General features: G+C 39.0%; 12 protein-coding genes across 31 annotated transcripts in view; 6 read left to right on the top strand and 6 right to left on the bottom strand.

Annotated features, from left to right (window-relative positions):
- Positions 1-607: 607 nt before the first annotated feature.
- Positions 608-22601, bottom strand: LOC127363564 (ladderlectin). Of its 4 annotated transcripts, none has more exons than XM_051400235.1 (7): positions 22479-22580; positions 2622-2703; positions 2483-2518; positions 1720-1829; positions 1447-1581; positions 1249-1360; positions 608-951 (listed from the first exon to the last, which is right to left on the bottom strand). In XM_051400235.1, exons 2-7 carry the CDS (start codon positions 2680-2682, stop codon positions 884-886), a joined length of 522 nt encoding a protein of 173 aa, XP_051256195.1. In that variant the 5' UTR covers positions 2683-2703; positions 22479-22580; the 3' UTR covers positions 608-883. The 4 variants fall into 4 exon arrangements, with proteins under 4 accessions (XP_051256195.1, XP_051256196.1, XP_051256194.1 ...); XM_051400236.1 differs by lacking the exon at positions 22479-22580 and adding an exon at positions 2802-2833; XM_051400234.1 differs by lacking the exons at positions 608-951; positions 1249-1360; positions 1447-1581; ... (1 more) ...; positions 2483-2518; positions 2622-2703 and adding exons at positions 12236-12400; positions 20558-20669; positions 20756-20890; ... (1 more) ...; positions 22160-22195; positions 22299-22380 and having other exon boundaries at positions 22479-22601.
- On the bottom strand, positions 7311-18767 carry LOC127363565 (type-2 ice-structuring protein). Of its 3 annotated transcripts, none has more exons than XM_051400239.1 (7): positions 18608-18755; positions 10523-10586; positions 9465-9515; positions 9185-9279; positions 8657-8791; positions 8461-8569; positions 7311-7505 (listed from the first exon to the last, which is right to left on the bottom strand). In XM_051400239.1, the coding sequence occupies exons 2-7, from the start codon at positions 10581-10583 to the stop codon at positions 7438-7440; spliced, it is 519 nt and encodes a 172-aa protein (XP_051256199.1). In that variant the 5' UTR covers positions 10584-10586; positions 18608-18755; the 3' UTR covers positions 7311-7437. The 3 variants fall into 3 exon arrangements, with proteins under 3 accessions (XP_051256199.1, XP_051256197.1, XP_051256198.1); XM_051400237.1 differs by lacking the exon at positions 18608-18755 and adding an exon at positions 10720-10785; XM_051400238.1 differs by lacking the exons at positions 7311-7505; positions 8461-8569; positions 8657-8791; ... (1 more) ...; positions 9465-9515; positions 10523-10586 and adding exons at positions 15270-15464; positions 16420-16528; positions 16616-16750; ... (1 more) ...; positions 17390-17440; positions 18405-18468 and having other exon boundaries at positions 18608-18767.
- Positions 22602-31143: 8542 nt separating the features above from the next.
- Positions 31144-46232, top strand: znf638 (zinc finger protein 638). Its single transcript, XM_051400046.1, has 17 exons — positions 31144-36103; positions 37542-37603; positions 37702-37740; positions 37895-38077; positions 38276-38748; positions 38975-39162; positions 39605-39739; positions 39871-39969; positions 40102-40127; positions 40517-40941; positions 41444-43407; positions 43511-43622; positions 44098-44220; positions 44579-44884; positions 45005-45121; positions 45223-45344; positions 45442-46232. Exons 1-17 carry the CDS (start codon positions 34568-34570, stop codon positions 45514-45516), a joined length of 5985 nt encoding a protein of 1994 aa, XP_051256006.1. The 5' UTR covers positions 31144-34567; the 3' UTR covers positions 45517-46232.
- A 694-nt stretch (positions 46233-46926) lies between these two features.
- Positions 46927-71613, top strand: LOC127363570 (uncharacterized). Its single transcript, XM_051400244.1, is given in 36 exon segments — positions 46927-47040; positions 48554-52076; positions 53465-53526; positions 53855-53893; positions 54096-54284; positions 54466-54764; positions 55205-55506; positions 55811-55945; positions 56583-56681; positions 56776-56849; positions 57025-58202; positions 58388-58573; positions 58683-58717; positions 58992-59144; positions 59574-59699; positions 59833-59871; positions 60254-60379; positions 60465-60591; positions 61091-61261; positions 61359-61393; positions 61691-61855; positions 61977-62111; positions 62436-62474; positions 62866-63006; positions 63670-63764; positions 63917-63940; positions 64563-65133; positions 65268-65330; positions 65532-67968; positions 67971-68824; positions 68912-69020; positions 69243-69359; positions 69491-69796; positions 69917-70033; positions 70135-70250; positions 70517-71613. Coding segments are annotated over 35 exon segments (10107 nt in total). The 5' UTR covers positions 46927-47040; positions 48554-50708; the 3' UTR covers positions 70592-71613.
- A 2100-nt stretch (positions 71614-73713) lies between these two features.
- On the bottom strand, positions 73714-119639 carry LOC127363568 (uncharacterized). The gene is made up of 38 exons (XM_051400241.1): positions 117232-119639; positions 98664-99527; positions 97255-98629; positions 95037-95098; positions 94648-94686; positions 94127-94321; positions 93470-93900; positions 92786-93057; positions 92435-92569; positions 92066-92164; positions 91702-91739; positions 88562-91297; positions 87923-88122; positions 87558-87740; positions 87417-87451; positions 86594-86740; positions 86212-86340; positions 85747-85785; positions 85441-85566; positions 85228-85351; positions 84919-85089; positions 84787-84821; positions 84102-84263; positions 83832-83960; positions 83365-83403; positions 83128-83268; positions 82743-82837; positions 82627-82650; positions 81018-82110; positions 80859-80972; positions 79626-79736; positions 76432-79428; positions 76236-76344; positions 75643-75759; positions 75200-75469; positions 74961-75077; positions 74758-74873; positions 73714-74673 (listed from the first exon to the last, which is right to left on the bottom strand). The coding sequence occupies exons 1-38, from the start codon at positions 117387-117389 to the stop codon at positions 74626-74628; spliced, it is 13275 nt and encodes a 4424-aa protein (XP_051256201.1). The 5' UTR covers positions 117390-119639; the 3' UTR covers positions 73714-74625.
- Positions 119640-119789: 150 nt separating this feature from the next.
- Positions 119790-125936, bottom strand: LOC127363547 (type I phosphatidylinositol 4,5-bisphosphate 4-phosphatase-A). The gene is made up of 7 exons (XM_051400121.1): positions 125614-125936; positions 124152-124333; positions 123398-123504; positions 122809-122920; positions 122604-122656; positions 122329-122419; positions 119790-122039 (listed from the first exon to the last, which is right to left on the bottom strand). Exons 1-7 carry the CDS (start codon positions 125717-125719, stop codon positions 121896-121898), a joined length of 795 nt encoding a protein of 264 aa, XP_051256081.1. The 5' UTR covers positions 125720-125936; the 3' UTR covers positions 119790-121895.
- Positions 125937-128214: 2278 nt separating this feature from the next.
- Positions 128215-134143, top strand: LOC127364541 (GATA zinc finger domain-containing protein 14-like). Its single transcript, XM_051402167.1, has 3 exons — positions 128215-128332; positions 129257-131236; positions 132404-134143. The coding sequence occupies exons 1-3, from the start codon at positions 128215-128217 to the stop codon at positions 134056-134058; spliced, it is 3753 nt and encodes a 1250-aa protein (XP_051258127.1). The 3' UTR covers positions 134059-134143.
- Positions 134144-135955: 1812 nt separating this feature from the next.
- On the top strand, positions 135956-140335 carry LOC127364539 (GATA zinc finger domain-containing protein 14). The gene is made up of 7 exons (XM_051402166.1): positions 135956-136050; positions 136739-136877; positions 137055-137166; positions 137687-137828; positions 138403-138546; positions 139120-140064; positions 140256-140335. The coding sequence occupies exons 1-6, from the start codon at positions 135956-135958 to the stop codon at positions 139991-139993; spliced, it is 1506 nt and encodes a 501-aa protein (XP_051258126.1). The 3' UTR covers positions 139994-140064; positions 140256-140335.
- A 3228-nt stretch (positions 140336-143563) lies between these two features.
- LOC127363519 (integrin beta-like protein A) lies at positions 143564-178202 on the top strand. 4 transcript variants are annotated; one of them, XM_051400048.1, is made up of 11 exons: positions 143564-143778; positions 144344-144561; positions 145067-145207; positions 173741-173879; positions 174719-174896; positions 175051-175192; positions 175626-175769; positions 176288-176340; positions 176439-176480; positions 176583-176662; positions 177621-178202. In XM_051400048.1, exons 1-11 carry the CDS (start codon positions 143665-143667, stop codon positions 177687-177689), a joined length of 1320 nt encoding a protein of 439 aa, XP_051256008.1. In that variant the 5' UTR covers positions 143564-143664; the 3' UTR covers positions 177690-178202. The 4 variants fall into 4 exon arrangements, with proteins under 4 accessions (XP_051256008.1, XP_051256007.1, XP_051256010.1 ...); XM_051400047.1 differs by lacking the exon at positions 145067-145207 and adding an exon at positions 173061-173201 and having other exon boundaries at positions 143571-143778; XM_051400050.1 differs by lacking the exons at positions 144344-144561; positions 145067-145207 and adding exons at positions 155183-155373; positions 173061-173201 and having other exon boundaries at positions 143583-143778.
- LOC127363525 (uncharacterized) lies at positions 156603-172280 on the bottom strand. 10 transcript variants are annotated; one of them, XM_051400062.1, is made up of 12 exons: positions 172079-172265; positions 170833-171041; positions 170487-170624; positions 170073-170211; positions 169712-169889; positions 168861-169002; positions 168472-168615; positions 167728-167780; positions 159721-160080; positions 159078-159681; positions 158844-158923; positions 156603-158092 (listed from the first exon to the last, which is right to left on the bottom strand). In XM_051400062.1, the coding sequence occupies exons 1-10, from the start codon at positions 172190-172192 to the stop codon at positions 159152-159154; spliced, it is 2007 nt and encodes a 668-aa protein (XP_051256022.1). In that variant the 5' UTR covers positions 172193-172265; the 3' UTR covers positions 156603-158092; positions 158844-158923; positions 159078-159151. The 10 variants fall into 10 exon arrangements, with proteins under 10 accessions (XP_051256022.1, XP_051256019.1, XP_051256021.1 ...); XM_051400059.1 differs by lacking the exons at positions 167728-167780; positions 168472-168615 and adding exons at positions 160171-160223; positions 160407-160550 and having other exon boundaries at positions 172079-172264; XM_051400061.1 differs by lacking the exons at positions 167728-167780; positions 168472-168615; positions 168861-169002 and adding exons at positions 160171-160223; positions 160407-160550; positions 161123-161264 and having other exon boundaries at positions 172079-172264.
- Positions 178203-183424: 5222 nt separating the features above from the next.
- On the bottom strand, positions 183425-194502 carry zgc:77880 (zf-DHHC domain-containing protein). 2 transcript variants are annotated; one of them, XM_051400090.1, is made up of 9 exons: positions 194355-194502; positions 192642-192748; positions 192103-192176; positions 189901-190013; positions 189718-189779; positions 188942-189062; positions 188744-188816; positions 188159-188336; positions 183425-188051 (listed from the first exon to the last, which is right to left on the bottom strand). In XM_051400090.1, the coding sequence occupies exons 1-9, from the start codon at positions 194477-194479 to the stop codon at positions 187960-187962; spliced, it is 945 nt and encodes a 314-aa protein (XP_051256050.1). In that variant the 5' UTR covers positions 194480-194502; the 3' UTR covers positions 183425-187959. The 2 variants fall into 2 exon arrangements, with proteins under 2 accessions (XP_051256050.1, XP_051256051.1); XM_051400091.1 differs by having other exon boundaries at positions 192642-192730.
- Positions 194503-196791: 2289 nt separating this feature from the next.
- stk26 (serine/threonine protein kinase 26) overlaps positions 196792-219016 on the top strand; it is a 32201-nt gene continuing 9976 nt past the window's right edge. For both annotated transcript variants that reach the window (XM_051400086.1, XM_051400085.1), the window contains exons 1-6: positions 196792-197205; positions 212983-213051; positions 213794-213955; positions 214128-214184; positions 214814-214922; positions 216740-216897. In XM_051400086.1, the coding sequence (XP_051256046.1) occupies positions 197185-197205; positions 212983-213051; positions 213794-213955; positions 214128-214184; positions 214814-214922; positions 216740-216897 (576 nt within the window). In that variant the 5' untranslated portion in view covers positions 196792-197184. The remainder of the gene's footprint in view (positions 197206-212982; positions 213052-213793; positions 213956-214127; positions 214185-214813; positions 214923-216739; positions 216898-219016) is intronic.

Raw genomic sequence — 219016 nt, 5'->3', positions numbered from 1 at the left:
ACAGACAATCTATTGATCAATGTTTCTTTTCATTGGTATTGGTTCTAGGTATTGGTTCTAACTATTCCACACATACAATAATTGCATGCAAACTCTCTATTTTTAGTCTCTTTCAAACACTCAAAAGTAACAGAAAGATTGGTTATAAATATATATATAAAGAGTGAAAAGAAGAATTTCCCCAATAGGGGATTAATAAAGTATATATCTTCTTCTAAAAAAGGCTGACAAATTGGGCTGCATGTTACTATACGAATAATGTTGAGCTGAGTTGAGTTAAACAAAATGGTGTCTATGTGATGTTTGATGCAACATTGATGGCATATTTTGAGATAGAATTTCAACTAATTACTCAAAAAAGTACATGTGTAGAATATTATTTAATGATGTTAGAGGGTTCTTTGATACCTGTTGATTTAACACAGACTCAGGGTGTAGCTCACCTGGTAGAGCACGTGCCCCATGTACTAAGGCTGAGCCTTTATTTGATTAACCTTTGCCACATGTCATCCCCACTCTGTCTCTCCACTTTCCTGTCGTTCTTCAACAACCACATATACACTAAAAATTCCCCAAATTATCTTTAAACACAGACTCATAGACCAGCTTGTTTGATGCTTTTAATTTTGCAAAAGACAGGAAATACAGTTGCTAAAGCGTACTTTCCATAACACAATCTGCTGTCTGATCTTCTTAAAAACACAAGGCCTAAGAGACAGTCCAGCTCCTCCTTTCTCACTTGTCATTTCATCACTCAGTGTAACAGCAATAGAAAAGAAAATTGAGATATGCAAAGAAATATAGAGCCTTCAAGTTATGAAACTGATGACACTGATGTTGTCCTCGACAGGTACTTGATACCTCTCTGGCAGCCCAGGAATCATCAGACTTTCTTGGCGCAGACAGATGGGCGAGTAGCACCACAGCTCAAATCATCCCAGCATTTGTCGGCTGTAAATACAAACAATCTCTATGTCAAATGGAAAGTGCTGTCTGCTAAAACATCTTTGTGGTTCCTGTTTTACACATTTAGAGGAGACAGATTGAGACAAAATCAAGAAACAGTTTCGTCTCGAACTGTAGTAGCTCTAAAATGTCTCCAGGATTCAGGAACCTGTAGTATTAAGGTAGTGTTTGCTGTTACCATGATAACCACAGGTGTTGCCAAATCAATCAGGCATGAAACTTTAAGTATTACAAGTTTAAACTCTATATACTCTTCAATAGAAATAAGTTAATTTGATTTACCTCTAAAGTTCATGAGCAAACAGTGCTGCTGGCCGCGGGCGTTGTCAGGCTGTCCGTTACACCAGTTCATATACTGGAAACGAGAACCATCACTCCACAGCCAAAGACTCTCCTAGACAAGAAAACAGAATATTACACAAATTAAACCGGTTTAATCAAATGACATGTTGGGTCTTGTGTAGTAATGATTAAAAATACCTCTTGTGCATCAGAGCCTCCGAGCCATGCCTCCTTAGACTGAGAACTCGCGGCCCTAATCAGCCTCTGAATCTCTTGGTACTCCTGTATGTTCTGTACTGATGCAAGGTTTGCACCCATGGACTGGCAGTTTTTCTACAGTGGAGATTAACAGACAGAGAGCAGAGTTGAAACAAATAAAAACACCAAGTCAGAAGAAGAAACCAAGAGTGCAAGTCAAGACAAACAAATAAACTCTTTCTAGAAGCAGTAATTTGAAATCATCCTGATTACCTCAGCTTGAGCCCAAGTCATGGGTCTTGGAATGTAGTGGAAACAGCGATCGTGGAACAGAGACCACCTATTGGGACAATCTGCTGACCTCTTGACCAGACGACTCTTTACTGAGAACACGTAATAGAAAAACAGATAAGTCTTCGGTTAAAGTCTTTACCTGATCGACAAGTTTAGATAATTCAAAAAGACAGGATCCCATCACCCCCATTCTTAACCTCTCTACACTGGTTAACCGACAGTTCTAGAGTTGATTTTAAAGGAATAGTTTGACATTTTAATTTGCTTTCTTGCCAAGGTAGCAAGCAGTGCTGTAGTCAAGACCGACTTTGTCAAGTCCAAGACCATGACAAGCCAAGATCTAGTCAAGACCAAGTTCAAAGAGGTTTGAGTTCAAGTCAAGACCGAGTCCACATGAGAGAGACAGAGTCAAGACCAAGACAGAAATAAAAGAATGCTTTTGGCATTGCCAACGAGATGAGTTTTGGTAGCCAGCACACGATTGCAGGTGATTATCTCTTCCAAATCCTAACAAAATGGATTTTGAACCCTAAACCAATACCCATTTTCTGAACAACATCAATGGTGTTGTTTTGAAGGAGGAAATAAAAATAAAAAAACATATTACTGGATTTGGCCGTCTAAAGGCTATGATATTTTAATGTCATAATGGTGATACTTGGAGAGTTTTCCTGAGTACACAGAAACTTGGACAAAGTGTAAGGCATTTCAATAAAAATCTAATAAAAGAAGACCCACTGACCTGTTTGATCATCCTTGGCCTCGGCTTCTGGAAGAGCTGGACAATTTGACAAAGCAGTTATTGACTTGGGTCATCTCAAGACATGTAAATAAAATACCTCTCAGTTCATTATACATAATACTATCCCTATATCACTTACCAACAGCTCTGGTCAGAGCCATCATGGCACAGAGAACTGCAAACGCAGTCAGTATCTTCATGTTGGGAATGATGATGATAACCTTCAATAAACAGACAGAAACATGTGAGTAACATCAAGTTGGGAGCAGACGACTGTCAATGCATTAAAGGAAGTAAGATAAAAGACTTTGTAACAAACCTGCTGCAGAATGATCTGAAACCTTTAGCTTCTGTCTTCGACAAGAGAAATATCAGATCTTATATAGTTACTTATCTTGTCATCTATTACAAAATAGGAAGGAGACATGCAAACACACACATAGAAACACCTTATCTATGTGTTGATCAGATATACTCAGTTCCCACCATGAACAAACACTATTATGATCAGTTAATGTGTGTAATGTGTAATTCAATTTGTTTTAATGTATACAGCATTACTATGTTCTTGACACATAACATAGACATAATGGTTTACCTGATTTAGTGAAGTTTAAAATATGTGCCCAAATACACAACATGTCTTGACCAATACATATGACGGTGCATGTTAACTGACAACGGACAAAACTACAGCACTAAATCGGCAAAACCGTCCTTAAAATATTAAAATAATTCCATGTACAAAAATGACATCAACATATTAAAACAATCTGTGAAATTAATGATAAGTAGAGACTACACAACGGTTAGTAAACTGTAGCTGCCGAGGCTACAACTACCACTGGTAACAAGCTCCCTGACAGCTTTTTTGAACTGTCTCAATGGACAGACTAAATAAAAAGGGGTTAGGATTGTATTGTATTGATCTAGATTGATATACCTTTTAAATTCCTTTAACAAAGCAATACAATTAAAACTATTAAGTTATTAACTGTTTTTTATTCTATTACTATTTGCACAAATTTCCCTGTTTTCTAAAAACCTAAATTCATTTTGTTTAGCTGTTACAGGAGATATCTGTCATGTTTCTAAATGACTGTAACATTAATACATGCATCTATGCTGGAGTACTGTCAAATAAAAAACTGGTTGTTTCTCTGCTGCTGTTGTTGCAAAGAAAGCCTTTAAGGATGATTTAGCATTTAGTGAACTTCCAAATCACACTTGGTGAGACTATGATAATTAATGCTGCACTGATAGAACGATAACTCTGATGAAGAATTTCTCAACCTTTCCTTTGAATTCATACTCGTGGGAAATGTACTGTAGCAATGACATATCAAAATATTTGGTGTTACATACACCAATCAGCCATAACATTATGACCAACTGGGCACCCTGGTGGTCATAATGTTCTTGTTATAATGGCCCGTGTTGGATTGGACCACATGGGCCAACCTCCGTTGCTTTGTACCTATCAAAAGTGGTCCAAGGAAGGAAAAGTGGTGAAGCGGAGACAGGGTCTTGAGGGGCCAAGGCTCATTGATGCACGTGGGGAGCGAAGGCTGGCCTGTGTGGTCCAATCCAACAGCTGAGCTACTGTAGCTCAAACTGCTGAAAAAGTTCATGCTGGTTCTGATAGAAAGGTGTCAGAACACACATTGCATCGCTGTTTGTTGGTCTGGGGCTGCATAGTCCCTGCTGACCCCTGTCCACTGCTGAACGCCCCTACAATGGGCATATGACCATCAGAACTGGACCAAGGAGCAATGGAAGAAGTTGGCCTGGTCTGATGAATCATGTTTTCTTTTACATCTTGTGGATGGCTGGGTGCGTGTGTTTTGCTTACCTGGGGAACACATGGCACCAGTAGGCATAATGGGAAGAAGGCAAGCCGGTGGAGGCAGTGTGATGCTTTGGGTGATGTTTGGCTGGGTCCTGCCATCCATGTGGATGTTAATTTTCCACTTACCACTTACCTGAGCATTGTTGCAGAGGATGCACATTCTTTCATGGAAAAGTTATTTCCTGATGACAGTGGCCTCTTTCAGCGAAATAATGCTCCGTGCCACAAATCAGAAATGGTTCAGGAATGGTTTGAGGAACACAACAACAAGTTTGAGGTGCTGACTTGGCATCCAAATTTCCCAGATCTCAATCCAATCGAGAATCTGTGGGATGTGCTGGATAAACAAGTTCGATCCATGGATGCCCCACCTCACAGACACAGACACTTGATCTAAAAACTGGTCCTGGTGGTCCTCTCTTAGTGGAGAGCTTGTCCAACTGCACCAAGAACTTTGTATTCAAGGGGCTGTTGGAATTCACATGAACTCAGCACTGATCTAGAAAATTGGACTAACTCTAAAGCTACAGGTATGCAAAGTTTTTCCTTACCTATATGAACTTTGCTTGGTCTTCTAAGTGACGTTTTCAAAAAAATGGAATCTAACAAAAATGCCTTGATCGAATGAGTAATTGCAGTTTGATGTCCACTGCCATTTTCCAAAGAGAAGAAAGTAGGTTCAACGAGAATAATTTAGAAAGTTTAGTTTTAATGAAGAAAATAATCATCGTTACAATGATACAAAAACACATTAAACTAACAACAGGCTTGTTTTACTCTTTTTAGTGTACAGGAATTCAGGAGGCAGCTTCTAGTGTTTTGATTAGATTTTTGGTGGCTGTTTAATATATGAACCTACATGCTGGAGTATTATAAAAAACACAAAAAGGTAGACCAAGTGTTTGGATAAGGCATCTGGCCTTCAAGGTGTTTTTTAGATCTTGGTCCTCACAGCAAAGATGACACTATGAAAATTATGCGGCAGACTTAGGATAAACCATCTTCAACTTCCTCTCTCTTCAGTCTGCCAATGATAAGAAATATACTGTAACAATGACACATCAGAATTAATATTCAGTTTCATATGATTTTATCTACATGTCAGTTTGGAAACCCAAAACACTGTCTCCTACATGGAAGAACTTTTAAAAAAAAAAAAACAATTGTGTATAATCACACAGATAATCAAATAAAATAAAAAATCTCAAAATGAACCATAGATGTTCACAAATGTAATATTTCATCCATTTGTGATTCTAGTTAACAATTTATTCATGAAGGTGCACAGCTTTGATACATATAAGGCCTATACATTTGATGTTTGACATAAATAATTGAATTAAAGAGGTTGAGTAATTGATAGAAGATTTGTACAATGTTAATAAATATTAGTGGCATTCACCTGAAAGTATGTATTAATAGTGTTGTTAAAGGACCAGTGTGTAGGATTTAGTGGCATCTAGCGGTGAAGTTGCAGATTGCAACTAATAACTAACTATTAATCTACATGCAGTGTGTGGTTTGTCTGTTCTGGGCTACTATAGAAACAATAATTCATACATTCAGTTGATTATACACTAATTAAAATATACCTATGAATATTATATTCCATTTCTGCCAATAGATTCTCCTAAATTGGTCATTATCCTTAAAAAGTGCCTTTTAGACTTTTAACAAATCGTCATAATAAAATGTACATCTTCAGAAAGAAATGTTCTCAACAATATATTTTAGTTAATAGGAAATGTATTTTTATAATAATGAAATTATTATGCACTTTCTTTTCTAAATAAAATCTAACAACAAAGATATCTGGTCAAACTTTCAAACACAGCTATTTGGCCCTTGTTTGTCATTACTGTTTCATGTCATGCTGTGAAACAACACCAATTTGAGCATTTTTTGGGTCAATATGTGCTCCCTAACTTTGTCAACCTCAGATTAATTGTTTACAAAATAACTGGAATTCAAACACAACTGTTTGTAGCGGTTGGTTTGAGTGCCTGAACATAGAAGGAGGAGAACAACACACATGTATCACAAATAACACAAAATATTGTATTTCATGTTTGAGAGCAACACTATGTAGAAGTGCCAATATCTCACATTAGATTGCAGCAACAGAAAGCACTGATTTCTGATTGGCCAGCAGGTGTTAAAATCAGTTTCAGCCACTGCAGGTGTATGTGTGTTAATTATTTCACAGCCAAACTGCATTTTGTAGTAATGCACAAGTGTCAAAAGGTGGCAGCAGCTAAATGTGAAGACAGTATATGGGAACGGTGTATATCAATGAATTGAATGAAACAACTGTAAATTCTTCACAATAAAAGCCTTTTTTGGACATGAAGGGAGTCTTTCCACTGAAGTGCTACAGGGTTTTTAATTTGAAACAGAAACAGGAAGTGTTGAGTTTGTATGAACAGCATAATGCAGTAGCAAAAAGTTAACAAGGCAAACTGGAGTACTTCATACTAAAATATGATCAAATGATAAAGACCTGACAGCCGATCTAGTAATCAGTGTTTTGTTTCATTGTTATTCGTTCTAGGTTCTAGGTGTTCTGAGAAAATACCAGTTGCTCAATACAGCCTAAAGAATACATGAAAAGTTAAAGTTCCAGTGTTTAACATTTGGTAGGATCTCAGAAACGGATCACAATATTCATAGATATGTTTTCAGTAGTTTTCAGTGTGCACTGAATTTAATAACCAGTTTTACGTACATCATAAATGGAGGTGTAGAGGGGAAGTCAATGAGGGCATGTTGAGCGTTTAGATATTGCCTGCCTCTTTATGGATTTGTTTGTCTGATCGGACTGCTATTATCAGTCTTTTGTTACCATCCAGTAAACTTTTTTATATACTGGGTCAATATTTTGGTCTTTTTAATATCATTGATCCATTTTTAACCTTTCTGTGTGATACAGACTCTCCTCCACCTCATAGTGTTGTATTTAAAGTTATATGTGACTCACAGTTTTTCAATGCTCAAGCCTTTTAATTGTGTATAAGACAAGAAAAAAAAAACAAACAGTTGACTCTCCAGAATGAAAGGCCTAAAATCCTAGAGTGTACAGCATGTTTCTCTGTTGTCCAAAGCGATATCATAGCTTTCTGGCACAGACAAACGGCTTTGTGTAAGAGCAAGGCTGGTCGTCATATTTCTTCTGATCTGTAAAAAGACAGGGAGTTATTTAGACAACCAATGAACCATCACAATTAGGCCAAGCATATGTATATATCACTGATAGTATATATAATGGACAGAGTTTCCGGGTCTGTCAAGTGAAGCCAATGTGGAAGTGTCATAAACCTGCATTCTATGTAATGGCCAGCAGGTGGCAGCTCCATCAGCTGCAATAAAAACCGCTACTATGCAGTCTTATGGAGAAATCAGCAATTGTGCCAATTTATGAGCTAAGTAAAGAGTTTCCTAATGAGTTTATGGTCTCAATATCTAGTTTACTTGTAATAGACCATAAAACAGGGTATGCTTTAGGGCAGGGCTACCTTGTGATTGACAGCTCATTCTCAATGAGTCCTTCCAGCTCAACGCACCAAACTCAGATCAAACTGTCAAACTAGGCAGTGCTGATCAGATATGGATCCAGATTCTGTTACTGCGTTGACTATTTCTCTCCTAAAATCGTTTCACAACCATATTTTACTGTCTATCTGTAATACGAGATTGTGTGTGAGCAGGCGAACACTGATAGTATATATAATGGACAGAGCTTCCGGGTCTTGAAGTGAAGCCAATGTGGAGGTGTCACGTAAACCTGTATTCTATGTAATGGCTGTCTGTCTATCTGTAATACGAGATCGTGTGTGAGCAGGCGAACCCCCATCGTTTCCTGCTACAGATGAGTCAAAACTGTGCAGCCAATGAGAGCAGCTCAAACATAAAGACACAACTTCCAGCTTTCCCTCCTCTGTCAAGCCAAGATATTATCTGATCTAAGGTTAAGAGGTAGTGGTTTCTGGTCGTTACTGGTATTACATGTTCTTAGTTGTTGAATAGAGTGAAGGGTTTTGAGAAGTTCAAACATCCTTGTAAAATTTACCATTATCATCACTTTTACTGACGAAAAAAAGGAAAATGTTTCTGAAGCTATAGATTTGCTTACCTCCAAAGTTCATCAACATACAGTGTGCATTTGCACGATTATCAGGCTGTCCTTCATCCCAGAAGTTAAACTGGAAACGTGTACCATCACTCCAGAACCAGGCACCCTCCTAGACGATTGGAATATAACACAACAGATGTTTAAAAGTAAAGGTTTTATTTACAGTGTTTTACATTCTGTGCAGTCAGTAACATACCTGTACCGCATCGTAGCCTCCAAGCCATGTGAGTGGATACGCCTGAGTGAGAATCAGGATCATACCCTGAATCGCTTGATGCTCCTCAAAGCTGTGCACCGATGCCAGGTTTCCACCCCGATCCTGACAGTTTTTCTACGCAAGCACAGAGAGGATGGAGGATGTAATGTGGAGCCATACAACAGATACATTACATACCAAAGACGCCAAATTAGAAGCCAATAACAGCAAATTGGATGTAGTGTAGACTTCTGCCAATAGATCCTCCCTAAATGTTACATACTGGACTTTTAAAGGAATAATTTTAATGTACGTGTAATGTCTGAATGTATGTTTAATGTATGTCTAATTTATGTTTGTATGCTGCTACTGGATGCTTGAATTTCCCTCGGGATAAATAAGTTATATTTCCCTAAATAATAAGTATAGAAAGAGTGACTTGTGACTCAAATAAGTACAGCACTGAAGTAAATGTACTTTGTTACATTCCACCACTGTGCTGCACTGAAGCCAAACCATCCTGATTACCTCAGCATCTGCCCAAGTCATTTCTGTTGGAATATAGATGAAACAGCGATCGTTGTAACCAGTCCAACCAGTGGGACAAGCGATGGGACTATTCCCTGAAAACAAATTTAGGAAAGAAGTGAATATTGAGACACACCAAAGCAGATCTCCATCAATGCGCCAGACCTACAGAATTCTTAATTGAACTGGCGAGAACAGGGAGGCAGAACCAATATAGTTTTAGCCCTAAAAAGACATTTAAATACTTCACAGAGTCATAAGAGTAAGAAGTTTAAGTCACCTCCTTGGATGGATAATTCTGTCCCTTCACCGGTCTCTGCTTCTGGAACAGCTGGAGGTTTTGACACAGCACTTAGTGACTCAGTTCATCTTCTGTTGTTACTCTACATACACAATAACTGCATGCAAACTCATTTTCATCAAAAGTGACAGAAAGATTGGTTACATTGTCAACAAAGGTCAGAAAAGGCTGACAAATTGTTTGATAGTTTATATATATATATAACGTTGCTTTCTTGTTTTAAATTAAGCGCTCCTCAGAGCAATTACAAAGCTACAATGACTCGGCTGAGACCAACAGTCACATGACAGTTATACCATGAACAGGCTGTCTTTACATAAAGATAGATAACATGGAAGGCAAGGATTCATGCCACGATATTTGACATGTACTTAATATTTAAACTTTTGTCAATATGATTGAAGCAAATAATAGCCTAAGGTATTAATTAAAGCTTGTTGAAAAATGCTATATATATTATATATATAATTTACCCCGTTATAACTGTTATGCTTCACAAAAGTCATTTTGGATATCTCCCTGTCTCTAGCCACGATTCTGCTGCTTCCATAGAGGTGCAGGACTTTTATATTGCACTGACAAACTAACCCACAGTTGGTAAAAAAAAGTGAGAGGAACCAAAAAAAAGGAAAACACACTCTTAAACCAAAAGAGTTCATCTAATTAAAAAAAAAGTTGAAAGTCATTACATCTAAAAATCTAAGTACTACTACTACTAAAAACAAAATACTTCAATAAATATAAAAAGTACTTAATCAGGATCTTTAATCTTTTTCTGTGACTTACAAACCTAAGTTAGTGCCGCTTAAAATTACTACTAAAAGTCGCTTAATTAGGAATCTTTTTTAAATTAAAAAGAGTTTGTGTTACTTTGTTGTTAAATTTTCGGTGTAATCTGTTTCAACAATTGTTTTGCGTTAAAGTAACTTATCGCATTACAGTGCAGGAACTCCTTCGGGTTCAGAAGAGGGAACATTGACCTCTTTTTCAGGAAGCATCGATTGCAAATATAAATAAAATGAGCAGCTCATAATCACCAGCAGCTGTGGTCCAAGCCATCATGGCACAGACGAGTAGAGACACAGTCAGCATCTTCATGATCTTCAATAAAGAGAAACAGACACATTGGTAATACTTCAGAAGAGATGTGAGGACAGTACTAGTGGCTGTCAGAATCCATCAGAGACGATGATGAAGACAGAGCAGAGTAGAGAGAAAGAGAGTTGAAGCAAACCTCCAGCTGGATTATCTTCTTTGTCCGCTTGTAGCTTCGACCTTCTTGTGTTCAGGTGCTGAACAAGAGAAATGCCAGCTCTTATATACAGTAAATTACCCTTTGTGTTGTTTACAAATCAAGGTTCAAGCGGTGGGATGGAGAAATTCTTGTAAGAGGTGTACCTGCAGCACCCTATCAGAGCCTGTCTATTTGTCAATTTTAAAAGCACAATTTCCAGTCAAGTCCATTTTTAAATATTTGTAAAGCAGCAAATAAAAGATTGCCTCAAGGGCTTCACAATTTGTTCAAGGTTCAACAACCTCTGTCCCTCGATTCAGGGGTAAGTAAACACTTGTTGTGGTTGAATATTATTAGAATGTTATATAGTCTATAGTCTATAACCCTAACTAACATTTGAGATATTAGTGAAACCAAGCAATGCACTGTAAAAAGGGTTTTAAGTCAAACTTGAACTTTAAAATTTGGAAAAGTTTTTGCCAAACTATAATCATTTGTTGAGGTAATTTATGTTGTAAATTGTGCAGTGGACAATGAGTTAGACTCATTAGGTGACTATAAACCTGACTCTAAATGTATGTTAATGTTGCTCTGTGTCTGTTGGATGTGTAGATTGTTTGCCAAACCAACTTTATTAGGTATATATCAGCTGTGTTTATGTTTTATTTTACTGCATCCAAATGGCAAATTAGAAAAAATAAATTAAAATGGATTACTGAACAGCTTTAAAACTAATTGCAATAGAACCAGATGATTTGTCCCTACTCTGAACTTTAAATTACATTTTAAAAATACAGAACAGTCTTGCACCTGAAGGTGAAATGCTCCCTGGCATATATCTGTTTGAATAATTACCAGTTTCTCCAGATGGTGGCACTATTAAACAAAACAAAATGGTGTCCGGTACACAGTTGCAAACAGGAATTTTCCTATATGATGTTGATGCAGCATTAATGACATATTTCTGTGTTAAAATATCTACTTATTACCAGGGTGCTAACTACAGGGGAGCTGGGCTCAACTTAATGAACTCCCCTGAAAACATGATTTGTGAAATTTTGAGGGGTCTCTAAAATATAGAGAACCTGCTACTTTTGCCATGCAGTTTTCTGTATCGTCATCCTCAGGAATTATGCGTAAACTTGGGCCACTATTGATGATATTGAGGTATGATTTGTGCACGATGGTGTTTTATCACTAATTCACTTAAACAATTCTTGCCATCTCCTTTGAAGCGTGGCAGCACAATATCATTAACTTCATATCAGAAAATATCAGAAAATATACATAAAATAAACTTTCCTAGTCCCAGTCAGTCCCTTGTCCAGAATCAATGCTTGAGACTTTTAGAGACTTTTTTTTGCATAAGACAAGAAAAACCAGTTCACCCTCCAGAATAAGTTGCTAAAAGCATTAATTTCAGTCTGCTCTTCTTATAATATTTAAGGCCTAAGAGACAATCCAGCTCCTCCTCTCTCATTCCTTAAGTAGCTTAACAGCAATTGAATAAAAAGAAATATAGAGCCTTCAAGTTATAAGACTGATGACACAAAAAACAGTGTGTTTGTTGCTCTAGACAGGTACTTGATGCCTCTCTGGCAGCCTAGGATTCATCAGACTTTCTTGGCACAGACAAATGGTCGAGGAACACCACAGCCGACATCATCCCAGCATTTGTCGGCTGTAAATACAAACAATCTCTATGTCAAGTGGAAACTGCTGTCTGCTAAAACATCATGGAAAAGTTATTTCCTGATGACAGTGGCCTCTTTCAGCACAATAATGCTCCGTGCCACAAAGCAGAAACGGTTCAGGAATGGTTTGAGGAACACAAATTTCCCAGATCTCAATCCAATCGAGAATCTGTGGGATGTGCTGGACAAACAAGTCCGATCCATGGATGCCCCACCTCACAGACACAGACACTTGATCTAAAAACTGGTCCTGGTGGTCCTCTCTTAGTGGAGAGCTTGTCCAACTGCACCAAGAACTTTGTATTTAAGGGGGCTGTTGTAATTCACATGAACTCAGCACTGATCTAGAAAATTGGACTAACGTTAACGCTACAGCTTTTTTCCTTACCTATATGAACTTTGCTTGGTCTTCTAAGTTGTTGCAGGCTCACTGGAGGGAGTCGTTTGGTTACTGGTCACTGCAAGACCGTCAGATTCATCTGTGATGTTTTCAAAAAAATGGAATCTAACAAAAATGCCTTGATCGAATGAGTAATTGCAGTTTGATGTCCACTGCCATTTTCCAAAGATAATTTAGAAAGTTTACTTTTAATGAAGAAAATAATCATCGTTACAATGATACAAAAACACATTAAACTAACAACAGCCTTGTTTTACTCTTTTCAGTGTACAGGAATTCAGGAGGCAGCTTCTAGTGTTTTGATTAGATTTTTGGTGGCTGTTTAATATATGCACCTACATGCTGGAGTATTATAAAAAATACAAAAAGGTAGACCAAGTGTTTGGATAAGGCATCTGGCCTTCAAGGTCTTTTTTAGATCTTTGTCCTCACAGCAAAGATGACACTATGAAAATTATGCGGCAGACTTAGGATAAACCATCTTCAGCATCCTCTCTCTTCAGTCTGCCAATGATAAGAAATATACTGTAACAATGACACATCAGAATTAATATTCAGTTTCATATGATTTTATCTACATGTCAGTTTGGAAACCCAAAACACTGTCTCCTACATGGAAGGACTATTTTTTTTAAAAAACAATTGTGTATAATCACACAGATAATCAAATAAAATTAAAAATCTCAAAATAAACCATAGATGTTCACAAATGTAATATTTCATCCATTTGTGATTCTAGTTAACAATTTATTCATGAAGGTGCACAGCTTTGATACATATAAGGCCTATACATTTGATGTTTGACATAAATAATTGAATTAAAGAGGTTGAGTAATTGATAGAAGATTTGTACAATGTTAATAAATATTAGTGGCATTCACCTGAAAGTATGTATTAATAGTGTTGTTAAAGGACCAGTGTGTAGGATTTAGTGGCATCTAGCGGTGAAGTTGCAGATTGCAACTAATAACTAACTATTAATCTACACGCAGTGTGGTTTGTCTGTTCTGGGCTACTGTAGAAACAATAATTCATACATTCGGGTGATTATACACTAATTAAAATATACCTATGAATTTTATATTCCATTTCTGCCAATAGATCCTCCTAAATTGGTCATTATCCTTAAAAAGTGCCTTTTAGACTTTTAACAAATCGTCATAATAAAATGTACATCTTCAGAAAGAAATTTTCTCAACAATATATTTTAGTTAATAGGAAATGTATTTTTATAATGATGAAATTATTATGCATTTTCTTTTCTAAATAAAATCTAACAACAAAGATATCTGGTCAAACTTTCAAACACAGCTATTTGGCCCTTGTTTGTCATTACTGTTACATTTCATGCTGTGAAACAACACCAATTTGAGCATTTTTTGGGTCAATATGTGCTCCCTAACTTTGTCAACCTCAGATTAATTGTTTACAAAATAACTGGAATTCAAACACAACTGTTTGTAGCGGTTGGTTTGAGTGCCTGAACATAGAAGGAGGGGAACAACACACATGTATCACAAATAACACAAAATATTGTATTACATGTTTGAGAGCAACACTATGTAGAAGTGCCAATATCTCACATTAGATTGCAGCAACAGAAAGCACTGATTTCTGATTGGCCAGCAGGTGTTAAAATCAGTTTCAGCCACTGCAGGTGTATGTGTGTTAATTATTTCACAGCCAAACTGCATTTTGTAGTAACGCACAAGTGTCACAAGGTGGCAGCAGCTAAATGTGAAGACAGTATATGGGAACGGTGTATATCAATGAATTGAATGAAACAACTGTAAATTCTTCACAATAAAAGCCTTTTTTGGACATGAAGGGAGTCTTTCCACTGAAGTGCTACAGGGTTTTTAATTTGAAACAGAAACAGGAAGTGTTGAGTTTGTATGAACAGCATAATGCAGTAGCAAAAAGTTAACAAGGCAAACTGGAGTACTTCATACTAAAATATGATCAAATGATAAAGACCTGACAGCCGATCTATTAATCAGTGTTTTGTTTCATTGTTATTCGTTCTAGGTTCTAGGTGTTCTGAGAAAATACCAGTTGCTCAATACAGCCTAAAGAATACATGAAAAGTTAAAGTTCCAGTGTTTAACATTTGGTAGGATCTCAGAAATGGATCACAATATTCATAGATATGTTTTCAGTAGTTTTCAGTGTGCACTGAATTTAATAACCAGTTTTACGTACATTATAAATGGAGGTGTAGAGCGGAAGTCAATGAGGGCATGTTGAGCGTTTAGATATTGCCTGCCTCTTTATGGATTTGTTTGTCTGATCGGACTGCTATTATCAGTCTTTTGTTACCATCCAGTAAACTTTTTTATATACTGGGTCAATATTTTGGTCTTTTTAATATCATTGATCCATTTTTAACCTTTCTGTGTGATACAGACTCTCCTCCACCTCATAGTGTTGTATTTAAAGTTATATGTGACTCACAGTTTTTCAATGCTCAAGCCTTTTAATTGTGTACAAGACAAGAAAAAAAAAACAAACAGTTGACTCTCCAGAATGAAAGGCCTAAAATCCTAGAGTGTACAGCATGTTTCTCTGTTGTCCAAAGAGATATCATAGCTTTCTGGCACAGACAAACGGCTTTGTGAAAGAGCAAGGCTGGTCGTCATATTTCTTCTGATCTGTAAAAAGACAGGGAGTTATTTAGACAACCAATGAACCATCACAATTAGGCCAAGCATATGTATATATCACTGATAGTATATATAATGGACAGAGTTTCCGGGTCTGTCAAGTGAAGCCAATGTGGAAGTGTCATAAACCTGCATTCTATGTAAATGCCAGCAGGTGGCAGCTCCATCAGCTGCAATAAAAACCGCTACTATGCAGTCTTATGGAGAAATCAGCAATTGTGCCAATTTATGAGCTAAGTAAAGAGTTTCCTAATGAGTTTATGGTCTCAATATCTAGTTTACTTGTAATAGACCATAAAACAGGGTATGCTTTAGGGCAGGGCTACCTTGTGATTGACAGCTCATTCTCAATGAGTCCTTCCAGCTCAACGCACCAAACTCAGATCAAACTGTCAAACTAGGCAGTGCTGATCAGATATGGATCCAGATTCTGTTACTGCGTTGACTATTTCTCTCCTAAAATCGTTTCACAACCATATTTTACTGTCTATCTGTAATACGAGATTGTGTGTGAGCAGGCGAACACTGATAGTATATATAATGGACAGAGCTTCCGGGTCTTGAAGTGAAGCCAATGTGGAGGTGTCACGTAAACCTGTATTCTATGTAATGGCTGTCTGTCTATCTGTAATACGAGATCGTGTGTGAGCAGGCGAACCCCCATCGTTTCCTGCTACAGATGAGTCAAAACTGTGCAGCCAATGAGAGCAGCTCAAACATAAAGACACAACTTCCAGCTTTCCCTCCTCTGTCAAGCCAAGATATTATCTGATCTACGGTTAAGAGGTAGTGGTTTCTGGTCGTTACTGGTATTACATGTTCTTAGTTGTTGAATAGAGTGAAGGGTTTTGAGAAGTTCAAACATCCTTGTAAAATTTACCATTATCATCACTTTTACTGATGAAAAAAAGGAAAATGTTTCTGAAGCTATATATTTGCTTACCTCCAAAGTTCATCAACATACAGTGTGCATTTGCACGATTATCAGGCTGTCCTTGATCCCAGAAGTTAAACTGGAAACGTGTACCATCACTCCAGAACCAGGCACCCTCCTAGACGATTGGAATATAACACAACAGATGTTTAAAAGTAAAGGTTTTATTTACAGTGTTTTACATTTTGTGCAGTCAGTGACATACCTGTGCCGCATCGTAGCCTCCAAGCCATGTGAGTGGATACGCCTGAGTGAGAATCAGGATCATACCCTGAATCGCTTGATGCTCCTCAAAGCTGTGCACCGATGCCAGGTTTCCACCCCGATCCTGACAATTTTTCTACGCAAGCACAGAGAGGATGGAGGATGTAGTGTGGAGCCATACAACAGATACATTACATACCAAAGACGCCAAATTAGAAGCTAATAACAGCAAATTGGATGTAGTGTAGACATACATACTGGACTTTTAAAGGAATAATTTTAATGTACGTGTAATGTATGAATGTATGTTTAATGTATGTCTAATTTATGTTTGTATGCTGCTACTGGATGCTTGAATTTCCCTCGGGATAAATAAGTTATATTTCCCTAAATAATAAGTATAGAAAGAGTGACTTGTGACTCAAATAAGTACAGCACTGAAGTAAATGTACTTTGTTACATTGCACTGCACTGAAGCCAAATCATCCTGATTACCTCAGCATCTGCCCAAGTCATTTCTGTTGGAATATAGATGAAACAGCGATCGTTGTAACCAGTCCAACCAGTGGGACAAGCGACGTGACTATTCCCTGAAAACAAATTTAGAAAAGAAGTGAATATTGAGACGCACCAAAGCAGATCTCCATCAATGCGCCAGACCTACAGAATTCTTAATTGAACTGGCGAGAACAGGGAGGCAGAACCAATATAGTTTTAGCCCTAAAAAGACATTTAAATACTTCACAGAGTCATAAGAGTAAGAAGTTTAAGTCACCTCCTTGGATGGATAATTCTGTCCCTTCACCGGTCTCTGCTTCTGGAACAGCTGGAGGTTTTGACACAGCACTTAGTGACTCAGTTCATCTTCTGTTGTTACTCTACATACACAATAACTGCATGCAAACTCATTTTCATCAAAAGTGACAGAAAGATTGGTTACATTGTCAACAAAGGTCAAAAAAGGCTGACAAATTGTTTGATAGTTTATATATATATATAACGTTGCTTTCTTGTTTTAAATTAAGCGCTCCTCAGAGCAATTACAAAGCTACAGTGACTCGGCTGAGACCAACAGTCACATGACAGTTATACCATGAACAGGCTGTCTTTACATAAAGATAGATAACATGGAAGGCAAGGATTCATCCCACGATATTTGACATGTACTTAATATTTAAACTAGTATTAATTAAAAAAAGTATTAATTAAAGCTTGTTGAAAAATGCTATATATTATATAAATAATTTACCCCGTTATAACTGTTATACTTCACAAAAGTCATTTTTGATATCTCCCTGTTTCCATAGAGGTGCAGGACTTTTATATTGCACTGACAAACTAAACCACAGTTGGTAAAAAAAAGTGAGAGGAACCAAAACAAGAAAACACACTCTTAAACCAAAAGAGGTCATCTAATTAAAAAAAAAGTTTAAAAGTCATTACATCTAAAAATCTAAGTAAAACTACTACTAAAAACAAAATACTTCAATAAATATAAAAGTACTTAATCAGGATCTTTAATCTTTTTCTGTGACTTACAAACCTAAGTTAGTGCCGCTTAAAATTACTACTAAAAGTCGCTTAATTAGGAATCTTTTTTAAATTAAAAAGAGTTTGTGTTACTTTGTTGTTAAATTTTCTGTGTAATCTGTTTCAACAATTGTTTTGCGTTAAAGTAACTTATCACATTACAGTGCAGGAACTCCTTCGGGTTCAGAAGAGGGAACATTGACCTCTTTTTCAGGAAGCATCGATTGCAAATATAAATAAAATGAGCAGCTCATAATCACCAGCAGCTGTGGTCCAAGCCATCATGGCACAGACGAGTAGAGACACAGTCAGCATCTTCATGATCTTTAATAAAGAGAAACAGACACGTTGGTAATACCTCAGAAGAGATGTGAGGACAGTACTAGTGGCTGTCAGAATTCATCAGAGGACGTAGAGACAATGATGAAGACAGAGCAGAGAGAGAAAGAGAGTTGAAGCAAACCTCCAGCTGGATTATCTTCTTTGTCCGCTTGTAGCTTCGACCTTCTTGTGTTCAGGTGCTGAACAAGAGAAATGCCAGCTCTTATATACAGTAAATTACCCTTTGTGTTGTTTACAAATCAAGGTTCAAGCGGTGAGATGGAGAAATTCTTGTAAGAGGTGTACCTGCAGCACCCTATCAGAGCCTGTCTAAAAAGTTTGCCTCAGAGGCTTCACAATTTGTACAAGGTTCAACAACCTCTGTCCCTCGATTCAGGGGTAAGTAAACACCTGTTGTGGTTGAATATTATAAGAATGTTATATATATATAGTCTATAGTCTATAACCCTAAAACCCCCTTTAAAATTTGGAAAAGTTTTTGCCAAACTATAATCATTTGTTGAAGTAATTTATGTTGTAAATTGTGCAGTGGACAATGAGTAAGACTCATTAGGTGACTATAAACCTGACTCTAAATGTATGTTAATGTTGCTCTGTGTCTGGTGGATGTGTAGATTGTTTGCAATAGCAACTTAACTTTAGGTATATATCAGCTGTGTTTATGTTTTATTTCAATGCATCCAAATGGCCAAAATGAAAAAAAAAAAAAAAAAAAATGGATTACTGAACAGCTTTAAAACTGCTTGCAATGGAACCAGATGATTTGTCCCTACTCTGAATACATTTTAAAAATACAGAACAGTCTTGCACCTGAAGGTGAAATGCTCCCTGGCATATATCTGTTTGAATAATTACCAGTTTCTCCAGATGGTGGCACTATTAAACAAAACAAAATGGTGTCCGGTACACAGTTGCAAACAAGAACTTTCCTATATGATGTTGATGCAGCATTAATGGCATATTTCTGTGATAAAATATCTTCTTATTACCAGGGTCCCAACTACAGCGGAGCCGGGCTCAACTTAATGAACTCCCCTGAAAACATGATTTGTGAAATTTTGAGGGGTCTCTAAAATATAGAGAACCTGCTACTTTTGCCATGCAGTTTTCTGTATAGTCATCCTCAGGGATTATGTGTAAACTCGGGCTACTACTGATGATATTGAGGTATGATTTGTGTATGATGGTGATTCATCACTAATTCACTTAAAATAAAGATACTGCAATTCATGCCATCAGCACTGAAGCGTGTCATTAACTTCACATCAGAAAATATACATAAAATAAACGTTCCTAGTCCCAGTCGATCTCTTGTCCCGAATCACCAATATTCCTGTATTTCTCTGTTTTGTAGTCTGCATACTGTACATCACAGTCAGTCCACTAATCTTACAAACACATCACTCATAGACCAGATTGTTTCAATGCTTGAGACTTTTAATTTTGCATAAAACAAGAAAAACCAGTTCACCCTCCAGAATAAGTTGCTAAAAGCATTAATTTCAGTCTGCTCTTCTTAAAATATTTAAGGCCTAAGAGACAATCCAGCTCCTCCTCTCTCATTCCTTAAGTAGCTTAACAGCAATAGAAAAAAAGAAGAAATATAGAGCCTTCAAGTTATAAGACTGATGACACAAAAAACAGTGTGTTTGTTGCTCTCGACAGGTACTTGATGCCTCTCTGGCAGCCCAGGATTCATCAGACTTTCTTGGCGCAGACAAATGGGCGGGAAATAAGACAGCCGACATCATCCCAGCATTTGTCGGCTGTAAATACAAACAATCTCTATGTCAAATGGAAACTGTTGTCTGCTATAACATCATTGTGCTTCCTGATTTAAACATTCAGAGGAGACAGATTGAGACAAAATCAAGAAACAGTTTCGTCTCGAACTGGGCTTTACAAAGTAGCTGTAAAATGTCTCCAGAATTCAGGTGCTGTAGTATTAAGGTAGTGTTTGCTGTTACTATGATAACCACAGGTGTTGCCAAATCAATCAGGCATGAAACTTTAAGTATTACAAGTTTAAACGCTATATACTCTTCAATAGAAATAAGTTAATTTGATTTACCTCCAAAGTTCATTTGCAAACAGTGCTGCTGGCCGCGATAGTTGTCAGGCTGTCCGTTACACCAGTTCAGATAGCTGAAAGGAGAACCATCACTCCACAGCCAAAGACGCTCCTAGACAAGAAAACAGAATATTACACAAATTAAACCGGTTTAATCAAATGACATGTTGGGTCTTGTGCAGTTATGATTAAAAATACCTCTTGTGCATCAGAGCCTCCGAGCCATGCCTCCTTAGACTGATAACTTGCGGCCGTAATCAGCCTCTGAATCTCATGGTACTCCTGTATGTTCTGTACTGATGCAAGGTTTGCACCCAAGGACTGGCAGTTTTTCTACAGTGGAGATTAACAGACAGAGAGCAGAGTTGAAACAAATAAAAACTGAACGACAGCAAGTCAGAAAAAGAAACCAAGAATGCAAGTCGAGACAAACATAAATCGAAATCCTCCTGATTACCTCAGCTTTAGCCCAAGTTGTGGGTCTTGGATAGTAGTGGAAACAGCGATCGTTGAACAGAGACCACCCATTGGGACAAGCTGTTGACCTCTTGACCAGGTGACTCTTTACTGAGAACATGTAATAAAATAACAGATGAGGCTTTATTGATCTACAAGTTTAGATTATTGCCCGTGAGAAAATAAACCTCACTTCAAAAAGAAAGGATCCCTTCACCCCTATTGTTAACCTCTCTACACTGGTTACACGACAGTTTTCGAGTTGATTTTAAAGGAATAGTTTGACATTTTGGGAAATACCACCTTTGTCGAGTCCAACACCAGGACTAGGAACGAGTCAGGACCGAGTCCAAATAAGAGAGACCAGTTCATAAGATTGTAAGTATTGAATGTCACTTCCAAATCCTTATCGAAATGTCCGTTCTAGATGGATTTTGAACCCTAAACCAATACTTGTTTTCTTAACAAGAGTACTGCATCAATGGTTTTGTTTTTAAATAAAAAAAATACAGATATATATTGCTGGTTGAGAGCAAATAGAATATTTTGTGAGACCAATGGTCAAGTCCAACTGCAAATACTTCCAAGTGACAAGTGAGATGATATAAAAAACGTCTTGAGTGTCTTTTTTTAGCTTTTCTAAAATATTAGAAGAAAACAACAGTCTGATCTTACATTTTTCTTTGACATACTGTACTTATAATACTAGGACTAACTACTTCTACCCTCTAAGCCCCTGGTTCTCAAACTATAATGCGTCAAGATGAAAATATGTAAACTTTGCGGTCACTGAAATGTAATGTAAAATATGTTTTGCCTTTCCTGTAATTTTGTTGCGATATTATAGAGTCACATTCAAGAACGTAGCATCCACACACATCTACAATTAGTTACGTGTGGACCAAATTAGCTCTGGTTCTTGAACTGGTTCCATTCAAGATACAGCCTGCCTCCACGTCTTATGTTACGATATTTTAACATCTGTCATAATAGTGATACCTGGAGAGTATTTCTGAGTATGCGGTATAAAAAGAGATACACTGCTCTAAGCCAAATCCTTTTAGAAGGTAAAATCAGGCAATTTAACAGAATCTTGGACAGTGTAATGCATATTAATAAAAATCTAATAAAAGAAGACCAACTGACCTGTTTGATCATCCTTGGCCTCGGCTTCTGGAAGAGCTGGACAGTTTGACAAAGCAGTTATTGACTTGGGTCATCTCAAGATATGTAAATAAAATACCTCTCAGTTCATTATACATAATACCATCTCTATATCACTTACCAAAAGCTCTGGTCAGAGCCATCATGGCACAGAGAACTGCAATCGCAGTCAGTATCTTCATGTTGGGAATGATGAAGATAACCTTCAATAAACAGACACAAACATGTGAGTAACATCAAGTAGGGAGCAGGCGACTGTCAATGCATTAAAGGAAGTAAGATAAAAGAGTTTGTAGAAAACCTGCAGCAGAATGATCTTGTCTGAAGCCTGTAGCTTCTGTTTTCGACAAGAGAAAGATCAGATCTTAAATAGTTACTTATTTGTCATCTATTACAAAATAGGAAGAGAGGAAGAGATATGAAAACACACACATAGAAACACGTTATCTATGTGTTGATCAGATATACTCAGTTCTCACCATGAACAAACACTATTATGATCAGTTAATGTGTGTAATGTGAAATTCAATTTGTTTTAATGTATACAGCATTACTATGTTCTTGGCACATAACATAGACATCATTTTGTGAAGTCTAAGACAAATACACAAGATAGATAGATAGATAGATAGATAGATAGATAGATAGATAGATAGATAGATAGATAGATAGATAGACTTTATTAATCCCTGAAGGGAAATTGGGTCATCATAGCAGCCAGGTACATTTAAATACAATAAAAATACAATAGAATAAAATACTGAGGTAGAAAAGATAAAAAATAACATAAAGATAACATGTCGTGACAAATACAAATGACAGTGCATGTTAACTGACAAAGGATAAAATTACAGGGCTAAATCGACAAAATAGTCCCTAAAATATTAAAATCATTCCACATTATTAAATTACGTCAACTTATTAAATCAATCTGTGAAATGAATGATAACTTAGAGACTATGCTATTTTAGTATACATCCCATACAAGTTTGTTGAAAGTCCTGAACCATCCCTTAGTTATGCTGCTATAAGCCTAGACTTCCCATGAGCTCCTCTCTTTCTGCACACATTCATATCCCAATAATATTTGTGCTTTTCTCGACTCGCAGGTTCTAATGGATCCTGGTGGTGCCTCCTGTTAATATTATTATTATTAGTAGTAATAGTAGTAGGTCATATTATTATTATCATTATTATAAAGCATCATTCCCCATCATTGTGGCTGTTGTGGTCATCATCATCAGTAATTTCTACTATTATCTACTATTATAGTTGTTGCTATTGTTGTTGCAGTGTTGTTCTTGTCCTCTCTCTTTCTCTTTAACCCAAAGGCAGACGGCCACCCACCCAGAGCCAGGGTCTGCTCGAGGTTTCTGCCTCTTAAAAGGATGTTTTTCCCAAGTGTTTGCTCATGGTGCAAACTGTTGGGTTGCTGTAAATAATTTTATAAGGAATACTAAACCTGCTGTATTTGAGTGTTATCTCAGGATTTAAGTCCCCTGAGATAGCTTTTGTTATGAATTGGCACTATACAAATAAAATTGAATCGAAAAACAGAAAATCTACATATATACAGTATATACATACATATATATAAGGAATCATGGAAATTTTAATTATACAACACAAGGTTGTGTAAGTAGTTTGCAGTCCCTTCATGCTACACACATAGAAAAGGGTAATTCAATTTGTAGAATAACACAGAAAATAAGATAAATCATTATATACAGTTATTTACACGTATACACCCATTAATTAGCAGTGATACCCAGCAGGGTAGTAGCACTAACATGATTAACAATCTAAGATAGCATCCTGAGAACTGGCATTCTTCAAGTTGAATTTGATTAATTTTACTTTTAAATTTCTTCAACAAAGCAATACAATTAAAACTATAAAGTTATTGCCGTCTGGTCTATTTTCTATTAATATTTGCACACAGTTCCCTGTTTTCTGCTGCTGTTGGATGATTTAGCATTAAGTGAACTTCCTCATCACACTTGGTGAGACTGTGATAATTGTGCAGCACTGATAGAACGATAACTCTGATGAAATCATTTCTCAACTTCTCTTTTGAGAAAAACTGTTATAATATATAATATATAGAATATATAGAAAATATGTTAATTTGTTCACTTTGTTAATAGAGGATGGAAATATTCAAACTCGATATGTCTGTTTTTGTCAGACCACCTTTAAAATTAAGTTTTCTTTTTGCTCAGAATGAAGCAAAATACAAAAGCGTTTGCTTTTTTCATTGATGACCTTCATATTTTCTGAAATTGCAGCTTTTGTTAGCAGACTTTTACCAGCTGTAGCAAGATAGCTAATTAATCTAACGTTATCTCCATGAGTTGGCTCACCTTAAATCTCTCCAGTTGACTCGTTATAATAAGAATTATTCAAATAATTCAATTAAATCAATACCCATTTTCTGAACAAGGACGAAGTTACTTCAGAGAAAAAACAAACATATATTGCTGGACTCAGTCGAGACCAAGGGTCAAGTCCGAGTGTCCGAGTGCAAATACCAACAAGTCTGAGACAATATAAAGAATGTTAGTTTTATCTTCTAAGTTAAAGCCAAGATGCTTTTTGAAGATCGATAAATTCAACTTGCTCTGTTACTTTTATGATACAGTATCAGAATCAGAATTACTTTATTGATCCCTGGATGAAATTTGTCTATTACAGTAGCTCAAGGTGCTCACACAATGTTAAAGAATAGAAGTGGGTGATGATATAAATGTAGGTATATACATGTAAGGGGAAAAAAAGTACCTTTTTATAGTAATAAAATATATACAATATATGCCAAATATATATATATATATATAGTAAATGTATGCCACAGTAGAAATGAGATGAGTAATAGCAGGAACGGGTGAGAGTGAATATGGAAGGACAAATGTTGCCACATTACCATGAATAATTGAATGCAGTCCATTACAGTATGGGAGCAATAAGTTGTATCTTTCCAATGTTTTTTTATTCAGGCTGTGTAATAACAATAGAAGTTTTGAGTGGGCCCGACTCGATTTATCGGCAAACTGTTTGGCGAAACGCTTAGAAAAGTCGTAGCACTAATGTCCCGGCCTGAGCCGCACGTTTTGATGCCTTTTTGTGTATGTGCGACCAAAACTACGGGAGGATAAGTTTGGATAAACTATCTGAGATGAAGAACGCAGCAAAGATGACATGGTCAAAATTATGTGGACAACCAATCTTCAACTTCCCCTCTCTTGAGTTTGCCACTGACCAGAAATGTACCGAAACAATGACACATCAGGATGATTATTCAATTTTTACATGTACATGTTGGGTTGAAAAGACAGCACACATCTTCGTAGCCACTTTATGACAACAACTGTGTAAAATCACACAGATATTTAAACGTTTACTGTCTCTTTTTGATGGTAGAATATCTTTCCCACACTCTAAAGTACTCAGTTTTGTCCAGTTTAGATAATTATCACAATTTATGCATGAAAGTAAAGCGTTAAATTTGTTAATTTGTGCCATTTGTAACATTCTTAAACCAAATTAAAACAAGTATAATGCTTATAGTGCTTATAATAGACAGCTCTGATAAATATGACATGACATACATAATTGAATTGATGGGGTTAAGCAATTGATAGAAAATGTTTACAATGTTGATAAATATTTTACTGGCATTCACCTCAAAGTAGATTAATAGTGTTGTTAATCTATAGGAGACTGGACTTGAGTACTACAGCACTGCAAAGGGTCCTATGTTTTCCAGTTCTACATCTGTTCTCTCCCAGGGTCCTTTGTTTCCATGTCCTACATCCCCAAAGTCATGTGTCCCCAGACTTCAGATTAAGGGTAGTAATCTATCACGGTGACTTGTCATATTCAGTGACTTCACGGAATTGAGAGAATGGGCCAACGCATGTCTTGAATTGTAAAACCAAATGAGTTAACTGAACTTGAGAAAACTTATTTAATAAGTTTAAGATATTAGGTGGAACCAACAACCGTCACAACGACAAACATTACAAGGCCTCCGTACAGCACATTCATTCAACTCATCATTTCAAGTCGAAAACCTCTTATAAAAGTTAGAAGAAGTCATGTTTATAAGTGGTCCGAAAAATACAAACTACAAAGTTTAATAAACTTGTATGTTTACGTTGAGGTAATGAGAAAAGATTAGTTGACTCCACTAAATTGATTTAATTAGATTAGATTAGATAGATACTTTATTCATCCCCAAGGGGAAATTCACAGTTTCCAGCAGTATCCACAAACTGATAATAATAATAATAATAATAATAATAATAATAATAATAATAATAATAACAATAATAAGAGGAGGTCAAATTTAGAAGAACTAATAGAATGAAGTAGAATAAATGGCGCTGTATGCGTCCTTAACGTTTGCATACAGTAGGTCAATAGTCTTATTTCTCCTGGTGTAACAGTCCACATACTGGAAGAAAGCAGGTAGTGTTGTGTCCAGAGTAACGTGATTAAAGTCCCCAGAGATTAACAAACTCTCTGGGCAAGTAGAAAGGTCGCAACCCTACGGCAAGCAGCTCAACGTCCCTGTTGCAGATGGAAATCTTGATGTTCACATGTCCAGGGTTACACCACCTTGTGTTCACATATACAGCTAGTCCGCCTCCTTTCCGCTTCCCACAGGCTTTAGTGTCTCTGTCCGACCTGACAGTGCTGAAGCCGGGCAGCTCAACGTTAACGTCCGGGACGTTAGCCGTTAGCCACGTTTCAGTGAAGCACAGCAAACTGCTCTCCCTGTAGATTTTAACGTTTTTCACCAGCGCAGCCAGTTTGTCGATCTTGTTCTGTAGTGAGTTAACATTTCCCATGATCACCGATGGTACAGAGGGTTTATATCACCACTTCTTCGCCAGTCGCTTGGCCTTTAGATTTGCGCCGGCTCTGCAACCACGATAGGGTCTCCTCACCTCGTCAGGTAACTGGGAAACCACACCAGCCCAGGACTTTGTCTTCGGCGGCACGCCATGGACACACCCTTCAACGTACAGTCAAAAAATGAACAGCATTCATTCAGCACCATGTTTTGACTGCACTCACCAATTTTGAAGTAGATCCAATAAAACCTGTAGGAGGAGTTAGTTAAAATAGAAGCCCTGAAATGCCAAAAATGACATCACAGCGTGACATTCGTTAAAAATGGCCAACTTTGACGGCACGCCATGGACACGCCCTTCAACGTACAGTGAAAAAATGAACAGCGTTCATACAGCAACATTTTTTGACTGTACTGACCAATTCTGAAGCAGATCCCAGAAATTCCCTAGGAGGAGTTTGTTCAAATACAAGCCCAAAAAGTCAAAATGACCACTAAATTGCAGACTTCCTGCGGGTTTTGGGGCATGGGTCCAAGAGGCTTTTCTGCTTCTTTTGTCATGATACACATGCGTAGGAATTTTCGTACATGTGGGCCTTACATGTCTTGGGGGCTGATTCTGGGGGGCGTGACTTAGACGTTTGGCGGCGCCCGTGCACGGGGACAATGTCATATCGGGAGTTTTGATACGTTTGAATTTTGTGCAAATTTTCATGACTTTTTGAGCATGCTGCAGGGGTCAAATATTCGGTCGTACTGGCAGAAAAATAATAATAATTCCTAGAAGAACAAAAGGGTCCTTGCACTTGTTAGTGCTCGGCCCCTAATAATAAAAAGTCAAAAAAGATCACTGCACACTAGGAGCTGCTGAAAGGGCTGCCACTCGCGGTGGCGCCATAATAATAATAGCTTCTCTGAGGGCTACCACAGTGTTTAATACGTGCTGGAGTATTATAAAACATACAAATGGGTTAAATGTTCAGTGTTTGGATAAACTATCTGAGATGAAGAACGCAGCAAAGATGACATGGTCAAAATTATGTGGACAACCAATCTTCAACTTCCCCTCTCTTGAGTTTGCCACTGACCAGAAATGTACCGCAACAATGACACATCAGGATGATTATTCAATTTTTACATGTACATGTTGGGTTGAAAAGACAGCACACATCTTCGTAGCCACTTTATGACAACAACTGTGTAAAATACACAAAATTTAACTGTTTACTGTCTCTTTTTGATGGTAGAATATCTTTCTCACACTCTAAAGTACTCAGTTTTGTCCAGTTTAGATAATTATCACAATTTATGCATGAAAGTAAAGTGTTAAATTTGTTAATTTGTGCCATTTGTAACATTCTTAAACCAAATTAAAACAAGTAAAATGCTTATAGTGCTTATAATAGACAGCTCTCTCTCTCTCTCTCTCTATATATATATATATATATACAGTATATAACTATAAAGGCCTATACATCTGAGGTATGACATACATAATTGAATTGAAGAGGTTAAGCAATTGAAAGAAAATTTGTACAATGTTGATAAATATTTTACTGGCATTCACCTCAAAGTAGATTAATAGTGTTGTTAAAGGAATAATTGAACTCTCGGGTCTGTCTGTTAGCTTAGCATATAGCATAAAGGCTAAAAGTAGGGAAAAAACAATCAAACATGTGTCTTTTCCTCAAAAGGCTTTTCGGGTGGTTACATATAATATAAGTGATGTTCAATTTAAATATTTTGTGTAATATGTTTTCAAATAAACTTTATCGTCCATTATGAGGCATTCATCTCATAATTTCTCATGTTTCTTTTATCTGCAGACTTGGTCAACATTCAAGACATCAATCATCCTGTTTTTAAGTTAAATTTCTGAACTTTTTGATCCAAATGTTAAAAGCAAATAACTATATTTGAAGATACTAACATTTCCATCTGCTGACACACTTTACACAACCCAATTTCATTCCCTCAAATGCAATTATTGCATTTGAGGGAAATGCTGGTTTATGTTGCCTCATTTGTATAGACAATCATCACATATGATATAATAATATGTTTATTTGGAAAAGAGGTGGGTTGTTATCTTATTATTGCCTAGTCCCTTCATATCAACATGTTTGTGGTGGAAAATGGTAACAGAAACCAGCCTTACAGGGTTTTAAATACTATTAAATGAAATTTGTCATTTCTGTGTGTAAAGCGCCGCCGTGTGGCAGAATGTTTCCCCCCACTTTTAATCTAATGGATACACTTTATATTACTGTGTAGCTACTATTTCTGTGGCTTTGATTTCCAGATATTGTCTGATGAAAGTACTAATAACAGACTTATGACATGTAGTCTGTGGACAAGAAGATAGGCTGATGATAAGGTTGAGGGTTGAAAACATGACTTAACAAATATATTATCATAAATACAAACATCCCTCACATAAATTGGTCTGACCTTTAGTGTGATTATTTTTCAAGTTAATTCTGAATTCTTACATATGAATAAGGTACAATCTTCAACCAAATAAAGACGAGAGAAAATAAATATTAGTATGAAGTATTGATTCAAGTGTATCAAAAGAGAATGTAACCTTTTGAAACAGCCTCTGCTTGTGTATGTAAAGAAAAACTGAGTATAATCCGGCTAAATAAACCCCCTTTTTTTACTAAATGGAAACCTTTTTTTGTATGCTGACTCTGTTACATGTAATCTGTTACTCCCCAAGCCCAGTATCAATCAATTTAAGGATGAACGTCTTCAATGTACCATCGTCCCACATTGTGACAAAACAGTGAAAAAGTATACAGAATACTGTTAGCATTGGAATGGGTGGACAAAAACAATCAGTCCAATATAGTTATTGATTCTGATAACGTATCAGCACTTTCAAGCATCAGATAAGGAAAGCCATCACAGAGGAAGGATATACTTTATGAAATCCCTCACATACTATATGGGCTATATTAAAGGGGATTGGATGTCTCCTTCCTTTGGGTTCCTGCTCCTGTAGGAGTGAAAATGAGAAGGTGGATATATTGACAAAAGACAATCAATAAAATGTACCACTATGTAAAGCAGAACTTAAAATGATCATAAAAGGGTCATTGGGAGGAATACTGGGACTTATGTGACACTGGAAGAACATCCAGTATGAAACATTTATTTATAGACCACACTTTGGTTTAAATAAGACATTATTTTTATTGGGTAAGGTAAATTCACAAGTATGTGTGCATTGTAATATAAGTGATACATGTTGAACATGTATTATTGCACTGTATCAAATACAATGAAGAGAGAGTACTTCTTGATTTTAAGGGAAAAAGAAAAACGAAAACTTTAAAAATGTCTGCATTATCTCAATGTTTCAACAAAGTTAGATTACACTGTAAAAACCAGATAAGTTAAACATTTTACTAAGTAAGTAAAAAGTGCTTAATCAAGAATGCTTTTAACTTACAAAATAGTTTGTTTTACTTAAGATTTTTGATATAAAACAAGCCTATTAAGTATGTATGATTATTAAAAAAAATCAAAAAGAAAACAAAAACAAAATACAGACAAAGGATTGTTTAAAAAGTTCCTAAAAATATCAGAAAAGTGACATATTCATAGGCAATAATAAGAAAACATCGCCTGTGCTTTTACTCTGAAAGCTCTCCACCGAAACCGGAAGTGTGTGTGTGTGTGTGTGTGTGTGTGTGTGTGTGTGTGTGTGTGTGTGTGTGTGTGTGTGTGTGTGTGTGTGTGTGTATATACAGTATTGAGGATTTCTTCCTGCTGTCAGCCAGAAGATGAGTTTGAACGCAGCAGCGAGACAAACACAAATAACGGAAGGTACGCTCCCGAAACGTAGCCATGACAACACGAAGCGTAACACGACGTAACCCGGAAACGGCGTTCAGCGTTTGTTTACATCCCCGAGCTAACAGGTTAGCTCCAGGCTACCTGTTAGCAGAAGCGTGCTCGGACTCGTTTTAGACCTTTGAACTCGGGTTTTTTAAAACGCTAGAGACTTTCTGACAGCGTTTTGAATGAGTCGTGCTTGGATTTATCCACCTGTAACTTCTAGTGACGGTTGGACTCAACCTTATCAGTGAGTTTGACCTTTGAACTCTTCCGTCAATCAGTGCACCTTGAATTAGTTTTATCTTCTAAGTTAAAGCCAAGATGTATTTTGAAGATCGATAAATTCAACTTGCTCTGTTACTTTTTATGTCACAGTATCAGAATCAGAATTACTTTATTGATCCCTGGGTGAAATTAGTCTATTACAGTAGCTCAAGGTGCTCACACAATGTTAAAGAATAGAAGTGGGTAATGATATAAATGTAGGTATATACATGTAAGGAAAAAAAAGTACCTTTTTATAGTAATAAAATATAAACAATATATGCCAAATATATATATAAATATATATAGTAAATGTATGCCACAGTAGAAATGAGATGAGTAATAGCAGGAACGGGTGAGGGTGAATATGGAAGGACAAATGTTGCCACATTACCATGAATAATTGAATGCAGTCCATTACAGTATGGGAGCAATAAGTTGTATCTTTCCAATGTTTTTTTATTCAGGCTGTGTAATAACAATAGAAGTTTTGAGTGGGCCCGACTCGATTTATTTCGCAAAACCGTTTGGCGAAACGCTTAGAATAGTCGTAGCACTAATGTCCCGGCCCGAGCCGCACGTTTTGATACCTTTTTTTGTGTATGTGCGACCGAAACGGAGTAAACACGAAAAACGAAAAACAACAGAATAATGCCTGTTCACAGTCAGGCTTGTTGCCAAGCAACCAGGGCCAGGCCACGGCAGTTAAGAGCAGTTGAGCGCAGAAAATCTCAAAATGAACCCCCTCGAACCATTGGCCAGGAAGGACCGAAATGAAACCCGAAAAGACCGTGAGCATCGTCATCTTGTTGACCGTAGGACTGCCGAGTTTCAGTGGCTAAAGTTAAAAAATGTGACCTCTGGAGATTGAGGAAGAACGGGTGCAACGAGCTCCTTTCAAAATTCCTCCTGTCCAGTTTACATGGGAGTAGATGGGGTCGTGAGCGGGTGTTGCCGGCGTATCAGTGCATTTCCAGCCAAAACTATTTGTCTAACAGCTTCAGCAGTGTTATCACTGCGACCCCATCGGATTTACCTACGTTTCTATCGATAAGTTATTTCTGTAGAGTGACATTTGTGGCCTTGAGAGCAGTTTACAAATGTATTTTACGACAAATTTTCTCTCCCTCTACACTCCAACATTCTACCAATACACACCCATTCATTTTTTGGCATGTCTTTTGGCGATTTATCGGCAAACTGTTTGGCGAAACGCTTAGAAAAGTCACAGCAATAATGTCCCGGCCGAGCCGCACGTTTTGATGCCTTTTTTGTGTACGTGTGACCAAAACTGCGGGAGGAGTAGTCGACCGAAAAACGTACGGAACGATAATAATAAGTGTGGTGAATAGTAGTAGTGAGCTTTCCAGGCACACTAATAAAAGTTTACACGCAAAAAATAGGTCAAAATAATCTGTGGTGTTTTTACCATATCGTGGAAACCTTATGAACCACTGTAAGTGCTGGCCTACAAATCTTGTTTGGTACAGACCCCCAAAAGTTTATTATTATTATATTATTTTATAGGGACAGATACAGTGAGCATAGACAGACTGAAAACAGCTATCTAATGCAAGTATCAAACTGTTTTGCAGATGTGAATTCTCAACACCCTAGAGGGGCTTTTATGGAAATAAGAGGTTAAAACAGGAAGGTAAAAAAAAGAGTAAACAGTAAGACTTTACAATTGCCACTTGAAGCTGCTCTGGTGTTACTAGCAGAGAGTCAATTTAAACCAAGCTTTACATAGTGATGATCAATAAAATGTTCAACGCTTAATGCGACAATCATGGTACCTTGTTTTGCTTTTTGTCCAAGATTTTAAAGGCCTGATTATAAAGACACACTATGGATTTAACTACAGACTTGTTGGCCTGGAACCAGGTAGTTAAAGATATAAGTGTGAAAATAATTGAATTTTACAGGCACCGAGGCACAATCAAATGATTTCTGGTATCACTTCTTGTTCTTCTATCTTGTTTTGTAAGAGAGGTGTTGACTCTTGAAATGTTCTAAATTGCTGTTGGATCATGGCTCATCATTGAGCTGAGAATGAAACGACACACCCCCTTTGCCTGTGCTGCCATCGGCGTCACTCTGGCTTGTTTGCATAGCTGGTCTGCTCCGTGTGCAGATGTATTTCAACTAACGCAGAGTCGGTGATTGTTGGAATGGTGGAAAGAATAACAAAGACTGTCTTATTTTGTTTCTGCCCTCTTTAAATTAAATTATAATTAAATGTGAGGTAAGTTTTTTTTTCCTATGGAGTTGTGAGTGATGGGGATGTCCTTTCCTCAATGTTGAACACTTAGAACCACAATCTGAGCCTGTCAGAACGTGTTTGACGGGCACATTTGTCCCAAAGGTTTAACGTCACACTTAAATTGCGACCACTGGCCAATATTATTACATCCAACTCTTGGAATTACGGATTTATTTTGGCCGAACCAGCGTTGGTAATTGTTAGAAAGACTAACCAAGTCGGTTTTTGTGAGTTTTATTTTGTTTCTGTCCTATTGTTTTGGTCTGAGATGCTGGTGCTCCAGTGTGACATCCAGAGGCAAGTGACTTCTGTATATATAAACTTTAAGACCATCGCATTGTAAATCATTTGAACCCTAATAGTGACTCAATCTGTATTTTGTTACATTAACTAACATCTATCTAACCTTATAATTGCACTTTTGAGTACTGGGGGTTCAATTGAGGCTGTCATTAACTACCAGCATTCAGCAATTTTTTTTTACAGTCGTTTGATTCTTCCAGTATGATCTATAATTGTGATGTTCTGAAATGGACATTGCTGGTTTCAGATGTTAAATTTTGTAATGAGCTTTGTCTATCTGGTGGTGCCAGTCTCAACTATTTCCAACAGAGATGAGAATGGAAAGGAAATAAATGAGTTTGTGTCTGTTTCCTGTTAACAGCAGTGTTCTCTTTATCTGTGCGTGGTTTCTTTTGCCTCCTCTGTTTTGTCTTGCTAGTGAAGACCAGGAAGTGAAATAGACCAAATGAATGTTTATCCAACAAGAAATACCAGAGTGGACAACTAAAGACACAACCTTCCAGATGATGGATTTTACCCATCCAAGAAGATGAAGTTGAGTCTCATTCAATAACCCCATCCTTTGTTTTTTTTTTTTAACTTTTCAGCTTTGCATTACTATCGAAGCGTTGTGTCCCTTCTCCTGCTCCAGGGCCCTTAACAAGGAAGCTTTCTCTTGATTGGCCAGCAGGAGGCCTCCTTGCAGTTGGTTCAACTGAAAGCCCAGCTAGGACCTACACAGATACAAGGCTCTCGCTGTTGGCAGCTGAGCCGCAAGCTTTACAGCAAACCTCAACACACCTACATACTGACAACACCTCCTTCCCCGAGTGTTGCAGCCATCAATCTCCTTAACCTTCTGAAGATACCAAACACAATGTCCAATCCCCTGTATAACCCCAATGCCTCTGGGAACCAAACTTCTACCCAGGGGCAGTATGGACTTTCGAATATACAGGCAGGCAAGGACCCTCGGACGGTATCTTCTCAACGTGGATCCAGTTTCGGGATGGCCTCCTACCCAATGTCCTCAACCTCTGCCTCTCTGGGACATAGACACTCGGAAGTTGAAAGTGGCAGTAGCTCCTTGGACTGGTCATCAAACTACAAAAGACCCACTGCTTATGACTCTAAATATTATTCATCTGCTTCGTCTAGCTATGCAAACAGTGGTGACAGCAGTTTTAATGCTTCCAGAGAAAAAGAACATGATATGCAGTCTATTCCGGGGTTAGGAGGTTATGACTATCCAGTGCCAGACAAACCTGCAGCCCCCATAGAGTCTTGTCAACCCCAATACACCTCTGAATCAGCGTCTAACATCCTACTGCAATTTGGACTTGAAAAAGAGGACCTTGATTATCTTCTCTCCTACCCCGAGGACCAGATCACTCCTGCTAACCTGCCGTTCATCTTGCGCCAAATCTGCATTCAGAAGGACAAGATGGCTACAACGGCAGCTCAGCCAAAACCATACCCCGAACCCCAACCCACCAGAAGCATGAGTGGAGGGGCAGGACTGCGCAAGAAAGAGATGTCATCTGCTGCTCGCCAGCCAAGTAAAGTAATTGACTATGGACATACTGGTAAATATACTGGAGAGGTTGGGGATGAAATTGGAAGGACCAGGTGCAGTAGAGCTAACAGTGGTGGACGTATGTTGCCGATGGACACTTCCGATAGTAGCAGACACAGTCGAGATCCACTGCCAAAAACTACAACGGAGGCGAAAAGCAGAGCCTTGGGTTCTTCACATGAGCAGGCGACTTCTGTTCCCAGTCTCAGGTCTTCGTACAGTTCAGTACTGAAGTCTGTGGCTCCCCCGAGCAATGATCAGACCAAACGATTGCAGACCTCCAAACCTGTTCCTTCAAAAGAACCAGAGGCACATCACCAGTCAGCATTGAGGACCAAACCAACCAGCACTATGTTGCATGGTATGCACCCCATCCGACCTGGACTTCTGCTCACTAGCAGTAATGACACCAGGGGCTCTAAGGATCAGAATAAAACTCGAGTTCAAGGGTCAGCAGTTCCTGAGCGATTGAAAAAGCAAAAGACCCAGCAGCAGAGGCTGAAAAGGCAAATTAAGCAAAAATTGAAGCGGCAGCAGAAAAAGCAGCAATTGCAGATGGGGCAAGCGATGGGGCCTGCTGCAAAATCAGTTCCCCCTGCTTCACTCATCCCCAGCCTCTCTGATGCCTCATGGGCCATGCAACATCCAGGCAATCCTCGCCCCATCGTCATTCCTCCAGCTCTGTCTCAGTCGCTCCCAACACTGAGCAAGCAGCCTCCAGCAAAGGTCTCCAAGCATCTGCCAACGCTGGCCATGATGCATGACTATGCAGCGGCCTCACCGAGAATCTTTCCACATACCTGTTCTCTTTGTTACAAAGAATGTACTCATATGAAGGTGAGTGGAAGACTGTACTCTGTTCTGTCTCCTTTAGGAAATTGTGAGTTGTTAATTTCAGTATCTAAAATTCTGAAGTACTGAAGAATTTTAAATCAAATATTCTTTTAATTTTAATGTATAAGTAATTACAATGAAATGCTAGTAAGAAACCTTACCATTCTGTGTACCAAGCTTGGATTGCAAAGTTTGGTAAAGATTTGTTACCTGATTTTGTACTAAAATTTTGTACTAAAGTTTATTGTCATTTGTAATTCAGTTCCAATGCCCGATTTATACTTGATTTTGTTCACTTGAAACTGTTCACATTGTCTTGTTTGGACAGATGCAATCATTGTTGTGTAACGGCAATTGCCCGATTTACTGTGATGAAGAAGTGATTATAATTTCATAAAAAATAATGAGGTTGTAGAACATGGAGTCAAAGGAGAAGAAGTGATTCTGCAAATCTGAAAGAAAGAAGTGCATCAATGTTTGCTTTTTTTATATTTTATTTTTTAAACTTTTTCTTGCTATGTAGTGTAATGGATCTTGTTACTTTCATTTGATATCTAACAGTAGGTATCACTTTTCACTTTTTCATAATGCTGGCTGTTGTTATGGATTCCCCCTTTTTGGATTTTTGTGACCCCAAAAGGACTTTCAATCACCACTATACCACCTCCAACAATCATACTTCCTGAACCACACAGGAAGTGTCTTGCATTTTACATTTTGGCAAAGTAAAAAGTCCCTCCAGCTTCCTCCTCTCCCCAGTTTCTTCATCTTCCTGCCTCTACTTCCGATGTCACAGCTTGTGTGTTTTGTGTTCTGATTAATACTTGATAGTGGCGTCTGCTGAGGCGACCTCATGAAACTTTATGATACCACCACATGAGACTGAAAACCAGACAACTCAGTATCAAGAACCCCAGAAGAAGAACTTTTTATTTTGGTTGCTTGTTACTGGCACTGGTCTTGATGGACTTGATAGACTCTTGAAAGACTTGCTGCCTTTGAACTTGAAGGAAAGAGTTGCCAACATGCTAAAAGTTTTTTGTTCATAATATACTTGTTTTTACATTGATTTAGTCACTATTTGTTAGCTAGTTTGTTAATGTCTCTGCTCCTTACTCAAGGTTGTTCCATTTTGTATTTTGAAAGACTACTGTTAGTACAGATGCTTTTGTAGACTTGCTCTTCTATACATCACAAACTGTACAAGCACTTGTACAAGAGCAGAGAAAGGGCTTTGGACACTTGGACTGGAGAGACTCAACAGTCCAACAAAGAGACACAAACTTTGGAGATTTAAGGAACTAAAGGCTACTGTAATGTTGAATAAAAGAGATCTTTGTTTTCAGATAATGCCAAAAATGGCAGATGATATATTGAACTAGTTAGCAGGTGTGTTGATAATAATATCTAAATGCTGTGTGTCTATTGTTCTGAATACTAGGATTGGCTCTCCCATCAGAACACCAACCTTCACCTTGAGAACTGCAATCTCCTCCGAAGAACGTCAGTCTTTTCTCTTTTAACCCTTGTTAAGTCATTCTTTGTTTGTTTTTTTTGGTAACATTTTCCTTTTTTTTATTTTTTGGGTAATTTTCCCACAGATACCCAGATTGGGATGGTCAGATAGCGCTCGCACCCAGGTATATTTCTTAAGCTGGACAGGCACTATGATCTTTTTGATCTTATATGTTGTGTTAACTTACTAAAAACATTTCCACAATCCACCTTTCTGACATTTTACTGAAATATACCCTTATTCTTTATTTCATTCACCAATGCTGTTGCTCTCTGCAGGACTGCAAGTAAAGGTGTCAAGCCCGCAGCCTCAACCTCTGCACAGACTTCCCAGTATCGCCACCAGAAAACCAGCCATGAAAGTCGCTCCCGTTCCCACTCGTTCAGCCCCAGCGTCCAGGGTAGAAGGGAGAAAAGCTGTATCCAATCACAATCACCGCACAGTTCCAGATACACCCGCAGGTCTGACACACATAATTTTGACATGAGCAATAACATGGCTGAATAGAAGAGATACCACTCACCACCATGTTGTGAAATTACTTTCACAAATTCATTCTGCAGAACATTAAAACATCTGCCTTAACTTCAACATTAGTTTGGCAATGGGTTAAAGTATTTTTCAATGAATTGAAATTATTTAATCCATACTGTCACCAGGTCTCGGTCCCGGTCTCGTTCTCACTCCCCACGATATGACTGCCCGACCTCCTTCCGCTATCGGTCACGTTCAAGAACCCCTGAGAGACGATTGTTGCCAAGGTTGAAAGATGAGAAATGGTCCTCACCAAGGAGGAGTGGCGAGAGAAAATCATCTCCAACATGGAGTCGTGAAAGAAGATCGTCATCATGGAGGAGTGATGACAGACAATTGTCACCATGGAGGAGTGACGAGAGACAATCGCCACCATGGAGGAATGATAACAGACGATCGCCACCATGGAGGAATGATGACAGACGATCTTCTCCAAGATGGAGTTGTGAGAGAAGATCGCCACCATGGAAGAGTAACGAGAGACAATCACCACCAAGGATGAGCCATGAAAGGCGATTCCCCACGGAGGGATCATCCTTTCAAGGAAAGAAGTCAAGGAACGCAAAGAGATGGGCAAAGAAACTGCTGAAAAAATCAGGTATGAGAAACATTTTAATTCACAATTGACTGAACGAAAAATTGGGTTTTCCGAAATTGCAAACATTGAATACAATTGAATAGTCTTCACATGAAGTATGAAAACCACAGTCACAGAAAAATACAGTCAAGAAACGTTTTTCCCTCTTTGTAATAAAGACCCTGCAAACCCTGCAGCCACCAAAGCGCACTTTTGTCTGACACTCTTTTCATCTTTGTCCCTCTAGAGGTCCACACTCAGTCTAACCTTGATGTTGTGGTTAAAACTCTGGCTCCTGCTTTACTGGCTGAGCTAGCTAAGATGAAGTCCTCATCTTCATCACCATCCTCTACAGCAAAGGTGTGGACAGCAAATCCCTCTAAAGCAAAGCGCGCTTTGCAGAAGGGCAAGACAAGTTCTTTCACAAAGACTAAGGTTAGTATGTGTTTGTGTGTGCCAAAGACTAAAAAGAAAATGAATACTAAAAATACTTTATTAAAATTATGTTGACTGTAAGGAGAGATGACATTAAAGGTTATTTAAGTAACTTTCAGAAAACCATTGTTAATAGTGCTGTCTGTTACGTGAACTCGTCCTGTTGCATGACCAAGCATCATTCTGGGCATCGGCCAAAAGAGACGTACACGAGAATGAATGCTGGAAAATAATATTTAGGATAGTAGTAATATATGCAATTTTCCTTCATTCCAGACCCACACCATGCAGTCAAGTCACAGCTTAGCTTATAGGTTACAGTTAAATGCAGTTAAATGCGTAAAATTCTTCAGAATCTTAATATTGTCTTTTTCCCGTTTGTGATGACCCACACTATATTTGGTCTAAGTTTGTGTTTTTCTCTTTCTCTCTCTTTGCTCAGACTGGTAAATCTTTACCTCTAGTCATGGTGAGGCTCGAAGGGATTCATAGTTCTCTCTCACAAAATGATGTGGGCGCTGCTGTCAAGCAATTTGGAAAAACCAAGTCAGTTGTACTGTTTCCGTCCAAACAGGAGGTATGTGACAGTGAAGACTGTGGGGTTTTTTTTCTCCGATTTTAATACTTTAATGTGAGCTTTTGGCCTTACAATGGTTGTAGTAATGCAAAGATACATGCATTTTTGTGTGTGTGTGTGTATGTGTGTAGGGAATCGTGTGTTTCGACAAAGCGGAAGACGCCAAGAAATTGAGGGGAGTAAAGCACCTCAATGTGAAAGGAATTGCAGTCACTGTTGTCAGAGAAAAGGTATTACACTTTCTGTCTTTCTTTATATGTCTTCGGGAAATCTACATATTAACATTTGTCTGCAGTAGTGTGCTCACATTGTCAATTATTAGATGAATTTAAAATAACAAATCTCAATTTGTTTGTTTTCAGGGAACTGGTTCTATGAAGCGAAAAAAGTAAGATATCTTTCTTACAGACTGTTTTTTTTAACAGTGATGGAGTGTGGAGGGTTTTATCTTGTTTTTGCCAATATAATACCATAAATATTTAGTTGCTGCCTTAATTTGTGTCCTCAGTGGAGAAGGTACAGTTCATATATTCAGAATTTACTGCACTTGCTGTAAAACTGCAATGATAGAAAAGGAGCCCCTTAAGGAAAGAGGTGGGAACCATTGATGTACATGATATTGTGTTCATCCCCAGTTTGTTAAATTGAATCCATATGGTTAATTTAAAAGAAATTCAACCTGTAAAGGATTACTTTCTTACAGTGAAGAACATAAGAAAACATTCAAACCATTTCATTTTCTCCTGCTTGACGCATGCGACTCTCTTTTGTTCACAGAAAACCCGCCACATCCAGTCAGTCCACTCCCACGAGAAAGGTTCTTCTTCCTACACCTAACATTTCTCTGATTAAACTGCCTCTATCCTCTGGAGCCACGAAAGCTACAGCAGGAAAACTTGCCAATCAGAAGATTGCGCCTAAAGGCTCAGTTAAAGGCACTAAAGCGAAAGTGTTGGTTTCCAAAGCGAAAAAAGTCTCAACCAAGCAGGTCACTAAAAAGGTAAAAACAGGAAAGTTGCCTGCGAAGGGACCTGTTAAAAAGGCTGCGGTAAAGCGGAAAAGCTCAAAGTCCACTGCACATGCACCAGAGACCAAGACTGATGCTCCACGAGTGCAACAGCCGGCTGCAAGAATCTCCACTGAAGCTGCTGTGGAGGTAATGCTGCAAGGTGGAGGGGTGGAGACAAAAACAATGCAAAAAGGTATGTTGACATGTGTTAAATTTAAGAAAGGAATTTGGTGTGGTGGTAGAATGAAAACCTTTAACTGGACACAATGTTGACCTTTTCACTTTCAGTCAAATAGAACTGGAAAAGTACTTCAAACTGTCTGTGCTAAGCCAAAGAGGAGAAAGATGGCTTTGAAATAATGAATGTGCTTGAATTTAAAATAGATCTGAGTGCATCACTGGGAAATACAATACAATATGGGAAGACTTGTGAAATATAACTCCTTTTTTACTGTTTATTCAGGTCCAAATTGTCTTCGACATGCATGAATATAACCATATAACACAAAAAACAAGCCTATCATTGCAAACATATTCATCAATAGTTATTAATAATTAATAGTTAATAATTCTTGTGCCAATAATTTTTTGTTAGGAAGGTATCTGTTGTTTGAAATACTTGAGGGATGAGGAAGGGGAAATGATGATCTTTCAAAATACTGATATTTATATTCATTAAATTTTATTTTTTGAAGATCCTGTGACTGAAGTGATGTCAAAAAGAGGTGCAACATCAGCTAAGGATGCATCCGCTGTATCCTTATTTGATCTCAACCAGGGTCAAGATGATTTCTCAGATGACAGTGAGGACAATTTCAACATGGATGACTTTGTCACTGTTGATGAAATTGGTGATGATGTGGAAGACACAAGTCCAGAGTCTACTGAAACCCCTTCCTCCCCTGGTCATAAAGCACAACAAAGGACGACAAAATCTCCATTTAAAGCATCAAATACCACATCCAGTTGTAGTACACACTTGTTTTATGCTGCATGCGAAAGGGAAATGATAACATCAGCAGTAACTGTCGAAGCGTCAGTAGAGACTCACCTGGAGTGGCTTAGAGAAGAAGCAAAAGCCACAGAGGGCGCAGTAACAAAGTTTGACCACAAGATGTCAGCAGAGGGTGTTGCTGCTAAAACTGTTGGGTCAGAGACAAAAATAGAAACCACATCAGAGATGCATTCACCTTCACAGCGACAAGGGTATGAGTTTAGTCAAGTCCAAAGTCTGGACATTGATGTTAATGTTGAAACACTCAAAGACCCGAATAAAAGCAAAGAGGAAGGAAAAGATGATGATGTTGACAAACAAACAAAGGAGGAGGAGGAGGATGAAAACTACCAAATCCTCAATTCACTAGATGATCGAACAGATGAACAGATGGATAATGAGGAGCATTATGGGAGCTCTGAACTCAAGCAATCTGAACTTGAGGAAGGCAAGACTTTGCATGAGGAAAGCTATCAGGTCTTGGACAGTGTTGACAACGAAGACCAAGACTTCCAAGAGGTGAACCGTAAAATTAAAATGGATGGTTCTTTCCAAGTGCTGAACAGTGCTACCGAAGACCAAGCAGCAACAAGTCAAGAGGACAGGCTCCTGGTCCAAGATGGCGGTTCCACAGTGAAACAACTGTCTGAAGAAGATGCAGTTCCAGTAGTCGACAAATCTGATGATGCAGTTAAAGATCAGGAGATACATAACAAAGACAAGTTGGATACAGGTGGCAAACAAGCTTCAATGAGCAATGGTGATGGGAAGACAAAAGAAGAAGAAGAAGACAAAGGGAAATTGCTTAAGGTAGAATCTTGCAAAGTCTTCAAAGATGTGGAAAATCCTGATGGCCAAATCCCAAATGAAGACCAGCCTCTTCAAGACTGTAACTATGATTGTACTGAACAAGAAACCTTTGAGATATTGGATTCAGTTGATGATCAGACTGCAACAAAAGATGAACTTGAAACTCCCAATGACCAGCTATCTAAAGGTGAGCTTAGGTCCATAGAAGAAGAGAAAGGCACATATCAGGCAACTGATACTTTGGGAGATCAGCCACTGACCACAGAGTCAGAGAAGGACAACATGGAAAGAAGGACTGAGAAATGGGAGGCCACTGCTAGAAAAGATGGTGGACCATCAAAAAGGAGTGACCCCAAAACCACAACATCCAAAAGTGAAGAAGTGACATCACCAAAGAAACAGCACAGGAATGTTAAAAAGTATGACACACGGAAGAAGAGGCACACCACTGCAGGAGTTTCTAAAAAAGACAAGGAGACCACTGAGGGGATGATGTTTGAGATAGTGGATTCTGTTGAAGATGAATTGGTTCAAGATTCTGCCACCACAGAAACATCTACGTATGAAATATTGGACTCTGTGGAGGACAACGTTAAGGATGATAGGCCTGCTACAGGACTCAAAGGTAAAAGGGGAAGACCAAAGAAAGAGATGAAAACAACTAAGAAAGACACAATTAAGTCCCAAATTAATACTGCAACACCTGAAGAGGAAAATAAACTAAATTCACCCAAGAAACACTACAAAACTAGCCCCGTGGTGAACCTGGTGAATGGGAGGGGAGGGGACACCAAGGAGACACTGGAGACCCGCCCACTCCACCAGAACGAATCAGAGGACTCTTTGAACCCAGAGGTAAAGATTGAGATTCCACATTACGGTGAATCCCTGTAAAACAAACATTTATAAAACAAAGGGAGAACCACTGATTCTAAAGATCTCGTTTGTCTATTTTTAGACTTTGGTGACTTTAGATGAAGCTGGCGATGATGATGAGGAAGAGCAGCCGCATGCAGAGCAACCTGAGAAAACATCAAGATCTGCTAAACGCAAACACGGTGACGATACAGGTGTGTGTTATTCTGTCAGTACACAGTAAAGTATACTTACACAGGTATATTTGCATTTTACCCTCGAGAACTATTGATTGTCTCCATTTAACTGTGTGATTTCAAACCTATAGACCATTTTCACTGCAGATAGCTTGTCTTTATATCAAAAGTCCCAGTAAGCCTTGTCAGTGAGTGATATCAGAGACCATTATAAGTTCCACCTGAGCTTTTCCTGCTTTTAAGAGTCAAAATGTCTTGGCCAGTGATAATTTAGGTTTGTCCTATGTAAGTTAAGTTGAAGTAAAAGGTACTGTCTCCTTAATACCCTCCAAAATAAGAGCCTCTCCTCCCAACCCAGTGTTCAACCTGGGTGTCAAAATAGAAAGTGCCTTCTATTTCTCTAAAATATTTTGACAGGAAATTGTTTGTTTGTAAAAAAGTTCCTGTTCTGATGTTTGTCTGAATCTTTTTTTTTTTATTTGTCCTGTTTTAGAGGAAAGTGTGAACTTTGTGATCGTAGACGAGGTGGAAGAGGAGGAGGAAAACAAATCCGTTACAACCAAGACAAGAGGCCGAGCTGAGAAGAGAACCAGAACCGGAACCAGACAGACCCCCGGTAGCACACACACATCTATATATAAAATTATATAAAATTCTGTCATTACCCGAAATCTACTCTCTTTACCAACTTCATTGGTAAACTCCAATCGTCATTTACTTTATTTCATGCCAGGCCTTATCAGCATTATGGTCTCCCTCACAGGGGCTGTTTGACTTTATAAATATATATACTTGTTATCATATTACAAAATTGACTGCATTAGATTTTTACTGGTTTTAGTAAAAACTATAATAAATAACTAGCTCTAAAAGCAGAATTCTAGGAAAAATAATGGCAATCAAAATGAGAGTTAAGATTATTAATTTTCAGTTTTCTTTTGTTCGTCCAACTGATTCATTATCTTTAACCACAGTGAGAAATACTACCAGAGGGAAAAAAGTGAGCGTAAAAGACGAGAGACAAGAAGTTGACGTACTGCCTCCCACTTCACTCGATGCCTCCTCGTCATTGGACAAAGATCCGTCTACGTTGTCGAGCTGCGACCAGCTGAAGGTCCAAAAGACTGAGACTGAGGAGGAAGCAGCGAGCCAAGCTGACAGTGATGCTGCCTCAGCTGAGCAGGAGCTGCAGTCAGAGCGCCCTGAGAACCAAACACTGGAGGGAGGCGTGGAGGAAGGAGAGGAGGAGAAGGAAGGATGGAGCAGGGCAGACATTAAAGGTACAGAGAGCTGAAAGACAGACGGACTAAGGCCATTTATGCACTAACAGACATTTTATGCTTCAGTTTTAGTGTACTATCCACACTGAGCTGATATTTTATGGATTGTTGTTTCTTTAGTTGTGAGTAAACAGAGGAGGGAACTTGTCGGACCCGAGGCAAAGAGATCTCGTTCTCAGTCTCCTTCTGTCGCTGCTGACCTCAAACTGCCGGCATTCAAACCCAACAACCCCCTCGGTGAGACACACTAACACACTCCTATTTTATCTGAAAGCGACACAAGATGTAAATGTTTCATCACTTTCTCCTCCTGTAACTGTCACTGTCTCCCTCTTCAGGTCGGGAGTTTGTGGTCCCCAAATCTGGGTTTTTCTGTAACCTCTGCTCTGTTTTCTACCTGAACGAGAGCACAGCCAAGGACCTCCACTGCAGCAGCCAGAGACACTACGACAACCTGCAGGTATATACAACATACACAACATTTAAACACACTAACACACTAAACACTCACTTGTCCTCATATTGATAGTGTTCTTTCTTTTTTTTTTTTTTTTTAGAAACATTATCAGAAGCTTGAACAGAAACCATCAACGAGTTCAACACGAAGTTCTCAAGGCTCTGTGTCTGATTGATCCCAACTTCATCTACTGATTATTTTTCCTTTGGTTAAAAAATGTGAAAAAGTGAAACATCTGCAATTCTACCTCCCTCCAACTCTACAGTTTTGGTGCCTTGCTCCGCCCTGTTACGCTGCATCATTCATATTCTGAAAACTGGAAACAGGAGGAGAGTTTCATCAGGAACTCTTTTACCCATCAATAAATTAAAACAAATAAAAAAACAAATAAAAACAAATAAAAAAGAGCACTTGCAGTCGTGATGCATTTATGGTCAAACAGCTTAGTCAGGGTCAGGATTACCATGTTTTATTCACTGGAAGGGCATCTTTGAGGGCACTTTATAACGTTTTATCTACCATAGAGGCATACAAGAGGGTCCACCAGTCGTCTAAATTAAAGTACTTTCTGTTTGGCACAGTAGTGAAATAAATCACCCATGTCTCATTTAAGTAATAAGTCTATACTCTTACATTTCATCATTAAATCTAATAACATTTTGACATGTCTGACGCAGCATGTAGCACCTTTTGTGAAGGATGAACTGTTTCTATGGGAGCCTCTGAACTTGTTTTTAAAATGGTATATAAGAAGCCTGGAATTTAATGTTGTACATGATGTAAAAAGACAATCAAACCAGTTGAGGGTGTTTGTCTCTCAAGGACAGTTTCTTATTGTTTCTAGTTTTTTGAGAGAATATTTCATGTAAACAATAAAAATCATAGAAATGATTATGTTTCTTTTTTCTCTTTTTTTGTTTTCCCTGCTCCCATTTTTGCTCTGTAATTAAAGCGAAAGTTCATCATGACAATTATATATTTTCATTTAAAGGTCCAGTGGGTAACATTTAGGAGGATCTTTTGGCAAAAAAAGGTGGAGCTAGTCATAACCCATCTGAGAATAGGACATACAGGTCTAAATCAAACACTCCCAAATGGACTAGGCACACACTGTAATAAACTAGAAACTGTTAAACGTGTAGTAATTAATAGATTGATGGAGATCATTAATATCAGCACTAGATGATGGAAAACACAACATTACATCGAAGAATCTGCTAGGAAAGACATTAATTAAGAGTAACAGGAGTAATAGAGAGGATGCACTCCCTCCTAAAGTAGAAAACATTTGATAATATAAGGAACATATATTTAAACAAATTAGATTTCAGTGATCTAAATCAGGGCGTATCTTGCTGCCCAATATGTATTAACATACCACAAACTACTTACGTCTTACTCCATTTTAAGTAATTTATTTTTATTTTCCATGTAAACATCTCTTTCTCATCTAAATAAAGCCCCTTTTAATTTAATTTAATTAGTTTTTCCTTTTTGTTTTCCTGCCAATACACTCCTCCACACTCCATCCGTTAAGTGGCGGTAACACACCCATCAGCTGGTTCACCAACCGCCATTAAACCCGTAGAAGAAGAAGAAGAAGTAAAACGAAGCAGAAACCGGAAGTGTGAGAACGATGCTCCCTTGACAACAACCCGAAGGACATCGAACCTGTGGGGAAACAGTCACATAACAACAGGTAAACACAAACAAGTATAGTGTGTTAACGGGAAACCGTGATGAGTGTTTTGTTTGTGACCCTCCTGAAGTTGAAGCTAGCAGTTAGCACGTAGTTTAGCCACGTCGGTTAATTTATTAACTTATTAACTTATTAACTTATTAATTTAGACCTTCACACCTTCCAGATATTAAACTAACTCATATTAATAATCTTATTTTAATAGGGTCAGTCAGTCAAAGTGCGGCCTAACGTCTGGTTTGCATTGTTCTAGCTCATTGTTTCCTCTTCCTCTGTAAAGTTACTGAAGGTATAAAATGTTGTCTGTGTGTTTTAAATGTGTTATTTTACTGGCTTTTAAGTATCAACCCTGAATAACCCCGATTATGTGGTTGTCGTGGCAGCTGTCAACGAGACTGCCCTTTTAAAGTTGATGTGTCAGAAGCAGGAGAAGCAGGCAGGGTGAGGACTGGAGCCACATTGTGATGGCTTACAGACGACTGGGTCAGAACATCTCTTGTGGGGGTGTTCCCGGTCGGCAGAGGTCAGTAGCCGTTCGAGAAAGCTGAACTGGTGACAGGGTTAAGGCTAGAGGTGGGCGATAAATATATCGTTTGCGATAATATCGTCATTGTTGTTTGTCACGATGTGCAAAATTTCCATTATCGAGTATTTAAATTACTTCGACAAAAACAATGAAACGCCCCCGCGGAAACTCCTCACATCCATTAATACACGGTGCAGCAGCGCTCTCTACAGCATGGCAGGATTCAGTCACACCACTAGTGGGCCTACGTGATCACATGACGTGATCTGCGATGGTAGAGAGAAAACGCAAACACCTCCAGTCCCTGAAGCTACCGGTACTTCAGGTGATTTAGTGCCGAGACGTGGGTCCTATTATGGGCTTCAGCGTTCAGAGCGCTAAGCGCCTTCAGCAGAGCGCTTCAAGTTGAAACCTGTTCAACTTTTAACACCGCTGGGCGCTCGGAAAATAAGTTTTTGAGCTCTCTCAGCGCTGTAAACGCGTTTGGTGGACACAAGTCCAGCTCAGACAATTCTAATCACATTTTAAAGGATATCGACTGATTATCGTTATCGCCAAAATCCCACAAAATATTGAGATATTATTTTTTTGCCCATATCGCCCACCCCTAGTTAAGGCTCACTGATGCGCGCGGGGAGCGAAGGCTGGCCCGTGTAGTCCGATCCAACAGACGAGCTACTGTCGGTCAAACTGCTGAAGAAGTTCATGCTGGTTCTGATGGAAAGGTGTCACAGTTTGTTGTGTTCAGGGCCAGTCAGGGAGCCCGGGTTGCCATAATGTTATGGTTGATCAGTGTATGGTGGACAGACTGATGAACAATTTAATGCGATCCATTATCGGGTGCCAGTAGAGCTGCACAATCGGTATCGAACTCACGATTAGAGAGCACTGATTTTCTTAAATTCAGATGTAGGCTGCTTTTATATGTGGTTGTTCAGCAGTGTGAACAGTCCGATCAGAACTCATGGGACTTTTATGTCACTCTAGGTCGACATTCGTCATGCGGGTCACTTCAGGACCGTGAAAAATCAGACGTGAGCAACAAATCACAATTGAGCGCTGAAGTGTTGATTGGTAAGTTTTGGAGGTATTATTCTGCATTCATGTCATATTTTGTGTGACTTGATGTTAGTCAATAAGGCTATCCTTGAGGCTGGTTTATTATAATTCTGCGTAAAGCATTTATTGAGCGTTGAGCATTTATACCTGTGTGCTGTTGTGTCTGCATGGTGGGGTTTCTCTGCCACTGTGTTGAGTTGTGACTGAAATTGAAATTCTTCCTTGTTTCTCTTCTGCAATTTGTATTTTTTTTTTTTTTTCTCATTTCGCCCTCCACTGCCTGGTGGCAACGTACTGACGAGGGAATACAACGGGACACACCGAGGCTACACCGTACCTACGGTATCGATTTTGACACAGAGCTATAAATCTCTAGTCTTTAGTCCTGGGCTGAGAATACGCAGCTTGGAAAGCCTTTACAGAGGTGCAGAGGTGTGTGTGTGTGTGTGTGTGTGTGTGTGTGTGTGTGTGTGTGTGCGTGTGTGTGAATAATCCTAGAATTGAAAAAAAACTACGCATTGAACGAATACGAAGAATAGAATATTTGTTTCCAGCCCTAGTTGTCAGTCAGTAGTGCAATAATACAGATCAAGACATATCCCGGTTATTTTCAGCGTTGTTTTTGCAATGTGGTTTGATTTGTCACCGAAAACATTGTCTCTGTTCGGCATTCTGAATGAAAAAGACGGGTTTCTTTGTGGAAGAAGAAAGTGGAAGGGAGGGAATAGAAGTCCCTGGAAAGTTTAAGGATGCAATAGCCCGTGTGGATTCATTTTTAAATAAAACTGCCAACACTTTACATGATTCTTGGATTGTCTTTGTTTTTGTTTTTTTAAAACAACCGTTTTAATTTAAAGACTATTGTTCACTACCAGCGATCAGCACCGTGTTGTCAGCATCGTCTTCCAGTATGATCTAATGTGACGTTCTTAAGTGGAATTTCCAATTGTCAGATGTTAATTTTTGCAATGTGCTTCGTCTGCTGGTGCCAGTCTCAACTGTTTCCAGCAGACATGATCATGGTGTGAAGACGTTGTTTTCTCTCTTTATCTGTGCTTTGTTGCTTTTGCCTTCTCTGTTCTTTCTTGCTAGTGAAAACCAGACCAGAAGACGAAATAGCCGGAACAAATGTTTATCCAACAGCAAACACCAGGGTGGACAGCTCAAGACACGACCGTCCAGATGAGGGATTTTATCCAACCAAGAAGCTGAAGTCGAATCCCATTCAATAACTCTTTCCTTTTTTTTTTTTTTAACTTTTCAGCTTTGCGTTGCCCCTAAAGAGCCCTCTACTTGGAGGGCTCCCAGGGAGCTTACTCCTGATTGGCCAGCAGGCCGCCCAGCTAGCATTGACGCAGACACGCTCGCTCTCCCAAGCAACCTCTACAGTCAACTCCCCACACCTGCTCCCTTTATACCTACAACACCCCCCTCCCCAACTGCTGTGGCCATCAATCTCCTTAACTTTACCAAGATTGCAAACACAATGTCCAATCCCCTGTATAACCCCTATGCCTCTCGGAACCAAAGTTCTACCCAGGGGCAGTATGGACTTCCCCTTACACAGGCAGAGAGAGACCCTCGGAGGACATCTTCTCGTCTTGGACCTGGGTCCAGCTTCACTTCTTCCGGAGCTTCCTCTACAATTTCTGACAACTCTGGGGGAGTTCACTCATCGCTGATGTCTCAGTCAATGGGCTACAGGCCTGAACAGAGTAGGTCCACAATGGACGAGGACATAGAGAGGTCTATAGATATTCAGATTAGCAGAGCCAGAGAGGAGGTGAGGGTTCTTGGCAAACCGATTCATCAGTCCACAGACCAGGGCACTCGCTTTACCAGCACACAAAGGGATGATTTTCGCTCCTCAGGCACAGGGATGGCCTCCTACCCAATGTCCTCAACCTCTGCCTCTCTAGGACACAGATATTCAGACGTTGAAAGTGCCAGTAGCTCCTTGGACTGGTCATCAAACTACAAAAGGCCCACTGCTGATGACTCTAAATATTATTCATCTGCTACGTCTAACTACGCACGCGGTGGTGACAGCAGGTTTAATGCTCCCAGAGAAAAAGAACATGATATGCAGTCTATTCCGGGTTTAGGTGATTATGACTATCCAGTGCCAGACAAACCTGCAGCCCCCACAGAGTCCAGTCGACCCAAATACACCTCTGAATCAGCTGCTAACATCCTTCTGCACTTCGGACTTGAAAAAGAGGACTTGGAACATCTCATCTCCTTCCCTGAAGACCAAATCACTCCTGCGAACCTGCCGTTCATCTTGCGCCAGATCCGCGTTCAGAAGGCCAAGAGTACTACAACAGCAGTTCAGCCAAAACCCTACACCGAACCTCAACCTACCAGAAGCATGAGTGAAATGGACCGCAGTTCTGGGGGGGCAGGAATGCACCAGGAAGAAGTGTCAGCGGCTTATCTCCAACCGAGTAAAGTGATTGACTATGGACATACTGGTAAATATACTGGAGGGGTTGGGGATGAGATTGGAAGGACCAGTGGCGGTACAGCTAACAGTGGTGGAAGTATGTTGCCAATGGACACTTACGATAGTAGCAGACACAATCGAGACCCACTGCCAAAAACTACAACAGAGGCTAAAAGCAGAACCTTGGGTTCTTCACATGAGCAGGCGACTTCTGTTCCCAGTCTCAGGTCTTCGTACAGTTCAGTACTGAAGTCTGTGGCTCCCCCAAGCAATGACCAGACCAAACTATTGCCGACCCAACCGAACCAGGACTTGCAAACTATCCTCAGCTATTTATCTCTGCCAAACAAAGACACAGACAGCAGAGTTTTCAAGTCTGAAGCCTCCAAACCTGTTCCTTCAAAAGAACCAGAGACAGATCACCAGTCAGCATTGAAGACCAAACCAACCAGCACTGTGTTGCATGGTGTGCACCCCAGCCGGCCTGGCCTTGTGCTCATTGGCAGTAATGACACCAGGGGCTCTAAGGATCAGAGTAAAACTCGAGTTCAAGGGTCAACAGTTGCTGAGCAGATGAAAAAGCAGCAGACCCAGCAGCAGATGCAGAAGAAGCCAATGCAGCAACAATCGAAACAGCAGACACCGAAGCAGCCGGTATCACAGATGGGGCGACCGGCGTGGCCAGTTTTTTCTGCCGCACAGACAGTTCCCGCTGCTCCTCTGATCCCCGGCATCAATGATTCCTCGCAGGCCCTGAGACATCCGGCTTTTATCCCTGGAGATCCTCGTTCCATCGTTCATCCTCCAGCTCTGCACCAGGCAATCCCGAGCCTGATAAGCTTCAAGAACATGATGCTGTCGACTACCAACAGGCAGCCTCCTGCAAAGTTGGAACCCGTCAATCGTCTGCCAACTCCGGCCATGATGCATGACTATGCAGCAGCCTCACCGAGAATCTTTCCACATACCTGTTCCCTATGTAACCAACCATGTACTCATATGAAGGTAAGTGGAAGACTGCACCCTGTTTTCTCCCTTTAGGAAATTGCGAGTTGTTCAGTATCTAAAATTGTTTTTAAAAAATAGTTTTTGGGGGGAAGTATTGAAGGGTTTTAATTGTTTTAAAAAGTCGAAGAAGGCATATGCACTCTGTTATTTTACACACACGGCTGAGAAACACCTATGCTTAACCTATACGCTTGCATTACTGTATGGAGAGATGTCTGAACAAAGGGGCTGCCACATAGTTAGGTGCCCTGATTAGTAAGGGGTAGCTCTGCAGCTACCAATCCTTGCTCTTTACTGACTGGTCTGTGCTGGACTTGAACCTGCCACCCTCTGGTTCCCAGGCGAAGTCCCCTCAGCCTGAGCTACAGCCTCTCCAAGCAATACTTTCAAATCTATTTGTGTATGCGTCGATGCGTCTGTCGGCAGAGACGCACCGACGCACACACAACCAGGCATGATCCCCTCCAGACTAGCTACTGATGGAGGTAACGATAAGATGCTAACCGAACCATGGGCTTTGAAGACGTGACGAGGAAGAATCTGCAAGTCTGAAGAACTAAGATGATCAAGGATGCCCCTCCTCCCCCTTTTGTTTCACAATGTTTGAATTTCAACAATTGTTTATGATCAGTCATTCACTTTACTACTGTAACTCATTTCATATCTAACACTAGGTATTGTTTTTTATGTAATATTATGGAGCCGGTCTCCCCTTTTTTGTATATTTTTGTGTCCCCAAAAGAAATTCCAGTCACTTCTACAAATAAATGTACCCGATGCCTCAACAGTTTCTTCTCTGCAGTTTCCACACTGTCCTGGCTCTACTCCGTATGTATCAGCTTGTGTGTGTGTTTTTGTCCTGATCCATACTTGATGATCGCCTTTGCTGAGATGACCGAACCTCAGAAAACTTTGATTTGACAGAAGACTGAAGAACCAGGCATCAAGAACCCTAGAAGAACTTTTTTTATTTTGGTTGTTTGTTGGAACTCCTGTATTTGTTATGTTTCATGATAAAGACTTGTTGTTTTGAGCTCAAATTATTCTTAAGTTGACTATAAAGTCAGCTGTAAGTTTTAACGACAGGGTTGGCAAAGTTGTCGACCATCCATACGCATTTTCAGAATCACTAAAGTCATGATTTAAAACTTTTTATGTACCTCATTTGGGTTTAAGTTTTTTCCTGTTTTTTGGATGACTGCTGATGGCTTAAAGAAAATAGATACATTTATTTTGCTTTTGTAGACACAGGATCTTTTTTAAGGCTGCTGTAATTTTGATTAAAAGATGTGTCCGACAATCCCAACAATGGCAGTTGAGATATTGAAGGTGATTTTAGAAATAGTAAGGCCTATCTAAATGCTGTCTGTTGTTCTGACTACTAGGATTGGATCTCCCACCAGAACACCAGCCTTCACCTTGAGAACTGCAAAGTTCTGCGAAAACAGTCAGTCTTTTTTCCTTTTAACTTTTCACAACATTGAAACATGTCCCTTGAATGGCCTTTCCTGAACCCCCATTGTTGGGAGGCTAGTGAAACAAGTGTCAGACTATATACATTCTTTGAGAATGGTTTCCTAAAGGAGCCTCTTGGTGGATGTTTTATAGTTCTAAGCAGCAGAGCATGTACAGTTCCTCCATATCCTTTGACTTTAGCATCTAGTAAATGCAGCTGCTTTGTCACCACATTCCTCAATACAGAAACCTTTGGCTTTTCTTCTTAAAATCTGGGTCTTTACAGTTTTGTGATTTGTTTGAATTGTTTTTTTCCACAGATACCCAGAGTGGGATGGTGAGATAGCACCCGGGCCCAGGTAAATTTCCAAAGTCTGTAGAAATTTTCCAAGGCGACCAATTTGGGGCTGAAGTCCATCCAAATCTATTAAGTGTCCGTCTGGTTTTAGTTTTCAGATATGGAAAACTAAAGCAAGGCAGTTGTGAACCACACTGCAGATTTTTACAAATTGTCCTTTGCTGTCATTATCTAATGCTTTTCTCATCCATTGCTCTCTTCAGGGCTGCAGACAAAGATGCCAAGCCTGCTGCAACCTCTGCACAGACTTCTCAGCATCGTCACCAGGCAACCACTCATGGAAGTCGCTCCCGTTCCCGCTCGTCCAGCCCCCGTCGCCACCGGGGTTCGGGGGGTAGAAGGGAGCACAGAAAACGATCACAGTCACCTCACACTTCCAGATATACTCGGAGGTCTGTCACACATAAATTCTACTTTATGTAATAACATAGGAGAGCAGGAAAGATACTTCTCACCACCAGATTTTGAAATTACCAATTTAATCTATATCAACATTCATTTTGACCTCTTTGGGTTTGTCATTTGGATTTATCATTAGATTTACTGACTTATAAAGTGATTGACTTTCATCAGGCCCCGATCTCAGTCTCGCTCCCCATGGTATGACCGCCCGACATCCTACCGCTATCGGAGTCCTGAGAGACAACTCTCGCCGAGGAAGAGAGACGAGAAGTGGTCCTCACCAAGGAGGAGTGACGAGAGACGGTCATCTCCGAGACGGAGTCGTGAGAGACAGTCGCCAGCGAGGAGGAGTGATGAGAGACTATCATCTCCGAGCAGGGAGAGGCGATCGTCCACAGAAGAGTCATCCCGTCAACAAAAGAAGTCGAGCAATGCAGAGAGACTGGCCAAGAAGCTCCTGGAAACAACAGGTTTGACAAATTGCAAACAGTTTAATACCACAGGACATAAGTAAACTTGGTAATATTAATTTAAAAACTTGGTAGTCTTGGTACTCAACATACCTGTACCTATTATAAAGCTATATAGTGAATGCCACAAATATTTAGATAATTATTGCAACAAAATAATTGCAAAACTTTGCAAAACTCAAGAAATGTTGTTCATTTAGAAAATGTAGCTATGGTTCAGCTACATATGTAAGTAAGTAATCCAAGCTTAAAACATTTCCCAGAAAAAGATGTCAACAGCTTATGAATTAACAAGCACAGTTAAGAAGTAATTTCCCCCGGGGATTATTAAAGTATTTCTGATTCTGATTCTGATTCTGATCACTTTTGACTCTGTCTGAGACATTGCAATCAAAACACTGCAATTTAGTTTTACACTGTTTTCGTCTTTGTCCCTCTAGCTGTCCAGTCTCTGTCAAAACAGTCAGATCTGGAAGCGGTGGTTAAAACTCTTGCTCCTGCCTTACTGGCCGAGCTAAGCAAGATGAAGTCCCCTTCATCATCATCATCATCACCCTCCTCCTCCGCTTCTAAAGGAGGAAAACCCTACTCATCTCCTCCTTTTGCAGAAGGAAAGAAATTGTCTTCTGCTGCCTCTTTCTTATCATTCTCCTCTACTTTAAAGAAGGAGTTAACAACAAAGCCCTCAAAAGCAAAGCCTATTCTGGAGAAGAGTGAGGCAAGTTCTTCCACAAAGATTAAGGTGTGTCTATGTGTGTGTTAATGTACCAGGGAAATCTATCATCTGGTAAACACTACTTTCTCCTTCCCCTCTTGTGTCTCTATCTCAGTCTTTTAATTTAAAGCTTATCCACATAACTCATAAATCAACAACATTTTACTACTACTACACTACTCAACTCATTTCTATGTAAACAGCATGTTGCCTGAAACAGATGGCATTAAGGTTTGACACTTAAAACACGGATGCATTTTTCTTTTAACCATTTTAAATGGCAGCCAGTTTGAGCAGTTCTAACTTTGTGTTTTTATCTCTCTTTGCTCAGTCTGGTAAAACTTCTCCTCCAACCATGGTGAAACTACAAGGGATTCATAGTTATGTCTCTCACAATGATATTGTCGCTGCTGTGGAGCAATTTGGAAAAACCAAGTCAGTTGTTCTGTTTCGGGCCAGACTAGAGGTATGTATAGAGAGAGTGAAGACTGTGTATGATGTGTCCATACTCTTTCTCAGCTGCTTAAGGCACAATGTATTATAGATTAAACAAATTAACAAATCTAATTAATCCAAAGTCACCAAATTCTCTGTTCTCTAATATATGATACTACTATATAATAACTATTATATATACTCCTCCCCACAGACACCAGAAAGTTAGCCTCTCTGAGCCGCTAGCTTAGCTAATATTACAGCACAGGTACCACACATAAACTTTTGCAAACCTCCATGAATGTGCTTCTAGTGACTGTTAAAGCTCCAGCGGACTCTGTTGTGTTACAAGCGCAGACACGGAGAGTCTAACAGTAGCTGCTTGTGGCTGGTTAGTTCTGTTAGCTCTGACTACCAGCAGCTGTATTTCTGTTACACTGAGCGGTGGTCAGTCCGTCTGTGATAGGTGATCGATTTTACCTCCACTGCACACACTCCATAGCCACAAGGCCATGCTTCCTGTGCTGGGACTATACTTACTTTACTTTAAGGTTTTAAATCTCATGTAAGTGTTAACAAGTGTGGTAATATGTTTAATGTGTAAATGTATTGAGCAGATGGTCCCGACATTTGTAGTAATACAAATTTGTGTGTATGTCAACATGTAGGCTATCGTGTGTTTTGAGAAGGAGGAAGACGCCAAGAAATTGAAGAGCCATAAAAACCTCGATGTGAATGGAACGAAAATTGCTGTTGTCAGAGAAGAGGTATTACACTTTTTCTGTCTTTCTTTCTGTCCCTGAAAAATCTACATGTCAGCATTTGTCTGTATTTGTTAGTAAACAATTTATTTGTTTACAGGAGACTGACTCTAAGCCGGAGACTGACTCTAAGCCGGAGACTGACTCTAAGGAGCAAGAGACACCTCCTCAGAAGTAGGATTTGTTTCTATATATCGTGTCTATCCTATGTTTGTTAAATGTCATTCATATTGTTCATTTTATTACAGATAATTGCTCACATATTTTTTTTTTTGTTTAAGTCATTCCAAGAATTAAACCTTTGAGGGACTGTACTCTCTTGACCCATGTAACTATCTTTTGTTCACAGAAAACCTGAGAGTGTCTCCACTGTCTCCACACCTGAAACCACTCAATCCACAACCACCACCACCATTACAGAGGAACTTCTCCCTACACCGAACATGCCTCCGCTTGAAGAGCCTCTACCCTCTGGAGACATAAAAGCTTCAACAATCAAACTTGCCAATCAGAAAATTGCAGCTAAAGGCTCCATTAAAGGCCTGTCAGCTGTCACTAAAGCGAAGGTCTTGGTTTCTAAAGCGAAAAATGTCTCAACCACGCAGATAGCCAAAATGGTAAAAGCAGGAAAGTTGTCTCCAAAGGGACCTGTGAAAAAGCCCACAGAAAAGCAAACATTGTCCTCAGAATCCAACCCCATGGCTTCTGAAAATCAGCCTGACACTGGTGACTCTATACCTAATAAATCTGAAACCAGTGTTAAAGAGCCTGCTGGAGAGCAGAAAGAGACAGCTGAGTTTGATAAATCAGCAAACATGACTGTTACTGAACCAACAAAAGGCAATGAGTTTGTCACTGAAGCGAAGCTCTTGGCTTCCAAAGCAGAAACAGCCTCAACTACACACAAACCCCAAACTCCAGCAGACAAGTTGGCTGCAGCAGGAGCTGTGGCAAAAGAAAAGGTTGAAGAAACTGCTGCAAAGGCTGTTAGTGTGCCTTCCAAATCTACTGATGTAGAAAATCCTAAGCCTAAAGAATCTGAAACAAAGGTTCAAGATCCTGTGGTGCTGCCAAAAGACACAGATGAGATTGTTGAGACTGCAAATGTGACCCCTTTTGAACCCGAGCATCAAGCAAAACTTCACAAACCCAATGACACTGAAGACACTGAACCAATGCAGCTTGGGGAAACAGTAGTTGAAGTGGCAGAGCCCAGAGAAGTTGGAGGTTGTGCTGACAGCAAAGGGGTACAAACCACAACTATAAAGGCTGTGCAAGAAGTTTCACCAGGAAAACCCAGTGATAGCCAACCACCAACCAGTACAGTTGAGACCAAACCAACAGAAACCATTGCCAAAGCTTTACTGCACGACCAGCAAAGAATCCTGTCAGGACCAGAGTTTGCTGCACAAAGGCCAGAGACCACGACAGACGCTTCACAAGTGCAACAGCAGGCTGCCAGAAGCCCAACTGAAGCTGCTATGGAGCTGCCAGCTGGAGGGGTGGAGACAAAAACAATGCAAAAAGGTATGTCGGAGACCTTTTTCATAATGGATGGATGGCAAAGTGTGTCAAAATGTGGCATGTGGTGTTTGTAGAATATGAAATGTGTTGGAATGGAATAAAGGGGGAGTGGGGGAGTAAAGGAGAAAGTGGAGATGATCAAGTCTCAATTGAACTGATGCATCACCATTGCATTTGATCTTTTGAAGATCTTGTGACTGCATTGAAGACACAAACAGATGCAGCATCAGCCAAGGATGAATCTGTCACAACTAAACTAACAGCTGCAGCAGTGAGCGAGCAGCAACCGGCAGCATCCACGTCGTCCTCGACTGCAGTTACCACTCTGACTATTGGAGAGATGGCGGAAAAGTACCTTGATCCAAAGAGAATAAGTAAGAAATCCAAGAAATAGAGGTTGTCTGTCATAAATGTTTGCATGAGATCATAATTTTGCAGTTGTTTCTTTTTTTTAATTTCTATTTTTCTTTCTCTCTTTCACAGCGTGCCTTAAGCGGAAAACCTGCTTCTCACCAAGAGTAGGTCAAATCACTTCTCCTGAAGATATTAATTATACCAGAGTAGGGGTTTTGTTGTATAACAAGAACAGAATGAAGTGATGCACATATAGGCATTAAAATGTCCTTAATAAATAATCGAGTTTGAATCTATTAAATGAATGTGTTTATAATAATATAGAATGAACAGAAGTTACAAGAGATATAAAGTGCACTTGTCTGAACTTATTCTTATTCTTATTCTTATTTATTATTATTATTATTATTATTAATCCTCTCTTCTTTGTTTTTCCAGTTTTTTAAACTTGGTAAGAAACAGTTGCTTATAACCAAACTGCCGAGATATTACGATGGCTGCTACACAGAGGATGACGTTGCCAAACTGCTCATGCCGTTTGGATTTCAACATGAAGATGAGAGCCTCTATGTTGTTCCTCAGGCATGCATGGTAAGCACCAGGTTATCATTGGTTTGAACTTTACATCTAAATTAGAGTCGCAGCAGCAAATGCGTGCCGTCACTTCATTGTTATGTATTCACATCGGGAGCATCACCAAAGTCCAGCTCCAGCAGGGCCCACTTTACAGTAGCAACATAGAATCCTAAAAACTCCAGTGTGCAACCTCCGGATGTTTTTTTGTCAGTGTGGACATTTAAAAAACATTTTTAAATTTCCCTCATAATGGTGCTTAAAAGTCTTAAATTTAACCTGCAGAAACCCTGTTTTATTTTTTGGATCACTGATCATGATATTTTTGACATTTTCCTGCTGTGATATATACATCGTTGGTGCCTGTGTGAGATTTTAACCACATTTAAAGACGTAATATGCGACTCAAAACGAGAATTAAATTGTTCTTTCTGTTTTTCCTCTTAGGCCTTCGTCCGGGTGCCGACACTGGAGGCTGTCCTGGAAATACTGAGATTCTCCAAAAAGCGTACTGGTTTCAAAAGGTCCATACTCCGTTTTCATGTAGTGGATAGCGGCATTACAATGACACCGGTAAGCACAGATTTTAATATTTAATATAAATATCTGTGCATACAAAGACAGTCTAGTGTGTACTGACATTAGGTGAATCTGATGTATTATGGAAAAGTATCTAACAATGCCTTCTCTGATGTTTCTGTTTTAGTTTGGATTTTATAAATCATTGATGAGGGTGATGCAGTCTGTAAGTAATGAACACACACACACTCTCTTAATTCCTCATTTCTAAATTGCTTTAAATTTTGTTGGTAAAAAGTTTAAAAGAGGTTGTGAATATAACTTTGTGCATTCAGATACATTACAAAGTGAAAACTCCCCCTTTTTGTCTCAGTTAAGAATTCTTACTTCATGCGTTTGTCTCACCAAATTATTTAATGTAATAAAAGCTGGACGTTATCAACACTAATGTAAAACAGTGTTCAGGATCCAGATATTATCTTTTACTTTGAAAAACTATTCAACATTTATTTATTGCAACTATGCATTGCAGTTCTGTGTGTGTGTGTCTCTCTCTGTCCACTTGTTTATGTTTTGTTTTGAATGTTCACTTTCTGTTCTTCATTCAGCCTGTGATTGATGACGGATCGAGAACAATCTTCATCAAGAACATCTCACCGAGTGAGACCAGGGACCTCAGAGAAGCAGTGAAAAAAATCGGTTTTGTCAGGAACTTCCTGCCTCTCCTCAACAAGGTATAAATGCACACATACATTTCTGTAAGTCACTTTAAAAGAAACGGTTAAGTCACGTTTGGGTGCGTGTGCTTGTGTGTTCCAGGTATTTATAGAATTTGAGTCTGTTCGCGATGCTGATCGGCTCGGCGTTTGGTACAGTCTCCTGAAACGAGCCTCTGGACATGAAGTTCAGAGGCTGAACACACCGAGCAGCAGCTCCACATCACTACGTAAGTCTCTGTTGTAGGAAATGAAAAGAACGTACACCTATGATATAAAATGTAACATTTGAAACAAAGGTTATCAAGAGATAAGATAGAGAGAGCAACATCTCCTCAACTGTGTCCTGGTTAACAAATGCAACATTATTATTTACTGATAACAGTGTTGTAAGTTTAATCAACATCATCTAATTGCATACAAGACCTTAAACTGTCTATTTTGTCAATAAAGAAGTTGAAAATAATTAGCGATCATATAATATACTATTGTTATCATTACTACTACTACTGACAATAATAACAATAATTATTAGTGTTATTATAATAATTACTTTGTATAGCATAAAAAAAATGCTTAACATGCACATTAAAAACAGCAGTAATAAAAAATAAGATTAAGAGCGGAATATGAGTAAACAAATGCAACCAAAAACCCTCATCTTTATTGTTTTGTCACTCCTCAGATGTATTCCAACGTGACACTTTTTTTCGTGTTTCGTTTCTGCAGCACCGAAACTTCCTGAGAACGCTCTGCCGGAGAGCAAGGATGCTGTTGCCGGGGCAACTGTCCCACCAGTACAATTTGGCGTTCCACATGGCAGCATTGCTCCTTTTTGGGTCACGATAAAAACTAGTCCCTTCCTCTTCCCGACCATGTCTCCTTGGTTCATCATCCCAGGTGAGAGAGACATTAGTCTCACATTATAGTTTAATACTGCCAAATTAACCATGTTAATGTTCTCAATGTGTTTCAATGTTTAATTTATAACTCCAAGATCACCTGACCGTCAGAGGGAAGGACGAGATTGAGGTAATCGCATTTCTCTATATAACTCAACCCAATTTTGATTTTTGTATTCAAATGGCATCCATCTAAACTGATGTAGTAGTAGTAGTAATAATAATAATAATAATAATAATAATAATAATAATAATAACAATAAAAATAATTTAAGGAACGCATTTTTCTGTAGACAAAGAACATAAATGTAATTTACTGTATCTATTTACTCCTGTGTTGTCGGGGGTTCAGGAAGCAACCAGTGCTTTTGCTCATCAGCGTCAACACACAAATTAAACTTTGAGCTTTGAACTTTGTGTTTTCTAGAAGGCCCGAGGTCGCGGTTCTATGTTCCCCACAATCATGATGACGGGTTTTCCAAAGGGAAACTACACACAGGAGGAAGTGGCCAAGCTGGTCTGGCGGTATTTCCCCAAACAGAACCTTCACGCCTTGTACTACAACGTGGTTGTCTTAACACTGCAGAGGAGGGTAAGGAGTAGAAACTGAAGACCGTAACAAGCAAAAACTATTATTATAAATACAGTTTTGAGTGAAATGGAGCTGGGTTTCATTGTTGTTCCTTTCCTCTCTGTCCTCTCTTCACCTCCAGGCCTTTGTGTATTTTGCCGACTGGCCTACGTGCTGTGATTTTGTCCGAGATCACATCATAAATCCGGTGTCAGTCAAAGGCTGCATGCTCAGCGTCCACTTTGTCTTGCAAGACTTGAGTCCTGAATCCAGTGAGGTATGGACACTAAAGGGTGAACTTTGGGCTGTGTTGCTGTGTCAGAATCATGATGGGATAGAAAAAAACTACTTTCAGAATTAAAAAAGGAATGAAGAGCAATTTCTCTTTCTTTTATCATAATTGTATTAATAGTTTATACTACAAATAGCTAATTTCTTCTGTAGAAAGTTCAGAGGGATATAATAACAGATATACAGGTGTTGTTAGAGGAGATCTCCAAGTACACAAGTTGGGCTGTTTGGGGGAATGAAAATTAAATGTTATTTAAAATGTGTATTGACATCATCTATGACAATCCATGACTTTATAATCTTTCTGCAGGAGATGATGTACAAAAATCTAATGAAGTGGAGCAACGCTGTAAGTCATTACATCAGTGACTGTACCGACCTTCCAACATTCAAATCTCTGACAAAAACTCACCTTTTTAAAATTACTTTTAATGTTTAGCTTAGTCTGTGTTTTTAGTGTTTTACTATTTGATGTTATTTTGCTGCTTTTATGTTTTTATTTACTTCACTTTTCTAAATACTCAAAGACATTTAGTGTCTTTGAGTATTTAGAAAAGTGCTTAAAAATAAAATGTATTATTTTATTATTATATTATTATTATTATTATAATTATTATTAATAATAATAATAATTAGAGTATTATTCATTATTTCAGTCATTTATGTGAATCTTTAGTTAAATGTAAGCTGATATATTTTTTATCTCTGGGTCTCACCACCAACTGTTTCTGGCTCTTCAGGGAGTTCCTGAGCTAAAGTCACTGGAGGAGCGGTTGCTGTGTGTGGAGATTTCTGAAACGTCTGTGGACATCGTCAGGATGGTCATGGAAGTGGTGTCGTCCATCGCGACCTTTGTCGGCTTCCTGCCGCTCGCCAACAGGGTACAAGAACACAAACACCTGCACTTCTTACATTTTTAAATGTTGGGAGAGCCGCTGTGTCAGTCTATCTGCAGAGTCTTGAAAATTCTTAGAAGCTTTAGAAGGGTATTTAAACGTCTTAAACTTAATTAAAAAAGGTCTTAAATATGTATTCTTTACTTCAATAGGCACATAAAATTTATATAATAATAGTTTTAACTTTTTTGTATGTGATTGCGGGCTATCAGGAGATGTTATATATTGTGCATGTTGGAGGCTGTTGAACCCTTTTTGTAGACTTGCCATTCTTTGACCAATATGACCATTAAATGTGTATTAAATTTAAATCTGTGTTGTATTAAAAAGGACTTAAAATGTCAGACTTTTTGGGTAACATTATAGAAATGTTGTATGTGGATTATATTACAGCTATTCTGAAAACCATTAGATTTACTGATCATTTAAACTTTTTGGATTCTAGTGCCAGTGTTGACCAAAAAGTAACACAAATATGACAAGACACTGGACAGTTTTTAACTCTTGCTGCGATGGAAACATCTGTCTGTAGAAAGTGTCAAATGTTACACTATGTATGTAACTTCCTATATAATGGATTCTTATGGGTTGTTGCTTTCTGTTTGTTGCTTCTGTCCCGTCACTTCCTTCATCTGTCTTTCCACTTAGATCTGCATTGAGATGGCTGACTCCAGCGGTGTAACGCAGGTGGTGGAGAAATACAAAACCTTCTCACCGGACTCCTTTAAAAAGCGCACAACTTGGTATGCATGTGTTTGGAGTAATAATGGGGTTAAAATGGGGTTAAATTAGTTTTGTAATATGTAGTTTCAGCACACAGTTGTTATGAAAGCAGGTCACCCCTGTATGTGTTATCACACTTAAACTCAACACTTTCTTCTTTTTCTCTCTGCAGGAGTAAAGTTCAGCGTTTTGAAACGTGAGTATATCAGAGACATGTTTAAGTTACCAAAAGTATGAAAGTAATCATTGTGATGAGTGTATTTTTTTTTATAAGATAGCTGGTGGCCCCAAGTCCCATTTGAGTTCAAGATTAGATTAGTTGATTAGTCAATTGACTGAAAATGAATGGGCAAATATGTTTTTAATCATTTAAGCAATTTGTAAAGCAAAAATGCCAAAACATTCTCCGTTTACAGCTACTCCAGTGTGAGGAAACCAGCAAGTTTTCTGCTTTTAAATCATTGTAAACTAAATATGCTTGGTTTTTGGAAACACGGTTAAGAGACAATAGGGATTTTGATATAAAAACACTAATGTGTGCTTCTCCAATGTGAGGAAACCAGCAAGTCTAAATATGCTTGGTTTTTGGAAACGCATCAAGGATTTCAACAAGGATTTAACAAGGGAAATGTTGAACAGAGAATTTCACTATTTTACTGACACAAAATAATCAATTCATTGAGAAAATGGTCTGCAGATGGATTGATAATGAAAATAATTGTTACTTGCGGCCCTAAAGGTTTTACAGGACAAGAAAAGTTGCTGATATAGATGGCTGGACAATTAACTTGTATTTCCTTTTCTGTTACTCATTTTAGTTTGAAGAGCCTTAAACAGCGTCTAGATGATTCCAGAGAGATCACAATAAACTTTGAAAGCTACACCATCAATGTCGTGCCCAAGCCCCCAGCCGCGAAAGGTCAAACCCAGCCTCCTTCATCTGAACCTTCGGATAATGAGTCACAACCTGCTCTGCAAGCCAGTGGCCTTGGTGGAGCCGCCAATTCTGAGCCAATCACAGAAGGAGCAAATGTTACCACCACATACGATGTAGAAATGGAGGAGGATGGTGAGAAACCAGCAACTGAGATCGCCATGGATTCCACTATCAGTCCTGAGGCAAATGAAGCTGTAGAGAAAGTAGAAGTAAAGAAGGAAGAGGGATCACAAATAACTTCAATTGCTCCTGCTGATGTGACCTCTGCAGGCGACAGTGGAAACACAGTCCCTGCTGCTTCCAGCTCTACTGCTTCAGCCACAGCGTTCATGCCTGAAGAAAAGTTTGCAGAACTTCCTGAGATTAACACCGACATTGTCAAGGCCCTCACGGCAGCAGTTCGCCAGCACAAATTTGCACAAAGTAGCAGGTCCCAGAGTCAGGAGAACGAGGTGAGGCCTCGTTTCAAATCTCACTCAACATGATTACATTTGGCAAAACTGTGTCTTGCAAAAATTTCAAGTTAAATGCAGTTCAGATTTTATTTGCATGTCAGTTATTCCGGAAAACTGTTTTGTGTTTTTAGAGCCTCAGCAAAAATAACACAAGCTCTGCAACTGCAACGGCTGAAAATAGACCTCAAAGAACGGTAAATGCAGCACTTCTTTATGCCTTATTTTACCCTTCTGTTTCAGCAGATAATTAGAACCTCAACCCTGATTTTTTCTCTGACAGTTCTCCCCATTCCTTTTCACAACTCCTCGTTAATTAAACAAATGTATGCAATAAACTAATAGTTTAACAACCACCTAACTGCCTTTTTTATACTGATTACATTTCTTTGTCCTAGGAGCCTCAGGATGATTTTACAGCTGACACTTTTTCTTCAGATGCCTATCTTTTCGATGAGCAAAATTTCAACATGGAGGACTTCGTCACTGTTGATGAAGTTGGGGATGATGTAGAAGACACAACCCCCGAGCCTTGTAGCACCTCCTCATCCTCCTCCATAGCAAGAAGAGAAAGGCAAAGCTCAAGTGTGTTGGCTGGTGACAAACAGGCCTCAACAAGGTCTTTGAGAGATTCTAGGAGCTCATCCTCATCGTCCAAGTCAACTAAAGGCTCAAGCACTTCTAAATCAACCTCTGTGTCACCAAAACGGTCAAAGGACTCAGCTGAGCCCACCAAATCCCCTACCAAACCCTCTTCCAATGTCAGGAAGCCCTCCTCTTTTTCTCCATTCTCTACTGAAACCTCTTCCTCCCCCAGTCAGAAAGTACAACAGAGCAAGATAAAATCTCCATCCAAAGCGTCAAATAATGTGTCCTCCGTTCGTAGTACCCGTTCGTCCTCCGTTGCACGTGAAAGGGAAAAGATTAGATCAGAAACATCTGTTGCGGCATCAGTGGATACTCACCTGGAGCCACTTAGAAAAGAAGCAAAAGCCACAGGGGGCACAGTGGCAAAGTCTGACCACAAACTGTCAGCAAAGGGCACTGCTGCAAAAACTGTTGAGTCAGAAACAAAAATAGACCAGCCTCCTCAAGACTGTCACAACGAATGCACTTTAAAAGACCCTGACTGTGATGTTACTGAACAAGAAGCATTTGAAATATTGGACTCACTTGAAGACCAGACTGCAACAGAACATGAAACTGAAACTTCCAGTGACCAGTTAGATCAGCCAACAATTACAGAGTCAGAGTCAGACAACAAGGAAAAAAGGACCAAGCAACGGGAAGGGACTGCTAGAAAAGATGATAGATCGAAAAGGAGTGGCTCCACAACCACAACATCCAAAAGTGAAGAGGAGAAATCACCAAAGAAACAGGACAGGACGGTTAAAACTGAGGAGATGGTGTTTGAGATAGTAGATTCTGTTGAAGACCAACCGGTTCAAGATTCCACCACCGCAGAAAAGTCTGGTAGAAGGAGGAGTGCAAGAGGAAAGAAAGACGATAAAATGTCATTGAATCTGACTGAAGCGTCTGAAAAACTCGTCAGGGATGAGGAGGATACATATGAGATTTTAGATTCTGTGGAAGACGAGACTGCAGATAATGAAGCAACCGTCACAACAAGATCTACCAGAGGAAAATGGGAAAGAACAAGTAAGAAAGACTCTGTGTCACCACTAAAGTCCACAGAGTTATCTGAGCCCACCAGATCCCCTACCAAACCCTCGTCCTCTGCCAGTGACAGTAAGCACTCTTCTTCTTCTCCACTGTCTGACCACAAAGTTACAGTTACACAGGGCATTGGTGCAAAAACTGTTGCGTCTGAGACAAAAATGGAAACGTCAGAGATGCATCCACCTCAACAAGGACATGGGTCAGAGTTGAGTCAAGCCCAGAGTCTGGAGATTGATGTTAATATCAACACACTCGAAGACCAGAAGAAAAGCAAAGAGAAAGGGAAAGAAGAAGATGATAAGCACACAGATGAGGAGGATGGTGAAAACTATCAAATCCTTGATTCACTCGATGATCAAATGGATGAACAGATAAATGACTTGGACAGCGTCAACGATAAAGGCAAAGCCCGCCCAGAGGAGTTGGTTGGTTCTTTTGAAGACAGTGTTACCAAAGAACAAGCAGCTACAAGTCAAGATGACAGTCACCTGGTCCAAGATGGCGGTTCCACAGTGAAGCAACTATCTAAGGAAGATGCAGTTCCAGTAGTCGACAAAACTGATGATGCAGTTAAAGATCAGGAGACAAATAAAGATAATTTCCAAGTGTTGGATACAGGTAGGAAACAAGCACGGAAACAGGACAGGCCGGTTAAAAAGTATGAGACATGGACAAAGACGTACTCCACTACAGGAGTCTGCAAAGAGATCAAAGAGACAACTGAGGAGATGGTGTTTGAGATTGTAGATTCTGTTGAAGACGAACCGGTTCAAGAGGCTGCCACCACAGAAACATCTGGTAGAAGAAGGAGTGCAAGAGGAAAAAAAGAGGATAAAGTTACATCGAATCTCCCACAAACATCTGAGAAAACAAAAAAAGAGGAAACGCCAACAAGAAGGAGGCACACTCCTGCCAGAGAGTCACAGGAACTAAACAAGGAACCAACACCAAAGAAAGAGGAGAAAGCCCCTCCAAAAGAGAGCTCACCAACAAAGAAGAGGGATGTTGTTAGAGAGCTAAGTGAGGCGGATGCTCCCTGTGAGATAATGGACTCTGTGGAGGACGAGGTTGTAAAGGATGATCGGCCCGCTGCAGCAAGAAAAGGTAAGAGGGGAAGACCAAAGAAAGAGGTTAGAACAACTAAAAAGAAAGCATAACAATAAAGAAAGTTGACAAAGAAAAATCCAAAAATGTGGCTGGTGAAGAAGAGGAGATGTATCAGATTCTTGATTCTGTGGAGGACGAGACGGTTGATGATCAGTCCCTCACACGACAATCTGAGAGTTCAAGAAAAGAGCACATTTCTAAAAAGGATGACATGAAAACCAAGAACAGCGAATCTCTCGCAGGATCACCCAAGTTTGAGGAGGAGGAAGAGCCCGTGTATGAGATCGTAGATTCTCTGGAAGACACACCAACACGTGATCGCACCGTTGTGGAAGTGTCTGAAAAAGTTGTCGTCAACAAATCAACAACCAAGTCCCAAAGTGATACTGAGACACCGGAAAAGGAGAAGAAACAAAAATCTCCCAAGAAAAACGACGCAACAAGCCCTCTGGTGAACCTGGACGAAGTGAGCGAGGAGGAGGAGGATTACCCTGATGACACGGCAGAGGAGGAAGAACTGAGGAAGAGACAAGCCGCCACAAAAGAGAGGCAGTTAGCCAAGGAGCGAGAAGCAAAGAGGACAAGGGAAAAGGAGGAGAGGAGGACCAGGGAGCAAAGGAGTCGGAGCAGCAGCAGCAGCAGAGGAGGATGTGACAAGGGAAGGACGAGGAGGGGAAATGAGGAGGTGGAGGTAGACACCAAGGAGCTGGTGACTCTGGATGAGGTCGGAGCAGATGAGGCCGGAGAGGAAAGAGCGTGGGAGATCACGGAGGGAGAGCTGCAGACACTCGTCACTCTGGATGAGTTCGTAGAAGAAGAGGAGGACGGAAAGGCTGAGCAAAGCATGCCGGAGACCCGCCCACTCCACCAGGAGGACGAATCAGAGGACTCCTTGAACCCAGAGGTTAAGATTGAGATTGGAACAATACGGTGAATCCCTGTAAAACAGAGAGAACCACTGATACTAAAGATCTCATTTGTCTCTTTTTAGACTTTGGTGACTTTAGATGAAGCTGGCAATGATGAGGAAGAGCAGCCGCACGAAGAACAAGCTGAGAAAACATCAAGATCTGCTAAACGCAAACACGATGACGACACAGGTGTGTGTTATTCTGTCAGTACACAGTATAGTATACTTACACAGGTATATTTTACCCTCAAGAGAACCATTGATTGTCTCCATTTAACTGTGATTTCAAACCAAAGGACCCTTTTACCTGCAGATATTTTGTCTTGTGTAAAATTGTTTGTTGCTTGTTGTTTGTAAAAAGGTTTCTGTGTTGATGTTTGTCCGAAACTTTAATTTATTTGTCCTGTCTTAGAGGAAACTATGAACTTTGTGACGGTTGATGAAGTGGGAGAGGTGGAAGAGGAGGAGGCAAAAGAAATAACAACCAGGACAAGAGGCCGAGCCAAGAAGAGAACCACACAAACCTCCGGTAACACAGACATCTATACATTTTTATATAATCATGTAAAATCTCTAGATACTCAAACAGCAATATTTGGCTTCACTGTTTTTCAGTGATGGAGAACTTAAGATTGAATCAATAATTGTCTTTTGCCACAGTGAGAAGATCAACCAGAGGGAAAAAAGTAAGCACAAAAGAAGAGAGAGAAGAAACTGACGTACTGCCTCCCACTTCACTCGATGCCTCCTCGTCATTGGACAAAGATCCGTCTACGTTGTCGAGCTGCGACCAGCCGAAGGTCCAGAAGACTGAGACTGAGGAGGAAGCAGCGAGCCAAGCCCACACAGATGCTGCCTCTGCTGGGCAGGAGCTGCAGCCAGAGCGCCCTGAGAACCAAACACTGGAGGGAGGCGTGGAGGAAGGAGAGGAGGAGAAGGAAGGATGGAGCAGGGCGGACATTAAAGGTACAGAGAGCTGAAAGACAGACGGACTAAGGCCATTTATGCACTAACAGACATTTTATGCTTCAGTTTTAGTGTACTGTCCACACTGAGCTGATATTTTATGGATTGTTGTTTCTTTAGTTGTGAGTAAACAGAGGAGGGAACTTGTCGGACCCGAGGCAAAGAGATCTCGTTCTCAGTCTCCTTCTGTCGCTGCTGATCTCAAACTGCCGGCATTCAAACCCAACAACCCCCTCGGTGAGACACACTAACACACTCCTATTTTATCTGAAAGCGACACAAGATGCAAATGTTTCATCACTTTCTCCTCCTGTAACTGTCACTGTCTCCCTCTTCAGGTCGGGAGTTTGTGGTCCCCGGGTTCTTCTGCAACCTCTGCTCTGTTTTCTACCTGAACGAGACCACCGCCAAGGACCTCCACTGCAGCAGCCAGAGACACTACGACAACCTGCAGGTACACACAGACACATACACAACACACAACATTTCAACTGTAGCAAAATTAAGCCTGTCCCTTTTAATAAAGACAGCACCTGTGACACAAAGATACATTGTCTGGAACAGAATTAGTTACACTAAAAATGTTAAACTATACCTTTTTTTTAGATGTGAAGTTGTCTTTTCAGAGGAGAGACTAACACCAAGAACTTGGTTTTTATTTCTCTCAACAAAACACACTGTTAGCCTCTCATTGTCTGTTCTCCCACTTTTTTTTTACAGAAACATTATCAGAAGCTCGAACAGAAACCGTCGACAGGTTCAGCACAAAGCTATCAAGGCTCCGTCTCTGATTGATCCCGACTTTATTCACTGATTCTCATTTATTTTTGTGAAAAATTTAAATCAGATTAAGCTGGACAAGCTTTTCTCACCGCTGCAGAAACTTTATGTGACAAATCAGTGTGTAAAATAAACCACGTTGGTCTTAATAGCTCAGAAAATAATCAAATTTTTTCATGTAAAGGATTTAAAATTATATCATAACAATAATAAATATTTAGCATCAGTCAAAAAAAACAGAAATGCAAGTGGATGGAGTTAATTCACATTTTCTTTAAGAGTTAAATTTAGATTAAACTTGTCTACAGCTCAGATTTGTAAAGACATCTGCTCGACCGGTTTACTTCACAGAACAGGAAGAGGGCGCTGTTACTCCAGTTCTTGTCAGCATTGTCAGTCAAACTGGATTTTACTAAATGAAGATTTGACTATTTGTTCCTTTCCTGCGTATAAAAATGTTTCCTGTGGTGGAAACTTATGGTGACGCTGCTTAAAAAAATATTCTACTGACATAATGTGAGTCAGGTCTTCTCGAGTGATGATTTGAACCATTAACCCCTAATGGAAGATGGTTTAAAAAATATAAATTTCATCGCGTTTATACTCTTCAGGGAAGGATGGCAGAACAGGAAGCAACTCTGGTGATGTAAAATAAATCTATTAACACTATTTAATTTTCTGTTTCTCACAGTAGGGAGATAGATCTTCACCCTGCTCTCATTTAGCTCATACAAATCTTATTGTATCATCATTTTCTTGACATTTTGGATGGAGCATGTATCACCTTTCTGAGGGATGAACTGTTACTGTGGGAGCTTAATTAATTAACTCAAACAAATTGTATAAATGAAGCCTTGCCTCATTAATTAATGACAATCTAAATATATGAGGGTGTTTTCTGGACAAACACTATCGATGTGACAATGTGAAGACGATTTGTTATTGTTTTGAAAAAGGGTCAACAAAGTACGTTGACTGACTTCTGTTGTAATTTGCTTTGTTCTGTTTCTATAAATAAACTAAAACCTGTGCATTGAGTTTGTCCTTGTGTTGTTTTTGCATTAAAGATGGATGGATAAATGTCCTGTTGGGTACCAACAGTGGAGTTGAAGCCCGAAATGTTTCTAACAATGTTCAAACTCAGAGAAATGTTTGTCCATAGCGTCATAAATTTACTTTTTATCCAGTCTGCAGCCACATTTTTACCATCCACTGTTTAGATCTTGGTGCTTTTTAACTCTAGATTTGAACCGGATGAAGGATTTTAGTCATCAGACGTCTGGATCTTAAGTTATCAGAGAAACGAGCTGAGCTAACTTTAGCAGCAGCTCGACTCGCAGCACCTCCGGGACGTCCTTTGTCTGTCCAACAACGTGGAAGAAGCAGTGATTTTTAAGGTGGAACTGCTTTATTCAGTGTGTTTAGCCATTTGTTTTGGAGGATAAAGCAACCAGTGGACACTCACAGCTTCACTGTATAAAGGGAAAAGAAATGTGGATTGGGGGCTCGTCCCTTTTATTTCTGTTTGTACTGTACACTGTTTGGTATCTACCTCCGAGCTTTTAGCTCTTAGACAATGATTTGGTGAATAGATACTTGATATAAGATAATTTGTCCTGATCTTTTCATCCTCTCAGGCTTCACCAACGCTTTGGTAAGGTGTCTTTGTTTTCTATAATTCTATAATATGTTAGATGTTACTCTACTACTGAGGGACAAAGATTGGTTCCTCCAGCTAAAACCCCTGTTTGGTGTCAAATTCAACACATTAATCTGTTAAAAATGGAAATTAACCTTCATGTGCAGCTAAAAAAAATTCAATTACAAAATCAATATTTTTTGTCAATCCTTTCATAAAGTGAAAAAAAGGAATTGACCAGAAGGCTGTCGCAGTGTGACCCAGTTTATCTTGTTTCTATAGTTAGATGTTAGATATGTTTATTTAATTCAACTTTTTTCAGATTTTTTTTTTTACTAAAATTCCTGATCAAGTTAAAATAACTAATAAAAGCTTCTTAATCGAGAATTATTTTTAACTTACAAAACTGAGTTTGTATTACTTATTTAATTGGTTTCAACAATTTGAGTTAAAATAGTAAAAAGTTATATTACTAGTAATGCCTTACTGCCCAATATTGATCGCTTAAAAAACTAAGTTATGCATATGTGTGAAATATATAACAGCAGTAAAACCCTCAGTAGCAGGCACTCCACCCTCAGCCCAGAATAAAACCTCCCGTGTGCTTTAGACACGTAGGATCAATGACTGTCAGGATGTAAGTGGTCGCACTGATGGAAGATAATTCCTTTAATGTTGGAGATTATATTTAACCTTTTATGAGTAACCAGGAAGGTTGTATCAGCTGCAGAGTTTGAGGGCCCTGATGTTCTACTGCAAAGACATTTGTGTGCACATGTAGGTGTTTTAAAGAAAGGAGGAACATTGGAAACCACTGCTGTCAGAGAAAAGGTAAATGTACATAACATTTATTGTCTGTTGTTAATTATCTTTTAAATAGGTATTATATTAAAAGGTTTTAGGAAGTCTTAAATTGAATTTGTAATCCCAAAACCAACCCAGACTTAATCTACAAAAACAGTGAGTGAGGAAACACTGAAGCTGGAATTACAAAGGATATTCTAAATACAACTGAGTCCGACGTAGAAAATAGATAAATAAAGTAATATCAGATTAAAATGAATGAATAAATAAATACACAAGGTAAACAGAGTAATAAGGATTCAAATGTATAAGTAGGAAAAATCGATAGAACAGATACAAATAATATAAATGGAGAAATAAGTTCAAATCAATTAAAAGCCAGAGGTTAAAAAGTTTGCTTTTACAGTTAATAAATATATAATATTTATATATGGACTGTATATTTTTTTTATTTCTACCAAAAAATGTCTTTCCTTGGTCACGGAGTACTTGACTGAAAAAAGAGGTTAAAGGACCCAACAGTATATACAGTAGCAGGACGTATGGTAGTAGTAATGTAAAGGTTTACACTGACAGGTTGAGGGTTGTACTCAGCCTCTCACCTGTAACACAAACATTAAGCTCTGAACTGATTTTAAAAACAGTTCAAATGTATTTTAATCCCACTGTGAATGAAGAGTAATCAGAAACCACGTGAGACACTCAGCTTTTATTTAGTTTTATAGAAACTGAACAAATTGTACAACAGAAACAGCTTAAATACAAATTAAGAAACATTTGGTAAAAAAAAAAAAAAGTTCAGAAAAATAAATAAAATCAAACTGTTACAGTCAAACATCACAGAGTTTATGTTCAGTGAATGATTGTTTATGAACAATAAAAGTGTTTGTTCGCTCTCACATTGTAACATTACAGTGACCCACGCTCGTCAGACCTTTTTACATCATGTACAAGATTAAATTCTCAGTTTGATTTCTACACTTTTAAAAACAAGTTAATATGTTCATCCTTCAAAAGGTGCTGCATCAGAAACCTAATTGTTAAGATACATAAAATGACACAGCAGCTTTTCTATAAAAGAAAAGCAATTTTTGTGTGTCATAAAAAATTTAAGGCAACTTAGAATAAAATAGTCTCTAAAAATATAAAATAATCGCTAGCAATTTGATTGCTCAGATTTGTGGAAATGTTGCGATGCAAATGTCCTGAAGGGACTGACTGAACCAAGAGCAGAGAAAGGGGACAAAAGACGACATTAAGACCTGAAATAAACAAAAACGATGTAGAAAACATGATAGAAATATTAGATTTGTTTGTTAAAAGGTCCGATGCTATTGACACTCCTACTACTCTTCCTGTTGGTGGTGATTCAAACTACTAAAAGAGGTCATGTAGCTATAGTTTTTTTAAAGCTATAAACTCTAATATGTAACCGTTACCGACTTCGTAGTAAAACTCGGCTCGTGTTTCCTCCGGAACATGAATGATGCAGCGTAACTGTGGCGGGAGAAAGGCACCACAACTGTAAAGCTGCAGATGTTTCACTCACCCAGCTTCACTTTGTAACAATAAGAATAAATAAAACTCAGAAACAGTCTTCAGAACTTCACGTTGAACTCGTTGATGGTTTCTGTTCAAGCTTCTGATAATGTCTCTAAAAGAAAGAAAGAACACAAACAATGTGAGGACAAGTGAGTGTTTTAGTGTGTTTAAATGTTGTGTATGTGTCTGTGTGTACCTGCAGGTTGTCGTAGTGCATCTGGCTGCTGCAGTGGAGGTCCTTGGCTGTGCTCTCGTAGAAAACAGAGCAGAGGTTACAGAAGAACCCAGATAAAGGGACCATGAACTCCTCACCTGCAGAAACAGGAGGAAAAAAAGTGATGAAACATTTACATCTTGTGTAGTTTTCAGATAAAATAGGAGTGTGTTAGTGTGTCTCACCGAGGGGGTTGTTGGGTTTGAATGTCGGCAGTTTGAGGTCAGCAGGGACAGAAGGAGACTGAGAACGAGATCTCTTTGCTTCGGGTCCGACAAGTTCCCTCCTCTCTTTACTCACAACTAAAGAAGAGAAACATTCATAAAATATCAGCTCAGTGTGGATAGTACACTAAAACAGAAGCATAAAATGTCTGTTTGTACATAAATAACCGTAGTCCATCTGTCCTATCAGCTCTCTGTACCGTTAATGTCCTTCCTTCTCTGCTTCTCCTCCTCTCCTTCCTCCACACCTCCCTCCAGTGTTTGGTTCTCAGCAGAGGCAGCATCACTGTCAGCTTGGCTCGCTGCTTCCTCCTCAGTCTCAGTCTTCTGGACCTTCGGCTGGTCGCAGCTCGACAACGTAGACGGATCTTTGTCCAATGACGAGGAGGCATCGAGTGAAGTGGGAGGCAGTACGTCAACTTCTCTCTCGTCTGTGGCGCTCACTTTTTTCCCTCTGGAAGATTTTCTTACTGTAATAAAAGACAATGAATTGAATGAATGAAGGAAACTGTAAAATACAAATATTAATAACGTTTCCAGGTTTAGAGCTCCATCATAGAAAAACAGTGAAGCCAAATATTGCTGTTTGAGTGTCTAGAGATTTTACATGATTATATAAAAAAGGTATAGATGGGTGTGTTACCGGGGGTTTGTCTGGTTCTCTTCCTTGCTTGGCTTCTTGTCCTGGTTGTTACTTCCTTTTCCTCCTCCTCTTCCACCTCTCCCACCTCATCAACCGTCACAAAGTTCATAGTTTCCGCTAAGACAGGACAAAAAACCTCCAAAGTTTCACACAAACCATTTTACAATTTTCTGTAGAAATTTTTTAGAGAAATAAAAGGAACATTTTAATTGACACCAAGGTTGGGAGAGGAGGCTCTTATTTTGGAGGGTTGTAAAGGGGACAGTGCATGTAACTTTAGTTACATAGATCTATAATAAATACTCAATGGTGCAGCCAATAGATCCTTTAGACAGCAGAGATTTTGACTCGTCAAAGCAGGAAAAGCTCAGGTGGATCATATAATAATGGCTTACTGGGATATTTAATGAAATGGATCCATTAATATTGTTTACGCACTGTCCTTTTCCTGCTTTCACAAGACAAAATATCTGCAGGTAAAAGGGTCTTTTGGTTTGAAATCACAGTTAAATGGAGACAATCAATAGTTCTCTTGAGGGTAAAATATACCTGTGTAAGTATACTATACTGTGTACTGACAGAATAACACACACCTGTGTCGTCATCGTGTTTGCGTTTAGCAGATCTTGATGTTTTCTCAGCTTGTTCTTCGTACGGCTGCTCTTCCTCATCATTGCCAGCTTCATCTAAAGTCACCAAAGTCTAAAAAGAGACAAAGGAGATCTTTAGAATCAGTGGTTCTCTCTGTTTTACAGGGATTCACCGTATTGTTCCAATCTCAATCTTTACCTCTGGGTTCAAGGAGTCCTCTGATTCGTCCTCCTGGTGGAGTGGGCGGGTCTCCGGCGTGCTTTGCTCAGCCTTTCCGTCCTCCTCTTCTTCTACGAACTCATCCAGAGTGACGAGTGTCTGCAGCTCTCCCTCCGTGATCTCCCACGCTCTTTCCTCTCCGGCCTCATCTGCTCCGACCTCATCCAGAGTCACCAGCTCCTTGGTGTCTACCTCCACCTCCTCATTTCCCCTCTTCGTCCTTCCCTTGTTACCTCCTCCTTTGCTGCTGCTGCTGCTCCGACTCCTTTGCTCCCTGGTCCTCCTCTCCTCCTTTTCCCTTGTCCTCTTTGCTTCTCGCTCCTTGGCTAACTGCCTCTCTTTTGTGGCGGCTTGTCTCTTCCTCAGTTCTTCCTCCTCAGCTGTGTCGTCAGGGTAATCCTCCTCCTCCTCGCTCACTTGGTCCAGGTTAGGGTTATCTATTCTCGTACCAGATCCTCCTGCAGATGGATCATCTTGTACCTCCTGGAAACCATCAACCAGCTTCTTCTTGACGACCACTTTTTCAGACATTTCCACAGTTGTCCTATCACATGTTGGTGTTTCATTAGTGTTGCCCTTCCTCCCTTTGTCAGAAACCTCTGTGGCCGTCAGCTCTTCTTGATCGTCTTCCAGAGAATCTACGATCTGATACACAGGCTCTTCCTCCTCCTCATTCTTGGCTGATCCTGCTAGAGATCCGCTGTCCTCCACAGAATCGAGAATCTGATATGTCTCCTCCTCTTCTTCTTCAGCCATTTTTTCAGATGCAACTTTCTTCAGTGTTAGATTGTCATTTTTAGTTGTTCTAACCGCTTTCCTTGGTCTTCCCCTTTTAACCTTGTGTCGTCCAGCGGGCCGATCAACCTTGACAACCTTGTCCTGCACAGAGTCCAGTATTTCATAGGTAGCATCCTCCTCACTTACCTCTCTTACAATGTCACTCTTTTTTGTTGGTGAGCTCTCTTTTGGAGGGGCTTTCTCCTCTTTCTTTGGTGTTGTTTCCTTGTTTAGTTCCTGTGACTCTCTGGCAGGAGTGTGCCTCCTTCTTGTTGGCGTTTTTTCTTTCGAAGCATCTTTATAAACTGTTCTTTCCCGTTTTCCTCTGGTAGATCTTACGGTTGGTTCTTCAGTCTCGTCCTCCACGGAATCTAAAATCTCATATGTGTCCTCCTCGTCCCTGACAGGTTTTTCAGATGCTTCTTTCAGATTCAATGTAATTCTATCCTCTTTTTTTCCTCTTGCACTCCTCCTTCTACCAGAAGTTTCTGTGGTGGCAGAATCTTGAACCAGTTCATCATTAACAGAATCCACTATCTTATACACCATCTCCTCAGTGGTCTCTTTGTCTTTTTTAGAAAATCCTGCAGTAGTGTCTCTCTTTGTCTGTGTCTCATACTTTTTAACCGTCCTGTCCTGTTTCTTTGGTGATATCTCACTTTTGGATGTGGTTTTAGGGCCACTCCTCTTGGATAGTCCATCATCTTTTCGAGTAGTCGCCCCCCGTTTCATGGCCCTTCTTTCCATGTTGTCTGTCTCTGACTCTGTGGTCATTGGCTGATCTTCCAAAGAATCAATTACCTGATATGTACATTCCTCTTCCTCTGTGGACCTAAGTTTTGGGATGCCCTCTTCTGTTTCAGTCTGGTCATCAATTGAATCCAATATTTCAAAGGTTTCTTGTTCAGTACAACTATCATCACGGTCTTGAAGAGTCTGTTCTTCATTTGGGATTTGGTCATCATGATCATTGCAGGATTCAGCTGAAAGCATTTCCCCTTTGTCCTTCTCTTCTTTTTCTTTTGTCTTCCCATCATTGTTGCCCATTGAAGCTTGTTTCCTACCTGTATCCAACACTTGAAAATTATCTTTATTTGTCTCCTGATCTATAACTGCATCATCAGATTTGTCGACTACTGGAACTGCATCTTCCTCAGACAGTTGTTTCACTGTGGAACCGCCATCTTGCACCAGGAGACTGTCCTCTTGACTTGTAGCTGCTTGTTCTTTGGTAACACTGTCTTCAAAAGAACCAACCAACTCCTCTGGGCAGGCTTTGCCTTTATCGTTGACGCTGTCCAAGTCATTAATCTGTTCATCCATTTGATCATCGAGTGAATCAAGGATTTGATAGTTTTCACTATCCTCCTCCTGTGTATGTTTGTCAACATCATCTTCTTCTTCTTTGCTTGTCTTCTGGTCTTTGAGTGTGTTGACATTAACATCAATCTCCAGACTCTGGGCTTGACTCAACTCAAACCCTTCTCCCTGTGAAGGTGGATGCAGCTCTGATGATGTTTCTATTTTTGTCTCCGTCTTTGCAGCAGTGCCCTCGGCTAACACTTTGTGGTCAAACATCGGCACTGCGCCCTCTGTGGCTTTTGCTTCTTTTCTAAATGGCTCTGGATTAGTCTCTTTTGATACTTCAACAGTTACTGCTGATGTTATCGTTTCCCTTTCATGCGCAGCGTAGGACGAGCGAGTACTACAACTGGAGGATGGAGAATTTGATGGTTTGGATGGGGATTTTGTCTTGTTCTGTTGTGCTTTCTGACCAGGAGAGGAAGGGATTTTAATAGACAGTGTAGAAGAAGAGGAGGAGGGCTTACTGACACTGGCAAAGGACCAGGGTTTGGTAGGAGATTTGATGGACTCCGATAAGTCCGTGGACTTTTTTCGTGACACAGAGTTTGAATTAGAAGAGCTTGAGCCTCTATTCAACTTTGTGGAGGATGAGGACGAAGCTGAGCCCTTAGAATATTTTGAATACCTTTTTGGGGTCTGCCTGTTACCAGATGACTTTTGCCTCTTTCCTCTTGCTCTGGAGGAGGACGAGGAAGAGCTATGAGGCTCAAGGCTTGTGTCTTCTACGTCATCACCAACTTCATCAACAGTGACAAAGTCCTCCATGTTGAAAGTTGGATCATCAAAAAGATAGGCATGTGAAGAAAAAGTGTCATCTGTAAAATCATCCTGAACCTGGATGGACAAAAAAAGATTTAATCACTGAAACATTGAGTCAGTTTACTAATCAGGATAAATACTGGTGAAAAGCACTAAGGAGAACTGTCAGAGAAAATCATTTCATAGGTGTTGAGGGTTTCAATCCCAGATGAAAGGGAAAGTAAGATCAAAAGAGGGACTGCAAGGGGTTTGTGAGAAGATTGATTGTTTACCATTTTATACCGTCGAGGCCTGTTTTTATACCGTCGAGGCCTGTTTCTATACCGTCGAGGCCTGTCTTCAGCCATTAAAGTTACAGAGCTTGTGTTGTTTTTGCTGGGACACTAAAAAAAAACCCAAAACACTTGATTAGTAAAATGAAACAAATGGGAGGAAGTGTATTTAATAACCTTACATTAAAGACTTTCAGGCATCAGCCAAAATTAGCAACAGTCTCCTGGACGCAGGCACGAAGACAGCATGCAACGTGGGTTAGTTTCGCGTCAAGGAAAACATGGCGGAAGGCAGCAACAACGAGTCTGGTCGTATATTTTATAAGAGTGCTCAGGAAAACCTGATGAAACTGTCTGCAGAACATCACTGTGAAAGGGGGCACCACTTCAAATCTTATGAATCATCTTGACCACCACCCACTACTAGCGAATAGCTAATATAAGGTAACATGAAGCTCAAGCTGCAGTAGGCAAAGCCTTCCGCCTCTCTCTCTGTTGCCATGAAAAGAGTCTACTGTTGGGCTGTCTGTCTTTTTAAGACACATTTGTATTTATGTATGTTAACAATGAATGCAGTACGTGTAGTGAGGGATGAGGAACATTTGGACGACTGCAAATCATTGAAGCTCAATTCCATCAAAAATTCCATATCTCAGTTATTAAAAAATATAAATGCAGAAATAATCAACAGCATAGTTTTGTCCCACATTTAAATGCAAATTAAAGTATAAGCCTGGTGTTATTACTGAATCAATTCTTGAAGTATGAACAAAAAATGTTTCTCAGGGTCATTTTGAAGTCAAAGTGAACTTGGAGTCAAAAGCTTCACCAATTCATTGCCCGAAAAATTGTCATGGTATTTGGTTATGGCCAAAAGTTTCATGATGTCACAGTGACCTGACCAACTTTTGACCACCAAATTCTGATCAGTTTATCCTCAAGTGTGATTGAGCATTTGTGCCAAATTCAGAAGAAATTACCAAAAAGGATTTTTGAGATATGAGATTGAGCGTTCACAAGTATCGGACGGCAAACATGAAAACACAATGCCTCCGGCCAAAGCTGTCACTGACATAGATGTGTGTTTGGGAAAAGAATGTGATGGCACATATATTTGTTGTTTTCTAATATCATATCCACTAATATTATCTTGTAGCACGGGCCATTTAAAGCCATTGATTCTAAATTGACTCCAAATGTAAAGGTTGAGTGAAATTTAAAGCCAGGCCTCACTTCCTTCTCCTGGCTCTTGGACCTCTCGTGCCTCTGGGACCCCTCCTGGCTCTGAGACCTCTCCTGGATCTTGGACCCCTCCTGGCTCTTGGACCCCTCCTGGATCTTGGACCCCTCCTGGATCTTGGACCCCTCCTGGATCTTGGACCCCTCCTGGACCTCCTGGATCCTGGACCCCTCCTGGCTCTGGGACCTCTCCTGGCTCTGGGACCTCTCCTGGCTCTCGGACTTGCTCTCTCGGGCAAATCTGCGCTGGTGAACCGCCGCCATGAGGACCTTGAAAATGTCCGTGCTAATCTGTGGAAGTTCTACAATGTTTTCTTCAGGCATGGCCGCTGTGGCTGATGGGACAGAGCTAGAAGCAGCAGGGACTGTGTTTCCACTGGCAGCTGCAGAGGTCAAGGTCACATCAGTAGGAGCAATGGAAGTTATTAGTGACCCCTCTTCCTCCTTTACTTCTACTTTCTCTACATCTTCATTTGCCTCGGGACCAACAGTGGGGTGGACGGCGATCTCAGTTGCTGGTTTCTCACCATCCTCCTCCATTGCTACATTGTTGGTGGTGGTAGCACTTGGTCCTTCTGTGATTGGCTCAGAATTGGTGGATCCTCCAGGACCACTGCCGACTGCAGAGTTTAAGGTCACATCAGCAAGAGAAATAGAAACTATTAATGAGCCCTCTTCCTCCTTTACTTCTTCTTTCTCTACGTCTTCATTTGTCTCAGGACCAACAGTGGAGTTTATTGCGATCTCAGTTGCTGGTTTCTTACCGTCTTCCTCCTTTGCTACATCACTTGTTGTGGAAGCACTTGATCCTTCTGTGACTGGTTCAGAATTGGTGGATCCACCAGGGCCACTGGCGACTGCAGAGGTCACATCAGCAAGAGAAATAGAAACTACTAATGAGCCCTCTTCCTCCTTTACTTCTGCTTTCTCTACATCTTTATTTGCCTCTGGACCAACTGTGGAGTTTACTGCGATCTCAGTTGCTGGTTTCTCACCATCTTCCTCCATTTCTACATCACTTGTGGCTGTAGAACTTGATTTGTCTGTGATGGGCTCAGATATGTTGGACCCACAAGGACCACTGGCTTGCAGAGCAGATTGTGACCCATTATCCGAAGGTTCAGTAGAAGGAGGCTGGGTTTGACATTTCACAGCTGGGGGCTTGGGCACGACATTGATGGTGTCCCCTTCAAAGTTTATTGTGATCTCACTGGCATCATCTAGACGCTGTTTTAGGCTCTTCAAACTAAAAATTAATAATAGAAAGGATTGTCAGTTGCAAGTTTTAGTGTTCTCACAAAATGGCTGAATGCAGCACTTTGTTAAAGAATCAGAAATACAAGTTCTTATTCATTGTCCCTGAGTTAATTGTTCAGTATTCATCAATTCTTGTTTATGACAAATACAGCAAGTTGAGTGTATTTATATCAAAATCCCTATTGTCTCTTAACCATGTTTCCAAAAACCAAGCATATTTAGTTTACAATGATTTAAAAGCAGAAAACTTGCTGGTTTCCTCACATTGGAGTAGCTGTAAACGGAGAATGTTTTGGCATTTTTGCTTTACAAATTGCTTAAATGATTAAAAACATATTTGCCCATTCATTTTCTGTCAATTGACGAATCAACTAATGTTGTCTTGAACTCTGGGAAATAAATGTAACCAATGAAAAGTGACTTGGGGCCACCAGCTAAAAAATCACAATGATTACTGTTATGCTTTTGGTAACTTAAACATGTCTCTATAAAGTGATATACTCACGTCTCAAAACGCTGAACTTTACTCCTGCAGAGAGAAAAACAAGAAATTGGTCAGTTCAAGTGTGATGTCATACATGATGACACAAAATTGTAAAAATAAAAAGGACGTATGCGTACCAAAGTTCGCGCCTTTGTAAAGATTCTGGTGAGAAGGTTTTGTATTTCTCCACCACCTTCGTTACACCGCTGGAGTCAGCCATCTCAATGCAGATCTGAGGAAGAATGACAGTCATGGCAAAGTGTGAAATGACTGAGTGGAGGAACTACTTGAAGATGTGAAACAAATATGACACATCTGGATTTCTTGTTATGAATGTAATAATAATGTTAGTCTATGGAAGTAAAGAAAACCTATTAAAGACCTGTGTAACCTTCTAAGGCCTACAAAAACTAAACTACAGCAAATTCAATGCCCTTTAACACTTTTCAAGACATTATACACTGACACAGCGGCTCTCTCAACACGAAAATATGAGAAGTGCAGATGTTTGTGTTCTTATACCCTGTTGGCGAGTGGCAGGAAGCCGACGAAGGTCGCGATGGACGACACCACTTCCATGACCATCCTGACGATGTCCACAGACGTCTCAGAAATCTCCACACACAGCAACCGCTCCTCCAGTGACTTTGGCTCTGGAACTCCCTGAAGATCCAGAAACAGTTGGTGGTAGGGCCCACAGTCGCAAAGATAGCAGCTTACATTGGACTATTACTTGGAATTATGTGACTAATGACTTACAGCGTTGCTCCACTTCATCAGATTTTTGTACATCATCTCCTGCAAAAAAGAAGATTATAAAGTCATGGATTGTCATAAACGGCTTAGAAACACAAACCACATCTAGCAGGGACCTGTAGATTCCCCAACAGAGGTGCCTCAGGAAAATCCTCTAGATAAGTAAAAAAAAAAAAAAAAAAAAACATCACAATGTCAACAAAAAGGCCCAAACCCACATCAACAACCTGTACCTTACACTCGTCTCCACACTACAAAATAAGTGGGTCTATATAAACCTCTTTGCCCACCTGACAATCATACTTGTCTACAAGTGACCGCCAATGATGATCTGTTATTATTTCCCTCTGAAATTTCTACAGAAGAAATTAATTATTTGCAGTATCAACTGTTTCTGAAACTTGATTTTTCTATCCCATCCTGATTCTGGCAGAGTAACACAGCCCAGAGTTCCCCTTTAGTGTCCATACCTCACTGGATTCAGGATTCATGTCTTGCAAGACAAAGTGGACACCGAGTTTACAGTCTTTGAAATTCTTTTTCACGTTAGCTTGGACAAAATCGCAGGACGTAGTCCAATTGTCGAAATGCACAAAAGCCTGGAGGTGAAGAGAGGAAAGACAGGAGAGGAAAAACAAGTTCAAACAACAGCTCCATTAAATTGTACAAACATTACTATAATAAAATTATGATAACAAAAATGTTTGTTGCTGTAACGGTCTTCCGTTTCTACTCCTTACCCTCCTCTGCAGCGTTAAGACAATCACGTTGTAGTACAAGGAGTCAAGGTTCTTTTTAGGGAAATACCGCCAGACCAGCTTGGCCACGTCCACATGTGTGTATTTTCCAACTGGTAAACCGGTCAACATGACTGTGGGCCTGGAACTCTTAAGTCTTGCCTCCTAGAAGAGACAATGTTCAAAGCCCCAAGTTTAATTCATGTGTCGTTAACAATGATTCAACTGTTTGGTACGCGTTGATGTCTGATTAGATTGACATTGCAGATGAGCAAAAACTGTGAGCAAGAGGTTCACATAATGTATTGAAAGAATAAATGTGAACAAGAAGTTGGGCGATGTAGGTTTGAACTTGTATAAAAATATTAGTTTTTTTGGACAGATCTAAGGCTTTCTTTGTACACACCAAAGAGAAGGTGTAGCCACTTTCTAAACAAACTGAGATTGGGTGAAATTGATAACACTGTGTCACATAAATCTAAATATTACATCTCACATATGAAGATTGCATTTGCAAGAACAGATAAAAGCCCTTTTTTAAAGTGCATGAACATGATTTGCAAATTGAGCATTATCACAAATGTAATTTTGACTGAAACAATGGTAAAACAACAGACAACTCCAAAATACTCAGATGGGTTCACATACTTTCATGCAGCACTGTAGAAAGATAAAGAAACGCGATTACCTCAATGTCGTCCTTCCCTCTGACGGTCAGGTGATCTTGGAGTTAAAAATTAAACATTGAAACACATTGAGAACATTAACATGGTTAATTTGGCAGTATTACACTGTAATGTGAGACAAATGTCTCTCTCACCTGGGATGATGAACCAAGGAGACATGGTCGGGAAGAGGAAGGGACTAGTTTTTATCGTGACCCAAAAAGGAGCAATGCTGCCATGTGGAACTCCAAATTGGACTGGTGGGACAGTTGCCCCGGCAACAGCATCCTTGCTGTCCGGCAGAGCGTTCTCAGGAAGTTTCGGTGCTGCACAAACAAACAAGTGACATTGTTTGAATATATTTGAAGAGCGACTAAACAGTAAATCCTTGCATTATACATTTGCCATTATTTTTTACAAACTGATATCTTAGGTGTGTTTTTTATTAACTAAAACAGACTTACGTAGTGGAATACAGCCGTGTTGCACTGACAGTCTGTGGACTTCATATCTAGGGGCTTGTTTCAGGAGACTGAACCAAACTCCGAGTCGATCAGCATCGCGATCAAACTCAAATTCTATAAATACCTGGAACACACAAGCATACGCACGCATATGTGACAGGAAGTCTTTTTTTTTTTAAAGTCACTTAAACACATGTTTGTGTGCGTTTATACCTTGTTGAGGAGAGGCAGGAAGTTCCTGACACAACTGATTTTTTTCAGTGCTTCTCTGAGGTTCCTGGTCTCACTCGGTGAGATGTTCTTGACGAAGACAGTTCTCAGTCCAGCACTGCTCACAGGCTGCGTTAAGAACAGGAAGTGGACATCCAAACCAGAGAGTTAAAAAGAGGACAGAGACACACACAACTGCACTCCTAAGTGCAATAAATTAATTTTGTAATTGGATTACTTCTACCTACAAAATTCAAAGCAGTTTACAAATGATGAGGAAGTGTGTCGGTGTGTCTTTGAGTTACTTACAGCCTTCATCCACATCATCAGTTGTTTATAAAACTCAATCTAAAACAGAAACATCAGAGCAGGCAGCGTTAGATACTTTCCCACAATGCACCAGACTCACCTCATGTCAATACACTCCAGAATCCGTGAGACTCTGTATGCATATCACCATAAATTATTTTCTGAATTTACTGATACTTTAAATATTAAAGTATAGGTCTTGAATATATTGAACATCAAGGAATCAAGGAAATGTAATCATCATACAACACAAGGCACTAAAGGGAAATATGTAGTTCCTTCATGCTACAAAAAGATCATCAAATTCACATATTAACATAAAAGACAAACACAACAGAATAGAATAATCTACAGGTATTTATATACATACATACATACATACATACATACATACATACATACATACACGTAACCAGCTCTGTATAATCTGTCAGTAATAAAAAATTATTTGTGTGTGTAGCTTACCGGTGTCAAAGCATGGTGGCGTGTTAATACACTAAGGCAGAGTTTAGACTCTTTGAAAAGAATCGCACTCTTCGCTCTGAACCGTATTATTTTTCTCACAATCTCAACACTTGGCATCGTGACGAAGGCCTGAGATGAAAACCAGAAACAAAAATGTCTACAGTTATTTACTTGTTCCAAGCAAATCTCCAACAGCATGGTTAAAATCTCATATAGGTACCAATAATGTCTATATAACAATAATAAGTATGCAAAATTGTCATAATAAATGACGAAGAAAACAACAAAAAAATTAATTCCATCCATCTCAGAATCAGTCAACAACAGCAGAAACATCGGATCAATTAACCAAACCAATGCAGAATTAAAACTTTGTGCCTACCATGCGTGCCTGAGGAACAACATAAATGCTGTCATCTTCATATTGAAACCCAAATGGCTTGAGTCGTTTGGCAAGGGCTTCCTCCGTGTAGCGGCAAAACTGATATTTCGGCAGTCCGGTTATGAGTAATTGCTTATGAAAAGTATGCTGGAAAAGATTAAGGAAAGAGAGAGAAAGGGGATAATGATGAGGGCAAGCAATGTTTAAAGATCAAGACAAGTGCAGTTATTACAACCCTTGTAAGCTCTTTTTTCATTCTATATCATCTATATAACACCCTAATTAAATTTAAATTCAATTAGTAAATTTAAGGCACAATCTGGAAACAGAAAAAACATCCTTTTATTCTATCAGGATGAAATTTTGCACAACAAAGACAAGACTTATGTATTTCGAGTTTTGAAGAAAGGCCACAGAAAGGCCTTGTATGGCCTTAATCAATAGTTACCACCACCAAACAATTCAACATATTTGGCTAGGATATCTTTACTCAGAAGCAAATGGTCTTTTCCAATACTGCCAATACTTTCCAATGCCAACACTGCTTTCAGTGATCGGTCATCTGCCCCAAAAACGCTGATCGGACTACCCTTAAAATGTATTCATTCAATTAATCAATTCATTTTTGCCTGAAAATATTTGAGATTTCTTTAGAAAAACTGAATTCAAGACCTGCAGATTGTACGGGGTACAGTATTATGTTCCATAATCATTTATTAGGGACATTTTAATGCTTATTTGTGCATCATCTGAGTGCAAGAATGAAGGTAGGTCCTATTCTGTTCTTGTTATACAACAATTTCATTTAAGTGATTTGACCTACTGTTGTGGAGAAGAAGGTTTCCCGACTGAGGCAATCTGTGAAAGAGAGACACAGAAATGTAAATGAATATTTTATAATAGAGAGAATGAAAGATGGGAAAATTATGACAGACGAAGTCGGACTATTTCTTGGATTTCTTACCAATACTCTTTGGATCAAGGTACTTTTCCACCATCTCTCCAATAGTCAGAGTGGTAATTGCAGTCGAAGACGAAGTGGATGCTGCTTGTTGCTGCCCGCTCACTGCAGCTGTTGGTTTAGTTGTGACAGATTCATCCTTGATTGATGCTGCATCTGTTTGTGTCTTCAATGCAGTCACAAGATCTTCAAAAGATTAAATTCAATTAAGATTAAGTAATTTGAAAGATCATCAGCATCGCACCTTCCTCCTTTACATTCACCTGTTGGATAAATAACCTTGTTCTTGACAATAAACAAATATACAATCTTGTCAACCTTATTCTTTAAACACTGCCATCCATAAATTGAAAAGGTCTCCAACGTACCTTTTTGCATTGTTCTGATCTCCACCCCTCCAGCTGGCAGCTCCACAGCAGGTTCAGTTGGGTTTCCTGGAGCCTGCGGTTGCATCTGTGAAGCATCTGTCTTGGTCTCTTGTCCTTCAGGCACAATGCTCTGATTGGCAAGTTTGTCTGTGGTGGTGGTTGTGGATTTAGTGGTTTGAGGTGTTGATGTATCAGGTTTTCTGTGAACAAAAAAAAAAGTTATATGGGTTAAACAGGAGAAAGTGGAGATGCAAGGATAATGCTGTCATTTTTTAATATGAATGACATTTAAGATACACGGAATGGACACAATACCATGTGCATGATACCTGTACAGTTTACAGACATAAAGTCTCCCTTAATGCAAGTATTTTGGACTATATTAAACTGCACAGGTGTGTAAAATTCTGTCCATCCTCTGTGCACTTGCGTACAAGGTATATTCCCAAAAAGTGAACACATCAGCTGCAGTAAATTCTGATTATATGAACTGAATGTTGGTGAGATCCTAATCTGAAAAACAGGCAAATTTAGGCAGCAACTACTAACTACTAATAGTAACATATAGACTTAAACAAGATAAAAAACCCTCTGCCCTCCATCACTGTTAAAACAAGGTCTGTGTGAAACATATCTTACTTCTGAGGTTTCTTTTGCTCCTTAGAAAAAGTCTCTTGTAAATAATCAAACTGAGCTTCTTCAACCTTTGCTTTTGCCACAGCTCTTGCTGCAGCCAACTTGTCCACTGGAGCTTCGGGTTTGTGTGTAGTTGAGGCCGTTTCTGCTTTGGAAGCCAAGACCTTTGCTTCAGTGACAAACTCATTGCCTTTTATTGGCTGGGTCTTAACTGTACTGGTTGGTGGTTGGCTATCACTGGGTTTGCCTGCTGAATCTTCTGGTGCAGCCTCCGTAGTTGCTATTTTCCCTTTACCATCAGCACAACTTCCAACTTCCTTGGGCTCTGCCACTTTAACTACTGTTTCCCCAAGCTGCATTGGTTCAGTGTCTTCAGTGTCATTGGATTTGTCAAGTTTTGCTTGATGCTTCGGTTCAAAACTGGTCACATTTGCTGTTTCAACAATCTCAGCTGTGTCTTTCAGCACCACCACAGGTCCTTGAACCTTAGTTTCAGATTCTTTAGGCTTGGGATTTTCTAAATCAGGCTGATTTTCTGAAGCTGTAGATTTGGAAGGCACACTCACAGCCTTTGCAGTTGTTCCTTCAACCTTTGCTTTTGCCACAGCTCTTGCTGCAGCCAACTTGTCCACTGGAGCTTTGGGTTTGTGTGTAGTTGAGGCCGTTTCTGCTTTGGAAGCCAAGACCTTTGCTTCAGTGACAAACTCATTGCTTTTTGTTAGCTGGGTCTTAACTGTACTGGTTGGTGGTTGGCTATCACTGGGTTTGCCTGCTGAATCTTCTGGTGCAGCCTCCGTAGTTGCCATTTTCCCTTTACCATCAGCACAACTCCCAACTTCCTTGGGCTCTGCTACTTGAACTACTGTTTCCCCAAGCTGCATTGGTTCAGTGCCTTCAGTGTCATTGGCTTGATTCTTGGGTTCAAATATGGTTACATTTGTCACAGCTTCTTGAACCTTGGTTTCAGATTCTTTAGGCTTTCGATTTTCTAAATCAGGGCAATTTTTTGAAGCTGCTGATTTGGAAGGCACACTCACGGCCTTTGCAGATCTTTCTTCAACCTTTTCTCTTGCCACATCTCCTGCTGCAGCCAACTTAGCTGCTGGAGTTTGGGATTTTTGTGTAGTTGGGGCCGTATTTGGTTTGGAAGCCAAAACTTTTGCTTCAGTGACAAATGCTTTGCCTTTTGTCGGTTCAGTAACAGTCCTGTTTGCTGATTTATCAACCTCAGCTGTCTTTTTCAGCACCACCACAGACTCTTTAATACTGGTTTCAGACTTTTCGGATAAAGGTTTTTGTCTGATAGACTCTTCTCCTGACAGGGTTCTTTGCTGGTCGTGTGGTAAAGCTTTGACGTCGGTTTGTGTTGGCTGGGTCTCAACTGTACTGGTTGGTGGTTGGCTATCACTGGGTTTGCCTGCTGAATCTTCTGGTACAACATCTCTAGTTGTCGGTTTTTTTCCTTTGCCATCAGCACAAACTCCAACTTCTCTGGGCTCTGCCACTTTAACTACTGTTTCCCCAAGCTGCATTGGTTCAGTGTCATTGGGTTTGTGAAGTTTTGCTTGATGCTTGGGTTCAAAAGTAGTCACACTTGCAGTCTCAACAATCTCAGCTTTGTCTTTTGGCACAACCACAGGTTCTTGAACCTTGGTTTCAGATTCTTTAGGCATGGGATTTTCTACATCATCAGATTTGGAAGGCACACTAACAGCCTTTGCAGCCATTTCTTCAACCTTTTCTTTTGCCACAGCTCCTGCTGCAGCCAACTTGTCCACTGGAGCTTTGGGTTTGTGTGTAGTTGAGGCCGTTTCTGCTTTGGAAGCCAAGACCTTTGCTTCAGTAACAAACTCATTGCCTTTTGTTGGCTGGGTCTTAACTGTACTGGTTGGTGGTTGGCTATCACTGGGTCTGCCTGCTGAATCTTCTGGTGCAGCCTCCGTAGTTGCTATTTTCCCTTTACCATCAGCACAACTTTCAACTTCCTTGGGCTCTACCAATTTAACTACTGTTTCCTCAAGCTGCATTGGTTCAGTGTCTTCAGTGTCATTGGCTTGATTCTTGGGTTCAAATATGGTTACATTTGTCACAGCTTCTTGAACCTTGGTTTCAGATTCTTTGGGCTTTGGATTTTCTAAATCAGGGCAATTTTTTGAAGCTGCCGATTTGGAACGCACACTCACGGCCTTTGCAGATGTTTCTTCAACCTTTTCTATTGCCACAGCTCCTGCTGCAGCCAACTTAGCTGCTTGAGTTTGGGGTTTTTGTGTAGTTGAGGCCATATTTGGTTTGGAAGCCAAAACCTTTGCGTCGGTGATAAACTCTTTGCCTTTTGTTGGTTCAGTAACAGTCCTGTTTGCTGATTTATCAACCTCAGCTGTCTTTTTCAGCACCACCACAGACTCTTTAATACTGGTTTCAGATTTTTTAGGAATAGAGTCACCAGTGTCAGGCTGATTTTCAGAAGCCATAGGGTTTGATTCTGAGGACAATGTTTGCTTTACTGTGGGCTTTTTCACAGGTCCCTTCGGAGGCAACTTTCCTCCTTTTACCATTTTAGTAGTTTTTAGGCCTTTAACTGAGCCTTTAGCTGCAATTTTCTGATTGGTAAGTTTGCCTGTTGACGATTTTCTGGCTCCAGAGGGTAGAGGCTCTTTAAGCTGAGTCATGTTTCTAGTGGCAGTGACGGTTTTGGATAATGTGGTTTGAGGTGTGGAGACACTGGATGTGGCAGGTTTTCTGTGAACAAAAGAGATACATGAGTCAAGCAGGAGGAGAAGGAGAAATGGAAAGTCGAGGTCACAGTTTGAAATCTTTGTATGCAGTAGATTTAGTCAAAGGTTTCACAAATGTTTAATTTCTGGGATTAGTTTTATGAATTGAACAATGAACAATATGAATAATTTACACAGTGATTTTGTTCATAAGGTAAATTCTGAAAAGAACTGTATGTTGGAAATACTTAAATCTTTTTGTTTTATTTTTATTTTATTTTAAACAAATTTGATTGCCCATGAAATATAGACAGCAACTTCATATTTATATTAAAATATTGACAAAAAGAATTAAACTAAGAAAACCTGGCTAAAAAGAAATCAGTTAAAATACAGGTTAAAAAGAGGTCTTTGTGAAACATATCTTACTTCTGAGGAGGCTTCTTTTGCTCATTAGAAACAGTATCCTGGAAACAAAGAAATTGGGATTTTATTTTAATCTGATAACTGACAATGTGACCACAATACAGCAGAAAAGGCCATATTATGCTTTTGGGGTTTCCCCCCTTTCTTTTAGTGTAAAGGGTCTGCAAAGTTACAAAGCTCAAAGTCCACAACAAGAAGGAGTACTGAACAGGTGCAGAAGCAATAGCCAGTATGACATTTTTTTTCTACATTAAAGCATGTAAACCTTTTATAATAGCCTCAAAAGGAGCATAATATGGCTGCTTTAGTATATATACATATATATATATACCAGGGACAGAGAAAGAAAGACAAAAAAATTAAATACCTGTTCTCTGACAATAGTGACTGCCATTCCTTTAATTTTGAAGTTCTTTACGCTCTTCAATTTGTTAGCGGGTTCCTCTTTCTCAAAACATACGATTGCCTACATTGACACGGCACACACACACACACACACACACACACACACACATATTTTTGCATTACTACAAACTGTCAGGACCATCTACTCAATACACATGAAACATTAACAACTCAGCACTACACGTCTAACTGACCAAATCTTTAAACTAAGAGGTGTTTCAAATACTGGAGTTTATTTCCGTTATCCTGGATGAGAATAAGAATATTCCTGAGGCCAAAAGCTTACAAAAAAACCTGGGTAGATAAAACACGTCTTTTCACTGTCACATACCTCTGAAATGGACCGAAACAGTACAACTGACTTGGTTTTTCCAAATTGTTCCACAGCAGCAACCACGTTATTGTGTGAGAGAGAACTACAAATCCCATTTAGTCTCACCATGGTTGGAGGTGAAGATTTACCAGACTGAGCAAAGAGAGAGAGAGAGAGAAACACAAACTTAGACCTACTGAAACTGGTTGTCTTTTAAAAATGGTTAAATGGTTTTCAGATCAGGTCTCTGATAAAAGTGTTATCTGGACAAAGAATGAAATAGAGACACAAGAAAGGAAGGAAAAATAAATTGTTTACCAGGTGATAGACAGACTTCCCTGGCACAATAACATACGCACACACACTAACCATAATCTTTGTGGAAGAACATGCCTCACTCTTCTCCAGGCTGGGGTTTGCTTTAGAGGGTTTTGTTGTTAACTTTTTCTTTGCTGTAGAAGCAAATGAGCAAGACAATTTGTTCCCTACTGCAGGGCGAGGAGACGAGGAGGGTTTCCCTCCTTTGGAAGAAGAGGAGGATGATGAAGAGGCGTTCATCTTGACTAGCTCAGCCAATAAGGCAGGAGCCAGAGTTTTAACCACCGTCTCAAGGTCAGACTGTCTTGATAGAGACTGGACAGCTAGAGGAACAAACACAAAGTCAGACAAACAGCAGTATTTTGGTGGAAGTATTTTATTTTATTCCTCTCTTTTCATTTAATATTTCCTGTCATTTGTGATTCATCATTCTACACATAAAGTAGGAGATTATTAACATGTGTTTATGTTGGTATACAATTATACAGAATTTATTGTTCTGTCAAATGACAAATTAATTGGCAAAAATTCTGATAATGAATTTAGTGTTTCGAGTCCTTTTTTTCATGAAAAAAATCCCAAACTCTGTTTGCAGCTTCTCAAATGTGATTTGCTTTATTTTCTACAGTGGTAAACTGAATATGTGCAGCTATGTTCAATACCAGGACAAGCCTAAAAATACATTATATAAAATACATACATTCTTCAAAGTTTTTTAAATAAAATTTCTCAAACCTGAAGTTTCCAGTAGTTTCTTAGCCAGCCTCTCTGCACTGCTCGACTTCTTTCCTTGAAGGGATGACCCCTCTGTCGAGAATCGCCTCTCACCGCTCCTCCTCGGCGGCGATCGTCTCTCGTCACTCCTCCTCGGTGGCGATCGTCTCCCGTCACTCCTCCTCGGTGGCGATCGTCTCTCGTCACTCCTCCTCGGTGGCGATCGTCTCCCGTCACTCCTCCTCGGTGGCGATCGTCTCTCGTCACTCCTCCTCGGTGGTGAGCGTCTCCCATCACTCCTCCTTGGTGGCGATCGTCTCTCGTCATTCTTCCTCGGTGAGGACCGTTTCTCGCCTCTCCTCCTTGGCGGTTGTTGTTTATCGGGACTCCTTGAACGTGACCGATAGTGGGAGGAGGTCAGGTGATTATACCGTGGGGAGCGAGAACGAGACCTGATAAAAGTCAGAATGAAATCCGTTTATAACTCAATTAATTTGCAGATACATTTAAAACAATCAAATAATTCACGCAAGTCAAGATTTTTCAAGAGGTGACTGAGAGGCTAAAATGAATATTAAAATGCTCTGCAGGAACATATTTGGTCATTTCACAATCTGAAGTGGTATTGACTCTGTTCACCCATGTTATTGCTCGTGTCAGAATTTATGTTTGACTGACCTGCGAGTGTATCTGGGACTGTGCGGTGATCGTGAGCGGCTACTGCTTTTCGCCCTTCTACCCTCTGGACCACGACGGCGACGGGGACTGGATGAGCGGGAACGGGAGTGACTGCCATGGCTGGTTTTCTGGAGACGATTCTGGGAAGTCTGTGCAGAGGTTGGGGCTGCGGGCTTGGCATCTCTTCCTGCAGCCCTGAAGAGAGCAATGGGTGAGAAAAGCAAAAGTCAGTGACAGAAAATTGTGTTAGTCAGGGTACTGCTTGAAAAACTTGTGTGGTTGCTACGAGTCTGAAAACTAAAACCAGGCAGACACTGTACAGATTCAAACATATTTTAGTCTTGAATTGGTCACCCCAGACCACTCATGCCCCAATTTCTGCCAAATCAGTTGTTGTTTGAAGGGTAGTGTGAAAGGGGTTTGGACTTGTCTTGCAGTTAAAACATTTGGACGATTCCCGTCATTCACATGTTGTGGCTAAAACTGTCAGTGATATAAAACAGAGATTGTAAGAAATGTACCTGGGTTTGAGTGCTATTTCACCATCCCAATCTGGGTATCTGTGGAAAAGAACAATTCAAAATCAACAATTTAAACAGTAGAGAGGATTTCAAACACCAAAAGCCAAAGGTTTCTGTGTTGAGGTAAGTGGCTACAAAATGGTTGTATTCGGGTGATGCTCATAAAGTCAAAAGGATATTGAGGAATTTAACAGGTTCTGCATACTATAAATCAACCACTCTTGTGAACCCTAAGCAATCTTTTTCTTTTTATTCTTTCCTCCACAATTTTTTAGTGCCTCCTTGGTGGGCACCCCCAAAAGTATTCAGAAAAAAGGCAATGATTATCAAACAAATAGCTCTAATTAACAAGTTCTTTACAGGGAAAAGTTAAAAGAAAAAAGACTGACTGTTTTCGCAGGAGATTGCAGTTCTGAAGGTGAAGGCTGGTGTTCTGGTGGGAGAGCCAATCCTAGTAGTCAAAACAAAAAAACACAAAGCATTTAGATAAGCCCCGTTATCATCAAGGCTACCATGAGCTTCAATGGTTCAATTAATATCCAAATTTTGGGCCTCATTGTTGGTCTGTTGAGTCTTTTTCTAGTCCAACTCGATGTCTATGCTCTAGTACAAGTCACAATTTGTGTGGATATTAAACAAGCAAGTCTACAAAAGCAAAATATATTTATCTCCAGCCAACAGTCATCCAAAAAACAAAAAAGGAACAACCTTGAGTCTAAGTGAGAAGCTGAGACATCAGCAAACAGTAAATAAAAAGTTGACTTTATAGTCAACTCGATTTCAAGGGGAACAAGTCTTTAACATGAAACATAACAAATACAGGAGTCCCAGTAACAAACCAAAATAAAAAGTTCTTCTAGGGTTCTTGATACTGGCCAAAATGTGAAATGCTGTGTCCAAAAAGGAAGAAAATATCAACAACAGATGGTCAAAAAAGAAATCTCTTCTGTTCTTCTGATCCTTGAAGTATGACGGTTGCTGGTATCTTTCGGTTCAAAGTATTTTTAGTAGTGATTGGGGCACAATAAAAATCTTAGAAATACACAAAAAGGGGAGTCGGTAGTCTCTATAATATTATTACAAAAAAGTGATTCCTACTGTTAAATATTAAATTAATTAAAGTAACACATTACATATATATATATATAAACAAATTCACTTGTTTAAAAAAAGTGAACATTTACTGTGGGACAAAGGCCAAAAAACAGACAAGAAGAAAAGGCCATCTTCCATTATCTTCTGATGCATCATCTTGTTCTTCAGATTTTCAGATTCTTCGTCGAGTCTTCTATGGCCTTGGTTCCGTCTCAACAACCGCCTCAGAAGTCGGTTGCATCTCATCATTTTATTAAATTAAGCAACTTTCATTGTCAGTAGGGCTGCACAATTAATCAAATATTAATCACAATCACGATTTTGGTTTCCAACATTTAAACAAACGTTTAAAATGCAGGCTCTGTGCTTCCTAAACTAACCTTGGGTGATCAAGATGTTTTGGTTTTACTTTTGGGCAACTATTAAGTTGTTGCATGCACAAAACAATGCAGCTGCAGGCTGGATACTTTTATTCGCCGAGAAAATGCAGTATTAAGTTACAGCTTACGAAAACTGAACATAAAGTAAGCTGTTCATAGGAAGAGCTAAGTTTTATCAGTTAGCCTGACACTGGGCGCTATAGTTCAACAAAAACGCATCTACAAAACAAGACAATTGTAATTTTCCGAATCTTTTGCCAGCGATCGGTTGTAAATATGTCAGGGACTAATGGGACTAGAGGAACAGTGAGCTGTTAGAGGAAGATGCTTCACACCTCCAACCTTTCAGCCAGGTAACCAAAGTTTACTGTCGCTGTTCAGACTCATACTGTGTGCAGAACAAAATCAGATCACAGAATGATGGTGAAAGGCCAATCATTTGGGGGTTGAATGCTCGGTCGTTAAATAATCGCAATCTCAATATTGATTCGTGATTAATCGTGCAGCCCTATTGGTCAGTACTTATATTGATCTTCATCTATCTAAACTAGACAGTGGTGTTCCAACCGTTTTAAGTCAATCAAATCACATGTAAATCAGACACTGTCAGCTGTGACTGGTATCATTGAAACATTTTGGTACAAAATATTTTAGTTTAAAATACATCAGAATCAATAAACAGTGTTAATTAAAGTTTGCACAGTTTATATGTGGTGGCAGGCTTCTTTCAAGCAGTTCATTGTAATCAAGGTGCACATGAATTCAAATAATATTTTACATAAATCCTTTCAAACATACTAGACAGTATTGCCCTTAGAATTTTTAAAGGGGACCTTGTGCTAATTTTCTTTATTTTTACTCTGTGATTCCACTAGAGGAGCTTTGCAAACACTTCAGTTTATGCAGCCACTCAGTTCATCCAAACAGCCCATTGATATCTGACATTGTAAAATTATAGGGAATGCATAAATGGTCCCCTTTAAATAATCAAAACCCTTCAACACTTCCCCAGAAAATAAATATCTAAAATAATAGTTGGTGTTTTCCAATCCAAAACAACAATTTTAGATACTGAAATAAACAACTCACAATGTCCTAAAGTGGGGAGAACAGAGTACAGTCTTCTACTCACCTGCATATGAGTACATTCTTTGTTACACAGAGAACAGGTATGTGGAAAGATTTTTGGCGGAGCCGCTGCATAGTCATGCATCATGGCCGGAGTTGGCAGACGCTTGGAAACCATTGCTGGAGGCTGCTTGCTGGAAGTCGCCAGTGTCATGTTATTGAAACCTATCAGGCTCGGGACTGGCTGAGGCAGAGCTGGAGGAATAACGATGGGGCGAGGATCTCCAGGTATAAAAGCTGGATGTCTCAGGGCCTGTGAGGAATCATTGATGCCGGGGATCAGAGGAGCAGCGGGAACTGTCTGTGCGGCAGAAAAAACTGGCGGCCACGCCGGTCGCCCCATCTGTGATACCGGCTGCTTCGGTGTCTGCTGTTTCGATTGTTGCTGCATTGGCTTCTTCTGCATCTGCTGCTGGGTCTGCTGCTTTTTCATCTGCTCAGCAACTGTTGACCCTTGAACTCGAGTTTTACTCTGATCCTTAGAGCCCCTGGTGTCATTACTGCCAATGAGCACAAGGCCAGGCCGGCTGGGGTGCACACCATGCAACACAGTGCTGGTTGGTTTGGTCTTCAATGCTGACTGGTGATCTGTCTCTGGTTCTTTTGAAGGAACAGGTTTGGAGGCTTCAGACTTGAAAACTCTGCTGTCTGTGTCTTTGTTTGGCAGAGATAAATAGCTGAGGATAGTTTGCAAGTCCTGGTTCGGTTGGGTCGGCAATAGTTTGGTCTGGTCATTGCTTGGGGGAGCCACAGACTTCAGTACTGAACTGTACGAAAACCTGGGACTGGGAACAGAAGTCGCCTGCTCATGTGAAGAACCCAAGGTTCTGCTTTTAGCCTCTGTTGTAGTTTTTGGCAGTGGATCTCGATTGTGTCTGCTACTATCGTAAGTGTCCATTGGCAACATACTTCCACCACTGTTAGCTGTACCACCACTGGTCCTTCCAATCTCATCCCCAACCCCTCCAGTATATTTACCAGTATGTCCATAGTCAATCACTTTACTCGGTTGGAGAACAGCCGATGACACTTCTTTCTGGCGCATTCCTGCCCCCCCGGAACTGCTCAAGCTGTGACCGTCCATTCCACTCATGCTTCTGGTGGGTTGGGGTTCCAGGTAGGGTTTGGGTTGATCTGCTGTTGTAGCCCTCTTGGATTTCTGCATGCGGATTTGGCGCAAGATGAACGGCAGGTTAGCAGGAGTGATCTGGTCTTCAGGGTAGGAGAGGAGATATTCCAAATCTTGTTTTTCAAGTCCAAATTCCTTAAGGATGCTAGAAGCTGATTCAGAGGTGTATTTGGGTCGACTGGACTCTGTGGGGGCTGCAGGTTTGTCTGGCACTGGATAGTCATAATCACCTAAACCCTGGAATAGACTGCTTATCATGTTCTCTTTCTTTGGGAGCATTAAACCTGCTGTCACCACCACTTGCATAGCTAGACGAAGCAGATGAATAATATTTAGAGTCATCAGCAGTGGGCCTTTTGTAGTTCGATGACCAGTCCAAACAGCTACTGCCACTTTCAACGTCCGAGTGTCTGTGTCCTTGAGAGGCAGAGGTTGAGGACATTGGGTAGGAGGCCATCCCTGTGCCTGAGGAGCGAAACTCACCCCTTTGTGTGCTGGTAAAGCGAGTGCCCTGGTCTATGGACTGATGCATCGGTTTGCCGAGAACCCTCACCTCCTCTCTGGCTGTGCGAATATGCATGTCTGTAGACCTCTCTACGTCTTTATCCATAGTAGCCCTGTTCTGTTCAGGCCTGTAGACCATTGACTGAGACATCAGCGATGAGGCAACTCCCACCGAATTGTCAGGAATTGCTGAGGAAGCTCCGGAAGAACTGAAGCTGGACCCAGGTCCAAAATGAGATGCTCTCCAAGGGTCTCTCTCAGTCTGTGTACTGGGAAGTCCATACTGCCCCTGGGTAGAACTTTGGTTCCCATGGGCATAGGGGTTATACAGGGGATTGGACATGGTGTTTGCAATCTTCAGAAGGTTAAGGAGATTGATGGCTGCAGCAGTCGGGGAAGGAGGCGTTGTAGATATGTAGGAAGCAGGTTTGTTGGGGTTTGCTGTAAAGGTTGCGGTTCGGCTGCCAACAGCGAGAGCGTTGTTTATCTGCGTCAGTGCTAGCTGGGCTTTCAGTTGAGCCAACCGCAAGGAGGCAGCCTGCTGGCCAATCAGGAAAGAGCTCCCTGGGAGCCCTCCAAGTAGAGGGCTCGTTAGGGGCCCTGGAGCAGGAGAAGGGGCACAATGCTCCGATAGTAACGCAAAGCTGAAAAGTTAAAAAACAAAAGAAGGGGTTATTGAATGGGACTCGACTTCATCTTCTTGGATAGATAGAAATCCATCATCTGGAAGGTCGTGTCTTGAGTCCACTCTGATGCTCCCCATCGGATACACATTAATTCCGTCTATTTCACTTCCTGGTCTTCACTAGCAAGAAAAAACAGAGGAGGCAAAAGCAACAAAGCACAGATAAAGAGAGAAAACAAGGTCACTGCTGTTAACAGAAAATATCCAGAAACACAAACTCATTTATTTCCTCTCCATGCTCATGTTTGAAACAGTTGAGGTTTGGTATCAGCAAACAGACAAAGCACATTGAAAAATTTAACATCTCACAATTGCAATTTCCGTTTCAGAAGGTCACAATAGATCATACCGGAAGATTCAGACGAGCCTGAAAACGGTGCAAAAATCCGGTAGTGGAATAAATGAGACAGAACTACAAGTATGACTGTACTCACAATGTATGGGTTGGACAAAGCTTTCCAGAAGGCTACTTCGATTGATTCCAATAAATAGATAAGTTAACAAGTTGTGTTGTTCAAAATAGGGATGAAACGGTTCAAGTAAAAAATCTAAGTTGTTTGGTTTGTTCGTCACAGGCCGGGCATGAATTATTCGGTTCATTTAAAAACAGGCTATGAGGTCAAAAAGGCATCCAAAGAAAATAACTTTAAATAAAATTGCTGGGGGAAAAAAGCCAGTGACACATTTGGCATGGATCAAGTTTAGAGTGCAGCTGTCAGTCAGGCAAGTGGACAAGACAAAGCAACTGTTGGGTCTCAGTCAAACAGGTTTTTCTTTGATCAGAAGATTATGTCCAACATCTCAGATTCTAATTCCAAATTAGGTCCAATAATATTATCCTTCAAATGGAAAAAAATAACAGCCAGGATTCATCCAGGTTGGCAGTAGAAGTAGAGCTTTACTCCCTTTGCAGAAAAACAAAGCCCGAGTCATCCATGGAAAGACTGAATTTCAGAACATCACCTTATACTCTTACGTGTCCTGCCCATCTGTCAATTTTTGATCCATGACATAATGGTGTACAACCCCTCTGGAAATACCCTGAAAGTTCCACCAAACTCTCATGGTGTCTGGTCTATTCTCTCCCTCAGCCCTCCTGTCTATTCACCTGTCTTGTATGCTTGGCCTTTTCTGCTGACTCAAGGTTTCTCCACTCTAATTGGTGTCATGTAAAGTTCATATCTCCCTTGTCTGTGCTTTTCTCCGGTCCATTCTCTATTTACACCATTAGAATCCATTTTACTTGAACTTCTATTTTTTAAAAACCTTTTATTACTATTTTCTTACACCATTATGTCACAGATGTCCCTTAATGTATTTTTTAAAAAACCTTTATAACATGATTAATATGACAAAAACCTGCATTATACTTATTCACAAGTTTTTGGTAGAAACATTACTTGTTACCACACATTGGATATTTGACACTAAATTACCTTAACACTACACATCATGGTGCTTTCTACTTCATTAACAATACTGTGTGTTTCACATAAAATCATCTTTTACTTCAAACCATAGTGCTCTTTTACCTATTGTGCTCATAACATTATTCCAGTGTTCTGTGTATAATTATAATACTTATATACGATTAATTTCCAACATTTTATATGATTAATCGTACATTGTACACGTATTAAATTCTATACTACTTATTAAAGCGTGTTCATAATATTCATAAACGTGCAATACATTTTATACTACATAACCTACACTTAGAGTATCTGCCAGCATCGTTTCGGTCTGCTGTATACATGAAAATGGCGGGAAAAAGCAGTTAATAACACGGCGAATGCGTGCAAACGATGTGCAACAAGTGTTGCTTATGCTAGCAGTATTACTTCCAATATGATGAATGATTTACATCCGACATCGATCCAGTGCGTCCGAGAGTTGTCACCATGCATTGCAAACACACACTGAGGTAGATCATAAAAATTTAAGGGAGTAATGGAACAAAAAGGATCCCATGGTTTCTTTATTAAAATTTAGGGTTTGGCCAGATAATTAATTGGGGTCACCTGCCAGACGGCCAATAAACAATGTGAAATCATAGCGTAGGGCTGTTTTTTTTTTTGTGTATTGGTTTAAACTTATGTGATCCCCACAGTCCACCATACCTATCATGACGTCAGTGAATCAAATCAAAGCAGTTTATGCTGAATTAATCTGTATTATCTGTTGAACCATGCAGGTCTGTACAGCCAGGCAGATTAAAGAACACTGGACCGAATACAAGAACATTTTCATATCTTAACGTTCTCTCATTTTATTTTCATATGGTGGACTTGGTGTAACACATCAGATTAAGCAAACAGTCCAAACTTCAGATTTCTGTGTAAAAATTTGCTTAACTAATTAGAGCTAAAGTTAATTCATCAGAAAGGGTTCGATATCTATAGCAAGGCGATCAATGACAGAAACAGAAAGGGGTCAAGGAGAAGTTTCCATCACGGAGATTGCCTCATCAGGCATTGCAACAGAGTTAAGCTTTATGATAAAATTAGAACTACATTGTAATCCGAACTGTACAGTCAAACAGGAGGAGTGTAATTTACATAGGAAACTTGGTAGCCCCTTGCTGTTGGACAAGTATTTTCCAAAAGCAATCCAGAGTAAGACTCAACACATCTCACACCGGCTGAGGTGTGCGCTCTACCCTTTCAAATACTGAGAAGTCCAGAGTCAAGGAAGGACAAAGCAAGACCAGCTTCAAACATGGTTGACTCACTATTGGATGACACCCAGCAAACCCAATTCTACTCTCCGACCTTCCTCCCTCATTGACTGCTTCACTGAACTCAAATCCTGGTTCTCCTCCGACTTCCTTAAACTAAACTAAAACTGAATGTCTTCTCATTGGTACCAAATCAACCCTTTCGAAAGCTGACAGTTTTTCCCTCACCATCGACCACTCCTCTGCCTCCCCCTCCCCTCAGGTTAAGAGTCTGGGTGTCATCCTTGACAGCACATTATCTTTCCAATCGCATATCAATAACATCACCCGGTCTGCATATTTCCATCTACTCAATATTAATCGCCTCCGCCCCTAGTTTCCACTCCACTGCCACTCTTGTACACAACCTCCCGCATCGATTACTGCAACTCCCTTCTCTTCGGTCCACCTCACAAATACCTCCATAAACTTCAACTGGTTCAGAACTCTCGGATCATCACCAGAACCCCCTCCACCCACCACATCACCCCGGTTCGGTTACTCCACTGGCTCCCGGTCAAACTCCACATCGACTTCAAAATCCTCCTGTTCACGTTCAAGGCCATCCACAACCTTTCCCCTCCTTATCTGTCTGAACTCCTCCACATCGCCACTCCTTCCATCAGGAACCTGGACTCTCTCCCCCTCTTCAAATCCAGACTAAAAACTCACCTTTTCAGAACTGCATACCCCACTTAACTCTCTACATTGTCTTTTTCTTATCTGTTTCTTATTTCTTACTGTATTTTATTTGTATGTATTGTACGGTGTTCCTCGAGAGGCGCCTTTAAATAAAATGTATTATTAGTAGTAGTAGTAGTATTATAATAATAATAAGGAACATTTCTTATCCCGTGGTTCGTCTACCACACATAAGGAAACACATCTTAAAAAGAGATGGAGGGCTCAGTGCTGCTCAGTATCAATGGGAAAGAAGGAGTGAGCAGAAGTGTGAGGCACAACCTTTGTTTTCCGGCACTGGTATAAAATTACATGCAAATTACGATGACTGACCCAAGCAGCAGGACGGGCAGTGAGAGGTCGTTCAGGAAGACAAACTGCAGGAAGGTAGAGATGCTTGGCTTTCTTTGTTTCCCCGACACAACAGGGCGAATGAATGACAACAAAGGGCCAAATTGTTGTTTTAAGGATCGTTATCAGCTTTCAGTTTCACAATCAGTGCTTACTTAATAGTGACCTGGCGTTTGATCTGTGAATGCTTTGAAACTGATAGTTTTCTTTGTTAAAAAGGGAGCAATGACCTCGACACAGAGACGGATCTAGAAGGTTGGGGAAATACCTGGACAACCCCAGTTTCTCAAAATATTGACTTATAGTATCTCAAATTAATGAATAAGTATCACAAAGTAATTATTTTCGAAATACTAAGTCAAAATATTGAGAGACATTATTATTTTAAGGAACTTTCTCTATATTTTAGGGAACTTTCTCTATATTTTAAGGAACTTTCTCTATGTTTTAAGGAACTTTCTCTATATTTTAAGGAACTTTGTCACTATTTTGAGGAAGTTTCTCTATTTTTGGACATACTAAATGAAAATATTTAGAAAGTTTCTCATTATTTTGAGATACTAATCCAGTATTTTGTGACATTACATTGGTTGAAAATTGATTTCCATATTAAAATCTTTTCTTTTCTTAAGGAACACTAATAAAAAGTCCTTAAACTGTTGCAACCTTTTGGACATCAGTCTCCTTCTTTAGTAAGTTTGTTTGTTTGTTTCTAGCTGCGTTACATCAACCCAACAAAACACAAACATCTGATCAGAAACACTCACAAACCTTTCTGACTCATTGACCAGAAATCGAGTCCCAATAATCGATCAGAAGATGGAGGCGTGTTTAACTAACACGAGCCCGGACTGTCACTCTGGTTCCGGCTGACTGGATCCAAAACTACAACAAAAACATTAAAAATAAAACCTCTTGTTGACAAAATTGTTGTTTGTTTTTGTTTGTTTCTAACGTTAGAACCGAGCTAACGCGTGCTCCTGCTGTTAGCTCTAACGGAAACGAGCAGGCCCCCGGGGAATAACCGTTAAACTACGGGGCTGTTTCCGGTTGTCACTAAGCGCAGACGCTGTAAATACGCAGTGTGTCGCTTCGTGGTTTTGTAGAATCGGTTTTTGTTGTTGCATACCTTCCGTTATTTCTGTGAATGTCGCTGCTCGTTTCTGCTGAAACCTCATCTTCTGGATGGTCGCCGGAAGTAACAGCCGCGCAGATTTCCGAGTTTTGGTTTCCGGCCTTCAGAGTAAAAGCCGTTTGGAGACGAGCTGGACTTCTACAGTAAAAGCCAGTGGGTGTTAAACTTTTCCTTTTAAGGCACTACTTTTTTATCTTTGTGTAAACCCTGACATGTTTTATATTAAATTCAATGCATGAGCAATAACAGAACAACTGATAAACCGTACAATGAACTAAAATAGTGAATGCAATAACTGTGGGAAGTTTGTGTTAAAGGAGGAATTTCAGCAGAGATTTGTTTTCTGGGTACTTTTAGGATTTTTATATAGTTTTGTGTCTTTTTTCTGTTTTTTTTTTTCATAATTAATAAGCTTCTTTTGAAAAAGTCAGTATTATTTTAATTGCATACTTTTCTAATGCAGGGTGAGGCTGTTTGGCACTGAGTGAAGAATCTGTGAATATAGCTCGTGTTCAGGTCTTAGATAATAATCGAAACCTTAAAAAATAACCAGTTCATTTTGTTTTCTTCACAGAAATGAACAAAATGCTGAGATATAGGCCATCTGTGTGTGTATTTGTTTAGGTTTGGTCTATGCCAGTGGTTCTCAGACTTTTTTTCATTAATATAACCATTTTTGAAATATTTTCAGCCAACTTCCGTCCGACCAGCGTAAAACATCTTTATTTATCCTATACAAAGAGGTGCATTACAGTGCTTTGCTATCAGTGTCTGATTTCAGTACACAGTAATAAAAACAGAGATGACTAAGTGTTGCAGAAGCTTGTTTAATTTCCTCATTAGATGAAAAGGTGGGAAGGGAGAAGGATGGACGTGTGATCTTTATTCTGCCACACAGCGGCGCTATTCTCACAGAAATTAAGTTAACACATTTCATTTAGGTCTCTGGTGATTAGCAGGTTTCTGTCACCTTTTTTCACCATAAACATCTCTGATTATTCACTACACACATTTATATGAAGGGACTAGGCAAGAATGTATTAATATCCCACCTCCAGAGTGGGAAAATAACCTTTTAAAAATTTACTACTGACAGATAAATGTTCAAATTCACCATCTACTTTATAGTAAATTATTATTCTGTGTCTGAAATCTACCAACTACTTTCATATTCTACCAGCATTTGGTGATCAGATGAAATAAGATCATATACTCATCATATGTAATGGACTTATAACATACAAATGAAGCATAAAAATAAAATAAAATGTAGCATAAATAATAAAAAGTCAAATGTAATGAAAAAATAACTTTATTGGCAATCTTTAAAAGATAAGTAGAAACATATTTCCTTCACTAAAATTCATCCTGCTAGAAAACTGTTAACTAATATTACTTCATTAATAAATGCATTCATTTTTATTTTATTTATTTACTTTTAAGTTATGTACGGTAAAAAAAAAAAGTCTATTGCCTGTGCATTATATCATATTTTAACCCTGATCGTTGCTGACCTTTAGACCTAACATTTCTGATTATTTTGGGTTTCCTCAAGGAGAAGTGAACAAACAGCTGTGTTTTGTCTTTTTTAATAAAGTAGAATAATAAAAGAAATACAGGGTTCAAACAAATTGGAAAAGTCTATTTCAGATGAAAGGACAGAGCTGTTACACCCGAGTGTATCTCACAGGTCTAACCACGAATGCACAGATGTCATCTTTTAATGGGATAGTTTGTGACATCCGATGGTCAGGGAGGAACTCTCTCATCTTTACTTGGTGAGATACACAACTGGCAGATGGGTAAGAAATGGCAACTATACCATTCTCCCTTCTTAGATTAAAGATATCTCTGTATCTTGTAGGATCTAAGATTGTTGAGGTATCTACATAAATGGCTGCAAAAGGTCACAAAACAGGTCAATCTATTTTACATGTTACCACCTAAAAAGGAATTTGCACTTATAGCCTTCAGTGTTAACCATGAAAAGATAAAGCAAATAATACCGTGAATCAATATAATGTGTGCAACAACCTACCATGAACACAACACTGATATATCATCACCTTTTAAGTTGATATGATGAAAAGTTCTTTACTTACACATCGAGCAGCTACAGAGCAACTTAATCATTAGTTTGGAGACAATGTTAATTTAATATTCACTCTCTTTTAGCTCTGTTTTTAATCTTCACCAACTCCTGAGGGAAATATCTGGCTCTTCAGCTCCACTATGTTTACCAGCTAGTCTCTACCTGTGTCTGTCTGTTGGGTTTTAGAACATTTTGTCTGGAAACAGCTGAAAATGATGCCATGAGAGCGTCGAAAGTGAGCCAAAACGGTAAAACTGCGACACGACAGCAGAAAAGATGAAATAAAACCGTCTTTAAAGCTCCGTCTAGCTCCAGATTCAGGTGATAATTCTCTGCAGGTTCAATAAGTGACGCTTTAATATCGTCACATTGTTTTGATACTTTATGTAGGATAAGTTATTATAAAAATATTGATTATAGCCACTTTGAAACTTTATCTGATCAGAGCAAGAATCCTAACCATAAAGTGTCTAAAGTGACACAATATTAGTCCAATTTTAGCAGTTTATAAATAAAAAGCATGAATCATTGAGTATTTCCACTTATTCCAGAAGACTTCCAACAACCAGACGCGTCCAATACTCAGAACCAGCTTATAAGCTTTGAGTCTTTGATAATAAACAGCTGTTGACTTTACAGACTGTTGAATCAACAGTTTATCAAAAGGTGATGATGAATATTTTCATTAAAGGATCATTCTCTGTTGGGTATTGCAGCAAATTAATAATATATCCCCTTTATCCACTCCCCCGGACCACAGGGCTTAACACCTGACCACGACACTAACAGCTGACTGGCAGCACTCCGGCTATGTATGTATGTGTGTGTGTGTGTGTGTGTGTGTGTGTGTGTGTGTATGAGAGAGAGAGAGTGTGTATGTAGGAGTGTGTATTTACGTGTGTCTTGAAGGGGAGCCAAAAGATGTTCGATTTTATTTTCAGCTGTCATCGCATGACCTCACCGTGGAGCATACACACACACACACACACACACTCACACACACACAATAACACACACACTAACACACACAAACGACGTACGGGCACGTGTGGGCAAATTTAGACATAAAAAAGGACATTGGTTTTTATTTAGTCCAACAGCATACATACACCCACGTTCACACTGTTGTCAACTATAATATCCAGTTCTTTGACTATTTTTGAATAGTGTGTCCAACTACATCGTAACATCTTTTATTGGGTTTGAATGTACAACAACTCGATGCAGATCTTCTGGTGACTCTGGGGGTACATTGTGTTCGTCTCTAGTGTTAAGTTGCAATGTTGCACCGCCACCTACTGGTCTTGCGCTTCTGTGTGCACAACTGTTTTCATAGCACGTATGAACGATCTTTAATTCGCAGAACTGCCTTAAAATCAACAACAATCAATATGTTTTCTGTGCACCACTCTTCAAGATTGTTCATTTCCGCCCGATATTAAGTCTCATCATTGTTTGAAATCCGGCATATGATGTTGTCTCCATGCCGGGGGATGCATTCATGGGTGTACAGTGAGAACAGGAGGGGGCTGAGCACACTGCCCTGAGGGGCTCCGGTGTTGAGTACTAGAGTGAGTCCAATACCAAGCTGAAGAGGGCTGAGTATACCAATCAGTTTCACAGAGATTGTGTTGAATGCTGAGATCAACAAATCCAGGCTGGCAGAGACGTTGTTCTTTATGTTCTGGAGAACCAGTTTCTCAAAGCACTTCATCAGGAAGGAGGACGAGTGCTATAGTCGTTTGTAGACTAAACACTGCAGACGCTAGTGGTTGTGATGAAGCAGGTGAGAACGTTCTCCTGAGACAATGATACATTAAAACTGTCAGCAATGACATCAACTAGCTTTTAGTAGCTGTACAGGGATGTTATCAGGCCAAGCAGCTTCAGTCATATTCACTCTCAGCAGGATTTTTCTCACAGCCACTGAGGATACTGACATCGGTTGATCCTCTGGAGGCTGAGTCGACTTTATGACTCTTTGTTGAGGAGATCAAAGTAAGCAAGTGTTTGAGATCCTAGCAAGACAATCTAACAGTTCATCTTTAAAAACATCATTTAAAATATTTTAAATTTGTTTAAACTGCATTCAGCTCCAGAGAGGTGCTGAAATGAAATGTTTGTTAATGATCTCATACTGATGTTATGATAGCCAAGATGTTTAGCTGTGATGCTAATGATAAATAATCCACACACACAAATGCGTTCGTCTGTGTCCCCACATGAATGTACAGCATCTACCTCCCCTCCCAAAACTCAATAACACAAGGTCAGCTCCCCTACTAATGATCTCAACAATTCTGGCTGGAGGTAACCTGACCCCAGATCAGTGATGACGGGCATTGGCCGCCGCCAAGATTGACAGGGAATGTGAAAATCTCAAATTAGTATCTGTCTCCAACCCTGAAGTATTTCCAAAAAAAACATGGCTCCTATTTCTTTGACTTGGCACAACTGGAAATGTGGGCAGGGAAGAACACAAGAATGTTTTACCATCCCAACACGATGGCTTGACGAGATGTCGCAGAGCGAGGCACTGAACCTTTAGCCCACACACCAAAGCGAGAGTGGTAGAAAACTTCTTATACTGTGCCTGTTTTAATGGGAAATTCATACTATTAAATAATAATAGTCATATAGAGTTTTCTATACATTAAACTAAGCAGTCCAATATATATATTTTAAAGTCTCGGTTTGTGTTATTAAAGCTACAGCTGCTGTTTCAGTAGAATTTCATGCGTCTTAATAAGGTTAAATCCGGAGACTCGCACTTTATTTTTTGACTGCCCACTCCCACTTAAAGCAAAGTTAAAATCGACTTCCGCAAGATCTTTTTTGGGACCCGTAGGATCCTAAACCCAATGCAGTCTTCTGCTAAGTTGACTGTGAAGTTTTCTAGGTAGGTTTTTCCCATGCTTGGATGACCAAACTTGTTTCCTCTTTGGAGATCATTAAAATGATCTATCTATGGACAGTGTGCAGATTGTAATTTAGTCATTATGTGCTGTAGGACAGTTAAAACCCTAATTATCAGCCCTTTTAGCTGCCCCCTCACAGCCTCCTTTGACTGATAGCTTCCGTGTTATGTGGTTACCTCAGCCCCTCCAGGGGAGTCCCTGAGCCCTCTGTGACACGCCCAGTGACAGACGGACTTTTAAAAACCATCACACACTGAAGGACAGCGAGTGCACACGGTAACCCACACCAGGCAAACCCTGCTGCGGCACATGTTAGGGTTATAAATCTCTCTGCGGCACTGGCGGTTTAATATGCTTCAAAATCTTTGACGGATGATTTGAAGGAAGACAGGAGGATGAGGGGGGATCATCTGGTTAAAATTACATCTTCCTTAAAGTCTTCGAGATAATTTCTTTCTACATTTTTTTTCTTACATAATGTATCTTTGATTTAGTAAATATTGTTTTATATTATTTAAGTAGAGGTCCTTAAAAGACGACAAGGATGTAAGCGTGTGAATATATACTAAGTTTCATTCAACATATGTGGAAAAGTGACATAAAAACACAACTTTTTTGGGGTGTTTCAATTCATTTGTGCAAGTCTACAAGCTTCCCTGTGTGTCTGTGTTGCTGTGTATGTATTGTGTGTGTGTGTGTGTGTGTGTGTGTGTGTGTGTGTGTGTGTGTGTGTGTGCGCATGCATACTGCGTGAGCTGCAACCATCCTCTGAGGAGCAGTTAGCAGACGGTCTAATAAGCGCTGATGAAAATAAATCACTGCTGGCTCCAACAGAGAGTTGCAGTCACTCAGCACCACAAGGTCTGGACATCTGCGTGTGCAATGCAAGTCTTGACACAGGGAGATAGTTTATTGGTCCTTGGACTGGATGCCCGGAGATGCAATGAGATATTTATAGTGGTGGTTCCAACCTATCATTTTATGTATACTTCGGTATACATCCTATATGTGCATTGGATGTGTTGGTGATAAATACTGAACATTTATTTAAAGACCATTGGAGTCAAATTTAAAGTTTCGGGTCAGGTCGAGTCTACCTGGCTTTGTTTTATTTTAATTTTTGTTGTTCGAGGACTTAAATAAGACGAAACATCACGTAAAATGCTTCTTTTCTACGAAGGTCGAACGGTCAAGTTTCAAGTCTTCATTTTTATGACTCAAATGTGGCTTGCATCCTAATCTCCAGTCCCAAGGCTACCACTGAGCCAGTTGCAACAGCTGTTAGAAAGATCACACTTGGCCAAGTTATAACCCAAGTGTTTACTGCGTGGAGATTTATCCATCACTATATAAAAACAGGTTACACCACACAAGCTACATCTTACATAGAGATAAGTTGTTGCTAAATATCTACACCTACCATCTGCCAGACGTAACTATTAACAGAACCAACTGACAAAGCTAACGTCAGCTTGTGTTTGAACTTGTTTAGAGTGAAGATGAAAAGAGGTAATATACAGGAAAAAAGATCATCCCGTTGGGGTCATCCCTATGTTCCCCGGGTCCTATGTTCCCCGGGTCCTATGTTCCCCGCTAAGGTTAGGTTGAGAGTTAGGGTTAGGGTTCCCCGGTCCCATACAAAGCGGGGAACATAGAACCCAGGGAACATAGGACCCGGGGAACATAGGACCCGGGGAACATAGGACCCGGGGAACATAGGTACGCTCCCATCCTGTTGAGCCTACATCCCATTTTGTATCTAATTGTTCATCAACTGTCTCCCTCATTCTGAAACTTTTCACTCCTGCCACCTAGACTGAGGAAACAATTGTCTGATGTTTTTATTTTTAAGTTACATCTGTAGTGTAGGAATGTGGCATAAAAAGCATTACTAATCTTCTTCTTCACAGAATGAACATTTAGCTTTATTATGTCCTTTGTTATGTTCATAGTCCATAAGCTAGTAAACTAGCTAGCTCACCGAGGTGACACGACTGAATCATTGACAATATATTTAATGGACAGAGCTTCTGAGTCTGTGAAGTGAAGCCAACACAGAAGTGTCTTAAAACCTGCATTCTATGTAAAGGCCAGCAGGGGACAGATAACATGCAGTCTTATAGAGAAATGAGCTGACTACTCACTTCATTTATAAGCTCAGATCAAATTGTCAAACTAGGCAGTGCTGATCAAATACGAAGGAAGATTCTGTTACTTGCCTATTTCTCACTTCAAATCGTTTCAGAAACATATTTTAGTGAACTGTTTATCTGTAATTCGAGATTGTGTGTGTGACCAGGCGAGCCGGCATTGTTTCCTGCTACGTACGGGTCAAAACTGCGCAGCCAATGAGCGCAGATCAACTCGCAGTACATCATGTCCACTGACTTGCGCGGGGTCCATCTCACTGTCATGGCGGCGGCCAAAACGCAGAATTCAAGGCTTCAAAACGGTACTCCACAAACCAGTGGGTGACGTGGCGATAGGATCACACTTGACTGAATGAAAACACGACATACACAAGACAACAACCCACTGTGACAATATTAGGATGAACCTACGACGATATTTCCCCAGTAACAAAACTTCATTCAAAGAGACTGAGAGGAAGTGACACAACATTAAAGTTACTTTAAAAGCCTAAAGAAAGGAAGTACCTCAAACTGGTACAAACGTGCTTACACACCACAACTTTCCAAACCTCACAGTAGCTAACGACCTCAACAAACCTCAAGGAGGTGTCTGTTAGATAATCAAAAGATAAATTTTCGCTGGGACGCTCCTTCAAATGTCACTTGGGCAATTACCGGAAACACAGTACGTCACGCAAGAAGGTACACGACTACTTGTAAATGCCACAAGTGTGAGAAATGAGACAGGTCATCCGTTTGAAACCTCTCATGTAAAATCTTTTGCATGTTTTCTCTCTGACCTCACAGGCAGCTCGAATGAGACGGACAGCTGAAAATGATAGCGATACTGCATCGTGCAGCACAGTGTGAATGTGAATGTGTGCGTGTGTGTGTCCAGTTCAGGTTACATCATCACAAATCGGCTTCACTCGCAGCTGAGCACAGTTTTCATCACTGTTGAGGTATGTGTCATTCTGTCTCAGACCCACAGAATATACTTGACACCGTATCAACTGATATGGCAAGCTTACTTCAAGACTTACTATTTAAGGAGACTAAAAATATATATAAACCAAGTCAAAGAAGGCAACACAGAGATGAGAGAGAAGGGCACTTGAAGATTTATATTTTACTTTCTTGTTCTATGTGCAAAGAAACTCTCAAATTTAAGATGATTCCTTTTTGACAACAAATACACAACAGTAGTTTCTCAGCTTGTCTTTAGCCTCTCTACCATCTCCCTTTTTTCCTCGCACACAACCAATTTAAAGCTCACTGACTTGCAGCTTTGTACTAGGAAGTCTTGTCCAAAGTCATCACACTAAATAACCTGATTCTGAGGCAGGACTGCCTGGTTGACCCAGAAAGTCCCTTCACAACTGGATGAGCTAATGGACTCCAACACGAAGAGACCAGATCGTCAGGGGATCGCTCGGCTCAAAACACACAACGCTAATAGTTCATAAGTGTACAGTTTAGCACAAATCTGTACTGAGGTGGCTGTATTTCCAAAACACTCAACATGCCATTTGGATCCTTGCTGTTGATGTTTTAGTTCAGTGGAACATTTCTGCTTTTCAAACTGGAGCTGCTGAAAAAGAATTCCTCTATATTGGGTGTATTTAACCGGCAGCATCTTATAATATAGGTATCTTGGGCACCAAGTCAGGCTCATCATACTCATGACTTTGCATATGGAGAAAGGAAAGCAACCGAATTGTCACTGACTCATGATTCTCCTGCAGAGATTGCATGTTCATTCAATTTCTAAAGGTTGGTTGGGAACTCATTAACGGTGCACAAGACGTAGACAAGAAGATTTATATCACTCATGTCTGTACGGTAAATATGGAGCTATGATTAGCAGCAAGCTAACTTTACTGGCCACACTGTTCATTTGGAGGTTCCCAGTCTGGCAGAGTCAGCTAATAGGACCGCTAGAGCTGCATGGCGTGGAGAGAGGGCGTAATGCTCATTCATCCTGCCCTTGCTGCCTGTTTTTTACGAGCCCATTTTGCAGATAGCACTCCGCTTCCCATTGCATTTTTGCGTTTCAAAAGGGTTATATGAGAAGCCTCTTTATATGCAAGTCATTGGAGTTGATGATGCACATGACAAGAACATTTCTCTGGCTGACATGTGATGCTAAACTTGAAGCAGTGGAACCAGTAAAAGTAGCGAGACTGGAGGAAGGACTGTGCGGAACGTCGTGTTAAAGTGTTAACGGTCGACAGGTGGGAAAGAACACAGTGAGTAGAGAACAGGACACTGAAACACGATGGCGTGAACTTAAAGAGGCGTGTTTATACGTTTAAGAGAAAGAGTGATGAAGAAATGATGAGCAAGAGCAAAAAGAACAGAAACGGGGAAACGAAATTAAGGAAAAAGCAGCAGCTGAACTTTTAAATCCACCTGTTCTCTCTTTCTAACACATACTCACTGTCACAATCACACCCGTCACATTCCAGAAACCCAAAACCCTCTCAAAAATTTACGAGGTGTTTGTCATATGGTGAGTGTGTAGGCTAAATGTGTGCGTGACTTAAACAACATTATGGCAGAGATGCAGCACAAGGTCAATGTGTTTTTGAACTGAAGAAGCTTTTAGCTTATTTTCCCCCTACTTTAGTGTAACTTCAGGTTGCAGCTGAGCTCAACTTCAACAGGGTTCTCACTCTTTTTAAGAAATCATTTAAATTTTCTTGACAATTAAATTTCCAGGTGTTCTAGGACTTTTTCTAGGATGACCTGAACCACTAAACTACTGATCACCCTTCTAAACCTGAAAACATTACCAGTCAAAAGGGAGAAATGCCCTAATTGTTAAAATCTTAAAAACGGCACTGACCTATGCCCGGTATCTACAGCTGCGATCTCTGCCCTGTATCTACAGCAATGACCTCTGTCCTGTATCTGTTTGTGTTAATTGTATGTTATGTTTAACAACAGCTTATTCTGCTGCACCAAAGTGACCAAAAAAGCACAAAAAAAACAAGCAAAATTACTAGTTTTATTTATCAACACAGGGTTTAAAATAAAAAATTAAAAAATGCCATATACACTATGGTCAGAATTTGGACCTGAAAGATTTGATTTGTAATTTGCTAATGAAGACTTGTGACTTGACTTCGACTTAAGGATTTGCTGATTAGCATTATTAAGGGGAGGTATCTTTATAAGCCATTTTTTGGCTTCAAACCTCTCCTGCACATTGTTATAAATTATATTGTGTAGGTGCAAATAAAAAATAAATAAAAGAATTAGAAACCATACCCCCAAGAAAGTGCCCAATGTTGACACATATTTACATTTAGGTAACAACGCCCTATAGTAACTCTTTTCTGTAACTCTTTTCAGAAAAGTCATTGTGGAGGTCAGCTACAAACAAATAATTTTGTCTCTAATTTAAAGGACTTGTTGACTAAGTAGCTGTTCGTCAGCTGCGAACACCACAGAATTGAATCTGCTGACTCAAAATGACACGTCATCATAACTTCAACCTTTGCCACCAATGTGAGACAGAGAGGTGATGGCTAGAGATCCAAATGAACAGCTCAAATATAGACGACAGGCTGGCACACGAATATAAATCATAACAGAGCACCAACGAGGAATAGAAACACCCCAAAACCCTGTATGTGTGTGTGGCTGTAAATCAGGCTTTATATAAAATGTGATACAAGCATCAGATGACAGAGCTATGATATAACCTGAAAATAGAGACAAGGAGGACATGGAGGTAAATCAGATTTACTCTCTCCCATAATGGCCTCAAGGCATGGGATGGTAACACACACACACACACACACACACACACACACACACACACACACCGTCCGAGGAAAACTATTAAAAGCTTTGTTTGGAATTATTGGTTTGGTTTCACCATTCAAGACATCGTACAACCAAGGAAATAATCGCTGTTAGTATTTTATTTTACATCAAGCATGACACCTTTTTCTTTAACACTAATGGAAAGTAGAGTCACACAAATGCAAATGCTTTATGGAAGACACCGAAGTTGGAAAGCTGAATCCCTGCACAACCTCACATTTAAAGATGGATATTGTTAATTCAAGAATTACAATTATAAGATCCCACTTATCACTGTATTGCTCTCTGATTATTGGTGAAACAACTGTCGATATATAGAAAATACTATCCTAGTTGTGGAAGAAGTACTAGGATCTATTATGTCAGTAAAAGTTGCAATACCACAGGGTATACATAGTCTGTAAAAGGCATGGGTTAATTATTAATGAATTATTTTCTTAAAGGTCCAGTGTGTAGGATTTATTGGCATCTAGCAGTGCTGTTACAAGTCACAACTCCATCACTTCACCCTCACCTTCCAAGCATCAATAAAATCTGGAAAGTAAGTAAAGTTGTCAAATAAATGTAATGGAGTAAAATTATAAAGTAGAAGTAGCAGAAAACTGAAACACTCTAGTTTTCACCATAATGGGTCTGTGGCTTTGGCATAGTTTTCCATCTTTAGTGGCCAGTGAATGAATGGCTGTGTGCAGGAATGAATGAGTAAATGACTGAATTATCTTGTTTATGTATATATATATATATATGACTGCAAGAATCAGTGAATGAATGAATTAATGATAGATGGCTGAATGGATGAATTAACGAATGAATCTCTCGGTGAAGAACAACTGTGACCTAAACCACATCAAACAAACTGAAATGAATGAAATCAGACTGGCAGACTAACTTGAAGGAAAAGGTACTACATCTTTCATTTCCTGAGTTATAAACAATAACAAATCCATAAACACTTTTGCTTTGCGTACTTCTCTGTATTTAGTTTGGATCACATAGGCCTCAAGCAATTATAGCTGGTCCCATCACAAGCTGCCATCAGCCAAAACTGAGCAACATGTGTTTGTCAGTTCTCTGTTCCCGGACAGTATGTATGATATGCATAGCTGAAGAAAACTTTTAAAGCCTTGGATTTAGACAGATGAGGTGCCCACACACACATAGATAATACTCATACACACAGTTGTCTTCTTGTTTTAGCTATAGGGCCAGTGGGACTAGCAAGGGTTAATACCATAGGACTATTTCACACTTGCTAATTGCTCCATATGCACACATGGCCACAGAGGAATGTAGTTCCCTATAGACTCACTGTGGATGGAAGACAACATTTATCAAGGTTTTGACAGCTGACACAACAACAAAGGAAATCACTGTGAAGATTTCATCATGCTTATTTCCTGAACCCTCCGCTGGCAGCATCACAGACGCCACCACAAGGTGATTTGATTTCATGTCAGTCCGTCTGTCCCGACAGAAGCTAAAATCTGCTTACTAGTTAAAACTTTTTCTCTCTTTTAGTTTCTAGAAGAATTAAAAGTTCTCATTCCTCCCTAAGTCAGCTATTTCCTCATGTTCATTGTGTTTCTTAAAGCAAATAGGTATTTAAATAAATATGTATCAAGATTGTCACATAAGCTAAAGTAGGGGAAAATTAGTACAACCTGGCTGGTTTCAGTACACCTTCATACAACTCCTGCTGTACTCGAGTGTAAAGACATTAATAAAACAATGTCAAAGTGAGTTGCATGCAATGTTGGATTACTCTCTTGCACACAGATAATAACACAAAGATTTTTGTCCTCACCGGCATGCAGGGTTGATGGCGTTGTTGCTGTTTGAGATGTGGTTGGTTTTACCCGCAGCCACGTTAGGGGTGCTGGTGTTGATCTTTGGCGTTTTCGGGTGAGCTGCGTCCGCTGAGCCCTGTTGCCGAGAGCCCCGGGACTTTTTCTCCTCCAACATGGCCAAAAGTACACATACAAATACAAACACACAGATGTATATACAGCGCACACTTTAATCTGTCTCGTCTTCAGTCACACACATGGACACATACACGTCTACTTTTGAGTCAGTCAGGTTTGTTGGTTGGTAAGCGTGTCAAATCCAAAGATAAGTCCCAAAATGAACAAGTACATAGTGAAGAAGAGGACTTTTCTCTTGCTATTTTGTTTGAATTATTTCCATGTTTAAAAGGAAGGGTTTTTAATCCTCAAGTTTTTTCCAAATGTCATTTGAGATGAAAGAATTCCTGAGGTAGGAAATCCTCCCGCAGTTGTGGAAAATTAAGGCAGATCCACTTCCACAGCGGGCTTGCAACAGATCATTAACCTCCGATTGTAATAGTGGATGAAAAAACAAACGCAAAAACAAAACAAAAAATAAACAAATGCAAGAGTCTGAAAATCTTTCCAGTTCCCCAAGTCCTTTGATATTCCCGTATTAGGGAATTTCAGGCGTCCCAGAACCCAGGTGTTCAGGAACTCAAGTGTTTCAGATTTCTGATGGCTCTTAAAGCCTTTAGTAGCTCAGCGGGATTTGAGTCGAGACTGAAACGCTGCCCGGTACTATACCCGTCCCTCTGAGCCAGCAGCTGGAGAGTGGGAGAGAGAGAGAGAGAGAGAGAGAGGGATAGAGAGAGAAGGAAGCAACCAAGAGAGTCTTGAGGGCAAGAGAGGGTGAATAAGACATGCGTGTGTGTAAGTTCTAATAAAACGAGCAAAAAAAACCCAACAAAAAACACTTATTAGTAAGTTTTCCTTGTGCTGTTTTCTAAAATCCAGTCGTGCCAGCACAAGGAAGCATGGATTCCGGAATTTCAGGCATCCGAGAATCCAGGTGTTCCGGAACACCAAAATTTTTGGATTTCTGAGTATTCCGGAATTATTTCATTTTCTCGGAATAATTCGGGAATACTTGCTTCCTTGTTGTGGCACGTATGTAATTTAGATAATTTCTTGTACACACACTAATATCTCAACTCTTCAAACAAACAGCGTCCTAGCCGTTTGTCTTGGGAAACTTTTCAGAGTTGACATACACAGAAATAAATTGACAGGTGTGTTAATAAGCTAACAATTAGCCTGTTAGCAAAAACCTATTTGGCAATAAACATGATTCTGATTCTAGTTAGGCGATTGGTATTTGCTCGCACTATTCAATTAAAGACATTTCTTATTTTGGATTTGGAAACCATAGGGAGACTCAAGACCAGTGGCCACCGCTATTGAGGTTCCACAACATATAGCGGAAAAGGCATCAGGTCTAATATATGACACAGATTTTAGTTGACGAATTGTTAATACTTTTTTTATTCTATTAGGTATACATGTTTACAGTTGGAGAATGTAATAAGCACTTTAGGCCTACAACAATATTTTCATTTCCATATAATGTCTTTTTGTCAAAACCAGAAAAAGCCACTGGGGAGAGGCTTGAGAGCAAGATGTGGCTCCGGAGCCCTTCACTAGATAAAAAGGTCATAGTGTCACCAAAGGAAACAGGTTTGTTGCATTCTAAAGCTTTGGGGAAATAAAGTTGATCAATGTAATGAAAAGGACTGTGAAACTGTACTGGGCTCTGATGGAGTCCACTACCTCACTGCCCCACTGAATGGAGACCTCTAGTGGTTCTCAGCAGTAAGTACAAGCAGAAAAGTGGAAGGGCACCCTGGAAGCTCACCTGGTAGAGCATGTAGCACCTACCAGAGTCCTGCAGTGGCCTTGGTTGGCCCCTTTCCTGCCTCTCTGTCTCTCCCTGTTCTCTCTCTGTCTCTCTACTGTCGAGTGAACCAAAATGTCAAAAAAAAAGTTGTTTATTTACTTCTTAAACACATTTAAAATTTAAAAATATAATGTGAATTTAAAAAAAAAACGTACTAATGTAGTCTTTAAATATGTTGCAATAAAAACAATTTAAGCACATAAAGTTAAAGTTGTAAAGCATAAATAATAAAGAATAAAAATAATGTATGAAGCTCACTCATTTTTTTCTCAATTCTCATTTGTTAACAGTATTCTCTGTAGTTAGTGTTTGTTTAAGTTTGTTTTTACCTACTTATTTGTAACCTTTACCTGTCTGCAGGTGTCCGAGGAATTAATTTTACTGTTACAACCGACCAACTTTTTGGTGATTCATGCATGCTGGTTTTAGCTTTCGGGGACCAACAGGGGCCATTATTTACTGAGAAGGTTCACTGTGAACTCAAAAACAAGAAATGTTACTTTAAATATTGGCGGTCTTAGTTTCTTGTATATATTTTGTATTGGAAACACTAAATATTCAGTATTTCATTGACAAAAATCACCACAACCCGTCATACATATCACCTATAATTGAAAATAAGAGACATTTGAGTCAGAGGACCTTGTTAAAAGTATTACTTTGCTTCACATTATACAAAAAAAAACCAAAAAAACAATCCATCCACCGGAATAATATTGACAAAAACATACAGTAGTAGTACATCAGTACAATGTAGTGCAACATGTTTCACAGTCAGCGGGTACTTACATTAATCAGCCACAAGGGAAGCAACAGCTCTGATAATTCTGTACAGACCAAAAATAATCAACATCCACTGAATATATATTTACACTTTAACAGAGAACGAGACACGAACAGGTTTTAGTAGCGTGTCAGCTCGTTTCAGTTTGATTCAAATAAGACGGATGTGATTTAAAAAGAGAGAAGATAAATAAATAAACCAATCCCTGTGTGTGCTTCAAGTGGTTTGTATCAGTGACTCAAACAGGTAAAACTTGCAGGTTTCAGTTTAAAAGCATTTAGCGGAATATGAAGAGTTTACTTCTGAAGTATGTTATATGTTGAATTATCATTTTGTCAGCCTAGAACTTTTAAGTATCTTTGATATGAAAAACACATAGGTAAATTAAAGTGAATGCCCCTAAATCCCTGTGTGAGATGATCTGAACGCTGACATACTAGACTAACTTTCAAAAAAATATAAAGAAAATGATGCCACTTACTCTGAACTAATGCCCGTCTATCGTCTCTGCTTTTTTTTTACCACAAGCATGTTTTAAATATTGTGAAAATAGCACATTTTAATCACACATAAACACTCCTCAGGATGTAAGAAAGCCCTCCTGCGTGAATAAAACATTTACAGCAGTTAATTCAAGCACTTAACCCTAATAATCTTTCCATTTAATGAGCAATGCCCCCAAAAACAAAACGCATATGTGATTCCTTGAAACATAAAACTGTATTTAAATGATATGTGCACTTTGAGTTTATGTGGTTATTGAGATGTTTTCGGTACTCTGTGGTTTGTTCATATGGTGATCCCAAAAAAAACTGACTGACTGAAGAGATTTCTTAAACAAATCAGCTTCAATTTGAATGTAATCGCTGAAGTATCTGTTAAAAGAATAGTTTGGGAAATACACTTATTCACTTTATTGCCAAGAGTTTGATGAGAAGATCGATACCACTCTCAGGACTGTGCATTAACTATGGAGCTAATAGCTGTGGCAGCAAATTTACTATTACAGACGTAAGAGAGGTATCTATCTTCATTGTCTTCAGTGTCATTTATTTTATCTTTTAATTCTCATTTTGAAAGCAGTAACGTGGGATTCACTTGAGTTTGGAACAAACCCTCTTCAGTCTGGATTTACAGAGAGAATAAGAAGTGACAGAGAATGAAGAGTCAAAGGTTGAAATGAATTTCATTTAAAAAAAAACAAAAATAAGCTTGTTTCGTCCCTCCAACAGTTTGATTAGGATTCATTATTGTTTTGCTCCCATTTGGTATGAGTACACAACTTAAACGCCAACTAAAACACCTCCTGCACTGCGTTCATCCCTCAAAACAAACCAAGGCTCCTCTGATAAAACAGTTTACCTGAATCTTGTTACTTTTTTTTTTATTTCTCTTGAGGAAACAATGAATCCTTATAATTCTGGGGCACAAAAATGTTAAATGTACCCTTTTAAAAGATATTGTTGTGAACATAACAGCTGCTGGCAGCTCTAATTGAAAAATAGCACCATCAGGCTTCGAAACAACATGTTAGTCCAACTTAGAAGAAATCTACGGGGGCAGAAACTAATATTTCAAGTTTTTCTTGCTCTCTTTTGTTCAGCCGGTCTTTATCTCAAACACACTTTTAGTTTTATCCATTCATCAAAACGTGTAAAAAAAAACCTAACCCTGATGCGTGATGGTGAATTGAAGACACTGGAGAATAAACTCCATGTCTTTGACAAACTGGCAGCTCATATTTATGATAAATCTAATTTAACATGGAGTTTTATTTTTAATATCTCAAATACACCTACTAATCTCTCTTTGTCTTCACTCTTCGGCAGCTTTTGTTCACTTTCTCTGTGAAATTTAGTAACGGGGACTCACGGATTCCTTCATCCTCATCCTCTAGCCCTCTCACCCTCCTTCCTCCCTTTCCTCCCCCCCCCTCCCCCTTTCTCTCTCCTTCCCTGTGTCTACGTGATGTTGGATATGGGGTCGCTGATTTTCAGACACCTCCAGTAGATGGTTCTCGCCATGGTGAACAGGGCGAGCAGGATCAGCAGCACCCACGAAACGTAGATCCCTTTAGAGTTCTGGGCGGGTTTCCACGTGCCGACCTGAAGGCAGAGACGTAGATGTTAAATGTTTCTGAAGCAGAAATCTGAGCGGCTACAGGAGGATTAAAGGAAGAGAAGGTAATCATATTTTTTCATTAGGACTTTGAGCTAAATACTTTCACCTCTTTAGGCCTCGAAAAATCAATCAAATGAAACAATATGAGAAGGAGAAGTAACTCTTGGCGGAGGTAACAATCAAATCAAAACTAGTTTGATGTACTACCAACAATTTAGGAGTTCTTCCAAGTAATTACAAACTGCAATTCCTCAAATAGCGTCACACACTCACCACGAGTCCGGCAGTGGAGGCGACGAGGACGACGAACAGCAGGAAGCACAGCAGGCTCCTCCTCCTGGGGTACCGCCGACCAATAGAAGAGCTGGAAATAAAAGCCAGAAGATAATGAATCGGTCAAAACAAAAGTGTTTCGGGGGACTGTTTTGTCACAAGACGGAGGAGGTTCACACACACACACACACACACACACACACACACACACACACACACACACACACACACACACACACACACACACACACACAAAGAATTGCTGAGGCACTTACACTTTTCTGCAGTGTGGACATCGGGCCAAGGTCCTGTCTGAAAACTCCGTCCACTGGAGGAGAGAAAGAGGAAGTGTGAATCAGTCGATGACTGCGGGATTAAAACTAAATAGAGAAGTGAAATTTGGCGGTCAGTGTTGTCATCTCTGTGTGTGTGTGTGTGTGTGTGTGTGTGTGTGTGTGTGTGTGTGTGTGTGTGTCCTACCAGGAATGTATTGGAGCAGTGTCCGCAGATGATCCGGATGCCAACGGGCTGATGCTGTGGTTCAGGACTGTCCCTGCCGATGTGAACTGGGCCCAGGTTGATGACGCGTTTACTGGCAGAAGAAAAAAAAACAATTTTAAGTAAGTACGAAACTAAAAGCTGGTGGTGTTACACTTTCACACACATTTTCATATGAGAAAATTAAACAGAATTTTGTGCATCCACACTTTTATTTGCAGGAACCTGATTACAATGAGTTCTCCTTTCACTAGGGCTGGATACCAATACTTTTTTTTGTTTGTTTGCCAGCTTTACACTATTGTATTTAAGGTGTTGTTTCTTTGGTATAAAGACACCACAAACAAACCACACACACTGGGTCCTTTAATTCTCTTTTCAGGCGTAAAATAATTCCTCAGGCCGGCTGTACAAGTAGAATTCAACAGCAGCTCCTTCACACGATCACACCCGTGACTGTATTTTGCTGAATGGCTGGTGGGTGACGAGCTCCTTCTGCACAGATGGTGCGATTACAAGGCAAAGCTGAGACGGGTGAAAAATAATCCCACACTTGTTTTCTATGTCTCACCAGTACGGTCTTGGACAGGCGATCCTCTGCGACGTGACTTTGCAAATCAGCAGACAGTTGCACGGACAGCGGACATACTTCTTTCCGACAGGAGCGTTCTTTATTGGCTACGGAGAAAAGGGACGAAGACACAAAAAGAGAGGACGGATAAGAAACCTAAAACAACTTTTTTTTTCAGTTTGAGTGTTCGGGGTTTTTTTTTTCATTTTTGAGTTTTAAAATAGTTCTCAGGTTTAATTTCCATCTAATGAGCAGAAATCTTGTATATCATCTCAGCTGAGACGATGGGAAAGCTTCTTGAGAGCGTGTCTGGTTGGTGAAATGTGACACCCGATACAACAGTCTGATATTTTATGGTTGCAGGCCGCAGTCACTCAACCTTTTAGACGTTTTAAAATCTGTAAAAACATCTCAAACGTGGTAAAAAGCCTACAAATCGTCAATCTATCCTGATGCGTTAATGTTTATTAGATAAAAAAACTGTTATTAACACTAGTTACTAATAATTTAAATGCTGCAGTATGACGCAGAAATACAGGAATCAAAGCACACCGTGGTTAAAAGCTAGGTATAGAAGCAAAATCAATACTCTTAAACACAGAAACACTGGAAAAACAAGGTGGACAAGTGGGATAAAATGTTTTGTTTCACCATTTTATGCTCGGGCAACCCTGAATAGTTGTTTATTCAGGGTTTCGGTGCCAAATCCATTAGTCAAACGTCCCGTGTCTGGTTCCACCTCGGTATGACTCACCGTAGCTTCGTTGCAGATGTTGCACTTCACCACGTGCTGGTGCGTTTTGCCCTCCACGGATATGGAGCTCTGGCAGACCCGGCAGCTGATGACCGGAGCGCTGCCGCTGTCCGGGCTGCCCTGCGGCGAGTAAGGGGGCGGAGGCTCGCCTTGGACCACCGAGCTGGGGAACGGCACCAAACCTAAAAGAGAGGGACAAAATAATAAATAATAACGTTGGCGATACTTTGATTTTCCATCGAGGAACATCATACGGTCAAAAAATGACACTCCCATCAGCCTCCACTGGACTGTTTAGTTGTTACCATTCACAGTATAAGTGGAAACCTGCATTCTTTTGTAATGGCCAGTCATATAGTATTGATTCTTAGGGAGAAATGAGCCGACTTCTCACTCGATTTCTGAGCTCAGTAAACAGTTTCCTAATGAGTTTATGGCCTCAATCTCTAGTTTTAAGTCTTCTTCCATACAGCATTAAGTTCATTTAGTGAATTATGGTCCTATTTCAGTCAATTTACTCTGCGTATGAAGACACACAGACGGTTTTAGAGCAGATCTATTGATTGAAACTGGTGGTTCCACTACGTCCTACAACCTTAATGCCACATTAAGTCGTAATAATGAACAATCAAACAATCTGCTTACAGTGAGCCACGTATCGGTACAATTATATCAGCTATCACGGCGTTATCGGTGAGTGACACACCCAAAGGCCAAACTTTATCCACTGTACGACGGGAAGGGAAGGAAATGTGGATTTAAGATCACAGTTAAGAGGAAAGAGGTAATTCAGAGAGTAAGAAAACCAAATAAGGAGGCAGACAGTTGCAGCTTGAAAATGAGCGAGGGCCTGATTATATACCTTGTTTATTTGTTGTTCTATTGATTAACTGACTAATCTTTCAGTCTATAAACACACCAGGAAGCAGTGAAAAGGCCTGTCGCATGATCTCAGAGCCAAATGTGGCGTCTTAAGTTGCTTATTGTGTCCAGGAGTTGTTTCATTTCACACTGAAGAAGAAAGCCGCAAATCAAAGCTGATTAAAAGTGTTCTGATGATCAGATCAGATTAATGACAGATATATATAAAATGTAAATAGTTACAGCAAACAGAGATCCTGGCTGAACTCTGACCTTTTAGTCCACAAACCAAACTGACCCCAAATCAGTTTTTAAAACACTGACTTTAACTTAATATCACAAACTGTGGTGTGTTTACGGTTTGATGTGTGTGTGTGTGTCCCTACACTGTGGCAGCCCGACAAAAACGTTCATAAACTACATTTTAAGAAACATTAAATGTGTGTAAAAAGGCTTTTAACTTCATTATCCAACAGCTAACGTTAGCCAGCTAGCACGCAAACTACGGCGAACCCCTTTGTTTACAAGTTGCCAACGTCGTTTAAACTACGAACTGAAGAGGCTCCAAGGCGCCGCTGTGACACACGGACAGCGGACATACTCTGCGGTTTGGACGGGTATCCTCGGGAGCTGCCCCCCGGAGGAGAGAAGCCGGTGGTCCCGTCGTGCTGCTCGGACAGCAGCGGCGACCGTTCCCCGTCCGCCATCGCTCTCCGCGGGGCTCCGGCCTTCCGAAACGCCGTGGAGGAGAGTCTGTGCCGCGGGGGGGGAGAGTCCTTCAGATCCCCGGTGGAGGTTTCCTGGAGGAGTCGCTGAGCTGATTTCAATTCCCCCCCAGAAGAAGAAGCCTGTCAGTCGGGGGTGGTTGACGTCCACATGACACGGCGAGAACGCTGGAAGGCGGAAGCGGAGTAACAAAAACATCAGTCACATGACTTGTGGTCTGAGTCACGGCGGTGGTTGACAGCGGGCTCGGCCAATGAGCGAGCTCGGTTGGGGAGAGTGGGCGGGCTCAATGGGGCTGGTTGAGTGTCAGGGCCGCGTTCGAACACTAATATGGGGAAGGTTATATAGGAGGTCCCCAGTAAAAGGAGGAAGTCACTATTTAACCTTTTGTTATATTTTATTAAAGATGGAACAAGTTAAGAAATAAGATTTAAGATAAGAGTTTCCCCCTTTTTTTATTAAAAGTACAAATTACATGATTAACATATAAGGACAGGGAGACATATGACACATGACAAGGCAACAAGGAAACAACCTACGACGGAGTATTAGGGGAAATTACGATAAAGTCATAATATTACGAATAAAGTCATAAATTACGAGAATAAAGTCGTAACATTACGAGAATAAAGTCATAAGTTACGAGAATAAAGTTGTAATATTAGGTCTACGAGAATAAAGTCGTAACGTTACGAGAATAAAGTCGTAACATTACGAGAATAAAGTCGTAACGTTACAAGAATAAAGTCATAAGTTACAAGAATAAAGTTGTAATATTAGGTCTACGAAAATAAAGTCGTAACATTACGAGAATAAAGTCGTAACGTTACGAGAATAAAGTCGTAACGTAACGAGATTAAAGTCGTAATGTTACGACAATAAAGTCATAAATTACGAGAATAAAGTCATAATATTAGGTCTACGAGAATAAAGTCGTAACATTATGAGATTAAAGTCCTAACGTTACGATAATAAAGTCATAATATTAGGTCTACGAGAATAAAGTCGTAACATTATGAGATTAAAGTCCTAACGTTACGATAATAAAGTCATAATATTACGATAATAAAGTCGTAATGTTACGATAATAAAGTCGTAATGTTACGACAATAAAGTCATAAATTACGAGAATAAAGTTGTAATGTTACGAGAATAAAGTCATAATATTAGGTCTACGAGAATAAAATCGTAACATTATGAGATTAAAGTCCTAACGTTACGAGAATAAAGTAATAAATTACGAGAATAAAGTCGTAAAATTTTTAGATTTTAGGGATTTTAATGTGCAGAAAAATCAGAAAGACGCAGATTATTTGTATATGTCTTAAAACATGACTGAACAACCTGTTTGCCTTTCACAGTCCTATAGGCTCAGAGTTAACTCTTATGTCAGAATCAGAATCAGAAATACTTAATAATCCCAGGGGGAAATTACTTTCGTTAATTAATTCGTTATGTGGCTTTTTAGTTACATTTCTGGTATCTAAATGGCTTACGTTTTGGTTTTAAAGAACTAAATCTGATGGGTTTATGAAGTTCATCTTTCTGCCCTGACAGCTGGATTGTTTACCTGTTACTGAGTTTTGTGGTAACGGGGAGGCAGGGCTTTTAATTTTTCATACATCACTTCATACTTTGTTCAAACAGACTGGCAGCCTCCTCATGTGATCAGTTTCTTTCTCCTTGTGGTTAGTGAATCTGGATTGTATTTCATTTTCTCACACTCAACCAATAAAAGTGGATGGTTTGCTCATCAGATGTTGGTTGATGGTTTTCACATGAGGGTCCAAACAGAACAAACTGCTAAAATGCAAAATTCCACCATTCAGTGTGTATATATATATATATATATATATATATAGGAAAGATACAAGGAAGTACAACACCATGACAATCATGTCATCAACATCATGGAAACAAACATTACCACAATCCTCAGTGCAACAACCATCCATCAACAAAAGCAGATACAAAGGAATTCCTGAATCTCTCTGAAGAGCAACTGGGCATAACAAGCCTGTCTCTAAAAAATTACTTGTACTTATTATCCTCATTTTGCTTCCTACCCATTCTTTGCACCATGACCACTTTTAGCGATCCAATAATACTATTATTAATAACATTTTACTCCCTCTTTCTTCAAATACAGTCTAGTCAATTTGTTGATGTTTGATGAAGCAAGACATCTGAGTTCTACTTTCTGTCAACAAATCATTCATTTCTGCATCAATAATTGACAGTTAATTAAGACAACTGTATTCACTGCTCATTTGTCAGTTATGTTCATAAGCTTATATCAACCACATTAGATCTCATACCAGACCATTTCCTGGTTTACTGTTGTATTTTTATTTGAAGAATCTTCCTTGTGGAAGACAGCCAAGTAGAAAAGGGGAATCAGAGTGAAAGAGAGTCTTTGGAAGTACCTGTTGGTATTAATTCACTGTCTTAATGCTGAGAGAGTAACACATTCACGATGTCGCTCTCTCTGCTTCTGCTGCTGCTGGTCTGCAGCACCCAGGCGACGGATTTTTATGGCACAGTGATGACCTATTACCCCAAAAACACTAATGCAGATGGATCTATGGCGGTACGTACAGTTTCATTCTAATCCAATTTATTCACCTTTTTAAATTTGATAGTAAACAGTATTTCTGGGTTGTAGAAACTACAGAAAATGTATTTGTATAAGAAAAAGTTAAGGGGATTCTCTATATTTTTCCAGCAGTTTTCTATTTCCACAAGGTTGTTGTTGTTTATCTATGGAACCTGGACCATGTGATAATAATGCTGTAATCTCAAGAAAACAAGATTTTATCAAGTCAACCGTATATGTACACATGTACCACACAAATTATTACATATTGGTGGTTGGCTATTAAAAAAGTGGGAGTTGCACCTTTTTGTGAACTTTTTTAAAGGGTCTTTCTGAGAAGCCCTGTCAAAAGGCCATTGTTATTGCATTCCTACTAGAAATAGAATCGTGAATGAGCTTTTCTAGATCGGCATTTGACATGAAGTCCCTGAGTTTGTTACCCTGTTACTCCTTTTGTTTAGACCAGAGTCAAAATGTTAACATCCATCATGAAAAAGTACATCTGCTGGATTTTGTAATAACAATATTTAATAATTCATCATGAAATGGAATTGTATGACATATTGCATTCATGCTGTTTATTACACAATGAAGTGAAAATATGTGACATTTTGTTGACTTCTTACACAATGTGTGGTTACACACGTCAATCCACAACCTTTATGTATCAAGGCTGTCATTAATACCATAACATGTCCTCACTGTAATACTAAAGGTAGTCCTTCGCTACAAGCTGAACTTCCACGATTGCAGAGATACAACCTCATGGTCTTGCAACATTGGCAATTGTGGGAATGAGAGCATAACATCTCATGTGGTAGACAAGGAGGACAGCAGAGTCTTCGCCACAACCAGCACGACACCAACTACCACCACACAAGCTACAACGATACAAACCACCATTCCCTCAATAACTACTGAGTTAACTACAACCAGAACTACAAAAACTACAACCACTACTCCACCCACAACAACTGCACCACCAACAACAACTACTGTACCAACTGTCACCACACAGGCTACAACAATACAAACCACCATTCCCTCACCAACTACCCAGTTAACTTCAACGACTGTCATTTCACCCACTCCCCAAAGTACAACCAATATTCCCTCAACAACTACCCCACTAACTACAACCAGCACTACACCAACTACAGCTGCTACTCCAACTACCACTACACAGGCTACGACTCAAACCGACATTCCTTCAACAACTACCCTCTCAACCACAACAACCACCATTCCCTCAACAACTACCCCACTAACTACAACCAGCTCTACACAAACTGCAACCACTACTCCACCCACAACAACTGCACCACCAACTACAACCAGTACTCCAGCCACAACAACTGTATCACCAACTACAACTACTGTACCAACTGTCACCACACAGGCTACAACGATACAAACCACCATTCCTTCAACAACTACCACTACAACCAGCTCTACACAAACTACAACCACTACTCCACCCACAACAACTGCACCACCAACTACAACCAGCACTGCACCAACTACAACTGCACCACCAACTACCACTACACAGGCAACCACTTCTCCAACCACAACAACTGCACCACCAACTACAACAACTACTGTACCAACTGTCACCACACAGGCTACAACGATACAAACCACCATTCCTTCAACAACTACCCAGTTAACTTCAACGACTATCACTTCACCCACTACACAAAATACAACCAATATTCCCTCAACAACTACCACTACAACGAGCACTACACCAACTACAACCACTACTCCACCAACAACAACTACTACTGTACCAACTGTCACCACACAGGCTACAACAATACAAACCACCATTCCCTCAACAACTACCACTACAACCAGCACTACACCAACTACAACAACTACTCCACCCACAACAACTGCACTACCAACTGCAACTACTGTACCAACTGTCAACACACAGGCTACAACAATACAAACCACCATTCCCTCAACAACTACCCAGTTAACTTCAACGACTATCATTTCACACACTCCACAAAGTACAACCAATATTCCCTCAACAACTACCCCACTAACTACAACCAGCACTACACCAACTACAACCACTACTCCACCCACAACAACTGCACCACCAACTACAACCAGCACTACACAAACTGCAACCACTACTCCACCCACAACAACTGCACCACCAACTACAACCAGCACTACACCAATTACAACTGCACCACCAACTACAACTACTGTACCAACTGTCACCACACAGGCTACAACGATACAAACCAGCATTCCCTCAACAACTACCCAGTCAACTACAACCATCACTACACCAACCACAACAACCAGACAAAATACAACCAATATTCCCTCAACAACTACCCTGCTAACTACAACCAGCACTACACCAACTACAACTGCTACACCAACTACTACTACACAGGCTACGACACAAACCGCCATTCCTTCAACAACTACCCTCTTATCCACAACAACCATCAATACACCAACCACGACAACCAGACAAACTACAACCACCATTCCCTCAACAACTACCCCACTAACTACAACCAGCTCTACACAAACTGCAACCACTACTCCACCCACAACAACTGCACCACCAACTACAACCAGTACTCCAGCCACAACAACTGTATCACCATCTACAACAATTACTGTACCAACTGTCACCACACAGGCTACAACGATACAAACCACCATTCCTTCAACAACTACCACTACAACCAGCTCTACACAAACTACAACCACTACTCCACCCACAACAACTGCACCACCAACTACAACCAGCACTGCACCAACTACAACTGCACCACCAACTACCACTACACAGGCAACCACTTCTCCAACCACAACAACTGCACCACCAACTACAACAACTACTGTACCAACTGTCACCACACAGGCTACAACGATACAAACCACCATTCCTTCAACAACTACCCAGTTAACTTCAACGACTATCACTTCACCCACTACACAAAATACAACCAATATTCCCTCAACAACTACCACTACAACCAGCACTACACCAACTACAACCACTACTCCACCAACAACAACTACTACTGTACCAACTGTCACCACACAGGCTACAACAATACAAACCACCATTCCCTCAACAACTACCACTACAACCAGCACTACACCAACTACAACAACTACTCCACCCACAACAACTGCACCACCAACTACAACTACTGTACCAACTGTCAACACACAGGCTACAACAATACAAACCACCATTCCCTCAACAACTACCCAGTTAACTTCAACGACTATCATTTCACCCACTCCCCAAAGTACAACCAATATTCCCTCAACAACTACCCCACTAACTACAACCAGCACTACACCAACTACAACTGCTACACCAACTACTACTACACAGGCTACGACTCAAACCGACATTCCTTCAACAACTACCCTCTCAACTACAACAACCATCAATACACCAACCACGACAACCAGCCAAACTACAACCACCATTCCCTCAACAACTACCCCACTAACTACAACCAGCTCTACACAAACTGCAACCACTACTCCACCCACAACAACTGCACCACCAACTACAACCAGCACTACACCAATTACAACTGCACCACCAACTACAACTACTGTACCAACTGTCACCACACAGGCTACAACGATACAAACCAGCATTCCCTCAACAACTACCCAGTCAACTACAACCATCACTACACCAACCACAACAACCAGACAAAATACAACCAATATTCCCTCAACAACTACCCTGCTAACTACAACCAGCACTACACCAACTACAACTACTACACCAACTACCACTACACAGGCTACGACACAAACCGCCATTCCTTCAACAACTACCCTCTTATCCACAACAACCATCAATACACCAACCACGACAACCAGACAAACTACAACCACCATTCCCTCAACAACTACCCCACTAACTACAACAAGCACTACACCAACTACAACCACTAATCCACCCACAACAACTGCACCACCAACTACAACCAGTACTCCAACCACAACAACTGCATCACCATCTACAACAATTACTGTACCAACTGTCACCACACAGGCTACAACGATACAAACCACCATTCCTTCAACAACTACCACTACAACCAGCTCTACACAAACTACAACCACTACTCCACCCACAACAACTGCACCACCAACTACAACCAGCACTGCACCAACTACAACTGCACCACCAACTACCACTACACAGGCAACCACTTCTCCAACCACAACAACTGCACCACCAACTACAACAACTACTGTACCAACTGTCACCACACAGGCTACAACGATACAAACCACCATTCCTTCAACAACTACCCAGTTAACTTCAACGACTATCAATTCACCCACTACACAAAATACAACCAATATTCCCTCAACAACTACCACTACAACCAGCACTACACCAACTACAACCACTACTCCACCAACCACAACTACTACTGTACCAACTGTCACCACACAGGCTACAACAATACAAACCACCATTCCCTCAACAACTACCACTACAACCAGCACTACACCAACTACAACAACTACTCCACCCACAACAACTGCACCACCAACTACAACTACTGTACCAACTGTCAACACACAGGCTACAACAATACAAACCACCATTCCCTCAACAACTACCCAGTTAACTTCAACGACTATCATTTCACCCACTCCCCAAAGTACAACCAATATTCCCTCAACAACTACCCCACTAACTACAACCAGCACTACACCAACTACAACTGCTACACCAACTACTACTACACGGGCTACGACTCAAACCGACATTTCTTCAACAACTACCCTCTCAACTACAACAACCATCAATACACCAACCACGACAACCAGCCAAACTACAACCACCATTCCCTCAACAACTACCCCACTAACTACAACCAGCTCTACACAAACTGCAACCACTACTCCACCCACAACAACTGCACCACCAACTACAACCAGCACTACACCAATTACAACTGCACCACCAACTACAACTACTGTACCAACTGTCACCACACAGGCTACAACGATACAAACCAGCATTCCCTCAACAACTACCCAGTCAACTACAACCATCACTACACCAACCACAACAACCAGACAAAATACAACCAATATTCCCTCAACAACTACCCTGCTAACTACAACCAGCACTACACCAACTACAACTACTACACCAACTACCACTACACAGGCTACGACACAAACCGCCATTCCTTCAACAACTACCCTCTTATCCACAACAACCATCAATACACCAACCACGACAACCAGACAAACTACAACCACCATTCCCTCAACAACTACCCCACTAACTACAACAAGCACTACACAAACTACAACCACTACTCCACCCACAACAACTGCACCACCAACTACAACCAGTACTACACCCACAACAACTGCACCACCAACTACAACAATTACTGTACCAACTGTCACCACACAGGCTACAACGATACAAACCACCATTCCTTCAACAACTACCACTACAACCAGCACTACACCAACTACAACCACTACTCCACCCACAACAACTGCACCACCAACTACAACCACTGTACCAACTACCACTACACAGGCTACAACGATACAAACCACCATTCCCTCAACAACTACCACTACAACCAGCACTACACCAACTACAACCACTACTCCACCCACAACAACTGCACCACCAACTACAACAACTACTGTACCAACTACCACTAGACAGGCTACAACGATACAAACCACCATTCCCTCACCAACTACCCAGTTAACTACAACAACCACCACTACACCAACCACGACAACCACACAAATTACAACCACTAGTGTCCAGACGGGCAATGGAGAGTGGTGTCAGACAGAGGGAATCATGACTCGACAGGTTCCCAGCAATGCTCCGTTTCGGCTGTGGTGAGTACACAATTCAAATTTTAGTGAGAGCCAAAAATGTAACTTTATTCCTAAAAGCTTGAGATAATCAAAATGTCTTCATTTAAGGTTCTGAAAAGAAACCCCCCTTCATTGCCACCAAGCAGGTCGTGAATTGATTTAACCCTTACATACTGTTCAGGTCAAAATGGACCCGTCTTGACATTTGACAGCAGTAAAAATAGCCTACATGTCATTCTTACAACCTGAAATTTGATGATATGGGTCAAATCAAGGAAAATGGTTGTTCTAGGGAATCTTGAAACTTTGAAACTGTATATTCTGTCTATGTGTATTTTATGGGACAGCTTGGGGGGACTGTTCGCCCAAGTTCCCCCAGGGACAGGCCCCTGCTGGTCTTGGGGGGCCATGGGGAAACCTTGAAACAGTGAAATAGTTAAACAGCATAGGAGTGGTCATATATGGTGCACATAAGAAACAAAGGTCATACAGAGGTCAGAGGGTGCCTTGACACATAGACTTGCACCTGCATCTGCAGCCGCATAATCTAAAAATAGACAAATTAGAATCAAATCAATGTGTGTGTGTGTGTGTGTGTGTGTGTGTGTGTGTGTGTGTGTGTGTATGCACAAAGGTACAAAAGATAAGGAGATGCAACCTCTGCTCTCCAAAAAAGGACTGCAAAACAGGGACAAGCTGCATGTGGGAAGCACATTTGCAAGTCCCACACACGCAAAGTTTCCTACTACTGCATTGAATGCACTGACGAGTTTGCAACAACCATGTTTTATGTGTTGTGTTTCAAATCTTCTTTCCGACCACTCAAAGCGCTTTTACATTCAGCCTTTCACACACATTCACGCAGCGATGGCAAAGTCCATCGAACAGAAACTAACATTCATACACATTCACATTCGGGAGCAATTTGGGGTTCAGTATCTTGCTCAAGGATACTTCGACATGTGGCACCAGGAGCCAGGGATCGAACCCACAACCTTCCGATTAGGAAACGACCCGCCCTACCTCTGAGCCACAGCCACCTTATGTTAAGTTAATATTGATAATTGCTGTTAATATAATGATATTGCAGTAAGGACAGTGTCCAATGGTTGCAATAGATATGTGGTTTTGGTATTATAACAGTTCCAGAATGTTCTTGCCATTTTCACTATTAATAAAATATATTTAAATCATTAGGGCTGTTATGTTTTCATGTCTTAGGTAAAACAGGACATGATAACGTGTGATATAGGTGTTTTTTTTCTCCAAATACGAGTGGTGAAAGAACTAAAAAATACACTCTCATGCTATCTAAAATCATAAATTAAGGAATAATAATGAATTTATTAATGTAAGATAGGCTTTTTACATATTCTAAATAGATCTGTAGTTCAAAATATGGTATAGACACTTTCAGAGGACTTTCTTGGACCGGGTCAAAGTTGACCTGAACCATACTGTGAAGGCACTGGATGTGAACAGTTTGTAAGGGTTAAATACGTAGGCTGTGGCGTCCCAACAATACAGTTCAAACATTTTGTTGTCTCTGGTGGCTTCATGCAAAACCAGTATTCATTATCACACCTTGAATCAATATATTTAGCTGTATACACCTACAATACATTTGTACCCTCAGGTTCTGTTTACCACCATAAAAACTGACTTTCTCATCCACTTCTACCACAGGTTACAAGGTGGTGACTGGATAGCTAACATATATGGCATTGGAATGTGGACAGCTGTGACTCAGGTGGAGCTGAGGAACCGGTCAGACACCGGCAAAGCCAACACGTCACCCCAAACCACCATACTTCCAGCTGTGCGGTAAACCTACTCACTATTTCTGTTTCTATCTTTTTGTTTGTAATTACATAACTTGTGTATTTAAATCATTTTATGTGTCACAGTTCCACATCAGTATATCAGGAGCAGTTTCAGTTCCTTACATAGTCTATTGACTATTACTAATTACCTATTATATGCAACAAGGTCAGATGTTTCATCAATTATCTTCATATATTAACTCCAAAACTGTCATCTATCAGTAACTTCTGAACTGCCATTTTTCAGGTTCACAGGAGTTTAATTTTTAAATTGGCTATGGGACGTGAGCTATCTATTACTTTCCCTAGGTGTTGCAAATCTATGTTCTATGACTGTTGTAGGGCATTATTGGAAATGTTGACACAAAGATTTCCATTTTTACTGGCAATGTGTATTGGTTCTAATCCGCTTCCTAAATTACTAATGATCAGTATCTGCTTCTGCCCTGAAATAAAAAACATTTTGGTTGATTATTAATTGTTTTGTTTATGACCAGAAAAAAATCGTAAAATTACTTCTTTGTTGAAAAAACATGTTTAAAAGGATTTAAGTTCTAAAAGGCAAATTCAGTTTCCTTTTGAAAACAAGAACAAATTTACATTGGAATAGAGTGCTGCGCACATGGTTTACACGGACAGTAATGGAGGAGTGGCACAATGTCGAAATGTTTTCTTTCTCTTTATTTCAGAGTTCCTTCAAACTGTCAGAGAGATTACAACCTGCTGGCGTTTGACCCTGACGGAGACGAGGTTAAATGCAGATATGGAAGCGCATCACTGTCGGAGTGTGACATCTGCACGCCACCGTCTGTTCTCATCTTCTCATCAGTGAGTAGCCAAAGTAACTCTTATTTAAATTAATATTGTGCTTTATAACAACCTGGGCAGATAACTATGAGTGTTGAAGAAATTACAGTGGAACAGGAAAGGCCCGAACTAGAGTCAAAGTTTGTTTTTTCTGTTCTTGGTTCATTTGACTTCATGTCCCCTTTCGTCCTCTTTCAGTCTTGTACTCTGTCATTCAGCCCCACCAATAGCAGTAATGAAGGTGCATACGTTGTACAACTGGTGATGGAGGACTTTCCCAGGCAGAATATCATCCTGACTCAGACTGACGGTTTGCAGGTGGCGAGATCTACAAACGACTCTATCAGCAAAATACCTGTACAGTTTGTTATAAGGGGTAAGAGTTCTTGTTTTGGAACCCTGGACTTGAGTAGTTGATATTCTGTGAGTGAAAACAGTTGGTTTTTTGAGTTTATGTTAACAATATATATAAATGACATGGCAATGAATCTTGTTTAACATGCTGATGTTTAGAGGGTAACAAACTTTGTGATAATAACTCATTATCTGGGAACCATGATTGTCCATGCCAAAGTTTGTTCCAACCTACACAGTACTTAGTATACTGAATAAGTAAAAAACTTGACCTGCTGGTGGTAGAAGTGAAGAGTCAGGGGACCACCAAAGACATTCTCTGGGAGTCATCAATGTAATTTTATGGAAATTCAACAGTTGCTGAGATATTCTAGTCTGGACCAAAGTGGTACAGACTGATGGGTGGATGGACCAACCAGCACTGCCACCCTTAGGAAACCTCAACATAGCTAAAATGTTTTTTCTTATTGTTCTAGTTGACCCTGTGGTGACATCCTGCACTGAGGGACTTTATCTGCCCAAGTTTCTGCCTCCAACCCCAGCCAACAGAGCTCGGCTGTACGCTCCTGCCAATCAGACCCTGGAAATCAGCATCAAGGCAGAGGCAAATGTCTCCACGTAAGTTGAAAATAAAACTAATAACTAACTTTAATGTTAATGATGCCGTGGTGGAACTGGTTAGATAAGAAATATTTTGCTCCACATTAAGACAGGGTTGCATACACAAATGGTTTTCAAGTGCACAGTTACTTGTGTAACTCCAACACTAATGCAAAAAACAGGTTTGACATGAATGCAACGCGTGTAACAGAACTAACTGTGTAGTGCTGTTAGGATATACGCAAACAGTATGTTAAATATAGACCGCAGTATGCATTCAAAGCCAAAAGAAAAGATAACAAACTTCCTATATTGTGTGTAAGGAGCTGTTGACTTTGTACCGCCTTGGTTTCACAAGCTTAGAGCTTTAAAAGATAATACGCAACAACCAAACAATAGAATCAGCAGCACATCTGACTCACCAAAACTCAACCAGTTCTACAACCACTGTTATGAAGGAAACAACATAAAAAATAAATACCAAGTGAGAATTCCAATTGTGCCGTCAAGGAAATTAGATTATGCCATTTGTGGGTGGGGAGGTTTTGGAAATTCTTTTCTAACAACTGACTTCTTCTTCTGTTGGTTACAGAATTAATGAGCTGCTGTTCAGCGGGCCGTACAACACAAACCAGATTAATTCAGGAGTAGGACAGTACATCCTGAGATGGACGCCGTCTGAAAACGAAGATGGAGAAAGCCACCCCATCTGCTTTGTCATCCAGGCAAATATCAAGTCAGTCACTTCTCCCTGAACGTGTCCCTGTTTGACGACAGGAAATAAAGTACTGAGGTGTGTCTGAGGTTTGGCTCCTGCCACCCAGGGGCTTAGTCAGCTAACTAGCCAACAGCATCTAACATTGTTGGCAACAAAGCTTCTTCATAAATTCTTGAAACTCCGGAAATCACTTCAGTACCGCTGTTGTCAAACTGCCCTGTCTCGGGGGTTGTCTTCAATGAGTTAAAATTACATTTTTCATTTCACCTGGACTTTAAAATGGAAGAGACTTCAAAGACTTCAAAGAGACTTTGAAGATCTTGAAATGTCTGAAAATGATTTCTGACGTCATTTTTTTAAAAAAAATAAAACTGTACTAATTTATTGTTGCAGTTCAACCAAGTATCACTCGGAGCTACGATGTGTGATTGTGAGTGTTGGAAACGGTGAGTGGAACCATTCTTTATTTTTTGTGTTTTAAATTACATTGCTGATTTCCTGGATTGGTGAAGTTGACTTGTCATCTATCCTTTAAATATTCACTTCTGTTTACAGCCCCAACAACTACAACCATTGATCCAACAACACCAGGAGCTACAATCGCCATCATTACACCAACTACACAAAGTACAACCACCATTCCTACAACCACTACCCCATCCACAACTACTCCACCACAAATTACAACTACTGCACCAACTACCACCACTACCCCATCCACAACAACTACACCACAAATTACAACAACTACCCCATCCACCACAACTACACCACAAATTACAACAACTACACCACCAACTACAACCACTACCCCATCCACAACAACTACACCACAAATTACAACTACAACACCAACTACAACCACTACCCCATCCACAACAACTACACCACAAATTACAACTACACCACCAACTACAACCACTACCCCATCCACAACAACTACACCACAAATTACAACAACTACCCCATCCACCACAACTACACCACAAATTACAACAACTACACCACCAACTACAACCACTACCCCATCCACAACAACTACACCACAAATTACAACTACAACATCAACTACAACCACTACCCCATCCACAACAACTACACCACAAATTACAACTACACCACCAACTACAACCACTACCCCATCCACAACTACTACACCACAAATTACAACAACTACACCACCAACTACAACCACTACCCCATCCACAACAACTACACCACAAATTACAACTACACCACCAACTACAACCACTACCCCATCCACAACAACTACACCACAAATTACAACAACTACACCACCAACTACAACCACTACCCCATCCACAACAACTACACCACAAATTACAACTACACCACCAACTACAACCACTACCCCATCCACAACAACTACACCACCAACTACAACCACTACCCCATCCACAACAACTACACCACCAACTACAACCACTGCACCATCCACAACTAATACAACAGCAAGTCCACCACCTGGTTCTACACCTGACCAAACAACACCTGTAACCGAAGCCTCGAACCAAAGTGAGTATGACAAATCGGGATGCTTTGCAGTATGTTATCACCTCTTATGAATAGATACATAAACAGGACTACAAGTGACAAGTGGAAGATTTAAGAACAATGACACTTGAACTGAAATGGAAGATCTAAGAGACTCTGTGCATTATTATTCAGTTTGACCACATTGTAATGTTGAGTCATTGTGCTTCTAGTTGTTGCAGCTCTGAAAATAAGGATTTCCTCTACGTCTCCCCTGTCTGAGGACGACATCAGGAACACAGTTATACAACAGGTCAGTCTCTTTTTAAGTAAATGAGAAATCCTGTCGAAGCATCAGATAATTGCTTCTGCTGGGACGAGTTGCAGCTTTAATTATATGCCAACCTATGGTATTTGATAGTCAATTTGAAATATTACAGTATATGCCTCCTACAAACACTTCTGATGATTCAGAAGTACTATACAATCGTAACAATCATTGTTTTTTAAATTAACCTCCCCCCAAGTTATAGTCAGTATTTAGCCGATGTTGCAGTTTTTTACACTCAATTTTAAAATAAACCAAAGCTGAAAGTTTCTTTTAACTGTATGTGACATACCTTTATAATTAAAGGAGAAAGTCAATTGTATTTCTGTTAATGAACTCACTTGACTTTTGACAAATGTGCGTGGTTGTTGGTGAAACGGCTGCACTGTAACTGCCACTGTGTGTTTTCTCCTCCAGATTAAAGATGAACTGGTGAGACGATGGCTGCCATCAGACATCACTCTACGCCTTGTGAGTTATGTGCAACTGCAACGTGCAACCGCAGCGCCCTCTGTTGTTTCAACGTGATCATTTATTGACTTCTGGAAGGATCATTTATTTCCAGTCAACCAAAGTCAGAACTGCAAGCTCAGCTGTGTCAATGTGACCATAGTTATATGACTATACAGGTGTTTTTGATAAAAAATGTGAATCTGGTGATTATTTTGCAGTTTTACACTGTGTGACCAGAATGTGGTTGTAATTATCACTTGACTGTATGAATGTAAAAACATGTTCCTGGTCAAATCTGCTAACAGAATTGAGTTTATGTGACTTAAACATGTCAACAACCAACTGAACAAAGATTAGCATCTCAACGACCACTACAAAAATGTATCCATATTATATTACAACATTTATATAAAAATTAAAAACACATTTGTCCATTCAGAAAGTACATTTTCAAGAGTGTTGTTTTCACAATGCTCTAACACCCACAAACCATTAAAATATGCCACAAAAGCAAAGATTTCCATCAAACAACACAATTAGTGGTCAAATTAATGTATTCTTTCAATCATTCTTTACACAATGATACAACAACAAAATACAGCTATCAGTATAAACCCGTTCAACCTTAATTTGTGCTTTAGGCCTGTGCCATTTGTTGATACTACTTATATTATATTCTCTTCTTACCTGAGATAACTCTGCTGCACCTTTTTTACTTTTTTAAAATGTTGAAATAATAATAAAAAAAGACATTTCTGATAAAGTTTTCATTCATTTTATTGTTGTGTGCTTTGTGTGATTGTGTGATTAAAAGTTGTACAATGTGTTGTGAACAGGCAGGGGGAGCCACTGCTAAAAGAGTGACACATCTGTCTGATTACAGCCTCAGTGACAGTTCTTGTTCATCAGTTGCTTCACTTTAGATCTCTGTAAAGAACTGGTCCGTCTACTTGAGCCAGTTCAAGCCTCGATGAGTCTAAAGCAGTGACATTATGTCTGATGATGGAGCTCTGCGGCTCATTTGTTTCAATACTGGTGGATGTCAGCGCTGTCTGAGCTTTCTGTGGATCTGAGATAACGATGTGATGTTACAGGCATTTGATTTTTGATGATTTTGGAGCTGATAGAAGGCTAAACGTGGTCCTACAATAAGAGCTATGACAATTATTGCATCTTCCATAATTATTACATATGTTTGTATTTTTGCGCACTGTACCTCTCTACCACCTATTATGCTGCTTATGTATATAATATAATAATTTATTTTTATTTGTTTTGTATACATGTAAACAAATAAAATATGAAAAAAGATCTAAAAATGTTCTAAGGCAATTGGAGAACAGTCAAACTAATATCAGTAATTCTTTGAAGATCTGTTGATGATTTCAGGATTTTTGAATTCACATGTGGCCCCTCAGACAATCGGAAAAGCATCTTAAAACAAATTCATTATCATCAAATTAGATGAAATTGTGTAATTTTTTCTGTATTGTTGTTGTTTCACTCTGTTGGTAGCACTCAGCGTTTGGATTATGTATGAAACATAATTTCAAAAATATATTGAATACTTTGAGGAACCATCATCATAATGAGTATTATAAACCAGCAGAAATTGGCTATAGCTCAGTATAGAGAGTCTGCAACTATTGATATGACTTAGATACTTTTCCTGTGTAATATCTACTTGCTTGCGATCACAATAACACAGCAGCATGACAGAGCTTTTCAGTTGAATTTTCCTTGGTATCTAAATTACCATAATGCTGCTGGGCCCGGCCCTCCACACCGTCACACCCACAGGGAAAAAGAGGCAGAGAGGTACTTAGGGAGTGGCAGCAGGTTTGGTAGAATCATGACAGAACATGTTTAGTTCCGGGTTTAAAGAACTAAATATGACAGGTCTATGAAGTACTACACCTTTCTGCTCTGACAGCTGGATTGTTTACCTGTTTCTGAGATTTTCAGCTTTTTGTGGTAATGGCGAGGCAGAGATTTTACGTTCACTTGGCAGCCTCCTAATGCAATCACTTTCTTTGTTGAAAGATAGAAGTTGAAAGATACTCCCTCACGGTTAGTGAATCTGGATTGTATTTCATTTCCTCACACTCACCCAATAAAAAAGGACAGTTTGCTCATCAGACGTTTTCGGAGACAGTGATGGTTTTCACATGAGGGTCCAAACAGAACAAATGTTTATATAGGAAAGATACAAGGAAGTACAACACCATGACAATCAATCATATCATCAACATCAACATATTCATGGTCATCAACATTACCACAATCCTCAGTGCACAACCATCCATCAACAGCAGCAGATACAAAGGAATTCCTGAATCTCTCTGAAGAGCAACTGGGCATAAAAAGCCTGTCTCTAAAAACATTACTTACTTAATTATTATCCTCATTTTGCTTCCTACCCATTCACTATGACCACTTTTAGCAAGCCAATAATACCGTTATATAAAAACATTTTACTCCCTCTTTCTTCAATCCACACACAATGTTTGGTGCATACTTTGGATAAAATGCAAATACAATCTAGTCAATTTGTTAAAAAAAAAGGAACATGTTTGATGATTCGAAAAGCAAGACATCTGATTTCTACCTTCTGTCAACAAATAATTTCTGCACTATTGACAGTTAAGACTACTGTATTCACTGCCCATTTGTCAATTCTGTTCATTATCTTATATCAACAACAACATGTCCTCATACCAGACCATTTCCTGGTTTATTGTTTCAATTTAAAGAGGACAGCCAAGTGGAAGGGGGGAGACAGAGTGAAAGAGAGGCAGTCTTTGGAAGTACGTGTTGGTATTAATTCACTGTCTTAATGTTGAGAGAGTAACACATTCACGATGTCGCTCTCTCTGCTTCTGCTGCTGCTGGTCTGCAGCACCCAGGCGAGTCATTTTTATGGGACAGTGATGACCTACTACCCCAAAAACACTAATGCAGATGGATCTATGGCGGTACGTACAATTTCATTCAATCCAGTTTATTCACCTTTTTAAATGTTACCAGAGTTATAAAAGTATTTCTGGAATGTAGAAACTAAGGAAAATGTTGTATTTTTTAAAGAAAAACATTATTTATATTTTTTTAAAATGTAATGTACAACAAGAGTTTAAAATTTTTCCTTTTTTTGTGAACTTTTTGATGATCTTGAAATGAGTTTGGCAGAATTTGTAAGATGATAACAAGCTGATCTTGTAAAGGCTTTTGGCTGTTTAGACCAAAGTCAACTATAATGCAAATGGGGTTTAATTTAGGTTAATTCTTAGAAATTGTAATGTGTACAGATGAAGACTTCCATTGTGGTTGGTTATTACATAATACAGTGTATTACATTGTCATCATAAAAAAGTGGAACTGCGTTCACTACAAAATGTAATTGTTATTAAATAGTAAAGTGAAAATACATTACATTTAGTTGAGTTATTTCATAATGTGTTGTTACACATGGCAATAAACAACCTTTATTTATTACGGAGGCTGTCATTAATATCATAACACATCTTCATTCTAATACTACAGGTGGTTGTTCGCTATAAGCTGAACTTCCACGATTGCACACATAAAGACTCATGGACCTGCAGTGGGAATTGTGGGACACAATCATGGGACTGCTCTGGTAACTGTTTACACGAGGTAGACAGGGAGGACAGCGGAGCCCTGTCGGGCAACGGAGAGTGGTGTCAGACAGAGGGAATCATCTCTCAACAGGTTCCCAGCAACGCTCCGCTTGAGCTGATGTGAGTGCACCATGACAATCCAAAAGTTACATTATTTCAGACAGACAAACATTTTCCAAAATGTCAACAATGACACTAAATCTTTTGAGGCTCTGGAAGGAAACCCTTCTTAATCGCCACCAAACAAGTAATCAATGGATTTAAATACTTAATTTGTGGCATCACAAACACACCTTGTATAAATATCTTTAGTACACTGAGGTTCTGTGCAGCACAGTAAAAACTGACTTTCTCATTTACTTCCACCAACAGGTTAAATGGTGGTGACTGGATATCTAATAGACATAACATCTATTATTAACTATTGAACTTATACATACATACTGTCATGATATCTAACCTGCTGCCACTCCCTAAGTACCTATATGCCTCTATTTTCCTGTTTTTTATTTATTATTTAAGTTCTTTTTGTGAGTGCACTCTTGAGACTAACTCAACACCTGAAATACATAAGTACATAAGATTCTGTGAATCACAATAACTTTCTAATGAAATTCCACCACAGGTTAGATGGTGGTAACTGGATAAATAACATCGTAAATGGCATTGTATCATGGAGAGCTGTGACTCGGGTGGAGCTGAGGAACCGGTCAGACACCGGAAAAGCCAACACATCACCCCAAACCACCATATTGCCTGCTGTGAGGTGAACTGCTGGGTAGCTTACTCTGTAATAATAAATAATAATTAATTAGATTATTATAATATTGTATTGATCAGAATCTGCAAAGTAACTAGTAACTACTGTTATGAAATAAATGTAGTGGAGTAAAAAGTAAAATATTTGCCTTCAAAATCGAAAATTACGAACAATCAGTATCTGTTTCTGTACTGAAAAAAACATATTGGTTAATTACTAATTGCTTTCCTAGATTTTAACTTGTTATGCCCAGGAAAAATAGATAGAAATTACTTCTTTGTAGAAAAAACACTTTTAAAAGGGAAATTGCTTACTTGTGTTCAAGCTTTAGGTTCAAAAAGGCAAATTCAGTTTCCTTGTGAAAACGTAGAGGAACAGGTTACACACATTTACCTTGGAATAGCGAGCTGCCTGCATGGTTTATGTGGAAATGAATGGAGGGAGTGGCACAATGTCAGAATGTTTTCTTTCTCTTTATTTCAGAGTTCCTTCAAACTGTCAGAGAGATTTCAACCTGTTGGCATTTGACCCTGACGGAGACGAGGTTAAATGCAGATATGGAAGCGATGCACAGACAGAGTGTAACCCCTGCACACCACCATCTGTTCTCAACCTCTTATCAGTGAGTAGCTAAAGTAACTCTCAAATTAATATTGTGCTTTATAACAACCTGGGAAGATGACTGAGAGTGTAGAAGAAACTACGATGACCATAAAACATGAAAGGCCCGATCTATGTGCTTTATAAAAAAAGGGGCAGATAGTTGGATGCTTGAAGATGGCAACATAATAATCCAGTTATAAACTGTTGTAATTTCTACATTAGATGTGTTTCAGTCTTAACATAAAAATGGAATCAGCAGCCCATTTAACTGACCACAACATTTGACCAGTGGGACAAAACTACCAAATTCAGAAAACAAGCAGGAAACGAAAACATGTCCCCTTTTGTCCTCTTCCAGTCTTGTACTCTGTCATTCAGCCCCACCAGTAGCAGTAATGAAGGTGCATACGTCGTACAGCTGGTGATGGAGGACTTTCCCAGGCAGAATATCAACCTGATTCAGACCGACGGTTCACAGGAGGCTATAACTACAAACTACGCTATCAGCAAAATACCTGTCCAATTTGCTTTAAGGGGTAAGAGTTCTTGTGTTGGAACCCTGGACTTGAGTAGTTGATATTCTGTGAGTGAAAACAATTGTTTTTTGGAGTTTATGTTAATTATATATATATATATATATATATATATATATATATGATATTAACAAACTTTTACCTCATCATGACACTAGCGGAAAACTTCAGGGATCACCACAGTGATGATAATTCATTGTCTGGGAACCTTGAATGTCTGTGCCAATGTTTGTTCCAACCTACACAGTACTTAGATATTTCACTGAATAGGTAAATAATTTCATCTGTTGGTGGTACAAGACCAAGAGGGGACCACTGAAGACATTCTCTGGGTGTCATCAATGTAATTTTATGGAAATCCAACAGTTGCTCAGATATTCTAGTCTGGACCAAAGTGGTACAGACTGATGGACAGACGGACCGACCGGCATTGCCACTCTTAGGAAAACTCAACATAGCTGAAATTAGGTTTTTCCTGTTGTGCTAGTTGACCCTGCGGTGACATCCTGCACTGAGGGACTTTATCTGCCCAAGTTTCTGCCTCCAACTCCAGCCAACAGAGCTCGGCTGTACACTCCTGCCAATCAGACCCTGGAAATCAGCATCAAGGCAGAAGCAAATATCTCCACGTAAGTCAAAAGAACTTAAAGGTTAATGATGCCCTGGTGGAACTGGTTAGATAAAAAATATTTTGCTCCACATTAAGTCAGAAGTCACATACAGAAATGGTTTGAAGTGCACAGTTAACTTGTTTAACACCAACACTGATCAGAAAACCAGGTTTGACACAAATGCAACGCATGTAACAGAACTGTGTAGTAAGGATATACACAAACAGTATGTTAAATATGGACAGTATGCATTCAAAGCCAAAAGAAAGCTAATACGCAACAACCAAACAATAGAATCAGCAGCACATCTGACTCACCAAAACTCAACCAGTTCTACAACCACTGTTATGAAGGAAACAACATTAATAATAAATACCAAGTGAGAATTCCAATTGTGCCGTCAAGGAAATTAGTTTTACCCCATTTGTGGATGGGGAGGTTTTGGAAATTCTTATCTAACAACTGACTTCTTCTTCTTCTGTCCTTTTTACAGAATTACTGAGCTGCTGTTCAGCGGGCCGTACAACACAAACCAGATTAATTCAGGAGTAGGACAGTACATCCTGAGATGGACGCCGTCTGAAAACGAAGATGGAGAAAGCCACCCCATCTGCTTTGTCATCCAGGCAAAGATCAGGTCAGTCACTTCCCCCTGAACATGTCCCTGTTTGACGACAGGAAACAAAGTACTGAGGTGTGTCTGAGGTTTGGCTCCTGCCACCCAGGGGCTTAGTGAGCTAACATTAGCTGCATGAACTAACTAGCCAACAGCATCGAACATTGTTGGCAACAAAGTTTCTTCATAAATTCTTAAAACTCCGGAAATCACTTCATTACCGCTGTTGTCAAACTGCCCTCTGTCTGTTTTGGGGGTTGTGTTCAATGAGTTAAATTAAATTTTTCCCTTTAAAATGGAAGAGCTATTTATTTTACATAATTTTTTGCAAATAAAACAACTGTACCGATCTAATTTCACAGTACAACCAAGTATCACTCGGAACTACGATGTCTGGTTGTGAGTGTTGGAAACTGTAAGTTGAACCATTCTTTATTTTTTGTGTTTTAAATCAGATTATTGATTTCCTGGATTGGTAAAAATTGACTTGTCTTCTATCTTTTATGTTCACTTCTGTTTACAGCCCCAACAACAACTACAACCATTGATCCAACAACAACACCAGTAGCCACAACCGTCATCACCACAACAACCACACCAGCTACAACCACTATTCCATCCACAACTACTGCACCAACAACCACCACACAGGCTACAACTACACAAACCACCGTTCCTTCAACAACTACCCCATTAACTACAACCAGCACGTCACCAACTACCACAACCACACAGAGCACAAGCACCATTCCTTCAACAACTACTGCACTGACTACAACCAGCACTACATCAAGGACAACAACGGCACCAGCTACAACCACTACTCCATCCACAACAACTACAGCACCAACTACGACAACTACTGTACCTACTACCATCACACAGGCTACAACCACACAAACCACAATTCCCTCAACGACTATCCCACTAACTGCAATTAGCACTACAACAACTAGAACAACAGTACCAGCTACAACCACTACTCCTTCAACAACAAAATCACCACTAACTACCACAACTACTGCATCAAGTACCACTACACAGGCTACAACCCCACTAACTACAACCAGCACGAGACCAACTACAACACCCACACCAACTACAATCACTACTACATCCACAACAAGTTCATCATCAACTCCCACCACAGAGGCTACAAGCACACAAACCACAATTCCCTCAACAACTACACCACTAACTACCACAACTACTGTACCAACAACTACACCACTAGCGACCACCACATCAACGCCACTAACTATAACAACTACTGCACTAGCTACAACCAGCACTACACCAACTACAACATCCAGACTAACTACAACCACTACTACAGCACCAACTACTGCACCAACTACTACGACAGAGGCTACAACCACACAAACCACAGTTCCTTCAATAATTTACCCCACTAACTACAACTAGCACTACACAAACTACTACAACCACACTGGCTAAACCATCCACAACAACTGCAGCACTAACTACCACACTACTGCACCAAGTACCACTACACAGGCTACAACCACACAAACCACCATTCCCTCAACAACTACCCCACTGACTACAACAATGGCACCAATAACAACCACTACTCCTTCCACAACAACTGCAGCAACAACTGTGACAACTACTGTACCAACGACCACTACACAGGCCTCAACCACACAAAGCACCGTTCCTTCAACAACTACCCCACTGACTACAACCAGCACTACACCAAGTACAACAACGGCACCACCTATGACCACTACTCCATCCACAACAACTACTGTACCAACTACCACCACAGAGGCTACAACCACACAAACCACCATTCCCTCAACAACTACCCGCTAACTACAACAGCACTACGCACCAACTAGCACCACAGAGGCATCCCAACAACCACCACAAACCACCACAACTTCTGCCCAAGTAACCACCCCACTGGCCACAACCAGCACAACACCAACCACTCCGGCATCCACAACAACTGCACCACAACTACCTACAACTACTGCACCTACTACCACCACACAGGCTACAACCACACAGGAACCACCGTTCCCTCGACAACTACCCCAGTAAGTACGACCCTCACTACACCAACTATAACACCCACAGCAACTACAACCACAACAACTACACCACTAACTACCACAACTACTGCACCAACTACCACTACAGAGGCTACAACCACACAGAGGACAAGTACCATTCCTTCAACAACTACACCACTAACTACCACAACTACTGCACCAACTACCACCACACAGGCTACAACAATACAAACCACCATTCCCTCAACAACAACCCCACTAACTACAACCAGCACGAGACCAACTACAACACCCACACTAACTACAATCACTACTACATCCAAAACAAGTTCATCATCAACTCCCACCACAGAGGCTACAAGCACACAAACCACAGTTCCCTCAACAACTACACCACTAACTACCACAACTACTGTACCAACAACTACACCACTAGCGACCACCACATCAACGCCACTAACTATAACAACTACTGCACTAGCTACAACCAGCACTACACCAACTACAACATCCAGACTAACTACAACCACTACTACATCTGCAACAACTACTGCACCAACTACTACGACACAGGCTACAACCACACAACCCACAGTTCCTTCAATAATTACCCCACTACCTACAACTAGCACTACACAAACTACTACAACCACACTGGCTACAACCGCTACTCCATCCACAACAACTGCAGCACTAACTACCACAACTACTGCACCAAGTACCACTACACAGGCTACAACCACACAAACCACCATTCCCTCAACAACTACCCCACTGACTACAACAATGGCACCAATTACAACCACTACTCCTTCCACAACAACTGCAGCAACAACTGTGACAACTACTGTACCAACTACCACTACACAGGCCTCAACCACACAAACCACCGTTCCTTCAACAACTACCCCACTGACTACAACCAGCACTACACCAAGTACAACAACGGCATCACCTATGACCACTACTCCATCCACAACAACAACTGTACCAACTACCACCACAGAGGCTACAACCACACAAACCACCATTCCCTCAACAACTACACCGCTAACTACCACAACTACCGCACCAACTAGCACCACAGAGGCTACAACCACACAAACCACCATTCTGCCAGTAACTTCCCCACTGACTACAACCAGCACTACACCAACCACTACCGCATCCATAACAACTGCACCACAAACTACCACAACTACTGCACCAACTACCACCACACAGGCTACAACAATACAAACCACCATTCCCTCAACAACAACCCCACTAACTACAACCAGCACGAGACCAACTACAACACCCACACCAACTACAATCACTACTACATCCACAACAAGTTCATCATCAACTCCCACCACAGAGGCTACAAGCACACAAACCACAATTCCCTCAACAACTACACCACTAACTACCACAACTACTGTACCAACAACTACACCACTAGCGACCACCACATCAACGCCACTAACTATAACAACTACTGCACTAGCTACAACCAGCACTACACCAACTACAACATCCAGACTAACTACAACCACTACTACATCCGCAACAACTACTGCACCAACTACTACGACACAGGCTACAACCACACAACCCACAGTTCCTTCAATAATTACCCCACCACCTACAACTAGCACTACACAAACTACTTCAACAACACAGAGCACAAGCACCGTTCCCTCGACAACTACCCCAGTAAGTATGACCCTCCCTGCACCAACTACAACTACAACCACAACAACTACACCACTACCTACCACAACTACTGTACCAACTACCACCACAGAGGCTACAACCATAGAAACCACCATTGCTTCAACAACTTCAACAACTACCCCACTAGCCACCACAACAACTACACCACTAACTACCACAGCTACTGCACCAACAACCACCACAGAGGCTACAACCACACAAACCACAATTCCCTCAACGACTATCCCACTAACTACAACCAGCACTACAACAACTACAACAACGGCACCAGCTACAACCACTACTCCTTCCACAATAACTACACCACTAACTACCACAACTACTGCACCAAGTACCACTAGACAGGCTACAACCATGCAAACCGCTGGCACTCCCACACAAAAGACAACTGCTAATTCTACAACCACTACACCAACTACAACAGCAAGTCTACCACCTGGTACTACACCTAACCACACAACGCCTGTAACCGAAGCCTCGAACCAAAGTGAGTATGACAAATGGGGATGCTTTGCAGTATGTTATCATGTCTTATAAATAAATACATATACATAACTACAAGTGACAAGGGAGGACATAAGAACAATGGCACTTGATGTTGCCTAAGAGTGCATTATTATTCAGTTGGACCACATTGTAACATTGAGTCACTGTGCTTCTAGTTGTTGCAGCTCTGAAAATAAGGATTACCTCTACGTCTCCCCTGTCTGAGGACGACATCAGGAACACAGTTATACAACAGGTCAGTCTCTTTTTAAGTTAATGAGAAATCCTGTCAAAGCATCAGATAATTGCACCTGTTGGGACAAGCTGGAGCTTTAATTATATGTTAGTGGCTCTGTCTGAATATGTAATAAATACATGAAGGCTAGGTGCCAACATATGGTAATAGTCAGGACTCAGTAGATAGGACTGATAGATACTATAGGACCTATAAATCTTGACAGACATTACAAAAATCATTGTCAAAATAACAAGAAGTGCATTTCCATCCACCTGTGTTCATGTTTTTGCTTAGTTTTTTATTTTATTGGAAGATAAAAAAAAGTGGAAAATGGAACAAATAAGTATGAGTGTGATTCTGAATCAGATCATTAACATTAAAGGACCTGTGTTAACATTAATTAAAGGTGAAATCTAATTGTATTTCTATTAGTGAACTCACTAGACTTTTATGGTTGTTGGTAAACAACATGAAGTTTGTTTTATTTCGTCAAATGCCTCCCACTTCATGTAGAAGCATCATATCATCATATCTACTGATCATATCTCAGCACCACTTTTCTCCTCCAGATAAAAGCTGAACTGATAGGACGACGGCTGCCATCAAACATCACTCTACGCCTTGTGAGTTATGTGCAATTGCAAAGTACAACCACAGCGCCCCCTGTTGTTTCAACGTGATCATTTATTGATCCCTGGAAGGAACATTTATTTTCAGTTGCCTGTCAAAGTTAAAACTGCAAGGCCAGCTGCTTTAAGGTGACCATAGTTGTATATGACTATCTGATGAAAAAATCCAACACTGATAATTATTTTGCAGATTTGCACTGTGTGATCAGAATGTGGTTGTAATGATCACTTGACTGTATGAATGTAAAACAGGTTTTCCTATTAAAATCTTAATATATTTTTAGTTATATTTTATATGCAATGTGTACTTGATATTTGTCTATTGATATTAAAGCCAACTGAAGAAAACAAATGATTAGCAGAATTAAGTTTATGTGACTTAAACATGTCAACAGCCAACTGAACTAAGATTAGCATCTCAACGAAAACTACAAAAATGAGTCCCAAAAAGTGACTTTTTTCATTTTACATTTTCACAATGCTCTAACACTCACAAAACATTAAAAACAAAAAGACAAAAGCAAATATTTCCATCAAACAACACAATTAATGGTCAAATTAATGCATTCCTTTAATCAAGCATTACACCAGAGGTTCCCAACGTGGGGGGTCGGCAAGTAAGCAAGCATATTACACATTGTTAAAATTGATTAATTATCAAAATAATAAATAATATCTTTGATTAATATTAAAGTTCCACTCTTAAAAAAGGGAAATGATAATTAATAATGGATTGATTCAGTCTCATAAATTACACCTAGCTATACATTTGGAAATGAGATTAATAATAAATGAACTATAACAAAAATCACCATATCAAGAGCTTAAGTGGAAGGATGTGGAAGGATGTGGAATTCTGCATAGAAGAGGCTGGTATCACCCACTCTTGTGTGAAACTAAATAGGCCAGCATGTATAAACACAAGCATTTATTAAAGAGATAACACAGGCAAAACAGATGAAAACACACAATATGAAATTAAACTGAAAAGGAACTAAGCTAAATGAAAAGGTGTGTGTGTGTGTGTGTGTTGTGTGTGTGTGTGTGTGTGTGTGTGTGTGTGTGTGTGAAGCGTAACATTAACTAACACATGGGTATCTCAATGGGCTATCCTTTCAATGAATTCTCATTGTCAGTGATTAAAAGTTGTACAATCTGTTGAGAACAGGCAGAGGGAGTCACTGCTGAAAGAGTGACACATCAAACACATGTACAGACTAAACCACCTGTCTGATTACAGCCTCAGTGACTTATTGTTCATCAGTTGCTTCACTTAAGATCTCTGTAAGGAACTGGTCCGTCTACTTGAACCATGTATGACTCAAGCCTCGATGAGTCTAAAGAAAAGATGTTATGTCTGGAGGAGCCCTGCGGTTCCTTTTGTTTAAACACTGTGATGTCAATTTAATTCACGTATTTATGGGGATTTTGGAGCCTACAGAAGACTAAAAGTGGTCCTACAACGAGAGCTATGACAGTATCATTATATCATCTGGAATTAATATATATCTGTATTTACACTGTGTCTCTTCATCACATTTTATGCTGCTCATGTATATAATTTGTTTCTTTTGTATACATGTAAACAAAAACATACCTCGCAAGAAATCTAAATTGTTCTAAGGCAGTTGGAAAATAGCCAAACTAATATCAGTAATTCTTTGATGATCTTTTGATTTATTAAAAAAATAAAAAATAAATCAGTATTATCAACCAGCAGAAATTACTATAGCTCAGTATAGAGAGTCTGCCAATACAGATACCACTCAGATACTTTTCTTGTGTAAAACTTGCTTGCTTAAGATCACAATGAATAAAATAGTAGAGGCAGCTTCTTAAGAGTGTGTGGTTGTAGAAAATAGTGTGACAGACGTCGTCTTCTGTTTACAGGCTGTACCACTTTTGTGTACGTGTTGTTATTTAATCATCTTTTTTCGACCCCATGTCATGTCAATAAGTGACAAATGTACAAAACCCTATCTTAAACTAGTGCACAAAAAACTTTTGTTTTGGTTAATCAATATTTCAAGAATTTTCCTCATACCAGGTCACTTCCTGGTTTATTCTTCTGTTAGACAGATAAAACGTGTGTGTTACTGTTTGTAATAGTTAGTGTGTAGAGAGGCTGCAGTATGTCGCTCTGTGTGCCGCTGCTGTTGATCCTGCTTGTATGCAGCTCCCAGGCGACTCATTTCTTTGGGACAGTGATGACCTATTACCCAAAAGCGACCAGCACCAGTGGATCTGTCACGGTATGTATTTATTTCTAAACAATTTAGCTTTCAGAAATGAGAATATAACAATTTGACAGAGCAAATTTAAAAGACTTTAGTGCCCTATAATGCTCTGAATGCTACTTTGAAGTTAGTATTTCCTTATTTATTATTTTTACTTTGTGGCATTTAAATGAAATTGAACCTCAATTTCACATCAGTTTGCCTACAAAGTGTAGTCAGCATCTGCTCACCTACCTTCTTTGTCTTATGGATGTTTAATCAATGCAGGTGGTCCTTCGCTATAAGCTGAACTTCCACTCATGTACTGATGGGGACACGTGGGACTGCTTCAATGGGAACTGTGGGACCCAGAGTTCTTTTGCGCTGAATGTAGTCTACCGTGAGAGAAGTGGAGAGTGGTGCCAGAGAGAGGGAATCATGACGCTGCAGGTTCCCAGCAACGCCCTGTTTCACCTTCGGTAAGTGCACCATATGTCTTATGTCAATAACAGGGCATTTTTTGACTGCAATGGTGGCATCAAGTATATATTTAAAGTATGTCTACTTTAATTACTAACCTATTACCAACACAGCAGAGTGGTACCACATAGGGCTGCACGATATTGTAAAAACATACTGCGATTAATTTGAGAGATATTGCGAGATGATAAATGATTCCGATAATACATACTTGATTCTTTAAGTCCTCAAAATCGTACCTTATGCAATTCCAATACTCTTTGTGGACCACGGTATGCAGAACAAAATCACACGTGCAAGATACTGAATGGTTTTTGCCCAAAATTGCATGGGATTAGCATAAAGTCTGCAAAGAGGAGACTTGTTGGTAAAGTGAAGTGAAAGTGTTTTATATAAGGGGTGTGTTGAATTTCTGCCTAAAAGTGTTAATAAATGAATCTTAAAGTATACTTTAATGCAATGTTTCCAAAGAGCACACAATAAACATACATTCAAAATACAAAATACAGTTGAGACCAAGGTTATTATAAGTTAACTAAACTAAAGACTAAAACTAGGTGTGAAAAAAACATTTTAGTTCACTAATAATAATATAATAATAATATTTAAAACTTTTTGAAACAATATTGCGTACTCACAAAATGAACAAAAGTAAGATAAATATATACAGGCAATGTCTTAAGTATAAAACTGGGATGTGTACATGACTGTGAATCAACTGCTTTCACAAAGTGTTGTGTTTGTATTGTAATATAAGAGACAATTTTATCTTTTCTATCGAAGTATTTTTTGTATTTTAATGTACCTGGCTCTTTATTTCCCCCCGTGATTATTAAAGTACCTAGCTAGCTATCTACTACCCTATCTATCCCTCCAGGTATCTATCAAGTCTATCTATCTATCTATATATTCTGAATGTCTTAAATGTCACCACAGACAAATATTATTATACAGACAGAAATAAAAACAAAAGCTTGAGATACAGTCTCTACTATTGCATTTACCCATTAAATTTAATATTTCTTTTAGATTTTATTCATTTTTACAAAATATACTAATTAATATATTACATACGAAAGCAGAATAAAATGTGATGGAGAGATACAACGCATATTAAAAAAATTGGGGAGCCTTCTGTAAGCTCCCAAATTGACATGAATACATGACTTAAATTTACATCACGGTGTTCAAACCAAAATTGAACCAAAGGATCCGCAGAGCTCCATCATCAGACGTAACATTCTTTATTTAGACTCATCGAGGCTTGAGTCATAATTGGTTCAAGTAGGCGGACCTGTTCCATACAAAGATCTTTAGTGAAGCAACTGATGAACAAGAACAGTCACTGAGGCTGTAATCAGACAGGTGGTTTAGTCTGTACATGTGTTTGATGTGTCACTCTTTCAGCAGTGGCTCCCTCTGCCTGTTCTCAACAGATTGCATAACTTTAATCACTGACAATGACAATTCATTGAAAGGATAGCCCATTGAGAGGTAGCACCTCATTTTATTTTGGAGACAAGAATACAGTTCATGCTGTGATATGCTTGCTAAGTTTTTGGCACCTATACTATAATTATGTAAAGGACAAATGACACAGGCATAAAGCACAAATTAAGGTTGAACAGGTTCATATTGATAGATAGATCCTATGATTTAGTAAAGTGACTGACTAATAACATTTTATGATATCATATTCAAAACTGTACAATTAACCCGAATAGTGAACTCAGTCACTGCAAGACATTTGTCTGAGTTATTTGGATGAACTTTGAGCAGATTATTACCTGTTCATGGAACTTTTTGCGCAGTTCTCTGTCTGTATTATGTATTTTTAATCATTTTTAACATATTCCGATTTAGTTTTCTTATTCCTGACACTTTGTTCTATTACAGAAGTGAACCAATTACTGAGATATAGGCCTACTGTCTAAGTTTTCTAGCACGCCTTATCAAGAATCTTTGGTAACCCCAAGTGGGTGTCCCAACCCCCAGGAAAGAATACATTAATTTGACCACTGATTGTGTTGTTTGATGGAAATATTTGCTTTTGTTGCGTGTTTTTAATGATTGTGTGAGTTTTAGAGCATTGTGCAAACAACAGTTTTAAAAATGTAACTTCTGAATGGATAAATGTGTTCAAGCAAATGAGAAATACTGTTATAACTTATATGACGCTCAATGAATGTTGTAATATAATGTGGATAAAGTCACATTTTGGTATCCATTTTTGTATTTTTTGTTGAGATGCTGATCTTAGTTGGTTTTTGACATCTTAAAGTCAGATAAACTTAATTCTGTTAGCAATAATTTGCTTTTGCAGTTGGCTTTAATATAAAAAAGTACACATAACATATAAAATCAAAGGCAGCAAAGCCTTTTAGGCAGTAATTTCAGGTAGTGAGCATTACAAACACATTCTAATCACACAGTGCAAATCTGCAAACTTTAACATTTTGAAATAATAAAATAATCACCACATTTGGAATGGACCTGTATAGTCATATAGTAATGGTCACGTTAATGCAGCTGGCCTTGTAGTTTTAACTTTAGCAATTAACGGAAGATGGAAAATAAATGTTCCTTCCAGGGGTCAATAAATGATGATCACGTTGAAACAACAGGGGGCGCTGTGGTTGTAGGTTGCAGTTGCACACTACTCACAAGCCGTAGAGTGATGTTTGATGGCAGCCCTCGTCTCACCAGTTCATCTTTAATCTGGAGGAGGGAACACACAGTGGTGCTGAGATATGATCACTTAAAGAAATACATTTTAAATTTTTCCTTTAAAGGTCCAGCGTGTAAAATTTAGGAGGCTTTATGGGCATAAATGAAATGGAATGGTGATGTGGTATCTGGCACAAACACATTAGCAGCAGATCCTTTAAATCCTGTAAATTGTGAGATGGGGCCTCCATGGATTGGACTTGTTTGTCCAGCACATCCTACAGATGGATTGAGATCTGGGGAATTTGGAGGCCAAGTTGAACCATTCCTGAACCATTTTTAATTTGTGGCATTATCCTGCTGAAAGATGGCCACTGCCATCAGGGAATAACTTTTCCATTAAAGAATGCTTTCACCTGCTTTTCCTTCCTTGGACCACTTTTAATAGGTTCTGACCACTGCAGACCGGGAACACCCCACAAGAGCTGCAGTTTTGGAGATGCTCTGACCCAGTCGTCTAGCCATCACAATTTGGTCCTTGTCAAAGTCACTCAAATCCTCACGCTGCCCATTTTTCCTGCTTTTAAAACATCAACTTTGATGACAAAATGGTGACTTGCTGCCTGATATATCCCACCCACTGACAGGTGCCATGATAACCAGATAATCAGTGTTATTCACTTCACCTGTCAGTGGTCAGAATGTTATGGCTCATCGGTGTATAATTAAAGCTGCTACTCATCTTAGCAGGTCCAGTTATCTAATGTTTTGAGGATTTCTCGTTACTTAAGAAGAGACGTACCTGTTGTAGGCCAGTATTTCTGATGTAGTCCTCAGACAGGGGAGACGTAGAGGTAATCCTTATTTTCAGAGCTGCAACAACTAGAAATGCAATGACTCAACATTACAATGTGGTCAAAATGAGTAATAATGCAGAGTCTCATAGGCAAGATCAAGTGCCATTGTTCTTTGACTAGTAGTCATGTATATGTATTTATTCATAAAAGGTGATAACTTCCCCATTTGTCATACTCACTTTGGTTCGAGGCTTCGGTTACAGGTGTTGGTGTTGTAGTTGGTGTAGTGGTTGTAGAAGGAGCTGTAGTGGTTTCATTGATTGTGGTCGTACCTAGTGGGGTAGTTGTTGAGGGAAAGGTGGTTTGTGTGGTGGTAGTTGGTGCAGTAGTTGTTGTAATTTGTGGTGTAGTAGTTGTGGATGGGGTAGTGGTTGTAGTTGGTGGTGTAGTTGTTGTAATTTGTGGTGTAGTAGTTGTGGATGGGGTAGTGGTTGTAGTTGGTGGTGTAGTTGTTGTAATTTGTGGTGTAGCAGTTGTGGATGGGGTAGTGGTTGTAGTTGGTGGTGTAGTTGTTGTAATTTGTGGTGTAGTAGTTGTGGATGGGGTAGTGGTTGTAGTTGGTGCGGTAGTTGTTGTAATTTGTGGTGTAGCAGTTGTGGATGGGGTAGTGGTTGTAGTTGGTGCAGTAGTTGTTGTAATTTGTGGTGTAGCAGTTGTGGATGGGGTAGTGGTTGTAGTTGGTGGTGTAGTAGTTGTGATGGGGTGTGGTTGTAGTTGGTGGTGTAGTTGTTGTAATTTGTGGTGTAGTAGTTGTGGATGGGGTAGTGGTTGTAGTTGGTGGTAGTTGTTGAGGGACAGTCGTTTTTGTGGTAGTTGGTGCAGTAGTTGTTGTAATTTGTGGTGTAGTAGTTGTGGATGGGGTAGTGGTTGTAGTTGGTGGGGTAGTTGTTGAGGGAACAGTCGTTTGTGTGGTGGTAGTTGGTGCAGTAGTTGTTGTAATTTGTGGTGTAGCAGTTGTGGATGGGGTAGTGGTTGTAGTTGGTGGTGTAGTTGTTGTAATTTGTGGTGTAGTAGTTGTGGATGGGGTAGTGGTTGTAGTTGGTGGTGTAGTTGTTGTAATTTGTGGTGTAGTAGTTGTGGATGGGGTAGTGGTTGTAGGTAGTGGGATAGCTGTTGAGGGAATGGTGGTTGTACTTTGTGTGGTTGTTGTAGTTGGATCAATGGTTGTAGTTGTTGTTGGGGCTGTAAACAGAAGTGACAAGTAAATTTTACCAATCCAGGAAATCAGCAACGTAATTTAAAACACAAAAAATAAAGAATGGTTCCACTCACCGTTTCCAACACTCACAATCACACAACGTAGCTCCGAGTGATACTTGGTTGTACTGCATAAATAAATCAGTACAGTTGTTTTATTTGCAGAAAATTATGCCACAAATCATTTTCAGACATTTCAAGATAGAATTCGTTTTGAAGTCTCTTCCATTTTTAAAAGTCCAGGATGGACAAACCTCAGTGCTTTACTTCCTGTCATCAAACAGGGACATGTTCAGGGGGAAGTGACTGACCTGAAAACTGCCTGGATGACAAAGCAGATGGGGTGGCTTTCTCCATCTTCGTTTTCAGACGGCGTCCATCTCAGGATGTACTGTCCTGCTCCTGAATTTGTCTGGTTTGTGTTGTGCGGCCCGCTGAACAGCAGCTCAGTAATTCTGTAACCAACAGAAGAAGAAATCAATACAGTTGTCTGACAAGAATTTCCAAAACCTCCCCACCCACAAATTCTACTGCAGGTGGATGGAAACTTTTTTTTTTTCTCACTTGGTATCAGATTTCTTTTTAATGTTGTTTCCTTCATAACAGTGGTTGTAGAACTGGTTGAGTTTTGGTGAGTCAGATGTGCTGCTGATTCTATTGTTTTGTTGTTGCGTATTATCTTTTAAAGCTCTAAGCTTGTGAAACTTAATCAATAGGTCCTTACACACAATACAGGAAGTTTGTCATGTTTTCTCTTGGCTTTGAATGCATACTGCTGTCTATATGTATAGTGCTGTGTGTATATCTTAACAGCACTACACAGTTACTTCTGTTACACGCATTGCATTTGTGTCAAACCTGCTTTAGCATCAGTGTTGGAGTTACACAAGAGTAACTGTGCACTTGAAAACCATTTGTGTATGCAACTCCTGTCTTAATGTGGAGCAAAATATTTCTTATCTAACCAGTTCCACCACGGCATCATTAACATTACATTTCTTTTAAATTAGTTTTTTTTTCAACTTACGTGGAGACATTTGCCTCTGCCTTGATGCTGATTTCCAGGGTCTGATTGGCAGGAGTGTACAGCCGAGCTCTGTTGGCTGGGGTTGGAGGCAGAAACTTGGGCAGATAAAGTCCCTCAGTGCAGGATGGCACCACAGGATCCACTAGAACAATAAGAAAAAACAAAATTTCAGCTACGTTGAGGTTTCCTAAGGGTGGCAGTGCTGGTCAGTCTGTCTATCTTTAGTGGTCCCCTCTTGGTCTTGTTCCACCAGCAGGTGAAATTCTTTACTTATTCAGTGAAATATCTAAATACTGTGTAGGTTGGAAGTGTACTGTGTTGTAAGTTTTCTGCTAGGGTCATGATGAGGTAAAAGTTTGTTAACATCAGCATGTTAAACAAGATTCATTGCAATGTCAGTTATATATATATATATATATATAAAAAACAATTGTTTTCACTCACAGAATATCATCTACTAAATATGTGGCTCTAAGTCCATGGTTTCAAAAGAAGTCTTACCCCTTAAAGCAAATTGGACAGGTATTTTGCTGATAGAGTCGTTTGTAGTTCTCGCCACCTGCGAACCGTCGGTCTGAGTCAGGTTGATATTCTGCCTGGGAAAGTCCTCCATCACCAGTTGTACGACGTATGCACCTTCATTACTGCTACTGGTGGGGCTGAATGACAGAGTACAAGACTGAAAGAGGACAAAAGGGGACATGAAGTCAATTGAACCAAGAACAGAAAAAACAAACTTTGACTCTGGATCGGGCCTTTTGTGTTCCACCTTAATTTCTTCAACACTCTCAGTTATCTGCCCAGGTTGTTATAAAGCACAATATTCATTTAAATAAGAGTTACTTTGGCTACTCACTGATGAGAGGTTGAGAACAGATGGTGGCGTGCAGGGGTTACACTCTGACTGTGCATCGCTTCCATATCTGCATTTAACCTCGTCTCCGTCAGGGTCAAACGCCAGCAGGTTGAAATCTCTCTGACAGTTTGAAGGAACTCTGAAATAAAGAGAAAGTTCCTCTCCCTCAGTTACTGTCTGTGTAAACCATGCAGGCAGTTCGCTAGGTAAATGCAACCTGATTCCCTTGTTCCTCTACATTTTCACGTTTCTAACTCAAAGCTTGAACCTGAACTTGAACACAGGTCAGCAGATTTCAGCAGATTTCAGAGTTTTTTATCTATTTTTTCTGGGCATAACAAGTTTAAATCTAAGAAAACTATGAGTAATCAACCAGTATGGTTTTATCAGGATAGAAACAAATACTGATTAATGGGAATAAAGGTGGCTGATAGCAGATATTTGGAGCCAAATTTGGAGTTAAAATGAAAATCTTGGTGTCAAGATTAATGATAACCAGTGGTAAAATGTAACTAAGTACATTTACTCAACGTCTGCATTGAAGTACAATTTTAAGGTACTTGTAATTTTCCATTTTGTACTAATTTATATTACTACATTTTGAAGGCAAATATTTTACTTTTTACTCAACTACATTTATTTCATAACGTAAGTTACTAGTTACTTTGCAGATTCTGATCAATACAATATTATAATAATCTAATTAATTATTATTTATTATTACAGAGTAAGCTACCCAGCAGTTTACCTCACAGCAGGCAATATGGTGGTTTGGGGTGATGTGTTGGCTTTGCCGGTGTCCGACCGGTTCCTCAGCTCCACCCGAGTCACAGCTTTCCATGATACAATGCCATTTACGATGTTATTTATCCAGTTACCACCATCTAACCTGTGGTGGAATTTCATTAGAAAGTTATTGTGATTCACTTACTTATGTATTTAGGTGTTGGTTAGTCTCAAGAGTGCACTCACAAAGAACTTAAATAATAAATAAAAACAGGAAAATGAGGCTTAGGTACTTGGGCGGTTTTCATGACGTATGTTTGTTAAGTTCAATAGTTAATAATAGATGTTATGTCTATTAAATAACCAGTTACCACCATCTAACCTGTTGGTGGAAGTAAATGAGAAAGTCAGTTTTTACTGTGCTGCACAGAACCTCAGTGTACTAAAGATATTTATACAAGGTGTGTTTGTGATGCCACAAATTAAGTATTTAAATCCATTGATTACTTGTTTGGTGGCGATTAAGAAGGGTTTCCTTCCAGAGCCTCAAAAGATTTAGTGTCATTGTTGACATTTTGGAAAATGTTTGTCTGTCTGAAATAATGTAACTTTTGGATTGTCATGGTGCACTCACATCAGCTCAAGCGGAGCGTTGCTGGGAACCTGTTGAGAGATGATTCCCTCTGTTTGACACCACTCTCCGTTGCCCGACATTGGGCTACACTGTCCTCCCTGTCTACCTCGTGTAAACAGTTACCATAGCAGTCCCACGATTGTGTCCCACAATTCCCACTGCAGGTCCATAATACAGAATGTGTGCAATCGTGGAAGTTCAGCTTATAGCGAACAACCACCTGTAGTATTAGAATGAAGATGTGTTGACAGCCTCCGTAATAAATGAAGGTTGTTTATTGCCATGTGTAACAACATCTTATGAAATAACTCAACTAAATGTAATATATTCTCACTTCCATATGTAATAACAACTGCATACTTACATTTTGTGTTGGTTATTACATTGCACTTTTTATGATGACAATGCAATGTAACGTGCATTATGTAATAACCAACCACAATGGATGTCTTCATCTGTACATGTTATATTTTTAACAGTTAACCTATATTAAACCCCCTTTGGTGTTATAGTGGACTCTGATCTAAACAGCCAAAAGCTGTAATAAGTTATTATCATCTTACAAATTCAGCTAAGATCATCAAAAAGTTCACAAAAAAGGGGAAAATGATAAATTCTTGTTATATTCTAAAAAATAGATTTTTTCTTCCAAAATATAACATTTTCCTTAGTTTCTACATCCCAGAAATACTGTTATAACTCTGGTAAAATAAAAAAGGTGAATAAATTGGATTAGAATGAAACTGTACGTACCGCCATAGATCCATCTGCGTTAGTGTTTTTGGGGTAGTAGGTCATCACTGTCCCATAAAAATGACTCGCCTGGGTGCTGCAGACCAGCAGCAGCAGAAGCAGAGAGAGCGACATAGTGAATGTATTACTCTCTCAGCATAAAGACGGTGAATTAATACCAACACGTACTTCCAAAGACTGCATTTCTTCCACTCCGTCTCCCCTTTTCTACCTGGCTGAAGATTGTTTCGATTAACACAACACAATAAACCAGGAAATGATCTGGTATGAGGAAATTATTATTTTGAGAGAGACTTGAATTGTTGCCAAACATCAGCATTGCTGTTCGTTGGCTCCTGGTGATTTGATTACTCACTAACACACTTTATGTTGAGGTCTAATACACACAATAAACCTACAGTACATACAGTAAGTACAAAATATTCTGTGTATCACATTGTTTCACAGATCCAAAACCCTTCAATGGCAACAAATACTGCCACCAAAAACCAGAGTGCAACGAATTTGCTTCTGTGCATCTGACATTTCTTATAAAAAACCTCAAAAGTGTTTGAATTGTTCTGTTCATCTTTATGCTGATAACACTGCTATTTTCTATTCTAACGCTGCTATATTGCAAATCCAGAATCCTTAAAAGTTTGTATTTTCAGTGAATGTTTGTTATGTAAAGCTGTTCTTTGTTCATATGTGTTTTGTTTTGTATTTGTGTCTTTTTGAGGACCCCCTCAAAAATGAGATGCTCTACCTCAAGGGGCTATCCTTTTAATAGCCACCAGAGTCGAGTGCGAATTGAGCTGCTCTCATTGGCTGCACAGTTTCGACTTGTCTTGTCTGTATTTGACAAAGTCACCAATTTAATTTGAGTGTTTCACGAAATTGTCTCATATTGTAAGATTTTTTTGCTAATAATTAATCTTAGATTAGGGTACACATTTTTAAATCCAACTCAATAAAGTGACCAAAATACTTATTTTAACAAATTCCTTCTTAAATAATTGAGTATTCATTGCTTGTTATAAGCACGACTTGCTTACATTTTTAAAATTCTTTCTAGTTTTAAGGCCCATTACAATCTTTCGATGGCTAGATTGTTATGCTAGTTTAAGAATTCTAGCCAAGCTAAATTGGATTACCCCATTGGTAATTTTTTTTGCTTAATACAATAACATTTTATAATATTTAAGAATATTTGGCTTCTTTCTAGAAGAGCTGTTTTTGCAGTGCAGTTTTTTTTTATTGCTAAGAAGGAAACTGGGATCCACTTGATCTTCATCATTGCCTTCATAGCACAACAGAAGCCTTTTTCATTTTCTAACACATTTTTCACACCTAACCCTTTTTCAAAATCTATACACAGCAGATAGAAATGACTGCTCTTTAATCAGCAATCAATTCTTATCCAAACAGAAGCAAAAGTACACACATTTTTTACTCAAGTAGAAGTACAGATACTTAGGTAAAAAGAAAACACTGATAAAAGTAGAAGAACTGATTCTTTACTAAAGTAGCTCTGAAATGTACAATCTCAAAGCATTTGTACTTAGTTATTAACTTCCTTAATCTGTGTTGCTATTTGCAAGCATGAATCAAAGAGGCCAAAGGCACATAAGGAGAGTAAGAGGCTGTAACATAATGAACGTGAAATTCTTTATTGGTTCTCTGATAAATAAAGAATGCAGTACAAAACCTGTATCATAATGAATTTGTATAATCTAGGAGCTTACTGTAGGTCCCACATTTGGCACTAAAAGACCTGCACAAAAGAATATAATGAATAAAAACTTCATTAGAAAATGTCTGTTTTACAGTTTTTCAACAGGGCATCTCAAAAAAGTGTGGCAGGGTTTATTATCTCTAGTATAATCATTTTGGAGAAATTAATACAGTTCATCTTGTGATATGCCTTCTTACATTTATTTGTCACATATACTATAATTGTGTAATGTATCAACAAATGGCTCAGTAACTACAAGAAGCTGAAGACAAATGTGTTCAAGCAAACAAGAAAAACTGTAATAACTGAGATGATGGTCAATAAAGTTAGTTTAGTTGGTTGTTGACATCTTTAAGTCATTTAAGCTTAATTCTGTTGGCAATAATTTGCTTTTGTAGTTGGCTTTAATCAAAACAGGCAAATAAAATAAGTACACATTGCATATAAAATTAAAGGCAGCAAAAACATTAAAAAAATGACCAGTAACTTTTTACATTTATACAGTTAAGTGATAAAAACAAGCAAACACCAAACTTGGAATAACTATAACTATGGTCACATTAAAGCAGCTGAACTTGCAGTTTTAACTGTGGGTGAAAATAAATGTTCCTTCCGGGGGTCAATAAATGATCATGTTGAAACAACAGAGAGCGCTGCGGTTGCACGTTGCAGTTGCACATAACTCACAAGGCCTATAGTGATGTCTGATGGCAGCCCTCGTCTCACCAGTTCAGCTTTAATCTGGAGGAGAAAACATGCTGAGATATGATCACTAAGTTCTCTGAGGTATTTGAGGGAATGAAACTAACTGAGATAAATACCGATGTTACAGTGCAGCTGTTCACCAACAACAAGTTCACTTACAGAAATACAATAACATGTCTCCTTTAAAGGTCCAGTGTGTAACATTTTGGAGGCTTTATTGGCAGAAATTCAATATGTTTGGGGTTATTTGATGATGATTTATCAGTCAGTTTTTAAATGTGTCTATCTACACTTATAGGTCTTACAGTATCTATCTGTTTATCTGTTGAGTGCTTGATTAATTATATATTAATACACAGCAGGTGCAGTTATGTGATGCTTTGACAGGATTTCTCATTACATAAAAAAAGACTGACCTGTGGTATGAAAATATACCTGAAGTCGTCCTCAGACAGGGTAACCGTAGTGGAAATCCTTACTTTCACAGCTGCAACAACTAGAAGCACAGTGACTTAACATTACAATGTAGGTCAAAAGGATCGGCAAACTATAATAATACACACATAACACTCATTACATTCACTAATAATTCAAGATCTTCACTTGTTACTTAGCTAAGTATATGTATCTATGCATAAGAGATAACATCACCATCTGTCATACTCACTTTGGTTTGGGTCTTCAGTTACAGGTGTTGTACTTAGTGGGGTAGTAGTTGTGAATGGAGTAGTTGTTGTAGGTAGTGGTGTAGTTGTTGAGGAAACTGTGGTTTGTATGGTGGTAGTTGGTGTAGTAGTTAGTGGGGTAGTAGTTGTGGATGGAGTAGTGGTTGGAGGTAGTGGGGGACTTGTAGAGGTAATGTTTGTTTGTATGGTGGTATTGGGTGTAGTAGGTGTAGTTGGTGGGGTAGTAGTTGTGAATGGAGTAGGTGTTGTAGGTAGTGGTGTAGTTGTAGAGGTAATGGTGGTTTGTGTGGTGGTAGTTGGTGTAGTAGTTAGTGGGGTAGTTGTTGTGGATGGAATAGTGGTTGGAGGTAGTGGGGTAGTTATAGAGGGAATGGTGGTTGTTGTAGTTATCCGTGTTGTTGTTGGATCAATGGTTGTAGTTGTTGTTGGGGCTGTAAACAGAAGTGAATATAAATGATAGATGACAAGTCAACTTTACCAATCCAGGAAATGTAATTTAAAATATAAAAAGTAAAGAATAGTTCCACTGACCGTTTCCAACACTCACAATCACACATCGTAGCTCCGAGTGATACTTGGTTGAACTGCGAAAATAAATCAGTGCAGTTGTAAAAATTGATGTCACAAATCATTTTCAGACATTAGATAGAAAGTATTTGGGGTCTCCTCCATTTTAAAGTCCAGGTAAAGTAAAAAAAATAATTTTAACCCTTTCATATTGCATCCTCAGTTATATTTTACCCCTATTTAACGATGTATTTACAAAAACTCAATTTCTTTGTTGAAGATTTATTAGTTGTCTAGCTCTAGCTCTACTGATTACTGCAGAAAAACACAACTTTATCCGTGATTTGGGTGAAACTGGATCATAGTTTATGGAGAGAATATCCCTCTGACGTCCTTCGGCTGCTCTGCCTCTGTTAAATATGAATCTATAGCCTGGAGTCTTGGTGTCACTGGAGAGTCACTGAGCAAACCAGTGGAGATAAAGTCACTGCTCCCATCCAAGAGTATATAATAATATAATAATAGTTCTGCACATAACCCCCCATAAAACCACAACACTTTGTTTTTTTTTACTTCAAATTCAAATTAAATATACTAGACATAGGATATTACTTAATGAGCCTCAGAGGTTTCCCCATTTCCAGCTTTTATGCTAAGCTAAGCCCTAGCTGTAGCCTCATATCATATACTGAACTGGAAATATAAGATTTTTTTACATCAGTTTGTACAGTTTTGTATGTTTCAATGTTCATGGGACAAGTTACTGACTTGAAAACTGCCTGGATGACAAAGCAGATGGGGTGGCTTTCTCCATCTTCGTTTTCAGACGGCGTCCATCTCAGGATGTACTGTCCTACTCCTGAATTTGTCTGGTTTGTGTTGTGCGGCCCGCTGAACAGCAGCTCAGTAATTCTGTAAAAAACAGAAGAAGATATCAGTTGTAAGACAAACATTTTCAAACCCGCCCCAGCCATAAATGGCGTGACGGCATGATTGGAATCCACAGGTGGATGGAGATGGTTTTTTATCTAACTTGGCATCTGACTCAGATTTCTTTTTCATATTGTTTCCTAAATGACAGTGATTGTATGGCTGGCTGAGTTTTAGTGAGTCAGATGTGTTGCTGATGGTTTAAATTACTTTTATCTTTGACTTACGTGGAGATATTTGCTTCTGCCTTGATGCTGATTTCCAGGGTCTGATTGGCAGGAGTGTACAGCCGAGCTCTGTTGGCTGGAGTTGGAGGCAGAAACTTGGGCAGATAAAGTCCCTCAGTGCAGGATGGCACCACAGGATCCACTAGAACAATAAGAAAAAGCAAACATTTCAGCTACGTCAAGGTTTCCTAAGGGTGGCAGTGCTGGTTGGTCCGTCCATCCATCAGTCTGTCTACCACTGCCACCTATGGGCCTTGAGACGTACTGTACCACAAATAGATTTTCACTCACAGAGGATCAACTACTAAGACTTCAATTAATAGCCCAGGCTTTTTTAAGATTCAATCAGTGTACTCAACCAGCATGCATACGGGTCAGGCCTTAAATTCCTTTTGCACAAAACTCTTGCTCATCAAAGATGGGAAATACTATCAAATTAAAACCGGTATAAATATTACTTGTATAAAAATTTGACATCTTAGTCACAAATCTTTTGTTTGATCATTTGTTGGTGCGCATGGTTTCTGTAAAATGAACTGAATGGTTGAACTGTGGCGAATCCAACTGATCTACCGATGTGTAGCATGTCCCTACTGGTAAAAGTTTAAACATTTATATTTGTGTAGGCGATCTAAGCAGCTTAAAACTCGCTCAAGCCGTCTTTTCTCAAGCAGTAGATGTCCAGACCAGGCGTCTAATTGAGACTTGTATTTATTTGTCAAAATGCGTGGCCACAACAGGCCACTAAAAGGGAAGCTGTGTCCAATTAGGAGCCTGCTTTTTAAGTTTAACAGTATTTCTAGCTGAAATGTGTGGCTTTAAGTCCAGGTTGCCAAAAGAAGAAGTCTTACCCCTTAAAGCAAATTGGACAGGTATTTTGCTGATAGAGTCGTTTGTACTTCTCGCCACCTGCGAACCGTTGGTCTGAGTCAGGATGATATCCTGCCTGGGAAAGTCCTCCATCACCAGTTGTACGACGTATGCACCTTCATTACTGCTACTGGTGGGGCTGAATGACAGAGTACAAGACTGAAAGAGGACAAAAGGGGACATGAGATCAAAATAACTAAGAACAGACAAACCAAACACTGACTCCAGATCGGGCCTTTGGTGTTTTGTGGCCACCGTAGTTTCTTCTACACTCTCAGTTATCTGCCCAGGTTGTTATAAGGCACAATATTAATTTAAATAAGAGTTGCTTTAGCTACTCACTGATGAGAGGCTGAGAACAGACGCTGGCGTGCAGATGTCACACTCTGACAGCGATGCGTTTCCATATCTGCATTTAACCTCGTCTCCGTCAGGGTCAAACGCCAGCAGGTTGAAATCTCTCTGACAGTTTGAAGGAACTCTGAAATAAAGAGAAATTCAAAATTTCTGAATATGAAAAGATTCATAATATCAGTGGTGAAAGTACATTTACTCACCTGCTGCACTGAAGTACACTGTTAAGGTATATGCAATTTTCCATTTTATGCTAATTTATACTTCTGTTTCTCTTTTGGATGCAAATATTTCACTTTTTACTCCACTACATCAATTTCAGAACTTCAGTTACTAGTTACTTTGCAGATTCTGATTAATACAAAATATAATATAATAAAGTATAACTGATTTGCAGTTTACCTCACAGCGGGCAGTATGGTGGTTTGGGGTGATGTGTTGGCTTTGCCGGTGTCCGACCGGTTCCTCAGCTCCACCTGAGTCACAGCACTCCAATTTCCGATGCCATTAATGTTAGCTATCCAGGCACCACCATTTAATCTGTTGGTGGAAGTTAATGAGAAAGTCAGTTTTTACTGTGCTGCACAGAACCTGAGTGAACTAAAGATATTACTACAAGGTGTTTGTGACGCCACAAATCAAGTGTTTAAAATCCATTGATTACTTGTTTGGTGGCGATTAAGAAGGGTTTCTTTCCAGGGCCTCAAAAAGTTTAATTGTAATTCTTGCATTGTCATGGTGCACTTACTCCAGCTCAAGCGGAGCGTTGCTGAGAACCTGTACAGTCAGGATTCCCTCTGTCTGACACCACTCTCCGTTGCCCAACTGGGCTACGCTGTCCTCCCTGTCTACCTCGTGTTTGATTATGCTCTGATTCCCACAATTCCCAGTGCAGATCCTCGATGCTTCACTTTCATCTGCACAATTGTGGAAGTTCACCTTATAGCGAAGAACCACCTGTAGTATTACAATGAAGATGTCGGTATTAATGACAACATCCATAATATATAAAGGTTGTTTATTTCCATGTGCAACAACACATTGTGTAATAAGTCAGCTAAATGTGAGATATTTTCACTTTAAATAACCAGTTTGAAAGCAATATGTCACACATTTCCCTGCATTTTGTGGTGAATTATTAAATTTTGTGGTGGTTATTACAAAATGCAGGAGTTGCACTTTTTATGACAATGTAATACAGTGTATTATGTAATAAACAACCAAAATGGATGTCTTCATCTGTAGATGTTATATTTTTAAGAATTAACCTAAATTAAACCCCCTTTGGCCCTAAAGTTGTCTCTGGTCTAAACAGCCAAAAGCTGTAACAAGATAAAAAAAGTTCAACTCCCACATTTTGAAACAGTACAAACACAATATGTAATAATTTATTTCAAAATAAATGCTAACTTTGGAAAAGATGCTACTTTTGAAGACATGTATTTGCATTTGTGATCCTATAAGACAAGACAAGAAAACCAGACATGTTCATTTAACTCAAAACACTGATACTGATTACATCAAAACTTTTAAGTAACACAAATTTAGTTTTTTAGGATAAAAAAGATTCTTGATTAAGCCGCTTTTACTAATAATTTTAAGTTGCACTGACTTAGTTTTGTAAGTTACAGAAACATTCCTGATTAATAACTCTTTTAAAGGTATTTTGTTTTCACAGTACAAATAAAAGGTACAAAACTGAGTCATTCTCACTCACTCAACATTACTAAAGCTACTTGATCAAGAATGTTTTTGTTTAACTTACAAAATTGAGTTAATGTTACTTAAACATTTTTAATAAAATTAACTTATCTGGTTTTACAGTGTGGGTAGCTTTAATGCACATTACATTTAAAAAATACAGAAAATTTACAGAAATACAACATTTGCTGTATTTTCTTCATCACAGAAATACTGTACCAAACTTGTAGTTTGGTACAAATTGTCAAATTTCAAAAGGTGAATATTTTGGATTAGAATGAAACTGTACATACCGCCATAGATCCATCTGCGTTAGTGTTTTTGGGGTAGTAGGTCATCACTGTGCCATAAAAATCAGTTGCCTGGACGCTGCAGACCAGCAGCAGCAGAAGCAGAGAGAGCGACATTGTGAATGTGTTACTCTCTCAGCATAAAGACAGTGAATTAATACCAACACGTACTTCCAAAGACTGTTTCTCTTTCACTCTGTCTCCTTGCTTCTACCTGGCTGAAGATTGTTCAGATTAACATGAAACAATAAACCAGGAAGTGATCTGGTATAAGGAAATGTATATATATTTTTTTTGTTGAAACAAGATTATGAACAGAATTGACAAATGGGCAGTAAATGCAGTTGTCTTAACCAACTGTCAATAGTGCAGAAATGAATAACTTGTTGACAGAAAGTAGAAATCTGATGTCTTGAAAGAGGCAAAAAGAGGATAATAAGTAGAATGTTTTTAGAGACAGGCTTGTTATGCCCAGGTGCTCTTCAGAGAGATTCAGGAATTCCTTTGTATCTGCTGTTGTTGATGGATGGTTGTTGCAGTGAGGATTGTGGTAATGTAGGTGGTTGAAAGTCATTAAGGTGTCAGAAACTCATTGAATGAGGAGGCTGCCAGTCTGTCTGAATACAGGACTGAACTGACTGCCTCCCCATTACCACAAAACTCTGAAAATCTCTGTCAAATGCAACAAGAGTAACTGATTAACAATTCAGCTGTCAGAACAGAAAGGTGTAGAACTTAGTAGACCCGTCAGATTGAGTTCTTTAAACCCAGAACTGTTAAACGTATACATGTTCTGTCACATACTGTCACGATATCTAACCTACTGCCACTCCCTAAGTACCTTTCTGCCTCTCTTTTCCTGTTATTTATTATTTAAGTTATTTTTGTGAGTGCACTCTTGAAACTAACTCAGCTTACACAATAACACCTGAAATACATAAGATTCTGTGTATCACAATAACTTTCTAATGAAATTCCACCACAGGTTAGATGGTGGTAACTGGATAAATAACATCGTAAATGGCATTGTATCATGGAGAGCTGTGACTCGGGTGGAGCTGCGGAACCGGTCGGACACCAACATACCCAACAGATCACCCCAAACCACCGTACTGCCAGCTGTGAGGTAAGCTTACTCGTTTTTTCACAGATCCAAAACCCCTTAATGCCAACAAATACTGCCACCAAACACCAGAGCACAACCAATTTGCTTCTGTGCATGAGACATTCCTTATAAAAAAAAGATACTTTCTCATATATAATAAGCTAAAATCAACTTAGACTTCAAGAAGAATATTCGTCATTAAAGAGTTATTTTCTCAATTTTTGTCCCTTTGGATGTTTGTCTTAACTGAATCAAGAGTCTAAGGAGAGTTGAACAGATTATAAAGTCCTCTGAGACAATATTAAGGACAAAATTATTTCTTCAAGGAATAGTTTGACAGAAATAGATCCACCATGGGACCACTTCTTTTTGCCATTTTTTTTCATCAGTGATCTACCTTGAATGTGTTTGAATTGTTCTGTTTATCTTTATGTTGATGACACTGTTATTTACTATTCTAACTCCGATATATCTGTAATCCAGAATTCTTTACAGTTTGATTTTAGCTTAATCCAAAACTGGTTTCATAGTCCTGAGTCAGTTATGTTTATCTTGTTCAGAGTTCCTTCAAACTGTCAGAGAGATTTCAACCTGCTGGCGTTTGACCCTGATGGAGACGAGGTTAAATGCAGATATGGAAACACAGTACTGTCAGAGTGTAACCCCTGCACACCGGCGTCTGTTCTCAACCTCTCATCAGTGAGTAACAAGTGTTAGTGTTAGTAAGCAAAGTGGCCCTAAAAATGCTATTGTTATTTTAAAGAATGCATATTTAACATAATGCCATTTGACTTAATGTGTGAGGAAGAGCCATGCTAGCTGCTTCTGGTGGTCACTTGGACTGTATCTCAACAACAATTAAATTGTCTGCCATGCAACGTTCTACAGACATTCATGTTCCCAAGAGGATGAACCGTATAGACTCCTGTTGATCCTCTGACTTTTCATCCAGACTTTTCTACGGCAGCAAACTGCTGCATAATGACTGTGAGTCATAAGCTCATAGGCTAACCTTTAAAATGATCCACACTTTGACACACATGCAGACAAATTAGTGCTGAATTGTTAGGTTAGGTAACAATGAGTGGGACAGAGCTTGATCTGAGCTCAGCTGAAAATAAGTATAATATTCAGATTTTTAGTGTGATGAAAACTGGGGCAATTCGGGACATTTTAGTGTTTTACGGGTATTTGTTGGGACTTGGGACAACCAACTCAAAACCTGGACAATCCTGGACAAACCGGGACGTCTGGTCACCGTAGTGCCACCATGAGGCACCAAGCTTTTTTATATAGTGCCATGATCAGTTCAAATCCTTACTTTGTGAGTTCCTGGATAGCTCAGTGGGTAGAGCTGGCGATCCATGTACTAAGGCTGAGTCCTTGCTGCAGCGGCCCAGTGTTCGAATCCAACCTGCAACCCTTTGTTGCGTGTCATCCTCTCTCTCTGACCCCCTTTCCTGCCTGTCTTTAGCTGTCACTATAATAAAAAGCAATAAAAGCCCCAAAAAAGCTTCTTTATTTTTGTCCTTTTGCAGTCTTGTTCGCTGTCATTCAGCCCCACCAGTAGCAGTAATGAAGGTCTGTACGCCGTACAGCTGGTGATGGAGGACTTTCCCAGGCAGACAATCACTCTGAGTCAAACCAACGGAGTGCTGGTGATGACAACTACCAACAACTCTCTCAGCAAAATACCTGTCCAGTTTGTTTTAAAAGGTCAGATTTAATTTTTTCACAAGCTGGGCTCATGGCTACACTTACTGAAGTCGGAATCTCTTTAGCTGAGTTAGTGACCATCAGTTCTTGGATTGCAAGTTACATGAAAGCTGCAAACCATGAAAGGCACATGTTTTTTTCTTTATTGTTCCAGTGGACCCAGTGGTCCCATCCTGCACAGAGGGACTCTATCTGCCCAAGTTTCTGCCTCCAACACCGGCCAACAGAGCTCGGCTGTACACTCCTGTCAATCAGACCCTGGAAATCAGCATCAATGCGCAGGCAAATATCTCCACGTAAGTCAACATTAAACATTTTGGGTATTAACACAGACTGCTTGCTAGCTTTTCCAACTCATTTGACTCATCAAACATCAGCCAGTACTACAACAACTGGAAGGATGGAAACTAAAAAAACAAAGAAAACTGAATCAGATGTCACAGTGATGGGAACGTAAGTGTGTTATTACAATTACGTAATAACTAACAATAGTATGAGCTAAAACCAGCTGTGCATTGATGGTATTAAAGGAGGAGCAGATGCCTCTAGATCAGTGTTTCTCAAATAGGGGTACACATACCCCTAGGGGTACTTTGGAGTACTGCATGGGGTATGTGAGATTTAAACAAATGTTAATTTAAAAAACATCATGCTTACTTAAGTTATGTAAAAGATGTAAATTTAAGTTTGATAAACAACATTTTACAATTAATATTCTGTTTGTTAAAGGATCTCTGAGCTGCTGTTCAGCGGGCCGTACAACATATACCAGGTTAGATCAGGAGCAGGACAGTTCATCCTGAGTTGGACGCCGTCTGCGGACGAAGACGGTGAAAGCCACCCCATCTGCTTTGTCGTCCAAGCAGTTTATAAGTCAGTTAACACACTAACCTGTGAAACAGTACATGAAAGTAAAGTGAAGTGTGTTTAAAGGTCCAGTGTGTAACATTTAGGAGGATCTATTGCAAGAAATGTAATATAATATTCATAGATATGTTTTCATTAGTGTATAATCACCTGACTATAGGAATTGTCGGAGCCATTTTTGTGTACAGACGTAGTGGAGTCTGCCATGTTTCTACAGTGGCCCAGAACAAACAAACCAAACACTGGCTCTAGATAGGGAAGTTTCCTACAGACTGGACCTTTAACGTATGTTGAACAAACACAAAAAAGTTTTCAGTTGGAAGTTATCAGTTAATGTAATCAGGACTTTTACAACTGTAATTGTTTAGACTTGTAAATAGAAATAGAAGTTTTCCTCAATTATCTAAAACAGAATAAGTGTGTTAATATATTAATTTTATTTGGTTTAAGTTTTTGTTATATTTTGTACTTTTTACTTGCTTGATACCCCATTTTGTAACTAAGCCCTTTATTTGTTTCCTCAGTTCAACAAAGTATCACTCTGAGCTCCGATGTGTCATTGTAAGCGTTGGAAATGGTGAGCAGAGCTCTTTTATCAGTCCGTGCTTCAAATTCTGTAGCTGATTTTAGATAAAGGTCACCTCCAACTTGTTTTATTGTGCCTTCTGTTAACAGACCCATCACCAACTGCAACCACAGAAACTCCACCACCATCCAGTACGTCCACCATTCCCTCTTTAACTCGTGTGTTTGTTCAGTAGTAACAAAAGCAGTTTTTCTTCTGGCCTTTGTTGTAATGTTGAGTCACTGTGTTTCTAGTCGTCGTAGGTCTTAGGGTGAAGTTTTCTGTTCCCTTTCCGGTGTCTGATGACTACATCAGCAATATTGTTGTACAACAGGTAAGTCTGCTTCTTATCTGATATCAGATATTTTTAATATGCATTAGTTGCTACAAGGAATGTCTGATAGGGTTTTCACAAGTGCAGACTTTCTTTTTACTTATGTAAGGTATCTGCTGAGTCACAAAAAGAGTCACACCAGCATTTAATGTGGTGACATTTGGCAGCAAAATCTATTAATTTCAATAGAATCATCATTGAATTTTCATTGGATAAATGACCATCTGCACTTAAGTTTAAGTTTACTGAATTTTGACACATTTTATTTTTTATTTTTTTAATGTAGCAGCTGTTTTTCCAGCCAGAGAGAAATCTCAAGAAAGTAAAACAATTTATAATTTATATGTTTCATATAAATTTGTCTTATTTATTTTTTTTATTATTTTCTATCTTTAGCATTAGAAAAGTAATCTGGTTTTAAGAAAATGTATCTAACTTTGTCTTAATAAGATATTTTAGCTAATATTGAGCTCAGATTTATCCAGTAACAAGTTCCAAACATGGTCTGCATCATATCCCAGCAGAGGAACAAGATTATTTTAAGAGTAAGACCACTTACACAACTTTTAACTCTTTAAACTCAGTTTAAGAGAAAGTTGTCTTGTCCCAGTGTTGGAAATGAAGCAGCTGTTGCAGCATGCTTCTGGTGCCTTAATTTAAGACAAAGTCACTTATTTTTATTATGTTCTTTGAAGAAATTGTGTCTGATTATAAGAAAGTCTCATAAATACCTGAGTTTTCATTGCTTGTAATAACTAACTTTGTATTTCTTTCTTGTTTTAAGGCCCATTACAGTCTTTAAATGATTGGGGGAATTTAGATTACATTCACCATTAAATACCACTAAATCCTACACACTGATCCTTTAAGTACAAATTTGATGTACTTAAATATTTAGTCTTAGAGGACCAGTGTGTAGGATTTAGGTGAAGTTACAGATTACTGTTTTGTCTTCCAGTTTAAAGATGAACTCAAGAGACTAGGCCTGCCATCAGACATCGCTTTGAGCTTCGTGAAGAGAGTGTAACTGGAAGTAACAACCACAGCGCCTCCTGCTGGTTCAACTTCATCATCTAAGGAGTCCTGCAGGGAAATTTTGTTGGGCTTTTCTTACTGTATTTTAAAGAGAAATAGCATTTTAATCATGTTTGATCATCAAGCTTCATTTTTTATTTTTTATATTATATTTGGGGAAATGGGCATAAACAGGAGTCACAAGTTTTTGGATTTACAGCCCGTGCGAGTTGAAACTCTTTGATTATCACTTTATCTTATTTAAGGCACATTTGCAAATGAGTCCTGTTGAACATTTTTGGTGGCAACATATTATCACAGTCAATATAAACATTCTTCACCCAGGAAACAAGGTCAATGTAGTATCTTTTCTGGAACTTCTAATCATATCAAATCACCTTATCTTCATTAAAGTATGTAGTTGGTCCAGTTCAGTTTTTTTCTTTTACATGTAAACCGTTACCACTGTTATTGTTGGTGTATAAAATGATCATTTGGGTGCTATATAATCATGTATGACACTCAAGTCTTGTTTTGTAACTTTATTACCTCAGATATCTGGGTAAAGGCTTTTTATGTTGACTAGATGACGAAAAGCTGCTGGTCTCGGGGACGGCTGCCGTGTCTCAAGCTCCTCCTCAACTTTGCTTTTTTACTCATTTTATATTGTATTCAAGCTTTATTTAACTGTAATATTCCCACTGCGATTCAAGATCTCTTTTATAAGGGAGTCCTGACCAAGATAATTCAGATAAAAGAAAAAACTGTCTTAAACACTTGACCCTGTGATTGAAGGTTACAACTACTAATAGAGACAGTTTGGAGTCAGTAGAGAACATAAATAAGAAGGCGGCTCATGTAATATGGCCTTATAGAGAGAAACATACCAGTGCTCCATTCTACGACTCTATAAGGAAGACAACTTACTCATACAATGATTTACTTTTCTTGTTTTATTCCTATATTTTAATTTCTGAACCATTTTATATCTTAAATTTCTTTTTTCTTTTAATTAAGTGCCTGAAATGAGCCAGTTCTCACTGATTTTCATTCACATGAGTGCCCTTACTTCTTAATGCGTACCGCCACCTCCTGGTGAATGTTGGTACACAACCCCTAAACACTTGCATAAGACTTAATTACGCAGACCCGAATTTCTGCCTAAAATAAATAATTAAAAAAAGTTTATTACAAGTTTATTACATTGTGCATATAATTATCGAAACTAATAAATACATCCATCTTTAATTACAGTTGCATGCATTATTAATAAAATATTAAATATATATATTTTCTTAATCTTATGTTGTCTGAGCCCAGCAGACAATCAAAGCTTTACAAGGACCCCCACAGTTTTGTCTAAAGGAATCTTATGGTATTTTTTATTTCATTTATATGTTTAAAGATTATGAAATTTGCTAAAAGTTTAAATAATTTTTTTCTCCTTTTCCATTCAACGACTTAATCCGCCATTAACATAATTCATTTTCAAAGTTAAGAATCTGAGTAAGAACAAACTCTTGGAAAAAGACGAAAGCAGCCAGTGAAGTTTAAAAGACATCTGTTTTACTTCCAGTTGAAAGAGCCAGAGCAGCATGTCATTAGGAATAATACACAGGTCACGGTTTCAAGATAATAACAATAAATAAATCAGTCGGTTGTAAACTTGTTCATCATGAAGCCACATGATGTTAAAACTCTGTTGGTTTTTGTTCAACAGGGCGAGAAACTAACTTTGTTTGCGCCGACCAGCCAACAAATATAGTGTTTTACCAGCTGAAGAAATTCCTCAGAGGCCAAAGTGCGCCAAAGTGTGCAAAATATGACAAAAAACTGATTATTTATTGACCTCGATGGTTAAATATACTTTAACTACCAGCCTCTTTATACACTTGAGCTTTCTCTCAGTTTTATATTTAAAACAATATTTCAAAAAGCTGTATATTACTTCATTTATACACCATCTCGTTTGCCTATAGAAGTCAATAAAGTTTCAGGTTTTTAAATTGCCAAACAGGCTATAGTCTACTTATCAGCCATGTGAACCCAGAAATGTTGAGCACCCCAAAGTTTTACTTTCGAAATGTAGAGTATGGGCATTTAGAAACTGACAGATGCTAACTTGCACATGTGGGACAATTAGCATAATTAGTATTAATAATCATCTTTATGGACAATATTTCAGCAACTGTTTGTCCGATTTGGACAATATTGGAGTCGTTATGGGGGTTATTGAGGATGATGAATCCATTTTTGACATTTACAAAAAACAAAAATGGCAGTTTAAACTGGAAGTGGCAATATTTCAACTTCCACTTGGGCTGACTTTGACACATTTTGAGTTGTTTTTGAGGTTATTTATATGCCTAAAACATTGGACGTGCATTTTAAAACCAAGAAAGCTCAATCAGTGGGAATGTTCAGACATAAGATTTCTGTTATGTATTATGTATATAAACAACCTTAAAATTACTCAAAACCAGCCCACTGGAAGTTGAAATATGGCCTCTTCTGGTTTGAAAATGTAACTCCAATATTGTCCAAAGCGACCGTCAGTTGTTGAAATATTCTCCATATAGGTGATTATCCGAATCAATGCTAGTTATGTTAATTTCCCAACATGTGCAAGTTAGCATCCAGCTGTTTCTAAATGCTGGAGACCCCAAACGCTACATTTCTAATATAAAACTTTGGGGTACTCACCATTTCCGTGTTTACAATCGGGCTCTATTGGCTGGCAAATAGACTCCTATAGAAGTTGAAATTGTTTGGCTGGTGGCTAAGTGTTAATTTCAGGCCCTCTTTGTTTGTATACACATTCCTTCCCGCTGTCAAGTAAAACAGCAAATAGGGAGCACTTGTTTCAAATCAGCCGACAACGGGCGAGAGTCAGTTTTGATAGATTTTTTTTAACTGGAACTGGTGGTAAGGACGCAACCGCACCGACGTGGCTGAACCGAAACCAGCGCTCCCTCAACATTGATAAAAAAAAAACGAAAAAAAAAAAACGAACAAAAAAAAAAAAAACAGTCAAACAAGCAAGCCAGTACCCTGATAATTAACAAACACCTGGACAAAAACATTCACAGTTTGAAATATTTTTTTGATGTATTTTTTTAGGTGCACTTGATTTAATTTGTAAGAGTGATGTGGGAGTCAGATTTTACAGAAAATGCATGAGAACCACATTTTCCCTCCATCACTCTCGTTCAATTGTTAAATTAAAATAAAAAAAAACCTCCTGCACCTCATGATTTTTGCAAGTCGTGCACAAAACATTTCAAAACTTGTTTAGTTTTACCCAGAAAACAACAACAACAACAAAAAAAGATTCAGTAACTTTCCTTTCATGAGAATTGCACATCATCGATATAAAATATGAACCTTCATTATGTACAGCTAACAACAACCAAACCTGGGCGAGGATGTACTGGAAGTGTACCTGCCTGTACAGGAAGTGTTTGGTAGAGCGGTTACCAGTGGTTAGGAGAAAGGAAGTTCTTCCATCGAGCCCCCGCCCCCTTCTGCAGTCAAATTCAAACACTATAAGGCATCTTTTAGCTCGGAGGACGGGTGCTTCATCGCCATCACAGGGTTTAAGTCCTTAAGTCAAGGAAAACGTGCATTCACACTATGAGCTAAATTAGTAGAGATGTTCTGATACCATTTTTACCTTCCTGAAACCGATTACGATACCTAAACTTTGTGTATCAGCCGAGTACCAATCCAAGTGCGTTACATAAAAGAAAGAAAAAAAACATGTCTTTGTTGTATCTTCTGGCTCAGCTTAAACTCTTAAACAAACAATTACAGAGAATGAACTTTGTATCTAGTTCTTGCTAGTGTTAGTCCATCAGAAATCTTAGTTTTGGGCTCTAAATCAGTAGCCCCAGTGTCCAGTCCAGTAAGAGTTAGCGTATACTTGCTGATAGCCGATACAGCATTTTATGTCGAATCGGAGGCATTTCCCAAACTTGTATCAGAGCACCTCCATCAATTAGTAACAAAATCACCAATAGCCAACTGACTGGCCCATAAATAGACAATAAACTATGTAGCTCGTAACCTAGGCTAAACAACTTTTTTTTTGGTCATTTCCAAACGCTATCACCAAGGGAGCTTTGTAAAAATTGGTAAGAACATTTTATAGGTTACACTACTGTCCTTTCTTGGTAGTAAAGGCTCTTTTACAGTTAAGTAACATGAAACTCTGACTTTCTCTGACTCTTTGGGAGTAACTTATGATTTAACATTCAAACTATCATTTGAACTTTGGGTAAATGCGTATTAAGCACCGTGCTTTGTCCTCCAACTGGGGGCATTGTAAAATGTCACTTTGGTCTATTGCTGCTTTTTCCGTAAACTCTGGAGCGAGGAGATTAGTTTAGCTTCCATTAAGACTGGAAATGGGGTTACGCCCAAGTCCTGGCGCCTCTAAAGGTAAGTAAATCTGTGTACAGCACCTAAGCTTGTTTGTTTAAAAATAACTCCGTTTGCGGGTGCTATTGGTCCTTTTGTTTTTTTCTTTAAAAAATTATGATATAGCATCCAAATCATATTATTGTATATTAAAAGGACCAATGGTCTTATCCAAAATATATCCAAGTGAATATGTTGTATTCTGTCCGTACTGGTTAGCGCTACATCAAAGTAATTAATATAACAAAAGTTAAAAAACAAAGCATTGGTAATATATGTTTTGTGTTACAACTGTACAAAAAAACCCTGTAACAGAGCACCACCAGAGCCTGATGTACTGGTGGTGCTGAAGAGTGAAGTATTACCTCACAGTGTGAATGCAGAATTACAAACCCTTTAACATTAATGCTCTCATAACCACTGCTAACATCTCTCCGAGTTTTCTTAACAGACTTTGAAGATAAACTTGATTTAGCTGTTAAACACGTCTTAAAATAGAGTTTGATAAAGACTCAATATCAGTAAATATTAGTTTGTAACTGGATTTTCTAGAAACATGTTAAAGTATTATAATAAAAAAGGCAGATCGCTCTGTGCGATTTAAGTCACGTGATTCAAGAAAAAGGGCTTTTCAGAGCAAACAAGTGGCAGTTGTTCTTGTTTTGACAGTAAAATCTGAGGACCCTAATGAATAAAAATGGATAGTTCATTAAATCCACTGAAGCACTTGTAATAATGTTCCCTTGTGTATCTGAAACTCATGTTCAGCCCACGTCAAACACAGAATTAGAAGAATAACTATATACACATACATAAAAACACACGGAGGGGTGAAGTTGCCTTTGAGTCTGCGATTTCTTTGTCACTTTTCAGTTTATGTGACAAAAAAAACAAACCATACGCAGCATTTGACTTTAGCCACTTTCCGATAAAAACAGTTGGTAACACTGGTTCAACCACTTCTGTTAACACTTGTCCAACTAAAGGAAAGCCAAAAGGTAAGTTAGAGACATCACTACTGGTATCAAGGACATACCATTGTCCCAACAGCCCATTATTCCGAAACCCTAATTGTCCGAAAAGAAAATCTCATCGGACTGAAAATCCATTTGTTAGACATCCCCATAGTCCCAAAAAAAACAGGTTGTTCTGAAAATACACTTTAATAACTAACCTAAACCTAAGCAAGTCGTTTTGGTGCCTAAACCTAACCAAACTGCGACTGTTTCACAACGGTAACCACGCGTTCACTATAGTTACCATTATGACAAATCTCGCCCACCTAATGTTATAAGGAGTTCGGTCTCGACCTGCTCTATTTGAAAAGTGTTCTGAGATAACTTCTGTAATGAATTGGCACTATACAAATAAAATTTGATTTGAATTGAACCTGACCTCTGCCCTGTTTACAATGCAATCTTTTGGAAACACCACCCTCACCGTATCCATGTAAACTGCAAAATACGCATTTGTTGTGAAAAACAACTATTATGTTTTCAGCCAACTAGATGAATTTGGATGACAAAATGATCGGTTTTCTTCGTCTTCTCTTCCTGTTTATACTCAGTCTTCTATCTGTGTGCACCTGCATTGTTTTAACAATGAAACTTGTTTAAAGGAAAAACTTGTAGAGTAAACAAGGACTTCATCTTCCAGCATGTTCAAATACAGTGAGACTTTAAGGGCAATAAACTAGTAAAATGGACGAATTAGCTCATGGTCCAATGGGACATTTTTCAGGACTATTTGGATTTCGGAACAATGGGCAGTCCGTCTTAAGACAGCTTATACTAGCACAGCCACATGTCCAGCTTTTTTGGACATATTTTTGTCAGGGAACATACAAAAGGCAGCTCTGATTGGCTCAGAATTTGAAACAACAAGCCCTAAAAAAGTTGAATCAGAACAATCTTAGCTACAACAGAGTCTGTAAATATGAGGTAATATATAGTGTTCTTACTTTAGGCAATTAAACAAACCAAGATTAGAAGTGTAGTAGCTGTGGGTTTAGATTAAACATCACCTTCATGTAGTTTTGTTTCACTGCTGCACACTTTCTGGAAACTTCACCCCACACATAAAAATATAGTTATTGGTAGAGTTAACTCGACGGAATAGTTAGAAACAATAAATAATATTAAGTCCCTTCACTGAGATTTTGCAGAATACTGAGAGGTGTACTCTGAGTGTGTGTGTGTGTGTGTGTGTGTGTGTGTGTGTGTTGGGGTGACTTGATGGGGAACGAATGACACAAAATACTGCTTTTATCTCCAAGGTCAAAAATAGAATTTAAGTGTAGTATGACATTAAACAAATATTGTGTCTTTTTATCCAGCGTCCCCGTTTTTATATCTAAAATCACACCCTGTATTCATATATATGTGTGTGGGTGTGTAGTATAAATCTGTCAGTGTTACACAGTTTAGTTAGTTAGCACATCAAAATTATTTGTACTTCAACATAAACACACAAATGTGTAAAAAAAAAAAAAAACACAGAAAAAGAATCTCTTTGCAGACGTTTGTTCACGAGGCCCAAAGGCGTGACATCAAAACCCCGACACATCTCATTTGTTCCTGTTATTTCTATTATTAAACCAGTTTGTTGGTGTTAATTCACAGGATGAAATGGAGGACAGGCAACTAGTAGTTTTTCTCATCTTGTAAAAATAAAATATTAGTGGATATAAATGTAACTTCATGATATTGTTTAAAAACACTATAATTGATATTTTGAGCTCAAGTGGTCGATTTTTAAAATAAATAATAAATAAATAATAGAGAATATACTGACCTACGGTTACTCTTGGTGTTTGTATTAAAGTGTTGGACCTTAAACTAATCCAGTAACAAAAAATAACCTGTTAGAGGTGGTTTATACACAATGTGGCCAGAAATATGTGGACGTTTGGTCTGTTTTAATGCCACAGGATACCAGTGGAGACCAGTGGTTCCCAACCTTTTTCCTTAAGGAAGACCTTTTCTATCAGAGTAAACTGACGACCCCTGACTAATATTTTATGGGTATTTCATACATAACTTGATGCAGTAAAAACAACAACTGGAGGAAGTTTGTGCAAAACGAGCGATTTGGATGAATTTTGAGCAGATGATCTCCCGTGAATATTTAATCAGAGATGAGTTTTCCTCATATTTTAGTAACTTTTTATGCAATTCTTTGTCTGTATTATGTATTTTCTTTATTTTTAACAATCATACATAGGGTTTATTTGGACAAATTCTAACTTTTCTCCTCATTTTTCTAATAGCTCTATGGTAGTTTTACCTGCATACTTTTGCTAATGCAGGATGAAGGCTGTTTATCAGAGAGTGAAAGCTCTGTGAATATAACTTGTGTTCAGGTTTAGATCTTAAATAATAATATAAACTTAAAAAGTGACAATTTCATTTAGTTTTCTGTCTTCACAGAAATGAACAAAATGCTGACATATAGGCCTAATGTTTATATTTGTAAAAGTCTTCTTTCCACCTGTACAGTTTTGTCGACCCCCAGGTTGGGAATTCCTCTTTTAGAGAAACAGTGTGTTTCCTATTTTGTGTCACCAGTTTGGAAATAAGATCCTTCCTTCCTTGGGACCCTGTGCAAAAAGTCAGGTCAATAAGGAAATAGTTTTTTGGGATGAACTGGAGCTCCGACTGTGAGCCAGAATCAGGTGTAAAGAATGAAACCGGGAGACTGGAGCTTCAGATTAACGCCAATGGTTTTGGAATGAGATGTCTAACTATTACATATTAATATAATAGTCAGGTGTCCACACACTTTTGGCCACATTGTGAATATCAACATCCTATGAAACTATGTATGAATTATCTTTAAAAAATTAAAGCTCAACTTGTTTTGCACCTGCGATTTCACTGAGCTTAATAAGGATTCAGCTAACACGGATGGGAAAATCAGTGCAGCCCAACTAACTATTTAAAGCTTAGATTACCTGGGAGAAAGAATTTGATTCTATATTTGAAGAAAAAAAAAAAAACATAATTCAGTAACAAACGTTAGTGAATTTAGGGCAAAGCCAGCTTTTACAGTTCAACAACCAAAAGGTCAGTTGATCGGGTTTCATTCGGGGGTTGAAGGTGTAAAAACATATAAAACTGCACTGGGGTTGGACTGATATGTGTGTCGATACTGATCAGAAATCAGCTGACCTACCGAAATGCCCTTCTTACCTGATTCTCATATGTACAAATATACATTTTTGAACCCATTAAAAGCATTTTGGAGTTTCCATTAGACCAGTTTTGGTGTCTCATGGTGGCCAATGAACCTGTTTACACCTGGTATCAAAAGATCTCACTTCCCAGTTAGTCAGTGTTCATTAATACTGTCAGCAGCCCTGCAGGAGAGACACTCTGTGGGGAGCTGTGGGGTTTTATAACTGAACTTCATGAGCAGGACACACACTTTCACTTCCTCGACTGTGTGGAAATCTGCTGTTTTCATACACAGATGACGAAGAAAGGCATCCTGCTCGCGTCTCTGCTGCCTCTCATACTGACAGGCTGCTTGGCTGAGTCACTCACAGTGGGCGGCAGTAGAGGAGACTGTATCACCGTCTAGTAGCCGACACACTGGGGCAACGGACACGATAATTTTTACACAAAGAAAGAAATAACTTAATGTGTAACGTTTGCCGAATTTACAAGAAGGCCCAAATAATTAAGAATTTGTCGTACAAAGAGTTTCTCAAAGTTTATAAAGCTTCTCCTCGTTAAACAACTCTTAAAATTGTGTGTTTCTTTAAGGAAGTCTGGTGGTTTCTGCTGCTTATCTTGTGCAGATAATACAGCCTAAAATATGTTAATCTGCATTACAGTGAACCAAACAGACGGCGTGTTTAGTGCGTACTTACAGGACGTCAGCTGAGTAGGCACGTTTTTGGACGCGTTATTAGATGTAACGTAACGATAAAAGATTTCAAATACAAATGTAGTAATTATTGCATCAATTAAAGGAAGGAAATATATCCAGAATTTGTTTTTTTATGTTTTTTTTATACAGTTTTGTCAGTGAGTTTTTTAAGACATCTTGTAAAGCGGGGTCGAGCCATAAATTAATGCTGTTTTTGGAGCCACGGCACGGAAACGTTTGGGAACCCCTGGTTTACGCTACTAAAGATTTGAGGTCAAATGCGTCTCAAACTACCTCGGTGAGTGGTTTGAGTGATTGTAGCACAATGTGACCCAAGATACTTGTTAATACCAGGTGTAAACAGGCTCTAAATGTTATGTTAGGAGCTTTTGGTTCAGACAAGAACTGAATCATGGAGGAAACACAGAGGGCCAGATTTACTGAGGCTTTTAAATTGTTTTTTGGGGGCTCATTCTGCTGCAGTCTGTGTGTCTTGTCAGTGAGTGTTGATGAGGTTTAAATTAAAAGTCTGGCCCCCGAGTGTTTGCAGTTTCTGGGAATTAAAAAGTAGTACAAACAACCCTTCATCAGTCAAACCCCCAGCATCCACAAGGGGCCAACTCTCCCACACAAGTCAAAATAATCAAAGAACGCTGGTAGTTAAACTACAGATCGGGGCAAAAGTCTGGGGATGAACTCATTTTAGGCCCTGGGGGATAAAATCCACACACACACACACACACACACACACACACACACACACACACACACACACACACACACACACACATTCATTCATCTGACACACACACGCTCTCTTCATTTATCCCAGTCTCAGCCTTCATCCTCCTTCCTCTTCATCTTCTTCGCTCAGGTCCAAAGAGAAGACATCGTAGAAAATTCCCTCATTTCTAAAGACACACCAGACACACACACACACGCAATGAAAAACCTTTCTCGCCACCCTTTCCTCGCTCTCTCCGGTTCAAAGGTCAGACGTCGTAGTCGGGCAGGGCGGAGTAGGAGATGCCGCCAACTGACGGAGGGCTGGAGTGGAGAGGAAGAAGCCAGCAAAAGACTGAACCTGGAGAGAAAAAAGAAAAAAAAAGAGATTTAAAACTGATACGTGATCAATAGATTTGGTGAAATCAGCGGGAGGTTGGATGGATGGATGATTAACAACAAACCCACCTCTTCCGAATACCTCCCGCAGCAGAGCGAGCTTCGGCTTGCGGGTGTGCGGGGGGTGGTGAGGCAGCTGAGAGGCAGAGGCGGAGGAAGAGGATGTAGATGAAGAGCCTCTGTCCTTAATCATCAGCCTGTTCCTCATCTGCTCTATCGGCGTCTCGTCTGTGATTATGGAGACCAACTGGTGGGTGAGACAGCGAGAGAAAAGACTGTATTTCAGAAAATTATATTTAAGTCTCTTTTTAAGAAAAAAATCAAAATTTAGCCGTAAAACTGTTGAACAGTGTTGACAAACTGACTAAGAAAAAAAGAAATGATAATTATTGAAAGGAAAAAGCTTTAAATCCTCACAATTTAGAAAAAAATTTGACTGTACGTTTATTAAAATAGTTTATTGATTAAGCATTTCAGCTGCATTTATTTCATATTTGTGTGTGAGGAACTTAATCTGTCAAGTAACTCAAGTAAAAAGTATAATATTTCCATCAAATTTGTATTTAATTGTACTTTGTTACAGTCTACCAGTGTGTGTGTGTGTGTGTGTGTGTGTGTGTGTGTGTGTGTGTGTGTGTTTATGTTTGAGAGTACCTGATCGTAGAAGATGACCATGACAAACACGCCAAACAACACCGACTCCACCAGGAGGATGATGTAATGAGCGCTGAGGAGGGAGAAAGCAACAGAAACAACAACAACCCGCTGATTAACTGACTGTCTAACCAGCTGAAGACTCAGACCTTAAAGCTCAAACACTACAGACGTCAGTTTGGCTTTCAGAGGACTCACACTATCAGGTGCTTGCTGGGCGTCTCCTCTCCTTCTTTCTCTGTATCGCCTTCTCTCTCGTTCCTTATCCGCCACACCCAGGCCGACACCACCAGCACCATGGAGTACAGACTGGCCATGCCTGCACACACACAGAGAGACAGAACCACATTAACAACAGCATTAACTTCAGTTGTAGAGTAAACTTTATTGTCCCAGAGGAGAAAGTTGTCTTGGACTGGACAGTGCTACAACAAAAAAAAAAACCACCCAACCATCTTAAAAAAAAAAAAGAAAATTTTTTTTTTAAACCAAAAAAAACCCGGGGTAAAAAAAGAAATATTAAGAGGGAAAAAAAAAGAAAAAAAAAAAAAAAAAAAAAGGAATAAATAGATGAAAAAAAAAGAAACAAGGGGAAAAAGGTTTAAAAAAAAGAAAGGGGGTTTTGGAAAGTTTAAAGGGTTTAGGGGAGAAAAGGGGGAGGTTTTTTAAAAAAAAAAAGAAAAAAATATGAAAAAAAAAAAAAAAACCCCCCCCTCCCCCCCCCCAAAAAAAAAAAAAAAAAAAAAAAAAAAAATTGTAATTGTGGAGGAAACAAGCTTGGAAGATGGATTTTAAGTTTATTGAGAGACTGGGATGTAAATGTGAGTCAGTGTGTTTGTTTTATACTAAATTAAACATTTTTAAACAATAAAAACTAAACTGAAACTTTGGAAAATAACTAAAACTGGAACTATGTTGAAAACAAAAGTTAGAAACAACAAACATTTAAATAAAAACAGAACAGAATAACTCACCAGTGTAGAAGAGAAACTGGATGAAATACTTCTGGTTTAGCTCTCCGACGCAGTTGTTGATCCTAAAAACACACAAATTTGAGAGAAATTGGTGGAGAGGAAGCTGGAAAAAGATGCAGAACGACCGAAAAGAGACGGCGAAGAAGATGAAAGACAAAAGAGGACGGACGGAGGTCTTCTCACCAGGGACAGTGATGGTCCATGCGGCGGATACACCTCTGACAGACGCGGCAGTGATGCGCTCTGGGAGGTCTGTAGGTTTCACAGCGACTGCACACCGTCCAACCTTCGCAGCCCTGAAAGCAGCACGACAACAGTCGATAAAAGATTAAATAAAAACGGCTGTATGTGTTTTCCTCTTCTTTTCCCTCTAGCTCTACCTTTTTTTATGCATTAAAATGCTTTATTTTCTTCTGTTAAGGGAGGTAAAACACACAGATTTGTAAAGTTTCAGTGACGTCTTAACATACAACGAAGCAGCTGACAGACTCAAATCTCCAGTCGGTCGTAGTCTAGAAGCTCTTAGAGGAACAGCATGCTAACGAGTGGGACAACAAAGGTTAGAAAACCCGCCGGCATGAACCTACAATGCCAGAAAAAAACGCTCGTCCAGTACTTTCTGTTGACCAGACGCCAAAAACGTCTCTGAGGGACCGAAAAGTGATGATACTGTCTGTATGTGGAGGTTAATGATGAAGCACAGCCCGTATAGTTACTGAATGAGGTGCACCTGACCTGTGATTAGAGGCTTTAAAGCACTGAGACTGCTGCTTCCTCTCAGTCTGGGGTTGTGTGTTGCTTCTTGTCCTTTGATAGTCTTGATTTATTCTTGATTCAGGGACCTCCAGTATGTTTACCGCTGATATATTATCATTATATTGGTATGGTTCAATGGAAACTCCTTCATTAACTTTGATTGTATGTTTTGATTATTTAATGATTGTTAATTTCAAGAGTAAAGGATCAACAGTAGAGATGTTCCCATATCATTTTCTTCCTTCCCGATACCTGATCTTCCCGTATTGGCTCATACCGATACACGTGCGCTGTTGTTTTATTGTGGATTTGTTTCCGTATATCATGTTTTATATAATTTTGTATGGCAGCTACCTTCACCAGGTCAAGAGATTTTTGACCTTAGTGAGATTACTTGATAAAATAAAGGTGAAATAAAATCATTGTTGTGCGACCCGGCTCAGGTTAAAGTACGGCGGATAATGACTTCACTATTCTGGGAAGAATATGGACACTGTTGGGAAGAAGCGAGACCCAGATACTACATTTTAGGCAGTACCGGAGGAATTTCTGATACTGTTATTGTTATCGGAACAACTCTAATCAACAGAGGATTTATTTAGAAATGAAACACACCAGGAGACAAACAAACAAACAAACAAGCAAATACAACAATTGGATTGTTTCATGTTCAATATTTGTTGTTTACATGAGCCATTGTGTCAATAAAGTACCAGATTATGTTGAAAATCAAGTATTTTTTTACTGATTATAACGGAATTAAATCCTTAACCTTTAAAAACATAACGGTTAAAATTAATTAAACAACTTTTAGAGACTCTGTTACTGTTTTATAAATCGATAAAAGTCAGTCCAAACAAAACAAACCCAATCAGTCAGTGGAGCTACAGACGTCATCCCGTCAGCGGCTCATATTTAACGCCGTCGAGACGCAGACGTCTGTCATTGAGCTCAAAAGCCCAAAAGAAGACGTAAGTACAGAGTCAGCATGAGATAAATATACAGAGGTTAATAACACAGTTATAATCTCTATTATTAGTCTTTAGTGGGAAAATCCACTCACAGCTTTTAATTCTTGTTAAATAAAACTGTTTTTGTTTATGTCTGTGTGTATTTATTCCGCTGTACTCCCTTTAAATAAAGGTTGAATGAATGAATGAAAACTCCAACGTATCTGAAATAAAGTTCTGTGCAGTCAAATGGACACAAAAAGCAACCTGACAAGACCTTTTTTTTTAAAGTTATTTAAAATGTTTTCAAACATATTTTGAACTTACTTGGACAATTAAAGCCATAAAATGTCCATAAACACTACACTTATGTTCTATATGTAGCTGAGTTGTATTCTTACATTAGTTTGAATTGACTGTTTATCCAGTCTGCAGCCACATTTTTACCAACCACTGTTTAGATCTTGGTGCTTTTTAACTCGGGATCTTAAGTTATCAGAGAAACAAGCTGAGCTACTGTTAGCAGCGACGTGGGAGAAGCAGTGACTTTTAAGGTGGAACTGCTTTATTCAGTGTTTTTAGCCGTTGTAATCAGTTTGTTTTGGAGACGAGGAGACCTCTGTGGATAACACGGCTCCTGAACGATGAACACTGAAAGAATCCAAACCGGGAGACTCACCCGTTCGTTCATCCGAGACGACTGCGAGCGAAGATCTGAGAAGTCTATGGCTGTGTCAGGAAGAGGCACCATACCTGGAAAACAACACGTTGAAAAGAAATATTAAAGCAAGGAATCAAAAGGAATCTTTTTCCAGGAGTTTTCTTCATAATACAGGACGGCACATGCTCACAAACAGTCATATAATTTACCAGTAGGTTTAATATTGACACATTCTCCAGTGAATTCACTACACAGCTTGTAAGTAAGCGTTCAAATTAAGTAGAATTTATTATATTTTACAGAAAATTCAATCTTCTCGCCTATTAAAAGAAGAATAAAGTGTTTGTTGCAGGGACAGGTAACATTTCTGTGCATCTATTCATCAACAACAACAAGAAAGGTGGAGATCTGAGTGAGGGGCTAAAACACAGTTAACATTTTCCAGGATAATTTAGATTATTTCCAGGATATTTGGTCATTTTTAATCAATGGAAAACTACTCTCTACATTTCCAGGTTTTTCCAGGACGCGTGGGGAACCCTCCCATGGTTACTGACCGGGGTCTGAGAAGACGGCTTTGGAGTGGCAGGCCAGCAGCAGCAGCAGAATCAGGTTGAACACTGATCCGTGTAGAGTACACCACACACTGTCAGACAGGTAGAAACTGAGATTTAATGCACAAAACAAGCGAGTTTTATTTATTCTGAGAAGGAAACGCTGCATTTTATTACTTTAATTAAACAGGTGAACGTATAGGAAGAAATATAAATCCAACTGGTGCAGAGAAAACCTCAAAAAACAGCTGGATTTTAATGCAGATTCACTGTTTTATGAAGATTTAAGAGTCCAAACGTCTGTTTTATTGCCTCCATTTCATGGATTTCTGTTTTTTAATACATACGTTTTTTAATTATTTTGTCAATTATTAATTTTATCTAAAATAAAATGCCAGAAATAAGTTAAAACAACTTCAAATATGTTTTTTCCAATAAAGATATTCAGTTTAAAAAGATATAAAACAGGAAACAAATAGCAAATTCTCACATTAAAGAAGCTGGATTTAAACTATTTTTACCTAAAATAAAAGTGATTAAAACAATGAATCAATTATCAGAATATAATATACATTATTCTTCCGTTTAAGCTTTAAACCACAGCTTCATACAGCCTCTGAAGGATAATGAGACGGCCAATCAGCCTCTGGACACCTGAGCAGGTGTAACTGAAAACACCTGTGACGGTCTGAGGGAGGTTTAGTCATTATTTACAAAATAATAAGTTTCTCAATATTTTAACTTAATATCTCAATATTTTAATTTATTATCTAAATATTTTAATTTATTATCTCAATATTTTAATTTATTATCTCAATATTTTGATTATTATCTCAATATTTTAATTTAATACCGCAATATTTTTACTTAATATCTCAAAATAATGAGAAACTTACTCAATATTTTGACTATTATCTTAGTACATTGACTATTATCTCGATATTTTAACTTAATACCTCAATATTTTAATTTATTATCTAAATATTTTAATTTACTATCTCAATATTTTGACTATTATTTCAATATTTCAATTTATTATCTCAATATTTTGACTATATCTCAATATTTTAATTTATTATCTCACTATTTTTACCTAATATCTCAAAATAATGAGAAACTTACTCAATATTTTGATGTATTATCTCAATATTTTAAGTTATTATCTCAATATTATAACTTAATATCTTAATATTTTAACTTAATACCTCAATATTTGAATTTATTATGTCAATCTTTTAATTATTATTTCAATATTTTGATGTATTATCTTAATATTTTAATTTATTATCTCAATATTAGAAACTTTCTCAGTATTTTGAGTAAATAATGTCACAAACTCATTATTTTGAGACACCAAGTGAAACTACTGACAAACTTTCAGATTATAAAGACTAACAGGATCCTTGTTTGTTAGTATCGGTGACAAACAAACAAACAAACAAACAAACAGCTGACTGACCGAACACACATTATCCGGTATCACCTCAATACAAACCCGCAAAACAAACAACACTCTTAAAAAAAAATGGATAATGTCCCTCCCTGTGAGAAAACAAACAAACAAACAAACAAACAAACAAACAAACAAACAACAGCAGTTCGGTATCGAGGTCGCCGTCAGAGAGCTGTCAGATGAATGGAGCCAGCGGCGGGGAAGAAGGCGCCATGTCGGGGTTTTTAACCGGTTTAAACGACGTAAAAACACAAAGTACGAACCTGTCCGAGTAGGCGGGGAGGAGGACATACTGTACGACCACGTAGTCCGCGTAAAACACGCTGAAATAAGTTAAAATAAGACAGATAACGCCGCAGGGGTCTCGCCTACAGCGCAGCGTCGCCATCTTCTGCCGGGCTCCGGCCCCGCCCCCACCGCTTCCGGGTTACGTCACGGTTGGAACGCTGCCTTCCGAAAACTGTTGGAAAAAAAGATCTCTTAAAGGGCCAGTGCACCCAAATAAAGATCCATTCAGTTTTATGGTGATTAATACATTTGATTGTGTTTGATTGTAGAATTATTTATTCTCAGTTTGTGTTGGATTATTACCACGTTTGAGTCTAGTTATTGTTAGTGTTATTTTATAGCATTATTTCTCTGTTTAATTAAAAAAAACAACCAAATAAAAAAGCTATTTTTGTCTGGTTTAAGCATTGTAAAATCATATTTGATTGTGTTTGATTGTAATAATAATACATTTTATTCTTAAGCGCTTTTCTAAATACTCAAAGACACTAAAAGCAGCAAAACAACATCAAATAGTAAAACATTAAAAACACATCAGACTTAGCTAAACATTAAAAGCAATTTTAAAAAGGTGTGTTTTTGTGAGTGATTTGAATGTTGGAGGGTCGGTACAGTCACGGATGTGTTTGGGGAGAGAGTTCCAGAGGGAGGGGGCAGCTACAGAGAACGCTCTGTCGCCCCAGGTTCGGTGCTTGGTCCGGGGTGGAGGAGTCAGGAGGTTTGCTTCAGGTGAGCGGAGGCTACGGGATGGATTGTAGAATTATTTATTCTCAGTTTGTGGCCTCTTGTGTTGGATTATTACCACGTTTGAGTCTAGTTATTGTTAGTGTTATTTTATAGCATTATTTCTCACTAGATAGATCTGTTTAATTAAAAAAACAACCAAATAAAAAAGCTATTTTTGTCTGGTTTAAGCATTGTAAAATTATATTTGATTGTGTTTGATTGTATAATTATTTATCCTCCGTTTGTGCCTCTTGTGTTGGATAATTACCACATTTGAGAGTTCACAGATAAGCTCAGATAAGACTTTATTGATCCCACATTGGGGAAATTCACTTGCAATTAAAACACAATAGATAAGAAAATACACATTAAATAAAGATAGAAATAGAGAAATATAAGATATAACAAAACTGTGGCATTATGTAGAAATTAATATAATTACACAGGACAAAAAATATACATATATATGCAGCAGTATAGTTTAAAGGTAATATAGGTTACAAATATCAGGCTATACATTATTATTATTATTTTATATTATTATTTCTTTCTTTCATAACTCTGTTAAATAAAAAGCAACTGATGATGCAAAACTGCTTCTTATTAAAAAAAACTGTGTTACAATGAGAACTAATTATTTTATTAACTACATGAGCACAAAACTTGAATGTCAAACTTTATGGATTGCACTTGAAGGCAACACTGAGTTCAAATATGTTTTATTTCTTTCACTTCCATTTTTTGTTGGACAGCAGGCGGGGGTGGAAGAAGAAGTCTTACTTTTTAAGGCCTTTATTTAAAACACAGGTCAGTATCTATATATTAATTACATTTAACTTTATTATTATTTAATTGTTTTTCACAGAAATGAACAAATATCGATCTATTTTGTATATTTAAAAAAAATAAAATTTGGCGACCCCTTGTGGGGGTCCCGGTACCCAGGTTGGGAACCAGTGCATTAAATTACAATATATAACAACAATGTATAGAAAATAGAAACAAATCTGTACATTATAGTACAGTAAATAACAATATATTTAAAAAATAAATAAAAATATACAACAAAAATTCAATAAACATTTGCTTTGGTTGAGTTTATAGTAATTTTATGATGTTTAAATCTCTTAAAATATCTCTATAATGTTTCTATGGTGACTTCTGTTGAGACGTTGGTACTTTATGGTGTTTATTTCTCTTATAATGTCAATATAATGTCAATATAGTGACTTATAAATTGACTTATATTGATATTATGGTGTTAAGATGAGGCTATAATATCCGTATAGTGACTTCTAATGTGACTCTGGTACTTTATATTGAGTCTATAGTTGTATTGTGTTTAAATCTATAATAATAATAATAATAATAAAAGAACTTTATTGATCCCTGAGGGGGGGATTTGTTTATATATATATATTCTAATAATGATATTACAATATCTAATACAATATATGTAGAAAATAGAAAAGATATACATATAAAAAGTATAAAAAACAGAATAATGTGAGTGTGATCTATGTGTACAACTAGACAGACACACTCCCAGCAGTCAGACACAAGGTGGCAGCAGACAACCTCATGCGTAAAAGCTGACATTTACGCACTCTCTCGCTCCTCCCTTGAAGTAGGCAGCAACCAGCTCGTCATCCTCCTCGTTTGCTCAACACTTTTTGTTGCTGCAGACTCTCACAGGACGTGTATCTATATATATGTGTGTGTGTGTGTGTGTGTGTGTATATGAGAGAGAGAGAGAGAGAGAGAGAGAGAGAGAGAGAGAGAGAGAGAGAGAGAGAGAAAGGGGGGTGTTTGTAGTTTCTTCATTTCTTTCTCTGCTGCTGCTCACAAACTGCCCTCTGGTTTTATTTCTTCCATCGGATACTCACACACACACACACACCTATATCTATTCCTCCTTCACTCGTTCTCGGAAGTTAAAAAAAGAAAGAAAGCTGTTGGTTTGTACTTGGAGGGACTTTTCTTTTGGAGGAACGACTCAAAAAAAGAAAGAAAGCAAGAAGAAGGAGAGAGACAGACAAACCTGGAGGAGGAAAAGGGCGTTCATACTTCGAAGTAACCATGGAAGTTCCTGGTATGCAGGTAAGCTGGAAGGTGGACGCGGATGGCACATTTGAAGGGTTTTTAAGACGTCGTTACGCGCAAACTAAACCAGTTTATCAACAGTGCAAGGGGAGAGGGGGGGGCATTGTGCAACTGCAGGCCGTTTCCTATATGTTTTACAGTAATTACGTGTTGTTTGTCTATATATGTGTGTGTGTTTCAAAATGAACCGTCTTCCACACCCACGGAGGAAGAAAAAGTCTCTGTAATGTTCTTTAAAGCTCATTTTGTTGTTTTAAAGTGAGCTTTAGTAGTTGTTTGTGCCACTCTTTGAGTTTATAGTGGACTTCTGATACATTAATGAGACTTTATACCCCACATTGAGGTTATAGTGGTGTAAATGTCTCTTTAAGATATCTCTAATGTTCTTATAATGTGACTTTGTTCTACTTTATACCGAGTTTAAAGGGGTTTTTATGATGTTTGAATCTCTTAAAATATCTTATGTAATGTTTCTATGGTGACTTTTGTTGTGTTGTTGGTACTCCATACTGACTTTATGGTGTTTATTTCTCATATAATGTCCATATAGTGACTTATACATTGACTTTGTTGCTTCATACTGAGTTTATAGTGAGCTTATGGTGTTAAGTTGAGCCTATAATATTTGTGTAGTGACTTATGATGTGACTCTGGTACTTTATATTGAGTCTCTAGTGATTTTATTGTGTTTAAATCTCTTAAAATAACCTTATAATAATGACAGTAGTGACTTCTACTGTGTTGTTTCTACTCCATACTGTGTTTATATGGACTTTATGGTGTTTATTTCTCTTAATATAGCTGTATAATATTTCTTTAGTGACATTTGAGCCCCATATTGGGTTTATAGTGATTATAAGTTGTTTTATCTCTTAAATTAATCACATAGTAATGACTGATAATGTCATTTAGCTGCTCTAAACTGAGCTTATTGTGACGATATGATGTTTACACCTATCAAGGTGTTCCCTATAGTGTCTTCTGTTGTGTTGTTGGTACTCCAAACTGACCTTAAAGGGCCTTTATAGTGTTTAAATCTCTAAAACTCTCTCTATAATGTTTCTATAGTGACTTGTGTTGTGTTGTTGGCACTCAAAATTGAATTTATAGTGAGCTTAAGATGTTTATATCTCCTGTAATATTCATATAGTGATGTTGAACCTCCTATATCTTTATATTTACTCATTATTCTTCATCACACTGACATTAGTGACATTTTGGCACTTTATGGTCCCTGTTATAGTCCTAAAAAAAGGACCTTTTTTTTTGCGATTACGTCACTATTATGTTAATGCCATATTCTCACAGTGACTCGTTGCATCAGAGCTTGTTTAAAATGTATTTATAGCTCACTATCTGTATCTACTTTATGGGTTATAATAGAGCTGCACTCATACGGAGAAGCTAGGTGTGTCTGTGCCCCTGTGATATTCCTTTACTGACCTATATTGTGTCTCCTCAACAGTGACTTTTTACAGTTTAACACATTTTTATTTGACATTTTGTTCCCTATATGTGGTTTTAACATTAGATTTGTATTAGAACCCATCAAACGTTCTCTAGGCTAACACTTGCTGTCGATTGCTGAAGGTGAATCAGTAGATCGACTGTGTTCCTCCCGCCTAAACAAGGTGTGTAGGGTGAGTTATAAGCCTCCGTTCGGCCTCCTGTTTGGCCGGCTCTCAGGTGTGTCTACCTGTGGGACTTGCTGCCTGGCTGTCAGCTCACTCGCTCTGCCTGCTCTGTTCGCCCCAGGTGGGTGGGGCGGAAGTGGTGTCGAAGGCCAGGTTGAGTCAACACACACCTGACACCCGGCAGCTGCTGCAGCGAAGACAGAAATATGTGTTGTACCTGCGAAGGGAAAGACTGATGATGGATGGTGGGATATAATGTTTGTAATGCTGAAAAAAAACTGGATTGATCGGCCACGTTTACAGAAGGTTTATTGCAGTTTTAACAGTTGATTATTTGTTGTTTTATGCAAAAATAATGGCTACTAGTTAAAATGTTTAGCCCTTCTGATGTTTTCAGTTATTTGACTGTTGGTCTGTTTGCTCTGTGGTAACCTAAAGCTCCTATAATCAGCTGCACAAGTACTTGAAATTGTATTGAAATTGCAGAAATTGCAGTTTTTTGACGCTAATATGTGACAAACCGGCATTATAATGAAGTCCTGTAGGGCTGCAGAGACACACTGGCCTACAAATCTTCTTCCCCAGATTGAAAAAACACATCTGTTTGGTACATACCTTCAACAAATGTCACATAATATTGTGATGCTGTAACAGTATTTCTTTCTATCTGATTGCAGATACAATCATTTTGAAATGTGCTGCTTTGGCTCTGCCTCTCTCTTGTCTGTAGTTACCGATTGGTTACACGTCATGAGTAATGTTTTTCTTGAAATATAGCTCAAAAGTTCAGTCTTCTTCAGTGTTTTAATTAAATATAATTCTGCTACAAGTAGTCCTGTATTCAGCATCTTAGAGAAGTAAAAGTACAAAAATATTGGAAGTATAGAGTAGCATAAAATGTAAATACTCAAGCAAGTACGTCAAAATTGTTCTTGATTTTTAATTTGAACTGTATATGTCGGTTCCAAATAATGGTTGGTTTCGGTTTTCTTGATTAGATATTGAACATAGTGGAGCATTTAGCTGCTACAGAGTCAGATATATTTCTCAGAAGGGTAAAACAAAGCTAAAAGAAGAGCAGAATTTGGACTTTCATTCATCAGATGCCCAGAAACACACGACGAATCCTGACGTTACTGCGTGTCTGCTAGGCACGATATTAAAAGCAACTGTTCGCTAAGACGTGTTATTGTTTTGGTTACATTTTTGTACACTGATAACATAACCTGTTAGATCATATTATGTTGGATTCCTATCTATTTACGTTGTGTCTGTGACTTGTATTGTTTTGGGCATTTTATTGAATCTCCAAGAGAGATTTAAAGGTTCCTGTGTGGCCACAAGAAGTTACATATGTGTACTTTGGACCTTTGAATCGCCATGACACCTCAGTTTCTTATCAATGCTGCTGTTGTGAAAGCCCATTACTTCAGAAAATGTTTTATAAAGTCCGACCACTATCAGACGGCAGATGTTTTTGTGGGTTTCAGCCTCATCCCACAGGCCGTTCACTGGTTTTCACATCCCTTTCAAGTGAAACATTACACAAAGCTTGATGGAGTTTCGAAACAGTGTCATTATTACACAAGTTTCCCAGCTGACTCTGTTATTTACACTGGTTTTAATATTCCAAGGTAACATTTGGTGCCTCAGGCATCAAATGTTGTATCAACTCTTTCCCACAGCGGATTTTAATGGAGGCGGCCCACCTAGCCTGAAATACAGACCACCTCTGCTTATGTCAGAAGAATTTATACACTTTCATAATGAAAGTGAAACATTACACACGTATTTAATGAGTATTGCAGTTGTTTAGACTTCTAGTAACTAAATTGATCACAAGATTCATAACTCTGGACATGAGAGCGATTTTGCCAGCTGGCAGTTAGCACTTACTGTTACGAGTAAGGCTAAAGACAGTTTAAAAAAGCATAAAACCTGCAGCCTTGAGCTCGCAGAATCGGGATAAAACTTGGTGGCCATGGCTGGGAACCGACTTTCTCAGTTGCGAACAAATTAATTTTTGGTCAAAATGCTCAGAAATGTTTCAAAACTATGGTGTTGGTGGAAGAGACGTAAGAGTAACATTTTGAGACCATGGTTAATGTTTGTGACACCCAGACATTTCCTGTTGCACCATGATCTTGACAGTTGTGGTTTTGAATGAAATATCTCAACAAGTATTGGATGGATTGTCATGAAATTTGGTACAGAAGTTCATGTTGATCTCAGGATGAATTGTAAAAAACGTTCATGATCCCTTCACTATTCATCTAGCGCCATCATCAGATGTACATTTAGGTAATTTATTTATCCAAATACTTGAAAAACTAATGTCTATCAGCCTCTAGCACTGTCATTGTGAGCCTATTAGTATGGCTGATGTTAGCAATTAGTTTAAAGCTCTGTCTAAATACAGCCTAACAGCGCCTGGAGGGCTTGACTGTAGACTCTTGTTTCTGACATTTAACAGACAATGTGACAGATTCAACCATAAAAATAAACGTTACTTGCAGCCCTTTAGGCATCTGTGTCTCTTTTTTTAGTGTTTATAACTTTATGCCTCTGCAGTATATGACGACACCACAAACAGAAACAGTTGTATCCTTATAAAAAGATGATGTGATGGATAGTATGACGCTATGAAAGCACAAAAGCACGTTTGATGACTCGGTTTCATCTACAGCTGATATGATGCAGTTTAAACAGACTTTTATTGTTTCATTGATTGATAACGTGGTGATCGTTTATAGGAAACCCTGACGATGACCAAACATGGTCAAGCACACGGGAACACATTTTTATTGATGCTTATCGTCTTGTTGCTGGATTTGGTTTTACAATCTCGGGTGTCAGTGGAGAGTTTTAGTGTCCTGTAATTGGTTTGCTATTTTAGGTTCCTCTCGATCGGCCAATCAAGTTTTTGGCAAACAGTACAATGACCATTTTATTAGTTGGATATCTGCCAAAAACTGTCAAGATGATAAGCTGGAATTGTTGATCTGATATGAACGAAAGGTTAACTTTGAGACACTGACGTGAGAAGTCGCTCTGTTTTTTCATTCTGATTCACAGTTGTGCTGTGGTGTTAGCTTCTTCCTCCTTTAACTCTGGCCGGTCATGAAGTTACATCAGTCGGTGACAGTCGGCTAAAAATGAGAAGCTGCTACCTTGTTTTTCACAGTCGCAATTAATTTTCATTCCCAAATGCAGCAAAATACTGGAGGCTGTTGACAAGGACAGCCAGTGTCCTTGTTTTGGACTGGATATGTTGGTATTTGCACTTGATCTTTGGCCATTGGTCTGGCCAAATATTGTAGTTGGCCTCGACTGAGTCCAGCAACTTAGTAGTAAAGACGAGACGTGCCATGTAGCTGGTAAATATGGCAAAAGTTCAGGCAGATTTAGGGCAAAGTTTCATATGTGTCGGCCAGAAAGAGAGACATGGGGAGTTCAAACTAACTGCTTCACCTTGCTGAAGTCTTTTTGAGCAACACGATTCCCTAAAGGATTCAAAGATTACGAGTTGACCTCTGACTCCTCTTGAAGAAGGAAAAACATAGAAGAGAGGACTTCCTGTTTCTGGCTAACTCTATACTGTAACTCCTGCGGGAGGTGGGGGGGAGGCAGGGGGGTCAGCTCCTTAAAACTTAAAACTTTCCCGCACTTGTGTTGAACCTCCTCCTCGTAAATCAGTCTGATGTTAACAGGTAATGAAGGTACAGGCCGTCTCCAACGTAGCAGACATTGCAGGGAAGCCATCAGCAAGCGTGTCGACAGAGATGTCCCCGATCAAACACAAGGGAGTGTCCTCATTCTTCTCCTCTTTGTAATTTTTTTACGGCTGCACCTTTTTGTCAGACTTCTAACAGTCAGGCATCCCGTCATGACATAATCACAGGCTCCATCGGACTGAAACTTGAAAGAGGTTTCTATGCTTGTGTGTGTGTTTCTGGGTGAGAAATGATCAGGAGCCGCCAGCCAGAGTTTTGGCTGTTAGTGTGTGAGTCACTTATTCTGTGGTCTGAGTCAGACCAAGTTTTTCTGCTCTCCTCTGTTCTTGTATTCGGGTTGTTTACATTCACATTTTCTACCCAAACTGAAGTCACATGGCCTCACAGATGGCTCCTGTATTGGACGGAGCTTTAGTGACGCATCTATCAGGTCAGATTGGTTGAGTGGTGAATCACTGATGATGTGATTGCAGTCGTAAACATTGTCAAAGACACCAAATATCCAAAGAAAATTGATAAATTAGAAGACCAGAAGACACTAAAGTGGTAATTTAGTTTCAGTTAAAATTACAGCTGAAACAAGTAGTCGATTAATCTTGTTAGTCGATCGAAAGTAAGTTAATCAGCAACTATTTAGGTATTTAATTAGATGATTAAGTCATTTTTCAAGAAAAACCACCACATGCTATCCAGTGTTAGCTTCTTTATCGTGAGAATTTGCTGTTTTTCTTTGTTGAATGTGCTAGTTAATCAATAATTGGTTGGTTTTTTTTGGACTGTTGATCAGATGAAACAACTTCTTTGCTCTATTATAGTATTAAAAAATAATTGGCAGATCAGTTGAGAATGCAAAGACTTTTTAGTGGCAGCCCTGGTTTAAAATGCTCCAGTCTTAATTTAGTTAACTGTTATTTGTATTGCGCCGAATCATAACACAAGTTATGACACTTTCCATATAGAGCAGGTCTAAACTTGTCCTCCTTCTGAAATTATTTACAGAGGAGATGAGGGATGTGGAGCGAGGTGTCTGCCTCTTGAGCCATAACTGGGAGTTTACTGACTGCTATGGAGGTAGTTTAACTCTCATGTGCAGGGCTCCAGGGGTGCGACCATGTCGGTCAGGCAAATTTTACCTATCTGTATATACAGTCAAAGCAGCCGGGCAGATACATGGCAGAGGATGAGCTGGAAGGGAAGGAACCAGTTATGTAATTTCAAAATAAAGGTTTCTAATGGACTCAATGAGAGTCACAAGGTAGCCACTCCCTAAAGCACACCTGCTTTAAGGTCTATTTTACTTTAAATTGGACCATAATTTACTAAATGAACATCATGCTGTATGGAAGAAGACTTGAAACTAGAGATTGAGACCTTAAACTCATTAAGAAAATGTTTACTGAGCTCATAAATCAAGAGAGAAGTTGGGTTATTTCTCCATAAGGCTGCATGGTATCGGTGTGTTATTGCTGCCCATTTATGCTAAGCTAAGCTAACCAGCTGCTGGCTGTAGCTTCATATTTTGTGTACACACACAACAGAGTGGTATCAATCTTCAAATTTACTCTCAGTAAGAGAGTAAATGTCAAACTATTGCCTCAACATTCAACAATAGAGATAAAAAAAAAAGCTTTTCAGGTAACAAATGAGGCCACATTGCTGCTCTGTTTTTATAAGGAAACAAACATCACCTTAGACTTGTTGTACATCATATTTTCTTTTCTTTTTCAACGCACCCAGTTTTAGTGGATTCAGTGAGTTGTGGAAAAGTTGTCATGTTGGATGACTCAACACATCATGTCATGTTTTTCAGTTGAGCCTGAAACAGGAAATGTTAAAGAGTGGTGAGATTTTCACATGATGCCTCTCTGCAAAGGTCATTTTTGAGAATGCTGTGTTTGTACTTCCTCCTCCAGCAGCTGTGAACTTTGACCCCTAATACACACACTTAGAACATTTTTTGGGGGGATATTTGGACACCACTTGTTAGTAAAAACATGGATCTCTCGCTGCCTCTCTCACTTACTCGCTCGCGCACACAGTTTCCAGAGCCTTGTCCAAGTTTTCCTGGGCAGCTGAATGTTTGCACGGACCAGGCAGGCCTCACTGACCTCTAAAAACTCTGCCTCGCTCTGTCTATCTGGTGTGGCTTTGACCTGAATCTGGCTCTTATCACCAGCAATTCCCTTATCACCATTTAACCTACAGCTGTAAAACTCAGGTGCATGTTTGTCCAGTTAACAGTCTTCTTTACCGCTGCTCCTCCATAACATTTAAACTCTGTGTGATGTGAAATGTGCTGTAATGAATCTCGGGAACGTTGAGATTTTGCTTGTAGCCGGAGCAAAAGCTTTAAATAACATTTGTGTTGATCCTCTGAAGAAGAGAGGAATGGATTGAAATTGTTGGGAACATTTACTGAATGGAAGAACTAACCTATCTTGCGAAAAGTCAAAGATTTTCGACGGAAATCGGCAAAATCGAACCAAATACTGAACAAGAAACGTTATTGTGCTATTCGCTCTTGTCACTATTTTGGTTAAACTTTGACCTGCTGATGGCTCGGGAAGTCGGGAGATCATCAAAATGATTCGAATTTATAATAATAATAGTTAACTCCGAACCCTACAATGTCCAGCTCATGGTGGCGCTAGAGGAGAAGTGAAGGGTGTACCAAAGTCAGTCGCATTCATCTTCTGGGCTGTCGTAAACATCAGTCCCTCTAATATTTGTTTTGATAAGTGGTGAGCCGACAGACAGATCGGCATTGCGATGATTCCTGTTTGGGGTCAACCTCGTGGCCAGACTGTAATTTCATAAGAAAATGTAGCTTTGTCATTTCTGATGATCATATGATGCATTTACATGAAGTAAACATCAGCTGTGGTTAGTTCATATGAGATCATACAGGTTCCTCTTTTTTTATTATTATTATGTATTTTTGTTATATTTAAATGTTCCACTGTCAGTATTTTCCAGTGTTGTCTGAGATCAGGACATCTGTCATTGAGCTACTGCAGCTAATATATAAAACGTTTCAGGGTCATGTTTGTTTGTCCAGCAGCCCTTCCTGATTTATAGATAGAGATATATAAAGTTACATGAATATGCTGTAAATACATCCATTAACGTCCAACAAACATCAACAGCTAGAGCTGAAACCATTGATTAATTGAGTCACTGATTAATCAGTTGACCGTAATAATATAATTTATGGAGCAAAAATACCAAACATTTGTTGCTCTTCACATAAGAATTTGCTGTTTTTCTCAGTTTTATGCCACTTTAATCAGGGATAGATCCAACATTTAGCCCTTTTCTGGGTAATATTTTTGAGGATAACGTATTTAATTGAGCATAAATATGCTTAAAGTACTCAGATCTTAAGTAAAAGTAGCATTAGCAAATACTCTGTTACATTAAAAGTCCTGTATTCGACATATTACTTAAGTAAAAGTAGAAAAATATTGGAAATTAAATGGAAATACTTAAGAAACTGCACCAAAATTGTACTTTATTTTTACTGCAAATATAATGTCTGTTTCCTTGATTACTAATAATCAATATCTGTATCTGGAAGAAAAAAACATATCGTTCGAGCTCTAATTTTAATATCTTTGGACAAAACAAGTGATGTGAAGATGTCAACTTGAGCTCTTGGAAATCGAATTACAACATTTTCTAGATAAAATAATGAATAAATTGATGAAATAATCAACATATTGATCGTTTTATGCTCTTATTCTTCCATACAGGATGTTTGCTTTGCTTTGACAGAAAGGTTTTTATGTCTCCAGTGATTCTGCTGACGGGTCAGTTATTTTAACCTTTAGTTCGGGTTAATGGATGCTCTGTTTCTTACCTAATTGGTCGTTATTTAATCATTTTCCAGTGTGCTTCCTTGGATTAAAGCTGGGAAATTTTACGGCTCAGGATTCATCCGACTGAGCGACACAATCAAAACACTCTGTTGACATTGTGGCTTTAGTTAAACATTCACCTGAAACACTTTTTTTTTTTTTTTAAATCTAGAAAGTAGGTTTGTTATACGATAAGATCAAATTAAAATTCCCAGACCGCAAGTCGCTAACAGTCGTTTAAAGATTATTTGACCAGCAGTGAAACATTACCTGGAGCTGTTTTTCTGACTGTGACAGACGGTAGTTTTATGTAGAAATACTGAATGTATCCACAGTAACACGCCGGCCCATACGGGCTGTAATGATTGAGCGAGTGTTGAATATTTAACTTCCTCCTCTCCTCTGAATGTTGTTCTTTCACCACGCTGAGACTGAAAGGTCAAAGTGTAACCTCTCAGGTTTATATAATCCCACTGTTGTGTTTTACTTATTTTATGTTTATACTAAACTTTCACCTGTTTGTGTGTGTTACATTAATGGATGTTTTGGATTATTATCTCTGCACATCGCTCATATTCTTTATACTGAGGACATTTGCACACTCTAACCTTTTAATTTAGCTCTTTTCATATTAAAAACATATATTTTACATGTTTTTAATCATATTTTTCATATTTTTACTGTAAATTTCTTTTTTTATCTTTACATTTACTTCAGAACTTGTTTTTTTCTCTATTTATGTAGAGATTGGAGATCAGAAATGAACTGTGCTGTGATTCGTAACGCGATACATGGGTCGTTTTTGAGAATCAATACAATATCACACAACAAAATATTATGATAATAAGTCTAATTCTTTGTGTGTGATAAACCTACTTGGCAATAAATCTGATTCTGATTCTGTTGGATAGTAAATTTTAACTTCTATATATCAAATAAATATGAAAACAGTTTTCCAAACGTACCCTGGGAACTGGCTGAAAATAACCTTATTGCGTACACACACACACACACACACACACACACACACACACACACACACACACACACATGCAAATATCACTATTGGAACATTCAAATGTGACTCGCAGTCAATCTGCCTTTGTTAGCGGGCCTAGCTCCTTGCATTGTGTTGCCAGTCGGTAGAGGTGGGCGATAAATATCGTTTGCGATAATATCGTCATTGTTGTTTTGACGATGTGCAAATTTCCATTATCGAGTATTTAAATTACTTCGACAAAAACAATGAAACGCCCGCGGAAACTCCTCACATCCATTAATACACGGTGCAGCAGCGCTCTCTACAGCATGGCAGGATTCAGTCACACCACTAGTGGGCTTACGTGACTTTTAACACCGCTGGGCGTTCGGAAAATGAGTTTTTGAGCTCTCTCAGCGCTGTAAACGCGTTTGGTGGACACAAGTTCAGCTCAGACAATTCTAATCACATTTTAAAGGATATCGACTGATTATCGTTATCGCCAAAATCCCCAAAAATATTGAGATATTATTTTTTGCCCATATCGCCCACCCCTACCAGTCGGTGTAAATATAGCTTCGGTCCAGATTAAAACAGATCAACAACTACTGGATGGATTTAACTTGTCCAATACTTTTGATTTATTTTATTTACCAAATAAATGCAAAAACTAATGCTTCAACCTCAGTTGATACTTTGTGAGAAGTTCTAATTAGAAACTGTTAGTGTGCTAAGCAATAGCATGGCCACCTTCCCTCTGTAGCTTTAAGTAAAAACTTTAGTTTTGCTAAAGATCTGCAGTAAAAATCTCTTCTCATATAGGACTAACTATTGAACGTCAGTACTGGTTTTTATTAACAGTGACTGAAATGTGTCTGTGGCACCGAGTATCAAACTGTTCCTGATTTTAAATACAATTATTTGCCGTTTGTTATTATTTTATTGAAGCAAAGTTTGAGAAAAAGCCTCGTTTGTGTTTATATTTCTGATTGTACCGACTCAAAGTATTGATTCGTACTAACAGCTTTTTTTTTGTCTTCTGGGAGAAAACAAAGATGAATGTTTAATGTAGTTATAACCACAGAGACATTACACCAGTGTGTCTTTTCTTTATCATCAGCTGGTTTGTGAAAGACGGTTAAAAAAAATTCAAAGCTGACTTTCTAATGAAAGCTATTAGGATGAGAGAGTCCACAGTCTCTGGCTCATGGCCTCCAGGGAAACCCCACTGTTGGATATTGCACTATTACATCATAACGGATATCTAAACAGACAGTTTCTGCACTTCCTTATTGGCTCGAGTTGAATCGTGCAGTTCGATTTTTTCCCTTGGATGAAACATAAACACACAGAAGACATTAATTACTAACACTGAGAGTATTAAGAAATTGACGAAAACACAATTTCTACACTTATATTTTCATTTTATTTAGATTATTTTAATAAAGAAACGGCTGAAACTACAGATTCTTAAATAATTAGTGTCTATAAAACCCACAATCAGTCCCACAGGTGTTTAAAATACCTGTGAGACTGATTAGAGCTCTGATTTTTTGGTTTAAGATGGGTGCCGGGAATTGTGTGTCGCTAATCTCTGTGTGCTTACGGGAATGATAAAGACGTCCAGTACGTTTGTCCTGTAATTAACAGCTGTAAAAGAAAACGAGAGACGCCCAAACACACAAACAGAAACTCGGAACTGTGTTTTATTCTTTATATTAAGGTACACATATGCACCATTAAGTAGCCTGTTACCATTTATATTAGTAACATATTGGTTCTTTATTATAAAGCCTTATTCTATTTTTCAGCATGATCATATTATACAACTACAAGGCCCTTTTTTACTAACAGTTCCCCCTCAAAAACCTCCTAATTACTGCTTTTTGATAGTAACTAAGTGACATATTTTGTGCATATTATATTAAAAACTGTACAATTAGCTCAAATTGTGAACTAAAATTAGTGATTTGATGGAATTTTGAGCAGATTATTTCCAGTTTAGGGAAGTTTTTACACAATTTTCTGTCTATATTATGTATTTTTTTATCATTTTTTAACAATCATACAGATTTTATAGGCTTCTTTTTTCACAAATGCAATGTTTTCTTCTCCCTGATACTTGGCTGTTGTTCTCTAAGTCTATTTATTTTAGGTTTTCTTGCATCCCTTAACATTCAGAAGGCCTCACAACCCCTAGTGGGGGGTCCCGACCCCGAGGTTGGGAACCACTGGTCTGTTCTTATGTAACAAAACACATAACTGCAAGTGTGTCCAAATAACTCTGAATTAAGTCTTTGTAACTCTGAATATCTATCTTTATCTTCTTTTTTTTATTAGAGTGGGGAACTTATTCTGAGTTAGAAAGACTTCATTCAGAGTTATTTGGACTCTAATAACACTTGTTGTTCTGTTACATAAGAATAGACCATATTTATTAAATGTTACTTGGGTCATTATGTAATAGGTCTGTTGGCATGTGGATGAGAGGGAACTTCTCTACTCTGGCACATTTATTGCTAGGGTGCTAATGGTGACAGACGCCATCAACAAGATTATTAGGGTTGAATGTCTGGGCGTCATTAATGTAAATGTACAAAATAGCGAATATAGTGAATTTTGTTACTCAGAACGCTGCTTTATTAAAGAATATGTTAAATGTTAAATAATTGAACATATAGATTGCATTGTCAACCAATCCTAGAGACAAACACTCAGAAAATAAAGAATTAAATAAATAGCTAGACCTCAGTATTGTAAGAACTACAATCCTTTTTGCATTATATACCTGGAAAAAACAGTTTGGGTGACATACACGCTGATACCGGTACGTCAGTAGGTCGATATCGATCAATATCGGCTCTAATAGGCAGATCAATGTTGCCATCTTTAGAGCTGAACTGCTTGCGCGGCTAAAAATAATTAGAGTTTAACTAAAAAGTTTTATTGCTCGTTATATGATTATTTACAGGCTTCTTACTTCTTCTGGTTGTATGATTGTAAACAAACTTGTTGTTTTCTAATGAGGCACCTTTTTTATGGTCTGTTTTATTCTTGGAAGACCGATATTAAGATTTAAGATGTGTTCTTTAAAGATTTATTTCACTTAAGTCCAAAAAAGTCCAAAAATAAAGAATATTAATGATTAAAAAAACAATTCTCAGCCTTAATTATGGGACGTTAGACATGTTTTGTATTATTTTGGATGAAGTATCACTTGTTTAACATACAGTATCGTATTTTAAGGGTATTTCTATTGTGATAATTGACAGTGAAGAGACAGGAAACAGTGAAAATAAGGCGTATGACCTGCATTATGCATCAGAGGTCGAATAGGGGACGTTGTGGTTAGATGGTATATGCACGTTTTAAACCAGGACTCCCTTAAACATTATAGACTGTACTAGAAGTTACATAAAAGTTGAATTTAACTTAATTATAATAGGAAATTACATACATTTAGTGACTTTGAAACCTCAGTTATGCCATCATAGATGGTTTAATGTACTGCGATACCGGCATTGTCCTCGTAAAAGCTTTCATATTATTGTATGTTATTGTCTTTTTTTTTTGTTCTCCTCCTCTGTAGTCGCTGTTTTCTGCTCGTCTCTCTGCACCGAGCTGGAAGTATCATTAGACTGTAACCGCTGTGTTTGCTGACTGGGTGTGGCAACATTGTGGGCACTGAGTGTGTTGTGACTGTTCCTTTTTTTAGTTCAGAGAGGAAACTCAAACAGCATCGTATCATATGTTTCACTGGGTGTGTTTTTTATTAAAAAATGCTTCTTCCTAAACAATTCTTGGGGGTTTTAAGAACAAAATGTGAGTGTGTTTCATAGTCTGTGACTTGCAAGTGCTTGTTGAAGCCAATTGTGGGTTTTGTAACTAACTTATTGCAGTTTTTTCTGACTTATATTGCAAATTTATTGCAATTATTTTCTTTAAAATGTCAGAAAATAGTGCGAAATGTTCATTTTAGTTCCCCCTAATGTCATAAAATGTCTCGTTATGTCCAACAAATAGTTTAAAACCACAATTATATTCACTTTATTATCATGTAAGATAAAGAAAAGCAGCAAATCCTCTAAGGAACTAAGAACAGTTTTACTTAATAGATTAAATAAACGATAAATTGATTGTCAGAAAAGCTGCAGATAATGTTTCAGTCAATCAAACGAGGTCTAATTGATTAAATAAATAAACATTTCACCCTATACCAAGATCAGACTTATAGCCTGTATACAAAGTTAAGTGTAACTCACATTTAGCAAGATATTACAGTAATATAATTACTTAATATGTTTAAATAAAAATCTTCATGATATTGAAGTGAGGTTAACATTTGAAGGAAGAAATAACATGAGAAGTTGACTTTGCCTGCGTAGTTCAACAGTGTTTGGTTTAGGCGGTAGCTAATGGTCCCTAATATTAACTTAGCAAAGTTTAACTGACTGACTGAGTTTGCTGACTTTATTTGTTTTCCCCACTTGTGCCACTGTTACACTGTACCGTTGTATATTTCACAGATATAAATCCTTGGTTTTGGCCCTTGGTTTAGCGTTTTAAACGGTTAGCAACTGCTAATTCATTGCTGTTCAAAATAAAATACAGAAGCTTAAACAGAAAGCTAAAATAAAAATGAAACAGTTTAATTAACTGAACAAATTGTGTGTTTTTATGGATATTATGCTCAAAAACTAACTAAGTCATGGTCCTCGGAGGATGAATCCTACTACTTTTTGGTGACTTATGCACCTTTTTCCATTTGTGCACAAGAAAACAACATATTTTGATTTCATTAGCATCTTGAGCAGCTCAATTGTGACCTCATATATTGTTACGTATTTATATTTACGGTGAAAACCACATTAATGAAGTCTTCACTGTGACGTTCGATTCCTGCAAACTCGCTGCCTTTTCTTTGAGTTGTACAACCGCAGCGGTAACAGTGCAGAGTTTAGGAAACAAATGTAAGTCAGTGGAAAGTCCTCTGAGGTGTGTGTGTGTGTGTGTGTGTGTGTGTGTGTGTGTGTGTGTGTGTGTGTGTGTGTGTGTGTGTGTGTGTGTGTGTGTGTGTGTGTGTGTGTGTGTGGTCTGGCAGCTGTGTGTTCAGTTCCTGTTATCTTTAAACCGTCATGCTGGCTTCCTTCTGTGTTTTTATGGTTTTTTTTGTGTGTGTGTGTGTGTGTGTGTGTGTGTGTGTGTGTGTGTGTGTGTGTGTGTGTGTGTGTGTGGTGACTTTGTGCAGCACTGTGGTGACAACATGGCTGACGTGTTGTGTGTAAGTGAGCAAATGAGAGTCAAAGTCTCTGGGAATGTGATGGAAATCTTACTTTTATGTGCAAGATTTTACCCAAATTACTATTATTGTTATCTTTTATAATTTATTTTGAAAATCCCGTATGCTATACAATGCTACACTCACTACATTTTGTATTTATAGATTATTTTTTTACTATATTTTGTTCAGTTTTATGTGCAGTTTCTTCTAAATAATTGAATTATTGTGTGAATATAAACTAATATTAATCACATTTTGTCTTTTCTCTCCTTGTTTCCTCTCTTCTCAGAGTACTCAGATCGATCCGGAGGAGTTGTTCACCAAATTGGATCGCATTGGAAAGGGATCTTTTGGAGAGGTGTGTGTGTGTGTGTGTGTGTGTGTGTGTGTGTGTGTGTAATTATGCACTTTTTATTTTATTTTGAAAGCTGGTTGGTTTTTAAAGCTTTTACACAGCCGACACGTACAGAATAACACATTCACCGGGTTAATCTCTGCTGCCTGTCCTTGGGCCTCTGAACCGATCCAGTCCGTTAAGATGCATTAAAGCTGCAGTAGGTAACTTTTAGAAAAATAAAAAGTCATTTTTGCTTAAACTTTCACTATATTCTGACAGTAGAACATGAGAGAGATAATCGGTGAAAAAATTAGCTTCCTCTGGCTCGTTTTAGTGCTTCTTAATGGCATTTTTAAGAGTTCACCGGGCCCGAATAAAAACAACCAATCAAAGCCAAGGAAGATCGTTAATTGTGGAGTCTAACTCCCAGATTGCCAAATACGACAAAAAGAGACTCAACCATCTTCGAGCCTCCAACCCAAAGTGTCTTTTTATCTTTCTCTGCTCTGATTGGTTGTTTTCATTCGGAGCACTAAAACGAGCCAGAGGAAGCAGATTTTTTCACAGATGATCTGTCTCATGTCCTAATTTAAGAATATAGTGAAAGTTTCAGCAAAATCACAAAAAGTTAATTTATTAAAAGTTACCTACTGCAGCTTTAATACATTAGAAACTAATTGAGGCTAAGGTGTTGTTAATAGCTTCACTTCCAGCTCTCCTTTATACCGTCGACTCATTCTCTTGTCTCTTTTTCCTGCTGCAGGTGTTCAAAGGTATCGATAACCGCACTCAGAGCGTCGTAGCCATTAAGACCATCGACCTGGAGGAGGCTGAGGACGAGATCGAGGACATCCAGCAGGAGATCACGGTTCTCAGTCAGTGCGACAGTCCGTACATCACCAAGTACTACGGCTCCTATCTGAAGGTACGACACAGTTCACGTTCTTCTAAAATGTAGCCTGTAATCTGGAGAAGTTAATAATCTGATGGGTAAATATTAAGGTTTTTAAGGGCTACATGCAGCTTATTTTGATTAATTATCTACTTCTTCATTTGTATTTTCTCTGAATTTAGAAGATGAATTCTCTCTATTTCAGGGCAGTAAACTATGGATCATCATGGAGTATCTCGGCGGAGGTTCAGCGCTCGACTTGGTGAGTGTTTAAGTGGTTTATTGATCTAATTCAGTAGAATAAAACACTGAACAAGATCCAGAAGATGCAACTCTTATAAGATTCAGATGCTGGCTATAGCGCCAACTTCTGGAGGTTTGTTCCTCCAGTTTATTATAGAAAGTTTAGTAATATTCTGTAATGTATGGTAGCTTTTAATTCATGATAATTCACTTTTGTGTCCATATAAATCCACAAAAAAGTGACAACAAAATAGAAAAGTTCAAACTTTATCAAAAAAAATCGTAACCTTATTTGCTGAGGAAAATTTTAGGTCCGTGAAGTTGAGGAAGTAGATGAATAAAACATAAAGAATGTGTCTTTTAATTTTCTGTGTTGAGTCTTGCCTCGGATGAAACCGAACAGGGTGTGTTTGAGTTCCTGCATACAGCCTCCGGCACATCGGTGAGTGTTTTACATCTGTGTCATCACTTGACGTGTGTGTGTGTGTGTGTGTGTGTGTGTGTGTGTGTGTGTGTGTGTGTGTGTGTGTGTGTGTGTGTGTGTGTGTGTGTGTGTGTGTGTGTGTGTGTGTGTGTGTGTGTGTGTGTGTGTGTGTGTGTGTGTGTGTGTGTGTGTGTGTGTGTGTGTGTGTGTGTGTGTGTGTGCAGCTGCGGGCGGGTCCATTTGATGAGGCTCAGATTGCCACCATGCTGAAGGAGATCCTGAAGGGCCTCGACTACCTGCACTCTGAGAAGAAGATCCACAGAGACATTAAAGGTAAAACACTCAGCTGCTTATAGAGTGTGTAGCCGCGTATCTTCTACCTTTTTATATTTGAAATAGTAATCAGTGACTTCAGTATTCAGTTTGTGGACTTGTAAAAGACACATTTAAAAAGAGAAATTGGACAAAATTGCTGCAGATATTCTGACTTTTAGGGTGTGTTTGAAATCGCATACTAATATACTTAGTTAACCTAAAGTAGCTTAGTCTGTAGGGACTTGGGAACCGGAGGGTCGCCGGTTCAAGTCCAGCACAAAGCACAGTATCGAGTGTGGACTGGCAGCCGGAGAGGTTTCAGTTCCACCTCCTGTGCACTGCTGAGGTGCCCTTGAGCAAGGCACCCAACCCCTAACTTTTTTCATACAAACATGCAGCCCAAAGTGCAAAGCAAAGAAACAACACTTAAAAATAAAATAAAAACCAAAGATTAAAACCTAAAAACTAACTCCAAACTGAAAGCCAGATTAAAAAAGTTTTTTAATTTCCTTTTAATAACAGAGAGAGCTTGCCGTTCTAATATCCAGAGGCGATGAGTTCCTCAGTTTATAGGAATACAAAACAAAAGGCTCACTCTCACTTTTATGGGACACATAAGGGAACATTTAAAAGGGAAGCATTGGAGGACATGGGTGATGGCTGGAGCATAAAATGAAAGAAAGGTCATTTAAAAGCTTTAAAAACAAGTAAAATTACTTTAAAAATCAATTCTAAAAGAGACAGACAGCCAATCAATCAGTATGTACACCCTGCCTCCCCCGCTGGATCTTCTGGAGCTTCTTAACTCTGGAAACATTTGAATTTAGTGATGAAATAACTAAAAATTAACTGAAGTCTGAAGAGATGCAACGCATTATGGGGCGGTTCAGTATGTGCAGTAAGCTAAATATATTATTTTAGTCTAGTATATTTCTTATATACACAGAATTTCTACAACATAATCAATTTGACGTCATACTTGGTAGAAATAGTTGTTGTAGCATGTGTCAAGCTTAAAAAAAACACTACATTTCCCATAATGCAACTGAAAAGCATCTGTCATTAGACCCCTCCTTACTGCCAAACCCCCACTTCCTCCAGTTTGTTTAGATGTTTTGTTGAGGCGTTTTTAGTAACAAGATGACGACTATTAATAATAATAATAATAATAACGTACATACACCATAACAAATCACCTGGAGATACTGTATTTGTTATCTAAGCTTGATTTTAAATTAATAACATTAAAGCAACCAAACGTTGGCCTGAAGAGACAGAAAGAGGAAATTAATCTTTATTGATTTATATTTGATGCCGAATTGACCAGAAGACCGTTATTAATTATCCCTCTTTAGCTCGTGTTTCTAGAGTTGACGTGTTTTTACGCACACGTTAGGAATTGTTAATATGTGATGTTTTTTAAAGGGAGTTTGGTGCAGGGAGCTTTTAGTTGAATTCTAACTGATAATATGTATAGTTTTTTAACGTTTCGTCGGCCTATACAAGTGTTTCTAGAGGCTTTGCAGTACTTTTATTGACTTTAACATGTAAACTTTCACAAAAATTCACAATTTTAAAGCCACTGTGTGTTAGAATTTCTGACTTGAGGACCCCTGGTGGTAGAATAGAAAATATTTGACCATTTTACGCTGTGATTGTATCTGTTTACTATAAACAACCACTTAAGTAATCAGAATAATGTGAAAAAGTTGATCTAATTATATTGAAATTCCAAATTTACTTGTTTTATTTGCAAAACTCTTAAAAAAAACCAGTGTATGGATACAGTCACAAACCAAAATCTGTGATAATAAAGATATAAATTCTCTGTTTAGCCGCCAACGTCCTGCTGTCGGAGCACGGTCAGGTGAAGCTGGCGGACTTCGGGGTGGCCGGTCAGCTGACGGACACGCAGATCAAGAGGGAAACCTTCGTGGGAACGCCGTTCTGGATGGCGCCAGAGGTCATCCAGCAGTCGGCCTACGACTCCAAGGTAAGACATGTTTATATTAAGATAAACTGTCACAACTTCTTCATCCACTTAAAGGACATTTTACAACTTTAATAGGGTTAAAGTTTAATAAGCTTCTATTAATGTTATTTGTTGTTGTTGTTTATTTTTATAGTAAATATCTGAACAGTTCTATGTTTCGTGTTTATTTATCCACTGCTGTCTGAAATCAAGGATCTATTAATTTAAATATTACTATAAATGAATATCTGCTGCTGTTATTACTGTAGATTTCACTGTAGCTGAACGTCAGTTGCTGTAAATTGGTTATATATATTAATTTCAATCATCTTTATTTACTGGTTTTAAGCGTATTTATCGCCTGTCCCTTTGAATCCCTTATTTAATATAATAAAGGTTTAACTTTCTGCATTCAGAAGTAATTTAAAGCTATAAATAACTAACATTCAAGAGTAATTTTACTTATTTAATCACCTGTTGTTGACTCTAAGCTGCAGTTTCGAGTGGCAGTTTCTATTTTTATTCAACAACCTGCAGCTTAAACCTAAAAAAAATAAGCAGCAGATATAAAATGTTGATTAAATAACTGACACCGTTTTATATTTCACAATCTACTTGAGCATCCTGAATCAGAGCTGATCACTATCAATCGACATAATCAAAAAAATGTGTACGTGGGAAATGTTCCAGTAACTGACATGTCAAGCAGATGGTTTCTCTTGATTTGAGTCACCAATCTGTTCATCTTGTTGAGCTACAGTTTACTGATAGACTGATAGAAGACACACAGCCAAAAAGCTGAATTATATAATCTTATATATCATATAAGTATGATCTGGTGGACGAGGAAATGGACTTTGCTGCAGTTTGCATGTGATATTTGTGTATCGTTTTTTTATTTTTAGGACATTTATGGTGAAACCGAAGACACATTTCCATATAGTTCACAGTAAAGTTCTTGTATTCGTACTAATTAGCTGCAGTTGATCTAATGTGCTGCTGGTGGAAAGTGGCACCATGAATGTTAAACAGCACTTAAAAAAGGTATTTGTTATCATTTGTTAGAGTTAAAAAGGTAATTTCGGACCTTATTTTCCTGTCTTATTATATTCATGATGGATAAAAGAGTAGAGAGTTATTATCTGCTAAACCTCATGAGCACAAAAAAGCATAAATCTTTAGTTTCTTTGCAGACAGTTGCACACATCGATTAAAGGTGTTTGTGTTTGCCGCTGACTGGCTTAGACTATTAAAAGTGTCGGACAACGCGACACTGTAGAAAAACACGTCTAACCTTGAATTATCTACGATAAATATGTCGGGGTTTTTTTGCGCTGTCACCGGCTCCGTCTCTTATTATTTCCTATTCATTTCAATTTACTTCTATTTGTTAAAGAAAACGTGTGACTCTCCCCCCTCCCGAATGTACACTTGGATTCGCCCGGTTCTCTTCAGACGTCTCAGATCCTCTTAGAGACTTTATTTCTAAGAAGCCACTCGCACTAAATTCCATAAATTATAGTGATTAATTGTAGTTATTATTTAAAATCAAGATAAGATAGAAGTCCATAAAAGACTTTTATTTTGAAATAAATCAACAAAATACAAATCAACTTGGACTTTGACAGTTTTTTTTGTTAAAATACAGCATTAATTGTCATATTAATTGCGATTTTTACATGTTTTACGTATGAAATGTTTCCACATTGGAAACTTTCCTGCTGCAAAATGCATATTTCTAACTAGTGGGTGTGTTTTAAAGTCAGTAAACAAAGTGAAGTGAAGTGGAAAGGTAGCAACTAGCTCTATAAATGTGACATAAAATGTCAACATAGTCCTAAAAAATCTTCTAAATGGGCACATTTTCATAAAGAATATAAAATAACAACATGGTTACAACCCTGTGTACTCGTTGGGGGAGTTTTGGACGTGGCGAAGCCACTGTCGTATTTTGGGTTGTTGGTTGTTAAAAGCTCATCAGGTTTAAATATACAGTTTATGGGATTCCTCCTTCCTGCCTGTTTGCGTATCGCCGTAGCAACACGAGCCACGTGGATCTCTTGTTGCTTTGAGTTCGTTTTGCATTATTTCCACAGTGTTTATTTGCATGTAATCGAGATGCCGGCGCTGTCATGTTGTC

This window comes from Dicentrarchus labrax, unplaced genomic scaffold (assembly GCF_905237075.1).
Source record: "Dicentrarchus labrax unplaced genomic scaffold, dlabrax2021, whole genome shotgun sequence".
In the NCBI taxonomy this organism is placed as follows: domain Eukaryota; kingdom Metazoa; phylum Chordata; class Actinopteri; family Moronidae; genus Dicentrarchus; species Dicentrarchus labrax.
Note: the sequence above shows the minus strand (reverse complement) of the source record. Positions and strands in the feature narration are given on the sequence as shown.

Bases quoted from the DNA above. Each gene is read 5' to 3' on its own strand.
- LOC127363568 (XM_051400241.1), bottom strand. From the start codon at position 117,389: ATGTTGGAGGAGAAAAAGTCCCGGGGCTCTCGGCAACAGGGCTCAGCG. The intron at 80,973-81,017 runs GTCCAGGAGGGG...AAGATCCAGGAG, and splicing joins AGGGGTCCAGGATCCAGGAG to GGGTCCAAGATCCAGGAGGG. The intron at 75,078-75,199 runs GTACAGAGAGCT...TCTCTTCTTTAG, and splicing joins GAGAAGGAAGGACATTAACG to TTGTGAGTAAAGAGAGGAGG.
- LOC127363564 (XM_051400234.1), bottom strand. From the start codon at position 22,359: ATGAAGATACTGACTGCGATTGCAGTTCTCTGTGCCATGATGGCTCTG. The intron at 22,196-22,298 runs GTAAGTGATATA...CAAACTGTCCAG, and splicing joins GGCTCTGACCAGAGCTTTTG to CTCTTCCAGAAGCCGAGGCC. The intron at 21,125-22,159 runs GTCAGTTGGTCT...ACATGTTCTCAG, and splicing joins GGCCAAGGATGATCAAACAG to TAAAGAGTCACCTGGTCAAG.
- LOC127363547 (XM_051400121.1), bottom strand. From the start codon at position 125,719: ATGGCGGACGGGGAACGGTCGCCGCTGCTGTCCGAGCAGCACGACGGG. The intron at 123,505-124,151 runs GTGAGTCATACC...TTTTCTCCGTAG, and splicing joins ACATCTGCAACGAAGCTACG to CCAATAAAGAACGCTCCTGT. The intron at 122,420-122,603 runs GTAAGTGCCTCA...TTTTATTTCCAG, and splicing joins TGTCCACACTGCAGAAAAGT to CTCTTCTATTGGTCGGCGGT.
- LOC127363525 (XM_051400062.1), bottom strand. From the start codon at position 172,192: ATGTCGCTCTCTCTGCTTCTGCTGCTGCTGGTCTGCAGCGTCCAGGCA. The intron at 170,625-170,832 runs GTAAGTGCACCA...TTCCACCAACAG, and splicing joins AACGCTCCGCTTGAGCTGGA to ATTAAATGGTGGTGCCTGGA. The intron at 170,212-170,486 runs GTAAACTGCAAA...TCTTTATTTCAG, and splicing joins ACCATACTGCCCGCTGTGAG to AGTTCCTTCAAACTGTCAGA.
- znf638 (XM_051400046.1), top strand. From the start codon at position 34,568: ATGTCCAATCCCCTGTATAACCCCAATGCCTCTGGGAACCAAACTTCT. The intron at 36,104-37,541 runs GTGAGTGGAAGA...TCTGAATACTAG, and splicing joins AAGAATGTACTCATATGAAG to GATTGGCTCTCCCATCAGAA. The intron at 38,078-38,275 runs GTCTGACACACA...TACTGTCACCAG, and splicing joins AGTTCCAGATACACCCGCAG to GTCTCGGTCCCGGTCTCGTT.
- zgc:77880 (XM_051400090.1), bottom strand. From the start codon at position 194,479: ATGGCGACGCTGCGCTGTAGGCGAGACCCCTGCGGCGTTATCTGTCTT. The intron at 188,337-188,743 runs GTACTCTCAAAC...CTCACCCACCAG, and splicing joins TGGTCATCTTCTACGATCAG to TTGGTCTCCATAATCACAGA. The intron at 188,052-188,158 runs GTGGGTTTGTTG...TTTTCTCTCCAG, and splicing joins GCGGGAGGTATTCGGAAGAG to GTTCAGTCTTTTGCTGGCTT.
- LOC127363565 (XM_051400238.1), bottom strand. From the start codon at position 18,465: ATGAAGATGCTGACTGTGTCTCTACTCGTCTGTGCCATGATGGCTTGG. The intron at 16,751-17,109 runs GTAATCAGGATG...GTGCTTGCGTAG, and splicing joins TGACTTGGGCAGATGCTGAG to AAAAATTGTCAGGATCGGGG. The intron at 16,529-16,615 runs GTATGTCACTGA...CCAATCGTCTAG, and splicing joins GAGGCTACGATGCGGCACAG to GAGGGTGCCTGGTTCTGGAG.
- LOC127363519 (XM_051400048.1), top strand. From the start codon at position 143,665: ATGTCGCTCTCTCTGCTTCTGCTGCTGCTGGTCTGCAGCACCCAGGCG. The intron at 173,880-174,718 runs GTGAGTAACAAG...GTCCTTTTGCAG, and splicing joins CTGTTCTCAACCTCTCATCA to TCTTGTTCGCTGTCATTCAG. The intron at 176,481-176,582 runs GTACGTCCACCA...CTGTGTTTCTAG, and splicing joins AGAAACTCCACCACCATCCA to TCGTCGTAGGTCTTAGGGTG.
- LOC127364541 (XM_051402167.1), top strand. From the start codon at position 128,215: ATGTCGCTCTCTCTGCTTCTGCTGCTGCTGGTCTGCAGCACCCAGGCG. The intron at 128,333-129,256 runs GTACAGTTTCAT...ATAACTACTGAG, and splicing joins AGATGGATCTATGGCGGTAC to TTAACTACAACCAGAACTAC. The intron at 131,237-132,403 runs GCTACAACGATA...GTCACCACACAG, and splicing joins TACCAACTGTCACCACACAG to GCTACAACGATACAAACCAC.
- LOC127364539 (XM_051402166.1), top strand. From the start codon at position 135,956: ATGTGGACAGCTGTGACTCAGGTGGAGCTGAGGAACCGGTCAGACACC. The intron at 136,051-136,738 runs GTAAACCTACTC...TCTTTATTTCAG, and splicing joins ACCATACTTCCAGCTGTGCG to AGTTCCTTCAAACTGTCAGA. The intron at 136,878-137,054 runs GTGAGTAGCCAA...GTCCTCTTTCAG, and splicing joins CTGTTCTCATCTTCTCATCA to TCTTGTACTCTGTCATTCAG.